The 288,358-nt window shown below is 42.4% G+C and overlaps 3 protein-coding genes, 1 non-coding gene and 1 pseudogene across 9 annotated transcripts; 3 read left to right on the top strand and 2 right to left on the bottom strand.

Moving 5' to 3' along the window:
- Window positions 1-3,489: 3,489 nt before the first annotated feature.
- On the top strand, window positions 3,490-62,387 carry Il23r (interleukin 23 receptor). The gene is made up of 11 exons (XM_060373820.1): window positions 3,490-3,561; window positions 4,529-4,631; window positions 8,751-9,047; window positions 17,488-17,611; window positions 24,236-24,396; window positions 29,841-29,986; window positions 38,098-38,254; window positions 51,056-51,142; window positions 53,781-53,883; window positions 58,280-58,370; window positions 60,692-62,387. The coding sequence occupies exons 1-11, from the start codon at window positions 3,550-3,552 to the stop codon at window positions 61,328-61,330; spliced, it is 1,920 nt and encodes a 639-aa protein (XP_060229803.1). The 5' UTR covers window positions 3,490-3,549; the 3' UTR covers window positions 61,331-62,387.
- Window positions 62,388-87,933: 25,546 nt separating this feature from the next.
- On the top strand, window positions 87,934-150,657 carry Il12rb2 (interleukin 12 receptor subunit beta 2). Of its 3 annotated transcripts, none has more exons than XM_060373739.1 (17): window positions 87,934-88,085; window positions 98,317-98,396; window positions 100,265-100,380; window positions 102,090-102,368; window positions 104,823-104,937; window positions 106,002-106,186; window positions 107,129-107,271; window positions 110,258-110,408; window positions 116,939-117,018; window positions 123,672-123,885; window positions 133,220-133,420; window positions 137,765-137,863; window positions 137,948-138,106; window positions 142,323-142,460; window positions 142,917-143,007; window positions 144,434-144,533; window positions 148,374-150,657. In XM_060373739.1, the coding sequence occupies exons 3-17, from the start codon at window positions 100,299-100,301 to the stop codon at window positions 148,899-148,901; spliced, it is 2,565 nt and encodes an 854-aa protein (XP_060229722.1). In that variant the 5' UTR covers window positions 87,934-88,085; window positions 98,317-98,396; window positions 100,265-100,298; the 3' UTR covers window positions 148,902-150,657. The 3 variants fall into 3 exon arrangements, with proteins under 3 accessions (XP_060229722.1, XP_021504669.1, XP_060229723.1); XM_021648994.2 differs by having other exon boundaries at window positions 98,317-98,485; XM_060373740.1 differs by lacking the exons at window positions 87,934-88,085; window positions 98,317-98,396; window positions 100,265-100,380 and adding an exon at window positions 103,799-103,886 and having other exon boundaries at window positions 102,265-102,368.
- Window positions 120,864-120,970, bottom strand: LOC132649800 (U6 spliceosomal RNA). The gene has a single exon (XR_009588316.1). It is a non-coding gene; the product is annotated as a U6 spliceosomal RNA (small nuclear RNA).
- A 7,112-nt stretch (window positions 150,658-157,769) lies between the features above and the next one.
- On the bottom strand, window positions 157,770-173,171 carry Serbp1 (SERPINE1 mRNA binding protein 1). Of its 4 annotated transcripts, none has more exons than XM_021648988.2 (8): window positions 172,740-173,171; window positions 169,004-169,154; window positions 168,335-168,475; window positions 168,136-168,225; window positions 167,359-167,478; window positions 162,950-163,127; window positions 159,739-159,912; window positions 157,770-158,169 (listed from the first exon to the last, which is right to left on the bottom strand). In XM_021648988.2, the coding sequence occupies exons 1-8, from the start codon at window positions 173,050-173,052 to the stop codon at window positions 158,113-158,115; spliced, it is 1,224 nt and encodes a 407-aa protein (XP_021504663.1). In that variant the 5' UTR covers window positions 173,053-173,171; the 3' UTR covers window positions 157,770-158,112. The 4 variants fall into 4 exon arrangements, with proteins under 4 accessions (XP_021504663.1, XP_021504666.1, XP_021504664.1 ...); XM_021648991.2 differs by having other exon boundaries at window positions 167,359-167,433; XM_021648989.2 differs by having other exon boundaries at window positions 168,136-168,207.
- LOC110558429 (putative elongation factor 1-alpha-like 3) lies at window positions 173,137-278,321 on the top strand (annotated as a pseudogene).
- Window positions 278,322-288,358: the final 10,037 nt, after the last annotated feature.

Raw genomic sequence — 288,358 nt, 5'->3', positions numbered from 1 at the left:
GGGAGGAGGGTTTAAGGGGTTTCAGAAAGATGACCTTTAACCCAAGCCTCAGGTCAGCCAGGAATGCACTATTGTCATTAAACCAAATGCCAAGAGTTCTGGGGGCAGCAAGGTGCCAGAAGCCCCCCCCCCCCCCGACAACTTAGCAATATTTGCCAGCTCTTTTCTGCTTTCAAAATGAACCTTAACTATTAAGCCAGGAATACAACACTAATTTCAGGGTGCTACTGACCTGAAGGGTTTTTTGTTTATATTTTCATTTTTTGGTTTTTGGTTTTGTTTTTGTTGTTGTTGTTGTTTTGGTTTGGTTTTTGGGTTTTGGTTTTGGTTTTTTTAGTAGGGTTGGGAGACAGGGAGGATCTTGCTATATATCTGTTTCAAACTCATGATTCTCCTGCCTCAGACTCAAGGACTGGGATGACAGGCATGTCTCCACTGACATACTGATATACCCACTGAAGCTCTCTGTTCTCTTAGCTTGGAGAAGCAACTTGAAGATCCTTAGACACCATCACTTGCACTTTCTGTTCTCCACAAGTGAGATGTTTTTCACGCCTCCCTCACAGCTTGTAAGACTGTAATTTATCATTAAATCTTGACTGATAGTCATGTCTTCTGCTTGGTCTTCAAGGATATAATACATTCATGTTTTCCTGTGGTTCTCAGCTTAGCCATTTAGTACAGTCATCTAGGAGGCTCTTGTAAAAATCTCAGTGTGTAGATTTTACCCACAGAAATTGCAATTTCATTGTCTAGAATGCTTCAAATGCTCTCCCACTATGTGGGTACTGGAAACAGAGCATGGGTCCTCTAGGACAGCCACAAGCATTTGTAACAACTAAACCACATTTCTAGACCCAAGCTTTCTTTTATTTTTAAAACAGGGGCTTCTTCAATTTTTTATACTATTCTTTTTAAATTTAATTTTATTTATGTATTTAGTTATTTCAATTTATTCATTTTGTATCCCCTTTACAGCCCCTTCCCTCATCTCCTTCCAGTCCCACCCTCTCTCCCTTTTCTCCCTTTATGCCCTTTCCCTAATCCCGAGATAGGGGAGGACCTCCTCCCCTTCTATCTGACCCTAGCTTATCAGATCTCATCAAGGCAGGCTGCATCATCTTCCTCTGTGGCCTGGCAAGGCTGCACCCCCCCCCAGGAGAAGATGATCAAAAAGCCAGCCACTGAGTTCATGTCAGAGACAGTCCCTGTTCCCCTTACTAGGAAACCTACTTAGAAACTGAGCAGCCAACAGGCTTCCTTTGAACAGATGGTACAGAGCTAAACAGAATTCTCAGTAGAGGAATATCGAATGGCAGAAAAACACTTAAATGCTCAACATCCTTATTCATTCGGGAAATGCAAATCAAAACAATCCTGAGATTTCACCTCACACCCATCAGAATGGCTAAGATCAAAAACTCAAGGGATGATGCATGCTGGAGAGGATGTGGAGAAAGGGGAACCCTCCTCCATTGCTAGTGGGAATGTAAACTTGTACAACCACTTTGGAAATCAATCTGGTGCTTCCTCAGACAATTAGGAATAGTGCTACCTCAATGTCCAGCTGTACCATTCCTAGGCATATACCCAAAAGATGCCCCACCATTCAATAAGGACATTTACTCAACCATGTTCAGAGCAGCTTTATTCGTAATAGCCAGAATCTGGAAACAACCTAGATGTTCCTCAATGGAGAAATTGATACAGAAATTGTGGTACATTCACACAATGGAATACAACTCAGCAATTAAAAACAAGGAAATCATGAAATTTTCAGGCAAATGGTGGGACCTAGAAAAGATCCTATACTATCTTTAAACATTTTGTAACCCAACTATCCTTGAATTAGAGATTCTCGGTTTTCCAAACATTGGGATTTAAAGTAACATTTTTCTTAATAAACCTAATTATACATATAAAAAAGCGAGCTGCAAATGGACCCAAGTCATGGCAAGCATTTTACCTCCTGAGCCTTTCCCCAGCTCTAAACTAATGATTCTTAACCAAGACTACTTTTCCTTGTCGGGGAGGAGTTTCTTCTTTTCTTTGAAGAATGGGAGCTTACGTTCTTGTCTCATTTCAGTGGTTGTTTCCAGAGCCAAGTGCCCTGGCAACATTATCACATCGTACCTAGTAAGAGGCCTGCTGTCAGTGAAGGCTGTTGACTGGGGACTAATTTGCAGTTTCAGAGAGTTAGTTCATGCTCGTTCTGGCTGGAAGGGTGGCAGCAGGCATGGTGCCCGAGCAGTAGTTGAGCGCTCGCATCCAATCAGCAAGTTGGAGGGAAAGACAGTGAGGTTGTGCCTGCAGTGAGCTCTAGTGAAACCTCTCAGTTCACCCCTTGTGACACACCTCCTCTGAGGCCACACCCTCTAATCCTTCCTAGACCGTCCACCAACTAGAAAGCAAACATCCAAGTCTATGAGCCTGTGGGGGCCATTCTCATTCAAGCCACCACAGGAACCAATAGAACCGTGAAGGGGTGGTTGTGCATGAAGCAGTTACTGGAGACTTCAAAACTGGCTTCCGCCTCCCCACTTTTCCTTTCCTTCCTTTTCAGGCCTCTCCTTCCTTGTCATCTCTCTGCATTTGTTGGCAAACCACAGAATTTGTTGGGGTGTGACTGTCCTCTCTACCCTTGGGAGCCTCCTGGTGCCCAGCTTAGGGCAGCTGCGGCTTTTTGTGTCCCTATGTGGATATGCTCTTCCACATACCCTTCTCTGCTCTGAAATCTCATTTCTCACAATTTCGCAAAGTAAAATTTGTTGTTCTTTCACCCACCGTTAGGTCTCAGCAGCCAAGAACGAGGAAGAATGTTGACTCGGAACAGAACCTTGAGCTCCCAGCTGGGCAAGCATAGTGTCTGAGGTAAGCCTCAGCAAGCTTCCAGGTGTGTGGCTGGGAGATGAGGCTGACGGAGAGAGGGGTGCTGCTTCCTCGTACCTCGAGTTACCATTATTACCTCCAAAGGAGCTGGAGGAGCAGAGTGTTTTTCTCTAACTTACTCATCATTCCCTTTTTCCCTTTAGTGTATACTGCAGGTAGAAAAATCAGCTGCTACATGGATTGACATTTTCATTTCTGTTAACGTTTGTTTGTTTGTTTGTTTGTTTTACCAGGTCTCACTACGTAGTCCTACTTAGCCTAGAATTCCCTACATAGACCAACCAGACTGACCTTGAGCTCAACGATCTGCCTGCCCCTGCCTCCCAAGGTTGAGGATTAAAAGCGTGCATGACCATCACCCATCTATTTTACTTCTTGTACAAGACACTATTTTCAATTAAGGTGAGGAAAAAAAGTACTGACACAGCAGTTCACTTTCAGTAATCTGGGTTTTCCCAAATAGTGACATGAGCCCGAGTCATTATGAAATGGCACTGAGTTCCTCTTCAAGAAATGAATATGTAGGTCAGGGCTTGGCTGACATTTCCACTTGCCTCATAGGTAAAAATCTGAAGCAATCACTGACAGGCAGGCAGTGGAAAAGAAGTCACCGCAACCATGAGGACAGCTGCTTGGCTCTGAAGAGAGAAAGTGCCACAAATGAGAAAAGAGGTAAGGAGACCCTGATTCCTCAAAAACTTACAGACAGCCTCATTTTCTTTGAAAATGTACAGGTCAAGTTGCTTCCTCTGATGGGTTCTGTGATTCTTTCGGGTAATGCTACTGATGAAAGGTGGGTTTTGGCCATCACTCCTCTTCTGATGCTCACCTCTCTGTTGAGCACTTAACTTCTGATGAAGCAAGTCTTCAGCTTGTGCTGCCTCTTACAGAGAGATATGCTATCACAAATTAAGAAAGGGACCTCCATATTCATAAGCCACAAAAAATATAACCCTGTGGTTTAGGCTGTTAGATGAACCATGAGTTCTGTTTTGAAATTCTTGCATGAAAACTCAGGTGTAACTAAATTGAGCATATATACATATATATTTGAGTAACTGACTTATTTCCCAACTAGACTGATTAGTGGAGAGCAAGGCTCCAAGTGTAAACTGCAGACAGTGTCTTCCAGTATTTTCATCACAGGTCTCTTCTGAGCACCCCCGAAAGTTTGGCTTGTTAGAGTACATGTCTTATCCTTGTTTCAGTTTTCCTCACTTTGTATCCTTTTTCCTTTGGGAATTCTGAAACTACAGCTTTTCCCAACTCTTGTTTGTCAAAGACTGCTCTTCCAGATCATGATGGATGTGACCGAGGCAGGCATTCATGTATTCACCGGCAGAAGTTACATCAGAGGGAAGCTGTCTGGTGAGGGGCAGTGGAGTAGGAGAAACTACATTTTGACAAGGGTCTGGTGACCTCCTAGGATACTTTGCAGTGATGTGTGAAGGCAGACATTCCACCCTAATGCTCTGCTTATCTGCCTCTTGGTGAGCCTCCTCACACAAAAGTGGCATCTAGCCAGCCTATTTCTGTTCTTTTGAAAGGATCCCACTAAAGATAACCATTATGAGAAATAAAATGCTCATTATCTCATTAAAATGCTGCAATGTAAACATTTTTAATATTTTTTTTCCAGAGAGAAAGAAGAGCTTTCTTCTTCATTTGGGGCATGTGTCACCGCACACTCCTGTTGCGTGTGGTAATAACCCTTCACGTGTTCTTAGGATGGTGTCATGGAGGTATAGTATTTTGTGTATCTGTTTATGTTTTCTGAAACTACAGCTTTTCCCAACTCTTGTTTGTCAAATAGAGCACTGAGTGGTTATCATTTTTAAGCCATTATATCATAGTAACTGGAATATACAAAATTATTATACTGAGAAAAATTAATATGGAATGGAACAAACTAAAAATAATCCAATTTCCCTCCAAATGAAGGTTGGTTCCCCCCACCCAGATACCCTAATGGGCACTCCTCTGTTATACATGAACGCTTCCACGAAGGAGGCCATCGTGAGTTGAAATGTTCTATTTTAGGATTATCCTATCTGCTTTGTAACTCAGCCAAAGCTTGCGTTAACCTCAGTTCTGTGAACTGCTTATTGGTGATTACTCAACAGCAAGCTTTCTGCTACCTTTTAGCCCTCGCACAGCATCATTATTTTACTGTTGTTGTTTATGTCTTACAATTCACACAACATTCATTAAAAACACTTTTCTTTGGGACTGTAGAAGTTTAAGGAAGGCTATGGTTAGCATCTGGGTGTTTCTGTTGGGAAGAGCTGTCTCCTGGGCAAGAGGACAGTTAACAGAAAACAAATAATATCAACACCGAGTTCTGAACAGTGTGTGACATTTTTCAGACGAGGTGACTCAGAATAATGACAAACTTGTTTGTTTTCTTCCTTTCTTTTCTTTTCTTTATTTTTTTTTTATGTTAAATGTGACATTCATCACGTTTGTATGTCTTTCTTGTTTGGGACCATGCTGACTTCCATATCACTCTTCTCTAGACTGGAACACAATTATGCTGGAGCTGTAGATCTAGATGCAAAAACTTGCAGCAAGATAACCGAACACTTAACATCAAATCAACAGCTTCCCCATGAGGTTTAGGAGAAAAGATGCCAGTTGCTTTTATTGAGCAGACAATGAGTAGAACATCTGTTTATATATCCAAGTGATGAGTACACAGCGAGTGAGGTTAGACATGGTATTAGAATCTAGAACTGTCATTCACTGTGCTGTGACTATCACTCACTATGTGACTCTTGTAACAGAATCCAGGTGACCTCTGTTCAGGTTTTACCAGGATGGTGTTACTACATTTCCAAGCTTCACTGTCGAAGTGCAGAGGCACACATCTTAATCCTGACAGTCTGGAGGCTGAATCAGGAGAACTTCTGCAAGGTCGAGGCTAGAGTGGGCTACAGAGTGAGTTCAAGGACAGCCTGGTACACATAGCAGAATTACTCTGCCAAAAAAAAAAAAAAATCCTAAATAAACAAAATTCTTTACAAAGACATTCAAAAAGTATAGTACACATTTCTACAATAAGTTAAACATTTCTAACCAATGTAATAACCTCATTTAAGAAATTCAATTGGCTGGGCAGGGTAGCTCATGTCTATATTATCAACAGGCAGGAGACTGAGGCAGGAGAATGGAAGTGAGTTCAAAGCCAGCATGGGCTGCAAAGTGAGAACCTGTCTCAAAAAGAAGAAACAAAAGAAGGAACTAACAAGTTAACATGACCTACTCGTTTATAAATCTGTGTTGCCTCTTCCTGATCAGCAACCATGTTCTGAAAGTCATTTCTAAAACCAAGAACATGTGACCAAATCTTTTGACACTTTTTTATGTATTCTAAAAATGGTATCACAATTACTCATGGAGACATGTTTTCTCTAAACTTGAATTATCAAACTTACTTAAAATAGCCAGGTATTTCCTTTTAAAAAAAATAGAGAATACTTCACAAATCTGTCTGTCAGCCTTACTCTGGACCCATGTTGATCTACTCAGTATTGCCCCATTTCACCTTCTCCTCTTCCTTTCCCATCTTCTTCTTTTGTTTATTTGTCTAAGACCAAGTTTCATTTTTCACATTAGCCTTGAACTTGCTATGTAACACAGGCTTACCTCAAATTCTCTGTCCTGCTTCAACTTCCCAAGCCCTAGGATTTTAAGCATATGCTACCATGCCCTGACACATATTTCTTTCTTTTTAGACATCTTTCACAGTGATTTATCTGTTTGGGGAACAATGTGTGTCATGGCTCAAGGGGGTGGTCAGGGGACAACGTGCTTTTCTCTTTTCACCATGTAGGTCCCAAGGATCAAACTCATGTCTTCAGGCTTGGTAGCCACCTCATCTGCTCTCCTTTTTTATTTGTATCCCAGGCTAGCTTAAATCTAATAATCTATGTAGCAAAAGCTGGCCCTGAACTTGTAGCCTTCTTTCTTTGGTCTCTTGAGTTCTGGGATTATAATAGTAAGAGACCATGCCCAGTTATTGTCATAAACTCCCTTTTCATGCCTCTGGTTCTGTTCTCTATTGATGATGCTGTAATTATCTTATTACTACTTTAACATTTGAATATTTTTAAAATTTATGTGTAAATGTTACTTAAACCAAAAAAAATTATGTGTTTTATTTATTACACTTTATTCACTTTGTATCCCAGCTGTAGCCCCTTCCCTCCTCCCGTTCCAACCCCACCCTCCCACCTCCTTCTTCTCCCATGCCCTTTCCCAAGTCCACTGATAGGGGAGGTCCTCCTCCCCTTCCTTTTGACCCTAGCCTATCAGGTCTCATCAGGACTGGCTTCATTGTCTTCCTCTGTGGCCTGGTAAGGCTGCCCCACCCCCTTCTGGGGGAGGTGATCAAAGAGCAGGCCCCTGAGCTCAAGTCAGACAGCCCCTGCTCCCCTTCCTAAGGAACCCACTTGGACACTGAGCTGCCATGGGCTACATCTCTGCAGGGGTTCTAGGTTATCTCCATGCATGGTCCTTGGTTAGAATATCAGTCTCAGAAAAGATCCTTGGGCCCAGATTTTTTGGTTATGTTGCTCTCCTTGTGGTGTTCCTGACCCTTTAGGTCTTTCTATCTTCCCCTTCTGTCATAAGAGTCCTAGTACTCTGCCCAAAGTTTGGCTATGAGTCTCAGCATCTGCTTTGATACCCTGCTGCATAAATCTTTCAGAGGCCTCTGTGGTAGGCTCCTGTCCTGTTCCCTGTCTTTTCCCTCTTCCCATTTCTATCTGGTTTGCCTTTCTGAATGAGGATTGAGCATCTTACCTGAGGTCCTCCTTCTTTCTTAGCTTCCTTATGTGTACATACTAAAATCTGTACACCTAAGGAAAAAATCTTAAATTACATACTAACCAAGCTAGTTCTTTAAGCTTTGTGTTACAAAGACAAGGGCCTTTTTAAAAATCAAAAACTATCTTTATTCTTATCTTAATAAGATTTAAATATGTTTTAATACAAGTATTTCCAGGAAAAGCTAGAACAAATTTCATAAAGCTTCTGGTGGTTTTTCTAGATAAGAATTTTATTTCATTAACATTGCATTCCATTTGACTTTATATAAATGACTTTACTGTTAGGGAAGGCTGATAGGAACGTAACTCAAGGCATGAACTGCCACTGAGCTTTCAGTTAGTGATTTGGTGTCATGCAAGTAACACATCTATTGTGTACTGTTCAAATCCCAGACATACACGATTTTCAAAATATTAACATGGAAATAAAAAAAAAAAATCCAGTATTTCTCCTTGGCTCTGCCGTTATTTACTTCTTTCCAATGTTGTGCTTTTATGAATTACCTTGTTTTGCAACTTGCTTTTTAACTCAATAATGTATTATGTTTCCACTATATTATTAAACTAGCGATGAATTTTATGTGGCTACTAAGTACTCTCTTTTGGTCATTGCAAGAGTAAAATATGTCCATTGTATTCACATTATGATGATAAAAGTAGCTTTTATCTCAAACAAACAAACAAACAAAAACATCCCCCATCCCTGCACACAAAAGATTGGTTGACTATCAAAAGAATGGAATTGGATTCTGCAATGACCAATACTAGTTTGAGTCTCATCTTTAAAAAAATGCCGTAGCTTCATAATGTCTCTCTTTTCCAGCTTAAAGCAGAAGAGGAAATTATATTTGCTCTCGGATGAGAAAAGCTCAAAGATTGCATTGTACCATTGGGCATCACTGAAAACATACAGCTACTTTTAATAATCATTTAGTTATTGAAAGAATATATTTTACATGCAGTAGCATATTCCTCTTTTAAAATTCTCACAATATTTGCAAGCAATTGATTATTTCATGTGCTTGTTTTCAGGAATTACAAATATTAACTGCTCTGGTAACATGTGGGTGGAACCTGGTGACATTTTTCAGATGGGTATGAATGTTTCTGTATATTGTCAAGAAGCCCTGAAGAACTGCCGACCAAGGAGGCTTCACTTTTATAAAAATGGCCTCAAAGAAAGGTTTCATATCACAAGGATTAATAGAACAACTGCCCGACTTTGGTATAAAGGCTTTTCGGAACCTCGTGCCTCTATGTATTGCACTGCTGAATGTCCTGGGCATTTTCAAGAGACTCTCATTTGTGGAAAAGACATTTCCTCTGGATGTAAGTACCAAGGAGTCTCCTAATTGTTAACTGAAAATTGCTGGGCTTTTTAACTAAAACAAGAGGCAAATCAACATAGTTTATGTATCGATTGCTTTAAAACAGGCCTCAGCTGTCTACAGAGGGCTGGTGAGGCTTGTACAGAGAAGAAAGACCATGGCAAACTGGAGCAGCCGCTGCCTCTTAGGGCCCAGTGTGCCTTGATCTGCTGAGTTTTCAAAAGAAGACAGAAGTATGGAGGTCTGATGTGCACATGATAAAGCTTAAATATTCAAATACCCCAGAGAACAGTTTTCTCCAGTAGCCTGAATGAACACAGTCTGGGTAAAGGCCAGCACCTCAGGTCTGAGAGGCTGCTTTTAGCTAAGGGTGATGGTATACACCTGTGATCCAGCACTCTGGGAGAGGGGTAAGGAGGGTGGTGAATTCCTTAGCCTCGACTAAAGAAGTATAAATGGTTCTTTTCATCTGGCTTTTGTTGGTATGTTTGTTTCCTGAACTACTATCATTAACTTTGAGGCTGCCTGATCCCATTAAGATATTTTAAAGCCAAGATTCAGGGTGCATTGCAAAACTACCTTTGTGTTCTCACTATCCTCCCAATGAGCTGTGTAATCGTGGCCAATTTGTTTAGCTGATCTCAGACTCCATGACTTAGAAAAATTTTTTTTGAATGAAAGTACCTGTAAGTACCATATTTCAGTAGTTTATTTGAATGTCTACTAAGAACTTTAAGGTATGTTAGTGTCTAATTTTTATAAATGCATGTTTTTGATAAAATATAGTGAGATTCCCCAGACAGGCACGGCAGCTCCCACCTTTAATCCCCAGCACATGGGAGGCAGGCGGATCTCTGTGAGTTCAAGGCTATCCTATTCTATATCAGAGGTTCCAGGCCAGCCAAGGAGGGCTAAATAGTGGGACTCTGTTTCAATAAACAAACAAACAAGTAAACATACATAGGAAAATTCTCATACAATCGCCTGTTTCTCATCCTATAGTCCTGTTATGAGTTGCCATTACCGTCATTATTAAGAAAAATTTAGTCAAATCAATCTCAAAACATACTAAACCAGTTTGAATTTACAATATCTGAAGGTGTGTAAGTTTTTGTACTAATTTGTATAAATATCTATAGACCTTTTGTTTTTGATGCATTTGTGTGTCTGTGATTGTATTTGTAGGAGTGTGTGTGTGTGTGTGTGTGTGTGTGTGTGTTTGTGCATGTGCATGTGGGTGCTTATTCTCCAGGGGTCTTCCACCTTGTTTTTTGATACATGGCCTCATGCTGTGAAGTCTGCCTGGCCAGGGAGCCTTAGGAATCCTCCCCAGTGCTGACTTCCTTGGCGCTGGAACGGCACCATTCCAGGCATATGATGTGGATGCTAGGGACTAACTCAGGACCTCATGCTTGCACAGCAAACACTTTGCCTACTAAATGGGCCATCTCCTTGTCCTCCCATCACTGTTTTAAAGCAGGGAGTCATTTTCCAGTACACCTCTGATCTTTGGGGTGAAAGATCAGAAGAGGTCCCTCCCCCCATGCTTTTGGTAATAAGTAGTCCTTGCTACTTCCTTGGCTCCAGATCATAGATAAGAAGAGCCAGACCAGACCCTACTACTGCTTGGCCTCAAGACTGACTACATAAAAACTAGGAGATTTCCTTGTTCTGTAACAAGGTCACTGACCTACTTAACTCCGGGTAGTTGACCAAGCATGCATGTCTTTCAAATGAGATAGCTATCGGATGAGGTAGAGGAGAGTTGAAGGAAACAAATAAGTTTTAGACTTTAATAATGAACTTGCTATGCGTATCTTAAATTAATGAATTAAACAATAAGGTGTCTGCATTGTGAAAATCAAACCATAAACAGACACCTCATCTGATGTATGACATCTTGCCAGCTTGTCCATATCCTCAAGAACAAAATTACCCCTTCAACATGTCATTGTTTTACTGTTTCTCAGTTGGGGGTTGATGTAAGGGTGAACATGATATGTAATTTCTCAGAGGGAAAATGAGAAATCTCCACAGCTGCAGGCGAATGGTTTAAATGCGAGGGGAAATTTATCTAAAATAAGTATCACTTCTATTAAAAAGAAAAAAAAATCCTCTGGTTTTCAGTTCCACCTCTTATTTACAGTTCCGGAACCAAAGGGCACCTCATCCTTTAAACAGACAGATGCTGTGATGGAGGGCATAGCAGGGGATTTTATAAGATGGAACAAGAAATCAAAGCAGTTACTGCTATGTTCCTTTGGTTAAAGCCTAACAGTTCCGCCTTATGCCAGACAGCTGACTGAACCGTTAAGAGAGGGTGCTGCTGAACCTCCTCTCGTCAGGCCAATGTGGTCCTGAATGTCAGTGAGCAGTGAGCAGACGCCCCTTCATTTTGAATTGCTAGTTTGCTTTTGTAGTGAAGAACCTTTGTCCAAAACAGCAACAAACACGTTCTTACAATCGTACTTAATGCCCCTTCCCTGTCCATACTGGAGCACAGGTGACTGATAACTTGTTGTCACCTTCCTGGCGTTGGTTGAGGGGTTTCTGCTCCTAGCCCAGCTGTGTTTCAGGTCAGAGAATGTTCCCCTTCCAGGACAGCCTAAGAGAGACTTTCATCCCCTACCATCACTCTTTCCATCCGTTAATTTGCAAGGTGTAATTCCTCACAGAAACCTCGGTTTTTGAGTGTGAAAACCCAACTGCCAGGCAAGAATTTACTCAAGTCCCTGGGTTCAAGGTGACTGTGCTTTGGGGCTGAGTTCTCAGTAAAGTTACTTCCTATTAAGTAGGTCAGAAAAGGGGGCCTTGAGGGTTTTGTGGTGTTCTAGAAAGCACATTGCTTTCACTGGGCCGCTTTCATACAGGATATTTGTTCTGTAAGCCTTATGATGCCAAGTAGTCATCACTGTGCTGAAGAGAGTTTTTGCAGGCATTTTGATACACCATGGAAGATAGAGAGTGAGTGAGTCAACGCCTTCCCTGAAAAGATTCGGAAATTTCAGAGTCTCACTAAGGAGTGATTCTGAAATACCACTACCACAGTTTCTGTAATAATCCATAATCCTAAATGCTTCTTAGAGTCCTATCTCTGACTAAATGAGAACATATTGTGGGAAATTTGTTCATAGGGGGGTCATTGAAAAGTATCAATTAAATAAACCATATAAAGGGTATTTCCATTTAACCATTTTCTTAAACATTTAAACATTTTTTTTGTCTTAATTTTTTTTCAATCTTTGACATTGGCTTATGGGATGAAAGGACTGCTCTCCCTTCACACGGCTGAACATTACCCTCAGCGTTGTTCTTGCGCAGCTAGCCTGTCCTGAGCCCTCCTCTGCAGGTGCTTAGTGAGCTCTCTCTGAAGCATCACGCCTCTCTCCATCTTAATTCTTGCAATTGTCATCTTTTTAAGTGAGCCATTCAACTCGGGGGATAAACTTTAGTGATTGTTTTACAAATATACCCCCCCAAAATGTGTTAAGTGCTAGAAATACAACATAAAGAGAAGCACAGACCTGGGCCCTGTCTCTGTGGCAAACGATCTTTGGTTAGGCTGAATTAATACGTCCCTTGGTAAATGATCAGGGAGCATTGTAATAAGGGTAGAGGGACAGGGTAGGCATGAAAGAACAAAATCTTAGTCCTCTCGTGTATTCAGGGTATTCTCAGGAAGTGGACAGCCAGCTTAAGTCTTGGACTTTTATAACCTAGTACTGGAGCTAACAATGGGCTGTTCCTCTCCTGACTTTACTCTCTAGCCCCTTATTCTGCTTCCCGCTAACACACACTGACTGCTCCCTTACCCCTGTGCAGAGTGTCACTCTTATCTTTGGCAGTTAATGCCAGCCATGCATTTTCAGTTCCAACCATTTATTTCGTGGAGCACAGTGAGAAACAAAGTCCAGGAAGCTGATATTTGTCTTCTTTCTTTGTCAAATTACAGTGTTCTCTATGTAAAACCACAGGAAAAAGTAGCAAAGTTGAAACACCTATGAAGCCCACAGGCTCGTCTTTCTACCCATGACATAATCCCATTATCTTGATCCACAAGCTCTCACAACCCAGTGTACAGAATGATGTGAAGTACTGTTGCCACGCTTACCTCCGTCAAGTTTAAATGAAACTTGATTTCTTTCACCTTGTGGGAACCCAGGTTACTCATTCGAACTTAATGCTCCCACTCACCAAATTCTTACAAAGCACTTTCATGTAATCATCACTGCTTGAAAACAGCTTTTTAAAAGACGAGCTGTGTGTATGTTTCTGTGTGAGAGTGTATGCACTTGTGTGTGAATGCTAGAAGAGAGCCCTGGATGTTTTCTGCTGCTGCTCTCCTTTTTCCTTTGTGGCAGAGTCTCTCTCTGAACCTGGGGCACACATTTTCTTGGCTGGGCTGGAAGCCAGCAAGTCACAGTTATTCTCCTGTTCCTGCTTCTCTTGGAGCTGGGTTTGCAGATGTGCAAACCATGCCTATCTCATTACATGGATGCTGGGATCTAAAGTCCATAATCGTAGAGGAAACACTCTTAACCACTGAGGCATCTCTACAGCCAAGAACATAACTTCCAATAGTAAAACTGATTACATTCAACACAAGATAGTTAAAGAGCTTTCAATGGGCAAAAATAGAAATGCCTATCAAGCCCAGGAGTCTTTCATTCCACTCATGACCTAATCCTATTTTGTAATCCTGTTTTATAATCCGTTTGGAAAGTGTCTTTGAAGTTTCAGTATTTATCTTTCCCTAATGAGGCTGCTACCCTATATCACTTTGTGTCATACTTTTAAAATCACTTTATCACGTGGTCATTATTTAGTGATATATTTCTAATGACATTATTTAGTGATATATTTCTAATGAGTCCTTAGAGCATCATCAACAACATTATTTTGAGATTTTTTTATGAGTATATTATAGTTTACTCAACCTTGTTTTGGAGCATTAAGGGAGAGTCCAGGCTTTTCGTTATCGTGAACACTAGTTTGAAGGATAGCTACATCCCTTTAGTAAGTTATTTTCATATAAGTGTGGACATTCCATTAAGAATGTACTCCCAGCTGTAAAACTGCTTGATTGCATGGCATTGGTCTCACTTAAAACTGTTTTATTTTATTTTCATTTATTCAGTGTGAATGTGAACACATACATGTGTACATATGTGCCTACACATATGCCATAGCATGCATGTGAGGTCAGAGGACAACCCTAAGGAATCCACTCTGTCAACCATATGGATTTTGGGGATCAAACTCAGGTTTGGCAGCAAGCACCTTTCTCCACTGAGAAATCTTGCCAGCCTAGTCTTACCTTTCACTGTTGTACTACACAAAGGGTAAATTTCAGAGGTTATCCAAATTTTAATTTGTGCCAAAAATATGTTACAGGATTTCCATACATCCATTTTAACATTTTATATTTTATAATACCATTTTTAACTCTTTGTCAATTTGATGGCTCTAAATAATCTTTAGTGGGGGTTGGTTTTGGTTTGGTTTGGTTTTTTAAGAAAATAGGCATACTGTGTAGCTCTGGCATGGGACTCACAGAGACCCATCTGCCTCTCTAAACAACATGTAATATTTTTGGTAGATGATTTATATTAATTAAATTAGTTCTTTGGCAATTTTATACACATATATGGTGCATTCTTATTATTCTTAACCTCCTCCTCTTTTATCTACTCTCTACTCCTGCCAACCTCCTCCTCCTCCTCCTCGCATCACAGGTCTTCCCCTATGCTCACATCTTTCTGTTCTGTTGTATGATGTACTGATTTTAACCAGAGCTATCTGTGTGACCATGGATTGAAACTGTCCATTGGAGTCTGGTGGGGGAGGGGCTCACCATCGGGTATACAAATGAAGATAATGATCACTCTAGCCATCTAGCCATCAGTTCATCGGCAGAGGTGGGGCCCCATGAATCCATGATTATAGAGTGGCCTAAGCTTTATTCTTCATAATTCCCCCTCCTGGGGCCCACCATGCTTCTTTCTATTTGTCTTGTAACACTCTTCATTGTCAAATATCTTGGTCAAGAGTTTACCTGGAGGAGAAAATTGAGTGAAGTACCCTGGAAATGTAGCGATCTGGCAAGCACTCAATATTTCCATGCATGTTTGAGAACGACAATCCTGGTAGCTTATTGTTGAATGACATAACTGAAAATATGGATGTCATTCTATGGTTGATGGGGGATTCTTAGGCTTCAGAAGCTCTGAAGGTCTAATAAAAACTGTTTGTCCTGGATTGGCTTCACTCTCAAATCCAGCACTACTGAAAGAATTATTTCACTGTGACAAGAAGCTCACAAGCAGTTCAGCTCACATGCTACTGAGAGGAGTAGGGAGCAAGGAGAGATAGAGTAACAAAAAACAAAGAGAAGGGGAAAAAGATAAATAAACAGAGATGGGGGAGATAAAGAGAAAGCAAGATGGAGAGAGGGAGGAGAGAGTCAGAGAAGGAGAGAGAAAGAAAGACGCTTAGAGATTTCTTATTGATTCATCCTGAGGCTTCAGTTCATTCCCAAGGGAAATTCCCTGATTAGTCAGCTTAGGTCCAGGGTCCCTTGTGTAGAGGGCCTAGTTACTGACATCCTTGGCGTGGACTGGGGTAAGAGGAAAGCTGAGGAAACTGTGGGTAGTGTTGCTTCTCATAGGAAAAAAAAAGTTAGCAGATCAAAAGAAAAAAAAATGAGGCTATGAAGAGAACAAGCTGAACATGGTTGGGTGGGGTGTGGGAGGGATGTGGGAGGGAGAGAACGTGCCTTGAAATAGTTCTATAAATATCAAACCTGGAAAAAACTTTCTGATGTAGCGATGATAAAATCTGCGTAGTATAACCTGCTCATTTTCACTATGCTTAAGAGCTTGCTTCGGTGGTGTTCCCTGCATTTGCCTCTCTCCTTCCAGCACTCCTTTTCGAGGACTCTTCCTGTCAAAGGAAACTGTCTGTATTGAAGAGCAGCTCTCATCCCTGGACTTCCACATGCCGCCTATCTGCACAGGGGTCACCACCAGCATTCTACCTTTTGTTTAATGAATTTGACGATTCTATATAAGTTTTATAAGGGGAATCAGGCAGTCTTTTGTGCCTGGCTTAATCTGTACAGTATCTGCAGATTTTAACCATTTATAACACGGTTGGAAGTTTCCTTCCTCTTACTGCTAAACAGTGTTCCTTTCTGCATGTAAACAGCAAACTTTCAAAGGGAAAAGTAGAATATATGCTCCATAGCAGGAAATAGTCTTCCAGGGAAATAGGAAAAAGCTGAAGACTCTTTCATAGAGCCTAGGCTTCCAGAGGAAAGTAAAAAAAGAATCAAGTGCTGCAGAGGCCAAGCTCAGTGATAACGATTCTGATGGGACAGCATAGAGCTTTCCAGCTCACACCTGAGACCTTGGTTAGGAAACTTAAATCACTCCTGTGCCATTGCTGTTTTCTGCTTCATGGAACAACAAACTCTACGACTTTAGCAACAGTGTCTTTGGTAGAACTATGCAAACTAAACCCCGAGTTAATCAGAAGGCTGGGGAGATGGCTGGGAAATTTTTGCCATGAAAGCATGAGGAATGAGTTTGGGTCTCCAGCATGCGCAGAAAAGCCAGGCAGGGTGATGACTGCCGATAATCCCAACGCTGGAGAGACAGGGACAGGAGAATCCCTAGGGCTTACCAGTCCAGCCAATTAGTGAGCTCCAGATTCCAGTGAGAGACCCTGCCTCAGACAAACAAACAAAAATAAGAGCAACAAGGAAATTAAAAAGCGTGAACAGCTGTAGAGATGGCTCTGGTTATGAGCACGCGCTGTTCTTATATAAGTCCCAAATTCAGTTCCTACAACTGACATAGTGCAATTTACGACTGCCTGGAACTCCAGCTCTAAGGAATTTCCTTCCCTCTTCTGGCCTCCAGAAGTACCTGCACTCAGCACATACTCCCACACAAACATACATAGTTAAAAATAAAACAAAAACTTGAAAAACAATATGAGAAGTAATGAAGGAAGACATCCGATGTAGCCGCTGGCCTCCCCGTGCACCAGAATTCTCACACATAGAAGTGTACAAACACAGAACACACACACACACACACACCATGCATTCGCACAAACTATCTTTTAATGTCTTACATAAAAAGCAAGGTAGAATGGTAGGTGAGGGGAGATGTAATTAAAGAACTGGAGGGAGGCTTGCTTTATTTCCATGGGAGGAACCTGACCTTGCTAGTATCCCCACAGAAGAGACTACAACAAAGTATGCTCTGAGGAGGAGCCGTGCTTGATGGAAAACATGGTTATGGTGTAAGGTGGTAGCAGTGAAATGAGGAGGTCATGGGTGCTCAGTGCCAAGTGGCCTAGTTTCCCAGGAAACAGACAGTTTCACAGCTACCTGCTTCGTCAAGAGCAGCTCTTAGTGATCCATTTTATTGCAGATCCGCCGGATGCGCCCAGCAAGGTGACGTGTGTCACTTACAAATACTCGAGCAACATGACCTGCGCCTGGGACACCGGGAAGCCCACCTACATAGATACCAAGTATGTGGTGCACGTGAAGAGGTAGGTTCCACAGTGCCATCACATACACATTTCATTCTAGAGTGGAGCTAGAGGAGGCCAGCCTCACACCGGAGATACACACCTTAGGCTGGGAAACCTAAAATCACTCCCATGCCATTGCCGCCTTCTGCTTCCCGGAAGGACAAACTCTATGACTGCTCCATCCTTTGCTCTTGGTGGTGACTGGTAGCAGGATCCTAATGTAGGCACAGCTCAGCTTAAACCATGACCTACATTTAAGCCCTATTCTCCTTTGAGGATCAGCACAATGTAATCTAGTCCCTCAGAATTCCCATTCTTTATCTTTAAAACAGACCCCAAATTCGTGCTTGTTCTGATTGATTGAGTGATTCTGGCTTTCAACTCATATGACGGTGCCAAGTCCTCAGCAGTAAGTTCAGGGGAAGTATTAGTAGTTAACCATGATCTTCGAGTTTTAATTCTAATTTAGGTGCTACAACTCTAGCTTGGATGGGAGGTCAAGTTCCAGATAGGGAAAGTGGTGACAGGAAAAGGTTGCCCTCCAATGGACTCTTCCTCCATGGCTCTAGGAAGCAGAGATAGTCTTGTGTGCCTGCTGCTGCTCTATGACCTCAGAGGGGGCCTTGCTGGGTGGCTCTCAACCTCCTGCGGAGCAAAGACAATTATTAGAGCAACAACGAAACAGGAGATATCCTAGCCCATTCATATTGCTATAACAAAATACCAGCGGCTTGCTGATTGGTAAGAAACAGAAGTTTATTGCATGTAGACTGGAGTTTCAGAAGTTCCGGACCAAAGTCTCAGTAGATCAGCTGTCTGTCAAGGGCCTGTTCCCCATAGGCAGTGCCTGTACTTCTGTGTGTACTCACATGAGAGGGAGAAAAAAAACTCCATTTTTTCATAAGGCATTGACATCATCCTTGAGGGTGGCACCCTCATTACTTCAGTACCACCTAAGCGTTCAGTCCCTTAAGACTCTTGCATTAGAGGCTAAATCTTACATGTGAAACTGACCCACTGAGCATGTGAATTTGGAGGGACACCAATGAAACTATAGCAAAGGAGATTAGAATATTGTGGTGCACTCAACACTGATTGCCTAGGTTGGTGTGATATGTCTTATTGATTTATATAGAAGAAAGAAAGATTAATAAAGCAATAGCAATCACTTACATGGTACTATATACAAGCTTACTTTCAGATATTTTTAGACAAATCTAGAAAACTATGCTGAATGTGTTCTAATAGGAAAGATTAACTTTATAGCTATTGAACATAGATACATCATTACATGCGTACAATATTTCAAAATCTGAAAAAAAAAATCTAAAATCCAACAGTTCTGGTCCTGAGCACACTGGATAAGGGAGGTGAAACTATAGTTAAACTCTGGCAACCTGTATTTTGAATTGACGACCACTGTAACTGTATCATATTTTAGAAAAGACACAATGGGGCTGGAAAGATGTCTCAGTAATTAAGAACATTTACTGTTATTCCAGAAGACCCAAATTTGGTTCCCAGCACCTATGTCAGATGGTTGATAACTGTGTGTAACTCCAGATCTAGGTGATCTAACACCTCTGGCCTCTGTAGGCACCTGCACTTACATATCCACATGTGTAAACACACACACGCACATACACACACATCATTAAAAATACTAACACTAGCTGGGTGCAGTGGTACATACCTGTAATTTCAGAACTCAAGGAGGCAGAGGCAGGCAGACCTCTGTGAGTTCAAGGCCAGCCTGGTCTACAAAGCAGGTCCAGGACAGCCAAAGCTACACAGAGAAACCCTGTCTCAAAAACCAAAATAATAATAATAATAGTAATAATAAATTCTTTAAAGAAGACATAAAGCATTGAAAAGTTATAATAGAAAACAGATGCTTTCTTTTAGCAAATTCAAAGCATACTTTCCAATGAACACAAACAAAACAAAACATGAATCTAATCATCTTCTAACTCACAGGCAATACAATCATGAGCTGGAAAAAAGTTAAAGAAAAGCCTGCTCCTCTAACCACTTGCCCAAAAGGTCTTTTCCTGTCAAGAAAAGGTTGAGAGATATACCAAATGATGTGGGCAAGGTAGGAAGCCTGTAGCAGGCAGAAAACCAGTACAGACCCTGGCCTCTTGGGGTATTTCCACTTAGCTAAACAGCAAGAGATCAGCATAGGTAAAGTTTCATTTCCAACTCGTGTGCTTCTCTGTCCTAGTGAAATCACACAGTCTGTAAAGCCTGTCACCCAAGCCCACCTTCTTGTTCAAGAGAGAAGTGGCAGCCCTTCAGTGGCAGGGCAGGAAAATCTGAGGTGTTCCGTTGTAGCGTGGATCTTGTCAAACAGAACAAGAACTCTCTTCCTCCCTGGCTCCTCAGGGAGGCCCTCACTAGACAGAGCTTCCTGCTGTTTTGTTGTGTATCATGGGTGCTGTTGGGGAAAAAAAAAAATCTTTTTCCCTCTGAGAAAAAGTTGAGTTATATCAAAGGCTGTGGGCAAGCTGGGAAGCATGCAGCAGGCAAAGTTCCCGTGAGGACCCTGCCTCCTAGGGCTTGGCCTCTGTTACTATTAGTGTTGTTCCGTCTTCAGCGGGCCCTTACAAACAGGCTATTTACCTGTGAAACTCAGACCTGGTGGTGCCTTCTGCTTGTTAATAGTTGTTGAATAGAAATGAATGAATGGGGCCCTCACAATGGATCCACGATTAAAAGTGTTTGTCACCATGCCTAACAACCGGCGATTGATTCCCAAGGACCACACGCTGGAAGGGGAGGACTGAAACCACAAGCTGTCCTCTGACCGCCACTTCACGGTGTGTGTACCTGGGAGTACACACAGACACTACATAAATAACACAGGAACAAATACTTAACTTCAACAAGTGTTCGAAAGAGAAATGAATGAATGATTGGCCTCCATTCTGTACCAGCCAACCCAATTTAGCAAAGATTTGTTTCCTGTTTTGTGACTTTCAGGCCCATGTTAAACCCTAGGAATTAAGAGAAGAAAATAAACCAAGTCCGACAAGCTCGTGATCATTTGGAGTCGAGCAGTTCATCTTAGATGCTCAAAAGACAGCTCAGCATGAACATAAACCAAACACCAGGTTTTCTTTCCGTTTGCTTCCAACAGGTTGTCAGGCCCGGAGACAAGCATTTTTTAGCTGCTGAGCTCTTCTCGTGCTGTTTGGGTCACGTCCTTACTACCCCATACATTTCTTATAAGACTTGAGGTCTCGGTATGTGTGGCAAGAGAGTCAGCCACAAACCAGTTAAGAATGTGTATGTGGTTTCCTCTAACTGGAAAATAGTAAAAAAATGCCCCACTTACCATTTATGCTTACCACCAAGGACAGCTGCAGGTTTCTTGATTTCACGTTTGAATTCTTATTTAACACAGGGTAGCCTATTTTTCAGTAATTTCTCTGTGGATATATTTATAGCCCCTCTTCTTTCAGAAAGAATATAAGGCACCTACGCAAATAGCTAAACCCAAGATATGCTTTGACCTCAGATACAAACAATATATATCAAGCAGAAGTAGTGGTGCACACACTAGCAGCCTCCAGCCCTTAGGAAGCCAAAGCAAAAGGATTAGGAGTTCAAGGCCAGCCTGAGATACAGAGAAACCCCGTCATAAATTTTTTAAATTTCATTTATATTCGTGGAAGTGGCATTATAAATGGCCTTTAACATGTCATAATTTAATGAATTAGGTGTGAAACCATCTCCTTGCGTTTTCTCCTCATGCATTTACCTTTCATTCATGATAACAATGGCCATCTTTCACAGATGAGTAAACCGAAATATAGCAACGCTAAGTAAATCGCCTCAAGTCTCACAACTTAGGAAGGGGCCTAGCTGAGAGTTGAACTCATGTCTGTCTACTGTTAGCCCATAAGATACATCCTTTTACCCCACCCACCCACAGGGTGCTCATGATGCCCTTGCTGCTGTGAAAGGGAATAGGCAGTAGGGGAAAACACTGCAACTTAAAGCCCGAGTTGCTAGGGACACCTTATTTTGTCCCTACCCCTAGGCCATGGCCCCAGTGACTGTCAGCTGAGAGAACCTTTTATCACCTGCTAAAGTGGCCTTCCTGTCACAACATTTCTGTGGTACTTTAATTTAAAAGCTTTTTTTTTTTTTTTTTTTTTTTGAGCATAAAGCTAGTTCCTCATCTCTATGTCCGTGCAAGCATGCCACTTGCATCAAGTTCTGGTCTCATTTCTGTGTCTCTGGGAATATGTCACATGAGTCAAGTTCTGACTCTTGCTGAGGTATTATGAAGCTGCAGGACTTCAGGAGTTGCTACATAGGAATGTAGTAACAAAGGGCCCTAGAATGTAACCCTAGGTGTGAAGTAACTGTAACTTTAGAGCTCTTTCTTCCTCACCAGTCTTAGGAAAGTGGTGTCCTAGAACAAAAGCAGTTGATGGTGTGTGAGGTCAGAAGTCCTTGAGGCCAGTCCTTCCTCAACTCAGGAGCTCGAACACCATAGTCGGGACAGAAAAGTCAAGTGCAGGTGACTTCCCCAACGCATCACAGCACCACTATGAAGGTGATGTGCTGAAATGTGACTCAGTTAATAAAATGCTTGTCTGGCAGGCACAAAGCCCCAGTTCAACCCCTAACTCTGAATAAACTTGGTGTGGAAGCACATTCTCAGTTCAGGGTCATCCTCAGCGACACAGGGAGTTTAAAGGCCAGCGGGAGCTACATGAAACCAGGCCTCAAAAAAGGAAAAAGCCAGGTACAGGGGCAAGCTCTTTTAATCCCAGAACTTGCAAGGTAGAAGCAAGCAGAGCTCTGTGAGTTTGAAGCCAGCCTGGTCTACATACTAAGTTCCAAGCCCCTTCAGGGCTACATGTCAGGGTTACTACATATGAGAACCCGGAGAGAGGGTTGGGGGAGCTGACCAAAATGTTGAGTTGTTATTTCAGAGTAGAGATTTAGAATAGAGGACCTGGAGAGAGAGCTCGGCAGGTAAAGGTGCTCGCTGAAAAGCCTCATGACCTACGTTTGAATCTGACCCACAGGGTAGAAGAGCTCACTCTCATGGGTTGCTCTCTCTCTCTCTCTCTCTCTCTCTCTCTCACACAAATACACTAATGTGGCTTTCTTTCTTTTTTCTTTTCTTCTTTCTTTCTTTCTCTCTCTCTCTTTCTTTCTTTCTTTCTTTCTTTCTTTCTTTCTTTCTTTCTTTCTTTCTTTGATTTGCTTAAGAGAGATTTAAAAATAGAGGCTCAAATGGGCTCCTTTCCTTTTCTGGGGGAGCTAGAAGATTCCTGTTCGGGACTGCTTCTCCCATTTGCTGTCCAAAGGCAATATTGATTAATAAAATTTGACAGTTTAGCACAAAGCATGTGGACTTTACCAAGATTGATTGGCTGAGTAGAAATCTCTGTGCTGCCTACTTCCCCTCCCATCTCTATCCATTGTCTTGGATGGCAAATGACTCCTCCTATTTAATCAGCTACCTGGTGTAATCTGTTCTACTTTATTTCATTGTACGTTATTCTTGGAGACAGGGTCTCTCTCACTGTAGCCCAGGCTAGCCTAACCCTCTCTTAGCACACAGGACTGACTTTAAATAGAGGCTTCTCACATCCTCACCTCCCAGCTGCTGGGACTTCAGGCACTCACCACTACCGCTAGCTCCATTTTCAAATGAGCCATATCCATCCCCACTGGCCTCACTTCCGGATGATTCCAAATTCTGTACTTTCTCCTGCACCAAATCTTATTTCCCAGAAGTCTATCTTTCATAGAGATGCGTCTGAAACATGCTTAGCTGATCCTATGCGTTCGCGTCTCCCCAGCTGCATGGTAAACCCCAGCCTATCTGCTCTCCATTAGAGGGTCTTTTGGGCCTGGATTGTTCCACTCCAAGCTACTTCCTGCCTTTTTATGGTCGAGGACAGCACTTGTTGTCATATCGTTTTATTTATTTGTTTTAGGATATACTAAGGGTTTTTCTACCTGTGAAGTTGGCCTTTCCCACCCTGCTTCAGTCTCTCACCCAACCCTCACCCCTTCCCTGGTACTGTGGCAGAAATAAACATCCAACTGAAAAGGCTGATGGTGCCCTGAAAACGGTGCATTGCTCCTTCCCTGAAGTGGCTCATTTATTTCAAGCTGGGGACAAGACTGAGTCACCCATGAATGGTCACTGTGAGCAGAGTGCATATGTCCACAGGGTGCAGAGGAGTTTGTGAAAATGTTTCACTTTATTTAAAACGAGAAAAGAAATAGAACTTAAAATTTTTAACATTTAGTATTATATATGTCTATAAACATACATATAAGCCAACATATATGACCATCTGAATATGTATGTGTATTTTGTATATATGTATACTTTGTACATTCTTATATATGACTATAACACCATTTTTATTTATTTTTTTTATGTAGAAGGTCTACAAAGAGAAAAGTATTTGGAAGCCACCAAAGTTATGCCATGGCCCTTACCATGTTTGAATTTGTCTTTGAAAATTTAGAAGATAAAATGAAGTTTGGTTCAGTTTTTAGTAACAGGTTAAATTCTAAAATCAGGTGAAAAAGATAGCATTCAAAGTTTCTGGAACAAGTAAACTACATAAATATAATTTGTGTGTGTGTGTGTTTTAATAGTTTAGAGACAGGAGAAGAGCAACAATATCTTGCCTCGAGCTATGTTAACATCTCCACTGACTCACTGCAAGGTGGCAGGAAGTACTTGGTATGGGTCCAAGCTGTCAATGCCCTAGGCATGAAGGACTCCCAACAACTACAAGTCCATCTGGATGATATAGGTAAGAAGTGAGAGGTGCTGCACTTTATTACAGACAAATTTGCACTGATGTCATCAAGTGGTCTAAATGTGAGCAAAGTGCTCCTAAAGTCCCTGCAGATTATAAGCAATAAATGTTTCTCACCTGGAGTAGCTCTACAATTGGACAGCCTTCTGGTCTCACCTCTAGACAGCTGTGATTTTATAACTTTTTTATTATAGAACTTGCTTCCCAAAAGCCAGAGTGACTAAGAGAGACATGAAACCTGCCTTAAAATAACGTGCCACCCTTCAAGACAGATGGGAAGAAACAAGGATTGTGATCCTCTTTGAAGACCCTTCTGTTGTAAAAGGCCTGACATACTAAAAAATTGTGCTGTGTGCTTTGTGTCGTGGAGGGTTGTTTCCAAGTACATAGAGATTGCTCAAAATTGTATAGACATCTCTAACTTCACCAACCAAACAAAGAAGTATTAGCAGGTTTTGGTTGATATATTTACGTGCTGCCTTTTAAAGCTTACAATATTAAACATTTGTATTAATTTACAGTATTCTTCTCAGTATTATCTGAGCACGTTGTTATTTATTTCCTTGTTAGAGATTTACACTTTTCTACCATCATAAAGTATAATGTCATGAACTACATTGACCTGTGGGCATTTTCTAGATTAAGACTGATATGGAGGGGCCAGCCCCAGGCCACTGTGAGTGGTGCCAACCCTGGGCAGAAGTCCTGGGTTATACAAGGAAACAGGCTGACTGAGGCATGGAGAGCAAGCCAGTAGGCAGCATTCCTCCATGGTCCCTGCTTCGGTTCCTGCTTCCAGGTTCCACACTGCCTTCTCTGTGTGGTGGGCTATGATGTGCACGTGTAAATCAAATAGACTTTTTCTGCCCAAAGATGCTTTTGGGCATTTATCTCAGCAATGAAAAGCAAACCAAAGCTAGTTTATCATAGCAACAGAAACAAACTAAGACAATTATGCTTTGTTTCTCTTTCTCTTCATGTATCCCCTCTCCCTTCTCTTGCTGGTCTACTTCCTCCTAGAAAATAGTCCCCATTTTGCTTTCATAGCACATATATTCTATCACACTCCTTATTTTACACATCTTCCTCTCCTCTGATAGTCTGCTTCCTGCTTTTATGTCACACACACACACACACAAACACATACACACACACTACATACCTAAGCATTTGTTTTTAATCCATTCCCACATATGAAAGAAGACACAGAATATTTGCTTCTGTGAGTCTGGCATACCTCATTAACATAAATGGTAGGTGGTTTTGTTCTTTTTAATTTTTGTTGTTTTGATTATGCGGCCCACACAGATCTTGAACTTCCAATTCTCCTGCCTCAGCCTCCTAGATAGTTGGGATTACAGGCCTGAGCAAAGAAAACTGGCTTGGTTGTTTTTTTCTGACCATTTGCAAACTGTAGTTACCTTAGAGCTATCTGCAATGTACTCAACTCCCAAGACAGAGATCAGCCAAAGAGCACCAAGTGCGAGTCTGTCTTACTAGAGGCAAACACATGTGACTCATTTTAATGTCACAAAAATTCCAAAAAGCTACCATTCATGAAACATTTGTTCGTTCTTTAATTTTCACTGTATATATTCACTGTGTGAGGTACTGCATTAACTGGAGAAACCTTCACTGGTGTATCCATTCTCTCCTATCCCCGAGCCTCTCCTATCCTCCCATTTGTATTAATCCTCATTTTTCTCCTAGACAATATCTCTTCTACTTTCGTGTCATACATTCATATGCAGTTTTACGTACCTATGCAAAATCTGGGAACCACAATGAGATGAAACAAATGGTGGTTGACTCTGAGACTGGTTTAATTTGCTTAATACGACTGTCTGTAACTGCATCTATCTTCCTTTAAATGATGTGACGCCAGTCTTCCATGGCTGAACAAATTTTCCTCACCCTCCATGGTTGGACAAAGTGGTTGGTTCCATGACTTAGCTGAGCGTGGATGTGCCTGGACTACTGTGATGTCTTCCCTGACTTGAGTCCTTGGTGTAGACACCGCAAGCGGGATAGCTGGGTCATGACTCCAGTCTCAGGTTTGGGAGGAACTTCCATTCTATCCTCCCTATTGGGTAGGCTGGTTTACATCCCCACCAGTAGTGTATAAACTTTCTTTTTGTCCACATTCTCATCAGTCTTTGTTATTGCTTACATAATGGCTGCCAATCTGACAGGAGTAAAACAGAACCTCAATTTAGCTAAACATTTCATCACAAATTTGTTGGTCATTTTTATTTTGTCTTTTGAGAACTGTCATTCTATAAGCCCATTTATTATTTGGATTGTTTGTGCAGTGCGAGGAGACAGCTGGAAGTAGGCACTATATAGGTGTCTCGGCCAATGTAATACTTTTCAAGCCCAGTTAAAAGTATAAAAGCAGGTTTATTTGGGAACAGCTCCCTGGTGGGTTCACCAGTCTCAGAGAACAAGGCCAATGAAGTTGCCATGCAGACAGGGAGACAGGGAGGGAGCAGAGAGATCAGTCCCTGGGCTTGAAAGTTCAGGGTAGGGGACAGGGTCAGGCATACCCTGTTACAGGTAGGGACTGAGGGATGCTGGGAGAACCTGAAGGCCAGGTCTACTTTGATATGATAAATAGGCACTTCAGCCTCTTGTCCTGGGTTTGAAACTTAACAGGCACAAGGGTCAAAAGTTTCTGCAGGGTCCACGTGAGGTGCACTAATGGAAGTTGGGAGGTGTGGAGAGAAGAGGGCTTGTTGGAGGCAAGCACTCACAGGCCTCTGAGCTCCCTGTGGAGTCCACATAATGTGTCATGGGGAGCACAGGGGGAAACAGAGACAATGAATTATAAAGGCTTCTGGCCCTGTAGCTAGAGATTGTACCAGGAGGCAGGAGATAGACAGGAAAGCCTTGACCGCACAGTTGAACTGGCAGTGGGCGAGGGGACCAAATTGGAGGCAGGCATGAGCTCACAACTCTCTGTAGAAGAGGAGCAAGGAGTGGGGGAGTAGGGGTTGGTGCAAAGATTAGAAGCCACTAGATCCACAGGCAGAGCACAAATGTTAGATCTAGGGAAGCCCGAGGAGAGTGCAGACATCATAGCTTATGATCTCACAGGCAAGGTCTGCATGCTAATGATCTTTCTGAATTCCATTGTTATGTGTTATGTCTTCCTTTTCATCTCTAATTTTACTAATATGGGTCTTTTCTCTCTCTCTTGGTTAGTCTGATGAAAGGTTTGTCAGTTTTATTTATATTTTTAAAAGAAACAACTCTTTGTTTAATTGATTCTTACTATTGTTTTTCTCATTTCTAGTCTATGAATTTCTGCCCTGATTCTGAATGAAATGGGTGCAGTAAAGAAACTGAAACAGCCACTCCCTGTGTAAAAAAGGGAAGGTTTTTTCCAAACTACCAAGGCTGTTTCTCTGAAAAGCAGAGAGAAGCAGGAGGGAAAGGGGGTGGGGCGTGACGATGATTTCAAGGGTTTTTAAGGGAATAGGTACCTGGGAAGAGAGGAACCTGTGAGGTCGAGGGCTTTTCAACCACAGGCCCTTCAGAATGGGGATTGAAGGAGCTGCAAACTAGCATAAACAAGTACACCACAAGCCTCTGAGCTCACTTTACATGTTAATAGACACCACATTCATATGTAAATAGAGAGGCAGAAGTCCCTTTTGCCAGAGATGCTTCCTTTTAGCAGATAAAGACTATTTTCTCAAGTCCCTGAGGGAATGCTGGCTTTTGTCTAAATGCCAAACTTTGAGAAAGGGACTTTAGGGGTCTCAACAATTTTAATTACTGCTTTCCATCTATTACTTTGAAGTTTGGCTTGTTCTGTTTTCAGGGCTCTATGGAGCCTTATTAAATTATTTATCTGAGATTTCATTAGATGTGATTATTGAGGAATTTATGCTTTTTGAAGGCGGCACGGTGTACTGCTTTTCATGTATCTTGTACTTATATAACTGGACTTGAGCATCTGGTGTAAGCAATTCGTTAGGTTTTTTTTGTTTTGTTTTTCAACCTTATTCTTTAAATGGAAGTGTTTGCCATGCTCAAAATGGACGTACAGCAGTGAGGCTTAGGTATTTTCTCTGTTAGGCCAGTATTCTAGACAGACTCAGTCCGAAGGTACTTTGAAAGTAGAATACTATCTACCATAACAACCAATATCAAAGCGTAAGTGTGCCACAAACATAGAGTAAATAGTTAAATAACAAAAGAAATTACCCCTTAAACTCCATTCATTTTAAGAAATACAGGAACATTGGTAGTATGGCAGGCATTACAATATTAATTACTTCATAAATGTCTGGAATTAGTATTGTTCTGACAGAAAAAAATCAAGGGGGAAAACAAATAGAAGAGGTGAATAGAGAGACAAGCAGGGATGAAGCAGTTTTCACTAAAGGCAGAATGAAAGAAAGAGGTAAAGACATAAAATAAGAAAGAAAGAAAGAAAGAGAGAGAGAGAGAGAAGGAAGGAAGGAAGGAAGGAAGGAAGGAAGGAAGGAAGGAAGAAGGAAAGAAAGAAGAAAAGAAAAGAAAGAACCTGGAACAGCCTACCTTGTGTTCTTTAGGAAAGCCTATCAGAGAGAAATGTAAAAAGGAAAGAAGAGAAAAAGAAAACCATGAAAAGAGAGAGAGACTGTCTTCAGGTACTAAATAAAGAAGGAATATATGAAAGGGAATGTAATGGTTTGGAGTGAAATCTCCCCCATAGGCTCAGGTATGTGATACTTGGTCCCTGGTCAGTGGTGCTAATTGGGAACTGTTACAGTCTTCCTGGATGAAGTCCATCACTTTGAGTGGGCTTTGAGAATTTATAGCCCCATCCCACATCCAGTTTGCTCTCTGTGCCTCATGTTCGCGGTTGAAGATGTGATCTCTCAGCTTCCTGCTCTGATCACCTGCTTGCCGTACCTCCCTGACATTATGGACACTCCCTCTGGAACTGTAATTCCAATAAATTCTTCTCTAAACTTCCCTGGTCATGGTGTTACCTAGAGAGGGGTCTTCAACACCTTCTGAGTGCACTTTCACAGCTTCCTACAAAGGCTTCTAGGGCTCTCATTCTCTCAGGACCTTCATTGCCCGGCCTTATGGACTCTCCTTAATCGTGAAGGGAGATGTAAAGCTGGGTACTAAGCCTTTAAAACACATGGGCTATTGGGCTCATTTAAAATCCAAACCGTAGAAAAAATATATCTCCTTAATCTCTTCTCATACTCCAAACAATGAGGTCGGCAGCTGGAGTTTCATTAGGCTTATAAGGAAGCGTTTCTCTCTTACTTAATAAATCAGAAAATAAGACAAGGTTCATCAGCTGTTATTTAGATCATGAATTTAATGGGGTTTTATACTTTGAGTTTTGATAGGTCTATATACTGATAAAAAGGTATGAATTTCTCCCTGGGGAAATTTTTTAACAATTAGTGGTTTGTTTCTTTTTCTAGTGATACCTTCTGCATCCATCATCTCCAGGGCTGAGACTGTAAATGCTACTGTGCCCACGACCATAATTTCCTGGAATAGCAACTCCATGGTTGGAAAAGCATTCTGTGAAATACGATACAAAACAACAACAAACCACACATGGATGGTAAGCTAAGTTTTTTGTTGTTCCTTAGTCCATGAGGAAAAGCCAATCAATCAGTAGTGTTCAGGCTGGGCTTCGGAAGGACCTGCTTCTTAGACTTTTCACTGCTACAATAATTGAACTACTCTAGTTTCAGCAATTACTGTATACTTCTAAATGTGGTGGTTTCCTGAAATGATCTTCCACCTTCTATAAATCGCTAAGTAGGCTGAATTTACAACTAAATGGCATCATTTTTAGTTTCTTATGATTGTCTCTTAGGATGAAATCTGTGTCTACGTTCATGCATATAAAACCCCAAGCATTTGATGCTGAAATCTGACAACTTAGTAGGTAGGAGGGATTCAAAATGAAGATGTTAGATTTGGAGTAAGTAAGATATCTGTTTTTAAAATGAAAATGTAGTAATTCAAAAGCTGAAGCAATGGCTCAGTTGTTACAGACAATGCTGTTCTTGAAGAAGGCCATGATTTGGTTCCTAACACCCACACTGAGTAGCTCACAATCCACTTTTGACCTCCGTGGGCACCTATATATAAATGCACACACACACTGATAAATAAAAACAAATCTTTAAGCAGTGTAAAAACTCTAAGATTTATTGCTAGTATAAGCTTCTATCTGAGATGAGATTAAGGTAAAAGTGAATTTTTGAACAAACTAACTGTATTTAAATACCAAGATAATTAATAAGTATCGTGGGAGAAATATGGTTGGTTTGCCAAAGCTTTTAGCTTATAGACCCTGGCAGCTCCAACAGGCTAAGCTTGGTCACTTGTATCTAACATTAATCAGAGATAAGTGAAAGTGGGCATGTGAAAAGCAGAAAATAATAGGTCACAATAGGAAAACAAATAAATAAAAGATTCAGTGAGCCCAAGGTCCATTTTCAAAGTACTAACATGAGGTTCAGTTTTAAAAAGAAGGCAAGAAGCAGACATGCTTACCCAGTCTTTGTCTTAGGTGTGAACTCATTAATTTCCATCTCAGCTCTGTTCCTGGAAGGTGGGCTGACAAGGTGCTTACTACTTATGCTCGACTGCTCAGAAGATTACTCTGCACCCAGCTGTGGCCTCTCCTCCACTGAGGCATGTCCCCCCCCCACACACACACCCTTTCATTGAGGCATGCTCTTACATGGGTGGCAGAGTAGTTCTAGGTAGCCTTGCTGTTTCTAGAATCCAATGCTACCTGAGAGGAAATGAAGACAATAACTTATCCCTGTGCCTTCAGCTAAACTACAGGAAATGAATGGATCTGAAATGAAAGTGAAGTGAAGGCTTTCTCCAGATTTTAGTTACCTTGTGTACTCAAGTGAGGAGTCAATGCTTTTTAGAAAAAGCAGCATCTAAGTGTCTGTTTGAGGCTCATTAATAAAATCATATCACAGGGCAATACCTGTGAGCAGTAAGCACATTAAGTGTAATTAGTCTGACCTAGGAAATGGTTCCAGTATGGTTACATTTGGAAAACGTCTCTTTATTATTTTCAAATATAATAAACTTTCATATAAGGCAGATAAGTGAAGACTACATGGATGCCTGTAAATTAGAAACATGCTATCAATGGCTTGGAACAGGTTTTTAGTGGTTATCTGGCCTCTGGCTGAAATATTCATTCTCTGTTTCTACTTAGTGCCTGTGGGACTGGAGGCTAGACTGTGGCTAACTTTCAAAATGCATGAAGAGTCACTGTGTGGCCTAGCCTGGCTTGCAGTTTAAACTCTTCTGCCTCTAGTTCTCAAATACAGACATTATAAAGTTATACTCCCATGCCCAGAGCAATATTTATTTGTTGGAGGGGAGAGTCCGTGTTCTACAGAGTGCACGTGCAGATAAGCGGACAACTGCTGGTTCTTTTCTCTCCTTCCAATATGTAGGCCCAGGCTCATAAGACCTGCTATGCCATCTTGTTGGCCTTCATCTATGCACAGTATTCAGAAAGCTGCTCACTTGGGGGCTCAGAGGACTAAAGTCCCAAAAGGTCTATCTTCTGTCCAGTCAAAAACAGCACTCGCCAGGCATGGTGGACATGCCTTTAATCCCAGCACTTGGGAGACAGAGGCAGGCTGATTGCTGTCAGTTTGAAGCCAGTCTGATCTACAAAAGAAGTCCAGGACAGCCAGAACTACATAGAGAAATCCTGTCTCAAAAAAAAAAAAAAAAAAAAAAGAGAGAAAGAGAAAGGAAAAAAAGACAAAAGAAAGAAAGAGAGAGAGAGAGAAAGGAACAAACAAAGAAACAAAGGAAGAAAGAGAAAGAAAGAAAACAGTACTCATCTTAAAGGAAGCAAGGGTTCATTTACTCTGGAGCCATTTTAAGTAACAATGGCTCAAGAACACAGATTTAGGATACCCCAAACTCCATGTTCTAATGTGAAAGCAGTTTCATTAAGTTTTATTGTTTTAGAGAAGAAAGTCATAAATCAAAGCAAGTTTAAAGTTGGGTTCATCAGAGAGGCAAATATGTTATGCCCAGTTCGTGAGATCCCCAGAGACCACCAGGAATTGACTCCGCTGCAAACAAATGAGGATCTTTTATTACAAGCTCAAGCCTGGGTCACAAACTTCTTGTGGAAGCAGAAGAGGAGTGTGGTCACATGGTCTAGGGGAACAAGATTTAAAAAAAAAAAAAAAAACACAAGCAGGGAGTTACATGCCTTGGCATTACATGATTGGGTAAGGGAAATTGACTTTTGAAATGATTGGTTTACTTTTGGTGCCAAGACCATAAATGGTTCTGGCTTAGCCATCTGGGCCAGTTTCCTAGCAACTGAATCTCTAGTGGGCAGGAAAAGAATGCAGTAAAACTAGTTCCTTTCCCCAGGTAGCTGGATATGTCTCCATTTGGCTGGCCTTTGTTCAGGCTTATCAACCAATACCCAAAATTCTTTGGTCTCTCAGGTTCAGTGAGATGGAGGAAGCATTCCTGCATGCTCGAGATCTTCTCTTAGCTCTTGGGTTGATGGAACCTAGTGGTCTAAGTTAACATATTCCAAAAGGTTTTGTTGTTGTTTTGTTCTTTTATCTGTTAGTCACAAGATATTAATACTGACATAAAAATGGGCAAGGGATGGCTGTTCCAACTAAGAATAGCCTAAGGTACGATAGTTAGCTTCTGGACCTGCAACATTTCAAAGGCTCCATGGTACTGCAGTTCCAATTAACCAACCGATCTCTGCAGGCATGGGTGATTTTCAGTTCTCGTTCAGTTCACAGTTCCCCATTAACCAATCATTGCAATTTGTGCATTTGGGAGCATGTATTATTTATTAAATATTATAAGGTTCCTCATAGTTAGGAAGGCTCATTTCTAGGATCTGATCTAGATCTAGTCTAGTCTGATCTAGGCTGAGTAGTAGGTAGAACAGCTTCTTTAGGACAGAAGAATGCTGGTAAACGGCATTAGTAAAGAAACTCCAGGATCCTATCAAAACCAATAGCTCATGATCCCAATCTGAGTTACTCTTTTTACCCCCTCAGTGTCTGACATACCACTTACATGTGATATAGGGTACTATACCTAAAGGTAAGTAATCAGAAACACAGTCGGACCTAATGGAGTAAAGATTACAAATGAAACAAGCATTTCCAAAGTAACCAAAAAAATGTATTTTTTAACAAGATTGTTATATAATTCCCTTTGCATTACAGTTGTTTGTACTCTATGAACTATCTTATTGTATTTAACTGATTTGAAATTAAACATAATGGTGATGAGAGCTATACAGGTTGTAAAGTTGAGAGACTTCAGAGGGAAGCAAGGACTTTCACTGGGTTGGAGACCATTCCCGTGACATTTGGCAAAGAATCTGGCTGCCTTCTGCAAATTTACCTGAGGCTATATTTCTCCAGAAAAGATAGCTTAACACTGAGTCTGTCAGATGGGGATTACTAGTCATTCTTATGCAGGCCTACAATGAAAAAGAGCAAAATTTACAGTTTGAAGAGAAAAAGAGCACCACAGCCAAGGTTGTGCTGAAAGAGACGAGAAAATTAGGACTTTAATATAGATGTTAAGCCTGAGGGTTATGAGATAGAGAATCACTTGGAAATAAAGTAAGATACACCTGAGAGCATGGAGGTAGACAGCCTTCCCAGAGTCTCATCCATCTTTTTTCCAGTAGTTATTAGGATGTTGGTGATTTTTGACATTATTTTCTTCAAAGGTTGCTAAGCCATTATAAGGAGATCACAGGTGACTCCTGAGGTGTACTTGACAGGGTTTGTGAAAGTCTAGACCATGGGATGTAGGGAAGATATGGGAAGAAGAAAAAAAGCATAGGTGAGGGGAAAAGAGAAGGGGGGAAAGGAAGAGATGGGAGTACATCAGAGGGAAAGGAGAGGAGGGGAGGGGAGTGAAGAGGAAGAACAAGAGGCCCAAGATGAGTTGTAAGGCAGTTTTGAATTCTTTGTTGAGAAAGAGGGTGAGGATAAACAGAGTTAATGTCAGAACGGGCATTATCAAAATAAGTGGTCCCCAAAAGATTTAAGATTTCTATTTTATTGGCTCCTTGATAAACAGTTTTGATGAATAAGGTAGGTTAGAGGAGGTTGCATCAGACATTGAAGATAGATTTAAATAGGGTTGTTAGGAATGTCCTTAAAGTTAAACCCTTGAGGTAGTTTGGAAGTTCTCATCATAGTTATATATATAGAGATAGTTGGGTAATAGATTGGCTATTTTGAAAGGCTCAGATAAGCTAAAGTGATTTTTGGTTTTGGACCTGCAACATTTCTATACATTCATTGGCATCACTTAGTGGAGTTTTAATGTTATGAGTGTAGTTTATTGACATCAGGTGCAGCTTTTTTGGGAACTTGGGCTTCTAGTCTTCCCACTGACCAAGCATCTTATTTTGTGCCTGTGGCAAGCACTGACTCAAATCCATCTGGTTAGGAAGGTAACTATTATAATCTGATGAAGATGAGAAATAGGCAGGGAAGCAGATCCTCAGAAGAGGTGAGTGATTACCAAACCCATTAAAGAAGAAATTCTTGGATCATATTAATGTATTAGCCAGTTCTGATTTTTATTTTGTCATCTGTATCTGGCATGACACTAATATATATCATTACAGGAGTATTATTTCTAAAATTAAAATAATGAAGGGGCTAGAGAGATGACTCAATGGTTAAGAGTACTGGTTGCCCCAACAAAAAAAGAGAACTTCAGACCTATCTCCCTTTTGAACATTGATGCAAAAATACTCAATAAAATACTTGCAAACTCAATCAAAGAACACATAAAAGACTTCGTCCACCATGACCAAGTAGGCTTCATCCCAGGCATGCAAGGGTGGTTCAACAAACAATATCCATCAATGTAATTCACCATGTAAACACACTGAAGGAGAAAAACCACATGATCATCTCCTTAGATGCCAAGAAAGCATTTGACAAAAGCCAACACCCATTCATGTTTAAAGTCTTGGAGAGATCAGGGATACAAGACACTTAGCCAAACATAGTAAAGGCAATATATACCAAGCCTACAGCCAACATCAAACTAAATGGAGAGAAACTTAAATCAATCCCACTGAAATCAGGGACAAGGCAAGGCTGCCCACTCTCTCCATATGTCTTCAATGTAGTACTTCAAGTCTTAGCTAGAGCAGTAAGACAACTAAAGGAGATCAAGGTGATACAAATCAGAAAGGAAGAAGTCAAAGTATCACATTTGCAGATGATATGATAGTATACATGAGCGACCAAAAATTCAACCAAAAAACTCCTTCAGCTGATAAACACCTTCAGCAAAGTGGCTGGATACAAAACCAACTCAAAAAAATCAGAAGCCCTCCTGTATACCAAAGACAAAAGGGCCGAGAAAGAAATTAGAGAAACAATACCCTTCACAATAGCCACTAATAACATAAAGTACCTTGGGGTGACTAACCAAACAAGTGAAAGACCTGTTTGAGAAAAACTTCAAGTCTCTAGAGAAGGAAATTGAAGAAGATATCAGAAGATGGAAAGATCTCCTGTGCTCATGGATTGGTAGGATTAACATAGTGAAAATGGCCATTCTGCCGAAAGCAATCTACAGATTCAATGCAATTCCCATCAAAATACCAACATAATTCTTTACAGACCTTGAAAGAACAGTTCTCAACTTCATGTGAAAAAACAAAAAAACCCAGAAACTCCAAAACGATCCTGTACAACAACAGATCGTCGGGAGGTATCTCCATCCCTGAAATCAAGCTGTACTACAGAGCAATAGTAATAAAAAATGCATGGTATTGGCATAGAAACAAAATGGTGGATCAATGGAACTGAATAAAAGACCCAGAAAGAAACCCACACATCTATGGAGACTTGGTTTTTGACAAAGAAGCCAAAACCATTCAATGGAAAAAAGACAGCATCTTCAACAAATGGTGCTGGTCCAACTGGATGTATACATGCAGAAAAATGAAAATAGATCCATGTTTATCACCCTGCACAAAACTAAAGTCCAAGTGGATCAAAGACCTCAACATAAAACCAGACACATTAAATCGGTTAGAAGAAAAAGTGGGGAAGAGCCTAGAACTCATTGGCCTAGGAGACAACTTCCTAAACAAAAAACCAACAGTACAGGCTCTAAGGTCTACAATCAATAAATGGGACCTCATGAAACTGAAAAGCTTCTGTAAAGCAAAAGACACTGTCATCAAAACAAAAATGACAGCCTACAGATTGGGAAAGGATCTTTGGCAACCCATATATGACAGAAGGCGAATATCAAGAAGTTAAAAAGCAACAAATCAAGTAATCCAATTAAAAAATGGGGTACAGAGCTAAACATAGAATTCTCTGTAGAGGAATATAAAATGGCAGAGAAAGACTTAAAGAAATGCTTACTGTCCTTCAGTGAGCATTTGCATCCTTTTGAGATGCAAATCAAAACGACCCTGAGATTTCATCTTACACCCATCAGAATGACTAAGATCAAAAACTCAAGTGACAACACATGCTGGAGAGGTTGTGGAGAAAGGAGAACCCTCCTCCATTGCTGGTGGGATCTTACTAACTCCCCCTTCTTTCATATGATTTCCTGCACTCTGCCCAAAGTTTGGTTATGGGTCTCAGCATCTGCTTTGATACACTGCTAGGTAGTCTTTCAGAGGCCCTCTGTGGTAGGCTCCTGTCCTGTTTTTTGTTCTTCTGTTTCTCCTTCTTCCAATGTCCATCCCATTTGTCTTTCTAAGTGAGGATTGATCATCTTACCCTGGTCCTCCTTCTTGTTTATCTTCTTTAGGTGTACAGATTTTCGTATGTTTTTCCTGTGTTATAGGTCTAGTATCTACTTATAAGTGAGTATATACTGTGTGTGTCTTTCTGCTTCTGGGATACCTCACTCAGGATGATCTTTTCTAGATCCCACGTTTGCCTGCAAATTTTATGATTTCCTTGTTTTTAATTGCTGAGCAGTATTCCATTGTGTAAAAGTACCACAATTTCTATATCCATTCCTCCACTGAGGGACATCTGCATTGTTTCCAAGTTCTGGCTATGACGAATAAAGTTGATATGAACACGGTTGAACAAATGTCCTTTTTGTGTACTTGAGCCTCTTTTGGATATATGCCTAGGAGTGGTATAGCTGAATCTTGAGGAAGCAGTATTGTCAGAAAAAGTGCCAGATTGATTTCCAAAGTGGTTGTACGAGTTTACATTCCCACCAGCAATGGAGGAGGGTTCCCCTTTCTCCACAACCCCTCCAGCATGTGTTGTCACTTGAGTTTTTGATCTTAGCCTGTTGTCAGACCTTAGCTCAAAAAAAAACCAAAAAAAACAAAAAAATCCACTCCAGAGAAAGAACATGATTGACTACAATTAAGTTCTGCATTCCTCCATGGGGGAGGGAGAACAGCTATTCCAATGTGTAAAATGTGTCATAGTTTGGAATTTCTGGAGATTTCCAAGCTTGTCATAGAGAAGCCAGTATGTATTTTGCTTTTAATTGTAAAGCCTGTGTGTGGTTGTGTAGGTTTTACGCAAAAAGCTTTGTTCTTGGTTGTTTTCTCTGGTCCCCAGGATCTAGCAGGTGTTCCATAGATCACCTACTAGAATAACCGTTTTCAAGGGCAACCACATCACTTCACTACTGTTTTTGCATCTATTTTAGGTTAAAGAATTTGACACCAACTTCACATCTGTGCAGCAGTCAGAATTCTACCTGGAGCCGAACAGCAAATATGTATTTCAAGTGAGATGTCAAGGAGTGGGTAAAAGAATCTGGCAGCCTTGGAGTTCACCCTTTGTCCACCAAACTCCCCAGACAGGTAGGTATGTTCAGACACTGTGTTCTCTGCAGCTTCCCTTTTGATCTCTCTTTTCCAAGCATTCTTTCAGCTTGCCTGCTACCGTTGAGAAAAGTTATTCTGTAGAGGGCGGTAACACTGAAATCATCATTTCTCTTCGGGCTTTTTAAAATTGACAATTTGTGAAATGGTGCAAACTGCTGGTGGTGCTTAGGCCTTAACACGTTCACCCACCTCTCTTCTCACAAAAGGTCTGAATTCCATTCACAGCTGGGGTGAAAAATCTTAGCTGGTTTCTTTTTTTTTTTTTTTTCAATGCAGTTTATTCAGGAACCTTGAACAATCATCAGACCCTGGGGAAAGCCAGCCCACAGCTTAAATAGCCTCTGGGTAGCCAACCCAGGCGTGCCATGTGGGCAATGCAGATAGGTCCACATACATGGAAGCAAGCCAGATCCTCAGCCTTATCCAAATGTGGAATTGTTCGTGATAGAGAGCACTTACCATCGGGAAGGTGGAAGGCGGAAACCAGCTCCATCTTTAAGGCGCGGCATTACGCAGCTCTCTACAGTTCCCCCTTTTTGTTTTAGATGCATCAGGCAAGAGTAGAGGTCTGATCTCTGATATTAGAAATAAATTGGGACTTTGTACCAATGTTCATTTAGGTGTCATCCACCCAAAGAGCATCAGACCCGTCCGATACCTTTTTCTCAGAGGCAGGACCTGGGGCATCAACCCGCATGCAATCAGACATCTTAGCTGGTTTCTTATCAGTCCTTGTTTTGAAAAGTATCAACGAGATACCAAAAAAATTTATCACAAAAATAAAAAAATCAAATAATGTGTATAGACACTGATTATGGCTATACTAAAAACAACCAGAAAGAGGTAAAACCCATGGAATTAATGGTTTCTCAACAAGACCTCACTGATATATACTTAAAAGATCTCATTCCTATTATTAATAATTAATTACATATACGTTTAGTCACACCACACAATAACATCTTCTTAGCTAAATAAATTTCAATTGTAAGCAAGTGATAGGTCAGTCATTTCTGGTTGTCATAATATTCCAGAACGGCTCCACAAACCAGAGGTATGCCTTTATATAGAGTTTATATGGCAGCTTTTGTTTTGCTTCCCAAGAAGAACTCAACCGGCTTAATTATAGTCACAACAGTAATAACACCATCCTTACTGTGACAGCTTGACAACTATGATCAAGTGGAAGGACCCAGGCATGCCAGATTACTTTGGCTCCCTCTGATGCCCAAATCTTAGGACTACATGATTAAGGGAATAATTTTCAATCAGCTATCAGTTCTCTCTTTTTAGAAATTAAACTTAAATTAATTCTGTCTTAAGTTGATGTTATTAGAAACTTCTTGAGACTTTACATGCAATAAAAAGATAGATTTGTTTAGTAATTGAATTATTTTAAAAAATTTTTGTGTGTTTTGTTTACATGTTTGTCTGTGTGTGCCTGATGGGTCCCCTCAAAGTGGTGTTTGGATGGTTATGAACCATAATGTGGGTGCTGGGAATTAAACCCAGATCCTCTGGATGAGCTCTTAACTGCTGACCCATCTCTCTAGTCCAAAGTAACCCAATTCTTTTTAAATGAAATCTAGAGTTACTCAAATGAGTATAATTAAGCACAAGTTATTTAAATTTGCAAAGCAATGATCTCTATCTGATTGTTTGCTTTCTACATTCACCATATTTCACCGAATTATCACCATCTTGCAAATGTAGAAACTGAGTCACGATTTGTTAGACAGCACGTTGCTCCTGGGTTGTGGCACTGGGGTTACTCAAATGCTTTGTATTCTCATCACCACTGTTCAGCACTCTCATCTTTGTTGTTGTAGTTCAGTTCTGTCAAAGTGGAAGGGCAAATAATATGGCTTCAATATAAGTCAAGGGCAGGTCAGCAAGTGTGTGTGTGTGTGTGTTTGCTTAGACAGAGTGTCAGTCTGTAATATAGGCCTCAGCCCTCCAAGTGCTGGAATTACAGGTGTGTGCCGTCATATCCAGCACAATTGTTTAAGGATACAGGTCCTCCATCCAGGGTAGAAGAGAATAAGAACCTACACCATCTAAGTTTAAAGCTCCTTATTTCATAAGGAGAAATTTTATGTAAAAGCCAAAGAACACTCAAACTTAAATACTTACACATTTCACATGTTTAGCTAAAAGGAGCCACGGGCTGTCCTTTGATACACATCCTTTCCTGTGACACATTAAATGAGAAACAATGAAAATATTAGAGAAAGTAAAAATATTAAAGTTCAAACACAGATTTTTCTCTTTGCAAACACAATGTAAGTTTATTTATCATATGACTAGAAATATCTACTACACGTGTGTTAATGAACTTATGCGCTTACATTTTTATGAATGGTATTTGTGGTGTGTTCTGCAGCTTACCTTGCTGAGTTTTTAAACACCTTGCTTAATGATCACACATTGCTCTAGTTTATAGACATACCATGACTTAATCATTTCCTTATTTTTTTTTTGAGATTTTTTTTTAACGTATGTGGATGCTTTGCCTGCATATATGCCTGTGTGCCACGTGCATGCAATGCCCAAGAAGGCCAGAAGAGAGCATCTGATCCTTTGGAGTTAACGTAGGTGCCAAAATGTGGGTGCTCTGAGAGAGTACTCAGCGCTCTCAACTGCTGAGTCATCCTTCCAGCCCCCGTTTCCTTATTTAAACAAAACTGTCGGCTACTTCATTTCATCGTTGTCAATAAGCTTTTAAAAACAGATTTGCATTTAAACTTTTGTTTCTTTATGTCTAAAAAAGAATTATTAAATCAACAGTTAGGCAAAAATCAATCGGTGCTGCAAAGATGGCTTGGTGGGCAGAGTGCTTGCTGTGATCTGAGTTCAGATCTCCAGCACCCACACAAAACCCATGTGATACAGTTTGTCTGTGATCCCAGTGCTTGGGTAGGGCAGAGCCAAGCAGATCCTAGCAGCTGACTTCCAGACTTAGATTTTTCAGACACCTATTTTATTTAAGGTTCTTAAATGTTTCTATTCCCTTTCAAGCCCCCAACCTTAAGTAGGAAATTAGTAGGGAAAGGAAATTAGTAGGGAAAGTTTTAGCTACTTTCTGCTGAAAAGGGCTGATGGGCTCTTTGGTCATTACCGAACTCAGTCTTGTAGTTAAACAGCAAAGCAGCAGCGGCAACACGAGCCAGCCGCAGCGGAACGACAGAAGCAGCTAGACTTCATCAAAACGGCCAAACTCCTTCAAAGCAGCAAGAAAAATTCTCTGGATTTCTTTCTGTGAAAACCGGCAAAGTGATGCAAACTGTTGCAAAAAGTAGACATGCAAAAAGTGCTGTTTCACTGTCTGTGGGCTTTTATTTATCCCTTTTCAGAGTCCACACAGGAACGCTTTCCAGCTCACAGATCCCATACCCCTCCGTGTCTTTTCACAGGAGCTGTTTTCTTTGGGGGCTGTTTTCAATGTGTGTGTGTGTGGTGGGGGGGCATTCCTGCATCCTACCTATGGGACGGAAACAAAAAACATTCACAGGACACAACTGAGTTTCCAAAGAAACCAGAAACTTCCACTTAACTGATTAGCCAGTCAACCTAGCCCATAATTGAACTCTAGGTCCAATAAGAGATCCATGTCTCCAAAAATAAAATAAAATAAAATAAGGCAAAGAACAATAGTACACACCGGACGTCAGCCTTAGACTTGTGCATGCATGCACGTGGAAGAAAGTATCCTCACATACTCAAGCACACACTCATACACACACTTAAACATATACATGTATACACCACACATACAGTGTTAAGCATACACACATATTTATCACCCATACACAAAGCTAAGCACATACACAAAAACTAGTGTACATTGATACACACGGGGAGAGGGAGAGGAGGAACAGGAGAATTAAGCACATTTAAGATGCATGTTGTATTTTTTTTAATTCTATTGGTAATTTGGTCATAAATACACAGTAGTTACATCATTCTCACTTCTACATCTCCCCTCTACTGCCGCTCTCCCTCTCAAACCATGACCCCTTCTTATACATACATACATAGATGTGTGTGTGTGTGTGTGTGTGTGTGTGTATACTTATGTGTGAGTCTGTGACTGAGCACTGAGATAAATCTCCTATCAGGGAGCTAACCCCTGAAGACAACTAATCCTCCCTCCTTCAAGGCCCTTTTTTGCCTGTAGCTCTTCACCCAGGAGTAGGGACTTGTCTTCACCCTCTTTGGCACGTCAACTGGTGTACTTGCTGTGCAGGTCTTGATTGTGCAGCCATATTGTTGAGAGATCATGAGAGTGGCTCCCTGACCATAAGACACCATCCTGCACCAGGCATCTTGGTCCTCTGGCTCTTACAATCTCTGCCACGTCTCTTACAATTTCCACCCTGTCTCCTGGGCTTTGGAATTGGGGTTGTTGTTGTAGATGTGCTAATTGGGGCTGCGTACCCCCTGGTCACTTAGTCTCAGTATTTTGAACAGTTGTAGATCTCTCTAGTAGAGTCCATCTGTTTTGAAAAGTAAGTTTCTTTATTTAGGCCAAGAGCTGCACTTCCCTGTGGGTGTAAGGGTAAGTGTTTAGAAACAGAAGCTGTATTGATTTAGGGAAGCGGCCGGTTTCTCAAAGTGTTCCGGCATATCCTTACTATTTTAAAGAGTCCATAAGAAGCAGTTTATTATTGTGTTAATTGAACATTTAGGCAGCCTACCACCTGGCAGGCATTACAAGTACTTAAGAACCTCAGTTAGCAAAGGAGACAAAGATCTATACCTTGGAGAAATTTTATTCTAGAGAGGATAAAAAAAAAGAATAATTGTATAACACGTCTCTTTGCATTATAAATACAAACACAGATAAAAGGCGGGAAGAAACAATCTACACAGATGAAGATTAACATGGCTTCTGACAGAAAAAAAAATTCTGTTGCCATAAAGTTATTTTGGCTAACCAGTTTGCTTGATAATGAAGGTTTTTCTTTCCAACAGCTAAACTCTAATTAATCGTTCATTTATAAAGAAGCACAGTTCAAGAAAATACGTCCCTTCCATAGAGGATTTCTCTCATTTATTTTCTGAAATTCTTACATGCGTCTCGCTGATCTCCAAAATCATCTCCAGCGAGGCTGGCAGCCATTTCTCTGCATTGCTGCTCTCTGAAGACAGTCTTTTCTTTGCCTTTAAAACCTAGTCTTAGGAATTGGGCATAGGTGCACATGCCTTTAATCTTATCACATGGGAGGCTGAAACAGGAGGATTTTGAGTTCAAGCTCAGCTTACCCTAAGTCAAGAGAGCCTGCGAATGAATGAATGAATGAATAAGGTGGATACAAGCAGCAAAATAACTGTTCTAATGCTGAGATGTTGGTCCAGTTGTAGAGCCCAGTGTCTGCCTGGCTTTAGTCCTAAGGACTGCCGACTATGGCAACAATAAAAAGTTTTTAAAACCCTATCTCAGAGAGAAACGGAAACAGCTCATTTGTAGTAAGAGTTGAGTGATGGCATCTCTTTTTCCTTCCTTGAGTATGAAGACTTTACTGGAAAGCAGAGCTTTATACAGAAAAAAAAAAAAAAAAAAAAAAAAAAAAAAAGCCAATCAATTCCTCAGAAGAGAAAGTCAGCCTTTAGCACGCCCAAGGCGGAAGTTTCTCTGGTTAGACAGCCAGTCTCCTCCGCCATAATATCAAGAGGTCACTTAGTAAGACTGGTTGTCTTCAGAATATTAAATAATAGCTAACATTTCTTGACTATTACTATAGGTGGGTCACTATGGTAAGCATTTTCCCTATGAATTGTCCCTTATCCCTTACTGTTATAGTTCTATAAAACCAGCATAATCATTGTTCCGCCGTGTGATGACGACAATGAGGCCCAAACCCTTGCCCAAACTTACAAAGCCGGTGACTAGCTAAGTCCCTTCCCACCTAAGCTGTGGGGTTCCAGAGCCCTGTGCTGTTTGCCTTCCCGGAGACCTAGAAACGGCCTGTGGCAACTTATCTCGTCCCCTCGCCCACAAGCTCTACACACAGGCCAATAATGAAACTATGCCGACGGAGCTGTGCTTCTATCGTAGGGCTCACGGTGAAAACGCACCTAAGAAAACAGTACAATGGCATCAACTGCTTCAAACCTTGTCATGCAGAGATGGTGAGGAAGCAGGCTTAGTTTGAGGTGATGGTGATGAAACCGCAGGACTCCAAAAATCTCGAGGCGGTGTGAGGAAGGGGGCGGTCTGGGAGAAGAGAAAAGCACATGTGAGTTTGTTCAAGGCAGGTTAGCCGTGGCCGGTTCGTAATAAGCTTTCCAAGCCGGTTCCAGTCGAGGAAGTTACCTCAGCTGCCACTTTTCTCGGAGTGGGAGCCCTGGGCCGGTCGCGTCGGAAATGCCGTTGCAGACCCCAGAGCCTCTTCACTCCCCGGTGCTTCTGGAAATGAAGTGTGCTAAAGGGCAGACCAACCTTTAAGGTATCAGCGCTGGGTGTGGTGGCTGTTAACTGTAATTCCGGGCCGAGGCACACCGAGGCTCCGAGGGCAGCCTGAAGAGCAGAGCGCACGCTAAACCGGAAGGTGTGAAGAGACCCACCTCTCCCCTCAGCAATGGAGACAGTTACTATTTACCAGTCTTCCCAGGCTTAGTTTCCAGTTCTCAACGCTCAGCGTTCCAGCTTCTTCTTGGTTCCTTAGTTGACTCCATTGAAAACCGGAGGCAAACAACACCATTTAAATGAGCCCAGACGCAAAGGAGACGGCACGCAGAGCGGGGTTCCTGGACTGGGCTCCCGGGGCTCAAGCGGCTAAGCTTATCTAGGGCAAAAGGTGGGCTCCGAGGGCCGCACAGTCAGCTGCTCCACACAGGCCGGCATTTCTGCACGGATCTCTAGAGCTCTTTGCTCTCCTTTCTAGAGTTTGTGGTTGGCCTAATGATCTGCTCATGTGCACTGGGTCTTTCTGGGCTCTGCTGGCGAAAGATGGTGGAGATGCTGCCTCTGTGCCTTCCGTCAAGTCTGTTCTGCTGTGTTACAAAAGGGGGCTTTGTGGGTGAGCCTGGGGGAAGAATCGGCAGCGCTGCAAACCAGTCCTTGATGGAAATGCTTTTTTGTAAGCAACACGCATTGGCAAGAGGGGCCCTGCTGCTTAGTGTCCGCAGCAAAGAACGTAGACAAAAACGGGGAGACCCAAGTGTGGAACCCAGTTTCGCTTGTTTGTTTTTTAAGATGTATTTATTTAGTGTCCTGCCTGCATGTGTGCCTGCCCGCCAGCAGAGGGCAGCAGATCTCACTGTAGATGATTGTCAAGAGCCACCATGTGGTTTCTGGGAACTGAACTCAGGACTCTGGAAGGGCAGCCAGTGCTCTTAACCTCGGAGCCATCAATAACAGGCTTCAGTGAGCACGGGAAAATCTCAGGAATTCTCTCTAGCACTGTCTGGCTGCTTTTCTGGGAATGTACCGCCTCTGGCATCCTTGACAGCTCGGGTTCTTGAAAAGCAAAAGTGCAGGTCTGTGCTCTGGAATGGTGTCCAAGTGATTCCCTCTGCCACGTGTGGTTTCACCTGGCTGTGAAGTCTCGGGAAGACTCAGAACCACCGAGGGCTTCTAACCCACTAACCCGGACAGCTGCCATAGAAAGCCCTGGGGTCTGTAAGCACAGAACGCTCCTGAAATGATAGATACTTCATCAATAATTTGTAGCAAATCAATACTGAAAACCAAGTCACTGCCCTGAACAGGGTACTGCCAATGTAAATCGACCCCACTCCTCTGTCCCACAGACCTCTCTGTAATGGAAAAGAGCTTGAGTTTCGAAATCCTTTCATGAAGTAAGAGCGCCAAGGGAAAGGCAGCAATTTCATAATGACTAATTAGTGCTTGAACTGCAACTTTCAGTAAAAGTTTCCCAGAGAAGACAGACACCTATTGGGACGTTTTTCCAGAGGAAGGCAAGTGTGAGCAAGCTGTGAAACTTCCTTACACTTTGTTCCTGTGAAGTTCCTGGCTGTAGCATCACTGGCACTCCTATAAATGTTCATTAGTTCTTCAGGATTTTCAGTGTGTAAAGAAGGAAAACTAACCATCTTCATAGAAAATATATGTGGTATTAGATGTAATGCAAACAAGAAAACAGTGTACAGGATGTGTTTCCTAAGTTTTCTCTTATTTGTGATCAGAGATTTGTCATTTACACATAAAAGATTGATTATAATTTGTAGCTTCTTAGTTAGTAGACTGTGAAACAAAAGCAGTGTTCCTTGAAGCGCTTGGACTGGCTTAGTTTCCCAGGTGTCATGGTGAGTTTGTTACTGACATACTGTTGTTTCTTCCTTGGGCTTCTCATGCCTGCCTGATGTATGCTCAGTGTCTTCAATTTACCATTCAGTATATATACGCTAGACCAAATTTTTGTTCTTGATGTGATGGTATTGAATGCCACCATCACAGGTTTTGCCTGGGATGATAATGTTTAAATGCAGTTACTCAGTTGAATTATTAAAATAAGATTAGAAGAAAGATGGGGACCAACAGGAGACATTTATGTTTTAAGAAAATAGTAGGGGTGGGAAAAAAAAGATTTCCTTTTGCTTTGACTCGTCTTTCTTTCAGAAAATAATATCCAGAATGACACACCTGTCAGCTCTGATCTAAGTTCTTATAATGTGTCCTTAACTGACACAAAAACTGACAAAGGAAGAAGGAAATCAAACAGTCTCATAGACATTTATATTTGTGTATAAGAATCCCAATTATAGAAATACTGCCTTAAAAATATTAGAGATATGGGGCTTAAGATATATGGGAAATAATCAACTGATAAGAAAAGGAAATCTATGTGCAAAAACATTTGTCCCAAAGCTAATTATAATAATAAGAATTTGAAGCCAATTTAAATGTCAAACACAGCAATAGATACTGTTTTTGAGGCTCTAATTTATGCAAAACATGGTAATAAGTGTTTTATATAAAGTGTCTCATTGTGGTGGTTTGAATGAGAATATCCCCCAATGAGCTCCTGTGTTTGAATGCTTGGTCTCCAGTTAGTGAAACTGTTTGGAGAAGACTAGAAGGCATGTCCCTGTTGGAGGAGGTGAGCCCAGATCTATCTGACTTTCTCTCTCTCTCCCTCCCTCTCCCTCCCCTGCCCTTCCCCCCCTTTCCCTCTCCATCTCTTTTCTTTCTCTCCTCTCTACCTGCAACTTTCAGGTCAGATGTGAGCTCTCAGCTCCTACTCAGACACTTGTATCTGGCTACCTGCCACCATGCTTCCTACCATGACTCTCTGAACTGTAAGCGAGTCCTCAGTCAACTGCCTTCCTTAGAAACTGCCTTGATCATGGTGTCCCTTCACAGCAACAGCACAGTAACTAAGACACTCATTAAGATTCGAGAGTGAAGCATGGCTGTTATCCAGTTTTACTGGGAAGAACACAAGTCACAGAGAGGATTAATAATTTATTTGGGATTATGTAATTACAAAGTGGTGGAGCTAGGACCTGGGCTATTTTACGTGAGTCAGCAGCTTCTCAATAGGAATGTGATTGAATGGATATTGTATTGTATAAACATGGTGATTATTAAGTAATCACAAGTGTGTTTAGGGTAATTGTTAATGAAGAAGTGCTCATTATATAATGCTGAATGTAAAAGACGCACAGTGGCATTGTTAAAGCATGTGGTCTCCAATAGGGTATTGATGTAGAAACAATACTTACCAAATAAATACGTAGAATGATTGTCTCTAAGTGCTGAAATCCTGTGTTCTCTCCACAATCTTCTGTATTTTCAAGCTTCCCATAATTAGCATGTGTTTACAGAATGATCAAGAAAAGTATCTGGAGAAAATAATCATCAGCTGATTTAAAGAGTAAGTGTTCAGTGCTTTAGCCCACTGATACACACCGTCCTGGGATCAAGAGCCCAGTGAGGCCAGGCGGGGCCAATACACTGTGACTTTTCCCTGGAGGAGCAATGCTATCTTTGGGGGTATGGGGGACAGACTGCTGGCAGGGCCACCACCCTGAGTTGTCCTGCTACAGAACTGAGACTATTAATACATAAAACTAGTGACCAGTACCAAGGAAATGTAAACACTGGCTGAGAAGTTCCGCTCTTCACCTGGCCACCATTTCTAAGTCCTCCTTTGTCATTCAGTGAATGGCATGCTTAGTTCCGATGAAGTTACAGGCATGATGGTAAGGCTCAGCAGAGAGCACATGAGGTCTGTCATGTCACCTGAAACACACTGGAAAGTACTGAATGGTTGCCCCACAGTGATGACAAACATAGTTTGCCCAGAAGTAGGCAGAGAGTGAAGAGCTAAGAGGATCATTTGGTACCAACTCTGAGAAACAAATGGAACACATTATTTCTGAAACCAGCCCTTAGGAGTAGGTTTGATTAATTTAGCCTGGTATTCTTGGGGCTAAAAAGTATATCTATGCTCCGCTTTTTGCCCAAGGATAAGGAACTATTCTTATAAGAAACAGTCTAACTTCTTTGCAGATGTGTTGATCTCTATTAGGATCATCCTTACTTTCAATGTCAGTATATGAAACCTACATAAAAAATCTTTCCAAATTAGAAATTGTTTGGGTTTCTGAATATTAAATATATCTTGTGGAGATATACTAGTCACACAATGTAACACTGCACTGCAGGACAGAATTGTCCCACTATGAACAGAATCCCACAGGTAATGAAGCTTAGACATGGCATGAGGTCTGGCAGCATGCTAGTTAATGGCCTGTGGTTAAGCCTGACATAAGCAGGGTTTTACAGCAGTGAAGGGGTCTGTGCATGCACCATTCTATTTATGGATGCTTTCATATGTTAGCGTACTCAAAAGTACTACAAAATACTAATAGCCGGCGCATTAACAGGGTAAAGCTGGGTTATTTTTATCTCACACTTCTGTTTCCTGTCACAATATCTTCACCATAACTTTCACTTTTATAATGGAAAAAAAATTAAGTATGATTTATAAAGAGACTAGGTAGCCACTTGGTGGCGGTGTGACATGGCGAATGTATGGTTTCATTTCTAAAAAAAAGTCCTAGATTTGATTTCTTCTCTGATAGTCCTGTTTATAAGTAATTTTATTCATACATAAAGTTCTTTGCAAAATTACCCTCTCATAATTATCCACCTCTTTTAAATGACTAATTTAATTTAAATTAGTGTACCTCACTGATTTGAAACTATGATAACAAACTCTAAAGGAAAATTGTATTTACTCATTAAGGCTAATAAATGTGAAATATAGTAATTTTCATATGATAAAAGTTAATAACCCAGTGAAGTTTTCATTGCCAAATAACCAACTGTAGTTTATACAACAAAATAACATTAACTTGGATTTTGAAAGCACACTTTATTATTTTTAAATAAAAATGCTAGCTTTCCAATGATAAAAGTGAAAATAAAAATAACAGCAACATATGCTGTAAACCTCTCCCTTTACCAAAGGGAGAGCTCTGCTGCATTTTAATGTTGTATTTCTGGTTTTAGAACTCCAGAAGCATGTAGCTGCAGCTCCTTCTTGAGTTGTGGGAGCTACCACTGCTTTGTGCACTGGCTGCTGGCCATGACTGCTTAACCTCCACCACTCAGAATTTAGTGGAGTCACTTGCCAGAGAGTGGAAGAAACTTAGCAAGCCACCGAGAAGCTCAAAACAACTTCTGGTTGCCATAATTCACAGGAAACACTTTTCCTCTTGCTGTAGAAAGAAAGAGTCACAGCACAGGACAGAACTTTCAGTTTTCTGATGCTTTCATCTTCTAAAGTTCCCAGTCCATAGTTTACAGAAAACTGCCCTTCAGTTGCTTGCATACAATTAGCTTTTTCAAAAAATTCTAAAGGCTGATAGGAATCTTTTTTTTGAATACGTGCTGTCCATTTTTAATTAGCGTCCCATGGACGACACTTTATCTCATAAGCCTTTGACCACTTGACAACAGGGGCATCTCACGTTGTGCAAGACACTTTTTTCAAGAAGTAAATTTGAATAGTGACACTGGAATGACTGGAAAGCTGCAGTCTGAGGGATGCTGAACTTAGAACCTTCTTCAGAATCAAAACCTTCTTCAGAACTGTCTTCTGCCAACTTTGAGGGTTGTGTCTTTGATGTTACCTCTGGCTTTTCTCAATTATTCGGAAGCGGGAGATGGGCACGCTTGCTCTGGAACTCCCTTGAATTCAGACTTAAAGCAAAGTAACTGCCAAGATTTCTTACCTCTCCCAGTTCTGAAGCGTTCATTAGTGGGGCCCTGACAGGGCTGGCTGAAATCCACTGGAGCAGGAAAGCGGCAGAGAGGAGGCGTTAGTGACACCTCACCTCTGTGTTAGAGCCCTCCATGTGCCTGCTCACAAAAGTTCAGCTTAGGGCAGCTAAACCAGAGCCTGTCCACAGGCAGAGGCGACACGGCCCGGACCGTCAAGGCAGCCTAGGGTCTTGGCATCACCTATTTGAAGAAACCAAGCAAGGGCAAGTTATTGTGCATTTTTGTGGCTGGGTGGAATTTTTATCTTGGTATTGTCTTGGTTTTTGTTGCCTAGAAACCAAGTGAAATTGCTTGCCACACTGGAATGTTAAAGGCTGGTATAGTTCCTCCTTTGAGATGTAGGTGCTAAAAAGAAAATAAAGGAAGGTAGACCTTTGAGGTGTTTGCCTTATGCCTCTCTCTGAACCTATTAAAATTACTAGTTTAATCATCTCCAGACAAGAGAAGACTGTCTCAGGAAAGTGAGCAGCCAAAAGCTAAGACCTAAAATGCTGATACTCTTCTTTCTTTTTTTTAAGTTTCCCAGGTCACATCAAAATCATCCCATGAACCTCAGAAGACTGAGATGCTCACTGATACAATCTTCAAAGGACATCTTATTTCTGGTAAACACACACACACATGCACGCAAGCACACATGCACACGCACAAGTGTGTGTGTGTGTGTGTGTGTGTACTAAGGGCTCCTTAGCAGATAACTTCCACACCAAAAACAATGTATCAGCATTTCTGGGAAATGCAACAATCAGCTACTTTCTATGGGAAAATACTTGATTAGATTTAAAATGTGCTTACATTTAATGCAAACAATAGTTCAGTGATGCCTGTCTGCTGTGGGAGTGAGGTGGTTACACTGTCATTTCAGTAGGCTTCGGGTTTCCAGTCCCAAAAATGTGTTTTTAAAAAAATATACCACCTACCCACCATGTGCTAGGATTGTATTTGCATCGTCTGTCAATATCGAGAGCAGCCTGGTGAGATAAATGCCATGGCTCTACTTTACAGATGGGAAAACTGAAATTCAGGAAGCTTGAAGAGTGTTCAAATTACAAAGCTGTTAGAAATTCAGATCTTATTCTTTTGCTTTCTGTTAATTTGTTTGTTTATAATTTTGTTTCTCAAGACAGGGTCTCACACTATAGTCCAGTTCCAAGATATCCTGAAACCCACAACAAGCCTCCTGCCTCAGTTTCCCAAATGCTGGGGTTACAGGCATGAGACGTCACATTCCGCCCTATTCTTTTAACTACACATGTCTATGCTTTTTCTCGTCAATGAACCAGCTCTCGTTTTGTTTGTTAGCATGGCTTGATCTGTTTGTGGACGTGTCTAAATGTTTCGGGCATGCAAAGATAGTAGATGATATGGTACAATGGGCAAACATAACACTAAATTGAAATTTGACATTAAAAACCTTGAGGCCTGACTACTTCACTAGTAGACTGTTTACTTCCTGGCACAAACCTAAAAATTTTCAGATTGTATTGATATTTTTATATTTTTGTTAGTTTATTCAACAAATGTGTGCTAAATAACTATGTGCCAGGTACTGTGCTGGGTGATGAGAAGTTAACAATAAAAAGACAGACAAAGCTGGACATGTTGGGATATGCCTATATCTTAGCAATTAGAGGTGGAAGCAGAAAAGTTAATAATTCAAAGCCTCAGGTTGAAGCCAGTTTAAGCTACATGAGACCTTTTCAAAGAAGGGGTCATGGAGGGAGGAAGAGAGGAAGGAAGGAGGGAAGGAAGGAAGGAAGGAAGGAGAGAAGGAAGGAAGGAAGGAAGGAAGGAAGGAAGGAAGGAAGGAAGGAAGAAAGGAAAAAAAATAATCAATGTCATTGTCTTCATGGAGCGTCTACTCTTGGTAGATAGGGGAGAAAAGCTATTAACAAAACAACAGAATGTTACATGTTATAGAGAAACATGAAGCAGGCAAAGGCATAAGTACAGACATGCACATTGAAATTCCTCTGGAAATTGTGGAGGCTCGGGGCTCATGGCTGCTCCATTAGACAGACAGTACTATCTATGTCTTATGGAAAGTGAAATGTGAATCTCAGTAAGTTTATAATTAGTCCCCATGCTCACTGAGCTGATGAATGGCAGAGTTCAATTAGTCTCTTGGCCCTCTTGTCTCCTCCTTATACCTTTTTTCCAAACCGTATTATCTTGATAATCCTCTCTCTAATTCCAAGCTCTAATGCTTAAGGGTGTGCAGCAGCTTGTAACCCCATTAGTTGCTTAGGATATTCAATAATCAGTCTTTGTCTCTAGGAAAAATACTAATTCCCTAGTCTATGAGGATTTTAAACAGATTGGAGTTCACAGGCTCCTGTCTTGGCAAGTAGGTTTAAAGACGAGGAAGGACAGCCTGGAACTCTCCAGGTGAACGGGGCAGAGAAGGGACCAGTAGCTCCCCAGGGCTAATGATAAGAGAAAAGCGGGAAAGGGAGGCAGGGGTGGAAGGACAGAAAGGAGGCTGCTATTCAGCATGGCCCCACAGCAAGTTCCAAACTGGTAAGTCACGTCTAAAATAGCTTGTGAAAATACTGAGATTATTTTCCTCTTACTAGGGAGAAAATGTGATGGGCCTATGAGTAACACATGTTGCATAAACTATACTGACAGAGCTAAAAAGATGAATTCGACTTCAAAATGTAAAAAAAAAAAAAAAAAAAAAAAAAGTGTTTTAAAAAAGGGTGCAAGATGTGGCAATTTTGGTTTCTTTCTGACCGCATATATTGTTCTTAGTAGAATTACTGCGTTTTTTCATGGGTCGAATTTCGTTTTGAAGAATGGTGAGAAGTCACAGATAAATTTTACCCCACAGAATGGGTTACAGAAATGATCTTAGTTGTGACTTCAGCTAGCCTTAGACGTTGTCAGAGCAGCTGGGAATTCCAGCTGGGTCAGACAAACCAAATGAGGTTTATCACAACACATATTCACATAAAACACGTGTGTGTGAGTTGGCCACATTTGCTGGAGGTGCACTTCCAGAAACCCAGCAGCCTCAGACAGGTGCGGCCCTCATCTCCTCAAACCAAAGATGGCTTCCTGCGGTATACGGTCAGGCAATCTGGAAGGACAGTCACTTCGTGGCCCTAGGTGGAGGCTGCCTCTGCCTTTCCCTCCTTTGAGATCAGTGACTGTCGCTTTAAACAGGGCACAGAGAACGATGACACGGTCATCACAAGGATACTAATGCCCAGTTAAAATTACTTTTCTTTCCTTCGTTAGATAATAGTCAAGACATTGGACTTTTGTCGGGAATGGTCTTCTTGGTCATCATGTTGCTGTTTTTTACTCTGATCGGGATATTTAACAGATCACTTCGAATAGGGTAGGTTTTTGTAGTTTCTGGTTCCGATTTAGGTCATGTATGTGTACTGTCAAGATGTAGTCAATTCAATTATTTTCACATTAACATCCTTATTTTGAAAAAGAGAAATGTATTATTACCATTATTGCCTGTGTATAATTTGTGACTAGGAGAAGGTTCACATGCTTGGAGATCAGAGGACAACTTTGTGGAGTTGGTTTTCTCTTTCTGCCTTTATGCGAATATTCAGGAATTGAACTCAGATCCTCAGGTTTGTACAGCGAAACCTTTACCAGCTGAGCCATCTCGCCAGCCCTGAAAATAAAAAATTGGAGGACAGGGATTTAATACGTACCCATGTTTGGCAAGCTCTTTACAAATGTCATTCAGTTAGTCCTCAAAATGATTTCATCAGAAAAGCTCTGTGTCCCGTATCACAGGAGTTAACAAGGCTCAGAAAGAAAGGTTGACTCCTCCGCCCAAGGCCACCAAGCTCTCAGCAGAGAGTGAAAGCGGACATCAACCTCCACGTTCTCGTCTGCCTACACAGCGCTTTGATTGTGCCTAAGCACTGTCCACAGTGCCTAGATTCTTCACAGTGGCCACAGGCTGCCTTAACTTCTAGCCAAGCATAAAAGTGAAGCAGTGTGAACACAAGCAGTCAGCTTAATTTGTCACTCCATTACCAACTGTATTGATGCTTGTGAATCTTACCCCAAAGCCCCTTCTCTTTTGAAAATACTCGAACAATTTCACACACGTATATAGTGTATTTTGATCGTGTTCACTCCCCATTCCCCTTTCTTATTCCCCCCTTCTGTACCCCACTTAGTTTTTAATTGGGGTTGCTTGCATGTGCACAGATGTAGAGTTATTTGCCGAATCATGGCCAACTTAGCAGAGACTACGCTCTCACAGAAAAATGATTCCCCATCACCTGCCAATAGCTCCTCGGCGAGGGGTAGGAATCATGTGCGGTTCCATATCCATTCTGGAATGCTTTGCAGGTAACTGCGGCTGATATGCGATTGTGAGCACAACGGCCCTGCCGTGTTCTAGAGACAGGGTTTCACAACGCTCCTCCCATCCTCTGGCATGCTCTCTTGAGCCTTGTAGGATGAGGGCATTATAGATGGTCCAGTCAGGCTGGTCATTAAGTATTTACTTAATTCTCAGCATTTGGACCTGTTATGTGTCTTTGCATTGACTGCTGCTTACTGCAGAAAGAAAAAAAAAAGCTTCTGAGCTCCTGATACCTCAAAGCCCACCCCCCTAGTGACAGACTGCCTCTAACAAAGCCACACTACTCCAACAAGGCCACACCTCCTAACAGTGCCACTCTCTATGGGCCTATGGGGGCATTGTTACTGAAACCACCACAGCAACTAAAATTAGTAGTAGTAGCTTTTGTTATCTGGGGGACAGACTCATCATCTTTGAAACAACTCTAACCAGCATGGTAGCAGTAAAGAGCTATGCTTACTAGTTTAAAATGAGATACAGGGGAAGGAAAGGCCCCTGACTGCCTGGATATTGCCAGACACACTGTCATTTCTAATGTGTTAATAGACCAAAGTTGCTAAATGTTGCAATTTTCTAGTGCATCTAATTATACACTGATTTGGGCACACATGAACATTCATTGGTTTCTGGCTTAGACTGGATGTATATGTGTCAAATCAGAAATTGGAAGCCAGTTTCTTCTCTTTTCATTCTTTGTTTATTTGTTTGTTTGTTTGTTTGTTTGTTTTTGTCATTAGTTTCATGAGCTAATCTTTCATTGAAATGTATAATCAAAATGAAAAATTTTATGCAAGCTAGTCTATAACTTATACTAACCTAATATCTACACAGGCTTTTCCCACAGAACTTAAGTAATATTTCAATTTTTAAATTATATGTTAATAAGCATATTTACAGTACCTTTTCAAAGTGGACAATCTAGTATGTAATTTTGCTTGGGGATGTATTCAAATGTAATTATTTATGAAGACTCTGGAAATATGTTAATGTTCAAATAATGTCTGCAAAAATTCTAGTATTTATATTATCATCCAAAGATATCCTAGATATTTTCAAATTTTAATAACCATCTTAGTATAACCCAAAGACTTTTATTTAGTAATAATGCATAAGAAAATAAAACAATTCATGGATAATTTAAGTGCCTAAGTTCTAATTTTAAGAAGATAAAAAAAAGGCTGAGTGGATGGTCTTTCAGTAAAGCACTTGCTTTGCAAGCAGGAGAACTTGAGTTTGAGCCCTTGCACCCAAGTTAACGAGGCCACAGGTGGGGTGTTGCTTACTTATAATCCCAGTGCTGGAAAAGCAGGAACAGGCAGGTCTGTGAGACTCCCTTGTCAAGCTCCAGGCCAGTGAGAGACCCTGTCTTTAAATAAGGCAAGTAGCACCAAAGGAATGAGCCCAAGGCTGTTCTCAGGCCTCCACATGTACACATATCCAAACATACATACACACACATACACACAAATGTACACATGCAAAATAGAAAGAATAGTTCCAGTACAAGTATTTAACATACAAGCTACATGCAGATAGTTATCTAATACAATTATACATGACTGATAAAAGCCTGTTATTAGAAGCAGAACTAAAACAGAGACAAAAATCACATCTTATATATGAACAGATTAAGACCAAGTTACCAATAATGCATCAGCACCACATTAAGGAAAGCAGTGAAAGCACTTCCCTTGGAGTCACTTAGCCAAGAACCAATGGGTTCAGATTTGAATCCTCTGCTTCAAATCCTCCTCCAGTGGTGCTCCCTGTACCTTTAATCCTCATCTGTATGTTGTATGAGTCTGAACCTGTACCTGCCTGAAGTCTGCCTTGTGGATCTGTCTGTCCATGTGTCTGTGTGTGTCTATTTCTGTGTGTGTCTGTCTGTGAGTGCCGGGTCTCTCCTGCACAAAAGGATTCACTCTACTTATTGAACAGCGCAGAAAGCATCACATGGGAAGGGGTGTGATACTTTACCGAAATCCCAAACAGTTTTATAAGGGATTAAGTCCCTGGCTCTACCTTATTCCAACTGGCCCAGATAACAAATATTGTTTATCAACCGACAGCCATACATGGTTGCTTTATAGGAGATTTCAGGAAGTGGCTTTCAGCTTCTACATTTGCTGCTTTTAGCAAATGACAAACATGCATTGTCTGGGTCAGGAGCATGATGCAATATTAATATTATGTATTGCATAATATTTAATATTCCAGCTATGCATTAGCTTAGGCTATGGATGTTGCTTACACGGAAAATCCAAGGCAAGTAAAGTTGGCTGTTACATTGCTCTCTTAAAGGCAGGTTAAACAAACTGAGGCTAGAATTCTTAAGTCTTAGGTGACCTTGAGGTGTATTATTAAATCTGGCTGTGAGACCCAGCAAAAGTTCCAGTCTTTTAGAATGGAAGATATTTTCAGAATATTGCATAGCAATATATATAGTATGATATATAAATATAATGAAACAAAGAGTTAAATTTTAAAAATATATGTGTAAAATCCCTTTGTACTGCATCAGTGTGGTATGGTAAAACCTCCCAGGAGCATCCACTCACTAGCTTAGTCTAATTATGAACATAGAAAGAACATGAATTAATTTAAAAAACCGAGACAGAGAAGAGTGTATAAATATATGTAGAGAAATCATTTTCCCTAGTATCAATCAAGGTCAAAGGAGCTTGCCAAGTTCACTCAGCCATTTTGGTTGTTACTTAATAAATGTGTCTAGAGAACCTGTTAAAAGAAATAACAGGTCTTACTTGTTTTTCATAGTCTCTTCATGTGTAAAAATATACCTCAGATCAGTGTGGTCTTGTCTATATCCCTGGTACAACCTGTTTGCCCAAATGAGCTTGCACAGTCAATGTAGACTGTGCTTTTATATATGAAGACAGCACCAAGAGGAACAAGGAACATTTGACAAGATTTCTTACTGAATGCTTTTTCTTTCTTTCTTTCTTTCTTTCTTTCTTTCTTTCTTTCTTTCTTTCCAATTTATTCATTTTATATCCCAATTCTAGTCCCCTCCTTCATCTCCTGCTGGTCCCACCTCCTTCATGTCTCCCCATCCCCTTCCCCTAGTCCTAGGGGGAGAGATTAAAGCCTTTGCTTCATGAGGTTAAATTACATTCCATTCTAGCTCCGCCCATGATTGCCTGCACCAGTTCTAAAGAAACATTGTGAGGAGTGTGATGGTCACAGCTTTAATCCCAGCACACAGGAAGAAGAGACAGAGAGTTCCCTGAGTTCAAAGCCAGCCTGGTCTGCAGAACAAGTTTAATGACAGCCAGGGCTACACTGAGAAATCCTGTATATTAAAAAAAAAAAAAAAAGAAGGAAGGAAAGGAAAGGCAGGTGGGTGCTGCTTCTAACGTATCATCTTGTTTTCTAGAATTAAAAGAAAAGTCTTACTGATGATCCCTAAGTGGCTTTATGAAGATATTCCTAATGTGGAAAATAGTAATGTTGCAAAACTATTACAGGTAATCAAACAACACCAAACAGAAACTGATTGGTACCCTGTGTGATGGGGTAAGCCAGTAATACCAGCACTGGGAAAGCTGAGGCAGGAGGATCACAAATTCAAGGCCAACCTGAGCTATATAATAAGACCTTGTCAAAAAATCAGGGACTGGAGAGGTGGCTCTGTGGTTAAGAGTTCCTGTAGCTCTTGCAGAGGACCCAGGTTCAATTCCTAGCACCTACATGGTGGCCCACAGCCATCCATAACTCCAGTTCCAGAGAATTCAATGTCTTTTTCTGACTTCCACAGGCACCATATACACACACAATGTGCATGCATATATGTAAGCAAAACACTCGTAAATCTAAAATAAATACATAGTAAACAACAACAAAATTTCCATAATTGAAATATCAGTTGGGACCAAGAATGCAGTCTAGTCACTAGGATATAAACAGAAAGAGGGAGAAAGAAGGAGAGAAGTATGGAGAGGCCTGTGGACAACAGTATACATGTACACATACACATAAATGTACTTCACGTATACATATCACTTACATGTACATTATGTATTATATATCATATCTATACATCATACACATGCACATACATTCACATGTACACCCATACACACATGAGCGTCATACATACACATCATGTATGTCATGTATATTATATCTATCATGTACATATACATCATACATATGCATATACATACACACATACATCATATACATGTACAGATACCTTATCTACATCTACGTCATCTACACCTACACACATATATACATATATGCACATACACACATGTGCACATACACATAAACACATGCACATATAAACATACACATACATATACACATATGCGTGTATACATACATACGGAAACAAAATTGTAGCATTTCAAATCCTCCTTAGTTGAAATGGCAGAGTTAGGGGATTAAAGGGCAGGAGAAAAGAAACTATACTATTCAGGAGGAAAGCAAGATGGAAGATGAGTTACTGTCTTCAGGGCAGAGGACGGAGGGAAGAAACATGCTGTAGCATATGTACTAGAGGTTCCAAGAGACTTGTTTACAAGAGATGAAGATGTGTCCAAGTCTCAGGGAGGTAGCATTTCATTTCTCCAACTGTATGGACTGCTCGAGGATTATTATTGGGTGCCCATGGAAGATGGTATCACCAGGGGTGAGCTAGGAAAAGAGGAGTACACATGACAGCTTTGGAAAGCTGGAGGGTAGGGGGAGCTTTGCCAGCTATAGAGCGGAGGAAGGGAGGAAGGGTCCGATGTGTGTTTCCAGAACTCTGCTTAGCCAGTACCATTTTCAACACCCAGTCAGGGAGACAGAAATGTCATCTAAACATGTACTGCCACCAAACCAATGGCCATAGAAAATAAGACCCCAAGTGTGATGGGACCAGAGAGAAAATATGAGAATATGAGGACTTTCTTGAGAGAAAGAATATTCTAGGCAGAAGGGTGAGCTCAGGAACAGAGGGGACAGCAATATCTTGGGCAGACCAGGCCTATTTATAAAACAGACACACACGGCTCTGCTTAAAGCTGGGTGGGCCCATTGGCTTCGTTTGCTTTCTGGTGATGTGATAACACACCATGACCAAAAGGAACTTGGGAAGAAAGGGGTTCATTCATTTTTCTATCATCTATCTTCTATCCTCTATCCCCTATCATCTATTATCCAGGAAGGGAGGGTAGAAACCTGAGGCAGGAAGTGATGCAGAAGCCATGGGTGAGTGCTGCTTGCTGGCTAGCTTTCCATGGCGGCTCGGTGTGCTTTCTGATGGCATCCAGGGCCACCAAATCAGGGTGGCCCTGTGCACAATTATCCAGTCTCTCCAACAACAATCGTCAATTAAGAAAACGTGCCACAGGCCAATCTGGAGGCTACGTTTCCTCAACCGTCTTCCAAAATGACTTTAGCTCAAGTTGACACAAAACTAGTCAGCACACCTGCTAGTCAACTCAGCCCAGAAACACAGCATCTGAAAGAAGGGGTCTCAGGACAAAATTAAAATAAACAAGTAAAATGGTAAAAGCTTTTAAAAAAGGTTTTAATCAAGAAATATTCTTAAGACATGGGTTGTTTTTAATTCTTTCTTTGGGAGACATTAAAAAAGGCTTTAGAAGATATCAAAAAGACAGAAGGAGGAAATCATCCAGGAGATAAACACTAAGAAGATAGAGAGAAAAAAAGTTGGGGAAATAAAATTTCAGCCACAACTCAATTACTCAGTTGATTCTTTTAAATGGTTTTTGGTGAGGTTTTTTTGGGGGGTTAGGGGTTGTTTGTAAAATGAAGTAACATATTTTTTTTCTAGGAAAAAAGCATATTTGAGAACAATAATGCCAGTGAGCAGGCCCTGTATGTGGATCCTGTGCTTGCAGAGATAAGTGAAATCTCTCCGCTGGAACCCAAGCCCACAGATTACAAAGAAGAAAGGCTTGCAGGACTCCTGGAGACAAGAGACTGTCCACACACAGCATCGTCTACCGGTTCTTCTGTTGTGTACATTCCTGACCTCAACACTGGATACAAACCCCAGATTTCAAACGTCCCCCCTGGAGGAAACCACTTCATTAACGGAGATACGAGAGGCTCTGCAACCCTCGAGGCCACAGGTGGCCACTTTGCCAGACTGAAAGCATATCCCAGCTTCGCATTTTCTGCCTCAAATATGACTTTACTAAGCAAAACACTAACTTTTGATGAATTGAATCTAGTTTTAAATCAAGATGAACTCAATCCTCTTGACATACAAAACTCAAGACAGGAGGAAACCAGTATGATTTTGGGGAGCGACTCACACAGTGAGACTGTCCCGGAACAGACTCTGCTGTCTGATGAATTTGTCTCCTGTTTGGCAGTCGGGAGTGCGGACTTGCCATGTATTAATTCTTACTTTCCACAGAACGTTTTGAAAAGCCACTTCAGTGGGATTTCACTATTGCAAAAGTAAGACTATGGCATCAGAGTCGGTGTGAGATGCCGCCCTCCCCCTGCAAGCCAAATCTTACCTCAAAAGAAGAGCAATTACTGTTCAAAGACATCAGGATGGAACATGTCTCACTGACAAATCAAAACAAAAGAGAGACAGTAAGGATGTGTTTGTTTGTTTGTTTTCATTTTCATTTTAATATTTCCACTTGAGACAGGATCTCACAGAGCCCAGCTTGACTCTAACTCACTATATAGCTCAGGATGCTGAACTCCTGATTTTCCTGTCTCTTCCCAAGTGCTGGAATTAAAGGTGTGCGCCGCTAGAACCATTTCTTTTATACTTTCTTCATTAAATTGTATAGATCAGCTCTGTTTGTATAAAGGATAGATCGTGCAGAACACAAAGTAGTGAAATAAATGTAGCAAATGGGTCTTTTAAAATCAAAACATGAATATTTCCTTACCCAGGCAGAAACAAGTTTAATTTTCATCTTATCACTTAAAATTCTCCTGAGTAGATAAAATACAGAACCACAAAATAAGGCAGAAACAGAGGCCAGAAGCTAATTAACATACTTGCTTATTGTTCTTGCAGACTTTCCTTGTTTTAGATTGAAAGACTGTAAAACAGTGGTGGTTGGAACCATGGGCCTGCTTGGTCCATTCAAGCTAAGAGCGGAGGGTGGTGGGCTTCCTTGTGCAGCAAACACTAATATTTACATTCTAGCAAAATTTGTGTGAGGTAGGAGGCAGAGGATCGACAAGACAGGCACTCTGATTTCTATTGTCAACTATGTGTTGAGTATGTCATAAAACTCTCTAAAAACAAATTTGTATCCAACTCTGAGATGGTGAACATCCATTACATTTACTCTTGTCCCACAGCCTGTGTCTGCTGCAGGCATTGCAGGCTGGTCATTACATGCCTCAGTTTACTCTTTTCTCACCCTGTGAAGCCCTTGTGCTTTAAAGAAGAACAACTAGCTAAAATGTAAGAAGCTTATAAGGTAGCGTAAATTCTGTCTATCCTAAAATATATATGTATATGTTGTACTTTACGTCACCTAAAAAGGATTTTTTTGTATCACTCACAAAATACAAATGTTAAATATTTTGACTTATAAATTGTCATGACCTTGCCTTATTTTTCCCTAAAGGAACTGAAAATAACAGGTCAGATTTGAGACACAGTGACAAGATGGGTTTGTCTTGCTGACTGATCTGGCATATTGTGGAGGACGTTTGCACAGGCCATGTCACTGTAATCCTAAATCGAAATCTATTTGGAAAGTTTTTGTCTAGTTTAACAGATGAGAGCAAAGAGTTCTTTGCTCCTCAGTAAATGCTTCTGCGGCAGCGCCGTGCGTGCCAGGTGCTGTGAAAGGAGCAACGGTTTTTGTTCTGTTGCGGCTCCTCCCACCACATCCCTGTTCGGCAGAGGAAAAACTTTTTTTTTTTTTTAAATTAGCTTACAAAGTAACAGGTTTCTTTGTGGCTTTTTAATATCTCCTTAGTTCTGGTTGACACTCTCCCCACTTTGTGTCCTTTCCCCCTTGCTCACTAAGCCCTCCCACCCCCAGTGATCCCACTTACACAGCACATTTGTTCTATTCCCCCCCCCATCCCTCTCCCCTGAAACCCCCCTTTCTCCTCTCAGGGGCTTCCACACATGCTCATGTCTACAAAGGCACATAAACATATCACAGCCAGGGATCCCCAGATGAGAAAGAAGGTGAAGTGTTGTCTTTCTGAGCACGGGTTGCTTCATCCATGTAGTGTTTGGGGGATGAGGAGATGGTTAACGTGGGCACTGCTTTTACAAGAGCTGGAGCCCCACTCCCAGGGTCCATGCTTGGCTCACAGCTGCTCAAGCTCCAGGGGATGGAACAGCATTTCTGTCCTCTCAGAGCACCTGTACAATATACCCCTATACAGACAGACACTTAATTTAAATACATATTTATAGAAAACAATATGTAATATTTTCTAGTCTCATCTATTTTCTGCAAATTTCATAATTTCATTTTTTCTTTGTTGAAGAACAATATTCCATTGTGCGTATGTACCACATTTTCACTATCCATTTATCAGTTAATGACATCTACACTAGTGCCATTCCTTGATTATCGAACGTAGAGTAACAATGAGTGATGAACAGTATCTCTCTAATGGATGTCCTTTTGTTACAGGCCCAAGAACAGGAGAGCTGGGTTATACAATAGATCTATTATCGGTTTCTGAGGACTCTCCAAACTGTTTTCCACTATGTCAGCATTGGTTTACACTGCCACCAACAACGCATCAGGGTTCTCTTCTCCCACATTATCACCAGGATTTGTTTTCTTGATAATAGCCAGTCTGACTGGGGAGGCATGGAATCTCAAAGTTTTAATTTGTATTTCCCTGATGCATAATGATACCAAACACTTTTTTTAAAAAACCACTTATTTCTTCTTTAAAGAACTCTCGGCTAACTTTCTAAGCTTATTTTTAAATATTCAGGTTGTCTGTTTCCTTTGTAAATGTATCTGTATGTATCTGCGTTTTTCACAGCGCATGTCTGTACACCATGTGCGTACCGGACCCATGGAAGCCAGAAGACAGCAATGGTGCCACTGGGACTGGAGTTACAAATGGTTGCAGTCACTAGGGATCAAAGTCAGGTTCTCTGGAAGAGCAGTCAGTGTTCTTAATCATTGAGCCAGTTCGCCAGCCCCTTGTTTGTTTGTTTGTTTGTTTGTTAGTTATTTGGTCATTTTAGTTCTTTTAATATTCTAGATATTAATCCTCTATCAGAAGTACAGCTGGGAAAAAAATCTCCTATTCTGTAAGCTGTCTCTTCATTTGATTAACTATTTCCTTTGCTGTACAGAAACTTTTTAATTTCCTGAAGTCTCAATTGTTTCCTGAGCAACTGGAGAACCTTTTCAAAAAGTCCTTGCCTGAAGAAGAAATCAAGAAACAAATGGAAGGGCTAGAGAGATGGCTCAGAGGTTAAGAGCACTGGCTACCCTTCCATAGGTCCTGAGTTCAATTCCAGACAACCATATGGTGGCTCACAACCATCTATAAGGAGCTCTGGATCTGGTGCCCACTTCTGGCCTGCAGGCATACATACAGTCAGAACATAAATAATAAATAAATAAACAAATAATTTTTTAAAGAAACAAAGGAAGAAAGGAGGAAGGAAGGAAGGAAGAAAGAAAGGAAGAAAGGAAAAAATGACAGACAGACCTTGTAATAAACCTAATGAAGGAAAGACCTGTATAATGAAAACTGAAGGTACTTTTTTTCTGTAGAACTTTCACAGTTTCACCCTTACACTGAGGGCTTTGATACTCTGGGAGTTGACTTTTGTGCTGGGTAAGAGATAAGGATCTCATTTTATTTTTGTACATGTGGATATCTAATTTTTCCCAGTGCCTTTTGTTGAAGAGGCTGTCTTTTAGCCAGTGTCTTTTTTTTTTTTTTGGCATTTAAAAAAAATCACATTACTGTGGCTATTTTATGTCAGCATCATCTCTATATATATCTTTTAGTGTGTTTTAGCACCATGCTGTTTTTATTACAATAGCTCTGTAGTATAGCTTCAAATCAGGCAAGGCAATCCCTCCTTTACCTTTTTTGCTCAGAATTGCTTTAGCTATCTGGGGCACTTTGTGCTTCCATGTATATTTTAAGATCCTTTTATCTAATTTTATGAGGAATAGTATTGAGGTTTTGATTGGATTGTGCTGAATCTGTAGATTTCTTTGGTAAGAAGGCCATTTTTGCAACACTAAATTCTTCTGATCTATACGTATATGAGGTTTTTCCATCTTCTGGTGTCTTCCTTGATTTTTTTCCTTCAGTTTTTAATGTTTCCTCACAGAGGGCTTTCATATCTTTAGTTAGGTTTATTCTAAGGTGTTTTGCTTATTGGCTTATTTGTTTTTTCAGTCTGTTGTGAATAGGATTATTTCCTTGATTATTTTCTCAGTATACCTTCACTGATATATAAGAAGTTCATTGATTGGTGTCTTGTCACCTTGCTGAAAGTGTTGACCAGCTCTGGGAGTTTCCTGGAAGATTCTTTTGGTCCCTTATGTAGAGGATCATGCTATCTGCAAATAGAGACATGCTGACTTCTTCTTTTCCTGTATTTATATTTTTACTTGCTTGTGTTATTGGGTTCGCTAAGTCTTCCAGTACCACACCAAGTACAAATAAAAGTGTTCCTTAATTTAGTTGAAATATCTTGATTTTTTTCAACACTTAGTATAATTTTGGCTATAAGTTTCTTAGAATTCATTATGTTGAGATACATTCTTTCTATTGAGTTTCTTCAGGACTTTTATCAAAAGGGAGTACTGAAGGGATAGCTCAACGTGAGAATACTTGCGGCTCTTGTAGGGGTCATCAGAGTTTGTTTTCAGTGGCTCATAGTCTCCTGTAACTTGAGCTCTAGGACTCCAAAGCCCTCTTCTGGCTTCAACAAGCACCTGCATGCATATATGTGCACATGAACACACACATACGTACACATAAATTAAAATACGAAGGAGGAATTGGGATTCAGGAGTTAGAGCAAACATTTCTTTCCCCATTTTTTCAGTTTAGTAATGGTCTCCTGGCGTGCTGGCTGGTTTTATGTCAACTTGACACAAGCGAGAATCATTTAGGAGTAGGGAACCACAATTGAGAAATTATCTCCATATTATACTATGCCTGTAGGCTAGGCTATTGGGCAACTTATTAGTTAGTGATAGGAGGAACACCCTTGTCCTATTGGTCCTGGGTTCTCTAAGAATGCAGGATGAGAAAACCATAGGAGCAAGCCAGTAAACCACAGTGGCTTGAGCTCTTGCCTCCAGGTTCCTAGCTGATTTGAGTTTCTGCCTTGGCCTCCCTCAATGGGCTGTGATTCAGACTATGTAAGCCAGATAAACCCTTTTCTCCCCAAGTTATCCATCCAGGTCATGATATTTTGTCGCAGCAATATTAACTCTGACTAAGATATCAGGGAAGAGCACACCAATTGTTTATCAAATACCAAATGATGGTCAGCTCTAAAAGCATATATAAGGAACATTCTATGGATTGAGAAGGCTGCATAGATGTATTTAAGACATCATAAACATATGTGCATATGTGTATATACATATATGTATATGTTTGTATGCATATGTGTGCATATATATACATACACACACAAGTTTGTGTGTGTGTGTGTGTGTGTGTAACAAGAATTAAAGAAAAAGGTCATGAATTTGAAAGAAATCAAGGGGGAATATTTGTGGGGGAGATATTTTTATTGCATATTTTCTGTTAGTCTTTCTGACTCCCAATGAACTGTAAAGTGAATGTGTGCCCATAACATGGGAAGCATATTGCCCCAGTTCTCAGGGAAACTTCACCTCTGTTACAACAATGCTGCCGTGGCAATGAGCCAAGCGTTTTCTTTCTAGAAGTCTTTTTTTTTCTATAATTCTTTTAACATGTACTTATTGAATATTGTGTGCTTAGAAAGGACAGCACCATGACCTTTCATGGTGGAGTCAGGTAGGAGTCAGCACAGAAACATTCTTGAGTGGTTAAGGTCATAGTTCTCTGCCCACTGTTGCTCCCACCCCCATCACCTCCAGTCTTTGCCTTCTTCACCTGTATTTTCACACCTTCTGGGAACAAGTATGAACCATGACAGCAATTCATTTTGCTCTTGAGTGCATTATTAACGTCTTTTCCTTGAATCTCACAGTATTGTAAGTTGTTGATCCTAAGTGGAAATAGCCTCCTTTTTGGTATGAGATAGGAGAGCGGGGAAGGAGGAGACTGGACCTCAAGATGCCGTTACAAAAGAGTAAGGAGAGATGCTGAAACGTGGTGGGAGAGATGCAGAAACATGATGGAATGCCGCGTTCTGTGCAACACCGTAGCTGGTGAAAAAAAATGATTTCCTGCCCTAATCCCTTCTTGCTTTTTACTCTGCTTTCTTACATGGGATTAAAAAATGGAGTCACAAGCCAGGTGTGGTGGCACACGGCTGTAATCCCAGCACTGAGGGGGCGGAGGTAGGCAGATCTCTGTGAGTTCAGCCTAGTCTACAAAGCGAGCCCTGTCTCAAAAAATAAAATAAAATAAAATAAAATAAAATAAAATAACATAACATAACATAAAATAAAAAATGGAGTCAGATAGTGCACTGAGGCCATTTTCTGGGGTAAGCAATATATATGTGTGTGTGTGGAGGGGATCTGTGTGTGCACTGTATTTGGAGCAGAATTTTATAACCAGAGTTAGAAATAATATGTAACACTAAGGCAAGCGGCTTTCAGGATGCAGCTCTCAGGCAGCTCGGGTTTCGAGACTCCCAGCTTCTTCTATTTTCAGCCTCCTCTTTCTGACAGAGGGACTGCACACGGCTGTGCATAGAATGAAAGATGTGCTTTAGCAATTTACCCTTTTTCTTAAACACCAGCAGTCGCAAGATTCCAAAGTGCAAAAGCGTCCTTCCTTCTGAGAAGACCCTGAGATCTTGCTTAGGCCTCCCTTTCTCCGTCTCTTACCCGCAGCCGCCTCTGAAGCAGCGTGGATACCCACACGGGCCATGTCTCCTCCACTCTGTGGACTGAGCGTGGCCTGGAGAAGCCTGAGCCTAACGGCTAAACAGAAGTGTTCACCCACCATCAAGTGGGCCAGCCCACAAGATCCATCCAGAGCATCCCCAGATTTCTCTGTGCCGTGATAAAGGGGGCTCCACCCTCAGACAGCTGACCGAGGCTGACTGTATACACGGAGGACCTCGCTGCTCTCAGTTACTATGCTGTTAGTCTGAGCTTTGTTCAAGTCTGGGCTCTTTCTGAGATCAGTGAAAATAAAACACTGTATTGCAAACATAATTAGACTTCATAAACCCAGAGACTGGGGAGTCCCTTTGTGGCTTCTCCCTGTGTGGGGTAATCATGCCAGTTACAGTGGGCTGTGCTTTAAGGGAAACTGTTACCCACTTGGCAGACACTACTGATTTAACATACAGGAGGTGATTAAAAACAAACCGTGGCTCTTTCTGAGGTAAAAGCATGACACTAATATAAAGTAATTATAATGTAAAGTAATTCACAAACCTGTGTACATTAATATAAAGTAATTCATGAACCTGTGTATAATTTCTGTTTGGATACCATACTTAACAGCAAAATTACAGAGGCTGGACTGAGTGTTACTGTGTCTTTTCCCACTGCCAAGATTAACCATTAAATCCCAAGGAATGTTTCATGGCTCTTTTAGCCATTTTACTAATTTCATATTCAACCTGACCCAGGATAATGACTTTAGACCTCACAGGTGCAGAATTCCCACTAAAGCCCTGGAGCTACATTCTTATATTCAAAAACACAAGCTATTAGCAATTTCCATAATTCACATTTAGTAAATTTTAAGAATGTGATCTTAAAAGGTCCATTTTTGCTCTGAGCAGTGAGGAGATTCTGAATGATTTGTATAGCAAAGAAAGAAAAAGATAAAACAACAAGAAGCTAAGCAACAGTTTTATTAAAAAAAAACAAAACAAACAAACAAACAAACAAAAAACATTCTTTCCTGAGATCATTGTCTCTAACCATAAAGACAAACCTAAAATTAGCTGCTCTCTTAAATCACAGGAAGGAAATCATAAATAGTCCAACAGCAGGACCTGAGTGTGAGGTGCAAGGAGCCTTTCTCTTTCACATTTTTTCACATCCCGCCCCAAAATTTGTTTATTCCAATTGTCATTGTTATCAGTATATATTAAGTGTATAGTGAGTTACGATGTGGCCTTTTCATAGATGTATATAGTTTAGTCCGATCACATCCATCCCCTGTTTTCATCTCTTACCCACTTGCCACGCCTACTGCTTCTCTTACCCATCCCAACTGGTCTTCCTTCTACTTTCATGTATACACACACACACACACACACACACACACACACACACACACATATATATATATTTAATGATGTAATGATTTTTATTAGAGTTTCTCAAAGGAGTATGAGTAATGGTTGTTGACAGGAGCATTGGCAACTTACCAATGGCTACCCGACTTAAGAAAATTCCTACCTCTCCCAACAATCACAGATTATATAAATCTTCAGGAAGGAGAGGTTTCGTGCACTTCCTCCAACTCAGTAACAAAATGGTCTGCCTGAGAATTTTACCATGAAAGGTAAAGAAGTAAGAGTAACCTAAAGAGTAAACTTTTACTCTGGAACTACAGAGCTATTCAAGAGTATATTAAACAATATAGGTAGAATATATATATATGAGTGTATGTAATTGTTGAAGCTGGGATCTCAATATTATACCCCAGCTGGCTTCAAGCTCCTAGGCTCAAGCAGTCCACCTGCACAGCCTCTGGAGTTGCTATAACTGCAGGTGTCGCCACCACATTCAGTAAACATACATTCCCAACATGCAATAGGAAGACAGTGGGCATTAGGAGCCCACGGAGCTGGGTAGAGTTCTGTCCTTCCAAGTCTTAGCAATGTGGTTTCTAATAATGACTTGTCTCCTAAGGATTTGATTTCCCCTTCCTTAAGATAAGGTCATATTGTCGGCAATAAGGGACAAAGACAGCTGCACACTGTTACCATCAGCAACTTGGAAAGTTCCCCTAGCCTTTTAGGGATCCTCATTTAGAACCTGGATTTATGGTTTCCACATAGAAAAGAATCTTAAGCATAACACTTCTGAAGTGTATTTGGAGGTTTTGTTGAAGACATATCTGGGGGGGGGTGTATTGTCTTGTTCTGAATTTTATTTATTATTAATCCAGGGAATAGTACTTGTCACGGTGTGCATGTGGAGGTTAGAAGACAATTTCTTTCTTTCCTTCCACCTTATGAGGCTTCTGGGAATCAAATTCAGTTCAATAGGCTTGGGTAACCAGTGCTCTGTCTGCTTAGCCACCTCGTTGACCCTAAAGCTACTTTAACCTAAGTGTAAACATGAGGGTTGGGAGAAAGAGAGGCTCTAATGGAGGAAAGAGGATGTACCTTTGCCAGTCTGTACTCCCAGGAACGGGAAGGAGAAAAGGAGCTACCCAAGTACAGACTCCTCAGGTGGGAAGAGAGGCCGGGGAGACAGCCCTGGGTGTGGGCTCGAGCTCCTCACGGTAGAGTTACAGCTAACATTTTGCCATTAGTCACATTGACCGTCTCGGTGGCTCTCAAACATCTGTGGAGGACTCTAAATCCAAGAAAAGCTCAGCTCTCCGTTTACTTTAAGACTCAGTGCAGAGTTAGTCTATTTTCAATCACTGAAATTAGAATTCATTCACATTTTATTAAATATAATGTGATTTTTAAGAAACTACCAGCTGCCAGATGTTTGCAGGTCTGCTTTCCTTAGTAATCTTTGCATGCTGCCTTCCATGTATTGACTTGCAAGGTCTCTTAGAGTGACTAAACAAACACATGAAACCCCCTGAGGGAAAAACAAATGTAGCCCTGAGCATGGAGACAATGATTAATGTAAACGCCAAAGAAAACCCAGAAGCATTCTGCACCGGATGTAACTCCCTGCTGCTCCAGTGTGCAGTGACTTCTGAAAACACAGTGAAAAATTCTCAAGTTGAATCTTTTCCATTGTGTCTCTTTGAGTAAGCATCCTCATTAGCAAAGCAAATTCAAGGAAAACATCTAGAATTCTAAATACAACTAATATTACAAATAAGTGGACTAATTGCTTTCCTAACTTGCATTAAGGATAAAAAAAAGGTGTTTTAATTTCAAACTTACAGCATGCCCAGTGTGTGATTGTTGGGAAGTTATTCGTGTCCTGTCCCTGGTTGCCCTTTCTTCTGTGACAGGCATGCAAGTTCCAGTGTTCTTGCTCCAGATGTTGCTAACCTTACTTACTCCTTTTTTAAAACAGCTTCTTCCCCCCAAGGGTATCACATACTGATGCCTTCTTTCTTGGACCACCTTGTCTCAGTAACCTTTCACAGATTTTCCTTCTCTCCTCATCACTAAGGCACTAATGGTCTATTTTCCCTTGTGACCTTGCCCGTTCTTGTGGCTTTATCCACTATCTATATGTTACAAAAATGGGTGAATCCAAGCTCTCTCCTGAGCTCCACATTCATACATTCAACCATTTATTTGTCATCTCCATTTGTGCATCACGGAGGCAGATAAGGCCTTGTGGCTACCCTGTAGGGGAGCAATAATGGGTCCTTTCCACAAACTTCAGCATCTGGGCATGAGAATGACAAAGGACAGACTAAGAAGAGAAAAAAAGCACCCATAACTAAATATGCACACACGGAAGACCCACAACACATGAGACTTGAAGAAAATTCAGATGACCAGCTTGTGCATAAGCCTGGCAGTGCTCAGGCTCAACACCTCTCCCACCCCGACTCCGACACTTATTTTTCCCCCTAATTTGCAGCATTCACTACCACCTAACATTGAATGAATATTCTATATACCTTATTAACTAATCTTGTTCATTGTCACCTACTGCAATCTGAAACCCAGGAGGACAGGAATACTGTCGTCTTTATTCTGTCAAAATACAAAATTACAATGAATTATAGATTTAATTGGCTTTGAATAGTGACTGATGAGTCAGGGTAGTCTCCATGCTGCAAAATAGCATGGGTGAACTCCCCTGGATAGTGTCAGGCAGTGGGTTTGGCAAGGTGGCTACAAAGATACAGAACAGCAGGGAAATCTGGTTGGTTAGCATCAATATCTGGTCACATTTTTGTAAGGGATAGAGAAAACTCAGTAGACTTTAAAACGTCCCTTGAGTCTCTCCTGATTCGGTGACATTTAGTACACAGGTCAGTCCAGAAAAGTAGCCAGCATCATTTGTGTCTAGCAGTTCCTTGAAAATCTTTGTTTAGGTATATTTTATTTTATCTCTTATTATTTCGTGTGTATGGATATTTTGCCTGCATGTATGTATGTGCATCCTGTGCATGCCTGATGAGCAAGGTGAGAAGAGGACATTGGATCCCCTCGGGACTGGAGTTACAGATGGCTGTGAGCTGTCGAGTAGGTGCAGAGAATGGTACCTATGCCCTCTGTAAGAACGAGCGCCTTAAGTACTGGCCAGCCCCTCCCTACAAATGTTTAATGCTTAGAACAGTGTCCCAGAAGTGGGCACTTCAAATTTGCTGGCAGAATGAACATATACACAACATCACAGCCCGTTAGTTCTTTCTGCTTTCTGTGAAGGAAAACCATATTACTTACAGACAGGTCTGAAGGTGTGTAGTCGTTGGGGTTGTGTTTTGTTGTTTTATTTCATAAAATCTCTATGTTGCCTCACCAGCACTGTTGCTTTCCTAATCACCTGTCATGGGATTGGTGGGAAGGCCACAACACAATAAATTTATACATTTTTCTTTTTATCTACCCAGTCTGGTTCTCTTGGGTTATTCCAATGTGGGAGTTATTTCCAATGGACTTCTTTGCTTTTGACCAAAACTTTTTTTTTTTTTTTTAAGGTGGATTCATTTGGTAGAGCTAAGACTCCACCAAGCAAACAATGTCCCTCATTTGGGAAGAAATTTTTCCAGCTTCCATATCTTTCCACCAGACAATTACCCACCTGAAAATAAGACGTAGGCAGCACCAAATAGAAGATAAGGAGTGAGCAAATCATCATGTTCTCGCCCTGTTTCAATCACTCGGGTTCCTTTTTGGAAAAACTAAAACCGGGTGGCAGTAGGCAACTCAAGCTGTAGACTAAAATAGGAGGTGATTGTCTTACTTGCCTTCGTGCCTGCCAAGTATGTGTCTGTCTCAGTTACTGTTCTATTGCTGTTAAGAAATACCATGATGAGGGCAACTTTTTTTAAAAAAGTATGTTATCGGGGGCTTGCTTACAGTTTAGAAAGCTAGTCCATCACCGTTCTGGCACAAAGCAGACAGACGTGGTGCTGGAGCAATAACTGGGGATTTTATATCCTGTTCCACATGCGGTAGGCAGAGAGAGAGACTAGGCCTGGTAGGGCTTTTGAAACCTTAAAGGGGGTATGTCACCCCCTGTGACATACCTCCTCCAAAAGAGCCACAATCCCCCTCCCCCACCCCACGATTATGCCTTGAAATATATGCGCCTTTAGTCATTCTCATTCAAATGGCCACAGTAGTTTAAATGCAAATTGTCTTTGTAAGGGGAATAGAATCTTCCATAAGGCTGGCCATCTCTGGTGAACATTTACACTGCTTCTACTACTCTTGGAGGTATTTTGGAGGCGGTGCTCCTTCAGCTGAATTCTACTTGGGTGACTTCATGTCTCCCAAGCAAATCTATTAGAAAATCCATTATAACATCAGCTTTATTACTGTGGGTTTCTTCTGTATCATTGAGACAGATTTTCTATATAGTCCAAGCTAGCCTCAAACTTCTGATTTTCCTGCCTCAGCCTTAGCAATTCTGGAATGCCACAAATAAGCCACTATGTACAGCTATAATTAACAAAACTAAGAACTCAAGGTATTTAGAACTTTCATTCCGGGCTGAAGAGATGGCTCAGAGTTTGAGAGCAGTGTCTGGTCTTCCAGAGGTCCTGAGTTCAATTCCCAACAACTATATGGTGGCTCACAACCATCTATGGTAAGATCTGATGCCCCCTTCTGACCAGAAGGCACATACGCAGGCAGAACATTATATACATAATAATTAAATAAATAAATAAATAAATAAATCTTTTTTAAAAAAGAACTTTCATTCTTTTTTATGTTTTCTGTTATCTGTTTATTCCTGCACGGTAACTGCAGAACCTACTTCTATTCTGGCCACATGAACAAAAACAAGATTGATAATAGCATTGGGACTAGGTCTCTAGTGTGTCATTGGAGAGCTTCGTACACACCTGACCCCAAATTTTCTAAGGAGGGACTTTGATGGATCTAATACGGGGCAAGTTGTAGGCACTAGTTTTTTAACTCTTTTCTTTTGGTTCTTATACCTTTTTCAACCTTCTCCATCCCAATCCCTTCCAACCCTAGGTAGGAGAAAAAGAAGGTTAATGGTGAGAGGGGATGTAGTTCTATTTGGCTGCTTCCTGATGTTTACAGATGTAGTTCCTTGGGGCAAGTCCAGTCTTCATTTCAGGAGATCTCCAGGTTCTTCTCATCAAACCACATCAACAGCAACCAGGAGCAGCAGTAGAAGACATCAGCAGCCTTATTTCTCAGAGTCCACTTTCTCTCTCTGGGCTCTGGCATTTATTATCTCTCAGAGTCCTCAGAATTTAACTATCTGCAGCTAGCAAACAGTCCCTCTCAGAGCCTGCATAAGTAAATAGTTTGTTGGTGTGGACAATCTGAAAGAGCCCCATATCCCATACCTGAGAGTAAAACAAAAACGTGTTTACATAACTTAGTTTTTCAAGACACCAAAACTTCCACTACATTTTCCTCCTTTTAGTCTAAAAAATGGCTTTTTTTTTCTCTAATTTGAATGAGATATGTTGTTGCTTTCTTAACAGGAAATTATCAATGAACCAAACACTTTTTGAATAGTTTCTTCTATAACCTGGTAGCTCTCCATTGCTCTTGTCTGGAATGGCTCATACTTTTTGCTGCTGAGCCTCTAGTTAGGACTTCAAAGCTGCCTCCTAAGGGCAAGAGTTACCTCGTATGTCCCTCTTGGACTTGCATCTAATAACACCTTTCACCACAGGGTCTACAAATCCCAGATGCTTAGGTATTCTTGCCAAGAGCTCAATATTGCCATCAGACAGAAAGTACCGTATTTCTCAGAGTTCATACAATGGCCATTTTGAGCTCTGAGGCTTTTATAGTGGGTTGGTCACAATTTCTTTTCCAATGACCAAATTTAGCACAATTGAAGCATGGAGCATTTTGCTATTTGAGGCTGTTCGTGGCTACTGGGAAAGCTAATGGTGGTTATCTCATAACCCAAGGCTGTTCCTCCGGCAGACCAGTTTGCTCAAGATTATCCCTTTCTCTTGATATGGTCTGTTCTCTTTAACCATTTCACCTGTACAGCCTTCTGCACCTTCTACCTCCCCAGCTGGCCTAGGGGCTTTGGGAACTTGGCACCATTGCAGGGAAACTCCGGCTCTCAGTCACCCATTCTGAACCCCTTTTTTCTTCCTTTTCCAGCGGTGCTATCTGCTTCACAAGCACTTCCATCTCTACCCACAAACTCTGTAGTTGCACAGCCAACTCTGCAATCCTTTCAAACACAAAAGAATTGAGTGACACTTCTGGTTTTCCTATTTCATCAATCTTCTTGTTTCTCAGTCTCCTTATCCACTCGCAACTTTTCCAATTGTTCAACCATTCTTCCAACCTTTTTTTGAGATGGAATATAGGAGGAAGATTAAGCCAAAACAGAAAAATCCCCTCTGGAAGCAGAGTGGGAGAGAACTCAGAGGCAGCAGCCACAGTAAGCCTTTTGCTCATATCCTGAAACATCATATGATTTCTTCATATCCTGCTGTGTCCTCTACAGCATTAGGACCCAGATTTTCCAACATTTCAAGCCCTACATCGGGGTGCCTTTTGTTGGCATTGCTTTTTGATTGTTTGCTTGTTTTTTGGAGGGGGGTATTGTTTGGTTTTGGTTTCTGTTTGTTTGTTTTGTAACAAGACAGCCTTGGCTGTCCTGGACTCACTTTGAAGACCAGGCTGGCCTCAAACTCACAGAGATCTGCTCCTGCCCCTGCCTTCCAGAATGCTGGGATTACAGGCCCGTGTGTGTGTGTGTGTGTGTGTGTGTGTGTGTGTGTGTGTGTGTGTGTGTTGTTTTGTTTTTTGTTTGCTTGCTTGCTTGTTTGCTTTAACCATTTTATTGTGGTGTCCCTTGATGCCTCTTCCTACCTTCTCCACCCCAATCCCTTCCAACAGCAAGTGTCCACCGCTGTTAGTGCAAGCCCTGAGGAATGGGGTGGAGGACTTTGATAAGCTTATCTTGCAGCATGTATATCCCTCCTGCCAGTCAACAGAAGCTAGCTGATAGGCTGACACTGCTGGAGCATGTGAAGAGGTCGGAAGGAACTAAAAAGCCAACATGTTACCAGTACTATGGACAGAACTACTTCTCTCCAGTGCACACACTGAAGTCCTAACTTCCAACATGAGAAATTTGGAGAATAAGCCTTTAGGCCATTAAATTAAAATTAAGTGCCATTATGGGGCTGAAGAGATGGCTCAGCAGTTGAAAGTGTGTGCTGCTCTTCTGTAGGATCTGAGTTTGCTCCCTATCACAGTCATCAGTAACTTCAGCTCCAGGGGACCCAATGCCTCTGGCCTTCATGGACACCAGCACTTACGTACACAGAGCACTCCCTCTTGATGCAAAAGAAACCCCAAAGTAATGAAATCAATGCTACAAAGATTTACTAACAGGCTTGATTAAGAAACATGAAGTTGCACAAATGGAATATAGCTAAGAGTGCTGGTTTCAAAATACTCCAAAGAAAAGTGCTAAGCTAATCAGGCCTGTTAGTGAGAAGGAAACTTCAGGATGGTACTATGATGTAATTGTTCAGACCAGCCTTTAGGCCCTGGTTTCCATAACAAAGGGAAATTAGGGGTTAGGCAGTATAGAGTCACAATCATCTTCAAGTCCAAGTCGGCCATTAAGACCCCTGTGCCCTTAACAGAAAACACATTCCGCAAGGTGACCCTAGCTTACAACTATTTGAAAGAGAACACTGGTGTACTTAAAATATTTTTGGCAATATGTAACATCTTTGCTGTGTAAAACTCCTGTCTGCCTAAGCAGCCAGACTTGAAGTCTCCTGTCCCTGTTTAAATTGTTTGGAGGTGTAACCTGAAGCCAAGCCTGAAAGAAATTTAAGATGACAGCATGTAAAATGCTTAGGCCTAAAGTAGATAGAAGCTAATGAAATCTTCTGTTGGGGACTGACTCTTATTCGGGCATTAGTCCCAGCTAGTCAGGTGCTTAAGAACTTTTCCTTCATCTTTAACTGTTTGTGGAATGATTCCTCACTGAGAAATGAGTGATAAATTCCTCATGTTATTTCTAGTATATAAAATGTCCAGTTACAGGAGTGGAGAGGTAGCCCAGCAGTCAGGAGCAACTGATGCTCTTCCAGAGGTCAAGGATTTGATTCCCAGCTTCTACCTGACAGTGAACAACCATTTGTAACTCCATGCCCAAGGGATCAGATACCTTCTCCAATCCTCTGTGGATATTTCACACACATGGTACATAGACATACATGTAGACAAAACACTCATTTCATAAAAACAAATACATATTTTTGAAACAATGTCTCACTGTATATCCATGGCTAGCCTGAAACTTGCTATGTAGACCAGGCTGCCCTTGAGCTCACACTACCCTCTTGCCTCTGCCTTCAAGTGCTGGGATTCGAGATCAAGTATAAACACTTTTTAAAGTTCAGTCGTACTCATAACTGATGGTTCGTCCTTTCATTCTACAGCCTAATTTCTTTTGCTACTAGGAATCCAACTTCTGTTCTTTGCAAGCGAGATTCCCAACTAATACCATTTCCCAAGGGGAGGGGAAACTAAAGAAGAATTTCATGTTTGTCTTCTCGGATGTACATGACTTTATGTTAATAATGGTTAGCTATAATTCACAGTGTTTGCTTTACCTTGTACTTTAATGTGCCTGAACTTGAACCAGGACCACATTTGATGTTTCCAGCACAGTATGATGGGACTTAAACATGAAACAGTCTTCACAAATCCTCCTCTGCTGATAACTCTGCAATTGCAATTGTTAGAATAAGTGAAATTACACTGAAAACTGATGAAAACACCACACCTTGAAGGCCTGTGAGGAAACGTTAGCTCTTTTTATCAACTCACCATACACCCTAATTGGACTAAAAGCTCTGTTGTTTTTATGATTATAAATGGTTCTAATCATAACCTTTACATCTTTGTTTAAAACACTGTTCTGGATAAAGATATTTAGCATCAAATAAGAGACACCCTCTCCCCCGCAACACACAGCTAAGTTTCAGACCATGAATAAAGTATGGTTAAACAACATATTCAAGCCAACTGTGCAAGTTTTTTCTTTCCTATGACTACATAAGCAAAAATCTTTGCATGGTACTGAGTTTGATGTGGTATAGCACATAAAAGAGAAAGCATTATATTTGCACAGAAACCGGATAACTCTTCCTACAAAGTGAGGGAAAGATTACCTATGTGTCAGCTTCTATAACCCTCGCTGCAAATGGCTTTCGTGAGGTACCAGACATTGTTACCATGAATACGTAAACTTGACAGAAACTAAATCTCAGGGTACAGGCTCATTCACACTGGATTCTCCACCTCCATTGTTCAATTAATTTTCTTAGCAACCTCTGGAGTATGTGGTATCACGACCATTTTATGGCCAAGGAAACTGAATATTGTCCAGCATCACCTACTCATGTGTGATAATAGAGAGATATGGCTTTTGAAGATGTGCCTAACCCAGCAGTGTACTGTATGTTTCTTGGTTCCTAGGGGCTGCTGTTTTTAAATCGTTTAAGTAGGCATGCAAACATGGATCCTTCTTCTTAGTAGTAATAATACACAAATCACAAAAAATATGACAATGACACCAAGATAATACGAACATCAGCAGGCGTGTGCGTGTGTGTGAGTGTGTGTGTGTGTGTGTGTGTGTGTGTTGGAAGAGTTACGAAAGGCACATCTGTGACACCCATCCAGATCCAGCCACAGTAGACCATTTAAACACAAGAGTACACCACTGAGCACAGCACAGGGCATGAGCCCTGTGAATAAGGAAGCGTGTTAGATTTAATAAGGAAGGTGGTAGATTTTTCTGTTGAGTACCATTGGGACAGTCACCAAAAGTTTGATGCCTTACATTCTATTATGAACTGTGGAACAATGTTAGTTTTTTGTTTTTGTTTTTTTTTTTTTTTTTTTCGGTTTTGTTTGTTTGTTTGCATTTGGTGCTATACTCTGAGCATTTAAAGGCACATCTTTGTTTATTTTAAAACACATACAAGGGTGTACAGCTAATGGGCTATAATTTCTGCAAGCAGCCTTTCTTGAAGAGGTCAAGGGGAAGAAAACAAAGAGAGAGAATAGTAAGAAATCATCAACCCAAAAATATAGCTCTTAACTCAAAGAGAATAAGAGAAAATTTATTCTAGAAACAAAATTTGAATGACCATGGTCTGGGATACAGTGTTCATGTTGGAAGCGGTTTCCTGGAGTCTAATGGTAACAGAAGAAAGAAAGTTATAAATCAAGGTGGTTTCTTTCTTTCTTTCTTTCTTTCTTTCTTTCTTTCTTTCTTTCTTTCTTAATATGTTGATAGATACATCAGTGAGGTAATTTCTACAAAATAGGAGAATCTCTACTACAGGCCTTAAATGTTATCTGACACCATTCTTAGCCCTTCCTCTGGTAGAGGATAAAATTTTTGTTTTGTTTATTTTATTTTGTTTTGTTTTTGTTTTTCAAGACAGGGTTTCTCTGTGTAGCCTTTGCTATCCTGGACTCGCTTTGTAGACCAGGCTGGCCTCAACCTAATAGAGACCCACCTGCCTCTGCCTTCCAGAATGTGGGATTACAGGTGCGCACCAAGCCCCATTGTAAATGGCTTTTTTTTTTTTTTTTTTTGGCAAATATATCTCATGGGTATTTATTAGGTCTGCCCCAGAAGTGGGCAAAGAACTGCTCTTTGGGAGCTAAAGTTTTAGAACTTGTAATTATGTTCTGGGACCTGTAATAGCCCAAATTTTTCATAGTCACTAAAGTTTTAATAAATCTTTATAGACAGGGCTCCTTTTTTAAAGGCGTTCTGGTACACAGCATAAAGCAAATGTGACAAAAATTAAAAAAAAAAAAGACAGGTAATCTAGGAAAAAGCAGAAATTCCTTACATGGTCTTCACATTTGTTCTGGCAATATGAATTATTTCAAAAAAATAGTGGTGATGCTTGGCTAACCCCGGAGCTCTGGTTTCAGGTCCAGATTTCCCATCATCTCTTCATGTTATGTTTGTTCTTCCACATAACCTCTTTGGACCTTCCCTCTTAGGGCATCAGATACACACCTTTTTGAGTTGTGGCTTGTCTTTCTATTATGCAACTAAATCTCTTTTTACAGGGTATTGGGCCACCTTACAGAGTACAGGTGAGACTCCTTAAGGAACACATTAAATTGTTAAAGATTATGAATATTCTTAGCAGCAGACTAAACCTGCTATGTAATACACGCAACGTAAGAATGTGGGACTCTGAGCAAAAATTATTTACTGTTTTAGGAAGATGGTAGCAGAGTATTAAAATGAGCATAGGGTTCTTTTTTTTCTGCAACATATTTTTATTGATTATTTGGGAATTTCATATAATGTATCCCAGTCACATTCGCTTCCCAATCCTCCTAAGTCTCGCCCCCACCCTTGTGGCACTCCCCCCAACAAAAAAAATGTCCAGTTTTTGCTGCCCATATACTCATTGGAGCATGGTCAAATTCCCAGTGGCCAGCCCCTTAAAGAAAACTGAGTCCTTCTCCATATGCATGCCACCCACCCCACCCCAGAAGTCATCAATTGTGGAGAGATACACTTGAGCATTCTTATTACACTTTTTAACAGTTCTCTTCAATGGCTTCCTGTCTAGGCTATCACTTTTTGGTGCGGTAGGGTAGGGGTCATCACAGAGTCCTTCCATGTCCCTCTGTAAAAGGGTAAGTCCTTCCTTACCCTTTACAGTCAGCAGAGGTTCTTGGAAGCTTTCACGTGACACCAACCTGGACTGCAGTCCTCTGTGTTGCTGAGCTTAAGTTGGGGCCAGAACTGCATCACTCTGAAGAGTAGGGAATGGGAATTTCCTGGAGAGTCTTCTCTGTTTGTGAATGTATCCAACCTCACCTTTCAGTGATGTCAATAGCATTTCTGCAGTAACACCTGTTACTCGCCTGTTTGTGAAGCCATGTGTTCTATCAGAAAAGGCCTGACACTCTTCCTTTTTAATTATCGTTGATGTTGCCTCTAGTCTAGGCTAGATAACATTGCTGTGTGTTCCCAAAGCCCCTTTCACAATCACAATACTTAGCTCAGGGTAGTTCCTTTTTACTGGTCTAATCATCTATTCTCCTCCTGGGTCCATAAGTTCAAGAAAGGTAGGCCAGTCTTTGTTTTCTTTACCTCTGTGATTCATTTCTTTAGTACGGTGCCAAGGAAAACAGATTACAAGGATCTATTGACTGCATCAATAATTATAGTAGTAGCCGAAAATTTCTTTTGCTCTCTCAAATGTTTTAATTATAGGCATTTTGCTAGGTGGGGAGTGGTAGCTTGTGGTTTCAATTTGAATTTTTTTTCCGATGACTAATGAGAACTTTTGCATGTGTTCTTGGCCTTTAGGAAACCCTGAAGAGTCTGGGTGCTACGGATGTCACAATAAAGTCACCACAAATGGGGTGGCTGAAACAGCAGAGTTTATTTTTTTCTCCAATTCTGGAGGCTGGAAGTCAGACATCCATACTCCTGAGCACTAGCTCTTGTCTTTGAAGTGCAGATGGCATACTCCCTGCATCTTCACCAGATCCCCTGTGAATGTCTGTGTCCCTAAAGAACAATAATAAGGAGAACCCCTCTTGGTGTGCCCAATCCTCCTCTTTCACGCCATCCTTCTATATCAGCCACCAATTGTGGGGGTCCCATCAAGTGTCAATGCACACAATGATCCTCAAAGAGATAAGAACAAAAACCTCGTGCAGATTGACTTCAATCAACATGAATCAGATTTCAGGGAATATAATGCCAGATGGCTTATTATCAGCATATTTAAAGCACAGTGCAATTTGCAGAAAGGTTTGTAGACAATAATCAGTCCAACCAGTGCAATTCCAGGTGCAAACAAAGCTTAAGGGGTGACTGCACCGAAACACCTTTACAAAGTGCATGTGACCGTGAGGGTGGGTTCTATGGCTATAGACTCGTAGAACCTAGTGTGGTCTCTGACAGATAGCAAAGAGGTCAGCATGTCATAAACACACATGACATCCAAGGTCAGGTCATCTCTAGGGAGGAAAAAGTCTGAAATAAGCATTCTGGGGAAATAGGGTGAGGTCTGCCTCTACAGCAAAGGGTGGGAGAGGTCTGGCCTCCACAGATAGCAAATAGGTCACCAGGTTGTTAACAATATCCACCCTCAGCTTTCTGGATATATGCATGTGTTTTATTTTTTTCTTCTCCTTTGAGGAGACACCCTTGTATGATTAACATTCCTGGTTCTCTTAGTGCTTCTGTGTGAGGATGAGGATCTCTGTGTCCCCAACAACTAAACCCTGAAGGCACTCTCTACCTGGGAACCCACTGGACACAGTAGCCTGGGGATCAGGTAGGCTAGCTGTACTTGCTCCCCTTCCTGTCTCCCATTGCTAATTCCCAGGGTGTCGGCCTCAGCCCCCTAGCAGATGACTTTCAGGAGCCTTTCTTCCCTCTCTGCCACCGTTCCCTGGAACTTCACCAAACCTTCCAAAACTCATGGTTTGCTCACTTTTTTTTTTCCTTTCTGAGTACCCTCTCTGACCCCTCTTCTAGACTATCTCTGTTCCTTCATGTTAACCCCCAATACCCTGAAAACATTTTACTGTGGACCCCAGTGGTTACATCTGGCAGGGGCACAGAAGCACTCCCTATTGGGCAACCTACAGCCACCACACATTCCTAGAATTGAGAGAGAAGGCAAAAGAAATTAAGAAATAGAACATCTACCTAACAAAGACAAGACCAGGTATCAACACCTAGAATCATCCAAACTCAGATCACAACGATGCCCATGGCAATATGGCTCCACCAAAACCAAGCAACCCTGGTACAGTAGGCCCTAAGAAATGCAACACAGCTGAAGCACAAGACAAGGACTTTAAAAGAGCTATCATGAGTATGTTCAAGACCTTAAAGACAATATAAACAAATTCATTGATGAAGTCTCTGAAAACACAAGCAGTGGAATCAGGAAGCAAGCTGGAATAGCAATTTTAGTATATGATAAAACAGACATCAAAAACAAAACTAATCAGAAAGAAATAGAGAAGGATACTGTATAGTGATCAAAGAAAAAAATCTCTAAGTAGATATTGTAATCTGAAATTATGCACCAAATATAAAGACACCCAAGTTTGTAAAAAGAAACACTACTCAGCTTAAACCTCATATTGATCCTCACACCATGACAGTGGGTGACTTCAGTACACTTTCCCCAATTAACAGGTCATCCCTATAAAAACTAAACAGAGAAATACTGGTGCTAAGTGATATCATAAATCAAATAGACCTAACAAATATTTACAGAACATTTAATCCAGACACAGAAGACTATATACCTCTGCACTTCATGGAACTCTCCCCAAAATTAACCACATATTGATGCAAAGCAAATCACAACAGATGCAAGAAAATTGAAATAACTCCATGCATCCTATAAGGCCATCATATATTAAAGCTAGATATCAAGAACAACAAAAGTTTACAAATTCATAGAAACTGAACAACTCTCTACTGAATGAAAAATGGGTCAAGACAGAAATAAAGAACAAAAAAACCTAAAGACTGTCAAGAACTCATTGAAAGTAAATGCACAAAATACCCAAACTTATGGGACACAAGGAAAGCTGTGCTAAGCTGAAAGTTCATAGTGCCTACATTAAAAAAAAAAAATAAAAAATAAATGGAGATCTTATATTTGTAAATCAATGGCGCAGCTGAAATCTCTAGAACAAAAAGAAGTAATCATACCTAAGAGAAGTAAATGGTAAGAAATAAACTGAGGAATGAAATAAATAAATAGAAAGAAAGAGAGCAATACAAAAATTCAATAAAACAAAGAGTTGGTTCTTTCAGAAAATCAATAAAATTGACAAACTCTTAGCAAAATTAACTAAACAACACAGAGAGAATGACCAAATTTGCAAAAAATTTAAGAGGAAAGAGTGACAAAAAAATAGACTTTGAGGAAATCCAGAGAATTATAAGGACATACATTATAAATCTGTACTCCACCAAATTGGAAACAGAAGAAGAAGAAGAAGAAGGAGGAGGAGGAGGAGGAGGAGGAGGAGGAAAAGGAGAAGGAGAAGGAGAAGAAGGAGAAGAAGGAGAAGAAGAAGGAAAGAAAGAAGGAAAAAGAAGGAAGAAGAATTTTCTTGATAAATACCACCTACCAAATATAAATTAAGATCAGATCAGATAATTTAAACACACCTACAACTCCTAGTAAAATAACTGGAATCAAAACTAGAAGCAATAATTACCGGTTTCACAAGGAAAAAAAAAAAAAAAGGCCAGGATCAGTGCAGAATTCTATCAGGCCTTCAAAGACAAATTAGTGCCAATAATCCTCAATTTTTTTCTGCAAAATAGAAACAGAAGGAGCATTGCCTAGCATGTACTTGGCTTTAGGTTTGATTGTCAGCACTAGAAAACTGTACAAACAAAGCCAACACATATACAGCAGAAGTGTGTTTTACATTGGAATATTGTGAAAAATTTTATATGACCATTTCTCTCTCTTCTTTATGCCAACATGTCTGCTCCTAAGGACTGCCTTTTCAACATCTGACACCACAAGCAGAGTGAGGAGTCACACGATTGAATACATTGGAGTGGTCAGTGAAACCAATAATTCAGTGAGCACTGTTGTTGAAAGCAAGGCAACAAAGATGAGTGGTTAATTTTAGATCTGGGTTTTATTGTGTGTAAAACGTTAAACTTACGTTGACGCCTTCTACAGGGCTTTGACCGGGACGTTCTTATTCAAACCACCGCATCTTCTTACCATGCTTAATTAGTAGCAGCATGTCTAATATCTGTAATCTCCATGTTGACCACCACCTTTTAATATTTATCCTAGAGGCATTTTAAGCAGAGAACATCTCTTGGAATGGCCAAGTAAGGACATTCAAGATGCTGAGTGTCAACAGTGAACCAAAAAAGACATTTGAAGGAATCAAAGCTCCCCAGAAATGGAAACCGAGCTAGTGTTTCCTAGAAAAGCCTCTGTCAGTGTCGCTGTGGTTATGCACTTAGCTGAGTTTCTCATCTGCAAAAGGCCATATCACAGGCATAGGCTGACATTTGGGTTTACATGGTGGGCTCCTGCTGCTTTAAATGAACTGCCTCCACCGTCCTGGGCTTGCTCTTTAGAAAGCTCACCAACAAGCATTTAACTAGATAACTGCCACCTTCAATGAGAAGGAAGAGAAGGAGGATGGAGGGAGGACAAGAAAAAGCTCTGCACTGATGAAAGGGTCACAGACTTGCTAAGATATTGTAATTGTCCAACAACTTTTAACTCTGCTCAAAGTTTTGAAAATTCAAAATATGTGTTATTTTGGTTGACCAAAGAGAGTGAGCTCTTTTGGAAAAAAGCGAATTCAACTTAGTAAAACTTTATTGAGCTTTCCACCCTGTGCCTTTCATTATGCCAGGTGCTAGAGGTAAGGGAGCAGACGTGGTACAAGGAACCCTGTGCTCTAGGAACTAAAACCTAGGGAGTGAGTAGGATGAAGAACTCTTCCCTTCTATTTATTTATATTTCACCTACATTGGTATGTGTGTATGTCTATGTGAGAGTGTCAGATCGCCTAGAACTGGTAACAGTTGTGGCAGGATGGATTTACTGTCATGTGGGTGCTGGGAATTGAACCCAGGTCCTCTGAAAGAGTAGCCAGTGCCCTTAACCCCTGAGCCATCTCTCCAGCCCCGAAGAACTACTCTTATGCACAAGTTCTTAGTTGACCTGGACCCTAAATTAATTGACAGAAACTGAAAAGATTCTTTTGTGTTACGAAAAAAAAAAAAAAAAAAAAGACTATCTCCATCTTGGAGCTGGAGAGATGGCTCAGCAGTGAAGAGCAATGGCTGCTCTTCCAGAGGATCTGGGTTCAATTCCCAGCACCCACATGGCAGTTCACAACTGTCTGTAACCTCAGTTACAGAAGATCAGGGACCTCAAACAGACGTGCAGGCAGAACACCAATGCACATAAAAATAAATATTTTTTTTAAAAGAAAGAAAGATGGGCTTTAGAGATGGCTCAGAGGTTAACAGTACTGGCTGTTCTTCCAAAGGTCCTGAGTTCAATTTCCAGCAACCACATGGTAGCTCACAACCATCTGTCATGAGATCTGGTGCCCCTTTCTGGTGAACAGGCAGAATACTGTACACACAATAAATAAATCAACCTTAAAGAAAAAAGAAAGAAAGAAAAATCCTCTTATCAAAAAAAAAAAAGAGAGGAAAGAAGGAATGAAGATCACCTTATTTATTTGCCTCTGGAGAAAGACAAAAACCAAAGAAGGCTATATTCTCACAATTTGATATATTTGCTTCAGAAGCTTGTTTAAACTTGCCTTTTAAACACCCATGTCTTACTCTGAGATACAAAAAATGTCTCAGGAGCATTTAAAGCAATCTGACAGTAATGATGTGAGGTACTGGAGACGGATCTTAGTAACCAGTGATCTTTCTGCATTTCAGAAAAGAAAAGGGATTTTTTGAGAACAGAGTTCTAATATACGTTCTGCTGTTTTTCATGATATATGCCTAGGTGGATAGCGTGAATAATTAATAAGATAAATAAAATCATTGAAAAGTAAACTAACCCGTAAAGCAGACAAGTTTATCATTGCTATTTTGCCACTTTGGTTTTTGTATCACATCTTCTGCGATATCGCCAGCTGCCCTTTCAGTCAACCAGAGGCCCCTGCGTACTTGTTCACCCTCGCTTAGCTCATTCTCACCTGGTGTTAACATTGCTTAGATGGCACCACAAAACCTATACATTTGGGGTTTTTAAAAATATTTTGCAGAAAAAAAAAATAAGTAGCATGTTATGGACAGTTTTAGATTACAGAAAAATCAACAAATGTGAAATGCTTGTTCCTGTAAGAACCATTAGTGACTTGATCCTAATTCAACGGTTTAGGCGGGCTTGCAGTTTGCCGAAGCCGTCCTGCTGCCTAGGACCACAGGTGACGGTCACGTGGTCTACACGACTCACTTTTCACCGAGGCAATCCCCTTAACTTTGTTACACAAAGAATCTCCACAACTCTGAGCTATTTTGTCACAAGGCGGTATTGACTCTGAAGTTTAAAAGCTGTGTTTGTAGCCCTCACAAAATAACATGCTAGAGAGCGTGAAGTACAGGCTTGGGCCTCCGGCCGGCAGGTTGCGGGGAGGGCGGGGAGGAAATCCTGGGACAGCAGCTTAGGAAGTTCTGCTTTGTTCGGAGGCTGATAGTGAGGGAAAGAAAAGCTTCAGTGAGGCACGCTGGATTCTCACTGTGAACACGGGTAAGAAATAGTTTACCTAGGGTGTTTTAAGTTCCCCTTCTTTTTTGTCTGTCCTTAAAGGGGAGTTTAAATCAATGCACAAATGCAGTGTTGCTGAGCTGCTAAGTGGATCTGGGTCAGTTCGCCCGTCAGCCCTGTCGTTTTCTGGCACATGCCCCCCGCCCTGGGGTTTCCCTCTTTTCTCAGAACCGCACAGGGCATGCAGGGCACTAGCAACCGGGGTCACACGCGTCGGTTCCTTTCTCACTTAGTTTTAACCCCTCCCTCTGCGGCTCACAGAGGGCGTGGTGAGAGCGCGGAAGGGACTTCCCCGGGGGCGGGCACCCCAACGGAGACACTTGCCCGAGGCCGCTGCACGGCGGGACCACGCCGTCGCGGACCCTGCCGTGGCGCGGCTCCGGGCTAGCGGGCGCCGGGACCGCTCTCCGCGTCCTGGCGCGGGAAGACCTCCGGCGGGTGGCCGCACCTGGCAAGCGCCCAGCAACCCGGTAAGGAGACCTCTCGACTCCTGGGTCCTGGACCCGACTTCCCTTCATCCTGGGGCACTGACTGGTCCTCAGACCGGGCCCCGCAGGCTTCCCTGGGATTGGGATAATGTTTGGAACCCTTGATAAAGGTCTAAACGGGAGGGGAGCCACACCTCGGGGACAGCTGTGACCCAGACCCACACTCGGTAGGCTGATACAGGGGACCACTTCTGCCTTACAGAGTGAGGTGCTGCTGTCTTAAAAGTAGAGGTGAGGAGGCAGAGTGGGGAAGAGAAATTGGGTTCCCAACCCTCCTCAGTGAGGGATGGTTATGGCGCCCCTTTCCCTGCGCGCCCTCCACCCCCGATTCAGTGAGTCCTCAGCTACCCCTCGGTTAGGCACCGCAGTTTGCTCTGATTCATTCTGCGCGGCTCTTGAATGTCACCCGTGGTTAGTTAGATAGGATGGCAAACTCCGAGCCTTGATCTGACTGACGTTAGGGGGTAAGAATCCTCTCAAACAGTAAGTGTTCCAAGTAACTTCTCAACGCTGGGCTCACTTTCTTACGGCCTCACCTAGTTTGTGGTCTAGCAAATTTTTGCCGTCACTGCTTTCAGTTTGTAATCACCAAATCTCAGAGGAGACATGGAACAGCTTGCTCTGGGAAGTTTTTAGTACTCTTTTTTTGCATACTGCAACAGCGTTTGTTGTTATTTTTAAGATAGAAATACGAATTGAACATCCGTTTTTCTCACTACCTTTGGTGGGCACCGTAGAAGTTAAAATTAGACTTACTTAAAGAGTATAGCAAACAAAGAGAGGGCACCTTGTTTTAATCGAAGTAATCTTTCAGATGAGTGCTTGAAGAGAGAGATCAAAGGTTCAAGCTACCTACCTGAATTTTAACAATGACCTCGAAAAAAAAATGTAGTGGTGTTCTTTTTCTTTTCAGCATAAGAATGGGAGAATTATCTACTGAGCACTTGCTATATGCTAGGTACAGTGCCCAAGAGCATCTCATTTTAACCCCACAATAGTCTTGTAGAGCAGGGACTGTTTTATTTCTCATTCTGTAGACAGGCCACACAGCTAGAACTGTGAGCTGAGAGTGAAGCATCTTTTCTAAGTCTTCTGCTCAGTTCTTGACTAGCCCAGTTGCTCAGCAGATGCTTTTGAAAGCTTGGATTTAAGTGATAAGAGCACATACCAATTCAGCTGTGAGTTAGCTAGTTTGTGACACTGACCTGGGAAGGCTGAGGCTCCCTGAAAATAATGAATTGTATAGGCCAGTTCCCCCAGAATTCTGATAGGCAGCGTGATCAGACCTGCTGTTAGGTTAGCAAGCCGAAAGAGTGACAGAAGAGTGAGAGGAAAGCATGAAACATTACTCTGCCCTGACTCTGAGTCTGCTCCTAAGTTTCCTGTGTCACCATGGTCACTGCGATTGTCCCTACAGTGTAGAACTGCTGATAGTTCCTTTGTGGAGCAGAGCAAGATTAAGAACTAAGTTATATGCTTTGCATTACGAAAAATTGTTAATAAGGGCCAGGAAAGACGATCAGGTTTAGATGAATCACAATCTGTTGTGTCACTATGACATCAAGAAAAGGAATTCATTAAGTAAACATCAGGCAGAGATGTTGACATGTGCATTGTTAGGAAGCACTCCATTCATATAAAAAGCCTTGTGGGAAGGCTATTAGTTCTAATTCCTTTCACTTTCCGAGAAGGCAGAGGCTGATGTCACATGAAGAAAGCTTATCAGAATTTCCCAGTGCACAAGAGGCAGAAATAAGCCTCCTGCCTCCACATGTTGGCCATACATGGAGATTTTGGTACTAAGGTATTAAAGAGAGGCCTCTGGAATAAGGAAAGGAAGAAACCTTTTGCAGGAGATTTAATGTTCTTTAAGAAAAGGTTTATTTGTATTGTTTTTAATTGTGTGCCTGTGTGGTAGTGATGGGTGGGTATGTGCACATGAGCACAGATGCCCCCGGAGGCCAGAGGTGTCCAACGCCCTGAAACTAGACTTGGAGGTGGTTGCTGTGAACTGCCTGACGTGGGCACTGGAAACTACACTCAGGTTCTCTGCGAGAGCAGTTCCCGCTCTTAGCCACTAAGCCATTTCCCCAGCCTTACGACTTAACGTTCTCAACGAATGTTGGTTGCCTTTAGTTTCATTTGGGCTCATTTTCCTTTGTTCTTTGTTTTGTATTCTTTGGGTTTGTTGTTGTTTTCTTCTGTTTTGTTTGATTTGTTTCACTTTTTTTTTTTTTTTTTAACATGAGCTTCTTGCTGTGTTTCCCAAGCTGGCCTTGAACTCTGGGCTACAGTGATCTGAAGTTTCAGCTTCCTGAGTGTTGAGGCTACAAGTCTGGTACCACTTTACCTAGTTTGGCCATTGAAAGTTTTTTAGTAGTAGTAATGACAGCATGTGTTTTTGTGTGCCCATGTGCACACCCGCCACAGTTAGCATGTGGAAGTCAGGGGAACATACAGGCTTTGATTGCTTCCTTCCTCCCTGGGATCCAAGAATCAACCTCAGCTCACTAGGCTTGTACAGCAAGCACTCGTAACCTTTGACCCTAGCTCTCTTTGTTGTTGTTGCTGCTTGCTTGTGTTTTCCTTATCCCTTCCTGACTCAGCGGTGATGGAATCTCTATGTGATATTTCTTTGCCTTTCAATGTTAGACACTTGTATTTGCTCGCGAGCTATTTGCACTTCATGTTTTCAGAACCGTCTGTTCTTTTAATTAGCCCATTTATTGACTGGATTGTTTGATTTCTTGTTGCTTAGGTATTTTTTTTTTTAATTCTTGTATATTCTACATACAAATACTCTGAAGCGTTTACATTTCATGTGTCAGTTGGGGTTATTTTTTGCATGACTGGAATTTAGTTGAGAAAATTCCTGTTTATGCCTGTGTCTTAGAGTATGCGTCTTACTTTTCCTCAAGAGTTTTAGGGGTTCTTGTCTTTTGTTCGGGCATTGGGTCTGTTTGGAGGTGATTTTTGTACCAGTTCTTGTTTCATTCTTTAGCATGTAGATATCCAGCTTTTACGGAACTGTTTGTTGAAGAGGCTGTCTTTTCCACATTATGTATTTTTCTTGTTTAAACAAAAATGTAGCTGTAGCTGTGTGAGCTAGAATCTATGTCTTTAGTTCCATCGACCATGTCTGTTTTGTGTGAGTACAAAATATTGCACTATACCCAGCTAAATGCTCATATGTATGGAAAGATGTCTTCTGCACACAAGTATGCCTTGACTCCTTCCTTTCCTATGTGTTTCCCTGTTACATCCTTCTCACGTCTTATTGTCCTAGATAAGACTTTAAATGCTATGTTGAGTAGGAGTGGAGAAAGTACACACCCTTGTCTTGTTTCTGATCTTAGAGTAAAGCTTTGTGTTTTTTCCATGTAGCATAATGTTGGAAGTAGTTTATTATATATAGCCTTTATTGTGTTCAAATACATTCCTTCCATTCCAAAGCAAGGCTTTTATCATGAAGGGATGTTGGACTTTGTCAGAAGCCTTTTCTAATTGTTGAAATAATCAAGTGATCTTTTTTTTTTCATCCATCATTCCATTAATGTGCTGTGTTAACATTTATTGGCTTATATGTGGTAAGCATCTGTGTGTCTCAGGAATGAATCTGGCAAAATGTTGTTGTTGTTGTTGTTATGGATAAACGATAAAAAAATCCTAAAAGTATTGAAAATAAACAAGCAAACATAAGCAAACATTAAGGAGTTTCCTAAACTCAAGCAATAAAGGAAAGCTTCTATCCTTGGGTAGGGAGCCACAGATCTACAAACACTAACAGTGAGGTGATCAAGCATCCAATGCTGCTTTAGCAGCTGCACACAGATGTGTGTGTGTGTGTGTGTGTGTGTATGGTGTGCTAAATTTGGTTCACATCAGTGGTGCTTCAGCTATTGAGTATTGAGTAGAAAGAGAAAATCATAAAGAAGGGTTGATAGCTACATGATGGCTTTAGAAACTGCCTACTAGTTTCAAAAGAAGGTAGGAATGGCTAGCTCTCTCGATTGTACTTAGCTAAAAAGCCTGACTTACTAATTTATAAAGCCATATAAAAAATTCTGAAAGGACACACTAAAAGAATAGATGTTGGGGTGTCACAGCAGTTAACTACCACGTGACTGGAGCAGATCACCCTTCTCACACAGTGTACCCCTACACACCATTCACAAAAGGCCCAAAGAGTATGTCAGACAGGAGCTATTGCAGCAGAAAGGAGACCAGATCAGCTCTTTAAAGTGCCAGCCAAGAACAAAACAAAGACGATCCCCCAGGTGTTCAGCTTTTGCCTGATAAGAGGCAGGAACCACATGCAGGCCAGGGACCAGTTTCCATCAGGAAGTGTTCACTATCACTGTTACAGTAGAGGTGAAACAAGATGCCAAAGCAACCCCCACTGCTTGTCAGCCTTTTAGACTCAAGCAAAGGGAACACAGGTAATGGTAATTTCCAGTACATGTACTAGGAAGACGCCTGCCACCGACACTCTCTCCTATTAATATAAAAATGATCCCATCTCTATCTTCCACTCCAAGGAGAGGCAGATTTTTTTTTTCAGTAGAGAAAACTTTACACTATCAAGGTCTGACCCTTAGTATCTGCAAATGTTAAAAGAGGAATACAGGTAGCTTTTGGATTGTACATTCAGGAGGAGGGAACTGAAAGGAAGGCAGCAGCTAGAGAAGAGCTGAAGGCGGGCCGCTTGCAGCATGATGCTCCTGAATGCGGTCATAGCTATGATTTCTTTTTCAGTCCTGTGATTTAATCGTTTTTGTTAGTTTATGCGTATGGATGTTTTGCTTCCATGTATGTCTGTGCCCCATGTCCTTGCCTGGTGCCTGTGGAGGCCAGAGGAGTGTGTCAGATACCCTGGAACTGGAGTTATAGGTGATTGTGGGCCACCAAGTGGACGCTGGGAATCAGGCCCGAATCCTTTAGAGGAGCAGCCAGTGCACTTAACCGCTAAATCATCTCTCCAGCCCCAATTTGATAAATTTAATTTTGGCAAAAAAATATTTTAATCTGGAAATATCTTGGAACTGAACACGTGTTCTTTAAATTTTTTATTAATTTTATTATGGGAAAACTCTTGACATGGCTTTTCTCTCCAACCCCTTCCTTTTTTAAGCACAATTTTCCAATTATTCAATTTTAACTTAGATCTCAAAATGTACTGACTAGTTAATGTGGTAAGATTTCTCATTGTCTTCCCTTCTTTTTTCCTAAGCTGTTTAAATATTAGTCTTGTAAAATGTCTGTTATTTCGATTATTAAAAACCACACGAGTAGAGTATGATGTAATAGCTCAGGCCTATAATTCTTGCATGAGGGTGGCAGGGGGTAAGAGGATAAAGTTTCAAGATTGGGACTGATGAGATGGATGAGTGCATTAAGGAGCTTCCCAACAAGCCTGACAACCTAAATTCAGTCCCTGAGACAAAAAACTGAAAGAAGAGAGCCGACTTCCAGACTTCCACAAGCAGAACATTCTCTGATCTCCATCCACATACCATGGCAAAGGTGGACAAACAAATAACTAGATGATGATGGTGATGGATGATAGACAGATATTTAAAGATTAAACAAGGAGTTCAAGATCATCCTGAAAATATAAGTATAAAGCTAGCTTGCATTACATAAGACCATGTCTCAAATTCTTTTAAACATAAACAAAAATGTTTGTATTCTTTTAAAGTTTGAGTCTTAAACATTTTGTATTAGAACCTTGAAAGTTATAGTAAAAGATTTGTTTTTGTTGTTTTTTCATAACAGGTTTCCTTGATTCTACTGTTAATTTACAGCATGGCTTTGTAATACAAGCCCAGGGCACAATCAGAGTCAACATTGGTAGTTCTATGGTGAACAAAAATGTCACCTGTCAAGGAGGTGAAGGAGGGAGGGACAGACAACAGCCTGTAACAGTTGCCTGTCAGCCTCTAAAAGGCCTCTTTCAGTGCCAAATAAAAATATTTTATCTTGTTCAGAAAAATGTACAATCCCATCTGAAAGCGATTCCAAAAGCAACACACCCCAGGACTCAAAATGAAATAGCTTCCTCAGTGGACGGCTTATTTGGTCCTAGGAGTTGGTGTGGCCCTGAGACACTACCACGATCATCTTCATATGAAGATGAAGGTACACCACAGGGATGAGGAAATGGGACTCCCACACACAGCAGAGCTGGATATGCTAGCCCTTTCTTCTCACAAAACCACAGTTTTCCTTCAGCTTCTCACAGTGCCACCGAGGAAAACAAATGTGGACACAAAAAATGTTCCTGTCTGGGTGAAATTAGCACCTCCGGAAGACCTAGGGTTTTGGTTTTGTTTGTTGTTGTTTGTTTGTTTGTTCGTTTTCATATTCTGTTCAAGGACAACTTGAAAGAAGCTGCCTGTTTTGCGCTTGTCTCTGGGGTGACCGGGCATAGACTGGCAGCAGCAGCAGCTACTGCACCTTCTTCCTGCCTCTGCTGGGTGGTGCTGCCTGGGCCCTGCACTGACCTCCCTCTGAGACATTTTTTCACTGTCTGGAAGCTGTGGGGTGATGAGTCAGGGACAGTCTTTCATTCTGTGATTCATGGTAGAATGGTAGTTTTGCTATTGGCCTTAGAGACTGGCAGTGTGAAGGATGTTTACAGTCCAGAGGAGGTTTCATTTTATTGGAAGATGGCTCATTTACTTGAAGGTTGTTGAGGGGTTTGAACTTCTCATAAATGAAGTTGCTTTCACCCGACATTCAAGGAAAATCAATGTTTATGCGTACATCAGTGTGTTATATAAACCTGACGTTACCATTTATCCATATAGAATATCTTACATGTGACATATCTTTATATTTATACACTACGTTCCAACAATGCCTGCCCAGCATGCTGTGTTTCAATTTATCACGCTTTGTGTTACGACACTGCCTCTCCTGACAGAGGGAGCCCATTAGTGAAAATCTCGTCTGCTTTTAAAAGCAGCACAAAGGCTGTCTCAGTCAGGGTTCCTATTGCTGAGATCAGAAGCAACCTGAAGAGGAAAGGGTTTATTTCAGCTTACGCTTGTACATCATAGTCCCTCACTAATGGAAGCTAGGGTGGGAACTCAAGGCAGGAACTGAAGCAAAAGCTGCAAAAGAATGCTGCTTCCTGGCTTGTTCCCCATGGCTTGCTCAGCCTGCTTTCTTATCCCATCCAGGACCATTTGCCCTGCAGTGACATTGTCCTCAATGACCTGGGACCACCTACATCAGTCATTAATCAAGAACATGCACCACAACTTGCCTACAAACAAATCTTTTTTTTCCTTCATTTTTCTTTTTTAATTAAAAATTTATACAATACATTCTGATCACAATTTTCCCTCCCTCATCTCCTCCCAGATTCTTCCAACCTTCCTATCCCTCTAGTTCAACACCTTCTTTGTCTGTCTGTTCTAAAAACAAAAAGGCAAATTAAAATTAAAAAAAAAACAACAGAATTTTTTAAAAGGAAAAAAGTGAAAAAGCACAAGAAACACACACATAAAAAAACAAACAAGCAAACAAAACAAAACATAAAACACAAAATCAGAAACCATAACATACAAGCAAAAGACCAGTAAGATTTTTTTAAATGCTCAAACAAACAAACAAAACTACACAAAAAAGACCCACAAACACATCATTGAGTTTGTTTTGTGTTAACCATTCGCCTGGGCATGTAGCCTACCCTTACATACTCAGTGACATTCCATTGGAGAAAACAAATTTGTGCTTTGCAAAGGGGTGTCAATTGTGGATAGCTTCGTGGGTAGAAGTGGAAATGGTGTCTACTTCCCCCTACGACACTTGAACCTGTGCAGGCCCTGTGCCACAGTCTCTCTGAGTTCATATGGGCAGCAGCCCTGCTGTGTCTGGAAGACACTGTTTCCTTGCTGTCCTCCATCACCTCTGGCTCTTACAATCTCTTCCCTTCCTCTTTCTCATATCTCCCTGAACCCTGAGAAGAGGGGTCTTATAAAGGTCTCATTTAGGACTGACTGTTCCAAAATCTCTCTGCTCTCTGACCATTATCCAGTTGTAGGTCTCTGTATTAGTTTCTATTTACTGAAAGAGAAACCTTCCCTGGTTTCAAGATATAGATGTCATTAGGAGTCATTAGCAACATGTCCTTAGGAGTCATTTTATTGTTGTGTGCCTTTAGCAGAACAATGGTATACAGTTTTCCCCTAGGCACGTGACCTATATAGTCTCAGGTCCTTGGTCACCCAGTCAGCACTGGGCGTGGTGCCATGGGCCTTACGTCCAACCAGAGCAGTTGGTCCCTCCCATAGTGCTTTTGTCCTTATTGTATGGGAATAGCTTGCATTCGTCACCGTTGTAGACTGCAGGGTTTGTAACTGGATTGCTTTTTGCCTTTTTCCTCTGGCACCATGAAGAATACCTTCTAGTTCCCTGAATGCTAGGGATTAGTTTCTAGTTAGACACCATCTAAACTTTTCCATGTTCAATGAGATATGAAAGTGTTGTCTTCAGCAATAGAGCCATACCAATAGCCTTTGGTAAGATATTGGTAAGGCTATTGGTAGTGTGTGGAGGGCCACCAATGGCCTTGGCCTGAGTTGTTTGGGGGTATTCGTGGGGCCCCTTTGGCCAACAACTCAATTGAATGTAATTCATTCCTGTCATTTGAAGTTTCACTTGGTGGCAAAAGATGTCTAGTTGGGACATTGGCTTCCCTGTTACTTGGTGACCGCATTTAGATTTATTTTATGTATGTATATAGTTTAAGAAAGTTACATATTAATGTGTTTCTGAATTACCCATCAAATGGACCTTAATGTTGTTGCTCTCCAAATTCCCTCTCTTACTTCTTCTTTTCTCCTCCTCCTTATTTCTCCTCCTGCTCCAGTCTCCACTGTCTCTCCATAACTATGTATTCTATTTCCTCTTTCTTGGGGAATCCTCCTCTCCCCGCAAGTTTCCTACTAGTTACCTAACCTCTGTGATTACGTGGATTGTGGGATGCCTACTGAAGGCTTAAAAGCCAACATCCACTTATAACAGAGTACATACCACATTTGTCTTTTGGGGTCTGGGTTTCCTCAGCCTGGCTGAACTTTTCCAACTTTATCCATTTACCTGTGAAATTTGTGGTTTTATTTTTTTAAAAGCTGAGTAATAATTCCATTGCATAAATGTACAACATTTTTTTCTCCTCTCATCAGTTGGTGGACATCTAGGCCATTTCCAATTTCTGGATAAGCCAGTGTCTCTGTAATAGGATATAGGGTCCTTTTGGTATATGCCCAAGATTGGTATATATAGATCTCGAGCTGAATCTTTTCCTAGCTTCTTGAGGAATTGTGGCTGTGCACCTTTGTACTCCTATCAGCATGCCCTCCTTCCTCTACACCCTCACCAACATGAGCTGTCTTATGGGGGCATTTTCTCAGCTGAGAGATTCTCTTTCCATATGACTCTACCCTGCAACAAGGTGACAGAAAACTAGCCAGGACAATTGATCCCATCCAGTTTCATAAATAAACACTTCACTATTAAACCATAACTTGCCCTTACTTCATCATCCCTATTATCTCATTATTCATATTACAATATAAAACTTGAAAAAACTCACAGTCTTTAAAACATTCAAACACTTAAAAGTTAGTCTCTTCAAGATATCCAAAGTCTCTCTAAAATTCCAAAGTCTCTTAATTGTAAAGTCAAAAATAGGGTTAATACTTTCTTATTCCAAAAGGGATAAATCATGACACAGTCACAATCAGGTCAAAGCAAAACCAAAATCCAACAGTAAATCTCGATGTCAGACTTCCGAGACTCACACGTTTCTAAGCTCTAAGGGACTCTGAAGGACAGCTCCTGTTATCCTTGGTCTTGTCCTATTGTACTCATATCTCCAAAATGTTAGGGTCTCCACTTAAATTGGGCTACATCTTCACCAATAGCCTCTTCTGGGCTGTTTTTTCCAATTGAAACAGGATTTCTCTGTGTAACCTTGACTGTCCTGAACTCGATTTGTAGATCAGGTTGGCCTCATACTCACAGAGATCTGCCTGCTTCTACCTCCTGACGTGTTGGAATTATTCTGGGTTCTCCTTAAAGACTCTGGTCCTGCCGCATTGTACCAATTTCTCAATTTCTTTCCATGAACCCTTCAACCCTAGGGCTTCTATTGCAAATGAGTCTGCACCCTTGCTAATGAATGCTCCTGTCTCTCCTCCAGGATTCCTGCCTGGCCACATAATGACAAGTCTCCACTGCTCATCAAGACACCCTCGTGCCTTCAAAACCAGTACCACCTAGGTGACTCTTACATACTACCAAGTCTGGCTGCCAGCATGAAACGTAGCCTTTGCCCTCTCTGGACCACAGCTTCTGCGTACTGCCTCTGAGTAAGAGCTCCCACCAGGTTTCACCTAAATGATGTTGGCCTCTTCTCAATCACAGCTGCTTCTCCCTCCCTCGCTGACCAGTACCGACTGTCCCAACAAAGCAAAGGTTTCACTTGAATGGTTCTTAATTCAAAGTATCGCTCAAGCAACACTGATGGAGTCTTTGCTTCCCTCTGAAACTTCACAAGCTACCTCCTCACCGTCCGCACTGTCCTCAGGTTTATCTCCTGAGGTCCCACAACAGTTCACTAGGCTCTGGGCGCTCAATGGCTTCTCCAGCCCAACGTTCCAAAGTCCTGTCACAACCCTCCCCAAGACAACATGGTCAGGCCTGGCGGAGCAATGCCCAGTTCCATCACCAATTTTTCCCCCTTAGATGGGATTTCTATTGCTTTGATAAGCACCATACCTAAAAGCAACTTGGGGAGGAAAGGGTTTATTTCAACTTAGACTTGCATATCACCGTCCGTCTTTGAAAGAAATTATGTCAGGAAGCAGGAGGCAAGAACAGAAGCAAAAGCCATGAAAGAATACTGTTTACCAGCTTGCTCTCCATGGCTTGCTTGGCTTGCTTCTTTTTCCCCCAAGACAGTGTTTTTCTGTGTAGCCTTGGCTGTCCTGGACTTGCTTTGTTGACCAGGCTGGCCTCAAACTCACAGAGATCCACCTGCCTCTGCCTCCCTGAGTGCTGGGATCACAGGAGTGCCCCACCAACCCAGCTTCGGCTTGCTTTCTTGTAGCACCCAGGACCACCTGCCCAGAGGTGGCCTTGCTCCCAGTAAGTAGGAAGCACCTACATTAAGTATTACAGAGTCTCCTACAAACAGATCTTATGGTGACATTTTCTCAGTTGAGAACCCCTCCTCTCAAATGACTCTAGCTTATGTCAAGTTGACATAAAACTAACCGAGTCAAAAATCAAAATGAAGTTCTGTTGTTGCTAAAATTATTTTGAGACAGGAGTTTGCCCAGGCTGACTTCAAACCTGTGAGACTTCTGCCTCAGCCACCAGAGTGCTGGGGTCAGGTACCGTGCCACCATATTCAGTACAAAATGACTTTCTTGTGGCTGATCTTTCCAGTGTTTTTAACACCACTGGCTAATGTTCTACGATATTATATTTTAACCTCTTCACTACAATAATGAAAACCTGTTAAAGATGCCAATCACAATGTGGCAAAAATAACCAGGATAAGACACAAGGCAGTGTTCTTGCCAGCACATCAGGGTGAGCCATTTTTTAATTTACCGTTTTCAGACCTACAATGAGATTAGAAGTTCTCCCCCAATCAAAAGCTCTGTTTGATTGTCATGATGTAGCCTCAATTAAGAAGAAAAACAAATTTTATGTGGGGTAGAATATAGGCAGGATAAATATTTGCCATGCGGTCACAAAGTATCTAAAACCAATTTTAAATGACTTCAAAGTTTGGTCTGTTCATGTCCTATCAAAATTCACATGTTGAAGCGTTAACCCCCAATAGTTTGGGGAGATGGAGCCTTTGGGAGGTGATCGCTTCCTAGGGCTTTGTGAACATGGGGGTGGGGTTAGTGCCCCACATCCTGACACAGTGAGAGAGCCAGCCCCTTCTCAGCCTCTGCTCACCCCAAGGCAGTTCCCTGAGATGGGAGGCGGAAAGGGACGATGATCCTTCAGCTTTGGAGTTTTACACTCTGAAGAAGATGAGGAAACAATAGTGCTTGTCTTGGTTTGGAAGGTTGTGGTTCTGCTGTTTTCAGAATGTATTTAACATGAATGAATGTGTCTTCTTTTACAAGGAGAACTCGCGTTGCCTTCTGGAGTTGACTACCCATGGCACACACTGACAGAGAATGCTTGTTAGCACTTATTTTTTTATTCATGTGGCTGTTGAGTAGAGAAACGGCTTTAATAGGTAAGATAGTTCTGTAAGCTAGTCTGTTGAAGAAACTACAGTTTAAATTCTCAGATACAAATGAATCAGACATTGTGGTAAGTGCTCTAAATGGATTTGGAGGTTAGTCTTTTACCATTTAATGGATAAGTCTGGCTCTGTAGTATTACCTTATTTGTTTTAATAATTAATATAAGGATATAATCCTGCATCTACTCTTTAAAAAAACTTACTAAGAAACATGAAGCATAATGGATGTATATTTTATATTAAAGTGCATTTTAGGACCAGAAAGATTATTCAGCAGGTAAAGGCACTTGCTAGGCAAGCCTAACCACTTGAGTTTAATCCCGAGTTTAACCCACACGCCACCCTCCATATGTGTTCTGTATCACATGTGCACATACATAAATAATAAATAAAATAAAATAATTAAAAATTAAAATACTCCTGTTTTAGCAGGGGTATTCATGGGTGAATTCATATATTTAAGAAGAGGTTACATTTTCCTGACTTTGTGAGTAAGAGTTTGCTTTTGGCTTTCTGGCCCATTATAATGAAGATCAAAGAAACCAAGAATAACATGGAAGAAAAATAAGAGCAGGAGAGAGACCTCATTTTAGCTTTGAAAATAAAAATGAGTGTTTTATTTTAAAGGATTGTTTAGTATTTCTTTTACTTGAGGTAAATAATGACTTCTTTACAATTTTCTTTTGATGCACATTGATCACATCGTAGAATTATCCCCAAAGAAGACTTCCAGTGGGGCCTTTACATCACATCTGAAATTGAGAATGAATCTGTACTTTGTAGATGTTTTTACTGAAGTGTGTCAGTGGAAGGCTTTTGGAGTTGAGTCAAGTGGGAAGTCAAGGCTGCATTGGCTATAGTAACTAATCCATAAGAGTCATCCAAAAAAGAGGAGCGTATACATGTCCTTTTCTTCAATAATACTGCCCAGGACACCTGCATCTTGAAGAAGAATCAATATATGGATTATTATATTAAACCCACTTTCCTTTGCTTTGTTTTGTTTGTTTGGCACATACTCTGACTATGTGCCTAGTCTGGCCTTTAGCGAATGATGCCCCATCTCAGCTTCCCACGTGCTGGGATTATAGAACCACATCTGGCTTCTGATTTTCATCCGTGATGCCAATTCAAAGCACACCTGAACCTCTGAATGTTTTATCTTGTTATAAAATGATGATATAAGTTATACACATTTAATACAACTGATACATTAAGAGAAGAAATTGTTTCTGGAAGTGCCCCTAAAGTCTTTTTTTCTTAAAGTCTCTTTTTTTCTTAATGTAATTTCTAAAGTAAGCATTTTAAATCACAAGGGTGATGGTAAACATATTATTTATCCTGGGAAGCTCTCTTTAAGCAGTCTGGTGTGAAAACTGCATGTGGAAAAGTACCATAAACTATTTTGGAACTGCATTGCAGAATGTTCTTTCAATGCTACCTTTTCACTACTTTCCTCTTGAAGTTATGATTATAGCATGGATGTTTTGAGAAGAAGATATATTTAATTCAGATACAGTTTAGTATGGTTGTTCTTCTATTTTCCAATATTGCCAATACTGCCAGAGCAATGTGCATTATTAGTAGGTCTATAATCTGATGAGTTTTAATTTTACCCTGCTGAGGGGATTGAATAAACTCTCCATCTCAAAATGGATGTCTTCCTTCCAACTGAGTTTTGCTTTTATTTCTTCCTCCAGATCCATGCAAGCGAGGCAGCGTAACTGTCCAGCCTTCCCCTACGATTCCACTTGGGGCAGCCGCCAATATTTCCTGCTCTTTGAATTCTAAATATGGCTGCTCTCATCATGAAGACCAATTAACCCTCTTCAAGTCTGAGAAAATTATCCATGTCCACCAGGGTCAAGCCTTCACTTTTCAGGTCACCAACCTTCCCCTTGACAAAAATGTATTTGTCTGCAAGACGAAATGTAACGCCATTCCTAAGGTGGTGTGTGGGGTGCAGATCTCCGTTGGTGGTGAGCACTCTTTTCTGAACTCTTGGAAGTGGCCATGCATGCATGTGTGTGTGTGTGTGTGTGTGTGTGTGTGTGTGTGTGTGTATTGAAGTAAGTAGAAGCCCAAACAACAGACAGATACCTTAGTTCTCCCATGACATTAAGTATTTTATTGTTGAGAGCAGGATGAGAATCTCAGTGTGAAAAGTCCAGAAATCAACAGAATTAAGATCCTATTCAGCAACTAACAGTCTCTCCCCACATCTTGCCTTTCAATCTCTCTCCTTTCTATTCTTCCTTTTCCTCTTTCTCTGACCTTTAGGAGCTATTGCCTATTTGCTGTCCTTAGCTCTCTGAAGCTAGAACCCTATATCCTCTTGGCTTGGGAAAATTGGTTCAAAGTTACAAGCTCCTAAAGAGATGGAAGAGTGTCTCTTCCTACTCTTGCAACCCAGGCATGAAGCTGAGCACCTCCTCTTCCCTTGCTAACTGCACAGCAAGGAAGGAGTTCGTTCATCTCCATTCACTCCTGAGGAGTGGCTGTCACACACAGGGAGGCTAACAGGAAACTACCAGCCTATCTGGGGCCCTTCTCTGGAAATCTGCCAATTGCAAAGCTGATACTTCAAGAAGAGAGCTGAGAGAAAGGGAGTTAGGAGGTAGAGTTAATGCATCATTCAGTACTGGGTCGGGTCTAGAAACGTGGCATTAATTTCACCATTGGGCAAACAACATCAAGTGTACTTGAGATAAGCTAAAATGGCGTCGCCAGCTGACGGCACTGCACAGTCATAAATGTGCTCTATAGACTGAAACACCATGACGTGTATGTGACGGTACAGCATGGTAGTGTTGCTAAGCTGGCAATGGCCCTGGCAGAAAATACTGCTGACTTTTCGGTCATTTAAGGACATCCCAGAAAAACCACACGGAATACAAAAGCAAGAAAAGGGGGAAATCATTTACCTAGCTCCCCATTAGTTCAAGTTTATCCCATAGAAACGTTTAAGCTACTGGCTTTCAAGGTTAGTACCTCCAGGCAGCTGCTGAGAGATTCTGGAGGTCTATATGCCCAAATAAATGCATAAAAGGAAATGCTTATTATTTTAGCAAAAGGAATAATGTATTATTTTGTTAGCTAGAACCATGAGGGCTATATATTGTTACACCCAGTCAATAGATGAAACTAAATGCTGAGATGTTAACTTGTTCAAAGCTACACAATGAACACTGTTGTACACATATCTGTGGTGGATGGTAGAAAAAAAAAAGATCTTTTCCCCTCAGTTACAGCTTTGGAAGAAGGCATGAGGAGGGTTTTGTGTTGTGCATTTTTTTTTTATCTTGCCAAAGGTTCGTCTGTCTGCATGGAAGTCTCAGAAGTGGAGTAAATGGGATGGCTGAGCAGCTAAATGTTTTCTCAAGACCCTCCATTAATTCTGTTCTTGCAGAGGACCTGGGTTCAGTTTCCAGGACACGGAGGTTCACAACCATCTGCAAGTTCAGTATCAGGGGATTTGACACCCTCTTCTGCACTCTGTGGGTACCGGGCACACACATGGTGCCTAAGTACACACTCAAACAAAACAGCCAAACACGCTTTAAAAATACATTGTTTAAAACAGATACCTTGCTTTGTGCACCTTTCGACAGCTAGGCCTATGCCTGGCCTGTGGAATCTGTAACCATCTGTATGCATAAGAAGTAATCTATACCTGCTCCTAAACGCCAAGTGATACGACGTCATGGCAGCTTTAGTAAGCATGGATGCAACAAGTGCTTTTTGGTTTTTTGGTTTTTGTTTTTTAATTGTCATTGGTAGAGATTTGTCTTTGCTTGTTGAAATGGAGTTCATTTGTTGAAATAGAATTCAGGATGTCCTTGAATTGACAATCCTCCTATGTTAGCGCCCCGAGTGAGGCAATTACAAGTGGGTGTCACCATGCCTGGCTTAAAGTTTTCTAATAATAAGTTGATACTCCTCTGGCACTGTGGCTCTACCTTTGGTAATAATGTTTGTATTCCCAGTAAAAATGGTAGGAATGTTGCTTACCAGCCCCACCTGGGTCAGAGTCCTGATTCTGCCTTTCATAGTTTTGCATTCTGGGCCAGATACAGATGCCTTAGATGACAGATGCCTAAGTCTTGGTTTCTTTTTTGATAATATGAAAAATAATCTTAGGCACTTTATGGAGTGCTGTGGCTGAGAACCGCTTATAAGGCGCATGGCACAGATTTCAGCCAGAAGATGTGATCAATATTCATTACTATTGCTTTAATTATTAGAGAAAATTTATAGCTTGTAATATAATGTAATGTCATCATTATTATTATTAATGTAATGTTATTATATATAATAAAATGTAATGTCATTGGAATGTGGCTTCATCTAGATGTGGGACATGTGGAAGGTATCAATATACTGGCAAATAATAACATTGTAATTTTGATATCAACTATTCTTCCTTTGTAAAGTTCCTCCAGAGCAACCTCAAAACCTATCCTGTGTCCAGACAGGAGAAAATGGGACTGTGGCCTGCACCTGGGACCCTGGACGAGATACGCATCTGCAAACCACTTATACTTTACAGTGAGTAAAGGACTATGTGCCTGCTTTGTATATAGTCTTTTACAAGGCTTTCAGCACTATCAAATGCTTTCCTTATTTGCCAAGGAGAAACAGCAAAAAATAGCTCACCTAGAATTTAAATACTGTTTCCACTGTCTGTCAGTGAGAGCTGCCTCAGTCATTTGAACTGTGAGGCGTGATACCTTAGACCTACATTGTCATTCAAGGTTTTCTTTGGGTCATCCATGGCCTTGGTTAAGACGGTCTCCCTGCAAGCAAGTTAAGATGGCTGTGGAAAAAAAAAATCTCTTTTGCAGTCACACATGCTTGGGCATCATGATACACAAATAGACTCCTCCTTGGAAGAATTGCTTTTTAAAATAGTTGATGTGAGAGTCCATAAGAAGAGGTGACACAGGGAACCTCCCTTCCTGGACTATATCACATAATCTCATCACAGGTCCAGCTTGTGCCTTTATGAGCAGGATATACAGAAGGCAGTGGGAGCTGGGTACTGTAGCACATGCCTGTAATCCCAACACTCAGGGATACAGAGTTCAAGGCTAGCTTGGTCTACAAAGCAAGTCCAGGACAGCCCAGGCAGGAAAAAAACCCTGTCTCAAAATAAAATAAAGTAAAAAACCAAAACCAACCAAAAAAACAACAAAGACAATGGGACCAGGCTTCTTACTCCAGACTGAGCTCACACCATACTTCCATTCAGTGGAGGTCAGATGCTCATAGATCCTTTGGATAAAGGTAAGAACTGTGATGAGCCAAGATGACAGCCAGCATTTGGGGACTTGAACACTGTAAGTAAAACACCCCCTATAGACATTCATTTTAAAAGGTTTCAGTTGTGCCACACACAAAAAAAAAAAAAAAAAAAAAAGCGGGGAGGTGAGGAGAAGACATGGTCCTATCCATGAGAACAGGATTCAAGTATTCCCACAGTATATCCCCCGATAACAAAAACAGCCTTAAAATGTCTGTCTGGAATTTGCAATGTTAGAACACTTTGTTCTAATGATTGCAGGAAGCAGATTTAAAGTACATTGTTAAACACAGTTGTCTTTGGATTACAGGTTAACTGGACCAAACAATGACATCTTTCAGGCTCGAAACAGTTGTCAGAATTGTAGCCATTTGGCTCTTAGATCTACTCTAACCCCTGAATTTGCTGATTCCAAGTACACAGTCAGTGTCACTGCCGTCAATGATCTTGGAAACTCATCTTCATTTCCATTTACATTCACCTTCTTGGATATAGGTAAATTTTTATTGCCGTTTTTCAGGTGTCATTTACTGGTTCGTGAAAATTATTTTAAAACTCACTCAAATCTTTTGTGTGTGGTTGTTTCAAAGAAGACCGGCACTGATGAAAAGTGACCAGTAGGTACAGACAAAGTTAGAAGCTGTTTTGATGCATGTAAAAGAAAACCTGGCTGGTGGCCATGTAGAAGCCGCTACAGAATGGGACCTTCAACCTCATTCTCTTAGAGAAAAAGAGTTCCTGTCGCCTTCCCATGAAAGAAGCGGTTGCCAGCGACACCGCTGACTGAAGCGGGTTCCAGGAGGCCATCTATGTGTCCTTTCATCGCACTGGCTGCCCACACACTGCACACAGTGTGCCCAGACACAAACGTGTCCGCTCTGAGAATGCCAGCCTTCACCCTGGGAACTGTAATGAGCCGGTTCCAGCACATGTGTAAACAATACAGTTGCCCTAGCTAAGTTAAAAGCCACTCAAGCATCCCAGTTGGCAGCCATCCAGACAGATGCGGGGCCATCCGGATGGGCTTGAGTGTCTGTCCTCCCTTCACGCCTTCTTTCTCTCCTTTCCCACCGTACCGCCTTGGTATTTGCATACGTATTCGCTCTCCTCCCTTCTCCTCATCCACCTTCTGTCTCTTTAAAAACTACACCATCTTTCCCTTTGCTCTTTTACTGTTTTTCCTGTATTTTTGATTTGCTTTGAATTTTCCTAACATTTCTTTTTCTCCAGAGTGGTCACCACTAGCTGTTTCTGCCTTCACAGTAATTGGCATATTGGTTTTCTTTAATTCTATTAATTGGAGTCAACATATCCACTTTTTGGTAAAGATGAGGTTGGATTACTTCAGTGGCTGAGAAGTAAAACCAACCATTTTAAACAGCTCATGTCTCTGCTTGTAACGCCTGACGTCACATTTCGGTTTGTCTTGGTCACTAGTGAGGCCCCTTCCTCCGTGGGACATCAGAATCAGCTTTCTGAATGATTCTGGGAGCAACGGTATACTGCAATGGAAAGACGAGGGACACGTGGCATTCAATCAGCTCAGATACAGGCCGCTTAACAGCACATCCTGGAATATGGTAATGATCTTTAGAGAAAGGGGGGAAAATCAGCAAGGACCCTTGACATTGTTGCACAGACTCATCTTGTCATGTCAAAAAATAATAAGAAGAAGGAGTTTAAAAACGTTTAGCTTGGAAACACACAATTGGAAATCTATCAGAAAGTTGTATATATCTCTTTCTATTAAAAAAATGTATGTGTACAACTGTTTCCCTGAATGTGTGTGTGCCATGTGTTCCCTTAGGCAGGAAAAAGGCATCAGATCCCCTGGGACTGGAGTTGCAGATTGTTCTGAGGCACCAAATGGGTGCTGGGAACCAAAACTTGTTCCTCTGCAAAAGCAGCATGTGCTCTTAATCCCTGAGCCATCTCTGTGTTTATGAAGAGGTATTGGCGCAGGAGAGGCGCGTCAGTGGGTGAAGTGTTTGCTGAGCAGGCATGAGGACCTGACTCTGGGTCCTCTAAAGAGAGGGGCATGGCAGCCTATGTCTGTGATCCCAGCACTGAAGGACAAAGACAGGATGCCTGGAGGACGCTGCTCAGCTAGCCCCGCCAGTCAGCAAGAGCCAGGGTCAGTGAGAAACAAACAAACAACAAACCAGTGGATGAGCAATTGATGAAGACACCTAGAATTGACCTCTGGTCTCCACATACATGTGCAGGCTTGTGTATGCCCCCATACAGACATGCACACACATGTACGTATACATACAAACAGATCAAAAATATCTTGATCCCTGATTCTGAATTTTAATTATTTTACTTTTGTTTACTTATTTATTTGTGTGTGTGTGTGTGTGTGTGTGTGTGTATAGGTACATGTGTGCCACAGTGTATATATGGAGGTCAGAGGACGACCTTTAGGAGTCAGCTCACTCCTCCCACTGTGAGGGCTACGGATAGAACTTAGGTCATAAGGCAGGCACACCAATCACCTTTGCCTGCTGAGCCAAGTCACAAGCTCCGATTCTGAAGCTTTTAGGCCACAGGCTTTCATAAACCCATTTTCAATAAAGAATTTGTTTCCCCTTATTTTTCAATCGCCTTCTTCACTGTTCTTTTTTTTTTTAACAGTGAAAACATTGGAAAGAAATATTAAAGTATTACTCAAAGGCTTATATGGAACTAGATACTCCTAAGAACTGTAATTTGATAGGTTAGGCAATACATGCTAGGTGTGAGGGTGCAGGGGGTCCTGTGATCATGCCATGCCAGTGGAGGTCAGACAGCAACCTTGAGTGTCTGTCCTCACATCCCACTCTCACCTTGCTTGAGAGGGTGTGTTTGCTGTTCACAGACACAGTCCCCAGGCTACCGGCCTATGAGCGTCTCAGAGTTTCCTGTCCCACCACTCAGCTCACTAGAGAAGGCTGGCACTGCACTGACCCTGGAGATTTGACTTATGTCCTCACATTAGTTTAGCAACAGCTCCACCCGCTGAGCCATTTCCCCAACCTGGCGCTACCATTTTTCATCATAATAAAAAAAGTAGGATTATGATTCCTTCAAGAGTTTTTGTACAGTGGCTTATATTATAGCAAAGGATTGGCTTCACATATAGCTGATATTCAAAAGAATATAACTAACATTTTTCTCCTTAGACCAATTTTATGTGAAAGCATTCATCATATGCTAATTACATATAGTGTAGAAATTTCTCTATGTGGCTTTCAAACCCAATAGATTTTTGAACTAGTGTAATGGTACATGCCTATAATCCCAGCATTCTGAAGGCTAAGAGTTCCAGGCCTGCCTGGAGTGCTGTATGTGCCTGGTGCCCATGGAAGCCAGAAGAGGACAGATCCCCTGGGACTGAAATTACTGACAATTGTGAGCCACCATGTGGGTGCTAGGAATTGAATTCTGGTCCTCTAGAAGAACGGTAAGTGCTTTAACCACTGAGCCATCTCCCTAACTCCCAATAGATAGGCTCTTAATCCCTTGAGTTTTATTTTCTTCTTAATGAGAAACAATATTAGATTAACATCTAATTAGCATTATTTATTCTCTTTTAATGGTAGACCTGGAGAATTTAAAAGATCATCTTATCTAGATTGTCCTTTCAAGTTAAAAGTCTCTATATCTGGCTGGGGAAATGCGTCAGCAGCAGAGAACCTGGCTTTGGGTCTGAGCGCCCACCCAGGTGACTTACAGCTGCTTGTAATGCCAGTTTCAAGGGATCCAATGCCTTCTTCCAATGCCCTCGCTGGCTTCCTTGGAGCTCCTGCACTTCCATGGTACAGATACAAACACTCAGACACACATAAACAAAGAAATAAATATTTTAAAAATTCTCTGTATTGTCCTTTCTGTATAGGAGCATTGCAAATACGAAGGACAAACTGTACCGCCAAGCTACGTCCTCTTTCAATCCATTTGCTACTAATAGGTTCTTTAAAGACCTTGTCTTTTCTGCTATTTCATTCTGTCCTGCCAGATTGTCTAATGAGTAAGAACATGGATTTATCGATAGAGCCCATGGAGGGTATTGAGGAGAGGACAGACATCAGGTTCACCCTTAGCACACCTAAACAGCTGAAGGGACCTATGATGTACTTTAAAAAGCAAAAGATTATGAAATTCCCTGAAGATGCTCATTATTTTCAATTGTGTGTGTGTGTGTGTGTGTGTGTGTGTGTGTGTGTGTTTTAGTGTGTATGGTTGTTTTGCCTGACTTTTGTCTGTGTACCACATGCTTGCTTGGTGCCTACAGAGGCCAGGAAAGGGCATCCAATTGCATCCCCTGTAGCTGGAGTTATAGACAGTTGTGAGCAGCCATGTGAGTCTGGGAATCAAGCCTGGGTCCTCTGTAGGAGTAACCAGTGCTCTGGATTGCTGAGCCATCTCTCCAGTCTCCATGCTGACTATTTTATGGGAAGGGGAGCCTTGTCTCTTTGCTTTGGCCATTGCATACTGTCTGCCTGTACTGAACTGTCACAACAGTACATAAGAAAGAATACAGAAGCACTGTATCTCAGTGAAGCAAATCTCATCTGATTCAAGGTTTATGCTGCAAATGCCAAAGGAAAATATGTCCTGCAAGATCTGACACCATTTACAGAATATGAATTTCAGATTTCTTCTAAGCTACATCTCTCCAAGGGAAGCTGGAGTGAGTGGAGTGAATCGCTGAAAACACAAACACCAGAAGAAGGTAGGCATCCAGAGAAAAAGAGGGGGAGGAATCAGAGGAAGGGGACAGGAAGAGGAAAAGTCTTCCTTGGAGTGTATGCAGTACGACACCGCCCAGGAAGGTAAGCTTTATGACGCTAAGTTTAGCAAGACAGCTTCCTGCCCACCAGGAAAGTCACTGCCTCACTACTGACCAGTTCATTTGTTCTTACTTCTCTTACCTTATCAGCAACTGTTGTCCCTCAAAGCTGTGCCAAGTAATTAATCTCATTTTGTTGATATCTTTGCTTCTTTGAAAATTATAAACCATAATTTTGAAACTATAAGCCATGAAAGAGGCTTGAAAGAATTCCTGAAGACAGTACCCTGAAATAAAAGTAATGTCCAATGATTCTCTTCCCTCCCAGCGCTACACTGCGCTTCTTCACGCTTTCCACGTCACCCTGTCGTACCAGGGTTAGGAGCGGCATTATCAAGTTCAGGTTTCAATCAAATGTATTTTTCCTTTTTATGCATTGACAAGGATTTTCTTTTCTTATTTTTTAGCGCTAATCTGATAAATTAAAACTTCTCCAAGGCAAACTAGTAATTCTAATGTGCTGCAAATAAGCCACCAGTCACTGTGAGGCTGCTATGTTCAGAACAGAGCAGGTACTTGGAGAACTAAGGCCAGGCTTACCTTGCTCTGTTCACTTCCTTTCAATGTCTGATCTTGCTTTTCTGTGTTTGATCTTTCTGTGGGCTGTCCTGTACTCTCTGCTCTTACTTTAAGCTGTGTGGTTTACACCCCTTACCACTCTTTTCTGTCATCAGTTTCCTTTTGAAACACCAACTGATGTAAACCTAAATGTGTGAATTTTTTTAACACCTCTTCCTTTTAACCCTTTTAAGTGTCCAGTCATACGTAACTCGCTCTACTCTCTGAAGCTGTGAATGATTTATGATAGGGCTCTTTTTCTAAAAACTGGGAGGAACATTGTGTCCTCTGGTGGCCCGGGTATGGCTATTTGTGTTATTCTAGCTTGGCGAAGGCTCTCTTCACTCCACATGGGCCCCTTCCTCTGGTGCTAAATTCAGCTCCTGTCATGGCCCTCCCAAGAAATGACCACTAAGCAAGGGAAGGAGGAAGGAAACCATGTCACTTTCCGAGAAACGTACCTATTTAAACATCCATCAGAAGCAGTCTTGACTCTGAGAGCTCGAAGCCTTATTTTCTTTTTAGTGAGAAAACACTCATGAATTTGAGCAGAAGCACCCAGACCTCGCACACTAGCACAAGCCTCCACTACGATAACTGTGCCTTCTTTTATGTGACCCTCTGCTCACATGTTCCAGTGCTATTCCCCTTAACTAATTTGGGAAATTAATTAAGGAGGCACGGCAATTAATTAGGCCAGAGCGGCAAAGAATTGTTTTATGTCATGGTGACAACACAGATAAGTGAAAGACATCCAAAAGAGAGAGATTCAATACCCATCACAGGCTCCCTTGCTCACATTGGGAAGCCGATAATTCATTCATTCATTCTTTTGTTCATTCATTCATATGTTATCACCATTAAGATGGATGTGAACAATTAAAGAGTTATTCTAACATCTTAGATAATCTTTTATCACAGTGAAGCTTGGAAGTTAGCAGTTTATCTGCAGAGCCAAAGAGTTAATACTTGTACCTTTGTAGACTGTATAGTCTCTGCAGTTATTAAAAATTGTTCTTGAAGTATCTAAGCAGCCATTGGCATCAATGAGGGACATGGCTAGTTCCAAGAAAACTCCATGTATGAGTACCAACATTTGGATTTTATAAAGTCATCATGTGTCACTAAAAAATGGCATTTCAGATTTTATAACAAGATTTAAAATGCCAAGCAACTATTATTGTTTACTGCTGTACAAAAATGGACATCAGGGTGGATTTGGAGCACAAACCATAGTTGTCAACCTCTAGAATAGGCTCAGAGATTGTCATGTTTCTGTCTCCTTGCCTAAGGCTGGAGAAAATAAGAAAGACAGGCTCTGCACACTACTGGAAGGATGCGCATGCAAATATTTCATGAAAGGGGAGTCATTTGTGATCTAGCCAAAGGCCCAGTCTTTGCCCCTTCTTTCATCTTCTCTAAGCTTGTCCCTGTCCCTGAGGGAGTAAATCCCTGGACATTTTTAAAATTAAATGAATGTATTTATTCACCTTCATCCCAATCGCAGCCCCCTCTCTCTTCTCCTCTTAGTCTCACCCTCCCACCGTCTTCCTCCTTACCCCTCTCCCTTTCTCCTCAAAGAAAGGAAGCACCCCACCCCATACCAACCCACCCTGTCACATCAAGTCATCATCAGGACTAAGCACATCCTCTTCCACTGAGGCCAGACAAGGCAGCCCGGCTAGGGGAAAGTGATCCAAAAGCAGCAACAGAGTGACAGCCCCTGCTCCACTTGTTAGGGGACCCACGTGAAAATCAAGGTGTGCCATCAGTTACATATATGTCAGGGACTGCCTGTACGTTATTTGATAAATAATGGCCACCTCCCTACTGGAAAGTGCTTTCCCTTGAAATAGAAAGCATAGCCTCTAAGAAATGCGTTTACATGAGAAACTTCACCAAGTGCTGGAACACAACAACAACTAGTCAGAACTTCAGACTTCAGGAATTGCAATTTATGTTGGAAGGCTAGAGCAAAATTCCTCCGGGAGGCAACGTCAAGGGGAAACACAACACCCGAGAGGGATCTGGAAAAAATAGGAATCTTCTTACACGCCTTTCCCGCTAGAAACTGAAGTTCATGTTCCCACAAAATTCATAGAGTGAAGCCCTGATCCTTGATGGGATAGAATTAGGACTTGTACAGTAACTGGGCACAAGTACAGAGTACAGAGCCTTCATAAATGGGATTCTTGCCCTCATAGAAGGGAGGAAAACAGGTCTGTCTCCTGCTCTTCCACTTCCTGTGTGAGGATTCAACAAGAAGGCCCCAACAAGCAGGCTCTCTCTAGGCATCAGATCTGACAGCACCTGGATCTTCACTTCCCAGCCTCTGGAACCATACTAACAGACGTGTGTTGTTCAGCCATCCATTCTAAGGGCTTTTGTTTTTAACAGCAGTCTGACTTGGTCTTGAGTGAGCAAAAAGAGCTATTGCCTCCCCCAACTTCTAAGCACACAGTACACTGAGTTCTCTGAAACCTCGTTGTCTTGGTTGTTTTTCATCTCTTGTGCTGTCTCTCTCTTCTCAGTCTCATCTGTAATCCCACTGCAAGTAGGGTAACAATAGCAGCACTTTGAGACCCAACACTTGTCTTAAATACTGTCACATTACCAATATGCCCTCAGCCCTGAGTGTCTTCCCATTGTCTCCCACTGTCCTGAGCTGTGTATTTCTCATCCGTGTGTCTCTAAATAACAACTAGCTCTCCTTGTTTGAGCTTTATGAAATTAGCATTCTCTGTCTAACCTACAGCCCACGTCTCCCATCAGTACTCTTAACAATCCCTTCATTGTAGGATGGATGAGTGAGCAGAGAAAATTAGAAAACATAGCTGCCTCAGCACCTTCTCACATAGAATCATGGCCCCAGGATAATCCTTGCACCAGTAAATTAAACAAACAGACAAACAAACAAACAAAAACCAGACAAACAAAAAACCAACCCCTTGATTTGGGATGCTAAGAAATGCAATGAAAATACTCTGGCTTTTCTTCAGATTGTATGAATCTTTCACCTTTTTCTAATGAAATGCAATGAAATAGTGCAGAGAACTATTTCTCTGAAGTGAGCATGAGACCTGGTGACTTGGACAGCCAGTACAATCAGTGCATATGGAAAAAGCAATTTCACATAACATGGAGAGTGAATGTGAAGTGAAAAAATGAAGATGGCAATAATTTTCAATCTTTCCCAAAAGTTCTGTGAAGACAGAGATGTGGGGAAGTAGATGGTATTAAGAAATTCTTTGTTTTTCTTGTGGAGATCAGATACAATGCAGTATATGCGTTCAGTGTAAAAGAATAACAGGATTCCCAGGGAGGGGCCACGGATGGTCCATCCGGGGAAGGCAGCCGGAGTCCTGGGCAGAAGGGGAGCACCACCAAAACTTCACTTGCATTTGTTCTTGAGTTTGTGGAGGGAACATAAGTGCAGAATTTGATTCCTAGCTTGTAATAATCTGTTAGGCGCTGGATCTTTAAATAGCAATCTAGTGTGCAATGCCTTTAAATTTGTTGCCAATATGTAATTAGGTGAAGGCATTACTGCTGAGAAGAGGTCAACTGATTTTGACACTGAACACACTCAGTCCTAATTACATGGTCAATGCCTGGACTATGTCGTTTGTGGAAAACTGAGATCTTTGTTCAGCACTGCAACCTGAAATGGGAAAAGCAGGCTTTGGAGACAGTCTCAGCTCTCAGCTCTGCCAGTTATCAGCTCTGAGTCGTTTGTCTATCTGGTACTTGCCAACCTTGTCCACAAGTATACAGCAAACGTTATCATGTGATCCTTCAGTATCAGAAGAGGGTCCAATGAGACCATGGACACACATGACAGCAGTCAAACTTTGTGCTTTGTAATGGTTACTGTCAGCTGCTTGTACATTTTAATTCTCCACACCTGGGCTAACAGGTGCAAGTCCTGGACTCGATTCTTGTCCCTCTTTCCTGTCCTGAAGAACTGAGAGCGTTGCAGAATGTTTTATGGAAGCTTTTCTCATCTCATAGTTCTTGCTGCAAGGGCAGTGTTATCTCTATTGGGAAGAAAAAGGCTTTAAAAACACAAGTAGGGGCTGGAGAGATGGCACAATGGTGAAAAGCACAGCTGCTCTTCTGGAGGTCCTGAGTTCAATTCCCAGCGACCACATGTGGTTCACAACTCTGTATAATGAGGTCTGGTGCCCTCCTCTGGCCTGCAGGCATTCATTCATATAGGCAGAACACTATACACATAATAAATAAATCTTCATTTATTTATTTACACACACAATAGATGATTCAGAAGAGGAAGAGAGAGGAACAAAAAGACAAAGAGACAGAGGGACAGAGGCAGAGAGGAAGAAAGACAGGAGACAGAGAAGTTACAAAGGGAGAGGACAGTCATAGAAGAGGTCCACCTGATGGGGAGTGCAAGTTTTATAGAGAAGTCACAGGCTTTTTCCAAGCCAACTCACTTAAGCTGCAAACCTCCCAAGCCCAGCTATGGAATTAAATAAGCCCATGCTCAGGCCTGACTTCCATAGCTATGAATTCTCAGTTTCTTAACCCTGCAGCGACTCAGTTTTCAAATGAGAAACATGGCAACAGTTAATTATGGCAGCACTCTTCTCAATTCTCAAGACCGCCCCCATGATATGGAGTTACGTACCTTATTTGACCGATGAGGAAACCCGCTAACGAGGATATTTGTTAAAGACCATGCAGCAGCGTTCTGTAGTACATAGCCTCGGTCCTTGGTAACCCTTACACTAAATCCAGTGCCAGCAGGGCATGAGGGGAATGAAAGGTGATGGATGCTGAGAACCCAGGAGGCCCTTGAGACAGTGCTGACACAGGGCTGCCTTGGCTTGCCCTTCCTTTCCCCATTGCTAGTCTGTCCCCGGCTGTTTAGCTTTTGTTATCCAGGTAGTAGGTGTTAATAGTCTAGTAATTTTGTTCTGGTTGAGAGGAACTTTTCTCCAGAAGGAACCCCTGTGCAGCCCCACCTAAAACACAGTTTCACTGTGAAGAAACTGGGTTGAGCAACAGCAGCTGACTTCAGTGGATGGTTGTTCTATCAAGTAGGAGAAAAATATACACACACTCTCTTCCCTATCTTTCTCTCTCCTCTCTTCTCTCTCTCTCTCTCTCTCTCTCTCTCTCTCTCTCACACACACACACACACACACACAGCACAGCATCAATTATTCTATCTCTTTTCTAAGTACGTTTGTCTCAAGTGTGAGTGTACTGTATTCAACCATTGCCGTATAGCTTGATACTTCTTCACAGCTTGTGTTTTGTAACATTACCTGGTTTGTTCATCCTTCACTGAACAATGCTTACCACATCCTAGAGACTGTACTAGGCCCTGTGACTTCTAAGGTGAATGAGATGTGCCTTCCCTCCAAGTAGATCACATGAAATAACCCCGCTTCAGTCCAGGTTGATGAAGATAAAGCTTGCCATTGTGTTTTAGTTTCCTACAATACCTTGATTTTTTTTTTATGTCCTTCCTTTCTCACATTCCAATAAAGACTGAAATAACCACATATACCTTGAATTTTTAACTTAAACACCTGTGTACAAATGAAGCATGAGTTTATATATTTTAAATTAAGTTAATAAATAAATTTCCTTCTCAATATTTTTAATTTTTTCTTTTCAAAGTATCCATTTTTTTTTTTTTTTTACTTTCATGGCAAAAGTATACATGTTTGATTTTCAGTAAAACAGAAAATACTAGATTACAGTCAAAGTTGAAATTAGGCTATAATAATTTCCAGAAACATTTATTGACTTTTAAAGGTTTTCTATTGTGGATCTATCTATATGTATATAAAAATGTGTTTTTCACCCTTTCCTCTCACCAGCACCCAATGGGACATTAGACGTCTGGTACATGAAACAGAACATCAGCTACAACAGACAAAATATCTCTCTTTCCTGGAAGGTAAGCTTTTAACTCATAAATCGAAGGGAGTATAAACTTAAGCAAGTAGGAGAACATGTCCTTCTGCTTCCGTTGTGGTGGTGGTAAGATCACATATCAGGATGTGATCTATTTCAGATAGCTTCATGGACTGCTTAGACAAAATAGTGTTTCATCATGTCCAGGTGTAGTATCTACAGCTATCTGTCAGGCACATTTGATCTATGACTTAGTTCCAGCGTCCCTGTGTTTTTATTTGTTGTTGTTGTTGGCCTGACTTATCTTTGGGTGACAGTGGATACTGAAGTCACTCACTGTTGCTGTGTTGTTGCCAATCTGTACCTTTGTATCTAGTAGTATTTGTTTTGTGAAATTGAATGCACCTGTGTTCAGTGCTCATCTGTTTAGAGCTGTAATGTCCCTTGATGGATTATCTATCACTCAATCAATATGAAGTGATTTTTATCTCTTCTGACTAATTTTGGTTTGGAGTCTATTTTGTCAGATATCACAATAGCCGAAACTGTTTGTTTCTTGGTTCCATTTGCTTGTAGATACTTTTCCATCCTCTCACCTGCCTTTGATGTTGAGGTGTGGTTCTTAGAAGCAGTGAAATGAGTACTCTTGTTTTCTAACCCAATCTTCTAGTCTGGGTGTCTTGATTGAGGAATCGAGCGCATTAATATGAAAGGTGTAAATTAATTCTTGTCACTTGTTGGTTGTGCAGTGCTGAGTGTTTTCTTAATTCTTATATGCATCATTTATTCCACCTCCTGGAGCCTCTAAATTGTGTTTTTTCTCTTATGTTTTTAATATCCCTTTCAATATCCTTTGTGGAGCTGGCTTAATACTCATAAATTCCTTTACCCTGCTTCTTTTAATGGGAAACTCTCTTTTTCCTTAAGTTATGACAGATAAATTTGTCAGGTGTAGGTAGTCTTGGATTGGTCTTTCATAACTCGAAATATATCTTCCCAAGTGTTTCTAGCTTTTTATTGTTTTGTTTTTTCAAACAGGGATTCTCTGTGTATTCCTGGCTGTTCTGGAACTCACTCTGTGGACCAGGTTGGCCTCAACCTCAGAGATCTGTCTGCCTCTGCCTCCCGAGTTCTGGGGTTAAAGGCGTGCACTACCACTGCCTGGCTCTTGTTTCTGGCCTGCTGTATCTTTGGCATGGAATTCTTCTTTATTTTATCTATATCATACATATATTTGACCATTTGGAAGTGTCAAAAAGATCCCATGTTTTTAAAATTTTGTCAGTTGAGCTGAAGAGATGGCTCAATGCTTTTAGGAGCACTTGTTGCTCTTGTAGAGGACATGGGTTCAATTCCCAGCACCCACATGCTGTAACTGTATCTGTAACTACAGTTTCAGGAGATCCTTATGCTCTTCTGACTTCTCTGGGCACCAGATATGCATGTGACATACATAATGTATACACACGCATGCAAGCAAGCACCCATAATAAATAAGTCTTTAAAATTTAATCAGTTTTTTTTAATTGAATGATATTGTCCTCCAGTTTGTCTCAAACCCTGATATTCTGTCTTCTGCAGTCCATTCCACTGGTGAAGTTTTCCACTGAGATTTTATTTTTATCTGACTTGCTTAATTTTCATTTCTATTCATTTCAGGTTGCTTATTTCTCAGTATTTCTATTTCTTCATTGAACTTATTTTTGAATTGACTTTCTTCTTTTATTCAAGCTATTTGTACACACAAATTCTCTTGGAATTCATTTAGGAGTTTATTCCTGTCTTCTTCAAATTCATTCTGAAGACAGGGTGTCAGAGTCATCGGGGGTGCTACTAGCCTTTAACCTTAGGAGCTGATGGGATATCTGCACAGTTCTGTGGTAGCAGGTGGTGGGATGTCAGGGTCGCCAGGAGTGCTGACCTTAACTCTGACGAGCAAGTTGACTTGCTGCATGGTTCTATGGCATCTGAGGATGAGGTACTAGCGTCAGCCTCTGATCTAAAAAGCAAGTACCACTTCCATGTGGAGGCTGGGACAGTGATGGAGTTTTGGGTCAACAGGGTCGTTGCCCATGACCAGACAAGCAGATGGGTTTTCTATATGGTTTTGCATGACTGGGGGTTGGGTTTCTGGGGTCAACAAGGGTGCTGGTTGCTGACCTGATAAACTAGGTTCTCAACTCAGTTCTGTTGCAGTTGAAGGGTATGCCGGGACTGGCAAGAGCGCTAGCCTCTCGCCTCATGAGCAAGCAGAGCTCTCTGGGTGGTTCTATTGCAGCCTCATGGTGGGGCACCTCGTGTGTTTTGGAGCAAGGTTTAACCTCTCTGTACATAGTTTGTGCCTGAGTAAACGTAAGATAATACTAATGTGTAATAATATATAGATGATACTGATGTATAATGAGGCTACCGTAAAGATTCAGGAGGTGATTATGAAAACTCGGGTCGGCATTCCTGTTACAAGGCAAGCATTGTGCAAACCCATGAGGATACAAAGGGAAGCTGATAATCTGCAGGGGAGGGGAGAACACAGACACGGACGATTTCAGGGGAGTGATGCTTAAAACTTGAAATAAAAAGTAGAACACAGTTGGTGTGCACCTGTAGTCCCAACTGCTAAAGAAGCTGGACTAGGGGCATCAGTGAGCCCCCTAGAAACTCGAGGCCAGCCTGGCAACATAGTGAGAACTCATCTCAGTAAAGTTAACGAACAACAATGAACCCTGTCTGTTATTTCTCCACTTGGTACGAGGGTTACTGGATGTAAGTCATAAATTGCAAGACGAAGGCACTGAGTGCATGTGGGGATTTGTTTTATTTTGTTTTTACATTTATTTAGTTGGGATTGTGTGCACATACCATTGGTAGTGTCTCTCTCTCTCCTTCCACCATGTGGGTTTCAGAAACTGAACTCAAAGTCATCAGGATTGCTGCAAACACCTTTACCCACCGGGCAATCCTGCCAACCCAGTATTCAGTTTTCAACTCACAAATTATATGTGCTTTGTGATCAGCCCTAACATTAGCAGAAATTTCATAGACAGCCAAAAGATAAGCTGAGTTATTATTATCCTTATTTTGAAAATGGGGATATTATGTCTCAAAGGAGTAAAATAAGTCTGCGTAGCAGATGTTACACGGAGAAGGGAGAAAACCAAAGATTCCCTCCTCTTAAGATTCAAAGCTCAGTACAAAGAACATGTTCTAGCATGCGCAAGGCCTGCATTCAGTCCCGGGAGAGGACGTGCACAAATTCAGCAACAACCCAAAGCCAAAAGGAAAGGAGAGCTGTGACTGACACATCTCAGTGCCTGAGCTTTTGAAGCCGCCTTCATTACTGCAGCTCTCCTTTGACATGGGCAAAACTCTAATGCTTTTCCCTTTCTGCCATTGGAGCCAGTGCTCTGACCACTGTGCTGCATAGCCACCTAGTTTTTCTTTTTTTTTCATTGTTTGCATCTAGGAGTCAAGCTTTTCTTTTAAAACAAGTACAACATGGCTCATCTAAGTCTTTGTAATTTCCTTCATACAGTTTGTTTACTTTGTATCCTGATTGTAGCCCTCTCTCCCTCACCTCCTCTTGGTCTCTCCCTACCTCCTTCTTCCCCATCTCCCTCCTCTAGCCCACTGAAAGGAAGAGTTCTTCTCCCCTACTATCTGACCCTAGCCTATCCAGTCTCATCAGGACTGCCTGGATCCTCTTCCTCTGTGGCCTGGGAAGGTCACCCCACCAGGGGAAGGTGATCAAAGACCGGGCAATCCAGTTCTTGTCAGACAAGCCCCTATTCCCATTACTAGGAAATCCACATGGAGGATGAGCTGCCTATGGGCTATACATATGAGCAGCGGGTCTAGGTCTTCTCTGTGCGTGGTCCTTGATTGATGCATCAGTCTCTGCTGTCCCCCCTGGGCCCAGATTTCATCCTTGCGCAGGCCCCATGTTAATCTTCTCTGTTTCGTTCCAGTTTTAGTCCATGTGCTGCCGAAGTGCGCACCATCTAAGTCTTAGTTTATCAGTTCGGTGGCACCTTCCTCCAGCAGTTTTAACTAAGAAATACGAATAAAGTGTGTCACATTCTGAGATGTCAGATTTTGCTCCCCAGGCTGTTTTTGATGCTGAGAGCCTTTACCGTAGGACTATCCAGGGAGGGCTTCGGTAGCAGTGTTTGCATACAGAGCACAAAGAAAGCTGGAGAAGGAAGTCAAAAGGACGGCAACGTCTCATAGCATGTTCTTACCATGTAGGAGCCCTGGCCTGAGGCCCACGCTCAGCGCTGCTGGACAAGGTGTTGGAAATCCTCCCAGGACCCGCAGGGGCACACTCCAGACGACGCGCCTCCCTGCCATCCGCCAGGGGGCGGTCTTTAATCTCGCATGTCTTCTTCCTGGGTAGGGCTTGAGCTAGCTGCTCAGCGGCTCTAAGCCTGGACTCACTCGTGATTAACGTAATACTGTTTTTCTCCCTTATCGCCGCCTCAAGTGAATAGCACTGGAGTCCAAATACGCTTATCTGCAGAGTCAATCAGCTCGTCCGGATGGCTATCTTCAGAGTTCACCGCTCCCATGACTCAGAACCTTATGGCTCTTGGAGCCAAAAAAAAAAAAAACAAAAAACAAAACAAAACAAAAAAAAACCCCTCCCGTCTCCACCCTTCTCAAATTGCTAAACATATACCTTCAGTTGAAGCTGTGTGTCGCAATGCAATGCATCATAACCCCTACAGCGGGGGAAGGTGCTTTACAACTTTGGGCTGGAAGGATGTCCGGGGATTCCATCTGCAAAGTGTGGCAGCCTGAACTTCCCTGTCTCGGGCCTGAGGAGCAACAGATCACAACAGAGAGAGAAAAAAACGCTATAGATGAAAGCAAGTGCCCTTTACAGAGAAGCGTTTCCTCAGCTATCTTTCACTCCATCCTTCCCTCCCAGGCCTCCAGGTTCAGAGATAAGCGTGCCTAACGCCAATTGTCCAAGCTCTCCCCACCAAGTCACTGGCCAGAAGCTGACTGCTCACAAGGCTCCCCATTCCTGCTGGAGGATGGTTTCCTTACCAAGCATTTGTTTCCTCTATGTTGCTTTCCTCCTCCGGTGAAGGCCGGGTTTACTGATCTGTTATTTGTTAGAACATCATACTTTAAAAAGCATTTGCCTGTCTGGGTGCTGTGGCACTGACCTATAATCCCAGAGGCAGGGGGACTAACACAAGTTTGGGGCCAGCCTGGTTTATGTAGTGAGTTCTAAGCTAGCTAGGGCTTCACGATGTTATCCGAGATCCCGTCCCAACGAACTGGGCAATATAATTAAAAACAAACAGATGCTTGCCTTTGTTATCTTCACTGCGGGCACTGAGACCGGTTGTAATGGACGTAATGGGCACTGAAAAGATAACCTCAGAAGATGCTAAACGTTCTGCAAAGAGCCCTCAGCAGCACTGTCTCCCCCCCAGCGTACTGAGCAGGGCTCGCCAAGATCTAGCTTAGGATTTGTGGACCAAAAAGCTTCCCCCAGCAGACTTGGGTAAAAAAGCTCTCAGAAACAGCAGTATACAAGGCCAAGAGCCCACTAATTAATTGACAGTAAGAATGCAGCCACTGGGCCAGCACTCTCTCCTGTGCTAAATGTCTCAGAATCCAAACTACAACCAGAAAGCTGGTTAATTCACTTAAAGTGAACTGTAGTTGCCAGATGTTCGTGTCTGCCCCAAAACTCCTGACAGATAAACTGCGCAGGAAACCAAAATTTCAACCTCTTGGTAAGTGAGGAACCAGAGCAAGGGCATTTACTGGTCCTGGTGTGTGTCTTCCGGTAAGCTGTGTGCCTTGCCATGGACCTATAGCTGTGCTCAGGAAACTATGTTACTTAAACCTCTAACCCAAGTCTTCTGCCTGCAGTAGGGTGAGACCTGGCAGTCTAACTCTTCATGTTCTGTGCTTCCATTTGCCATGGTCATTGTACAAAACACTGTATAAGCAAAAGAAAAATAGCATAGTTTCTGCTTACTTTGCTGGGTTTGTTCCCAAATGAGCTTGATGAGAATTTTGCAGTTTAAAACTAGGTTCCCAGCACAGATGTCTAATTCAAGTTCTTAAGTATTGATTTTACTAGTTTAGCTCCTGAAAGTCTTGGGTTTGATGTTGTAAGCAGCACCGCACTTTCTATGTTTAAAAAGGCACCCTCTCTCCCCACCCCCTCCCCCCGCCCATGCCCGTGCTTTCTCTGCGCGTTTTTCTCTGTGAGTGTGTCTCTCTGTGTGTCCCTCTGAGGGTGTCCTTATGAGTGTGTCTTTCTGTGAGTGCCTCTCTCTGTGTGTCACACACTGTAAAACAGAAACCTGGAGGAACTGAGTGCTTGCCCCAAGATCCGAGAGATGGAAATTTGCAGCTCAGCTTAGAGCCAGCGCTTCTGCAGTCAGATTCTACACTTCTGTTAGTTGTGTGTATCATCAGTGACCTTCGTTATGAAGGAAGAAAAGGCAATGTGATTTGAAGAACTATCTTTTAACAATGTTAACTGATTTTTTTTTCCTAAATAGAAGGTGTGAGGATGTAAGTCACTGAATGAAAGTCTACAGCTGAGAAGATATGACGAATGAAAGGATCAGACGATAGAGTCACCTACAGCAGGACCAGGCTGCCCAGACATAGAGAGCGTCGTGGCCTTGCCTGAGAGTAAGGATATACGTGTATGCTTTATTGCAGAGACTGAGTCCATCAGAGGCAAGGGGGAAAATCACCTATCAGGTGACCTTACAGGAAGTGACAAACAAAACTATCCTGCAGAACACTACAGAAGACACCTCCTGGACCGTGGTCATCCCCAGAACTGGCGCTTGGACTGCTTCTGTGTCTGCAACCAACTCAAAAGGCACCTCCTCACCCGCTCACATTAGCGTAGTGGACCTGTGTGGCGCTGGTAGGTACAGACTCACCTTAACGTGGCCTTTGGGGAACTGTCTCCCTTTTCCAATTAGACTAATGTTTACAAATTCAGTAATGATAATATATAGTTACATTCTAGAAAAAAAAAAACATTTTAGACTTATATTTAAAACCCAAGAGTTTTAAAATAAAATTCTGACCTTAGTGAAATTTTTAACTATGTTTCCAATTGTCTTCCGCCAAAAAAAAATCCAACTTACATTTATAATCATATATTCAACAACTTTCTCCTCAAAGAAAAGCGTGAATAGCTAAGAAAATGGATCTCATACTATGTTACACAGTCTGCATTATTAAAAAAAAAAGTGTAAGCAGAATAAGCCACTATAATTGGACCCTTTCTTACAATTTGATGTCATAATGCTATGTATATGAGTCTAGCAATCATTAGTTTGAAGAAATTTCTACCGTAACATTATTTTTTTTTAAATATTTTTTTATTCTTCTCTCATACATTATATCACAATGCAGTTTCCCTTCCCTCCACTCCTCCCAGTTTTCCTCCATACCTCTCCCTTTTCCAGATCCATCCCTCCTCTGTTTTCCTTTAGAAAAGAGCAAGCCTCCCAGGGACATCAACCAAACTCTGCATAACAAGTTACAGGAAGACCAGGCACAAACCCTCAAATCAAGGCTGGACAAGGCAACCCGGTAGGAGGAAAAGGCTCCCAAGAGCAGGCAAAAGAGTCAGAGACAGCCTCGACTCCCACTGTTAGGAGTCCCACAAGAACACCAAACTACACAACCATAACATAGGTTCAGAGGACCTAGGGCAGATCCATGCAGGTTCCACGACTGTCGCTTCAGGCTCTTTGATCCCCTACGAGCCCTGCTTAGTTGATTCCGTGGTCCATGTTCTCATGGTGTCCTCGACCCCTCTGGCTCCTAAAATTCTTCCTCCCCCTCTTCCACATGGTTCCCCAAGCTCTGCCGAATGTCTGCCTGTGGGTCTTTGCCTCTGCTCCTATGAATCGCTGGACAAAGCCTCTCTGATAATGACTGGGGCTAGGGCCCAATCTGTGAGTATGCAGAATCTCATTAGGAATCATTTCATTGACTTTTTTTTTTTTTTTGCCAGTAGTGATTGATTTTATCCTATAAAGATTTACTTATTATTTTATGTCTATAGGTCCTTTGCCTGCGTGGATGCCTATATACATGCAGTGCCTATGGAGGCCAGAAGAGGGGATCCGATCCCCTGGAACTGAAGTTACAGGTGGTTGTGAGCCACCATAGGTGCTGGGAACCTAACACGGGTCCTTCGGAAGAGCAGTCAGTGCTCTTAACAGATATGTCATCTCTCCAGCCCCAAACATTATCATTTTAGTTGTACCATTAAATCTTGGTTATATTTTTAAAACATTTGATGAAAACAGCTAGAAGAAAAATATAAGTAGATGTGGGTATCACTGACTGAAGGCTTGACTACTGATGCTTATTTGCCCTGTCACATGAAGGAGGTTCACAGAGAGATAGCTCAGGGTAGTGACATCAGTACTCCAGGCTTCTCTCTTCCCCTTCACCAAAGCTGCATTCATCCTCAGATGGAAATGGCCCCAAAAGGCAGCCAGAGCTCTAGCTATTTCTTTGTAGGCAGCAGAACAGAGAAGAGGCACAATGGGGTGGACCCTCGTGCACAGCAACTTTGCACTTGCGGCCCTCACCACTCGCCTGGGCATACCCAGCTGCAAAGAAGGCTCCAGAACCTATTCCCGGCAGCCACGTTCCCTTCCTAAACAAGACTGAAAGTTGTTTGGTAGGCAGTGGGCAATCCCTTCCTCTTGTAGAAGAAGCACCCAAAGCAGAAACATGAAGGAAAAGGTAGATTCTCTAACCATCGGGAAACACTTCCAAGTTCAGGCACTGTGAAATAATTTTATCTTAAAAGAACACCGTAAGTGGTAGGTGTGATACTGCACACATCAAGAGGCTGAGGCAAGATGATTGTAAGCTTAGAAGCTAGCATAAGCTTTGTGCTGAGGTCCTGTCTCAAGAAGAAGAAAGTGCAAGTGGAGTTTAAAAGGCAAATAACAGTTTAAATATATATATATATATTAATCTATGTACTTTTTTCTAAAATACATGATATGTCAGGGCTGTGAGCACACAATTAAAAAAAAAAAAGAATCAGAGCTCAGCCTGTATAGCTCAGAAAGCACTTTTTAATATATACAGCGCCCTAAGGCTGATCTCCATGACACCTCCCATTAGGAAAGGAACACTAGGATGATGAAAATGATGACAATGTCTGACTTAGCTAGCAATTAATGAGATGTCAGATTAACAGAGTGAGAAGAATGAGTACGCTGTGAAAACTACTGTTGTGTGGTTTGTAGGTGTGTACCTTGGTACAACTTTCTGAAAAGCAATTTGCAATACATTACAAACACGAAATACAAACATATCTTTTGACCAGAGAATTTTACTATTCAATATGTATTGTCAGCCCGGTGTGGTGGTCCCTGCCTGAAATCCCAGCACTTGGGAGGATGAAGCAGAAGGATTGCAGTGAGTCCGAGGCCAATCTGAGCTACATAGTGAATTCTAGACTATCCTGACTCTCTCAAAAATAAATAAATAAGAAGGAAGGAAGGAAGGAAGGAAGGAAGGAAGGAAGGAAGGAAGGAAGGAAGGAAGGAAGGAAGGAAAGCAGACAAGTGTACCCTCGGGAGAGAATAGAATGAATGTTAGAAGTGTAAATGCAGATGTTTGTAGAATAACAGCTTGAGGGCCGGTGAGAGGCTCGGCAGGTAAAGCACTTGTCCCAAGCCTGACAACCTAAATCCAATCCCCAAGACCCACGAGGTGGAAGGGAAGAACTGAGCCCCACCAAGAGCGCTTTGACCTTCAGACCCGTGCTGTTGTGCCCACACAGGTACAGCGCACACAAATAAATCAATGAAGATTATGTTTTTAATTTTTCAAAGCAGCATAATATTATGGCTAACCTAAATGTTCAATAGAGAACAGACTATCAAATCCATCTGACCTTTGCCTGCCTTAATCACACACCAGCGTGCCACTGATCGTTTGCAAGCAGCAAAACAGTCTTTTAAAAGTATATATGATCCCAGCACTTGGGAGACAGAGGCAGGCAGAGCCTCGGGAGTTCAAAGCCAGCCTGGTCTACTTAGGGAACTCCAGACCATTCACACATACATAGAGAGACTACACACACACACACACACACACACACATACACATACATACACACACACACACACACACACACACACACAGTATATATTGAAAAATTCTATTTTAAATCTACATGTATATGAACAGGGGTTTTCCCCCCCCCATAGTTAAAAATAAAGGGCCAAGCAGAACCCATGGCAATATTAACAAGGGGCATCTTTGCACCATGAGGATTATAGGTGATTTTTCTGCCTTTTTGGTGGTTTGTTTCTTCCTTTAAATTTTTTTTTTAAAGATGGTCATGGTGACACACGCCTTTAATACCAGAACTTGGGAGGCAGAAGCAGGCAGATCTCTGAGCCAACCTGATCTACAGAGTGAGTTCCAGGACACTTAGGGCTCCACAGAGAAACCCTGTCTAAAAAAAACCAAAATATTTTATTTTATTCTTTCTTTCTTTCTTTGGTGTGTGTGTGTCTATGCCCACATCAGTGTGCCCGTAGGTCAGAGGATAATGTTTGGGAGTTGGTTCTCCCCTTCAACAGCAAGCATCTTACCTGCTGAGCCGTACTCACAACCCCCTTTTGTTTTTTTTATATTCAACGCATCTCTTCTGTGGATAAGTATCGTGCACAGACCTTTAAAGATTTGCTTTTATTTTATTTGTATGTGTGTTTTGTCTATGTAAAGCATACATATGTACGCATACCACAACTGTGCTTGGTGCCTATGGAGTCCATACTCTGCCACTGGTGTTACAGATGGCTGTGAGTTGCCATGTCAGTGCCGGGAACTGAACCTGGCTCTTCTGCAAGAGGAGTAATTGCTCTTAACTGCTAAGCCATCTCTCTGGCTCCTGGACAGAGGATTTTTAAAGTGAATTCTGTGGTAGTATCGTACTGTTTTTAAGCTGTAACACATCTAAGTCAGTCTTGGCGGCTGGTGTAGGCCTGTCAGTCTAGCCCTCAGGAGACCAGGGCAGGAAGATCTGGAGAATGCCCAGAGCTACATAGCAATATCAACTACACACTGAGAGCCAACATCAAAATTTCAAAAACTGGTGATGAGGAAATATCACCGTAAATAGCTCATCTCGCAAGCCTGAGGACCTGAGTTCAATCTCCAGAACTGACATTTAAAAATCCAGGCCTGTTTGACATGATGGTGCGTGCTTGTGATGCCAGCGCTGGGGAGGCAAAGATGTGTGGACCCCTGGGGCTTTCATGGCAGCCAGCCTTGCTTACCTGGTGAATAACAGGCCAGTGGGAAACTGTGTCAAAAGCAAAAGGAGGTGGGTGAGACCGCAGGAGCACCATCCAAGGCTGTTCTCAGGCAGACACACACCTGCGCACGTGCACACTCACACACACATATGAACATGTACACAATACATACCAACACACATATGTATGCACATATATATGCATATACATATCTTCCAGTAACTAGTGATGCATCTCAATTGTGGAGCATTTGCTTAACAAGGGGGTAGATCCAGGTAACAGACCGTTACTGAGGAAGTCAGGACAGAACTTCAAGCAGGCAGAGGCTGAAGCGGGGGCTGTGGAAGAGTGCCTCTTATTGGCTTATAGCACCCCAAAACCCCTTGCCCAGGGGTGGCACAACCTACAATAGGCTGGACCGTCCCGTATCAATCCGTGAAATGCCCTACGGAGTTGCCTACAGGTCAATCCTATGGAGGCATTTTCTCGATTAAGATTCCTTCTTCCCAGATGACACTACCTTGCGTCAAGTTGACATAAAAACCGGCCAGCGCAGTGGCCCACACAGATGTCAGAGACTGTGGCTCTGGAAGGTTCCGTGACATCCAGTGTGGTGATGCAATACTCTGAAAATATCTCTTACACACTAAGAGACTGGCACTTTGCAGCCAGAGTCGATAATACATCTTGAAGCCACTTAAGACTGCTAGCCTGCTAAGCACTCCAACCATTTGTTTAATCTTCCTTTTACAAGGACAATCTAACAACCAACTTTACTTGCCCTAGATTTCCACATAATAAAGTTTTACCACCTAAGCTAACGCATAGGCATAATCTTAAATTACATCCTTCTCCTTGCCCCTGACCCAGACAATGTATGTGTATCATTTGCTGAAAGCAGCAAACACAGAAGTTAAAAGCCACTTCCTAAAAATCTACAGTAAAGGTTGAAAGCAACCATGTACGGATATTGATTGCTAAACAATGTTTATTCCATGCGTCATCTGGAATCAGTTAGAGCAGGGACTTGATTCCTTGGACAACTCTGTTAATGATTTCTAACTATCTCACTCTTTCCCATGTGATGTTTTCTGTGCTGTTCAATAAACACAGAGTGAAGCCCTTCATGAGGGACAGACACACAGACACAATCAGACAGACACCTCTCACATATGCAGACACATACAGTACATACAGACACACAAAACTCATACAACAGAGACATATACAGCTTAAACAACAGACACAGCACAATCAGAACAGATGAACACATGGGGACAGACAGAGAAACAAATGCAGCCACAGATACAGGCTAATGCAAAAGACAGGACAGAAGACAGGGAGCTTGAAGTAGAGAATTCAAATCTGATCTCACTCTTGGTTAAATGACACCAAGGGAGAGTGCTTTTCTTTCTCTTCTTAATTCAATACTGACGTCTTATTGGTGACTCAAAGTGAATCAGTAACGAGAATAATCTGTGCAATCCAAGATCATACATCAGCAAGCAACAGAGTAGAACAAAAGGGTAGGCTTTCTCTTAGGTAATACCTTACAAGCATCAGAACTCACGGGGAAGGACTCAGGAAACTCAGAGATAGGATATTTTGGTTGAAGCTGAGGAAGTAAATTTGTTTTGTGTTTGTTTTTTTGAGACACAGTCTCACTCTGTAGCCCCAGCTGTCCCCGAATTCATAGATCTTCACCTGCCTCTGCCTCCCGAGTGCACTGCCATGCCAGACAGAAAGGAGTGATTCTGAAATGTGACTGAGGGGAGGTTCATTTTTGGCAGGGTCCCAAAGGAGAGACTGTGGTCCAGTACACCCTAGAGAAGGAAGTTGCAGACTGCTGCCCACAAAGAGCAGTGGCCCAGAGGCTAAAAGACTCTGAGGACTCAAGCTGATTTGCTCAGCAAATTCCAGATAAAGTAAAGATGAAAGGGGCTCTTTGCACATTTTATCACAACTTCAGACAAATGGTAGCATTCAATATTTGTGGAACGAATACATTATATATGTATATACATATATATGTATATTATGTGTTTACATAGACATACAGCTCAGGCTGACGGATGGCTCTACAGGAAAGGGCCTGATGACTTGAGTTCTAGCCCTAGAGACCATAAAGTGAAAAGCGTGAATGAACCCCTTGGAAGGTGTTCTCTGACTTCCATATATATGCTTCGACACTTACATGAAAATACGCACACATCCAAAATAAAACACACACATAAAACAAAGACAGCTGGTGCCATTACCTGCTAAGCCATCTTGTTGGCCCAGGAGAAAAATTGTCAAGCTTCACTAAAATAGCCGTTTTTAAAGTTAGAGTTAACCTACCCCGCCAGGCACAAACCACTGAGTAACTGAACCCTGAAAGCATGCACAACCTTATTTCATTCACGTTCTTGTAGAAAACAGAAAGCAAGGAGAGCTGTCCACGCTGCTTTATAGGATCAATGAGCTTTATTAATGAAAGCAAATAAAGTGGTACAGGAAATATTATTGTTTAAATCACTTCAAAATCTAAATGAATTATTAGCACTTTGAATCTCTATGTATATTAAAAATTAGTCCAACTTCCAGGCAAACATATACAGCATTGGAAAGTGATTTCTCTGTCCTAAAGCAAGTAAAAAGGAAACAAATGTAAAAGGTGACAACCCTCTTCCCCCCTCTCCCTTTCAGGTAGAAAAAAAAAATGTCTATACAAGGGAAATGTCTTTTGTTGCCATTGCTAAGTGTGGTTGCTAAGTCTTTTGCTTTATACTTTCCTATTGTTCTTCAACTAAACACTAACCAACTTCACTCTTAGGGTCAGAAGGCACTTTTTTTTTCCCAGCTAGTAATATTTCTATTTTTAATTGGAGGGCTAAATATTTTTTGTTTACACTTAAGAGCTTTCTGTTACTTTTACTAATGTATATTCATAGGTTTCACTATGACATTTTCATATGTCGTCATATGTCATGCACTTTGATTACTCATTCTTCCCGTTACCCAGTTCTTTATGCCATCAGAGCAGTGAAACCCCAGGAAAGCCATGCCCCAGAGGAAACACAAACATCTAAGCCTTAGCAGGTGAGACGTGTTTGTGCAGTTTACAATGCAGAAGCACAGGCCCTGGAAAACATAAATGAAAATAGCATTTCCCTTTTTAAAAATTTACCCCTTTTAAGCTTATATTTGGACTAAGAACCTAAGCATAAAAGGCAAAACTAAAAGCCGACAGGAGAGGATGTAGTTGAGTGTACTCATAGCCCCTATGTGGTGGAATTTTACAAACAAGGCTCAAATTCAAAACTGTGGTAAATTTACCAACACCTATACAGCTAACAAAGTTGCCAGAAAACTGACTGACTGCAAGAGTTGAAAACTTTTTAGTAACTAGGATCATTACCTACCTGCCAATCAGAAGGAGGCAGGAACACACAGAAAAATGAGCTAAGTCTACAAATACTCAGTCACAGAAGAAAAGTAAGTGAGAAGCTTGGCCTTATCAAACCACAAACACGAAACCAAACCTCTAGTGACATAGCACTTTATACATACCAAACTGATAAACAGGAGAAAGTAAGGTGATGTGAGAATCCTCATGCTAGCTGCTCTTGGTGAAGTGTCAATGTGCTGTGTAATTTTATTACCTTTTGTATGGACAGTGTCCCTTGGATGCCAGGCGATGGCTGCGTCTCCCTCCCGTCCATCTGTTTTAGAGATCAGAGGATCTTCCCTCACCAAGCGGTCTTACTCATGTGCATCCAGAATGGTCTGTGCATGCACAAGAAGTGCTGCAGAGAACGGTCATTGTGTTCTCATGTCAGTCAGGACACTCCTGCTAGTCCCTGCAGGGCAGGTGAAAAAAGGGCTCAGGCAATGAGCAAGCGATGAGCTAAGTATACACAGAGGAGGAGAATGGTTCCATCCCAGACACAGAAAGTTAAGTGGGAAAGTTTGGGAAAACAAAGTGTTTTATAGAAATACAACACACAAGCAAAGGGTTACACTGCTCTCCAGAGACAGTCATACATCCGAGCACATGGGAGGCAGGGGCCTTAAAGGGCATAAATTGCATTTAGCACAGTAAACACTTTGAGGAAATGCAGTAACTGAATACAAAGAGGAAATACATCCACGAAGAAAGCTACACAGGACTACAATACAAGCTGCCGAGGCTAATCCTCCATGAACTGAAAAGCATAAACTTACACCCTGACATGGAGGTCCCTAAAGAGTGACAGATGCACCCTGAAACTTAGTTGAGATAAACTGTCATGTATTTTTATCTTGTGTGTGTGTTCATGTATGAGCAGAAATATGTGTGCACATGTAGCCACAGGATAACCTTAGGTGAATGTCATTCCTTAGGCACTATCTATCTTGTTTATCTGTTTGTTTGTTTTTAAAATTTGTTAGGCATATTTATTTTCATCCTATGTGTATTGAGAGGTTTTTTTTTTTTTAAGATTTATTTATTTATTATTTATACAGTATTCTGCCTGCATGTACACCGTATGCCAGAAGAGGGCACCAGATTTCATTACAGATGGTTGTGAGCCACCATGTGGTTGGTGGGAATTGAACTCAGGACCTCTGGAAGAGCAGCCGGGTGCTCTTAACCTCTAAGCCATCTCTGCAGCCCTGTTTGTTTGTTTTTGAGGGGGGTGTTGCTGGGTTTTGTTTGTTTGCTTTTTAAAGAAAAAAACAAGGTTTCTCTGGCCTGGAGCTCACTGAGTAGGCGAGGCTGGCTGAAGATTCAGTGATCTCCCTGTCTCATCCTCCCCAGCGCTGGGCTTACACTGTATACCACCATGCCGACCATGCCCTTCCAAGTGGCTTACAGGGACTGAACTCACATCCTCAAACACTTTACTGACAAGATGTCTCTCCAGTTCCTGTTTTCAACTTTATCCACTCTGATTTTGTCCTTCCTCTTCCTCGACCCCAAAGGGTTGCTGGCTCCTTACCAGATCTCTTCAAAGTCTGAGAACAGGAGCATCATGGTGACCTGGCAGCCCCCCAGGAAAGCCACCTCTGCTGTTCAAGAGTACATAGTGGAATGGAGGCATCAAGGAGAGAGCAACAAGAAGTTTCCACAGTGGCTGCGGGTCCCCCATTACAACCACTCCAACCTGTCTGCTCTGATTTCAGGTAACTCACTGCTCATATTCCTTCTAGAGGACCACCAGGTCCCATTTTTTTAGTGTGCTGGCTAGTTTTATGTCAACTTGATACAAGTTAGAGTTATCTGAGAAGAGGGAATCACAGTTGAGAAAATGCCACCATAAACTCGGACTGTAGGCAAGACGGTGGGGTATTGTCTTAATGATTGATGTGGGAGGGCCCAGCCCCAAGGGACAGTGTCACCCCTGGGCAGGCGGTTCTGTGTGCTGTAAGAAAGCAGGCTGAGCAAGCTACAGTAAGCAGCATTTCTCCATGGTTTCTGTATCAGTTACTGCTTCCAGGATCCTCCCATAAGACCTGCCTTGACTTTCTGAGATGATAGACAATAAGCTATAAAATAGAATAAGCCCCTTCCTTTTCGTGTTGCTTTTGACCTTGGTAGAAACCCGAAGACATGTGGGGAGACTTCAGGCAGAGTTTTGCCTTCAGTTACAGAGGGCGACATGGCGTACTGGAGTCTTTCAAGACAGCCCTGTAAGTCAGTGTGGTGGTGCACACATTTAATCCCAGCACTTGGGAGGCAGAGGCAGGTGGAATCTGAGAATCTGAGGCCAGCCTGGTCTACAGAGTGAATTCCAGGATAGCCAGGGCTACATAGGGAGACCTTGAACAAAAACAAGAAGATTGCCCTCAGGACTAACTTGAGAACCCAGTAACTAAGAAGTCTCATGTTTATGAAGAATTATGTCCCCTAGCGCCAACAAGATGAAAGAATAATTGAGCCAAAGTACAGCAGAGACGTAGCTAACTCATCAAAATAATTTTGTGCATTGAGTCATTATTCTAAACCTGTCATACAAATGGCAAAACCAGGAGATCCTCATTTCCAAACCTGCTATTTGTCATCTGTATCATAATAAATCTAGAACTATTATATAATGATTGGGATGTCTATTCCTAAGTAAGGTTTCTATTGGGGTTATAATCGAGTGAGAGAAAGTATCTGAAAACATATTAAAATGACTAGAGGGAACTTAATGTCAGCTTAAGTGGGAGTTCAGAATGTCCTGAACAGTACTTAGTGTATTTCAAGCACTGCAGATTTTAGCTAACAAGTGATTATTATTAAATGTGTCAGAAATAAGAATCAAAGGAAATGTTGGTGTATCCCAGCACCCAGGAAGCAGAGGCAGGCAGATCTCTGAGCTTGAGGCCAGACTGGTCTACATAGCAAGTTCAAAACAGCCAGGGCTACACAGGGAAACCCTGCCTAAAAACAAACAAACAAACAAATAGAAAGAAAGAAAGAAAGAAAGAAAGAAAGAAAGAAAGAAAGAAAGAAAGAAAGAAAGAAAGAAGAAATCGGTTTGCAAGCTCTAAACTTTTTATTGCTGCTACAGGAAGAAAACCACTATACCTCTCTAGGGGGATGGATACAGCCTGCTTAGGATAAGGTCTGCTTGGATGAAAGCACCATATTACACAATAACATATGAGCTGGTCCTTGACTGTGTGCCTGCCCAGACTTCTCACAGGTTAAGATCTCCTTAATAACCATTAAAGAGGAGGCTGCACATAGTGACCATCCAGAGAAAAAAAGAGCAAGTCCCTGAGAGTGTAGAAGTTTTCATTTGGAAATCATTTAGCGTACAGAAGAGAACTTTAGAAGGGATGAGACAGGCAGTTTGATTGTTGCTGGTTTCCGCATATATTACATGAAAAGTGCGAGTGTTTCCTTGGTTGCTCCGGAGATCAAGATTCCAATCCTAAATGGAAATGGTAAGGAAGGAAGGCATCAGTTTTTGTTGTTGTTTGAGACAGAGTCTCACTCTAGTCCTGGCAAGCACAGAACTCACGGAGAGCCTCCTGCCTCTGCCCCCTGAGTGGTAGAATTGAAGGCATGTATTACAGTGGCTCCCAGCATCAATTTTGAGAGCAGCTTCATGACTTTCTTCTGGGATAGCTGGAGGCTTTGTACGAGGACCAGCTTCCCTCAGGGGTTATCACACCCACCTAATTAAATGAGACATGGACAGGAAAAGCACTGACTAAACTGGGAGGGAAAATCAGGATTCATCCCCGTGGACAGTTGTGCCTTTCTTTTGTAAATCAGATAATTCTATAAAAACATCATAAGGTAGATGAACAGAATGCTCTTCCCATTTAGTAAAATTAAATATTCTGAATCACTTTTGAATTATGCATTTGAACAAAGCAACTTAATGAGTTTGTAAAATAACATATTAAGATTGTTCTGCTACTTGGAAATACTTGGTTTGCTGTTGCTTCCCACTGAACTGAAAAATTCACTAATTGCTACTTAGCACGAATTCAAATGTTATCCCCAGTGCTGTTGGGCCCTTACAAGCTTTTCCTGACTCTGGCTGTATGGACAGCGTCAGACGTTCTGGAAGGAGCCAGAGTAAAGGATTCCTGGCTGTGGACGGGTGGACCTATAGAATATCAGTCTCGTCCTGTCTGCCCACTGCATCTCTGTGCCGGGAAGCTTCTCCCTGTGTCACACGCTAGCTTCAGTGCCTACAGAATGACTGTCGGTTACATTCAAGGAGGAATTGCCTGCTTTCTCCCAAACCTGAAGTGAACCAAAATTTCTGCAGGGGTAGGGGTGAGTGGCATAGAGACAGGGAGCCGGGCATGGTGGTGCACACATGTAATCCCAGCACTCAGGAGGCAGAGGCAGGTGGATCACTGTGAGTTCGAGGCCAGCCTGAAAAGGAAAAAATATCAGTGAAGATACAGTCACACATCTATCCTCTTTGACTAATGGCAGGCGAGTCACGGAAAACAAAACAACGAACAGGTTCTGATTAGTATAGTTTTGGCCTCACTCACATTTTGCTTTGAAAGGCTCATCAGGAACTCCCAGATCTCCACAGGGCACAATGGTTGGTTGCCTCCTCCCAAGACATGGGGCAGAAAAGCTAAACAGACACTGGAAACAGAGAGCCACTTGCCAGACCCTTCCAAAGGAAGTATAATTTCACATCCTTTGTTGCCCTTCAGCCTGGATCCCATGGCCCTCTGCAGCTTCAGTTGGCAAGTGTTTTCTGCACATTACCTGGTTTACGAACTCAAGCCAGAGCCCATCCTCATGTGTATCTACTCTTGTCAGGCTCTCTCCCACTATTGAGTGATTTCATGTAAAAAACAAAACAAAACAAAATAAACACACACACATAATTTAGTCAATAGTTGTGAGTGAAATTCCTCTGCACCTCAGAAAGGCATTAAACCTATTCAGTTATCAATGTGAGGGACCCAAGTAAGCCGTCAGCAGGCACTAAGCACCTGATACTAGAGTTAATGAGAGTCGTCTCTCTCGTGCCTTTGAGATTTGGATTGAGAGGCTAGAGAGATAACTCTCCCAGAGGACCCATGTCAGGCGGCTCACAATTGCCCATAACTCCAGCCTTGGGGGATCTGATGCCTTTTTCTGGCTTCCAGGGACACAGCAACCCACACCCACACCCTATCCTACAAATACACACAACTAAAAATAAAATGGGGGAAAAATTGGATTTATTTATAAAAACAAACAAACAAACAGAAAAACAAGTTTTCTCCGTGTAACAGCCCTGGCTGTCCTGGAACTCACTTTGAAGACCAGGCTGACCTTGAACTCACAGAGATCTGCCTTTCTCTGCCTCAGGAGTGTTGGGATTAAAGGTGTGCACCACCACTTCACGGCAAGATTTGGAATTTTAAAAGGACATCCTGGGCAGCACTATGAGTCGGCCCTCACAGGCGGTAGATAGGGACTCTGGGCAGGAAGAGGCACTTACTTTGAGGCTGAGAGGCAGCTGAGATCTAACTGGAGGGACCTGGTGAGCTGAGCGAGTAGAGGGCAGGCACCAGGGCTGCTGAAGATCCTGATAAACACTGAAGACTGGGAAAGCCACTGGGGTCCCATGCTGCTCCATGGAAACAACAAATGATTCATTTGCAGAAGCCCAACATTCCGAACGTATGATTGTATTTGCATGTCTGTGTTTCAATCTTCACTGGAGCTTCTCAAAGGCTTTTGGCTCCTTTTTAGGAACAATTACTCTGTTTTCTTAAAAGAAGAAACTAGGCATGATAGTATAGTCTATGCCTGAATCCTGGGCCTAAGGATGCTAAGGCAGGGAGACTGCTATGAATTTGAAGTGAGTTTGGGCTACATAGAAATAATTTGTCACAAAAATAAATAGGTTTCTGGGAAGTGGCACTTAGAGGCAGGCATCATGGAAAATAAGATGCCGGGGAACTAACTTAGGCCATCCCTTTATTCTCAGCTCCTTAATCTTCAAACTAAGAAAAGCTAACAAGGACTTGAATACAGGTATCAGCATGACTCCCTCTCCCTTTCAGAGAACATAGATCCCAACATCTGTTATGAAATCAAGGTGCATGCGCTGTCAGAGGACCAAAGAGGGTGCAGCTCTATCTGGGGTGACAGCAGGCCCAAAGGTAAGCCTTGGCATCTTTCACTCAAGCTTCTCTTGTGTTTTAGATTTGAAGGGTGACAGAAACCTCTTGTTTCATTTCCCACAGCACCGCTGAGTGGTCCTCATATCATTGCTGTCACAGAGAAAGAAGAAAGCATTTTTCTTTCCTGGACCCCCATCCCAGCCCAGGAGCAAATGGGCTGCATTCTCCACTACAGAATATACTGGAAAGAACGAGACTCTCCTGAGAAGCCTGTGCACTGTGGTATGTGTGAAAACCAAGCACCAGAGGGCCTCCTGTTTAGGTGTCAGGAAAGTACAAGTGTGGGTGTGACTTCTCTACACACAAACGCTAGCACTAAGTCACCGCTTGTGAAATGAGTGGAGAAAAATAAAACACCTAAATACACACATGCAAAGTTACTGAGTAAGTGCTACATGCTAAGCTAACTGTTAAAGACAGAGAAATGAAGTGAGTGGACCAGGCTCTCACAGTGCTTGCTCACAGGGAGACACAACACTAGGATGGCTAAGACAAGGACTGGTAGGCCTGGACTACACAGTGAGATACTGTCTCAAACCAAATGACAAACAAACAGCAACACTGTGCTTTTGTTAAACTGGGAAACGAACACGTGAAGACAGGTAACATGTAAAAAGAAATCCAGTTTTGTAACCCAAAACTCACGTTCACCATGAGTTTTTAAACAAATGAGAAATACGGAAGTCAAGAAAGCTCAAAGTTATAATGGCATTGAGGTTGCTGCTGGTAGTAGCACTTGATTTAATGAAACAAACAGCAGAGGCCCTTCAGAACTGATAATGTACATCCTTGAAGTTCAGGAACACATTTGGATAATTTTTAATTCTTCATATATGCAATTACTTACCATCATATTATTTTCTTCTTGGGATGGATAAACATAGCATGGTTTAAGTAACTCTTTATGATCTATAATTGTTCTATACTGAAACAGCAAGAACAATTATAATAAATTCTGGCTGGAGCATTGTCTCAAATGTTTCATGAATCACTCATTCATCTAACTAGTCACGGATGAGATCTGCTCTTCCGATCTTTGACCTAATCAAAGTTGTTTTGATTCTGTTTGTATTGCTTCTTGGCTTGGATTTCTCTGTTTCATAACTGTTGGTTTCTTTCAGGAATATTTATCAGAAAGAAGGGGCATTTTCATTCCTTCATTGAAGTTACTGGCCTAAGAATGTAAGAAGGCCACTTGAGTGAAGCTCCAAAGCTTTGCCACAAGAGACCTTTTTTTGCCTAGGAACCTTAAGAAGTTTGCCTTCTCTCTAGACCTTTCTCTTAGTTATGACTCTCAGTTAACTTTTGAAAGTAGTTTTGAAAGAAAATAAAAGTTCTCAGGTTGCTCTGTGTATATTCATCCAGCAAAAGAAATTAATGCACAGGCAAAAAAAAAAAATTGCTTGGGATCTTTTTCTATATGAATCTGTGCTTTCAATGATCTTTCCACATCTGTCCCTGTAGAGTTGACTCATTCTTAATTAACAGCTCTGTGGACTTACCATCGTCTGCTAGCTAATCTGTCACCAGGCCTGTCGGGGATAAGCCAGCTCTGAGAGGCCTCCTAAAGGATGGCAAATCAACTGGACTTTCCATGGGCTAAGTTCCTTCCTGTAATATTTGTGCCAGAAATGATTTTCCTCTCAGCAAAATTTAAAACAATGTCTTTTTACAACCATAAAGACCAATATGGTCAGTTGGTCTTTGTAGTTGTTGCTGTAGGTGCTGAAAATAACCCGGCAGATTTTGTCACAGATCTGATGCATCTAGAACCTACACAAGGGTATTTTAAAATAAGCTAAAAGGCAAGACTCACAGTCTGACTTTATACTAGTCTAGACTAAATTCCACCATGCTCTAGATAGCACTTATTGGTGAAAGTAAGGCCCATTCTCTGTCCTCAGAGCCTTCATTGTGCTGAGAGCTAGGGAAGTCTAAATAACCACTGCAGTAGAACAGTGCAACCAGAAAGCACTAAATTCAAGAGCTATTCTAGAGAGTGGGAAGGGTCAAGGAGAAACAAGATACCAGGAAATAAAAGAATCTGAATAGCAGAAATGCTGCCTGTGTCAAGAGAAAGGGGCTCCACTCTGTTTGCTTGTTTTAGAAGCCCAGTCCCAGGGAGCAGTGCAAATGCACGTGGGAGTCTCAGTTCTTTGTCACAAGTTCAACCTGGGTAGGTGAGGTGAGGTGAAGAATTAGAGTACACCAGCATCTCAGTGCACGCACGCAGCCTGTTGTCTGGCTGGCTGGTGGCATAGCCATGTGTATTAGGGCTCCAACTTACCGGTAAGCCCTTCTGTAGGACACATGACACTGCCCGGCTGTTTTCGCCAACAAACTCGAAGGAGTCAAGGGCACAAACTATGGCAATTCAGTCACCTCTCCTCTAGAACACAGCCAGAGAGATGGCAGGAGCACTTACTAAGCATGAGATTCATCGAATAACAAACAGTTGAATTCATTCCCAGGAACAGTCTGTTTGACCTTCATAGCCAGTGTTTTAGATGGTTGGCAGTGATTTCACCCTTCTAAATTCATTCCTTTGTCACGGAACCACCTGAGTTTAAAGTTTCCATCTGCTGAGGCTTGGAGGGACCCAGAGGCAGCAGGACCGGTCTTTCCTGCTGGCCCTCTCTCATTACACAACTCAGCCTGTTTTGCCAACAAAACTGCTGACTCCGCCACTCTCACCTCCCCACATCGGCTGCTATTTTTGTTCTTCAAACATGCATGTGCAAATGAACGTTACCAGCTCAGCAAACCATAGAAATCTCTTCCTTTCTATTTCAGTGTCTCATCTTGCTCCCCCAGCTCAGGACACCTCACACAATTGGACAGTTAGACACATCACTTCCTGCAAGATGAACAGAAGCTCTTCCTAAAATTCATTTTTTAACCCCTGCTTTAGGAATAGGGATCATACAAATAGCACACTTAATCATGTTACTTAAGTCTGTGTAAGCAATTTCACCAGGCTATTGCGCACCTTGGGATTTTCCACAAGGTATTTTTTTCTCAACAGATTGTAAAATACAGGGGTTGTTCTGATACTCCCTATGAAATGATCTGCTCAGGCTTCACCTCTTTTCAGTGGGGCACAGGGGATATCCTGGGCTCCTTACTACCCACCCATAGTAGGATCAGCAGTGTGGACAAAGTTCTTTCTGAATTCTCTAAGGTGATGCTGTGGGTTCAGAGCAGCCAGCAACCATCTGTGACTATCCATGGCCCATTTATGATGTTAGACACAGTGCTAAGTTCCAGTTTCCACCATTGTCCTGAACACAGGCACAGGCTGTCCGAACGAGCCAGCAGCCACTACTGTTTAAGTTCTGGCCTTGGAGATACTGGGTATGAAACCCAGGAGATTATACATGGTAGGCAAGTGTCTTAAACAGAGCTGTAGACTCCACCCCCTCTGCTTTGATTTCACAGCACTCTCTCGCTTGCCTCCAACACGCTGAGGTTACAGCCCTGGACCACCAGACCCAGCATTCCTCCCCAGCATTGAAGGGTCACTCTGAAACCAACCACCGACCACGCCAGGAGAAGACTGCCTGCTTCCGAAAGGCTACCAATACACACCTGTATTTTCTAGATGAGAAAACAGCATCCGTAAACTCTGCCTTGCAGAGAAACCCTTAAGAGTGTTGACAGTATAAAGAACTGCAACCTGGGAGCCAAGAAGTTTCACCTCTGAACCACTGCTCTAGTTTTTCATGATTTTATGTCAAACTGAAGCTAGGCAGTGTAAGTTCAGAACAGAGCCTAACAAAAAGAAAACAGCAAAAGTACAATCTAAAAACATCGAGTAGGGGCTGGAGAGAATGTACAGCAGTTAAAAGCATGGGTTGCTCTTTCAGGGGATGCAGGTTCAATTCCCAGCATCCACATGGCAGCTCACGACTGTGTGTACCTCAAATTTCAGGGGATCTGGTGCCCTCTTCTGTCCTCTAAGGGTACCAGGGACACACTTGGTACACAGACATACATGAAGGCAAACCACCCATACACATAAAGTTAAATTAAATAAATTTTAAAATAAAAATATAAAAAACTTCAAGTAAATGTTTCATTAATTGCTAAACTTAGATTTTTTAAAAATTGTTATTTTAAAAATAATTTTACACCAATTTCCTCAGTAACTTGATAAATATGAGAAATACAGTCACACGGGACAAAAGAATTACTTCAGCTAAATAGTTTCAAAGGGAAAAATAACTATTCTCTCAGAACATGTTTATCACAGGAAAAACTGGTTGCTGCACTAACAGGGCCTCATGAATGACCACACCTATTGAAGTACTACGTGATTTTGAAATAATATGTTTCTTTCTCAAATTAAATAATCCATTAAAGATAAAAATAGGTGAGTACCCATATTCAATTTTTTTTCTCTCCACCACCATAAAGTTTTCCTTTATCTTCTTTTCAGAAATTCCGTACAGATACCCCCAAAACTCATATCCAATAAGCAGCCTGCAGCCCGGAGTGACATATGTCCTATGGATGACAGCTCTGACAGCTGCTGGTGAAAGTCCCCAAGGAAATGAAAGGGAATTTTGTCCACGGGGTAAGAAACTAAAGACAGCTGGTCAGCTGTGGCTCTGACATGGACACATTCCCACGGGACTTCCTGTGGGCGCTTTACCCTTGCTGCTACTTTGAGTACACACCCCCCCCCCACACACACTGCCTGCCTGGAGACAGGGTCAACTCATTTTTTCAAAATGCAACAGAAAGACCTTCTCCCATCCAGGAAGCCCTGTAAGGCTTATACCCACTACCGTATATACACTCCTTCCACACCTGAGGGCTGAGGGAGCCCTTGGAGGGCTGAAGCGCCTCTCAGAGTGTACAACTGGGCCCCATAGCGTCCTTCTCTTTAACTAGGTTAAAAATGACTTGGTTTTGCTCCTAAACCCAACTACCAAGGCACTGTGGGCTAAGGTCCAGGCGCTTCACCAAAACCAGACTTTTGAAGTATTTACTGAAGATAACTCAGTAACAAGATTTGCTGACTTTCCAGGTAATGCCAATTGGAAAGCATTCGTGGTAACAAGCATTTTCATCGCTATCATCATAGTGGGCATTTTCTCAATTCGTTACTTCCGGCAAAAGTGAGTTGGTTATACCTCCCAATTTAATACATGTAGTGCGTGTGTACGTGTGTCTGTGTGGTATATGCGTGTGTATGAACACACTGGAAGCATGCACGCACAGGTATTAGAGGGCAGGGGAAGAGGTTATGCTCTCAGTCTTATTCCCTTTCGGTGTCCTTCACTGATGCTGAGGTAGACATTTTAGCTAGGCTGGTGGGGCAGACAGCTCCCAGGATTCTCCTGTCTCCTCCCGGCAACATTGGCTTTACAGGCACACATGGCTGGCTATACCTGGCTTTTATGTGGGTTCTAAAGAAGTGAAGTAGATCCTCATGCTTGCATAATAAATACTAGTACCCACTGAGCCATCTCCCCATTACTGCTTCGGGTCAGGTGGATACATCACTGGTAGAAGAATACATTTATTCAATCCTTTTGTCTGAATGTGTCAGATTTTTAAAAGTTTACCTTTAGAGGAGAGGAGGCTGCAACAAGGATGTAAAGTGAAGAAAAAATTAAAGTTTTCCTTTAACTTTAAAATCCAAACAAACATATCCAAAATAAATATATTATAGATGTGTGCATACAGTTTAAGGAAATTTGCTTACTGAAATACTGTTAATAAGGAAAATACTTCAAGCAACCTAAATACTATACTCAGTGAGACTGGACTGGTACACCAAAACACCATATGAAAATAACATTTATCCATTAAAGATAATATTGAAGTTAATGTAATGAGTATGCTATACTGGTTTTTAAATTTTGCAAGAGACAATATTTTTACATTTTGAAATAGCAAATACATAGAAGCATGTCACATATACAGGTGAGGAGCAGGCAGTCTGGCTGCAACACCTGACGCCCCACCAATCACTTGGCTCATCTGGCTAAGTAGGAAGAGGTCCCCTTCTTCCCCCACTGCTCTCTGCAGTCCCTATCAAAGGCACACACAGAATATAACCACCGTTAACAATTCTGAGATACTTCTCCAGAATCCCCTTTTCTTGGCATTTTAAACATTATATTCAAGCTATTACACTATTAGGTATCCTCCTTGGAACCTTCATTATAACAATGTGTTACAAACTCTGTAATATTCTAATTAGCTCATTAGTGAGATCCCCAGGCATGTCCTCTGCTTTGCTCCTCTATTCCCAGCATGTGCCACTCTACTGGTCACACATTTAGTTTAAGGCTACTTGCTGAATTAATGCATGACTTGTTGAAATTAAGTGAAGCAAAAATTCTTACATTTAGCCGCACCCCGACTTAATTGTCACTAGCCCAAAGAAGTACAGCCTTGGATAATGCTTGAGGGTTTGACTTTTACTCTTCCCATACGAAAGAACCCTCTCCCCTGAAAGAACTTTGCCGCGAGCCTGTATGTATGCCTATGCCTTTGCACACATTTAACCAAATGTCACTGTCTTCTTATTTATAGGACATTTGCTTTCCTTTCTGCTCTCAGACCTGCGTGGTACAGCAGAACCATACCAGATCCGGCAAACAGCACCTGGGTAAAGAAGTATGCCAGTGTGGAGGTAAGGTGCAAAATCACATTGGCAGCAGCATAGTGCTTGTGATGTCCACATCTAAGGAGCTAGCCCTAGGAAAGAGATTCTGTAAGTGTGAGAGCGTTGGTAAGGAGTCATAGTTTTCTTCTGAACTCAAGAGCAACCATGCATGGTAACTCCTTAAGCCCAAGAGCATAAAGCTTTACTCTTCCATGGGCTTTCATGTATGTCCTCACTTTGACTTATTCCAAAACGAAGTAAGTGTTTTTACTGACTGATCAAAATTCAGGATAACCGTAGTTAACTTTCCCAATCCGGCTGGAGCACAGGAGAAGTAAAAACAACCATTGGTTTTGGGTTATGGAAGAGATGGACCAGTGAGAGAGCAAAGGAAATTTACCACTGCTTATGGGAGAGAGCAAGAAAGGGTACCTCTGCAAGACGGTTGAAAGTTGTGGTAGCTGAAGAGCAGGCCTGGGAAAAAGCTACACACCAATCTTTCCTATTGCTATAGTCTGAGAGCGTCAATATGCTTCTCCTGAATTACTTCCTTATGCCAGCCTCTGCTTAGAGGAACACATCCTAGTCGTCTCTGCTTTAGGAAATTAAGTCACTACAGCTCAGTGTCTTCAGAGTTGCGTCTGGGGGACCCACCTCTGCTGCTTTCCACATGTGTTCTGGATAACTGGTCAAGTATCTGAGCACCAAGTGCCATAAGATTGTATACTACAGTGAAGAGTAAAGAAGATAATACTACGTGAAGCAAATGCTTTTTACTTTTTTGTTGCAGTTTTTGGTTTTGAGATAGGGTTTCACTCTGTAGCTCAGGTTGGCCTCAAACTCCTAAGTGTTTGGCCATCATCCACCATGTCCCCTCCTGTTCAGTTTCCAAGAACAACCATACTTGAAGACTTCTATTGACGGATTTGTTTCCATTAAGTTACAACAGCAAGAATAGTGGCAATGACAGATGTATATTCACAATACACTACACATTATGTACTTGTAAAGTACATAATTATATAGTGCATTATCATATTATATTTACATATAGCCTACATATCACTTCCTATCTCGCAAACACTTTTAATCTCATGTACTGACAATTTATTGACAGCTGTAAGTCGTACTATTATCCTCATTTTTCAGATGAAGAAAGGCCCAAATAACTTACCCAATGCCGGTCAGTGATGAATGATGGATCCTAATTTCCAAGCAGAATATGAAGACATTACATCTCACAATAGACCTTCAAGCACAGGGTGTTTCTCGTGGCCCATACCTCTGAGCCGAACAGACTCATTAGGGAGGTGTCCACACACTAGCCCTCACTGGATGACACAATCATCTATGGAAATATACGAGGCACAAAGCCTTAGAAGATGCCTTACCGGTGTTAGAGAGGCCTCAAGCGTCTTGGGATTCAAGTGTCAGGATTTGAACTAACTGAGCTTGACAGGCTAAGCCTAAAATGCAGTGGGAAACAGCTCTGTGCTAGGTGAAAACACTAGTCTTCGCGGCGTAGCCATGAATTCTGACCAGGAAATAGAGGCAGAGAGAGAGAGACACCATGCCTGGCTGAAATGCCAAGATGCCCAAAGGTTAGAGACAGTAAAAACAGCAACTGGCATGTAAACACATTCTCAAAGCCACACTGCAGAAGTACATTCATCGAAATGTAAGTACAAGTAAAACAACATGCATCAAGACACAGACCTACACATGCTGGACGGTTTTTAACCCACTCATAAGGGTGTGTGTGGGTGCATGTGTATAATCTCTGTACTGGGGGGGTGAAAGCAGGACCAGTGTGGGCTATCATGAGATCTATCTCACAGAAACCAATCAAAAGTTAGTAACAATTGCTTAATGTAGTGTTCATGGGTATGAGGGAAGATAATCTTTACAGAAGCTGGCCAAATGCAGAAGCCCATTATGGTGGCTGCCTCTGGAGAAATTGAGAATCTGAACTAGGTATTCTTGCTAGTTTGTAAAAATTAATCAGTGAGTTAAAAAAAAAATCACTAAGTAGCTTTCATGGGCTAGATGCCTCAGTGGTTAATAACAGGAGCTCTTGCTGAGGACTGTTTGCTGGGCTGTTACCAGCTGGCTCATGACCACCTCTAAGATCCAATGACCAATTCTGCCATCTGTAGGTACTTCATACACATGGTACAGACATACACACAGGCAAAACACTCATATACACATATGGTTTGTGTAGCTCTGGCTGTCCTGGAACTTGCTCTATAGACCAGGCTGGCCTCAACATCAGAAATCAGCCTGCCTCTGCCTCCCAAGTACTGGGAGGAAAGGCATGCACCACCATAATTTAGTTGATGCAGCCCTACAGCCCGGATGGTTTGACCTCTGAAGTACAAAGGCAGACTGTGCTGGGTAGTGTCAGCACGCCCCACAAAGGCCCAATAGCTCACCTAGTCAAACAGCTTTTCCCATCCTGTTGATCTTTCCTGTGTGGCAGTCTTGCTTTGGCATAGCTGCCAAACATGAATGTTCCAAAACAGACCTACATGCCAGGGCCAGCTTGAAGATGATCAGAGAAGAGCTGACTTTTAAAAAAGAATGATGGAAGCCCTTTGTTGACAGTGTCATCAACAAAGGTGGCTAATTATACCAAGACCATCTTGTGCAACTTGTCATTTAATAAATGAGAAAAACAAAGCAGAGAAGTGAGTATCAAAGCTGGGGCTCATCTCCAGAATTTCCCCAGACTCAGTTATGTCTTCAGATCCTCATGGGCACTCATCTACTCACACTGTTGAGTGGAATGCAAAGAATGGGAATGAATAGAAACATCAAGAGCCAGACAATGTTGGCGATACTAACAGATTAAGTTGAAGTAAACCAGGAGATAGATGCAGAAAGGAGCAGACTAGAGCTAAAATCATTTTTTTTTTATAAGCATACATGTTAACGGCATGGAGCTCTACCTTAGGAAGCCCAGGCACAGAACAGTGTTAGGATTTAAGAACCCAAACTAAAGCCTATTGGGAGAAATGTTCAAGTACCAAGGACTTGGATTTGGGAACCAGCAGTAAACTTAAGAGAAGTCATGATAGAACTGAGGGATGCTGAGACAGTTAACAGAAAAATTAAGTAATAAATAATCAAAACTAGCCAGAGAAAAGATGAAAAACTAAAAATAAAAAAAAAAGAGAATCTCTTACAGAAAAGCTATTCAGTCTTTTAAAAATTTCCAACCTGACAAGGACATTATCTTACCTGAAACCATTTAACTCCATCAAAGCATGCCTCAAAAGGGCCTTCATGGCATAATCTTTAATCCCAGCACTCAGGAGACAGAGATCCAAGATAGCCAGGGCTACATACCACTGTCTTTAAAAAAGCCCTTCTGTTATTTCTAAATCCTGTGTTGTTTTCTTTTCCTAGTACTAACAGGTTGGAGAGATGTGATTCAATGGTAAAGCACTTGCCTTAGCATACACAAGTCCTAGTTTGATTTTCAGCAATGAAGGGTAAGGGGCAACAAACCAAAAGGCTTAAGAATATACCAATTTCCCTCTAGCACCTGCAACCTGGAAAACACTCCATCCCCCTCCAGATTCTGCTCCAGCCTTTCCTTTCTACCTCCATGCCCCCCCCCCCAAAAGCAAGTGGTACAGCTTGATGCAGAGACTGACTGAAGGTTATGCTGAGCACTAAGTAAATCTGTCCTTTGGAGAATGGCAGTGATTGGGGTGGAGGTGGATGTGGATCTGGCCTTTCCAAAATGTAAAGGCCCACAATTTCTCACCTGAGACTGACGCAGGGTAGGGTGTGAGATTTTGGAAACCTGGAGAAGCAGGTTGTCCAAGTGACCTATGTATCCATTCTTCTTTCTCGCAGGAAAAGACCCAGCCTATGGACAGTCTCCTGATGACCTGGCCCACTCCTGAAGAGCCTGAGCCCTTGATCATCAATGAGGTCCTTTATCAAATGGTCCCAGTCATCAGAAAACCCTATTGCTCCAAAAGAGGACAAGGGTTCCAAAGTTACTCTGCCTCCAAGGAAGACACAATATACATTGCTTCCAGTCCACAACCTACAGGAACTCTCAAAGCTGAGACAAGACAAATAGTGAATCTATACAAGGTGCTGGGAAGCAGGGACCCTGACTCAAAACTGGCCAGCCCCTTGACAGTCACCCCAGTGGACTACCTTCCCAGTCATGAAGGCTATTTACCCTCCAACATAGAAGACCTCTCTCCCAGTGAGGCTCCTCCAACTGATTCTTTAGACTTGGAGCATCAACACATTCCTCTTTCCATTTTTGCATCAAGCACTCTCCGCCCACTCACCTTCTGTGGTGAGAGGCTGACTTTAGATAGGTTAAAGATGGGGTATGACTCCCCCATGACAAATAATGAGGCTTGACACCTAGAAGGTCTGTATACCGCACTGGTACAATTACATCTATTTACCAAGTGCCTATTCAGTGGTCACCACTGTTAGTAGTACCAGGACAGTGCCTGTAGCTTCAGGACAGTGCAGACAAGCCCGCTGTCTCTAGATTGTTAGCTTCACCATCGGGACTTAAGTCTGGATAAGGACATGAAAGACACACATCAATACAGAAGAGCTGCCAAGACAGTCACATGCATTTGTGGAATACACACAATTTTCCCAAGGTGTTTCATAAACTTCTGCAAACCAGTATCAGCTTGGGAAATTGCCTCTGTGCCTTTACTCCTTGTTTCCTCTTGTCACAGCATTTGCTGTCTTCAACACCAGCTATCTCTGGGTCTAAAACCTCAACCTACAATAACGAAGACCTTACTGTTTTGCTTCTTGGTATGAGGGAGATAATCTTTACAGCATCCTCTCCTTTACAGCACTGGCAAATTAAAGTGCCACTCTAACTTAACCCTTACCAAAAGGAAAGGATCCAAGATCATTCTTTCTTAAAATGCCAAGCCTGATTTTATCTCCACCCAGTAACACTGAGTGACTACTTCCGTGTTTGGTACTTTGTTAAATGAAAGTATCTATTGCAAATTTGCACTTCCTTTTCTATGTGTCCATATAACCCAGTCCTGTAAACTATTCTCAGTCTCTGCCAAAATACATAAGCAGCTCTAGATATTGAAGCTATTTGGTCAGTTTTGTATAAATATCCTTGCTTCCTGTTATCACAGACTTCATCTCCAGTCCTTTTCAAAGTCTCAAATTCTTTCCACTTCTATTTTACCCTACCTAATCATTGTCCAGTGGTCCCACAGATTTGACATTTTGTTGCCTAACTCAAGAGTTTTGGCACCTCTACATCAATCAAGTGCTCTTAGTTGATTGCCAGAACAAGGCTACCATAGCTCAGCAGGCCAAACTATTACTAAGCAATAGTGAATTGCTGCTGTGCTAGTCTTGCTCACTTTCCTCTTCTCTCAAAGTCCTAAGTGATATTGAAGTCTTGTCAAGGTTTCACAACTCACTAAAGAATCCATGAGAGGGGGTTGGAGAAATGGCTCAGCGGTTAAGAGCAGTGGCTGCTCTTCAAAGACCCTGGTTCAATTCCCAGTACCCACACAGCAGCTCACAACTGTTAACTCTTTTTCAAAGGATGTAATGCCCTCACACATACATGCAGTCAATGTACATAAAACTAAAATTGAAAACAAAGAATTCATGTGAGGCCGAATGCCTCTTCTATGCTGTCCCTAAGGTTCCCACCCATCACTTAACAGTAGACTACAACCAACTTGGCAAGATCTCCAGTGTAGTGTCTGATTTTCACCTGTCACTTCACTTGGCCAATTCAGCTGGCTTCCTTCCTACTCCCTATTCCATCACAAGCTTTACCCAAAAAACTACTGAAACACCTTTTTTTAAAAATGCCTTAAAGGTACATTAAGCATGTCCCACTTTGCCTGATCTCTCAATGACTGTCAGAGGAACAGGTAACCTTTTCCTACTCTCTTTAAGTAAATTTTGCAATTTCCTGCAAAAATCTTTTTCCCCTTGACCTCTAGATAAAACTCCAAATAAAGTTCCAGGTCTTTCATTCACAGTATTTTTCAATTTTAAAATACATTCCATCAACTTAAATCTACCTTTTAATTAATAAAATTCCCCAATTCCCTGTAACCTAAATACCATAGTATGCACCGCCAAAAAAACAAAAAACAAAACAAAACAAACAAACAAACAAACAAAAAACCTCATGGCACCCTCCTTGGTCTTTCATTTTGTTTGCAGGTATTGGGGTAGAATCCAGTGTTGTTCACTGGAAAAAAAAAATCTCCACTGAGCTGTGTTCAAAACTTAGTTCAGGTAGGGATTGTTACTCTGACCCAGCCCAAAGTATCCCTTTCGCAAAAGGCAGGTTTTCTCCTAGCAGGCTAGGAGTGTCAAACTTAATCTCTCACCCCTTCTCTCCCTGGTCTTAACCATCACTTTATAGCTCCCACTAATAGCTACAACCTCAGCTCACCCATGTCCTAGACCAAGAAGAAATCCCAATAGCTACTCCGTTTTCTCACTATAGTCTGTTCTTTTGAGTCACCTGAAAGTTGTCAGATATCAAAGATTGAGCCCTTCTAAGGTTTATTTTCCTTCTCATGTTCACATTAAGCTTCTTTATGAAAAGCTTTACTTGAGAAGATAGAACATCTAGAGCAGAACACCTTCATTTAAAAGCTTAGAAAAGGCTTTCCTTTTCTAAAATAGAAAAGCAATTCAGACTGACAGCTCAGTGATTAATACTAGCCTATCACATACAAGAACTTAGGTTGGATTCCACAGAAGGGGTAAGGTGATGTTTCCAATCAGTGATAGAAACAATCAGTTCAAATTTACAGCTTACACCAAAATAAAATTCTAATAAACTATAAAAGACAAATAGAAAATGGGCTTTGTAATTGGGCATTTCATAATGATAACTATGCCTGTACATCAATGGCACAATGTACGTAACACCCATTGCGGTCAAGTGTAATTAAAGAAATGCAAAAGTACTATCTAAATACTTTCACATGACAGCAGATTACACAAGTTAGCCACTATTATTCAGAGAAACTGGCATTAGTGGACCCATTCTAAAGGCCAGCTGGATAATAAAATTCTAATAACCAAGTCAATCTTCTGCACAGCTAAAAGCAGCTTACTCTAAGAATGCGGGACCATTAAAATGGTGGTCCTCTGAAGACTATCTGTACAATAAAAATACTGCAACTAATAATGTACTCTAGCTGCATTATTTTTACTTCTAAAACAAAAACCTAATTAACTTGTACTGCTGCCACAGATTTCTGTGCCATTTCCTTTTTAATGATGGTAAGAACAAAAGCTATGCATGGCCTTGTGCATGTTAATGCTGTTAGCCTTTTACATTTTAATGTAACTAATTTAGGATAGGGCATAAAACTGACTTAAAAAAAAAGCATAGTATGTAGATAGTTCAGATTTAGAGCCATTTGCTCTTGCCAAGCACACAGGTTGCACTCCTAACACCAACATGTTATTTGTCGATTAACCCCAGCTCCAGACATGATGCCCTCTTCTGGCCTCCATGGTCATGGCAAGCACAGTACACATACTTACATCCTGAAACACCTATACATACAAAATGAAAACAAGCCTTAGCATTCCTGTTAAATCTGCCTCTGCCTTCTATACTAAAGTGAACACTTGGGACTGTCTGTGTAGGCTACTATTCCTGATACTAACTTCTGTATGTTATTTTAATTGGTTTAAATTATCATGACCAAAAGCAATGAGGGCCAAAAAGGGTTTCTTTGGTTTACTTGTCCTAACCACAGACCACGTGGGAAAGCAGGTCAGGAACTGAGGCAGAGGCCAGAAACACTGCTTACTGGCTTGCTCTCAGCACTCCTCCTCCAAGCTCCCACAGGAGCAGCCCATTAAGCTTTGAGCACTTGCACCATCTTCCCAAGGCAGCAAGGTCTACCACAGCAGTATTTGTCTTCTGGTAGAACCAATGTGTGTCTTCTGCTGTGATAAAGTCCTCACCAAGTCTACATTTACTTGAGAGTAAAGTGTTTATTTGGTTTATTCTTTCCAATTACTGTCCATCCATCACTGAGGAAAGCCAGAAAAGGAACTTGGAGGCAAGAACTGAAGCAAGAAGCCGTGGACTGGTTTGTTCAGCTTATTTAAAAGAAAACAAAAAACAAAACAAAACAAACAAACAAACAAACAAAAACAGGAATGGGGGGGTGAGGCAGCACCTCCCCCTTTAAGTGGGGCCTTCCCACATTAATCATTAACCAAAAACCACCAGACTCGACTACAGGCCAACTTAATATAAGCAATTCCTTAATTAAAGCTCCCTCTTCCCAGACAACTCCACTTGCGTCAAGCTGACAAAACAAAAACCTAACCATTACACTGATGAACAAAATAAACCATTACTAACCCTCCCGCCCCCAGATGTGAAGAGCTGGTTTTAAAGCAAGGCCTTGTTATGTAACAAGACTAGCCTTCAGCTTGTAATCTTAAATTCAGTACCACGAAGCCCAGCACTTAAGTCTTTAAACACTAAGAATAAACTTTCACCTCATAATTCTACCCAACTCACATACTTTATTTAAGCCAAAAAAGAGATGCCTTGGGGCTGGAGAAGTGGCTCAGTAGTTAAGAGCATTCTTTGCTCTTCCAAAGGATCCAGATTCAAATCACAGCAACCCACATGGCAGCTCACAACTGTAACTCCAGTTCCAGGTGATTTGACACCCTCACACCAATGCACATAAAATAAAATTAAATAAATTATAAAGAGATGCCTTAATATTGTGCCATAAGTTGTCAGTAAAAACTTTTTCTACACTCTATAGTGATTGTTATACTTGGTGGTTACTTTTTCAGAAAGTAAGCAACGATGAACACTATTAAGAGTGATTCTCATTAACTGTTCAAAAACCCTGAACATCAAGAATATTTAATTTTAAAATGCTATGAAAGTCTTTTAATCCCAGCACTCAAGAAGCTGTGGCCAGCCTGGTCTTGGTTTACAAAGCAAGTTCCCAGCCAGTAGGAACATATACTGCAACTCTGTTTTTTAAAACTGTAAAACATCTACAAAACTAAATATAAGCATGAAAAACTACACTCATTATTCACTTGCTAATTTTCAGATTTAACCATCCCTTTCACTGAAATGTGGAACTCTACACTATTTCATTTAAAAACAGAAGTTATAACTTTTATTCCATCACAAGAAAGATGACCATCTTCCCCACTAAAACTGTAGTAAACAATGGTTTCCCTCACCCTGTAGAACTCAATTTGATTAGATTCTTTTCAATTCCTGTAAACAGAAAATTGCTGTTTTATCTCCTCTGCTTTCTCAGATAAGTGTTTAGCTGGTAAGAGAAAGCATCTGTGCTATCCTGTAACTAGGAAATGCTGGTTAAGCTACTCAGTCAAGTTTACTAGCAACTTCCTCTCTTACTTTTTAGAAATAGATGCAGAGAGGCCAGGCCTATCACTATTAATTTTTAAAAAAATCTAGATTCTTTTTGTATAGTGACCAAGTGTTACTTGCTTTTACAGGCACAGCAAAATGCCAGGCACATACTAATAAATGCTAATAATATGCATTCACCATTCCAACCCCATGCTAAGAAACAATGACCTGTGCGGGTTTCTCACACAGAAAAGTTGTCTGACTTTAGGTTAGATGTCAGCATTTAAGTAAACCTTTTATGAATATGTAAGGTTAAAAGGTATATCAAGTTGAAGATAGTAGTAGAAATTTTGAAATTCAGGAAAATATGCGAAAGAGCTGCAATACACAGTAGTAAACATCTCTCAGGAAATTCGCGATGTAGACCTCCTTCCTGTTCAGCTTGTGATACTCAACAAAGCACTCTATAAATTAAAGTCAAATCCCACCAATTGCCTATCTAAAGATACAATGAACTTCAAAAGCATGTTCATGTATGCAATGGGAGAAAACTCACATATCTTCTTGAATCTATTTAGTCCCTGGCAAACGTCTAGCCAAATAAATTAACCTGGACCATTTTATTTTATGTGTATGAAAATAAATTTTTCAAAGTAGGTATTAGTAATAAATTTTAGAAATGACAACTGCAAATACAAGTGACAGTGAAAACTAATTCAAACCAACATTATCTTGTTTTAAAATAGCAAAATCAGGGGCTGGAATTGTAATTCAAGCTCTGAGGAATATAATGTCCTCTTCTGAACTAAGTGGGAATCTGCACTCAAAGGCTCAAAAACACAGACACAAACACTATCTTTTTAAAAAGCAACTCCTAGAAACCGCCTCTACGGTTTTTTATTATGGGCAAGTGGCTACCAGCTAGACACCTTAACCCACTTTGGGTTAAAGTGACAAGGATCGTTTTAAGAGTAGCATACTTAATGCATAGAGGCAAATAAATTTTATTTTAATTAAAGTAGCTCTTAATTTTGGCCTGGGATGACATCGCAGATCGGGGAACAGCAACAACAGACAATCGGGGCACAGCTAGCAACACCTACTGCCACTTAGGAATGCAGCCACTTATTTATCCCAACAAAACCTGACAACTTATGTTGAAGAATAATGCCTGGTGACGGAATGTGTGTCCAGGACACACAAATCCCTAGCACTTCAACCTAAAAATAAATGTAATAATAAACAGAAACATCTGACAACTTGTTTTGCTAACGCAGATACTAAGGCGTAAGGTAATACTTTACTGTCTTGTTAGCAGACACATTCAAGGCATACTAGCAGTCTGGTTTCTGGATACGACATTCAGATTCCTTTAACATTTACATACGAACTTCACAACAATTACAAAAGCTTGGGGTAGAATACTTTTCCTTTACTATGTTATAGCTCAGCAACTTGCTGAGCAAGGACCTGGATGGATACTGGGCACCAAGGTGGCCGAGGATGGGGGAAGCAAAACTGCAAGCATCACACGCATACAATACCAGTTAGCTCAAGGCCTGGCAGCCTGTCCAGATAGTCCTACGTTATCTTACCTTTAAAGTCAACATCAACAAGATTCTTGCAGCTTCACATTTAAAATTTTTAATACCTGGTTTCTTCTACCTGCTCTAAAGACAGTTTTAAAAATTCAACACAAAATACTTACACTTCACTTGCAAACTCAGTATAACATTTTTCTATTTCAGTCATCTCTAGTAATTATAAAAATAACAATCAGAAGGAATACGCAATAGTTTCTCTGCAAACCCATACCAAAAAATAAACCAAATACATTCACAACACTGAAAATTATGTGTCTTGAACTGAATAAAATGAACTGTAGTACCTGCTGGTACATTTAAGATCTCTGAACACGCCCAAATGGGACTATACCCTCCCCCTTCACCCCAAGCTGGAAACGTCCCAAATTTTCATCTGATACTGTTTACATTTAAAAGCATTCAAGCAGTTATATTTGCTCTTGAAATTATTGTACTAACTTCCCCAACTTTGTCATTTTAAGATAGCTATTCCTCAAATACAGGACTCAGCAAGTTTATATAATAAAAACCTCACATGATATCTAAACATTCAAAAATCTTAAAAGTAGCATTATCTTGGGAGTGCAGACATCAGAAAAATGGAAGCCAAGAAGCATATAAAGGGGCTCCCATTTGGTTGCTTTTATCTTTGAGGAAATGAGCATGAAAATAAATTCTTATTTTTCAACAGAAAATTTACCATTAGCTCTTGACATAAAGTGACCCTGAGAAGAAATTCACAGGTATCATACAGAACTAATAAAACAACTTCTTCAAATTCAGCCTAGTTTGAAAGTAACAAATGTTACTCTGATAGTAACAAAATGTTGCTATGTTGTTTTCTTGTGACAGCTTATCAGTGAGTAAAACTTGTATTTCTAAGAGCAGGTGTTTTCTCATGTTGCTGGAAATCTGTACTTAAAGACGTTACTATTAAAAATGAATTAAGATACTCGAAGGATACTGACCTAAGGGTGCATCTGCTACAAGTCTACATGGACTGATCCTTGCCTCTGAAAAGCAGGTAACTGAGCATGTGGAACGCCAGATATCAGCACTAGTACAGTCATGTGCAGCCTAAGTCACTAGCACAAGTCTATTAGAAAAAACCCAAAACCTTCTCTCTGGCAACCAGATTAATAAACGTTATTAGATGAATAAATGTGCTATGTAACATCTTTTAGATGTTACATAAAAACCAACCATCTAACTAGCAAATAAGACTTAAGATCTCCAAGCATTTTTATAATCACAACAAAAGTTTAAAAAAACTGACAACTGACAAGTCTTAAAACTTTGAATTAAACTCCTTCCCTGTTTAATCCATGTGAATAAAAAATCCTAGAAAAACCTTGTTTAAATCTTCTATGTATGTACTTTTAAATAAGCAGTGATGCTTCTGTTTAAAAAAAAAAAATCATCAATTACCTAATTTTCTAATGAAGGAAATGGAAACTGATACTTTCTGTGTAATATTTATCTGTCAGCTCATGACCAAATCGTAACATACAGGAAGTTCATAAACGAGACACTTGCTTCATATTTTATGGATAGTGATGCAGTTCCAAACTAAAAGCAAAGCTGGCTGTGAAATACTAAAGTTCAGATACTTTTCTATCTCAGCACACTAACCAATGAGCGCCCTTTGGTTTTTATAAAACAAGAATAAAGATTGATTATGGATAATCATTTTGATTTAGGGCCCTTTCATACAGATACCAAATGCTCAGATTCTTATTTTATATAAATTTAACTATTAGGCACTAACCAAACTAACTTATACCTCCCACTTTTTCAAGGGAAGATAGAACCCACACCTACAAAACTATTTTACTAGACACAGGTTGTATCTATCAACAATTAGTAGCTTAGAAATTCCAAAAGCACTGTTTAGTTTTACTTTTAAAATGGGGAAACCACACATTTTAAAAGTAAATATAGATGAATTAGGTATAATTTGAACCTAATAAACCATGCATGAGCCAAAAGTTAATAAACCAATGTGTTTTGAATTTGTTCAAGTACTGACATTTCTGTATAAAGATTTAGTATATATCAGCTATCATAAGAGGTGGAAAGAAAGTGTCAACTCCTAAATGAAAATATAGTTAAAATACACAGTGGTTAGTATTCCACACAGCATAAAATCTGGTAAATCAGAAGTTTACATGTCCCAGCTGACCATGTGTGAAAATGCAAAGCAGGTATTAAAACCAGTATTATGTCCAATATTTAAAACCAGCTTGTAATAAAAGGAACATCTAAATCCTTATTAAAAAACACAAATGAAGGGAAAGCTTTAAACTGGTACACACTGTTCACACCTATATTTCAAGTTTGGAAATGCATATTTGCAAGCAGCAATACAAAAGTATTCATGAAGAATGCATAATCTCTGAAAATTATGAAAACATCCCTGCTACCAATACATTTCTAAATACAAAACTGACTAACATATTTGTTACTTCTGTGTAGCTAGAGAAGTTCGTTTTCAAAACAGATAAAATTCAGTCTTTAGGTGTGAATGGTATGAATGACAGTCTTTTTTTTTTTAATTCTTAGTTGTTTGGGATCCTTAAGCATGCAAAAGCTTTGAACAGGAGGGTCCACAAAGGAACCAGTGTTGTATTATGGCATCCAGTTAGGCCAGAGCTGGGAATGCCTCTGGGTCATCTACATCAGGAGCAGAAGCACTTGACTGGGGAGGGAAAAAAAAACAAAAACAAGAAATTAACCACAATTCTCCAATCTCAACATTTTCTATATTTAGACACTGAAATCTAAAACCAAAACAAAACAACCAAACTTTGTGTTAAAACTACATAAAAGACCTCTGCTTTTACTTTAAAAAACAAAAGTATAAATCAGAATAAAACTACTAGGAATTATATGCAGGCCTTGTATGTGCTAGGTCAAGTGCTCTACCCCACAGTGATTCATTTCCTGACCCCCTCTTCAGTCAAGATTTTGCCCCTTGTAGCCTAGGTCATCCTCAAATTCATAATCTACCCTATTTCCCAACTGCTGGGATTATGGGTATGTGCTACCACACCAGGTTTACTTACGACTTCCTATCCACATGCAACATGTGGGTTCACTTTGTTACTAATTTTATACTTTTCACTTTCCAACATTAAGAGTGTTATCAATATAAAAAAAGCAGGTTTAGAAATCAGTACGCAATCATTTTAATTAGCACATTCAATGTTAAAGACAATCTTATATTTGGGGGCCACCACAACATGAGGACTGTTATTAAAGGGCTGCAGCATTGGGGGCGTCGAAAGAGAATCACTGAGGTAAGGTAACTTAAAAAATTACTAAGCCAGGGGTGGTGGTTCAGGTCTTTAATCCCAGCACTTAAGAGGGCAGAGGCCAGCCTGGTCTACATAATGAAGAGTTCCAGGACAGACTGATTACAAGTGAGTCACAGACTCAAAACACAAACAAACAAAATAAAAAATCAAAAAGCCACGAAAAGTCAAACAGTGGGAGTTTCTAAGCTACTAATTGTTAAGCACAAAAAGTCAAACAGTGGGAATTCACCATTTATTTCAAACTGAACAGTATCCTTTATACTTTGTCAACAGTCAACTGCGAATTCAAAACTCCTTGGGCATCAAAAATCTCATTAAAAACTGTTTTAGAGTAGAACAAAAATACCACTGAATTACACCTTTTGTTGTTGTTTTTCAAGACAGGGTTTCTCTGTATTGCCCTTGTTGTTCTGAAATTTTTGCTAACAGGTTGCTCTCAAACTCAGAGATCTGCCTGCCTCTGCCTCCTAAGATTGAAGGCATGCACCGCCTCCACCAGCTTGAATCCCACTCTTAAATAATGGCATAGACTAGTGTTTTCTGGGAAACTTCTGCAATCCTAAGATTGTTCTATAACTAGATTTACTCGGCAGTGAGGATACACCTAGGGTTAAAAAAAATTATACCAGCACACCAAGTGTTAACACAGGACCCTGACTCAATAGTATGGTTAATTCACCTCTCTGGCAGTATTACTCTAATCATTAAGGTACTTAAAAAAGAACCAAGGCCAGGTATGGTAGCACATGCATTTAATCCCAACATTTATTGTCAGAGGCAGGAAGACCTGAGCTCCAAGACAGCTAAAGCTGCACAGTGAAATCCTGTCTTAAATATTGTTTCTTGAAAATAGTTTATTTCATTTTTTATCCTCCACCCTCCAAAATCTAGCCAGGAATCACTTTCAAGTCCTAAATTGCTTAAAACAGAAAAGGCATCTTAAAAATCACCTTATCAGTCCTGCTGCCACGGTTTGAACGACCACCACGGCCACGGCCACCACGTCCTCCCCTGCCACCACGTCCTGGGCGGCCTAGGTCTCCGAAATTGATCTCCAGTTGAGACGTTATATCATTTGCTGGCTTCCGGAAATGATGGTCCATAACTGAATCTTCAGCATGAGCCTAAAATGTTAAACGAAGGCCCTTGGGTAATTAATATAAAAGTAATAGTACAGAATTTCTATATGTGCTCTCTCCCCTAAAAGACTAATTATCAATCCTGTATTTTTGTGAATAAAAATATACCCATTATCTAACTCAACAAATAAGCTCATTTGGGTATTTAGGTAGTAACCTTGAAGAATGAATTTTAACTTTCCTTTAATCACAATTTCTTTGAATTGTAGGTGATACCAGTATATTAATGGCACATAAGACAAGTTTTACTCTAGTCCTCAATCTTCAGCACTGAATCCATGTGACATTTAAAACAGATCCTTCACATTGGGATTCCAATGTGAATCCCCGATGATGTTTGGATAGAAAGCAGGTAGTTTCTATTAGTGATAAACCAGAAGATTTTATTTTAAAAATAGTCTATCAAAGTAGAACCTCCTACCCAAGGCTGAATGTACACAGGACTTAAGTTTTGTTGTTATATACAATTACTGGTTGAGCAAGCATGAATACCTCAAATACCAAAAAAAAATTTTTTTTTTACATCCGCGATTTTCAAATTAGGAATACTCTGAGCAAATATTCTAAAAATCGGAAACATGTTTGGTTTCAAGCGACAAGGGTTACTCATCCTTCATTGTTCCCCCACATAAATTGCCAACTTCAAGTCAAACAATATAAACTTTACATAAGAGACCCTTGGAACTATAAATAAATCCACTAAAGACTTTACCAATAAATGAGGTGTTACAAAACTAGAATCTTCCTTTATATATAAGCTGTATGTCTCAGAATGGAAAAATAAATAAACAAACTCAGTATCACCTAATGCCTGATTTTTATATATTCTACATGAATTTAGTTTTAATCCTTGGGTGAAAAGTTTACACTAATCAAAGTTGATATTTTCTTATTAATACTCATAAAATCTATTTTTGAAGGGTAATGAATACCCTATTCTTTCTAGCTACCTGAGATATCACAGCTGTTATTACTTTAAAACACAAATGAACATTGTTTACATTCATGTCCGTACACTAATATCCAAATTAAATTCCATTCCTTAAATTTTAAGGAAACCTAAAAATGACAAATATAAATTACAAAGGAACTAGGTAAATTAAAAATCATTTTTATAGCTTGTCTTTTTATCTCGGTTTAAATAAATGTTTTGTATTTCAAACCATTGATATCATTTACTAAATTTCTAGAAGCAAAACAAGCTCAATTATATACATTTGAACCTGGATGGGTTTACTACAAAGAAGTTTTGTTGCTCAGGGCACATTCCTAACTTTTAGGTTGACTTCTAGAATGTGAAGACACAAAACAAATAAACCCATTCACTCATCTTTGTAGAGCACCTAGCATATTAACTTGCTCTGCTCTCTGTCAGTACAATGATTTAGTTCATCATTCCCAAAAGCTCCTTTCTTTCATCTTAGAAGCACCCCATTATTTGTCATATAGGTCGTGTAAGTGTTAAATAAACCAGTAAGCCCATATTTAAACAAGTATTCACATCACAGAGGCAAAAATAAATGTATGAACCCAAAGTGCTTGATAAGTAAGAACATCAAGTTTCATTTTTTTCAAAACCAATTATGTATATTTTAATTTTCAAAATTTGTTAATAATGTCTTCTTACTTTGCATAATAAAGCAGTCCCCTATTTATAAAATATAAAATATAGGACTGAAACCAAACAAGTACCAAACCCTGCACTATATGAGGTACTAGGTAACTGATGGGCAAGCAGAACACACAATGGAGATACAGTTGTAAATAAATGACTCACAGCCTCAGACAGTGCAGGAAAATGCTAAGCCTCTACTATACTGTTCAGAATTGCATGCAATCTAAAATTACGAATTTCTACAATTTTTCTATTTAGTATTTTTGGAACTCAGTTAATTTCAGGTTAGCTAAAAACAAAAGAAAAAAAAATCATACATAGACAGGACTACTGTAGTTTTCCCGAAAAGTTCAGAGTAAAATATTTCAAATTGGCACACATCTTAATACACTGACGAATTACCTAATATTACAACTAGATTTTTCATGTTAACACAGATTGTCATTTTAAATAGAAAGTTCTACATTACAATTTTCATAGTTCAATCAGGATTTCCATCTATACTGTTCTGCTCACACAACCCTAACAATTTTATCTGCAAGAATTGGGATAAGAAAAGTTCTAATGAATCAAAATGTGCTTCTAAAAACTTGATATTTAAGACAATTTCCTCATTTTATGAAATAAATGTTAAAAAACATTCCTTCTCTAAAACCAACTCATTTCCATTAAACAATGTTTCTTATATTGTCCTCAGCCATTTCTATGTCCAACAAACCAAACTGCATTAAGAGCTACAAGTTATGACTCAATGGCAGAAAAAGTGGTTTTTATCATGTTCAAATCCCTGGGTTCAATCTCCAAATAGCAAAAGTAAGTGGATAAACAAAATCTTATTAAATCTGGTACATTACAGGTTGCCTTCCTAACATTTAACTTTACCTTGGGGTGACAGAATCTGACATGAATAAATGTATGTATCAAAAAGGCAGCAAAAGCTGCTAGAGAAAAATAAATTATATCTGAAATAATGTGTTCAGCTAGGTTCATATTTACATAAGCCGTAGCCACCAACATGACTTTCTCAAATTTTACAACAGTTTCCATGTTTCTTAGATAAAAATTTTATTTAGCCTTTATAAGACATCATTCCATAATAAAGAAAAACACTAAATATTTTGAGTTGTGAATATTTTTCTTTCTGAGCAAGTTATCTACATCAAATAAGCCTAAAATAAACCTTAAAAGTTATCTGTATTGGCTGAGCAGAGATGGTACATGTCTTTAATCCCAGAACTTGGGAGGCAGAAGTAGGTAGGTCTGAATTCAAAACCAGAGCAAGTTCCAGGGCAGCCAGAGCTACAAAGAAAAACCCTATCTTGAAAAACCAAGTTACCCATATAAAAATTAAAACAAAAGTTATGATTTAAGCCACATCTGAACCAATTTAAACAATTTTAACTTTACCTCTTCACTTTTTGATTTATGCAGAACAAATCCCTTTTTCCATTGTCCATCAGCACCTTCATTTGGTTTTCGGATATTAAATTCTACTTTTGCTCGGTCTTTATTTTGAATAGCTTTCCATTCATCCAAAGTCATCTCTTTTGGACCCTCTTCCTTAACCTCTTCAACTTCGTTCTCCCTGTTAAACAGATATTTAAATTTTATGTCTGATACTAATTTGTAGAAAAAACTTTGGGGGCGGGGGGGACTGTAGAGATGGCTCAGAGGTTAAGGGCACACACTGACTTGGCTACTCTTCCAGAGAACTGCGGTTCAGTTCCCAACACACAGATTAGCTCACTATTCCCTAACTCCAGCTCCTGGAGACCCAGAGCCGTCTTATGAACTCCCTAGGAAGACAAGCAAATGGTACACACACATATATGTAGGCAAAACGCCCATATACATAAAACAAAAAAAGTTTAAGTATATATGTATTTCAGATTACAAGAAGGATATTGACTCTGTTGGTAAGGTTAGCAAGACTTCAGGAGGAATCACGGCTTTCTTTATAAGTCAGATCACCATGCAGCATGGGAGACTAGTCTATTGCATACTGATTTGTGAATACAGATCTTACAACCTGCTTTCTTCCATGAATACTTACCTTGAACAATATTAACCTATTAATACACATTTCTTTGAAACTATAAACTGTGTCCTCTTGTATAATTAGTTTGTCTACTTGCTCCTAAAACAGTGTATGCAGTGCATGCAAAGGCCAATGTTGGTGTTTTGCCTAAGAATTCTCTGCTTTATTTTTCAAGACTGTGATCTTGCCTTGAACCCAAAACTCACCAACTGGCTAGGCTGGCTGGCCCATGAGCTCAAGAAACTCTTACCAAACTCCAGTAGGAAGTAAGGATGGTCAGACATGCACGCACCCATGCCTGGCTTTATGTGGGTGTTAGAGAGGTCTTAAAGCTTGAGCAGCAGATGCTTTACTGACTAAACCATCCCTGCCCCACCATTTTCATTTCATATAAAAGCCTAATTTCTACCATCTGACTCTAACTCTCAAACTAACCAACCTCTAACATATGGACAGGAGACTGAGGCTTCACCAGTAATGGGACTGTCCACAAAACAAATTTCAGTATTAATACCAAAATTGTTATTTCCCAACATAAACCCCAGGTTTTAACTATTTTAATTATCTGCTCCCCTTTCAATATAAAGTACAGGCCTAAGAATCCATTATCTTAGACTAATTCCAAATGCCAGCAAACATTTGGAAAATGAAATGAAAGAAAGTGTTTTAGTTTAGCATCACTGCTAAACTACCTTTATGTAGTTTTTTTTGTATTTGGACAGATTCTATCTTATAACATCCTGGAGCAAATTTACAACATTTTACAGATAGAACCAAACCTTTGGAACAGTCCTAGTGATTCACCAATTCTGACAGTAATATCTACCTTTACAGACTACTGGAAGTTTTGCTTCTAAAACTTAAATCCTTAGAATAAGAGACTATATTCAGTTTCCCCCCTTCTTTACTAAGAGACTTCTCTGAAGTGGTAGGCATCATCTTCATTAGAACAATTACTCCACACTGGCCCCAAATTCCTATCTACCGGCCTCTACCTTCCAAACGCTAGAATTAAAGCTATGCTCCACCACCACCCAACATAATATAAATTCTCATGTAGGCATTCCCATTTACTTTTATACATTCCGGCAATTGTTTTCCTTATTCCAACAAGCCCAAGAAATACAATGCTTCCTATCATTAAGACCTGCTCACCGACGGGATGTTTTGGTACATGCCTTTAATACCGGTACTTGGGAGGCAGAGGCAGGTGGATCTCTCTGAGTTTGAGGCCAGACTGTTCTACAGAGTGCGCTCCAGGCTACACAGAGAAACCCTGTCTCGAAAAGCCAAGACTTGCTCACCAAAACAGCACTTTATTTCTTACTTTTTTTTTTTTTAATGTAGCCTCAGAGGGTCTCAAACTTTCTATGTAACTAAGACTGGCCTTGATGTAACTGATCAGCCTGCATCCACCTTCCAATGCTGTAATTATGACCTTTTGTCACCGTGTCCCCCATCAGAGCTATTCTTTGGGGGAGTAAGTTTAGAAGGAAGACTCCCTTCTGTGACCCATCTGATGTGGACGGACATTCACTATCCCATATGAAGTGGCAGGTCCAACAGCTCCAAGTAACAAAATAGAAAACCAAAAAATGAATCCATATATTCACAGCCAAGTTATTATTATGTTCCGTAAGAACATACACTAGAGAATGACAGTCTCTTCAATAAATGATACTAGGAAACTGTTCCCTAGACTTTTTCCAATGCCCTATACAAAACAAACTTATCACTTAAAAAATTTAAATGGACTGAATGGGTAGTGGTACCACGTGCCTTCAACCCCAGCACTAGAGACAGAGAAAGTAGATCTTGTGAACTGAAGCAGCCTGGTCTATGTTTTGAGTTCTAGTCCAGCACCACAAAATAGTGAGTTTGTCTCAAAAACCAAACAGGACTTGGGAAATGGTTCAGCAGAAAATGGGTTGCCCATTCACCAACAAGTAATATAAGTAACAAATGCAAACAGCTCATCAACAACAAAAACCAATCTGACAAAAAAAAAAAAAAAAAATGAATAAATGAAGGCAGGCCAGCACTTGGGAAGCATAGCTGCTGGTTCAAGGCCAGCCTGTTCTACAAAGTGAGTTCCAGGGAAGCCAGGACTGTTAACACAGAAAAAACCCTATCTGGAAAAAAAAAAAGAAAGAAAGAAAGAAAGAAAAAGAAAAGAAGGGATGGAGCGGTTGTTTTAATTTAAAGCCTCAAACAAACAAAACCCACAGGGCTAAGGATGTAGCTCAGATGGCAGTGCATACCGAGCACCTATGAGGCCCTGAAATGAGTCCTAGCAATGCAAAGGACACGACCGGGCACACCTGTAGTCGCTGCACTTGGAAAGGATCATATGTAAGCAAAGCGATCCTTCATTACATAGTCCAAGGGCAGTCATGAGAACCTGGCTAAAAAACAAACACCATCAAAATCACAGTCAGATCATCTCATCCTAGTCATAATGGCTAGCAACAGAGAGAGAAATAAATACTGGTGAGGGTGCAGAAAAAAAAAAAACCCTCTCAAACAATATCAGAAATGCACATCAATACACCACAATATAAAAAAATAAAACCCTAGAAATAGATGTAACAATTTCACCATTTGAAATATAATGTATTGAGCTAAACTTTTCCTGGATAGACACGAGTAAACATTTATTCACTCCAGATCAAGCACATACAAAAGATAAAGATATTACTCCACCTGTGTGGTGGACCAATGAATTTCATTAGTTATTTGTAAGTGTACGGGTGAGGATTTACTTATAGGAACACAGGAAACTTATGAGTAGTAACACACACACACACACCTTGGCCACCATCCCTTAGCAGTCATTAATGGCTTACATGTACTCAGAGAAGGGGTCCTGAGCCCACCTGGCAAGCCCCACTTGAACCAATCAATGTTAGTTTAATAGACACTGCTGATTTCAAGACAGCAATGCGCTTGTCATGCCCCGCAGATTTAGTTTCACAACATATCCAAAGGAAATAAAATCAGTATGCCTAAATATACCCACAGCCCGCACAGTCCAGGATATCCAAGGCCCTCTCCTGGCCTCTGTAGATACTGCATGGATGCAGTGCACTCAACACATATACTCATACACATCAACTTTTTAAAAGGCTGCTAATGAGCTAAAAACACGATCATTGCTTTTCATGGTTTCAAAAAGTGTGCTGTTCGAAATTCACATGAAAAAAACTTAAAAGAACTGGACCAAATTTTTGCCAAGTCTTTTTTCAAGTTGTCTAGTTTTTGTATTTATAACTGGAAATGTTGAGATTGCTCTGAAGTATGACTAAACACTAAAAATACCTCTTGGTTCAGTTTTTAATTCATCCCACCTATTCAGAATAGCACAGCTATCACTGGAATTAGCCTTATCAATTAAGCTCAAATGCAAAGAACTTTGTTCCTTTTCTTCATCCTCAGATTAACAACTGGTTATTTTTTGTGGTTCAGGCTAAAAGGCTTTCCTTAAAATACATATATTCCTTAACCTTTCTAAGGTGTATGAAAACAGCACAATTATCAAGCCAACAATACATGTGTCATGGTAGGTAGCACACTCCTGCATCCTCAGTACCTCGAAAGTGACAGGAGAATCCTGAGTTCCAGGCCAACCTAAACTACACAGCAAGACAGTGTCTCAATAGAAAAAAGTCTCATCTTATGCATGTGCCATCAAATAAGTGCATTAAATCACAGTTGTTTTATTAATAAAACCAAGACATTTCCATATTGGAGCATTACTTCCTTACACAAAACCACTTACTTATTTTCAGTGTCTGCCACTGGGTGCTCTTCACCTTCAGGTGTTTCCTCAGTCACATTTGATTGATCCAAATCACTGCAATTATAAGATATTTGTTTCTGAATGTATTTGGGAGACTCTCTAAGGAAAGAAAGAAAAAGAAAGGCATCTAGGTCCATTTACATGTATCCAAAAGTCTTTCATACCAAAATAAAAAGTCTTAATTTTTATGTATTACTAATTTTATTCTATTTCTGATTATTTTATTTTCTAGTTGATCTTTAAGAGAAAACAAATTATTCCACACATAAATTTGTTTATACACTTTTAAAACAAGGCTTTATAAGTCAGACACAGTAGTAGAGGCCTATAATTAACTACATAACAAGTTAAGGCTAGCCTTGACTACAGAAAACCCATCTCAAAAAATATTTTTTAAAAAAAAATTCAAAAGCTAAAACCAAAAGACAGTTTATCAAACTTTGAAAGAACAAGACTACAAGAGGCAGAGTTAGAACTATTAATGCCATGACATTGCCAGCATCTTCATCACAGGGGCTTCAGGAAAAGCCATACATACCTACTACCAAAACAAAACTATCAATATATTTAAATATAAGAAAAACTGCTCATTTAATATAAAGTTAAGCGTTGAGACAGAACATCCATTCTTGCCTCAGGAACAAAATTTAAGCATTGACAATTCACTAGTAAGTTACAGTTTTGGTTTCACGGGAATTATTTAACTTTATATATCTATATCTATACATATATATTTATATAAATCAGAATACCAACGTTAATTCATCTTTGACAGTTCCCCAGTTGTGAGATCCGCTACCTCCACGTTTGTCCTCATGCTTCAGGCCACTGTAATGTGAAAAAGAACTAACAAAACTGAGTTAACATTATACTCTTTAGTTCTAGAAATTCAAATTTTGTTTTTATGAAACAAGCACATTAAATCTCAAAATGCAACAATCAATATAAGACTTACGATCTATCACTTCCGCTATGCCTGTCAAATTCACGTTTGCCACGAGAATCAAATCCATCACCTCGGCCCATTCCACGGCCTCGGCCTCCTCGACCCCTTCCAAGACCACCTCGCCCTCGGATAGGCCGTTCAATAATCGGTCTATAAAGCAAATTTAGTAATTATATATCTAATGTTTACAGAAACAGGAAAAACCCACTCAGAGCTTAAAAAGACAGAATATGCTTACTGGCTCATAACCAACTATATATATGGTGTAAAATTTATCTCTACTTATCTAAGGGAGATTTAGAGACTGCTTTACTACTCTTTAAAGCTGCTAGGACACACACACTTACGCATTCACTGCATGTCACACTGCTATTGACCAATATACCTAAAACTACACTCATCACATGTAGTTTGCATACGATGAGTGACAGCCAATACCACTGTCCTTTTAAACTCAGTATCTGGACAGAGGAAGGAAAAGTGGCTACTGACTCAAGTAAAACATTTACTCTTAGTTCTAACTTAAAACATGTTATTCAAAAGTTAATAAAATACTGTTGTGCTTAACAACATATTCACATTTGTCTGAAATACACATTAAGTAATCACTCCAATTTATAGCTTTACATTAAGATCTAACTAAGAGTGACAAATCAAGAAAACCTTGTTTACGCTTACCTATCAACTGAAAATTCACCTCCTTCACCCTTTTCTTCAAGTGGCTTTTCAAATCTTCTTTCACGAGGTGGTCGCCTTTCTGCTCTCCTATCAAGAATTTTCCCATCACCCTGAAGTTGTTGATCAGGTCTTCTTCCAACTCGCCTTATTCCTTATGACAAATAACCAGCATAAGCAAATCACTTTTACAATACAAAAAGTCTATGCTAGATAACTAACCCTGATGAGCATCACCTAAGTATAACACACTAGGACATCTTATTCAACAACAAACGTCTCAAACTCCACCTACAAGTATTTTGCTTCTCACAGACATCACTGGGCACCATCTCTCCTTACTTTCCAAAAAGCCAGTCTCTTAGTACAGAACTTCAAACTTAGTACAGAATTTCAAAATATGTCCTTTGAATGTTTCAATCAAAGGCCATATTTTTGGCTTTAAAGACATCAAAAGTAATATAGTAGCCATTCATAATTAACCAAGCACTGGATATTCACTAACATGCACCTTAGAAGAATGACTAATTCACAGTATATTATTCTATGTAATCTGAAGAGGGAGGCAATAGAGAACACTTCATTCTATAAAATTATAATTCTGAAATGAAAACAAAAGGCACTTGTAAGTTCTAGGAACAACTCCCTAATTTTAGATAGTTTTCTGAGCTAGACATAGTCCCTGTAACACTAACACTAGAAAGACTGAGGCAAGGCAGGCTTGCAAGTTCAAGGTGGATCTAGATTACGAAGAGATCATGCCCCAACTCCACCCCAAACAAGCAAACAGAACTATTTAACCAGGAAAAAAAAAATCTTCCTCAGACATGAAACATTCAAAGTATGTATGTATACACAAAGCATGTATACACATATCTCTATACATATTACTAAATCTAACTTTAAACACTATTATGAAACCATTAAATACTTCATTATTAGTATGGATAGAAAGTCCTTTTCTAGATCTACTCTTTCACGTATTATCAAAGCATCTTCACAAATCAGACACAGAAAGGCATTCTTTTAGCAATTACATACTGAGGTTGTGATTATAGCTCATTACCAGGGTGTCAGTATCATGCAGAGAGAAAACTATGGCATTAACTGATATTTAAAGCATAAACTAATTCTCCTGCCTATTTTGTGTTTCTGATAGCATAGGAAATTCATATAAGTTGAACTATTGGTAATCTTAAGGACAAGTTGATGGTTAAAAGTATGCCTAACATGCTCTAATTACCAAACCACAGGTTTTGACAGGCAAAACAACAGCTGAGAAACTGTTTTTGAAATAATATGAATAATTCTAAGAAAATGGAACACCATCAAAATATCTTTTAACTATAATCATATACTAAATGTGTGATTCTTTAATAATAGAACTCATTCTCTGTAAAGTCTCAGGACAAGCCCTAAATGTAGAGCTTATACCAAGACATTTACATCAATTTCATCAGAAGTACAGTGTATTAGGGTGGAGCTATGGAACCAGCTCAGCCCCTGTAATGATAACACACCCAAGGAACAATGGCCTGTTTCTCCACCCAATATTCAATGAGGCCGACATAATCAGAAAAAAACTTATTAAAACTCATCAAGGGATTGGGAGCGTAGCTCAGTGAGAGCGCTTTTGCCTAGTTTGCAAAACACTGGGTTCTACCACTATCACTACAAAAAAAATAAATAAATAAACTCATCTTATGAAAAATGATACTTACTGAAGAAAAAAAAAACTATGCAAGTTTCTTTTACTGTACTTACCTATACTTGAGTTTGTAACTGCACTAATATCCAGGGTTGGTTTTTCTTTACATAAATCCAAAAACCTACACTTAATGATATTTTGCCAATTCTCAAGTTCCTCAAATAAACAAAAGCTACAAAATTTATGTGAGGGAAACATTACTTTCCAGCACTGTGTTATCGAGACATAGGACACATCATATGCTAACAATTATTTGCATTCTTAGAGGTGGGTATTTTGTTTACAAGTCTACCAACCACCCCACAGCACGGACTAGCATATCTATTCAAAATTTCCCCTATGCAGATATAGCCTTGTTTAAAGCAACCCTGGGGTTGGAGATATGGGAAGCACAGACTTTCCCCAGCATGGGCAAGGTCCTGAGTTCACTCCCCAATACCACCAAAAAAAAAAAAAAAAAAAAAAAAAGAAAGAAAAAAGACTTCTGAAATACTAAGAAAAAAATGATGATGACCACTAATCCACTAATGTAAGTTTTCTGAAGGGCTTTAGTAAATAACAAGCTTAAATCCTGGCTACAAATAAAATGTCCTATATTTATGAGTTACAATAGTTTCCAATCATAGATTGGCTACTCGATGAAGAAATTGAGTAATTTATAATCAAGCTTCATGCTTTGAACATTTTTAATGAGTGAGTTCACCTAGCTGGTGTGTTTTATTTAGATTCAACTTATTCGTGTACTTTCTTGAATTAGAGTCATCAAGGACGTAAATTTTAGCAGTTTAAAACACACCAGCCAGTGTTCCTTAACACAGGATTTAAATTCCTTATTCAACTGTGTATAATGTCAAGAAGATTGATCAGAGAAGTACTTCTGCCAACTGATGTTTTCTAACATTCCAGACTATACTGTCCCTTCCAAATCTATTATTAACACAAGAATTCTTCCCTGTTTTTCAATGAACTAGGTACTGGATGCTTTACTCGAAGCTTAAAAAAAAAAAGAAAAAGGCACTCCCCCCCCAAAAAAAAACCTTACTTCAAAACCTAGCACAACCCAATGAGAAACAATTCCTTTCGTGAGCACGTGGCAGTAGGACGCAACTTTAACATCGAATAGCAATTTTAAAGATTTGCAGGTTCTATTTGTATTCCTACCTGCTATTGGTTTTGCCCTCTCTTAGCCCCTATTTGCTTTGCCTTTTCACCCAAAATAAGGCAGTAATGGGAAAGAATGGTAAAATCAAACAACTCTGAAACTTTCAGTGCCCTGGAAGACGACTAACCGCCAATGAAGCCTTGACCACGCTTCACGCACGTGCGGAGGAAAAGCTGCAGACTCTACAGAGCTCTGCTGCCTGGCCTTGACAGGCTGGGCACTCGTTTCACGAACCACGAGGCCAGAGCAGGAAAAGCCCATGACCTGGGGCTTCACCGAGCTGGGAGAAGGGATCGCGACAGGACAAGGGTTCTGCTAATGCCCGGTGTTCACGCAGAACCCCCACTCAAACAGTGGGGCCGAATCTCCCTCCTCCCCAACAGTTGAATCCACTCCAGTAAGTTTCAGGAAGCATAACACAAGAGCGAAAGGACTCAACAAAAAGCACACGTGGGAGCCACACAGCACCTCCCTGCACTCCGGAGTGGAAACTCCGAGCCCTTCCCGGAGGTCCCCCGCCATTGTGGGACAAGATGGCAGGCCGGAGCCCGGAGCAGTCGGCGGCACACGGGAGCACCCCGGGCGGGAAGCGGTGCCCGCGCTCCGTCCCGGGCGCCGAGAGCCAGGAGGCCAGCGCTCGGCGGAATCGGCGGGAACGCCCGGGACGCCCTCTCGGAGCACGCTCGGTCCGCCCGCGGCGGGAAGGCTCCCGCCGACCTGCAGGCGGCGTGGACTCGGAGCAAGCCATGCTCCCGGCCGGCACCGTGCGGGCCCCGGGCCCGGCGGCCCCGCAGCTGCACCGGGGGCCGGCGGCGCGCGCCCCGTCCTGCCCGCCAGCCCGGGGTCCCCACCGCCTCGCCCGGCTCTACCTTCTTTCTTAAGCGCCACCGGCGGCTGCGTCTCCTCCTTTTTGTCAGCCACGCCGATGCTGGGGGGCAGCGGGTTCTTGCGATCTTTCTGGGACTCTTTACGCAACTGTTTCCCCGCCGCGTTGGAGTTGGTCTGGGCCGCGGCCTGAGCGGCGCTCTTGGCCCCGGGGCCCCCAACGCCGCCCCCGCCGGCTTCTTTTTTCTTGTTCTCTGCTGCCTTCAGTACCTCGAAAGGGTCCGATTCGTCGTCAAATAGCTGGTCGAATCGGTTGGTGACCACGCAGCCGAAGCCTTCCTGTAGGTGACCAGGCATGATGGTGGCTCGGCGGCGCGTTCCTCCACGGATTGCAGCGGACCGCGCCGAGCCAAAAGCGCCTGCTTCAGCTCTTCCCACAAGATGGCCGGGCCGAGAGAGGGGGGCCGCCTTCTCTTCCGGCGCCAGGCACATATCCGGGAGCGGCCTGCGCCGCACAGCACCATGGGTCATGTAGGCCACAGCCCATTATCCTGGGGCGCCTGTCTGCTCCGGGACCACAACTCCCAGCGTGCACCGCTCAGCCACTCTTCGCGCGCGCCTGAGAGGCGGGATCTCAGGGAAAGAGTGCGGCGTGCTAGCCGAAGGTGGGGAAGCGTGTGCTGGGCGGAGTTCTGCCACCTGCTCTTGTCACCCTTAAACTCTCGGTCTTTAGCCACCCCCGAAAATAGGAAGACGCGAGGGCGTCCTCTGTTTACGAAAGTTCTCTGTCTTTGGTTTCAACCACTCCGCCTCCGACCGAGGACTTTCTCCACCTTTCTGGGAGGGTCAAGGTGACTCCCAGACCTAGTAACCGGAGCCTCAAAAACTTCCGGGGGTGGGGGGTGAGGCGCTGCACTGGCCTCCCGAAGGTGGTGGCCGCTCAGCAGCACACCCCCGGCTGTCCGGTTTCTACAGCTACCCCCCACCCTTCGTAGCGAATCAAGACACTTCGGTTTAATGTGGAGCGAAATTCCAGGGTTGCCTACAGCGACATGTGAATTTGGATAGCAGAACGAATCCAAAATTTGAGTTGAGCTATCTAGGTTGCACGCCTTTTCCGGCCATTACGACCATGCTTTGAGAGCTGTGTAGCCCTGACCTTCGAAGGCCTCCAAAAGGCAGTGTTTGTGGAAACACTTTCTAGAACCAGTCCGATTAATTGATCATCCGTGTCTGGCCACCCAAGGCTTAAGAGACTGCTGTGTTAGTAAAGAGTGCGTACCTTTAATCTCTGCCCTCAAGAGGTAGAGGCAGGAGTTCGAGGGTAGCCAGGTACACAGAGAAAGTCCCAGGACAGGAGAGGCTACCCAGAGAAAACCTGTCTCGAACTCCCTCTCCCGAAAAGAAAAATGTGCTCAAGAAGAAATGTTCTATAGTACATTGAATATTATGTGTGAAAGGATATTATGTGTTAACTTAGATAACTTAGTAATGGCATGAGAAGACTTAGGTTAGTAGGGAACCGTAACTCCTGTTAAGGCAATCCGTTGCCAATACATAGTATCGTTTTTAAACCGTTTCCACTGACAGGATCTAATAGAAAACGTATCTCTCAAGTAGCAGGTGCTATAAATGTTTCATCCTCACATCTTTCTCGGTAAATAATTATTCCCTTTTAACAAGTGATGAGATTATACCAGAAGTAGTATGATTCACAAGTTCACAATTAGGTTAAGTGTGGTGGCAATCTTCTGGCTGCGCTCTTGAGAGTGTTGATATCAGTTCTGTAAACCAATCTCTGTCTTGATAGAAGTTAAGACAAGATTTGAAATTCTGATAACCGGACTTAAACAACACGGTTGAAGGTAATAACAATTTCTGAGCAGATTTTAAGTCAACACTTTGAGGAAAGTAGAATACGGAATTATATTTCAGGCATCAGCAACATGCCTTTTGCTTTTCTTTTGTTCTACCGTTCTTAATGCCTCAAAAATCACTTATTTCCCCCACATCCGCACAATCTCACTCTCCTATAGCTGTGGCTCTTCCCCAATACTAAACTACCAGCTCTTAGCCATACTCTTTCCACTCTTTGAAAATAGCCCAGCCAGCAAGCTCCAGGAGTTTTTCAGAAAAGTGGGAGGAAGGATTGAGGGAGTCAGAGGGGTCAAGGACACTACAAGAAGACTTAACAAAGTCAACTACCTGGCTCATGGGACTCAAAAAGACTGAGCCACCAGTCAAAGAGTGTGCATGGGCCGGGCCTAGACTCCTCCCAACACACACACACACACACACACACACACACACACACACGTAGTAGATGTGTAGCCTGGTCATCATGTGGATCCCCTAACAATGGGAGATGGGGCTGTCTCAGACTCTGTTCCCTGCCTTTGGATCCCTTTCCCATAGCTGGGCTGGCTTGCCTGGCCTCACTGGGAGAGGATGAGCTTAGTCCTGTTGTGACTTGAGGTGCCAGGGTGGGTTAGTACCCATCACGGAACCTTCTCTAAGAAAAAGAGGGGGAATGGAGGAGGGGCCCAAGAAGACGGGATTGGGAGGAGAGGGGGGAGAGGCTGGTATCAGCTGTAAAGTGATTAAATAAAAAATAAAAACTTATCAATTCAAAAAAGAAGTGACAATACTAAAAATAAAGTATATATATCTTTATTTTTAGTATTTTGTCACTTCATATATATGTATATATATATATATATATATACACATATATGTATATATACTAGTTAAAAAAAAAAGAAAATAGCTCAGCCAAGCATGGTAATACATGCCTTTAATTCCAGCACTGAGGCAGAAGTGTGTGTTCTCTGTGAGTTCGAGGCCAGCCTGGTCTACAGTGTGAGTCTAGGTCAGCCAGGACTACACAGAGAAACCCTGTCTTGAACAACCCCCCCAAAATTGAAAAATGAAAATAGCTCAAGTGCAATTTGCAAAATCATACTTTAACAAAACCTTTCTCCTCACCAAGTATAGTAATTATCTGTAGTTCCGAGGCAGCTCCTAAAACTTACCTTTCTTCTGAGCACTTCCATAATAACAATACTAGTAACTAAACTGATATATTACTGTGTCTAATGTACTTTTCATATGGGGTCCCATGTAGTCCTCACTGGCTCTGTGACTAAGTATTAGTGTCACTTTAAGGTGAAGAAACTGAGGACCGGGTATGTATATCACTAGAATATGTGGGGTACTTTTTTCAGCCCCCAGAGAAATAGTGGGGAAGGAGAGAAGTGAAGAAAGCAAAGCACTGTGAGGTTAAGTTGCTCTTCCATACCTCAGTACAGGAAATGGAAAGGGCCTCTGCTTAGTCATATTTCGTTGATAGATCTGTTTCCTCAAATGCATCTTCACATGTACCAAGCATTGTTTATCCTAAGAATATAGATTATGCAAGGAACTGACAACCTAGAAATGTATAAGAGTGACATACTTTTTTTCAGAGAATTTACCTCTGTAATAACTTCAAAATGTTAGGAATAAACATTTGAGAAAACAGAATCTTTAAAGAAATTATAAATCTAGACTTTGGTTAATCCAGAAAAAGTTAAAAGCCCATTTTAAAAGTATACAACTAAAGTCCAGGGTGCTAAATCTTTTACATCTTAATAAACTGTTGGTCCTTAGAGTAAGTATATAACTCAGTGACAGACCATTTGTTTAGGATGTAGAAGATGCTAAGTTTGATTCTCAACACCTCACATCCACAGTTTATACACACTTACAGACTTCAAAATATTAATATCTTAGGCTGGAAAGATAGCTCAGCAGTTAAGAGCAATGACACTTCCTGAGAACCTGGGTTCAATTTCCAGCACCCACATTGCAGCTCACAACTGTTTTTAACAACAAGATCTGATCCCCTCACACACACATAAATGCAAGCAAAATATCAATGCACATAAAATAAGAATAACTAATTCATTTTTAAAAGGATTGCTCAGAAGGTAAAGGTGCCACCGAGACTTTACACCAATCTGAGTTCTGTCTCCTTGGACCCACAGGATGAAAGGATTCCCACAGGTTGTCCCACAGTGTGTGGAGATCAGAATGTGTGTGTGAATGCTGTGCTGCATTCACACACACACACACACAAATAAATAACAGATAAAAATGTTTTTAAAAAGACTTCTAAAAAATGGCTGCTACTATCAGTAAGAATATTGGTAGGATAATTCTCACAGGAAGCACAGAGGTGACTCTCCAATGCTCTTATTCAAATTCACGCTCCGTAGCATTATTTCAACCACATTATATTCTCTTAAAAATACTCATGCAACACGACAGTTTGTGTATAGCAAACTTCTCTCAAGAATATTCTATCAGTAAATTTGAAAAATATCCAAGTGCCTTGGCTAAATATGCAGTGTGTTTGTCTAACACTGTCCTAATAGTAAAGCTCAGAAGCACTTGCGTTTTTGATGCTAGTGCTCAGCTTTCAGCCACATTGCAATCTTGCTTTCACCCTTTTCTTTGTGCATAAATGTGTACACATGCCCGCAAGCATGCACAAGTGGAGGCAGAGCTTGATGCTGGGAGTTTTCCTCATTCGATTCCCCGCCTTATTTTTTGAGATAAGATCTCTCACTGAACCCGAGCTCACTGATTGCCTAGAATGTCTCTCTAGCAAGCCCTTTTCAGTGGTGGGGTAACAGGTACACTTAGATGTGGGGACTGGTGATTGAATTCAGGATCTCCTGCTTTCATGGCAAGCACTTTACTGACAGCCAACTCCCTAGCTCTCTTCACACATTTCTTTTATTTTGCTTTTCCAAGACAGAGTTTCTCAGTGTAGTCTTGGCTGTCACTTTGTAGGCTGGCCTCAGACTCACAGAGATCCACCTCCCTCTGCATCCCCGAGTGCTGAGATTATAGGCGTGTGACAATGCACCTGGCTCATACATTTCTTAATCCTCTCAATCCCCTGTTATGTTGTTATAATTAATAACTAACAGCAGTTATTATTTTAGCATTCACTGTGTCGTGGACACTATGCTATGTTATATGCCTCATTTCCTTTAGCTCTCAGAATAACCTGAAATCATACTACTATCTCTACCATTTTTTAGTTTTTTTATTAGCATTGTTATTATTTTACATGCAGTAAGTATTTTGCCCCGCATGTACGTCTGTGTACCACCCATGTGCATGGTGCCTTCTGACAGCACTGGGTCCCCTGCTACTGAAGTTAGCTAAGGTTGAGATTCTCCATGTGGTTGCTGTGCATGCACACACACACACACACACACACACACACACACATGCACACATGTACACACACACACGCATGCATGCATGCATACCCCTCCTCTGGAAGAGCAACGCGCACTCTTAACTGCAGAGCCATCTTTCCGGCCCCTCTATCCCTTCACATTCAGTGAGACTTAGTTTGTTGTTTGCTTTGGGGCTTTGGTTTAGTTTGGTTTTGGGTTTTGTTTTTTGTTGTTGTTTTTCTTTTGAGGGTTTTTGTTTAGTTTTGTTTTTCGAGATGGTTTCTCTGTGTACCTCTGGAACTTAGTTTGTAGACCACGCTGGCCTCAAACCCAGAGATCCACCTGCCTCTGTCCCTCCAGTGCTGGGGTTAAAGGCCTGCACCACCATACCCAGCTACTGAGTACTAAGTGCTCTCCACAAATTCACAATTAACTAATTTACAAGTCGTAAATAGATTTATTTGTTTATATTATGTGAGTGTTAACGTTTGCCTGCATGTGCACCATATGTGTACCACAGAGGCTAGGAAGGGCACGGAGTCCTGGGAACTGGAATTACAGATAGTTGTGAGCTGTGTGTGTGCTGGAAACTGAATCCTGTCCTTTCCAATACACGTGCCCTTAAATGGTGCACCGAAGAATGGTGGTGCATGCCTTTAACCCCAATACTTGGGAGGCAGAGGCAGGAGGCTCTCTGAGTTTGACCCCAGCCTCGTCTACAGAGTGAGTTTCAGGATAGCCAAGGCTATACAGAGAAACCCTGTCTCGAAAATCTAAAAGGAAGAGGAGAAGGAGAACAAAGAAAAGAAGGAGATAAGGAAAAAAGGAAGGAAGGAAAGAAGGAAGGAAGGAAAGAAGGAAGGAAGGAAGGAAGGAAGGGAAAGAAAGAAAAGGAAAGGAAAGAAAACTGCCGCGCCACCTCTCCAAGGCCAAGCAGTACAGTCTTGCAGTTTGGTGGTAGCCCAATCTTTATAATTATGAGGGTCACAGTTGAGGAAAGAGTCTATCTTTACAGTATTACTACATGTACCGAAATAAAACCGTAATTCTGTTCTAACAGAACACATTGGGGAAACAGGTAGAAGAGTAAGTAGAAGACTGATAGATTTTTAGTGTTTACCTAATATATAATACATTTAAAAAAAAAACAAACACATTAAAGATGGCTCTTATGAAAAGGACCAATCTTCTGTGTATGAGGATGGAAAGCTTTCAGCATAATATTGCAGGCCTGGGTTCTTGCTAAAATTAGAAACTATCAAAGCTGAAAACAGAAATATTGTACTCCCTATTTTGCTACCTTAAACTGACATTGCATGGTGAGCCTTTTGATTTTAAACTTTAGTTCTTTTTGTCCTCCATTATGCTCTTAAAAAAAAACCAACAACAACAACTAAGAACAGCATTGACCAAACCCACAAAGCTAGTGTTGTAGTCATACCTGCAGTTCCAGCACTGGGTGGGGAGAGGGGTCGGGGGGCTAAGGCAGGGGTGCTGTTATGAATTCAAAACCATTGTGAGCTGCAGAGTGAGATTTTGTCTCGAAAGAATAAAACAACAAACAAAATATAGAAACACAACTTACTGAGATATAATTTGTTCATCTAAAGGGCAATGTTGTAGTTTTTTAATGTTTTTTTAGTATATTCATACACCTGAGACCATTCATCCCCAGCCCCAGGCAATTACTTAGGTGCTTTTCTCTGTGTGTGTCCATTCTCTACCTATAAATAGAATCATACAGTGTGTGGTCTTTTTGTGGCTGGCTGCCTTTTCTCACCTACATAATGTTTTCAAGGATCACACTTGTTGTACCATGAATCAATACTTTATTGCTTCTTGTGACTGAATAATATTCCATTGCACAAATAGACTGCATTTAACCTATTTTTCAAGTTGGCAGAAAATTAGGTATTTTCACTTCTTGTCATTCACAAGTAACACTGTATGAATGTTGGTTTACTGATTTTGTGTGAGTATATGTATTCAGTTCTGTGGAATATTTCATTGAGTGTATCAAATTAGAATTTCTGGGTTACACAGTAACACTGTGCTTAACATTTTGAGGAACTGTTCAACTATTTTCCCAAAAGGCCATTCTATTTAATCACCCACCAACCGTGAGGGAAGCCCCAGACCTTCATACCCTTGCCATGGCTTGTACTGTCTTTGGTCATAGCCATTCTGCTGGATATGACATGGGCTCTGTTTTGCATTTCCCTAAGAGCTGATGGAACTGAGTGCTTTTGCTCCTGCTTATCGGTCCCTTTCACATGTTCTTTGGGAAATATCTACTCAGATTGTCTTTTACTAATTTCTATCTTTATCTTTTTATTATTATGTTGTAGGACTTCTTCATATGCTTTAGATGATTGTCTTATCAGATATATTATCTGCAAATATTTGCGCCTATTCCGTGAGCTGACTTTCACTTTCTTTTCTCTTCCTTATTTTCAAAACAAGTTCTTGTATGTAAAAGATCATGCAGTGGCCAAAAGATGGCCCAGTGGGTAAAGGTACTGTCAAATTTGAATTTGGTTCCCAGGGCCCGGAGGGCAGGAGAGAACTGGCCTTCACAAACTTGCCGTAGAATGTGCTAGTGCCACTAGCACAAGTAAACAAATGAACGGACACAGTCATACTCTTAGACCCGCTTTCTGTGCTGAAGCTGGATAGTTGTGTTTAGAATTCCAGCCTTACATTTGAAAATATGGAGCACTTCCCCGATCTGCATACTGTACCTACACCTGGGTGATTCTGACCTTTTCATGTTTTTTTTTTCTTTTCACTCATAGTTCATGTGCTATTGAAGCTAATGTTGACTTTTGACTTTCTCAGTAGCATCCTTTGCAGCATAAAAGGATCTTTACGATGAAGTGCTATTATCTTTGTTTTGTTGATTGGGCTTCTATTGTCATACCTAACAATGCTTTGCCAAACCCAAGTTTACAGAAGTTTTCTTCTTTGCCTTCTGCTGTATATTGCCTGTAAGACCACTCAAGAGGCAGGGAGGCAAAAGGAGCCACACATTTCAGGACTGTCTCAAACCACTAAGGGTAGGAGATATAACACAGTGGGAACATTATTGCCTTAAAATAAAATATTAGCTTTAGGTTTTAAGATTCTAGGGATCAGGTTTATATGGCAAACACTTGTATCCATTGACTAATCTCCCCAGCCCAAGTTCTGCAGCTTAAATTCATCCAGCAATATTTTGTTATGTCTATAGAAAACATTTTGAAAGTAGGTAATAGATTTCATAATTCCTGCTTGTATGTAGTCTAATAGTTATTCAACAACTGTAGGTTTAATAGCAACTTAATTCAACAGCTGCTGAACATATTCCAGTATATTGTTCTGATTTGACAGATTCTGTGAGGAATAAAGTAAACAAAGCCTCAGTATTCTGTTTGTTTATTAATATTATTATTATTAAAATAATTTGGATTTGGGGGTTCTTGTTTGATCAGTTTTTTGTTTGGTTGGTTTTGTTTTGTTTTTTGAGACAGGGTTTCTCTGTGTAGCCCTGGCTGTTCTGGTGCCACTTTGTAGAGCAGGTGGTCTGGAACTCACAGCAATCCCCCTGCCTCTGCCTCCCGAGTGCTGGGATTAAAGGCATGAGCCACCACGCCCAGCTGAAAACAGGTTTGTTTGTTTTTTCCATACAATATATTCTGATTATGGTTCTCAACTCCTCCTAGCTCCTCCCCACCTCCTTGACTGTCCAAATCCATGTACTTTCTTGTTCTCTCTCATTAAAAAAACAAATAACCATATAATAATAACATAAGATAAAATGAAAACAAACCGAATAAGACAAAACAGAAAAAGGAAAGAAACACATACAAGCAGATGAACACATTGTCAAATACAGAAATTCCACAAACACACACACACACACACACACACAAAATACAAAACCATAACATATAAGCAAAAGACCAGTAGGATAAAAAAAAAAAAAGAAAAAGAAAAGAAAGAAAAGTGCCCAAATAAACATGATGAGACAAATAAAATAATAAATAAAGTAGGTTCATCTTGTTTTGGCCTTGGGCATTGGGCCTGGCCTTAAGAGTGGTTGGTATCCTAAGTGAGACTGCATCTGGAGAAATATAATTTCAGTTGCAAGCAGTTATCAGTTGGAGATAGCTTCTGGGTTAGGATGTGGAATTGTGTCAGTTTCTACTCTGAGCACTGGGGCTCCATTAGGCCCTGACCTGTGCAAGCCCTGTGCATTCTGCCTCAGTCCGCCATCGTCCTGCTGTGTTGAGGAAGGCCTTCTTTCCTTGGTGTCTACCATCACTCTTATGGAAGTTTTGGTTTATGACCTGTAAACATGTTTTTATTTTAATCCCAGGTATGGGATATGAAACTGATTCAGATTTTCCACAGCAGCTCTTTCCCAACTGCAGGTAGTTTAATTCTGAGGACTCTGAGAGAGAATAAAGGCCAGAGCCCAACAACAGTGTTGAGGGGGCTTCCTCTCTGCTGTTCCTGGCTACTGTTGCTGCAGTTTCGACAAGAAAAAGTTGGAGATATACTGAAACAAACATTGGACTTGCCCCAAGGAACTACATCCCTAAACAACAGAAAATAGCCAAAGAGAACTACATCCCCTCTCCCCACTTATCTTTTTCTCCTACCTAGTGTTGGGGCGCTGGAAGGGATCAGGGTGGAGTAGGGAGAAAGAGGCATAAGAAGCATAAATAAAATAGTTTAAAAAAAAATAATGCCAATACCTGCCCCCTTCCTCTTACAATCTTTCTGCCAGCTCTTCCACAGACTTCCCCAAGGGGAGGGATTTAATGGAAACATTCCCATTTTAGACCAAGTGTTCCAAGGTCTCTTATTGTCTGTACATTGTTCAGCTCTAGGTCTCAATATTTATTCCCATCTACTATAGGAGAAAGCTTTTCTGATGTTGGCTGAGCAAGACACCGGACTATGGGTGTAGCAGGATGTTGTTAGGAGTCATTTTGTTGCTAAATTCCACTAGCAGAACAGTAGTATTTGGTTTTTCCTTAGGTCCCCAGCTAGTCTAGTCTCAGGTTCTTGGCTACCAGAGGAGGGTCTATGTAAAAGCAACTTTTATTCACCTGAGGCAGTTATCATCTTGAAGGCCTGCTGCCTCTGTCAGCTAACCTAGGCCTAGGACTGGAAACGTCTCACCTCCCCATAATCTAACCTAGGCCTAGAATGTTTTCAGTCTTTGAGACTTACTGCTGAATAAGCTCACCTTTCTAGCTCTTTCCGAATTCTGGCTCCTTCCAGTTTCTCACTGAATAGCTCTACTTGGCCTCAAATTAATTCCATCAATCTGTTCTAACCTTCTGGCTCCTTCTCATTCTCTTGCTTTTCTGTCTTCACTTGTGTCTCGCTTGTTCTTGCTCTGAAACCTATCTCTGTAACACTGCCTCTGAATTCCAAAAACTAAACTGCAAGTTTTCGATAAAGAAAACCTTAGGTCCAGCTGAGGCAGTACATACCTTTAATCCCAACACTCGGGAGACAGAGGCTTGCAGATCTCTGAGTTCCATTCAGTCAGTTTGGTTGCGTCAGTGAGTTGAGAGGCAATGCAGTGGAGTTGACTTTGTGGCAGTTTAGTTTCTGGAAACATTCTAGGCCTACATTAGGGAAATCTCCTAACTGTCTTGAAATCGAGCCTGGGTGCTCACTTCAGGGTTGCCATTCTATGGAATGGTCACCCCAGCATGCTGGCAATTTCTGTAGAATAAACGCTCCTTGCTTTTGCATACTACCTGAGTCCGAGGTCTTCCTTCAGCAATTCCCAGACCTAACACCAGAACATTCATAACTATCACAGTCTGAGTTTTTACTATGTGTTAGGCACTAAACAGGCATTTTACATATAATCATAACAAACAATAAAGTTTGTTGTCTATACAAAGACATGAATGTTACAAAAGAAAATATGCCTAGTTAGAATTAATGCTAGATAGAATGGCTTTTCGTCTTTTGGCTATATTAAATGCTTTATTATTAGTAGTATTACTATTATCATTATTATTGTCTGTCCTTGACTCGCTTTGTAGGCCAGGCTTATTATTGGTTTTCTGAGACAGGCTTTCTCTGTGTAGCCTTGGTGTCCTTGACTCTCTTTGTAGACCAGGCTGGCCTCAAACTCACCAGGGATCCACCTGCCTCTGCCTCTCCAAGTGCTGGGATTACAGGTGTGTGACACCATGCTCCGAGTGATTTCTTTCTTGAAAACACGCACAAATTAGGATATAGGAGACCTCAGATTAAACTATCCTCAATAAACTCAAACCCAATCTCTGCAGAGTTGACACCAAAGGAAAAACACACAGTGTAGGATGTGCATGGGGCATACAGTAAACCTTCTAATCTCAGCCCCTGGCCAGACATTGGTACACACATGATTTGCTCCAAGGTTTGCAGAGACCATTTCCACTGTGATTGTCAGCCATAAGATTCTCTCTCCCTCACATTAACTTATTTCTGAGATTCCAGACAGCAGTTAGGACCCGTATTAGCCAGATATAGTGATGTGCTTGAGAGGCTGAGGCTAGAGGATTGTGAGATCAAGGCTAACTTGATACATGCACACAAGGAAGGAAGGAAGGAAGGAAGGAAGGAAGGAAGGAAGGAAGGAAGGAAGGAAGGAAGGAAGGAAGGAAGGAAGGACAAAAGAAAGAAAGAAAGAAAGAAAGAAAGAAGGAAAGAAAGAAAGAGAAACAAACAAACAGTACCACCTGTCATGATGAAACACATCTTTAGTCCCAGCAAGAAAGCAGGCAGATCTCTTTGAGTTTGAGGGAAGCCAAGATTACAAAAAAAATTAATAAGATACATAAGATACATTTGTTTTTATGTTTATTTAGCATGTAGGTGTGTACCCCTGGAAGGTTGACAGTTTCAGGTCCTTTGGAGCTGGAGTTACATACAGTTGTAGGTCCTCCTCCCAAGGGTCCAGCCCATGGGTGAGGACAGAGGGTCCAGGCCGAGGGGTGAGAGGTACAGTCACACAGACACCAGGAGTCAGGCGAATGCAAACAGAGGGCGAGCAGCTGCAGACACCTTTATTCTGTTATATAGCTTTGGGCAACCAGTCAGGTTCCTCCACACCATCTCCTGCCATTGGTTGTTCTTCTCTAGACAGACTCTCAGACAGCTCGTCATCTCCTCTCCCCCCACCCCCCACCAACCTCACCACTTCCTAGCCGCATCAGTGGAAGCTGGCCTAGGCCTTGAGCCCTAATGGCCCTTTGCTGAGGATGCCTGCAAGTTGTGAGCTGTGTGAAGTGGGTGCCGGGACCTGAACTCAGTTCCTCTACAACAGCAGCAAGCACTCTTAACTGCTGAGCCATTTTTTTTTCAGCTCAAGAAATTTTTTGAGGAGAAGTTAGGCTATTACTGCCCTTCCAAAGACACCCTAACCAGTCACTACACTCCAATAACTCTCTTATCTCCAACACATTTTTTTCCCTTCATTCCTAAGGTCAACGCTCCAATGAAGGCCTTCATTTCTCAACAGGAGTGTTAGGTAACTGGAGACGTGACTAAATCTCATCTTGCCTGGATTAACTATTATTACGTCGTCTTAGAGGAAGAGCTTTTTTTTTATTGCCCAGCATTGTGTTCTAGGTTAACTAAAAACCCCGTCTCTGTGTGGTGATTTGGTTATACAGCTGTTTAAGATTAACAGCAAGCTTCACTAGAAGATAAGCCAATAGTAAATATTAATAACCACCTACAACACACATGCCTTTAATTCCAGCACTGTCAAGGCAGAGGCAGGTGGATCTCTGTGAGTTCGAGACCAGCCTGATTTACAAAATGAGTTCCAGGAGAGCCAGTACTGTTACACAGAGAAACCCTTTCTCAGGGGGGAAAACAAAGGTGTCTACTGATGAACAAAGGAGCTAGTGAAAACTAGACTGAGTCCTTTTCCTTCTGAGCTTCTTTCTTGTTCCTAAATATCTGCTCCACAAGATCTCAGAATGCCAAGCATATTCTTACATATTGCCTGTGGATATAAAACTCAGAAGAACTATGTGAGGACAGCATTATCATTTACCATTTATACATGGGATTGGAAGACACAGAAAGATAAATAAGTTGTGTGACCTCGGGCAAGTGATCTGCAAGGCTGCAACTCAAAGTCCTTTAGTTTCTAACACCCTCTAAAACTAGTCCACAGCACCCACGTGTTTTTAATTGCTTGTCAAGTGATGAAAATGAATACAGTCCTTTCTGGCTTCTACAGGAGCCTCGAGGGAGGGGTACTCACACACATGCACTCCTCCACTGATGGAGGCCAGAAGACAAACCTTGGCTATCTTTGTCTGGTACCACATGCCTTTTTCAAAAGGGAAGTGCAGAGAGTAAGGTGTTCAGCAATTAGTATGTCCAGACAAAAATTGTCTTTTGAATATGTTCAGTTATTAAACAAACATTCTTTATACTATCATTTGTGATGGTTTGAGTAGCTATGGCTCCCATACACTCATGTACTTGAATGCTTGTCCATATGGAGGGGCACTATGAGGAGGTATGGCCTTGTTGGGGTCTAACTGTTTAAATGATCTAATATTTATACCAAAAGACATGAGACATATTAACTGAGGCAAAAACCTGCTAGCTTAGCAAGGTAACTTTATTTTCTGAACTGCATATAAAAATATCTATGTATAAGCCGGATTCTTCAAATAAACTACTAGCTCTTTAGAAATCTGTTTATCTGTGTCATTCTACCGAGCTAGTCCACCTTTTTCTTGAGCTCCTCCAAACCCATGAAGGGTCTTTAGCGCTCTTTCCTGGAATTCTGTTTGACCTGTGTCCTGCCAGCTGCTTCCCTGTTCGTGCAAGCCCAAAGAGTGGATCTCCGTCTCTTACCAGGAGATCCTTCCAAAAATGCTCTTCTAAGACAAGAGAAAGCTCTAGTAAAGGTCCAATTGCTTAAAAAGATGTCTCCAGTTCCTCCCCTGCTCCCCTATCAGGGTGAACCATGTCACTGTCATGGTGGAGGTGCTCTAAGCCAAGTCAATAGGGCCCGAACCATCTCAGATTTACAGTGGGGTAGGGGGAGGGTACCCAGCTGACTTTGCCTCGGGTCATGAAGACCACAAGACCTCTCCCTAGCAGGAATTTAGCATGCTTATCAGTGGAGGCTGTAGAGGCATACCCAAACTGCTTCTCTTCAGGACACACCTACCTGGCTCTGACAAACCTCACTATCTACTTGGGCTTTCTATGTGCAATACTCTGTTTTTGTTTGTTTGTTGCTATTTTTTTTTTCAGGACAGGGTTTCTCTGTGTATCAAGCCCTGGCTGTCCAGGACTTACTTTGTAGACTAGGCTGGCCTCGAACTCACAGAGATCCTCCTGCCTCTGTCTCTGCCTCCCAAGTGCTGGAATTAAAGGCATGCACTACTATGCCCAGCTTGGTACAAAAATCTAATATCCTGTAACATTGCCATAGATGTGGCCTTGGTGGAGGAAATGTGTCACTGTGGGGGGTGGGCTTTGAGGTCTCCTATGCTCAAACTATGCCCAGTGTGACAGTCTCCTGCTGCCTGAGGAGCAAGATGTAGAACTTTCAGTGTCTACTATTAGTAATCAAGGAGCTCACCATCAGCCCCAGGACCCTGTCAACAGCAAAACACGTCATCACCAGTGCGACACCTTTTCCAGCCACCAGGAGCCACTTGTCTGTGTCTGAACACCTGAGTTGCGACAGCTTTATGACAGCTGCAAAGCATACACCTACCTCCTGCACCTACCTCCTGCACATGCTCAGAGTCACCTTATAAAAGAACGGACCTCTTTCCCTCGCTCTCTCCTTCCCTCCACTTCCCCCAGAAGCTTCTTCTGTGTTCCCCTCCCCTAACAAACCTCTCCTGTGAGGCCTGCCTTGTGGCGTGACTTCTTGGATTACATGGTTTATCTCCCCCAGCACCATGTCTGCTTGGACGCTGCCATGCTTCCCACTGTGATGATAATGGAACTGTAAGGCAGCGCCAATTAAATGTTTGCTTTATAAAAATTGCCACAGTCATGGAGTCTTCACAGCAAGGGAAACCCTAAAACATTATGCTAATATAAAAATTAAACAGACACCTCACCAAGCAGGAAACAATTCTTTGGGCAGAAATGCTGCTACAGGGTTCCACCGGGAAGTCTTCTCTGGTGAGGAGCTTCGGAAGCTTGAAGGCTTCAACCCACATCTGCCCTGGAAGTCCTTCAGTGGCGGCAGGCTGGGAGGATGGCACTGATGGAAAGAGTGTAGGCCAATGGCTAGAGCTGACAGGCAAGCCTGTGTAGGCCAGAGGCTGTGCGAAAAGTTCACCGGTCACAGAAGCCAGGGCCCAAGCACAGAGCCTCGAGTCCTCTTGCTGATGGGCATGAACACAGAGGGTAGTGAAGCTGAGTCTTAGGGACACGGCTGTGAAATCCTCGAGACCATTTCCAAAGCTGCAATTTTTGTATCAATTCACTGGGCAGCAGCTTTGCACTATCAGGGCTACAGCTTGGAGCTGGTTCACTAGCACATTAACACCATTTCACGGTTAGCTCACTAGTAGATCAAGGCCTGTCCGGGCCAGGCCTTTTCTGAGCATCCTGGTGACCTGTCAGGGACTTGTTTCTGAGGGCTAGCTTCTATCAGAGATAAATGGTGTCAAACTTCTACTTCACTTGCATTACATTATTCCGAGTAACACTAAATGGTCTCCAAGGTATACAAAACAGTTTTTAAGTTATATTCCTGACAATAGGATTTCTCAGTGGACTGGAACTTGCCAGGCAGGCTAAGTTAGCTAGCCACTGAGTTTCAAATATCTGCATGTCTCCACCTTCCCAGGGCTAGAATTACAAGAGAGCCACCACACCTAGCTTTTTAGTTCTGTAGGTTCTGGGCATCAACTTCAGGCCTTTTTGATTTCAAGGCAAGCACTTTATCTACTGAACTATCTTCCCAACTCTACCTCTGCCTTTTAAAGGAGTAGAGCTAAAAGTAGCATTTGGAATGGGCATGTCTTTCCTGTCTCATATGGAAAATGCTATAAATTTCCTTGCAAAGAGTTAAAATATTTTGAGAGTTTCCGGTAAATGACAGTCAGTGAAAGCATTGTGAGTTAGTAGATTGTTCTAGGAGGTGTCAAAGCCAGGTATAGATATGAGATTGTTTTAAAATAAAGACTTCTACCAAACTATCACCCTGTTTCATATCCAGGTGGCCTAGGGTGCAGGCCTGAATGTCTCTATGCCTTTTTTTTCTTGTTTGTTAAATAGGGATGTAATTCTTATGACTGTGAAGATCCAAAAATTAACACTTTACACTTAAAACAGAATCAGGGGTAGGGGCAGCTAAAGAGATGGCTTAGAAGTTAGGAGCACTTTGCTTTTCCGAAGAACTTGGCTTTGATTCTCAGCACCCACAGAGTGACTCACAACTATCTGTAACTCCAGTCCCAGGAGATCAAATGTTTTGTTTTTTTCTGGCATTCAAGGCACTCCAGGTACACATGGTGCCCAGACATGCTGTGACAGGAGAGGACGGTGCAGAGGTTCCTACATCTTGAATTCTTGCCAAGGTTATTCCAGATTTAATCAGAATTTGATCTTCCTAATGGAGGGTCCTATAGAAAATTGCCCAACTCTATTCTTGGAACCCAAGGTCAAGATGCCCCAATAACTTATGTAAGCTTCTGTTAATCTGCTTGCTTGTGTAAACCTCCCCCTGCAGCTGCTAAGCAAGATTCCAGGATGTGGTTTTCTGCCTTTAAGAGCCTTTGGTCTGTATGCTTGGGGTTACACTTGGGTCCCTGAATACCTGAATGTAGTCCCAGCTGGCTGGAATGAAGACTTTCAGTTGATTATAAACTGTGTCTGAGTGACTCCCAATAACATTTTGGAGGCCCCTAATAGGGGCTATGGGACCCACAGGAGCTGGGAAGACTCTTAGGAGGAGAGGACTCCTAGGAGGTATGACCCCCTGAGATGTTTCAGGGCTCCAGAAAAACCATGCCTGACCTCACAGCTGAGTGCTCTACAGGAACCCTGATGCCACCACCAAAAAAATAAAAAAAAAAAGTAAATCAAAAGTCATCTTTTCTGAACACCTTCAGAGGTAAGTTTGTTCTGTAGGAAATCCCACCTGGTTACTATACAAAATGAAAAAGTTGGACGTGGCCATAGATCCTGTGTCAGGGTTTCATGTGAGACATCACCTTCCTTTCCTGGTCTGTTCAGGTGTGTATGAACATGTAGTGGTCACCCCTTTTTGTTTTCACTATGTGTCCCTTTGTGTGTACATCTCTCTGTGTGTTCCTGTCAGCTCAGTTGGTTGGAGGAATAAATCTAAAATGGATGGGAGGGCTAGCCATCCTGAGACCATACTCACCACTGCCACTGAGCTTTTGAACTATTTCCTGCAGGCTTGCAGGCCCCGCCAGGCTGCCCTTCCAGAGGTGAATGTACCACAGTGTCTGGCTGTTGCTGTTACGGTGACACAGGAGGTCTTGTGTTCGGGTGGTAGCTACCAGTTTTCCTGTAATAACCAATGACTTTCCCTTGTGTGAGGTACCTTCCACATACCTCAGTTTAACACTTATGCCCTCTTGTGGGGGCCCCAAGCCACATAAAGAAAAACCAAACCTAGGTCTGTTCTCTCATCACTGTCAGAGGAAATTTAATGTCACCCCGTGTCCCCCAGTACTCACTTCCAGCTTGACTCCTGCTTGCAGTCCTGAGGTCCTAGTGCTATTCTCTGTATGGAGGCAGAGAGAGCCTCAGAGAGTGCCCAGCATGGAGAAAACAGTCCTGAGCTCCACTTCATACTCTCTGTTCTCTCTTTGGCCTGCTCTAAGATGCTGGTTGTGCTCAGGGAAGGGGGAAGTAATTTCCCCAGGCATGCCCAGGAAAAGGTTAGGAGTGGAGGTTCAACTCCTTATCCATTTGTGGTTTATGTTTCCTTGTCTACCAGTGACTTGTAAAATTGTAAGACCCCAAAACCCTTCATTTCCAGAGAAGCCAAAGACCCTTAACAGCCTGTTAGAAACTGTTTTAAGGTAAGGGGGAGTTGGGAATATTTTTTTTTTTCAAAAACATGAATGGGAGGATTAAAAGCACCTGTCAGAAACCTGCCAACGAATCCAAGGGTAGGTCAGGTACTCAAGGACCCAATGAATCACCCACTAGATTTCTCGAAAAGCTCTGTGAGACATATTGGATATTGACTCCAATAGACTAGATACTCCCAAAACCAGCAACCAGTGTAACACTGTCTTTGTCACAAAGTCAGCCCCAGTTTCAAGAAGAAAAAAAAAAAAACTACAGAAAATAGAGGGATTTGAAAGGATGAATAGGTCCTAACTTTTGGAAATAATTCAGAAAGTTACAACAGTCAAGATATCTCTGACATGGACTCAGTGGCCACCTCTTTTATTATCTCCACCCAGTGTGTGTGTGTGTGTGTGTGTGTGTGTGTGTGTGTGTGTGTGTGTAGGGTGGTGTGGGGAGCCTTGCCAGGCCACAGAGGGAGAGGATGCAGCCAGTCCTGATGAGACCTGAGAGACTAGGGTCAAATAGTAAGGGAGGAGGACCTCCCCTTATTAGGACTGGGGGAGGGGCAAAAGGGGAAAAGAGGGAAAGAGGGTGGGACTAGGAGGAGATGAGGAGAGGGAGGGGGCTACAGCCAAGATACAAAGTGAATAAATTATAATAAATAATAAATCAATTTTAAAAAGAGACAAAAAAGAGAGAGATTCAGCTGAAGACAGACAGGGAAAGAAACTCTGCCATGAGTGATTTCTGCTCTTGTGGAAACAGACAAGAGAGGAAATCAACTAGAAGAAGGGGTTCAGAGACTTGTCAGTATCATGTGACTGTAGAAAAGATATCTACAAAGCACCCTGTGTGTAGATGGCCTCCTGACAGCTCTGATCACTGGGGATGAATGTGGATAAGCAACAGAGAGTATTTGAGGTCCTCTGAACCCTGGGGTACAGAGTCTCAATCAACTGTGCGTCCTTCAGGTTACTATCTAGGCTACTATCTAGAGGAAGGAAAATGACAGCATTCCCACAACCATGTTTCAGACATCCTGCAAATCCCCATTCCCACACTGAAACAAAAACAAACAAACAGAAACAGATATAGGAATTCCTAGAGGTGGTTGGATACTGCCAGGTGTGGATGGCAGGATTTCCGAGATGGTCAGGCCTCTCTATGCCAGCACCAGGAATATGCAGCCTTTGGAATGGACTGAGACTGAGCAGGCCTTCCAGGTCTTGAAAAGGCCCTATTGTCTGCCCTAGTTCTGGCCCTCCAAGACAATACCAAGCCATTCTACATCCACTGGTACGTGGATGAGGTCAGAGGCATTACTTAGAGGGTCACGCAAACTTTGAAACCTTTGCAAAGACTGGTGGCATATCTGTCCAAGAGACTTGATCTAGTTGCAGCTGTGTGGCCAGCATATGTACAAATAAGAGCTGTAGCTGCCACTGTCCTGCTGGTAAAAGAAACTGAGGAGTTAACTCCCAGGCATGAACTGTTCCTGGTAGCCCCACATTCTGTTGAGGCCCTCTTGAGTGGGGCACATGAGAGATGGACATCGAATGCCCTAGTGACCCAATACCAAATTCTGCCTCTAGATCAAGCCTGGAATCAGTTCCACAAGCTATCAGCCCTCAACCCTGTCAGTGTCTTGTCAGACGACAACCTCGTGGGTCCCCTGAATGACTTGAGGTGACTGACCTGATCCAGGCTCTCTGACCTAATCTGACTAATATCCCGTTGGTGACACAAGACAATGTATTGTTCACAGATGGGATCCAAGACAGAATCACGTATACAAGGGCATTGCTAGTGACCCAAGGTGAAATATCTGGGCATAATATTTAAGCAGGTGAACATCAGCTCAAAGAGCTGAGATTTTAGCTTTGACTCAAGCATGCTGATGGGGGAAAAACAACACTTTCATCATATACACTGACTGACAGCTGATCTGCTTTCACCACAGCTCATGTCCATGGGTTCTGTACAAGGAAAGAAGACTGCTAACCTCAGCCGGAGAAGAAATCTTAGGCCTATTGGAAGCCATCTGGTTACCCAAGAGAGTGGCTATTGTCCAATGCAAAGGACATCAAAAAGGGGATTCTATAGAAGCCAGAGGCAATAGAGCAGCTGCGTTGGCCACCCGGGAAGTGGCTCTGAAACTATTGGGACCTCTCCAAGTCTTGGTAGCCTTGCTGAAGCAGTTTACTGGAGTGCGTGGGGCAAGATTGACTGGACAAAACAAGAACTGGCCAGACAGGATAAACAAGGATAATGGATGCTGCCAGTGACCTACCCATCCTGCCTGTCTCTGGATCTCCACCAAGCCACCCACCGATGGGCCACAGAAAGCACTGAATTCCTCGTACCCAGGAATTATGTTCCAAATCTGGGAAGGTTGATTAAAGATGCCACTTGTAGATGCACCTAGACCTGTGCCCAGGTTAAACCCCAAAGGGGGAAGGAAGAGGCCACAAGAGGTTTGGCTCGAGGAAATGGGCCTAGAGGACACTGGGAGTTGAACTTTACTTGAATCCAGCCTAGTGTTTTGGCTACAAATATTTGCTGTTGTTTGTAGACACCTTCTCAGGATGGGTGGAAGCCTACCCCACCCAGACAGAGACTGCACCAATAGTCACTGAGGAACTTCTTCAAGAAACAATTGCTAGGTTTGGAGTGCCCCTAGCTTTGAGGTCAACAATACCCTGGCCTGCACAGCCAGTGTGTCTCAAAATATGACAAAGGTATTAAACATTGATTGGAAATTATATTGTGCATATAGGCCACAGAGCTCAGGTCAGACAGAAAGGATGAACAGAACTCTTAACGAGACTCTGACCCAATTGGTACTAGAAACTTGAGAAAAATTGGGCCAACCTCCTCCACTTTGCCTTGCTCATGGCCTGAGTAGGGGCTTCCTCCTTTTGAATTATGTTTGGGAGACTTCATCCCATCCTCTCCAAACTCTGAGATGGTCCCAAGGCAGAAATGTCTAATCACTCTCTTTTCAAGTTCTTGCAGGCAAAGCTGGGCACAGTGGAGCACGCCTTTAGTCTCAGCATTCTGGAGGCAGAGGCAGTCGGTTCTCTGAGTTAGAAGCCAGCCTGGTCTAAAATGTGGGTCCAGGACAGCCAGGACAATCACACAGAGAAACCCTGTCATGACAAAATGTCCTTGCAGGCTTTTCAGGAAGCTTGTCAGAACATTGATCTGACTGTGAAGGGAATTCTGATATCTTCTCTCTCCTAGAGTGTCCACCATTTCCAGCCAGGAGACTTGGTTTGGAAAACCTGGACCCTGGTACCTGTCTGGAAGAGACCCAACAAGTCATCCTCATTACCCCAACTGCGGTCGAAGTAGCTGGTATCATCCCTTGAAAAAAGGCCACTGAGGACAATGATGAACTGTTACTTAGAAGCTGGACCTCCTAAAGATAAGACTAACAGGAGTTTGCTGACCCAGGATATACAATCCTCATCAGCCCCAAACCCAGGCATGGGAATTCAGGAAAACCAGGCATGAGAAACTGTATTTATGTCCCTTATAATGGGGAACAATATGGGTCTGGGGGTGGGGATGGAATCAGTAAATCAGGCTATGGAGAAGTCTAGCTAGAAAAATGCCTTCAGGGATCATGGTTTCATGCATGCCCTGCCAATGGTGGGTTGTGCTGCCAAGGACAAGTTACCTGCACCATGTCTTCAGATTACTGGCTTGCTTGTACTAACAATTTGACTAAATGTGCCTCCTCTGACTTCCTGGAAAGGTCACACGCCCGCTCTATGTATACAGGTCTGTTATCCCTCAAGTATACGCCTACCATAGAGAGGAGGGGAGAGCTCATGTTGGCCCTGGCTCAGTGTTGACGAAGGTCAAATGAGCCCCTTGATTCTTGGGAACTAAACCTAAGGGGACTCAGTAGACTCAGACCTAGGCCATCCAGGCTGGTGAGCCAGGATGACTACCTCACAGAGGTAGTCCTACAGAACTGAAGGAAGCTGCCTGACCTCTGTGTCTATAGGGAGAACCGACACCTCCTCCATTCTAATATACAGATTTCTGGAGTCTGTCATCCTTGCTTGGTTTCCATTATGTCTGCAACAGTAAGTTGTTCCAGAGAATGTAGGCATGGCCAGTAATTCAACCACAAGGTTTGGGAGGGAAAGGAAGAGCTGATCCCTGAAAGCAAAGAACTTGAATTAAAGAATGTGATGTGTCATTACCTGTCCTCTGCTGAGCTCTGAATCTATTATCCGAATGAGTCATCACAAAAACTGCACAGGAGTTCTGTCTCTTGCCACTGGTTTTGTTTGCTTGCTTGTTTTGTTTTGTTGTTGATTTTGAGACAGGTGGCCCTTAAAGGCTCATTCTGTAGTCCAGGTTGTCCTTGAACTCAGAGCAATGCTTCTGCCTCAGCCTCCCAAGTATTACAGGCACTGGCCATTACATCTGCTCATTTCTCTCTTTGTGTAAATAGATAAACTGAGGATTTCAGAGGCTTAAAGTAAGTACTAGAGCCTCTAAGATTGACATCCTTCCATTGACATCTTAGAGAAAAAAATCCCCAGGATTCAGGGATTTAATCTAGAAGAACTCAGCATTTTCGTCAATGTGAACTGGTAGGAAGGATTCAAAAAGTAATTTTTTTCAGTACTGCATGGCCCCAGCTGGAGCCCAGAGCACTACTAATGAATACTTCTAGTAGGCACACGCTCAGTTTGAAGAGATCCTGAGCAACACTTGCTTTTAATACGATTAGAAACAAACAGACAAACAGAGCTAATCGTCTGAAGCTGTCTTGTCTAACCACATACGGCGATGGATGCTCACGGTCGGGCAGAGCTGGCGGAGCAGCCTGAGGAAGGGCACGGCAGCTTCTCAGAACAGCGCTGCGCTCCAGACACCCCTGCAGAAAGGACTTTGCAAAGATGAAGATGATATGCTCATTCCACAGGCGCTTCTGTGCTCTGAGTGTACAAACCCTCAAGGACATGGGAGTCAGTGAGGAAGTAAGGGAGCTGCATTGATGGCTCAGTGGTTCAGGGAGCTTGTTCCCGCAGAGGACTGGGGTTCAGTTCTCAACACCCACATTAGGTGGCTCACAACTCCATCTTCAAGGAATATAACACCCTCTTCTGGGCTTTTGCTTTTGAGTTGCTTTTGAGAGTATTTGTTCTTAAAAATAATTTTTAAAAGGAAAAGAAAATGAAAAGGAGAGTATTTGTTCTTACATGTGCTTGGCCACATACACATAAAAATAAAATCTAAAATAAAAAATAAATAAGTGATGTAAGAAATAGAATAGCTGACTACATTTAGTCATACTACAATGCTTATATATTTCAAAACACTGAACATCACAATTCTACATCCATTTTATTTGTATTTTAAAAAATGAAGTAGAGGGCAAACAAGATGGCTCAGTAGGTAAAAGTGATTGGTCCCAAGCTTGACACTCCATTTTGTCAACTGAGTTTGCCTTCCAGGTGCCACATGGTAGGAAGAGAGAAGCAGCTCTTACAAGCTGTCTTCTGATCTACACCAGACACACACACACACACACACACACACACACACACACACACACACAAGTTTTTGAAGTTTTGAAGTTTGAAAACAACAGTAAAGCCTAATTTTTTTAACTTAGAACCTAAGTTGATCCTCAGGGATTTCCAGATCCATAGCATGTTCTGAGAATGACTTTCTGGGCCCTCTGAGAAGGCCCATGAAAAGCTGCCCAGCCTTTACTTTGGTTTCTCCAACCACATACTCTTGAGATTTTTTTTTTTTTTCTAATAAACCTAAGCAACACAGAGAAGTCATGAGTGGTGACTCCAGGAGACTTCAGCCCTGACAGTGAGGTCTCTGTCAACAGCTAGCCTTATCTCCCACCAACATGAGTAGGGCATCTTGGAGGCACAGACTAGTCAGACTTTCAGAGAAGAGCAGCTGCAGCAGAAACCAGCAGTATAATTACATAGTTCCTCAGAAAAAGAAAAGTCATAGATCTGCCTTCAAAAATCTGAAGAAATTTAAGACAGCAAGAGCATAGCATTAAGCCAAGCTTGAGGTCCTTCTATACAAAGGGTCCACATATGGCTGTGAGTCTATCCCTGTCCCAAGCAGACTGACTAAATGGACTAAGAGACCTGGAATGAGAACTTTCTAGGCCAATCAACCTGTGAAATCATAGACTCAATGACTGATAAATTGTTTGGTAAACGCATGATAGACTAGGTTGCAAATTACTAAAGGAGCAAACACTGATCACAAAGCTTATTCATTGGGAATACATTATGGAAGACACCGTAATACAGGGCAAATCAGTCTCCTCTTAGAGTTCTTAGACTCATAAACAACAAAATTTGAAAATGGATGCAAATGGAAACAGAATATTTTTACTGGTGTTTAAAAGAAAGCCTACTGGATAGGCAAACTAAATTCTCAGTTTTTGTCCCAAGGAGGAGACTGCAGGGGAAAAGGAAAAAGTCATGCTGTTTTAGCTGCCACTGAGGTCAGACGCATGGCTGACAAGAAGCCATAAGGTAGGGAGAGAAACTTCGGAGGGAGTAAGGGACTCTAAAATTTGGAAAAAAGCTCAAAGTGTTAGGGGAAAATATGCCATTTTTTTTTTCTCTTTTCACCTAAACACAGGCTAGAGTTATCTTGGAACAGGAACCTCAATAGAGAAAACTGTAGGTATCTTCTTGATTAATGACTGACGTGGTAGGGGGGTCCAGCCTACAGTGGGTTGTGCTGTCTTTGGGTTGGTGGTTCTGGGTTGTGTAAGAAAGCAGGCTGAGCAAGCCATCAGAGAAAGCCAGTAACAGCATTCCTCCATAGCTTCCTGCCTCTGCGTTCCTGTCTTAAATTCCTGTGTTGGCTTCTTCCCTCAATGGATTGTGACTCAGAATATGACCAAATAGACCTTTCCTCCTCAAGTTACTTTTGAACAAGGTGTTTATTACAGCAATAGATACCTAATTAGGACACATGCTTAAAAAATTCATGGAATCAGAAGAAAGGGAAACATTTTTGCCTTTCCTAATATTTCAGAAAAGCAGGCCTATTTATGACACCACATGGCTATGACCCATATGATTCTGCTCTAGGGGTGGGGGTCCTGAGAAGGAACAGTACAGTATCTCATTAAGGAGCTCTTTTTTTAGCACGGCTTTAGCTGAGCCCACCTTCCTAGAGGCAGTCACTGAGCCAAAGTGAGTAAACCAGAACAACCGGACTGCTGGGTCTCCACCCAGGCCATCAATTCAACTCTCTTGATCAGGAGCTTTCTCTACTCTAACAACAGGGTCAGCAGGGTACCCAAAGGAGATAGCCTATCTTTATCTTCTTTGTGTGTGCATCACGAGCGTGTGTGCGTGTGTGTGTGTGTGACATGCATGCATGTGCCAGAACAGAGGAGGACATTAGTTGTCCTGCCCTACCACTTTCTGCCTTACACTGAGACAGGGCCGGCCACTGAATCTGGAGTTAGGCCATTAAACAACAGTGATTCCCTGCCTCAGCCCACCACAACACTGGGGTTATAGGTGTGTGTGCACACAACCAAATCCGGCTTTTTATGTGGTGCTGAGGTTTGAACTTGGGATTTCATGCTTGTGTAGCAAATGTTCTTTACCAGTGACCATCCATTTCTGCTTGTTTGCCTGACTCCCTTCCTTCCTTCCTTCCTTCCTTCCTTCCTTCCTTCCTTCCTTCCTTCCTTCCTTTTCTTCCTTCCTTCTCTCTGTTTTTGTTGGGACAATGTCTCAATATGTAGTACAGTCTGGCCTCAAACACATGATCATCCTGCCCATGCATCCCCATAGAGCTGAGATTTCAGACATGTACCTTCTTGGTTACTCAGCAAGTACAGACACTGTACAAGTCAGAAGAAATGGGCCACCAAGACGAACTCCTTGTTAGGTGCTTGATCAATTGTCCTCTCCGCAGGCCTGTTGCTTTTACCATTTTTCTAGTCAAGGGTAGCTGCACTAATTTTTGTGGAAATTTTCTGATTATTCGTCTGTAATAACCTTATTCCCAAACTTGGTGAATTTTCTGGGCCAGCAGAATGAAGGTACTCTCCAATTTATTAGCAGTACCAATCATTTCTCATATAGGATGAAGTAGTGCAGCAGAAAATCTGAGGCAAATTGTCTATATCCAGAGAGTAAAAACAAGTGGTTCCTCTATCAAGGAATAAGCTACAGTGAGAGGCAAAAAGAACCCTACAAGGAAAGGGAGTTGAAGGGAGAGGAGTCTCTGAGCAGCACCTGGCCTGGAAGAGGCCTTTTCTCCATCAGACTGTTCTTTCCCTTTCAAACCCAGGGTTTCCTTTACAGTTGGCAAGCGTTCTGCCACTGAACCATACCACTGATCCTTCATTTGACATGGCCTTATGCAGCTAAGGCTGGCCTTGAACTCTAGACAATCCTGTGTTAGCCTTATTGTCAGTGTAAATAATATAAATTCAGCCCTAGAAATATATAACACAAAGAAAGCCCATGCTTGAAGGACTCAGCTTGGGACAGCTTCAGTAGAGTTCTGTGCAGCTTAGCACTAGGATAACAAAACAAAAGATTCCAGGACAGCCTCACTTGGAGGATAGACACAGCAGCCAAACATTGCCCTGGAGCCTGGCCTCGAGTTCAAAGACCTTCAGGGCATACTTTTGGCATGATCTCAAGTGAGGTTATGTATTTGTCCTCAGGACATACTGGAAAAGGTTCATGTCCATCCTGCATCTTGAAATTTGTATTCTACACTACCTGAAATGTATAATCAATTAATATTATAGATTAGCGAAGGCATCATTAAATAATTTTGTATATAGATATATTGCTTTCATGAAATTTTAACAAAAAATGTTTCTTAAATCCAATTAATACCACTGTTTTTTGTTGTTGTTTGTTTATTAGTTTGTTTTGTCTTGTATGTGTATGCAGGATCATGCATGAACTGGACTTCTCTCTGTTTCTGAGAGCAGGTAGACAAAAGCCAGGCCTGAGCCAGAGAGCAAGGTAGTTCAGATGAAGATACCATAAAGGTCCTTAGATGAATTTCTCTAGAATATGTGGGTAATCGTTTCCTGCTGAAGGTCTGCAATTCCCAGCTTCCCTTTCAGACTGTGTAAGTCATTTCTGCCCCTATAAGATGTGGCATCCCATCTTCTGTAGGCATTTGGCCACCCACAAACATGGGTATCAAAAGTGCCCCCTTGCCAAGAATAAACATGTCCTTCCTAAGGTCAGATCACACTTCTCTTTCCTCCTGTCTTCTGCCTCTTCTCTAGCTATCCTAGAATAATATAACACATGGTGCTGAAACACAAGGATCAGAAATCTGAGCCTACTAGGGCCTCAAGCCCACTCACAGACAACCCTCCCTCACTCTCATATGACCCCAGGCCCTGACCCCTGCCCAAAGGGCCTCAGTTCTATCAGACAGCCATTTCTTCCCAATGTCTGTTCCTGCCCTTTCTCCCTCACCTTATTGTCTTACTCTGCCACATTTAGACCTTGTAAGCGTGAGGCCATGCTGCATCCAACTAGAACGCGCCTACAGCATAGCAAAATGCCTGGAGAAAGTAATCTAATTCAGAGGCACCCTAGTTAGGTCTGGGGGCTCACTGAAACTCCCTTTCGTCGTGTTTGTTTGTTTGTTTTTGTTTTTGTTTTTTTTGTTTTTGGAGACACACTTTCTCTGTGTAGCCCTGGCTGCCCTGTTACTCTCTGTAGACTAAGCTGGCCTCCAACTCACAGAGATACTCCTGCCTCTTTCTCCTGAGTGCTGGAATTAAAGGCATGCACTATCACTATCCAGCTCTTCTGTCTTCCTTAAACTCAGTTGACAGCACTGGAGACTTTCCACTGACTGTTATAACAGGGCCTAGACCTTAGCACAACTAACTCCATGATGGATGTACCATTCAGGCTGTAAACTCATCATGGAGACAGCACCACCTTCTAAGACAAAAACAAAGACTTAATCCTTCAAAGTCCATATAGTTCTGGGAATGTCTCTAAGTGCACTAAACCTTGCTTTTTGGCTTTTGTAGTTCTGCTTCTGGCTGTTTTTGTTTACTGAACTGTGTCCACCCAGGATATGCTTTGTGTGTGTGTGTAAAAGCTCACTCTGAGGACGACTGGAAGCTACACTGGGGTCTCAAACACCCAGTGTAGTCACTGGCTGGCTAATAAAGACTTTTTATTGGCTTAAATCCATATTCAAGCAGTCTTCTCTGGTGAATATTCCACAACACTATGAGAAAGTCTGAGAAGTCTAATTCTGGGAATTCTCCACTGACCTATCACTCAATCAGCCCAAAGGCCTGAGAAAGTCCCCTGGCCCTTCGGTTACCTAACCCTGGAATTGTCCTGGTTGGGAACACCCCCCTACTTTCCACAAACATTTGGTAATTTTTAGACTTAGAGAATGCACTAAGTGACTGGACATTGACCCTTGTTTTTACCTTGATCTTGGACCTGGCCATGGGTTCCAAATTCTCCATTTCAAAGTATACACCCGCAGCCTGGCTACAGGCTAATGTAAAAAACTCCATTTGGAGACCTCATACCAAGTTCACGTGTTCAGTTCTCAGTCTCAGTTCACAGTGAACAAGAGGCTGGACATCAGAAGAAGGAGAAAAGAGGGAACAAGTCAGGAGCCTGACACAGAGGACCTCTGAAAATCTCTGCCCTGCAGACTATCAATGTAGATGCTGAGACTTATGGGCAACCTTTGGGCAGAGTGCAGGGAATCTTAGGGAAGAAGTGGGAAACAGTAAGATCTGGAGAGGACCACAAGGAGAGCAACAGAACCAAAAAATCTGAGCACAGGGATCTTTCCTGAGACTGCTATTCTAACCAAGGACCAGGCATGGAGATAACCTAAGACCCCTGCACAGATGTAGCCCATGGCAGTTCAGTATCCAAGTGGGTTCCATTGTAATAGGAACAGGGACTGTCTCTGACATGAACTGATTGGCCTGCTCTTTAATTTCCTCCCCCTGACGGGAAAGCAGCATTACCAGGCCACAGAAGAAGACAAAGCAGCCACTCCTGATGAGACCTAATTGACTAGGATCAGAAGGAAGGAAAAGAAGTCCTCCCCTATCAGTGGACTTGGGGAGGGGCATGCAGGCAGAGGGCGGAGGAAGGGAGGGATTGGGATGGGCGGAGGGAGGGAACCACGGAGGGGGCGGATACAAAGTGAGTAAAGTGTAATTAATAAAGAAAAAGAAAAAAAAAGAGGCCATCTTTGTCTCAAATTCAGAGGTTTTTATTTCTTTTTTGTTTTGTTTTGTTTGTTTTTGTTTTTCGAGACAGGATTTCTCTGTGTAGTCTTGGCTGTCTGGACTCTCTTTGTAGACCAGGCTGGCCTCGAACACACAGAGATCTGTCTGCCTCTGCCTCTCTGAGTGCTGGGATTACAGGTGTGTGCAACCAAGCCCAGCGAGCTTTTGATTTTTAAAACTAAACTGATTTAGGTAACTCCACAAGATGGAATGCTAATGTGGCCTGAGGCCCCTCCTCCACATGACTCACAGCTCACACTGATCTTTCTCAAGGTTCTGCCTTACAACCACACCCGGAGCGGAATGCCCGTCTTTTCCACTGGGCCTCTGATCTCTAATCTTTACAATTATTCCTGAGATAACATAGAACTCTTTTTTCCTTATACCTCTTTTGCCTTTGGTATTTGGCCTATTTGTGTTTCTGACTCTCTGAGTCTGGAAAATCCTGTTTGTATCTTTATAAACTAAGAGTTAAAAGCATTGCAGACTGTCTGCTCCCATCTGCATGCACACAACTGGTTACGGATACATAGATCACTGGGCTCAGTCTTGCAGAGATTTGAATGTCATTGAGTGTGGATAATACTGAAAAATTGTTTCATGCTGTTCTACTGTCAAAAAACCCAAAAACTAAAAATTAAAAACTGGCATTTTGTAAAAGTACACTATAAACAGATCATAAAAATTAGGTTTTTAGTCTCTCTGTGAACTATATTTACAATTTAAAGTTTATTTTAATACTAAAGAATCCCTAATTCAAGAATATATGTGAGTGTGTATATATGTATGTGTGTGTATATATATATATATATATGTGTGTGTGTGTGTGTTTTTGTTTTGTTTGTTTGGCTTTGTTTTTTGAGACAGGGTTTCTCTGTGTAGCCTTGGCTGTTCTGGACTGGCATTGTAGATCTCAAGCTCACAAAGATCCACCTGCCTCTGCCTCCCCAAGTACTGGGATTACAGGTGTACTCCACCATAGCCTGGCTCAAGAATATAATTTTAAGGCTCAAACTTAACAGTGATAAAAATACCAAATCCTAATCTTATAAAAGGTACCAACTTGTTGTAAATTGTTAAAGATAATTGAGATCTACAAGTTAATCATCAGCTATGCTAAGTACAAATGTAATTTATTTACAGAGACAAGCATAGAGAGCTAGAACAATTTATACCTCCCATTACATAGCCTTCTGTGTATATTATCAAGGTTAAGCCTGGAGTAAGTAACTCAAAACAAGTTTAAAGTAAACTTTGTTAATGTAGAATAATATTCAAAACCAGGTATATAAAACTGGTTATGAAAAATTAAACGTTTGCGTAAAATGGATTAAATCTATAATACGCTTGCATGGCAGGAAACCCTATGCTCAAGTTGTTTTTGTTAAACTAACTTTAATTCACCTGAGGTAATTACCATCTTGGAGGCTTACTGCCTTCCGTTTGCTAAACGAGGCCTAGTCCTGGAAGCTTCTAGCCTGCGGACAATTTTATCTAGGTCTAGAATGTTTTCAGCCTCTGATACTTACTGCTGAATAAGTACGTATATTATAAAGAACCCTTTCTAGTTCTTTCTGAAGTCTAGCTGGCTAGTTTGACTCAGCTTTTCTGGCTCAAACTCATCTCCAAGCTGACCGATTCAATCTGGCTTCTCTCAGTTTCTCACTGCTTGTTCTCAAACTAATTCTAGCAATATTTTCTGATCTTCTGGCTCCTTCTCATTCTCTGGCTTGTTCTGTCTAGCTTGGTCTGTCACCTGTGTCTAGCTTGCTTTCTCTTTAACCTGTCTCTGTAAAACTCTCCCAGTAAAACTTCCACTGAATTTTAGGAACTGAGCTGCCATGAACTCAGCTCCACTGCACTACCTCTCAACTCACTGACTGAACTGAATTGACTGACTATAACTGACTAAAACTGACTAAAAATCTGCTTGACTCTGTCTCCTGATTATTAGGACTAAAGGCTTATACAACACACCTGGACCTAAGCTTTTCTTTCCCTGAAACTTGCTCTGTACCAGGCTAGCCTTGAACTCAGAGATCTGCTTGCCTCTGACTGCTGGGATTAAAGGCATGTCTGTATTCCAGCTGCAGCACATAGACCTAGAAATTCTTCGAATGTGATCTCTTGCCAAAGCAGCCATGTTCTGAATTAAAATTCCTCTACATGTTTCCTTGTATGGAGTACCATCCTACCAGAGTAAGTTACATGCTAGCCTCATTACAGACATACATGGGAAATAAGACCTGCCATATGTATGCTGCTTCTTCTGCCTCTGGTTGTGTGGGCCTGACCAGCTCTGGGTATATAGGCCGAACTAGAAAAACAAAACAAAACAAAGCAAAACAAAACAACTCCTCCTTATGTAAAGACGAATTACTCCTCCAGTTTCATGTGACAGAGGGATAGATTCTCTTGCCCAGTGGAAGATCTCGGAGTGCACCCACATCCTAAATGCCCCAGGCAGCAGGGAGGCAAATAGCAATTAGTCTGTCTTCAATGTCTTCTGCACTGACATATGAGGGTGCTGTGAATAGGGGAACCTTGTATATAAACCTAGCACATGACCGGTGTGAGACCTGCCTGCTAGGTCAATTGGTCATGCCCTTTAGCCTGGTACTTAGTTCTTCCTCTTAGCAAAGCTAAGAGGCCACCCATGCTCCCTAATTAAAGGAGGATTCCAGACACTCTGTCATCAAACTCACAGCACTGAAAAGGTATTCAGAATATCCAAGTTGTGTCTTTGACAGTTGGTTTTATTTCTATAGAGTCAACTAACAATTCTATTAAGTGATATTCCAAGCCCTTGGGTTCTTCAGGAGGAGATGACCTACATGAAGGAGATTCTCTCCGACCTGGACATACTCACCTGTGCCATGGGAATATAATCTCTGCCCAGGTAGAGCGCTCCACAGCCAGTTCTTGAGTTCTCACCTTGAAGACTCCAGGGAGAACATGCATTGGTATGGTGTTTGGGATGTTGTCTAAAAAAATCCCAAAAGCCAAAAGCTCATTCAATTTGGTTATCTTACTTTACTTTACAAGTTATGCCTCTAAACAAATAATCTGTTTAGATAGGATGTAGTTAAGTAATAGGCTTACTTCTGTCAGTATGTGGTGACCTAGAGATTTGTCTATAAACAAGAGTAAAGAGTTGACTTTAGCCTTCTTTTCGAAGTCCATGTTACATGTAATTTTTTTGTTGTTTGTTTGTTTTTGAGACAGGGCTTCCCTGTGTAGCTTTGACTATCATGGGCTCACTTTGTAGACCAGTCTGGCTTTGAACTCACAGAGCTCCACCTGCCTCTGTCTCCCTGACAGAGATTAAAGGCATTCCCCACTATGCCCAGCTTACAAGTAATTTATTTGTTACAGACTTGACATGACTGACTGTTTTCATCTTTCATCTGTTGGTTGAGTATAGGAAATGAAAATGTTGTAGAAAAATTTTTAAAGGTTCTGTTAATAGGGTTGATTTTTAGAAAGCTTTGTAAAATGAGTCATTTATTCTTAACAAGGAAGTCATTGTCTCTGAATTTTTAAATTGGAAGATGAAAATCATTCTTTTGGAAGAATATAACTTAGAATTAAATTGTCTCTTCATGCAACCTGATATCTACTATGTAATCTTGGCCTATATATAACAATTTGATGCTAACAAAATATGTGCTAAATCATGTTTTCAAATACTGGATATGGCTGTTTAGAGTAATAATTCTAATTTAAAAAAATTTTTACCTAAGCAAATTGTTTCTAACCAAAAAAAGTATTTTACTTGGGATACTCTGGTTTTGTTCATTAAATAATAGCTGGTATTATTAATATTTGAAACAAATATACAAAGTTTATCATTTGTAGAAGCAAGGGGTATCATTTAAACACTCTCTGTTTAGAATCACTCCTTAGATGGTGACTTTAACTGACTTCTCTTACAGGCTTCCAGCTGCTTGTTCCTTATACAGGGATCTGATGTAAACAAAACAGCTAGTTCCAGTCTGATGTAAATAAAACAGCTAGTTCCAGTTATCTTGTCCTTCTACAGAACTCTGGTGCACAGTCCAGCCAATTCTACAATTGCAATTAACTCATGTTAATGTTGATACAAAATTTTTCTTCATGTAACCTTTTCTTTTAATGTTCCCCACAGACTTGCACAGTTATCTCCCCCTGGCTAATGTTCAGGATCTTTACCAACTTAAGTGTTATCATGGTCCATCTCAGAAGATGGACCCTCTTCTGAGACACTTAACTGCTGTTCCTCTCATCACCCTTCTGTCAGCCTTGAAGCAGTTACTGAGAGATTAACATCCCCCAAGTCCCTAAAAGCAGTTTGTGTGACTAATAGTCCATGAGCCATCCAACTCGTCCTTTTTTTTTTTTTTTTTTTGGCACCCTAGATATTGCTTGGGGGACTCAGAACTAAAACAGATGGATGATGCCTTCTTTGCATTAACTAACCTTTCTGTCTCACCAGCTCAGATCAGCTTAACATCCTTCAGAAACAGCATAACTCCTGACTGCTGCAGTATTCCAATGTCTGCGCCCTCCTCCTTGAATAATACTGCTTCCAAGCTGACAAATCCTAAATGGTTTCAGAAGGTCTAGAAACATGAGCCAGACAAAAACTCAACCACAGACTTCTTTTTTATTCATGGGCTTCTGGTTCTCTACCACTCTGGGTCCTTCCATGGATCATGTCTTCCTTCCTTATTATCCTCATAATTACGTTTTTGCCCTGTCCCTTAAACATTTTATGTATGGAATTTCACCCTATACCCAAACAACGTTCCACATAAGCTCTCCCAATAGCCCTCACCCTACAACAGCTCCCTCGTTTGTTCCCAATACAGCTGTGAACAGACCTTTTAGATGCTGTGAAGAAACTCTGGTTAAAAGGGGCCTTTATCCCTGTCACCCCAGGCCAGATACAGTCCTTTACATTAGTCCTCTCTTTTTTCCTATTCCTTCCTTTGATACTCTGTAGCTCCCTGCTGCATCTGCTATCTCATTTCTATGCAGCAATCTTAGCAATGGACCCAGATCCATTCTCTCAAAAGAAATGAGCTTTAACACCCGTGCCCTGCAAGTGTTTTGTTTTTTTTTTTTTTTTGGTTTTTTTGTTTTGTTTTGTTTTGTTTTGTTTTTTAATAATATCCTGCCAGAGTTAGGAATGATAGTTTCCTGCTAAAAGACTACACTTCCCAGTTTCTGTTGTGGACTGTGGAAGTCATTTCCAGCCCTATAAGTGCTGGGTCCCGTCTTCTTCTGTAGGTGCATTTCACACAAGGAAAAGCATCCCATCTACACACAAGGGGGACAAGAACAGCCCTGTCTACGGTCAAAGGAAGCCGCTCTTTCTTTCCACTTTCGTCTCTCTACAGTTGCTTAAGTTACCTAACAGCAGGGCAGTTATTTGTGTGTTTGAATGTCAGTGGACATAATCAAACATTATTTCTGCTTGAAGTGTTTGAAGGTTCCGGTGAGGGGAGAAATCAAAAATATTTCTATCTATCTATCTATCTATCTATCTATCTATCTATCTATCTATCTATCTCTATAGATATATATCTATGTCCATAGATAGATAGATGATAGATATAGAGATATGTGTGTGTATATCTATGTCTATAGAGATAGATAGATAGATAGATAGATAGATAGATAGATAGATAGATAGATATAGAGATATGTGTGTGAGAGAGAGCTCTGTTTAGCTTTTGCCACTTAAATGGGCACTGGGCAGATTGTGTCTAGACTTCAGATGACTTCTAAATAAACCAAAAATCATCAGCCAGCTTTCAGCTGAGAACTCTTCGATTCCCGAGTTAGGCAGTTAATCCCAATGCACCCATTAGTGCATACCTTCTATCAGTGAAGTTTGTGCTTACCTGAGGTGTTTGTGATTATGTATCTCACCCTTTGTGGTTTCTTCGCTGGCCATTTTATTTGTTTGTTCTCAAGAAGTCCTAAGGTAAAAGAAGCCCTTCTGATCTCGAGAAAGGTACATGGTCCCCACAAAAACAGGTTCCCATTTACAAGGATACAGCATTGTTAATCACACCTATGCTGTATTTGTTGTTGTATTTCTGTACCACTCTTGACCCTTTGACTTCCAGAGTGTACTTTTCTCACACTGACCTGACCACATTCCTGAGATAATTTATTTTAGTAGTGGACCTTCTTCCCTAGGCAAGGACCCTCTTCCTGAAAAGGACAAAGTCTTGAGGGCTGAGAAAATCTGGCCCTGAACCCTGCTCTTTTCTCGCAAGGAGAAGAAGCATCATAGGACAAAGTGTAAAAGACGAAGCAGATATTTGACCTCTTGATTATTAGGTTTCTCATGTATAAAATGTCAGTTTAAAATACTTAACTGCTAGTAACTCTACCAGTGAGTAGTGGGGATAAAGAATGAGTCATCCTAATGCAGGGGAGCTGAAGATCCAGTTTCTCCTTACAGGAACTGTGGAATCAGAAAAATGTATCAAGAAGTTATAGAAGGCTGGCAAAGAAGGCAAGAGATGGTGGGGCCCTGAAATTACAAGTCTTTTTACCTAGACTAATGAGAAAGTTGGCTGGGCTAGCTTTTGTTTTTTAGAATTGTTTTTACTTATTCTCCAACCACTTCATACATACATACATACATATGTACGTACGTATGTATATACATATTCCGTCTTGAATATGGCTACACTTTTTATGTGTGAAAAGTATCAGAAGGAAGCAAAAGAACAATTTACAAGAATATACTTACTTCGTCCAGATTGTGTGACACTTTAGACACAGCTGTTGCTTTTATCTGTACCTCATTGCCATCACACCTCTTCAAACAGAGACATGCCATGGCTGTCAAGTATCATCTCTATGACCTTCCCTGAAGTCAGTGGGGTAGACGCTCTAGTCTAGCTCAGACACATCATTGTTTGCCATGAGCACCTCTTGCATTTGATCAAAACAAAATGGTATCAATGCCACCTCATTCACAGGATAACAACTCACTCAGGAATGTTTGCGGGTACCCTTCATGCAGCAGGCATAGTGTTAGATGTTAGAAACAAAACTAAATCCTTCGCTTAGAGTCTTCGTATTCAGATGGGAGAGCAGAGAATAAGCCAAGCAAGGTAAATATGGCAGACAGTAACTAGTACTATGGAGAAAGATAAATAAAGCCAGGTGAGAGGACTGGGATTCAGGGAGCAATTTATCTTTCTAAACAGGGACTTCTCAAAGGCCTCCATAATTTCCTGCCCTCTGTATAGAGTCTCAAATTCGAGTGAAGAGTATCCTGGACTGGCCTAAGAAATCCACAAAATAACGAGGGAAATTTAGCATAACATTTGGAATATGCTAGATGCTTTCTCCATATTGTTTATGTAATCCAGAAGGCAATCTGTGTTATTGTAGAAAAGGCTGTTGGCATTAGAAATCAGTTTGGGGTGACAAAGAAAGAGATGACCACTTCAACTGATAGTGTCTAGACATGGCAAACTTCCTTTTGAAAGACAGTGGGCTGGCAAAAGTTCACTTGGTTTTTATTCCAAGGAAGGTGGTGACCATTTTCTTTCCCCTCTGGCTGGTGTCTTCACAGTCTTAGTTAACTGGCTAGTCTGAAAAGAACTGGTGCTTAGGAAATGCAAGTGACACCGAGGGGTCACTGCTTCGAGAAAAGGATCAGGCCATCGAGTTTCTAGAATGGAGAGCAGTGGACTTTTAAGAAGACAAAAGTTTTACTGGGTGGGAAGAAGAAAATGTATGAAAGTGTTACAAAACTGGGGAGACTAAAAGGTTTTAATTCCTTGTCCTAAAGACAAGTTTGTATTTTTGGTTTTTTTGCTTGTTTGTTTGGTTAGCTGGTTGGTTGATTTTGGTTTTTTTCGAGACATAGTTTTTCTGTGTGTAGCCCTGCTGTCCTGGATCTTGCTTTGCAGACCAGGCAGGCTAGCCTTAAACTCACAGAGCTCCCCCTGTGTTTGCCTCCTAAGTGCGGGGATCAAAGGTGTGCCCCCCCATCACCCGGTTTAACACAAGTTTTATAGTACTTGATAAAAAGACTCACGTTTGATGTTTCTTACATAGATACATGGAAGTAATTCTAGTTCCACAGAAGATTCTCCTAAAATGATTTAAGCATTGTGAAAAAGGGGTGACTCAGATGACTTGGTATGTTCACATTTTGTAGCAATTTATAGGCCAAAGTACCTCTGTGGGAGAGATACGTCTTAATCCAGCAGAGAAAGGGCTGAAGGAAATGTTCCCCAGCAGTTCTCAGCTTCAAGATCTCTATAGAAAATATTCCCAACTCTGAAGTTGCCATGTGCATTGAACTATTTCCTATCATCAACCATAATAATGCTGGCAAGGACATTAATCACGCCATTTATAGGTTTGTAAATGCATTTCTTCCAAAGACCTCAAGTGTTTAACAGCCATGACCTAATTTACCCTCACAGGTGTAGCCTTCTTTAATAGACGAAGACACTGAGGCATAAGGAAGCTGAGTAACTTCCTCAAGGTCAGGCATGTACCTGGGGCCTGATCCAGATGCCAAACCTCTGCTTGTTTTCTGCTCAGCTCCGTCTCTCTAGATATCAAAGACGATGTATGTGCAACCCATGATCTGGGTGTTTTGCCTATCGCATAGTCGGTGATCAGGTAGTGATTATTTTATGCTCCTGAGGAAGAAACGTCTTTAGTATCACTAAAATACTAACTATGTAGCACATTTCTTTGATAGACACCTCTTGCTTATATGTCAAGATGGCATAACTAAATACGAGCCCTGATTGGTTAAAAAAAAAAAAAAGCAGTTTGGAAATATCTTTTTCTTAGTGGAAGTCAGTCAACAGGGGCCTCTAGCAAAGGAAGACAGCTTTTCTGTGCTCAGCACTGGATACACTTGGGTGTTACTAAATCCTGACAGCCAACTGTTTCAGGGAACATGTCCAACTGTGCTCTATAAATTAGAAAACAAGTTATTCGAAATCAAAGGCATTTGTCTAATGCCCGGAGCTAATAAGCAGCAAAGCTGAGATTTAACCCCTTTGCCTTTCCCGACTCTGCTTTCAATCAGCCAGACAACCCAGTTCATAAACCTGGTTCCAGCCTGTGATCTGATGATCCAGGATGAGTCATCATCTATTTCTTCCCTTGCATAAAACATTAGCAAAAAATTTAAATAAAATCGTTGTGCAAAATTCAAATATTTCAACTTTGCTATCGTTAACCTCCCTCTTAAGATGTTTAACAAGTTTAAAAGTTACACAACTAAAATTTGGAATTTTGTCTGGGGTTTGATGATCTAATTTATCCCTTTGCTCATTAGCATGCACAATGGACAGCTTTCCATATTGACATGATCTTTTTCTGTTTGTTTGTTTGTTTTTTTTAATACGTATGACTATCTAGCATGCATATGTCTGTGTCCACTGTGCATGCTGGTCCCTGTAGAAGGCGTCCGAGTCCCTGGAACTGGAGTTCCAGACAGTGGTGAGCTGCCATGTAGGCTGGGGAACTGAAACCAAGTCCTCCTGGAAGTGCTTTTAGCACTGAACCATCTCTTCAGGCCTTTGGAGCATGGAGTTGCCAGAGACCTGAGGAAATGCACAGCTGCCATCACGTCTTCTCAGGGGGACCGTGTGCTCAAGTCTAGACTTGAAACCCCACTTACACTTTGATTCTTCACATCAGTCAAAGTGATCAAATGATGACCTAAAGCAATCATGGGGCTGGGTGTGCCGGAACACACCTTTAGTTCTGCTATTTAGAAGGCAGATGCAGGTAGATCCATGTGCATTCAGGCCATCCTCGTCTACATAGCAGATTCCAGACCAGCCAGAATTACATAGTGAGACCCTGTCTCAAAAAGACAACAAAATAGGTGGATTATGTGTATATAATCTAAAAATCCAAGCAACTGCATGCATGTGTGAATGTGCACATAAACACACACACACACACACACACACACACAGCTATACAAAAAAAGATACGCTCAAAACACTAGATAAATCAAGTGAAATATAAAAATGTTTAACTACTGGATATGATGGTACACACTTGTAATTCTAGCACTCAGGAGGCTGAAGCAGGAAGATTATAACTTTGAGACCATTCTGAAATCCTGTTTCAAAACAAGCAAGCGGACAAACAAAAATGACAAACATTTTAAACCAGCTTACATGAATGCAGAGTAGAGAAAAACTTTGAAAAGTAAAAATACATCACCCAGGCATGGCGGTGCCTCCCCAGTGCGACTGCTGTAGAGGCTAGGAAGGGAGGACCTTCAGTCAGAGCCTCAGCCCGCCTGGGCCACGTCACAGTGTCCTCTCCAACCACAGCAAAGTCAACTCAGAACAGCAGAAGACAGCAAGCATCTCCAAACACATAAATATCGCATAAATAATTCCTGGACACCAAAGGAAGTCTCGGGATACTCTTTTCAAAAAGACGTTGAAAGAAATGACAGTGCAAAATATTGACATTGGTAAGATGCGGCTAAGGCGGATCTTGGAGGCTCAGATCTGTCCTCTGAAGTCTCTAGTGCTTTGCATTTCTCTGTAGCAAAATAAAAAAGTTTCTGCTTTAACTCATCTCCTCTGCATTTCCTTAGCTACTGGGTGGGCAATGTCTTGCTCTTTCATAGTGCAGTTGCCTCAGTGTTCACTAAAAGTTCTTTCAACAAGTTAACAACTAGACACTTCAAACTACTTGGCTACGTGGAGCCGAGACCAAATCAATTCCTGTATAGCACTGAAGAGTGTTCAGGGCGCCCCAGTGAGAGGTGATTCCTTCTGCACTGGGAACAGCTGCCTAGGCACCAGTCTAAGCAACTGCCCAGCCTGTCCCGGACAGCTTCCTCAGCTGCATAGCAGCAAAGAGTGCATTCAGGAATGAACAGTCAGAGCAGAAGATATTCAACATGCCTAGGTCCACGTTTCTCTACTCAGTAACAAGACCAAGGATCTAGCTCAATGGAAGAGAGTGTGTGTAGCAACAAGAGGGCCAGAGTTCACCGAGCTTTGAAAAGCTTTCAGGTCAACTCTTCTCATTTACCTCCTTCAAGTCTCTAACTTTTCCCATGCCTCCTACCTGTTCTTGCTCTATCCATGGACCTATAAAACTTACCTTCAAAAGGACCATAAAGGTCATTTATTACAGCTTCCCATTCAATAACTGGATGCGCTGTAGTCAGGGAAGCATTAAACTGCAAACTTATTTTGGAACTGACTGGACTGAGATTACTCTGAGAGAAACATTTAGCATGAATCAAAATATAAAGTGTAAGTACGCTCAGTGAGTATGGACATGACCCAGAAGTATAAAGACAGACTGAAAATACAGCTATATTCAAAAACTGGACAGTCCCCGAAAGCTGAGCACGCCAGCACCTATGGCTAGTTTGAATTCTGCAAGAATGATAAAGCCCAAACTTCACAGTTTTGACACTCCATCTCTAAGTCCTTTAGATGCTGGGAAACTTTATTTACTTTTTAATTAAAAAAAAATTAGTTTATTTTTATGTATATGGGTGTTTGCCTGTGTGTGAGTGTGTGTGTGTGTGTGTGTGTGTGTGTGTGTGTACAGCCCCTATGGAAGCCAGAAGATAGTATGAGATCCCCTGGAGCTGGAGTTACAGATGGTTGGGAGCTGCCATGTGGGTGCTGGGAATTTAATCCAGGCCCTCTAAAAGAGTAGCCCGTGTTCCTCACTGTTGATCCAGCTCTCCAGTCCCACCCCCCTCTTTAAAAAGTTACATTAGCAGCGTGATGGTGGTGCCCACCCTTAATTCCAGCACTTGGAAAGCAGAGGCAGCAGGATCTCTGTGAGTTCCAGGCCAGCCAGGTCTACAGAGTGAGTTCCAGGACACCCGGGGCTACCCACTGAAAACAAAACAAAACAACAACAACAACAAAACAGAGCAAAACTAAAAACAAAAGAGAAAGGGAAGAAACAGAAAAGTAAATTAGCCAGGTGGTGGGGCAAGTCTTTGATCCCAGAACTGGGGAGCTAGAGAGGCAGGCAGATTCAAGACCAGCCTGGTCTAGAGAGTGAGATCTGGGACAGCCAGGGCTACACAAAGGAACTTTGTCTCATCATACCAAAAAAAAAAAAAAAGAAAACTACTGCTTATTTATGTGTGTATCCGTGTGTCTGTGCCGTGGCATTCACGTGGAAGTCAGGGGACAACCCATCGGAGTTCTTTTTCTCCTTGTACCATGTGAATCCTGGGGATTCAAGTCAGGTCATCAGACTTGACAACAAGTGCTGAGTCTCCTCTCCAGCCCTGAAGGCTTATTATTTTCCTGATGCATCCAGTGCACTGAGGTTGTTTCTGAGCGAGAGTTAGTAAAAGGTTGTCTAGAGTCTCTCTCTCTCTCCCCCGTGTTTGTGTATGTGTGTGTCTGTGTGTGTGTGTGTCTGTGTCTGTGTCTGGGTATGTTGACATGGGTAAGTTTAGTCCCTTTGTGACTGATCTTGGTGTATTTATAATTCAAGATATGAGATGCCAAAGTGGGAAAAAAATCTGGCGATGATACTCAAGCGACGTTTCTCTGTTACACTTTTGAGATTCTCAGCCATCTTGCCCAGGTAATATGACCTTACCCCAGGCCTCTTCTTGACTGTGTCCTAGCAGCAGTTCACACTGACCTCACTCGGGCCTTCCAAAGAGAGAGGGGAAACTTGGAATTCTCAGCGTTTCTCTTTGAGTCTCTCTCTGTGTCTAATAAGGAAAAGTATTTACAAAAGTTAGGCGTGGAAGCCAGTCTTGTATTTATTATTGTTGTTGTCATTATTACTATTTCACATTCATTTATTTATTGTGTGGGATAGTCGGAGGACAGCTGCGGGAGTTGGCTCCACCACGTGGGCCCTGGAGGACCAAGGTCAGGTCATCAGGCTTGGTGGCAGGTACCCTCACTCTCTGAGCCATCTCACTGGTCAGTCACTCATTCCTTTGTTTCTACTGTTAATTAGACCCTTAAATACCCACTCTGCCTGGGAATAACAACATCAGCCACCATTTCTTTTAGTCTTTGTTGATACCTTTTGAAACACTAAAATTTGCCTCTTTTTCCCCTTTTTTTTTTTTTTTGTACTTAATCTACCCTCATCCTATTCTTTGGATGATGGTGAGATAATTTAAACTTTGACCTAATTAAGCAGGTATTAGAAACCTAAAGTGGCAAATTAAAACGGAATAAAATAACTTTATAGCAGCAAACACTAACAGTGAGTTTTGCTTTTCTTCCCTAATCATTACAAAGCAAGAAAAGTGCAGACGCTTCAATCATTGTCCCATCAAAAAGCTCGCAGGAGGCACCATCCCAGCAAATTAGGGTCTCCAGGGAGCCTGGGCTGTAAAGCAGCAGCAATTACCTTTCTTCTCTGAAGTCGGCCAGACTGGAGGCTGACTGCGTTCCCAAGCCTCCCTCCAGGTGTGGAGGAGCTGGTGTTATTATCGCTACTGAAGCGCAGGCTTCCAGATTCCTCACCAAGAGAGAGAAAAACCAGTGGGACCCGTCAGTCAAGCACTCAACTACAATTTCCCAGGTTATGTACATAGCAGTGAGGAAAGCAGCAACATCAGCAGCATTAAACGGCGGCAAGAGAGACTGGATCAAAAGTTTGAGTGGGGCAGGGTGCAGTGACTTAGGCTTCTTGGATAGCTGGTTAGAGGCTAGCCTGAACCACCCAGGGGGCTCCTGTTTCAGAACCCAAAACACAAAGCAAAAGAAGTCTATCTCTTTCCTTGGTCTTAAAGCTCGAGGCCCGCCCCCGGCCCGCCAAGTTATTTTATTTATTGGTGTGTTTGTTTGTTGTTTTCATGTGTGGAGAGGTGGAAACCTGTTTCCTGTTTCCTGTTTCCTGTTTTCTGCAGGAGACGGTTCTCTCCTTCTACCTACCACTTGGGACCTTAGGCATGTTGGCAAGTCAGTCTCTTCTATTTGCAGTTTCTTGTGGCCTGAGTTCGGGATCCGTGAGGCTATCTCAAGGCCTTCAAGCATTTTTAGCTGTGGCTCCTGGATTTATGGGAAGCGGCACTAGCTGATCACCAATCTTAGCAGATGAAACATCTTTCCCAGGGCTGTGTCTCAGCCCTTACTCTGGATCACTCTGAGAACGCTCCACACCCAGGGTTAATTTCCTTCATCCTTCTCTTCTGATAACCTATTGATTTTGCTTGAGAGATTTCTCAGGTCTGAGCCTTCAATCCTACTACCCAAAACTTACCCATAAGTGATTTCACCAGATCTTCAAGCTGAAAAAAAAAAAAAAAAATCAAACAAATATTTATTTTTTTTTTTTTTTTTTTTTTTGCCTTGAAGAAAGAGCCTGAAACATTTTCAATTTTGTTTTTTTATTTTTTGAGACAGGGTTTCTCTGTGTGTTCTTGGCTGTTCTGGACTGGCTTTGTAGACCAGGCTGGCCTCGAACTCACAGAGATCCTCCTGCCCCCCGAGTGCTGGAATTACAGGCATGTGCTACCACGCCCGGCTTCAAATTTTTAGCTATACATTTAGATAGTCTGTGACACTCCTAACGAGTGTGAACTACCTTCGCGATTTAAAACACTCATTTTAAACGGACATAGGAGCGGGGTGTGTCGTTCAAAGAGGAGTATTTGATGTGATGGGACGAGGGTGGAGCTGAAGCATTTGGGAATAAATACATTTTCACAGACGACATAATCCAGAGCCAAGCTCGTTCCCCAGGGGCCTGAAGCGGCAGGACTGGCTTCTATAAATAGTCGGTGAGCTCGGTCTGAATTCTTGTAGGAGATCATCTGACAGATTGAATGGGTAAAACATGCTGGTAGAGGACTGAGCAGGGGAAAGGAGAGGAAAGTGAGTCAGAAGACCTCGGCGGGAGACGCGTGCGGGCTGCGCTGTCTTTTCCAGGTCTCACGGTATGGACTTACAGCGCTGCTTCCGGGCCCTCCTCGCTCTTTCACGCGTCACAGGTGCTATTTACAGAGCTGCCCCAGGGGTCCCCCTCCCCCGGGTGCCTGCTGATGAGCTCTACGCAAGGCTAGACAATTTCTAAGACAGCCAACAGCTGCTACCAGTTTTTAAAGAGAAATGCGAACAGGGCAAAAGAGAACGGCACAGACTCCTGGGAATCACGCGTTTTTCGTCACTTTCCAAGGGCCCTGGCTGGATGATCTACCACAATGGCTTCTCAGCAGCTTTTCATGCCCCATCGTTGAGAGGCCTTGAGTGACAGTCTTCGGGCTGTGTCTCAGTCACTGCCTGGATAATTGGATAATGTTCCCTGCAATTAGTGCTTGTGGGGACTCTGCGATTAGGCCACAGGCTTGTGTTTGCTTCCGTTGCCAAATGAGTTGCTGAGGTATGGAGAAGTTTCTGGAAGCCTTATGCAAACTTGTCCTGCATTAATGAGTACCTGCTTCAAGAGCACGTGGGTTCTATTTAACATGAGCAAGGGACTAAGGAAACAAGACACAATAAATATCTGTTGAACTGCTACTGGAACATGGTGTTTAAAAGCAACACTTTTAACCTCCGTGGGGTTCAGGCCACGTGTGGCTTAATGACCTTTGTCAAGTTCAAGCTTTCCAAGTAAGAACATTTGCTTTCCAGCTCAGGCTCTAGTTTAATAACTGATTATATAATTCGTTGAACTTCTCCGAGTCTTGGTTTTTCTCATCCATAAAAACGAGATAATTATACATGCTCTGTCTACAAAGTTGTCAGTGGGATCAAATGAGATAATGTCATAAAAGCCCTTTATAAATTAGAACATACTATATAAATGCAAACTATTATTATGCTTAATTCTAGTGACTAGTGAATAATAAACTGCTAGAACCAATAATTCTTTTGTCCCCGACCAGTTCCTCCCAATCTACCTTCTAGGCACTTCCACCCTTTGTTACACGCCTTCAGTGAGAGATGGGGGAGAGAACTCCCCAGTCATTTCCCTAGTTCTGCTTCCCCATCACAACTCTATGGAGACGCAGCTAAAAGGAAAGGGTATGCAGTGCGGTGCCACATTTTTGTTACCTCCTAATCTTTCAAAGTTTTTCTTATTGTTTTTATTTATCTCAGTGTTCCGAGTCTGAAGTTATTGCCATATTACCATATGGAAATACCCTAGTAGGTTAGGATTCTGGTCCTCTGTGGGCTTGCTTTAACTGTTTGTAAGTTAGAGTTCAAAGATGACCCATTATTCCACTCCAGTTATAAGATTCTGCAATTGTTTGTTTGTTTGTTTTTTATTGCTGGGGTCTGAACCTAGGGTCTTATACATGCTAGGCAAGCCCTTTGCCACTGCCCAGACAATTTGGCCTCCCCTCCTCCCAGACCAATTTCTTCAGCCTTTTTGGTTTTTATATGTATAATCTGTGCTGAGAAGGGATTGAAGGCAAAAGGCAAAATCACAAACGGTACTTTCAGGGAGCAGCTGCTGGGCTTCTGTCAGACCCTCCTTCTATCTTTTGTAGCTCTCTGCTGGGGCTGTCCAGAGGTCCTTGAAGAAAGAAGTGAAAGCTAGTTTGGGAAGCTGAAGTGAATTTATACTGATAAACTAAATTAGTTATATAATACATACATACATACATACATACATACGTGTGTGTGTGTGTGCACGCGTGCGCAGTTTTGGTCATGTTCATTAGTTCAAGACTTAGTTTCTTCACCTTTAAAATGGGACTTATCTATTCTATAGGTTGTTGAAAGACATAAAATAAAAGCTCCTTTGCCATCATTACTTATAATGCAACAGAGGTCACTTAAAATTGAGGCTATAGCAGGTAACTTAGATTCATCCAGATTGAAAGCTAGTGAGAAATCACAGTCAGCCAAGTCTACAATTAAAGCGGTTGCCTAATCTTCCATCACCCATAGCAAGTTCTGCTACTTCTCCTAGCAAAATCTTCTAAGACTTTATACCAAGTTAGTTCTTTGTTTATTTTATTTTTGACGTGTATTTATTTCATGTTTTTCTGTTTTGTGGGCATGCTTATGCCATGGTAAGTATGTGGAGGTCAGAGGAAAACTTGGAGGAGCTGCTTCTCTCCTTTCAGCACGTGAACCACAGGGGCTGAACATAGGCAGTTAGGCTTAGTGCCAAGCACTTTTACCTGCTCGGCCAGCTCAGTGGCCCTTTAGTCCTTAAGTATCAGTGTTCTTAGATGGTTCACACTTGTACCCTTTAAAATAGCTCAGATGATGGACACACACTTCCCCATGTGTTTAGGAAACTCTCAACAGGAGCCTGGAATGTAGAGTGGCTTTCTGCATCTGAGTCCAAAGCGCTGTTCGCCAGCTCCCTTGTTGCATACCAGCTTGATTTTGCTACGCTGAGAGAGACAAGAGTGACACCAGGGGTGGCAGCAAGGGTTCATATTGGCTGGAGGCTTGAAAAGGACTGGCCAGGACAAGTCAGCTCACCGCTGAGTGTGATGCCCCCTGGCAGTTTAGGGCTGCCTATCCGAGGAGAGAGTAACCTGGAGTTTCCCATGAGTACACTCACCTCTTCTCGCTCTCCACTCCCATCTGGGTAGCCTCACACATTCTCAACCCTTCCTGGCAATTCCCAAATCTCTAGCCCCTCTCCTGGGGTTTCTCTTAAGTCTAAGTTTTTACCTGTGGTCTTCTGGTCTCATTTGGATGTTCCATTGGCACCCCAAACCCCAGAACTCTCAGGTTGATGTCCTCGCCCACATATCCACAGACTGGTCTCTACCCTGTGTTCCATCCAGCGATCTCTATCTTACTGAGTGATGCACCCTCCACCCAACTGTATTAACAGCAGGTGGCTCTTGACATCTTCCTCCCACGGTCAGACTTCCTTCGAGCCCAAGCATTTCTACTTGCTAAACATCTCTGGAATTCATCTTCTCTTCATCCCTGTTTCCATGAGCTCAACTTTAGACTGTGATTATCTCTTGACTGAATTATTGCAAGAGCCTCTAAGCTGGTTGTCTTATGCTCACCCCCAACACCAATCCATTGTCCACAACAGGAATGTTTTGAAGTATTTGAGTCTATTCGTGTCATCATTCCTTTTAAAAGAAAATATTTAGTTTACCAGTGCTCAGAGAACACAAGGCCTTCTAAACCTCCTGTGATATGTTGAGCTGACTTCCTTAGGATCACCTCTCATCATCCCTTCTCTCTTCCCTGTGCTCTGATCCTGTGTCTCTCTTTCACACGTCAAGTTTTAGACCATCCTCAAGGCTGGGCTCTGTTGATGAGTGAAACTGTCAACTCACTCATCTTTTAGCCTTTGCATAAGCTGGTGGCTTTACCAAAACATTTTCTTTCTCATGATTTCTCTTCTTGTTATTTCAATATCACACTTGGCCTTCATCCCTCAACTGGGGTGTTATGTTGTCCTCACTCTCCCAAGCTTGGTACTTTGTCTTGAAATGAATTTAGACATTCTCAAGTGAAACATTTTCCACAATTGTGTCTTACAATGTATCTAAAGAGAGCCAGGGACAGGGTCTCACAGTTTAATGTGAATGAATCACAGAATCAGAGCCGGAATACGTGGGCAGCTTCTAGGCTTGTGCCCACACTGCCTCTTCTCCTTCAGGGCACCAGAATTTGAGAATAAAGTCTAGAATAAAGATATGCTGTGCCTTCATGGTGTGGAAGGAAGCAGGAAGGAATTAATTGCCATCAAAGTGAATGACAAAGTCATCAAAGGAGGAAGGGAGGAAAAGGATAGGGAGATGAGAGTTTCATTTTTCTTGTCTACAGTGGGTATACTCAGCAACACTCTACTGTGGATCCAGTGGTTACAATGACAGATCAGACCCAGGAGAGTGACAAGGTGCAGTCAGCATGAAAGGGCCCGAGAAAAAAGGCTAGAAAGTGATGAGTGAGAGTGAGTACTTTGGATTGGGTGTTTCTGGAAGGCTCCTCTTTTCTGTGAACTAGGAAAGACAAGCAGAGAGAACTTCCTACACAGATAACAAACAGCTGCTACAAAGGCCTGCAGAGGAGGGAGCCACTAAGAAGATGCAAACACTGACCAGCCAGAAGGTGATAAGAGGAATGAGAACTAAGGACTGAGGTGAGCAAAGACCGGGTCACATGAAACCTATTGTCCACATTTATTATCTGACTTTTAGTCTCAAGACAGAAGGAAGCTACAAAGGATTTAATTGGCAGGAAGAGATCTGATGTGTGCACAGTGTGTGCCTCTATAAATGGTATCTTAACTCTGTAATGGTAGAGAAGGGCCCCTTGAAGAGAACGATAGGAAATAGGGCCCCTTGAAGAAATAAACCATCTTTTACAGTAGTTGCTTGATCTGGTTTAGTTTGGATTGCTCAGATCTTGAAGTAGAATGCATTTTCAAAGATCATTCCTAAAGGTCCAGAATCTGAAGAATTGGCTGCCATGGCTGGTTTTGAGGAAGTCTAAAAGAAGTACGGAATAAACTATTACTTATGGAGAGAGAATGTGTATTTGTTCTTTCCTCTAAAAACCAGAAAACTGAAGAAATATATTCATCTGAATCTCTCCCTGCAGAAGACATGGCACAGTTTGTTCCCTTTCCCAAGGCACCTGGAGTCCCTTGCTCAGTATCCCTCCAAAGGTTTAACAAGTTAACCACCGTTCTAGTTCCCTGAACTGATTATCCAGGACCTTGGGTCTTGTCTGACTCCCCTGTCATGGTTGTTAACTCATTGACTTTGTTTTCCTTTTCTGCCTCTCCCCAAAGCCATGAAGATAGCAATGGTTAGCCTGGCTATACAATTCTCCCAGCCTTTGGACTGTCCTCTGTGGCCTCTTTCCTCTACTCTACTTGTTTCTACCAGATTTCATCTAGACAAAATTCTGTATGGGAGAGGAGGAGTATCATAGCCTATCGCTATGCCTCTGCTTCCCAGCAGCTATTACCTAAGCTTCCCAAGCCCAGGCCAATTGTAGAAGGTACCTGATCTAGTCTGGTTTCTATAAATAACTTGTTATAAAGTTACCAAAGGAAAATGTGATGATTCAGAGCACAGAGCCAGGTTTTCCTATCTCTTCCTTTAGTGCTGGTTGCCAGGACACTGTGCTGAAAGCCACATGTAAGAGTGATTCCCACAGAGTGAGGGCATACTGTGTGGCTGGCTCCATGCCAGGATTTCTGTAACCCCAGAGGTTTATAATCTTTTACAATATATGGCTTATCATCCTTTTTATTGTCTAGGCTGTGTGGGGTTGAGTTTTCCATTTGATGAAGGTAAATAGAAATGGGATTCTAACTGAGTTGGCCAGGCTCAGAGCCTCCAGGGATTTAACTACAATTTGCTTATCCTGGCTTTAGCCATCACATCTCTCTCTCTTTCCCTGTGAGTTCATTGCCTGATATAATTCTTTCGAGATCATAATTACAAAAGATTATCCACTATGAACTTAATGGTAGTTACTAGAGATTGTCAACATGACAGAATCTAGAATCACCTAGAAGCCAGGACTCTGGGCATGCTGGCCAGGGATTATCTAGATTAGATTAATTGAGGTGGGAAGAGCCATCTTAACTTCAGGTGACATCATTCCATTCTCCAGGGGCCCAGACTGAAGAAAAAAAAGAAAGTAAACATGTTCTCATCATTTGCTCTTCTTGACCAGAGATAGAACACAACCAGCAGCCCCCTCAAGCTTCTGCCACATGACTTCCCCACCGGGATGGATGCTACCCCCAAACTGTGAGCCAAAGGAAACCAATTCTCCCTTAAGCTGCTTTGATCAGGGAATTTTATAACAGCAATAGCAAACGTCACTGATATGACCTGGATTACCCATGCTGAGATAGTTTCTTCTGAGAATACATGGAGGAAAGAAGTTCTGGTTGATGACTTTCCAAAGTCCTGAGTGTCAATTCAAGCAACCATAATTTCTCTTCTCGCTTAGTTGATTTCCAAATGTCACATGTGAAAAATGTTAAATGTTGAAGTTATTGAGAGTGTCGCCAACATTTAGCTTTTTTTTTTCCAAACCAAATTTGTATTTGTTTTACCTCTGTGAAAGAAGAATGGAAGTTAAGGTTAAAGAGGAAATATGGGAAATTAAAGAACAATGAAATGGAGAAAAGTCATTTAGATTGTCCTTAAGCAAGCTGATTAAGTTACTTGTGTGGAAGATCTGGCTGTAGTCATGTAGTGACTACATAATCACATAGTCATGTAGATTCCTTTTTTTTTTAAGATTATATATATATGAATGAGGACTCTCTCTGCATGTACACCTGCATGCCAGAAGAGAGCATCAGATCACATTATAGACGGTTTTGAGTCACTGTGTGGTTGCTGGGAATTGAACTCAGCACTTCTGGAAGATCAGTCAGTTCTTTTAGCCACTAAGCCATCTCTCCAGCCCTGCAGATCCTTCTTATTATGAGTTCCTACCTGGTTGAAGGTTGACCTCTGTGTCACATGGTCAGTGTGTTGAACAGAGACAGAGCTCAGTGAAGCTAGCTAGTTTCAGTGGCCAGGCTGGATTACATTAGGTAAGGCTCTCACACATTTTTTAGATATCTGTATATGTCTGTTTGCCTGTTTGTCTTAGGGCTTAATTGCTGTGGAGAGACACCATGACCAAGGCAATTTTTTTTTTTTTTGGCAATTCTTATCAAGAACATTTAATTGGAGCTGGGTTACAGTTTCAGAGGTTTAGTCCATTATTGTCATGGCAGAGTACAGGCAAACATGGTGCTAGAACAGGAGCCGAGAGTTCTGCCTATTGATTCGCAGGCAGCAGAAGGAGGCTGTGTCTCACACTGGACACCGAATTTCCATTATCCATCTTCCTGTTGATGGGCATCTAGGTTAATTCTAATTCTTTTTGGTTTGGTTTGGTTTGTTTTTTCAAGACAGGGTTTTTCTGCCCTGGCTGTTCTGGATATCGCTCTGTAGACCAGGCTGGCCTTGAACTCAGAGATTCACCTGTCTCTGCCTCCTGCATACTGGGATTAAAGGCCTGAGCCACCACCAGCCAGCTTGATTCTAATTCTTTGCTGCAACAAGTAAAGCAGGAATAAATGCAGTTAGGCCCATGATGGCGATGTCTTTACTAAATATGAACTGTAATGCAGTATAACAACTATTTACATGGCCTTTAGGTATCATAAATAATGTGGAGATAATTTTAGATATCTGAAAGAATATGTGTAGTATCTACATAAAAGATTCAAGCCTCCCTAGATTTTGGTAACGGGTGCCCTGAAGTAATCCCATGGATATGGATATCTCTCTCTCTCTCTCTCTCCTCTCTCTCTCTCTCTCTCTCTCTCTCTCTCTCTCTCTCTCTCTCTCTCTTTCTCTGCTGGACAAACCAAGTATTCTTCCCCAGATCCGAAGAGGAGGAGCCATGCTAGATTCATTCCCTGGAGGGGATCACTCTCCAGCTGGCCTCTCTCCAGGCAGCCAGTTGTCCATCTTTATCAGAGAAGAGCTCTGAGAAAGCCTTGCCCCTGTTTGGAAATCACTTTTCCCATGCTTTCTTAAACAAAGTTAATTTGAAACGGTTAGGCTAATATGATTTTTTTTTTAAAATAATCTGAGAAGCATGTGTTAAGAGGGAGGGGATAGCCTCTGGACTGCTTGCTTGCCATCCATTTTCCTTCCAAGCACTGGTGGCCTGAAGCCTGAAGAGGGACAGGAGAGAGTTTGGAGCACATTTATCTGGGGGAATGGTTGAGAGACTCAGGGGTTACTTAGCTGGACAAGGGAAAACCCAGGGAGATGCTGAGAGTAGAACCCACAAGCTGTTGACATGGATAAAGATCCTTTTGGAATGTTTCCAGGAAAATTGGACTATTACCAAAATGTTCCGAGAAGACAAACTGCTTTAAAATCACAAAGAAACTTTAATAGCTGGGTTGACCAAAGCAATAGATCTCCACAGCTGAGCGGATGAGTTCTCATCCAGAAAGTCTGTATAAAAAATGTTTTGTGCCCCTCAGCTATGGCCAGAGCTGGAAGAGCAGCCTAGGGCCTGGAACGTCTGAGCGTTTCTCTGCAGTGGGGCCTGGCCTGGGATTTCCTGGAAATACGGCCGAGGAAAGCGGCCTACCCATGAGAGTCAGAGTAAGAAGAGAAACACAGCGGGGGCGTGGTGATGCTCACTTTTAATCTCAGCACTCGGGAGGCAGAGGGAGAGGGGGTCTCTGAGTTCTAGGCCAGTCTGGAGCACAGAGTTAGTTCCAGGACAGCTAGGGTTACACAGAGAAACCATATCTCAAAAAATAAAAGAAGAAGAAGACGAAGACGAAGACGAAGACGAAGACGAAGACGAAGACGAAGACGAAGACGAAGAAGAAGAAGAAGAAGAAGAAGAAGAGGAAGAAGAGGAAGAAGAGGAAGAAGAAGAAACTATATTACAGAGAAACATAAAGGAAGAGCTTCAGTAAGCTATAAAGGAAGTGAAAACACCCGACAGGAGGCCAAAAAGCCCATGATGCATAGAAGTAAGCAGAGCTGAGCAGCCTCAGCAGCAGTTCCTCTTGGAGCTGAGATCACAGAAGCCGCTTCCAGATGAATGCTGGGTAATCTTATACTCAGGACAAGCCCAGAGTTCTCCCAAGCCCCAAACCCAGCGATTCCTGCCGTGGAAGGATCAGTGGTAGAGAGAAACCCCATTGTGTGCGATTACATGACCCAGAGTAGCAGCCACACACCATTTTGGAAGAGGATCCTATTGTTAGACGCTGAGCTGCTCCAGGGGGTTGAGATGCTCCAGTTTGGTCAACTACAGCATCCGGGTGCAGGAAAGCCCAGAGAGGCGGCTGTGGAGAGCAGGAGGGATGGAGGCTGACCAGCGCTGGCACGCAGGCCACACGAGGCTTGGCTCAGAAGGGCAAGTGCATAGGAAAAAATAGGTCAGGAGCAGATCTCATCAACTGAGAATAACCCTGGCCTTGAGCCTGAGGCTGGAAGGTACACCAAACCCTGGGTCCACCCATCTGTCACTCACTGTGATACAGCCTGGAACTCTGGAGTTCTAGGGTTGTGCAGGACAGTCACATCTGCATCCCTCCAGCAAAATGACTGATGCTTGGGAAGCCACTGGAGCAGGAAGACAGGGTTATGATAGCTTTCCACACTCTAAATGCACTCAGAAGACACCCCTCAGCTAAAATACTAGTCACCTAAGGGAGTGTGGTCTGAGAAGTTTTAGGAGGGCGGGGGACCCTTTGTGGCCCACAAAATGCAGAGGCCCTGGTGCCCAAAGAAGGAAAACTGTCAAGGTGAAGACAGTTCTGGTGACCCCGGCCACTTACTCAATACAAACTCAGCAAAGGCATAACCAGCAGGGTGTGCAAGAGTCCACAAATTCAAAAGGCCCACCTCCATGCATAGAACGGAAGTCTTCCATTTTTGAGGATCCAGAAAGAAGCTGCTCCAATGTTTATCTCATTTTGATTTATTTATTGAGGCTTTTGGTTAATTTTTAATACATGCTTAGCAATAATTTTACTTTATTCTTTCTAGTTTTTGTTTGTTTGTTTATTTGTTCATTTTTTGCTTTTCAAGGCAGGGTTTCTCTGTGTGGTCTGGCTGTCCTGGAACTCACTTTGTAGACCAATCTGGCTTCAAACTCAGAGATCCCCCTGCTTCAGCCTCCTAAGCACTGGGATTAAAGGCGTGCACCACCACGCCTGGCTACTTTATTGTTTTGGTTTTTTTAAATTATGTATTGGGGTTGGGAAGATGGCTCACTGGGTAATTATGCTTGCCATGAAAGCCTCACGGCTTGAGTTCATGACCGAAACCAATACAAAAGCTGAGGTGACGCATATCTCTACCCCAGAACTCTTACTGTGAGACGAGAGCTGGAACAGGAGAATCACTCAGAAGCTTGCAGGCTAGCTGGCCTGAAATACGCCATGCAGGGGAAAAAAACACAAGAGCCCTGTCTCAACAAGGTAGAACGTGAGAACTGACTCCCAAAAGTTGTCCTCTGGCCTTCACACATGAACATGACACACTATAGGTGTGCCTGTGAGCACACACACAAACACAGTAGACATTGTAAAACTTTGTGCTTCTGTTAATTCCACTTGGTAAGTTTACATCATTTTGTTTATGTATTTTTTTCATTGTTGGCCAGTATTTTGCCTTTTCTTAATTTCTGTTTTTCTTTTCTGCCCCCTTTATTTCCTTCTCTCTCGTATATTTAGAAATTAGTAAATTAAAGTAAGCAAATTAAAAATGTTTAGAGATTTGTATCTTGTTTTATCTGTATGAGTGTTTTGCCTACATGTATGTTACACATATATACATACTATGCCCATGGATGTCAGGAGATGGTGTCTGGTGCCCTAAAACTAGAGCTACAAATGGGTATGAGCCACCACATAGTGTTGGGAATGGAACCCAGGTCCTCGGCAAGAGCAGCAAATGCTTTTGTCTTTAAAATCAGGAAGATAAAAATAACTTTAACAGAGCCAACAGTGCTGAGGCAGTACTATTCTTCCAACAAAGAAAAGCTCAGGACGAGTCACAGCCACCACTGAATTCCACAGACCTTTAAAGAAGATCTAATACCAATGTTTCTCAACTAATCCATAAAATTGAAAGGAAAGAAATACTGTCAAACTCACCCCACAAAGCCAGCATTACTCTGTCACCAAACCCAGAGAAGAACACAAAGAAAACTATAGACCAATTTCCTTGATGAGCCAGACGCAACAAGTTTTTGGCAAACTGAATTCAAGAGCACATTAAAGAGATCATACTCCATAACCAAACTGAAAGAATAGCTCAACATACGCAAACCAGGAAGAATAATTCAGCACATAAATACTCAAGAGTAGAAGCCACATGATGATTTTAATCAGTGCAGAGAGGACCTGTGATGAAGTTCAACATCCCTTAACCATAAAAGCCCAGAAGAAACTAGAAAACAAAGGAACACTCCCTCATAACTAAGACTGTGTACCACAAACTCATAGTAAGCAGTATACTAAACAGGGAGAAACTGAAAGCAATGATTCTAAAAGCTAGAATGAGACGTGTTCATTCTCTCCATTTTTATTCAACATAGTTTTTAAAGTCTTAGCTAGAAATAAAGTGAAGGAACAACTACAGTTATTCTTTTTTTTTTTTGTAGACAACATGATTTGCTGTACTGAAAGGACTCTGAAGACTTCACCAGAAAAGTCCTAGATCTGATAAATAACAAGAAAAATAACAAGAAAAATCATATGCCTCCTTAATTTCAGTTTCAGAATAGCTGGCGCCCTCTCCTGGTCTCTATCAGCACACGGAATACACACATTTACCTCAATAAAATAAAATAAATATAAAAATGAAAAAGAAAATCATCCAATAAAACTACTCCACCTTCTCCCTCAAAAAAGGAAGGAAACGGGATGGAAAGAGTAAGAAGTTGGAAAAATCCTGAGGGATTTGTGGTGGAAACGTACTGGACTCACACACATTCACACACACACACATACACACACACACTATACACACATATTCTAATTGGGACCCTTAACAGTATTTAGATTGCCCTAAAGTTAATTGAAACACTTTTTTGTTTTCTTTTCAAAGCTGGTAAGGAGAATGAATGTATAAGAAGAAAATCTTCATCTGATGACAAATGTGATGATAGAAAATTAAAAAAAGGAGATATTAACAGGGTTTGTTCATTGCTTTCCTCCTTGGTGTGATTAAATACAGTGGAACGAAAGCAGTGGAAGGAAGGAATGGAGGGAGGGAAGGAAGGAGGGAGAAACTAAGGAAGGAAGGAAGAAAGGAAGGGCTCATATTTTGGTTCATAGTTTGAAGGTACAGCTAGCAGGTCACTATTCTCTCAGCTGAGTCCTGTCACCTAACAACCAAGTTAACTTCATAACAACCACAGCTCACTCCTCTATTTTCCTCCTGATCACAGTGCAGGGAGAACCCGGGAGCGTGGGGCTGTTGCAGGCTGAGGCCAGAAGAATTTCCAAAGGTTCTGTCCTGTGTTCAGCACTGATAGGAATGGAGTTGATCCAGGAGCTGTCCCAACAGTCCCCATCTAAGTTTGTCCGTACGAGCAAACAGTGGTTATACCACAATGTGCCTGGTAAATAGTAAGCTGTGTTTCAGGGTAGAGTTTATTTGCTCCTAGGGAGTACTTCAGCCGAGACAGGAAATGAATGAGGTAACTGGGAGCAACCCAGGGGCTGAGCAACGAGCCACCACTTCAAGGGAGAAGAGTGGGGATGTGCCTTCTGTGCCTGGGTCCAGTGTCTGGGTGGCCACTCACTGTCTTTGTGATTAGAGGGAGGGGCCTGGGGCATTCCCACCCTGGAATCCTAGCTGGCAAAAATAAGACACACAGAGGGGCACATGTCACTGTGGTCATGGAGAGGGAGAAGTAGCCAGCCTCAGGTGATAAACAGTGGAAAGAGCAGGCTACTTACCAGAGTGCTGCCCGACACAAGACAACAACCCCCAACACCACCCCATCCCTCACCATCCCTCACCCACCAACACCGTCCCATCCCTCACCCACCAACACCACCCCCACCCCTCACCCACCAACACCACTTCATCCCTCACCCACCAACACCACCCATCCCTCACCCACCAACACCACCCATCCCTCACCCACCAACACCACCCATCCCTCACCCACCAACACCACCCATCCCTCACCCACCAACACCACACTCTACTTTTGGTAAACCAGAGGGCAGCTTCCTTATACTGCTCCTGGCCAACTCGGCCTTCGGTCCATGCCATTTGAGCACCTACCGACTACAATGAATTTCCTGCTACAGTTATGCGGTTCCACAGTGGCAGAGACTGAGCTGCAAACTGTTTGGTCATTTGCATAGACTTACTGAGTCCTTCTGTAAGAACTAGTAGTCCAGTAGGAAACATTTTTACACACAGGAGGATACATTCTTCTCACTAGGGTCCAAAGTGTGTAGGTGAGAGTCCAGCTGCACAGGGAGCCCTGAACCTTTCTTATCTCCCAGCTCCTCTCCATCCTTCGAACCTCAGGGCAGAGGTCATCACCTTCAGTTCTCCTTCCCTTCCCTCCTCTAAAGCCGAGTTGTCTGTGACTTCCTGTTCCCTACGGCTACATCGACAGCATTTTTTATAGCTTTAACCCGCCATAGAATGAGGTTTTATTTTCTAATAGAATTTATTTTATTTTATGTGTGTGCATTTTTTTCCCTTCATGTATGTCTGTGCATCACATTTATGCCTGGTGCCTGCAGAGAGCAAGAGAGTGTGTTGGATCCACTAGTAGGACTGGACTTGCAAACAGTTTTCAGCTGCCATGTGGGTGCCGGGACCTGAGTCCACATCCTTTGGAGGGATAGGCAGTGCTCCTAATCTGTGAGCCATCTCTCCAGGCCAGAATGAGGTTATGTGTAGTGGCTCCACACTGGACTATGAGATCTTTGTGAACAAGAACTATGTATTAAACATTTTAATTTTCTGTTGCATTTATTTATTGATTGGCTTATTCAGTGTGTGTGTGCACGCACGGGTGTGCACATGCACACGCATTTGTGAGTGCACACACGTGGAAATCAGAGAAGAGCTTGCAGGGATCAGTTCTTTCTCTCCCACCGTGTGAGTTCTGAGGATTGAACTCAGGTTATCAGGCTTGGCAGCAAGCACCTGTTTATCCACTGAGCCTTTCGCCAGCCTTTTGTATTTTAAAACCTCAGAATAATGAACTTGGCATCGGTATTCATAACTTGTTCATCTGCCCATTCAGCCAACCACCCACACTTTTTTTTAATTGTGTTTGTTCTGAATTTGTTTGTACAAATTCCTTGACATTGTTCTGTAAGCAATACAAGGGGCTACTTACACAGCCTCCAGTTAGGCCATAGTTAGTTTCTTTTTTTCTTTCTTTCTTTCTTTCTTTCTTTCTTTCTTTCTTTCTTTCTTTCTTTCTTTCTTTCCTTCCTTCCTTCCTTCCTTCCTTCCTTCCTTCCTTCCTTCTTTCTTTCTTTCTTTCTTTCTTTCTTTCTTTCTTTCTTTCTCCCTATCTCTCTCTCACACTTCCTTTCTTCTTCCCTTCCTTCTATTTTTCTTTTTTTCATGTATATGAGTGGTTTACCTGAAAGATATCTGTGTGTGTCTGGTGTCCACAGAGACCAGAAGAGCCAAGGGACTTAGCCAGTGTCACTCCTTAGTTGACCAATCACACGTCTCAGAAACAAGCTAAGTCCAAGCCCAGGGATAGGCTTGCTCCTTTCCCTTTGAAATGCAGATGGGTGGTTTCTGTCAGGCTGGAAATCCTTGCTCCAGAGGCTTTCTGATGACTTGCACGGTGCTGGCATTGCATTTCCAGGGATTGCTTTCTGGGAGACTGCTATTTTAATGATCGTGTCAGCTGGGTTTCCTCATTGAATTACGCCATTTGCCACTTTGAAGTCAGCCTGAGTTATCAGATCTACTTTTTTCCAGGGTGCCACAGAGGAGAACCACAGTGAACGAGTTACTCCCAGTTCCCCAGTTCTGCTTCGACAGATTTTCCTCTTGCTAAGGTCAGCAGGATTGTGAACTGTCTGCAGCCAGAAGCCTGTGTGGGCCCATTTTCTCTCATCCCTTGTCACCCACTCCCAGCCCAAAACCTGTTTCATGCTTGGATGTTAATGAGGTCAATGAACTGACTTAAAGAGATTTTGAGAACAGTGATTAAGGATACTGGTGCTGAGCCAGGTGTGCTAGTGCACACCTTTAATTCCAGCACTCGGAGACAGAAGCAGGCAGAGCACTAGCAGTTCAATGACACCTTGGTATACATAGACTTCCAGGGTTACCTAGAAAGACCCTGTCTTAAAAACAAACAAACAAACAAACAAACAAACAAACACCATTGAAACATTGCCACTTTGTATGACTTTCCAGACTTCATTTAATTTTCTGCTTAGCAATGAAGATTTCAGAGCTCCAAAGCTGGTTCTGATTGGAAACACATTATCCAGAACCACGTTTCCATCCTTTCCTGGTTGCTGGTTTGCCCTTGGTGCAGCCTTCCTCCCCGAAAAGCTTGGGCTTTAGGGTAAAGGCCTGGAGCAAGTCAGGAGAAGTTTGTTCCTGAGGGACAAAGAGGTGCTGGAGTCAGCTGTTCCTTGCCTCAGCACAGCAAATCCCTTCAGAGAGGCAAGAGGGCATTTTGTTAAGACGTGCCTCTGTGTGCAGGAAAGCGAAGGCCGGAGTGTCCATTCCTGCTTCCAGCATGTTCACACGTGAGTCAGTATGTCATCACCCCAGCCAGGCCTGGCTGGGCTGCTCCGGGCCCTAGGGGAAGAAGATAGACATGATTTCTGCCATCCTGGAGCAGTGTGGAGACTAAAAACCAGCAATTATACAGAAGATTGCAAATTATGATTAAAGGACATCAAATAGGCTACTATAAAGTATAAGCAAGAGTTGGAAATGATACAGTCTATATGTCTATTTTGAAAGGGAACAATCAAAGATGACCTTTCTGGATGTAAAAGGCTGTGTTGAAGGATGGTGGGCCAGAAGAATAGAATCGAAAATTCTGGGAGATAACAAGTAGAGCCTAAACTGATGGTGGTTAGGCTGTAGAACAGAAGTCAGCCCAAGCAAAGGGAAATAGAGTCATCCATTTTTTTTTCTGAGCCTGTGGCCTGGAGCCTGTTGGACAGGCTTTGCACTGAGCTACACCCCCAGCCTTCACCAGCCATTGAGCCCCAGCCTCCTGCCCTCATTTCACTTACACTCACTCCTGTGGAGAGCTGAGGCTCTAGTTTGCTAGGTTCTGCAATTCACTGTGAGCTTTCTCCTCAGAATGGAGGACGTTTAGGGACATGGGGCTCCTCCTGTCTTATTTGAAGGTTAGCAGAACTTACCATTACAAATTATTCAAGTTGCCTGGAGTCATTTGACAACATACTGACTCACATGTGAACATGATGGAGTCAGTTCAGACTCTGACAATGCAACCTGTACGTCACAACTCTTGAAGTGTTTTTTTAACTGCTCCATGCTCCAGCTTCCTAGTGTGTGAAGCAGGAGTAGAAGGGAAAACGTCTATGTTGGCTGCTTATTAAGAAAGAATTCTGGGTTATCTCCTCGGGGTTCTCCTTGTCACACTCAACAGCCCCATGGATTTTCATGTTTAGGCCACTGTCCCCACCATGGCCTTGGGTGGCAGCCAGGACAGCGCTGGGCAGTTCCAGGTGCACTGTTCCTGGCGTTCTGGGGCTTGCAGCCATGTTTGAGCCAAGTTCTGTGCTGCCTGCTTCCTCTCCTTTGACCCTCCCAATAACTTAAGAAGTAGGTGTTACATCGTTAAAGAGATTCAGCTTACAGTTGGACCAAGCTACTGCTGTTCCTACACCCCCGAGTCTCTGATTCAGGAGGAGGAGGCAAGGCTTCGCAACCTTAATCATACCCACTCCCAATCTGTCCGCCACGTGTAACATTGATCAGCTAAGTTCCCAGGTTGTCTCTGGCTAGAAAGCCCAAGTGTGGGTACGTGTTCAGGTTAGCAAGGGAGGCAGATAGTTTCAATATAAAGACATTAAGGACTAAAAAAAAAAAAAAGGTGTGTGTGTGTGTGTGTGTGTGTATACAGGTGCCTGTGAATGTCAGAAGGTGTCATGTCCACTGGAGGACTGACTAACGTTGCTAAGTTTGGGGACAAGTGGCTTTACCTGCTGACCAAATTCATGACTTCTCATTACAAATTCTGAAATAAATTAAAGCTCTCTAAAACCAAAATTTTATTTTATTGTATTTTTCTTTTTAAAAGTTATGTGACGGGCTGAAGGGTTGGCTCAGCAGTTAAGAGCAATTGTTGCTCTGGTGGAGAACGTGCATTCAATTCCCAGCACACATGGCAACTCACAACCGTCTGCAACTCCAGTCCCGGGGAATCCAAAGCTCTGTTCCGGCCTTTGAGGCCACCTGGAACACACGTGGTACACATATATACATGTAGGCAAAATACTCATACAGGTAAATAAAGAAGTATATCAATCTAAAAATTAAAAATATATTTACATGCTTGGGTGTTTTGACTGCATGTATGTCTGTGCAGCAGGCTTGTGCAGGCTTTAGCAGGAGAGAAGAGGGTACTGGATCCCCCAGAAATGGATTTACAGAAGCTGTCAGCTGCCATCGGGGCTGAAAGAGAAGCCAGGGCTTTTAACCACTGAGCCATGTCTACAGCCCTTACTTTTGAATCTTTTTATTCTGCAAATCAAACCCAGGGCCTTACGCATTCTGAGAATGCACTCTGCCACTGAGTACTACTCCAGCTTCAAAACTGTTGTTTTCTTACGGTGAGACAACGCATGAGACAAGCAAGCCTGGCCGAACCTGAGGGAAGTGACTGGCAGGTGCTTTTCTGCTCTGTGCTGTGAATATTTATGTGCTTCAGTGCACGAATAGCAATGTGCTGGATTAGGAGCTTGAGCTGATTATCTGTTTTTATATAGGAAATAACCCCCAGAACCTAGGGTGTTGCTGTTGTTGTTATTGGTTGGTTGGTTGTTTTTAAACAACAAGCATTTTCTATGTCAGCAATTCAGAAGCAGATTAGCTTGGTGATGTGGGCTCAGAATCTCTTACGGCTATATGCAAACACAGGCCTGGGATTCCAGCACTTGGGAGGCTGAAACTTGAGGATCCCTGGTTATAAGGCAACCTGGGCTCCCCATTAAGTTCGAGATCAGCTAGGCAACAGGACCTGACCTGATCTCAAAAATCAGTAAACAGTGCTGGGAAGAGGATGGCTGTAATGGGTAAATCATTTGCAATGCAGCCATGAGGACCTAATCCTCAGAACTCGCAGGGCATCAGGCAGAATGGTATCCCTCTGTCACCTCAGTGCTCCTACAGTGAGTTGGGAGGTAGCACCTCTCTGTCACCTCAGTGCTCCGACAGAGCTGAGAAGGTGGAGGCCACCTGTAACTTCAGTGTCCTGGTAGTCCCGAGGGAGGCAGACACAGGGCTGGCATAAACATCGGGAGACAAGAGCGACCCCGACCTTCCAATGGAAGGTGAGGCCCTGACAGCTAATGGCGGCCTTTGACCTCCACTCAAACACCTGCAGTCAGACACGCCTATGAGCATTTACACGCATGCGCGCGCGCACACACACGCACACACACGCACACACACGCACACACACACACACACACACACACACACACCAAAGAAAATAAGCTAGGGGCTGGAGAGCTGCCTCTCCAGTCAAGTGTTTCTGCTGTTCTTCCAGAGGACTTGACTGGTTCTCCGCACCCACACTAATTGTCTCACAATTGCTTTTATCTGGAGCTCCAAGAGCTCTGACACCCTATTCTGGCCTTACTGGCACACCCACGCATCTGCACATACCTACACTCACGCATAAAAGTAATGGAAACGTTTTTAAGTCATAAAAAATAGGTTAAAAAAAAAGGAGCCTAACATATATTTTAGTGTATTTTCAAGCTGGAAAGAACCCCATGAGTTACCTGGCAGTTGGATCCTAACGTCATCTTCTTCGCTCTACAGATGAGTAGTTCAGAGAAGAAAAAAAAAAAAGAAAATTTACTAAAAACAGGTCTCAGATTTTCCTTAGCCCTATGACTTTGTTAAGATTCTCCCAGCATATCTCTTTCCATTCTTACTTTATTTGTAAAAAAAATGAGGATTACAGAGACAAGGACCTTTTCCCAGAGCTGGCTGCTGCCGCTTCCTGGACACAAGGCCCAAAGCTATGGCACCCACATGCCTGGATGGATCCTCTGCAGTTAACGTTTGTCACCTGGGATGAGGCAGCCCAGTATCCCTGAGGATCGAGATGAAGAAAGCTTTCTGCCTGTGTGAGGAAAGATCTGCCTCTGCCTCCTGAGTGCTGCGATCAAAGGCATGCGCCACCATGCCCAGCATGAGGTACTATCTAATGAGGTCCTATTCTGTAAGCCATAGAACATGCTTGAGCCCCTATTTTAAATGATGTATGGCATCATAATAGTTATTTTAATAATCAAGAGTCAGTCAGATTGATATTAGGAAACACTACTCTGCACTGGGCAGCTTTTTCAAGTGTCTTTCCTCACCACAACCTTGCAGGCTGGGGTCTGCTGTCATTCCCGTTGCACAGAAAGGCAACAGAAGCAGTAAGTCATTTTCCTAGGCACCAGAACCTCCATCTTCTCCATGTAGTCAGCACACCCGTGTGAGAAGCTGACTCGGGAGAGGTTGTAAGTGTAACTAGCACCGAGCTGTCTTCTGAAAAACCGAGAAAGAAAGGAAACAGAGACAGGAGGGGAGTATCTGCAAGCATTTAAGGATAGCTTAAATTGGTCTGAGAGAGGCCTGACACTGTCAAGAAGATGGTAGAGGTGAGAGCATTGAATGGAGTCCTGTAGGATCACACAGGATTCACCTTCAAACCTGCAGAGGGATAAAGCCAAAAGCGAGGAACTGGGGAAGGGGTACTGCGGCATGACAGCTGCACAGGTCCAGGGTCGATTTTGGGGGTGATGGATGCTCTGAAATTGGATGATAATCGCAGAAGATTGTGAGTATAACTGATGTAACAGACATGCTTGGATTATAACGAGGAATGCTCCGTGTGAGTTTTGCATCACGGATGGGGAAGGCAAGCTGATGTTTGTCATTCGCCAGTCAGGGCATGGGGTTGGGACAGGACTGGAAATAACAGGACGGTCTAGGAGTAGTGAGCTAGTCCAGAATGGCCGTCTCAGGGGATTGGGAGGGTGGGGTAGACACAGGTCTACGAGAGGCGTGCCGACACTCCAGAACAGTGTCAGCAATCCAACTTCCCTGCAACAGGGCCCAATCATGCCGAGTGCTATTTTGTTTTTAATATAATGTTTTTATTAATTGTTTGATAATTTCATAAAATGTATCGATCATATCGCTTCCTCCTCCTGAGAAGTGCTTCTTAAGAAAGATGAATCTAGCCAGGAATGGAGGTGCACGCCTTTAATCCCAGCACTCAGGAGGCAGAGGCAGGCAGATTTCTACAAGTTCAAAGCCAGCCTGGTCTACATAATAAGTTCCAAGACAGCCAGGGTTACCTCCCTTCCCCCCCAAAAAAGGAGCAACCTGATCCTTCTGTGAAGCAGGCATTTGTGGGAAAGTACTGCTCTGATGAGTATGAGCCCTTCACTACACACCAAGAACAGAGCCTCTGTCATTCCTGTGACTTTCATTCTTTCCTTTAAGCCTTTCTCCGGTGAGAAGCAGTAGGGTTACATCTGTTCCCTCCCTGGATGCTCTTCCGCTGGGGACAGTACTGTGAACAAGACAGGCATGGCTCTATCTGTCTCAGAGCCAGTGGCCTGGTCAGGCAGACTGGCAATAATACACCCATCTGGACCCAGTTCATAGAATATGACGTGGAAAGGGCTATGAAAGTCCAGTGTCCACGTGCTTGCTTTGCTGTGCCTGTCACATCACTTGAATCCTAGATCAACGCCACGTCCCTTCGGCCAGAGGCCGTAAGCAAGTCCTTCGAGCTCTGCTTGCTACCAGTGTCCACACATGAAAGTGTAACAGCAGTAGTGTCTGCCCAAAGGCCTGCAGCTGGGGTTAGAGTTAACGCTGCAGGTAGGAGGGCCGACCTCACTGGGAGAAGCTCGAAACAGCTGGCTTTCCCATCAACAAATCCTTATTGGGCAGTACGTACAGGTGACCTTGAACCCCTCAGTATCTGCCGTCGGGATTGAAGATGCTCTCAGCTGCTAAAGTGCAACGTATAGAGCAGACACTTAGGAAGGGTCCAGTGAGCCTCACCGCTGTGAAAGCCACTGCCTCTCTGTCCCCGCCCTGAGTTTTATGGCTTCCTAATAGTTTACTCCTCAACAGAAGGCTATTCCCTGACATCTTACAAAATTACTCTTTTTACCTTAATGGGGTGAGTACGTCACTATCCTTTGTAATTGTGATGGGGTTCGTACCTGCCAGGATCTTCATTACGAGAGATTCAGCCTGGCTGTAAACCCCCTAACACACATGTACCTGCATCCCACAGTCGGGGATTGAAGCTTCCACGTGCCTGCCATTGAGCTAGATATTGGGACCGCTCAATGACCGGAAGCGAATGTGGAAAGAGTAAGCCCTGTCCCAGGCTCAACAGCTGTCTAACCTGTCGGAAGTTAGGGAGACAGTGAATCGGTCGTAGCTGTCTTTTAGGGGTGCTAGTTAAAGTAGGAGCACAGAGGCAGACTGAGGCTCTGGCCTGGAGTGCAGTGTAGATCATCAGAACAGGGCCAGGCTCCAGTGTCCAGGCCTGGATAACCGCACTGCTCTGCCCTCAGCACAAAGAGACGAATACTCGTGTTCTCCGATGCAGAGAGTATTACGTGAGCACTAACGCCGGTAGCATTTACAAAATGCCTGACTTAAGTTACCCCTCCGTACATATTAGTTACCGTGGTAGCGGCTCTGCCCATTCGGCAGGAGAGCTGAAAGTGGGTGATGAAGCTCAGAAGTCCATAGAGTCAGAGCATGTGCGTGTGGTGGCAGAGCGCCAGTGAGGCCCAGGAAGTGGCTTGGATTTTCACGGCTGGCAGGGTAGGTGGGTATGAAGTGGTTACTCTGGAGAGAGATGGAAACAACAAATAAAGTGCCGGTGTGAGTGGAGGGAGTCCGCCACTGACATCTCCCAAGAGGCTGTTTAGGGCATGGCTGTCCCGTGGGACGGCAGACTGACAGGTAGAGAGTCTCTCGGCAGCCGTCCCCACCCCATCCTTCCTGAATCCCGCATCTGAAAGGCAGATGCCACCTTTCTCAGTCCCCTTTCACTGCTGCTGTGTGCTCCAGAGCCCACCACTGAGATGTACTCACGGTAGGCTCAAAACGGAAGTGGATTTAGGGCGTGAGAGTAGAACCCCCCAGGGTCCTGCTGCTCACGCACAGCCATCGTTGTAGATGAAAGTGTCTAGTCCTGGGCTGTGGGCAAGGTGTACGGAGACGAGTCAGCAGTTGGCATGCCAGCCCAGTTTGCTTGTCTAGGGTACGTCTCCTGGGTGTGTGTGTGGGGGGGGGGGGGTGAGCCTAGAGCTTGACCTTCAGCCTTTCCTTCTGTTTTGTGAAGAATCAGTTCCCTGGTGTCTATTGAACACTGCTACAATATTTTTTTACTTTTTTTTTTTTTTTCAAAATCTCAACATGAAATGGTCTCACTTGCATATACGACTTGGACAAGGTCCCTAAGCTTTCCGAGTTTTTATTTCTTCACCTATGAAATGGTGCCTAAACCACTTCTCATAGTGCGGTGTTGAATGAGGACGGTGCGAAGGCGCCAGTCAACAGCAGAACACTGAGGGCGGAACGAAGTCTGCCCTTCTGTAGAAACCGCCTGTCGTCTGACTGTGCAAGCGCTCGCACTCCCTGCAGTCCTGAGAGGACTGTGGGTGCAGTGGGGGGACAGTGGGTGTGCCCCTTTGCTCTTTGCTTGTGAGACTGTGAGAGCTGGCTTGCTTGGTGTTGTGCTGGCCAGCCCCACAGCACTCTCCTCTCGAATGCTAATGCCCTCCCCTTCCTTCTAACTTATGGCACATGTTATGGGGTGTGTGTGTTTAAATTAGCATATAGATAATGTGATTTTTTTTTTCTTGAAGAAGGGTCTCACTGTGTAGCCCTGTTTACCCTGAAGCTTACTATGTAGACTAAGCTCACCTTGAACTCATAATTCACTTGCTGGGATTAAAGACACGTACCGCTATGTCCTGCTCGTTATGGATTTTGCAAATAACGTTTATTTAACATGTCTTCCTTCTCCCATCTCCACATTCATTTCCCCCCTTGTGTCCTTCCCCCCGAGTCTCCCTATGTTTTCAAGGCCATGAGTGTTCTATCTGCATTTTCACCTGCCAGAAGAGGGAATCAGTTCACATTATAGATGGTTGTGAGCCACCATGTGGTTGCTGGGAATTGAACTCATGACCTTTGGAAGGGCGGACAGTGCTCTTAACCATTGAGCCATCTCTCCAGGGCCCTTTGTTGTTGGTTTTTTGAGACAGGGTTTCTCTGGGTAGCCGTGGCTGTTCTGGGAGTCACTCTACAGGACAGTCTGGCCTCGAACTCAGAGATCCTTCTGCCTCTTGCCTGCTTCTTAAGAGCTGGGCTTAAAGGTGTGTGGCTTTATGTATGCCGGCCCTATTCATCTGTTGATAAGCATCCAGGCTGGTTCTGTTTCCCTGAGAACAGAGCAGCAATAAACATAGGTGTGTGAGTATGTGTGGTAAGCCAGGGAGGCTTTGGGGTATATGTCTGAGGTATAGACGTACAGTGGTTATCTATCTATCTATCTATCTATCTATCTATCTATCTATCATCTATCTGTCTGTCATCTATCTATCTGTTTGAAAAACCTCCATGCTAGTTTGCACTCCCACCAGAAGTGAATAAGGGTTCCTCTCTCCCCACGTCTTGATAAACATTTGGTATTAGTTTTCTTTTTAAGTGTACGGGTGTTTTATCTGCATATATGTCTATACACCATGTGTGTGGTGCCTGCAGAGACTAGAGGAGAGCATTGGATACCCTGGGATTGGAGCTACAAGTAGCTATGAGGCCCCATGTGGGTGCTAGGAATCAGACTCAGGTCCTCTAAAGAGCAGCCAGTGCTCTTAACCGCTGAGCCATCTCTCCGGCTCCCCCATTTTCCTGATCATTATTGCTTTTGTTTGATGTGTGCATGCGAGTGTGGGTGTGTGGATACCGCAACATGCATATGAAGGCTGAAGATGACTTCAGGACTCGGGCCTCTTCTTCCAACATGAATTTCTGGGATGGAACTCAGGCTGTCAGGCCTATGCCACAAATGATTTTATCTGCTGAGCCAGCACTGGCCCTATTGTCAGCTTCCTTGATGCTAGCCATTTTTGCAGGGGTGAGAGGGCATCCCAACATAGTTTTAATTTGCATTTTTCTGATGTTGAACATTAAGAAAAAAATTCTTAGTAGCTATTTGTGCTTTTTCTTTTGAGAACAGTAAATTCATTTCAATAGCTTATTTTTTGATAGGCTGTTTAGCTTTTATTGGTGCCTAATTTTTATAGTTCTTTATAATTTTTAGGCATTAGTACCCTATCCAAAACATAGCTGGCAACTATTTTTCTCCCATTTTGTGGGCCTTACTTTGCTGATAGATTACTTTGTTGTCAAGAAACTTTTTAACTTCATGTAACCCTATCTTCTACTTCTTGGGGCTGTTTCCTGTGCTATTGAAGACCTGTTTAAACCTTTATCTTGATGTATAATCTCCATGTTTTCCTCTAGCAGTTTTAGTGTTTCAGATTTTGAATTAAGGTCTTTGGGTTACTTGGAGCTGATCTTTGTACATGGTGAAAGACATAGGTCTAATTTTATTCTTCTGTAATTAGATGTCTAGCTTTGTCAGCAACATTTGTTGAATAAGCTGTTTTTTTCTCCTCTACATGTTTCTGATGCCTGTCAAAAATCGGGCAGCCTTAGCCATGTGGATTTATTTCTGCATGGTTCCTCCACTCTGTTCCGTTGACCTGCAAGCCTTTTTCTGTGCCAGGACCAGGCTCTCTTTGTCATGTAACACTGTATTATATTTTGAGTTCAGGTGTGGTATCTCCAGCTTTGTTCTTTCTCCTAAGGATTGCTCTGATGCCTGGCTCAGTTGGTGCACGCCTGTAAGCCCAGCACTCTGGGAGCCAGAGGCAGAAAGATCTCTGAGTTTGAGGCCAGCCTGATCTACAAAGTGAGTCCAGGACAGCCAAGGCTACACATAGAAACCCTGTCTCTAAAAACCAAAAACCAAAGTAATAATAATAATAATAATAATAATAGTAATGCTTTGGCTATTCATGGTTCTTTGTGCTTCCATAATAATTCTTGGAATATAACTACATATATGGCTGTATATATGTATATATATGGGAAGACTGTCATTGGGCCATTTTTTTAAAGAAATGGTATCTCTGTAGCTTACCTTTGTCAATATAGTCCTTTTCATGATACTACTTACGTTGTGGTAGGTATTTACTAACTTACTGATGGTGACGACGGCTTGAGACTATGGCTTAAGGATGCAACAAAGAAGCAGTTATAGCGCCACTCATGCTCTTTCCCTATAATACAGGGAAAACAAAGCCAAAGACGCTGTGGTGCTTTGGACACTGATCTTCTCATACTTACTCTCTTGCCATCCTAGCACAGATTTGCCTTACTTCGCACGACAGGGTCATTGCTCTAAGAGCAGACACGGGCAGGGCATGCTTTCTGAGAGGCTGCATTAAGGGTCAGTAAGACGAAAAAGGGAGGAGGGAGGAGTCATGCTGGCACTTAGTAGGTAGGTTGGCGTGCTAAAACAGTGGCAAGAAGCTGGTGTTCTCTGTGGTTGAGAGAGGCCAGATAAAGTCAGCGGATGGAGGAGAGCAGAAGCTGAAGAAGCAGCCGATGGAGACCCCGTGGCTAGTGTAGGGTCACGTGCAGCCACTCTTGCCGTGGATCTGCTGCTCGGTAAGGGGGTTGGCTGGTGAAACCCACTGAGAAGGACTTGTAGAGCCCTCAATAAACGTTTATGTCGGCTACCTCCTGTGTGTTTCTGAAGGCATGTAGAGGGAAGAATCTGGTTTGTTCTGGTTTGCTGGTCCCTCCCAGAACCGAGCCAGCAGTGACTGTTACGTGGTGGCTGACACACCAACTGTAGCTTATGGTAAGTTCTGGTAACTTACTGCTTGGTGAAAACAGAGCATCTTGGGATAGATTAAGCTTTTCAGAAAATGTTTGTTGAGTGCCTTCTATGTTTCTTCCAGGTACTCTTGTAGTCTGAAGACATGGAGCTGAATCCAGGAATCCCTGAACACTCCAGAGACAGAGGCAGAAGAAGGCACTTGGCTAACGGTGACTGGATACTTGGTCTGCTCATGTACCTATTGGTCCTTCACCATTTTGCAGGCTGGTGGATGGGGATGGGTACGGAGCTGTCAGAGGGCAGGCTGTTAAATACAGTGACTTTGAACCAAGGATAGGGGCTGGAGGGGCTATAGAAGACCTAATAGATCTCTTTATTCAGAATGTGTGAGATGTGAAGTGAGGTGTTGGTCTTAGACAGGATAAGTAGGAACCATCCAGGTATGTCTTAGTTAGGGCTACTAATGCTTTGATGAAACACCATAACCAAGACAACTTGGGGAGGAAAGGGTTTATTTCACTTCCAGGTGACAGTCCACCACAGAGGGAAGTCAAGGCAGGAACTCCAACAGTGTAGGAACTCAGAGGCAGGAACTAATGAAGAGGCCACGGAAGGGCGCTGCTTGCTGGCTTTCTCGGCCTGCTTTCTTACAGAACTCTGGACCACCAGCCCAGGGACAGCACCACCCACAAGGCGCTGGGCCATCCCTCAAGAATCACTAGTTAAGAAAATGCCCTACAGGCTTGTCTACAGCCAGAATTTAGAGAGGTGTTTTCTAATTGAGGTTCCCTCCTCAGATGATTTTAGCTTGTGTCAAGTTGACATAAAGATATCCAGGATAAAGTGACATGCTCCAGGTAGTGTGTGTAAGTGTATGTTTCAATCATTGTGGTAGGAGGGAAATGATCTAGGCAAAGAAAGTTGCACGGCCCAAGAAAGGACCTGGAGGCCTAAGAAGGTAGGCCAAATTCAATGCTGTTAGAGGCCACGATTGACGGCCTGGAGGGAGTGGTGGGAAGTGAGTTTGAAGCAAATTGGAACTGGATCTTGCAAAAACTTGTCATGTTACCTAAATGTCTTGTTGCTTTTCTGTTGCTGTGATAACTAGTAAAAGAAAGAGTTTATTTGGGACTTACGTTTTAGAGAGTTAGAGTCCATGACCGTCTGGCAGGGAGCACGGCAGCAAGCAGGCACGCATGGTGCTAGAATGGTAGCTGAGAGCTCACATCTTAAGATACAAACACAGGCAGAGACAGACACTGGCACTGGCATGAGTCTTTTGAAATGTCAAAGCCTATCCTGGTGACACACCTCCTCAGACAAGAGCATACCTCCTAATCCTTCCCAAACGGTTCCACCAACTGGGGATCAGGTTTACAAACCTATGAGTCTATGGGGGCTAGATAATACATGTGAGGGAGTACATGTATTTTTTTCTTTCTGCGAGTTGTATGCTCTCATTTAATACTTTTTAAAAAGGTTTATTTATTTATTATGTATACAGTCTTCTGTCTGCTCTCCAGAAAAGGACACCAGATCTCATTATAGATAGTTATGAGCCTCCATATGGTTGCTGGGAATTGAACTCAGGACCTTTAGGAAGAGCAGCCAGTGATCTTAACCTCTGAACCACCTCTCTAGCCCAATCTCACCCAACATTATATATTCTAAGGCCATCAATTTTTCTACAAATTTTGTGGTCACATTTTTCTTTAGATTTGAATAGTATTTGCTATTTTTATTTCATAATATATTATTTTTATTTAATATAATATATTTCATAATACATATATTATTTCATTATCCGTTCATCTGTTGATAGACAGGTGTTTCTAATTTTTTTGCTATAAGAAATAAAGCAACAATAAACATGAGCTTGAATACCTCTATGGTAGGGTTTGGATGTATGTCAAGGAGTGAAATGGATGAGGTCAAATGGCAATTCTATTTTGAATGTTTTGAGAAATCTCCACAATGGTATTCTAATTTGCATCCCGCCAAAAGTGAATGAGGGTTGCTTTCTCCAACATTTGTTGTCAGATTTATTAATGATGGCTATTTTGACAGGAGTGTTAATTTGCATTTTCTTGATGGCTAAAGGACATTGAACATTTATAAAATAGTTATTGGCCCATTTGCGTTTCTTTCTTAGAAAGTGTCTCTTCGGTTGATTTACCCATTTGTTGACTGTCAGTTTTTACTTCCTTGGTATTTTTCAGCAATTCTTTGTAAACGCTGGATATTAACCCCTTGTCCAAAGGATAGATGAGAAAGCTTTCCTTCCATCTCGTGGACTGTTTGCTCTCCTGATTGTTTCCTTTGCTGTATAGAAACTTCATTTTCATGTGGTCCTATCTGTCGGTACCTGGGTGAAAATTCCTGTGCTGTTAGTGCTCTATTCAAAACATTCTTGCCTCCCTCGGTATTCTGAAGGTTTTCCTCTATGTCTTCTGCAGGAAGTTTCAGTGTTTCAGGTTTTATATTAAGATCTTTGATCCATTTTAAGTTCACTTTTTGCGCAGCATGAAATTTAAGAATCTAATTTCATTCTTCTGCACTAGAAATCCAGTTTTGCCCACACCATTTGTTAGACAGGCTTTTTTTCCAATGTATGTTTTTGCCTCGTTTGTCAAAACCTAAGTGGGAATAATAGCCTTATATTTTATTTCTGGGCATTCTGTTCTAGCCCGTTGTTGTACCTGTCTGCTTTTAGGCCACTACCACAATGCCTCCATCACTATAGCGCTATAGTGTAGCTTGATGCTGAGTGTCGTCCTACCTTCAGGAGTGTGCTCACTCCTAGGACTGTTTCAGTTATTCGTTGTCTTCTGTGGCTCCACATGAATTCCTGTATTATTTTTCTAATCCTATGAAACATTGTATCAGAATTTTTAAAATATTGAATCATATCTGTAAAAAATTTTAGTAATAGAGACATTTTCACAGTATCAGTTTTGCCAATTCGGGAAGGTGGGATATCTCTCTATCCTCTGCTGTCTTTTGTGATTTCCTTTTTCAGTGTTTGATGTTTTCATTATTAAAGTCTTACTTCTTTTGTTAGATAGATTTCATTTTCTTTCACTTCTTTAGTTAAATATATTTCTAAATAATATATTTTAATAAATAATATATTAAAAATATATTTTTAAATAATACTTATTTCTTTTTGGAAGTTATTTTGAATGACATTTTTTATATAATTTTTTCTCTCTGAGAGTACATTGTTAGTGTAAAGAGTATTTTTTAACTTTGATTTTTGTATACTGCAACTTTACAGTGTTTATTAGGTCCAAGAGTATTTTAGTAGATGTAGTGGAATCTTTTAAGTAAAGAACCACGTTGTTTGAAAATAGGGGTAGTTTGACACCTTCCTTTACTTTTATCCCTTTTGTGTATGTCTCTTGTCTAATTGCTATAGGTTAGACTTTTAGCACTGTATGAAATGAGAGAGGGGATAGTGGGCATCCTTGCCTAGTTTTTTATTTTAGAGAAATACTCTCTTGATGTTCATTATTTATATATGTATATATAATATGTGTATATATATATAATATATTGTTTGTTGCCTAGAGGTTTGTTTTATGTAACATTTATTATTTATTATTGAGGTATGTTCCATCTGTTCCTAAAGTCTCCAGGAAGGCGTGTTGGACTTAGTCAAATGTCTTTTCAGTATCAGTTGAATGATTATGTGGCTTGTCAACCTTATTAGGTTTTTCAAAGAAGCAACTCTTTGGTTGATTTCGTGTATTGTTCTAATCTCTATTTGATGAATTTCTTCCCTAATCTTTATTACTTTTTGCCATCTGTTATGTTTGGGATCGGCTGCCTGTTGTTTTCCAAGAGAACTGAGGCACATAATTAGGTTGTTAGGATATTTATTTGATATCTTTCAGATTATTTTTAATATGAGTACTTATCTCTATAAACTTTGTCTTTAGGACTTCCTTGGTTGTATACCAGGGATTCTGAGAAGATGTGTTTTCATTATCATTTGTCTCTAGGCGTTTTTTATTTCTCTCTGATTTCTTGGATGATTCATTGTTCATTCAAACATATGTTGTTTACACAAAATATTTTTGTGTTTTCTGTAGGCTCTTTTATTATTGATTTCTAGTTTTATTGCTCTATGGTCTGACAGATTATAAAGAGTTATCTCAACTTTAAAATTTTACTCCAGTTCATCCAAAGCATATTTTAGCTTTGAAGTTTCCTTCCTTGTTTGGAAGTAACTACGGAATGAAATATTGATGTTCCTTTCTATTATTGTATCAGAATCTATGTGTTCTTTTATGTCTTTTAGTGTATGTTTTATTAAATTTGGAGTTCCAATGTTTGGTGAGTAAAGGCTTTTGATTGTTACATCTTCCTAATGAATTGTTTATTTATTAATATGTGGTGTCCCTTCTTTTTCTAATCAGAAAAAGTTTGAAGTTTATTTTGTCTGATACAGGGATAGCTATGCAAGCTTGTTTATGCTTTCCATTTGTTGTTGTTTTGTTTTCCATCCTTTGATGTTAAATTTGGGTATCTTTACCAATTAAGTGTGTTTATGGGAGACAACATGTTGCTGCTTCTTGGTTTTTAATCTATTCCATTAGTCTGTATCATTTCAACGATGATTTGAGGCCATTCACATTTAAGGTAAAAGGGTTTGCTTTTCCTGCAAATTCATTAAGTGATCTTCTGTTTTGCTGGATTATTGTTATCATTTTCCTCCTCCTTTATTAATTTTTAAGGTTTAATGACTCTTTTGTTTTGGTTTAGTTTCTTTTTAAATACTCTTGTTTCCTCCCCATGTCTAGTGTATTTATCTGCAGTTCGGCTATCTTTCATTTTCCTCCCTGTAACATATTCCACTAAGAACTTTCTGTAGTGCTGGCTTGGTTGTCATGAATTGCCTTGAGTTTGTCTTGTTATTTTTCCTTCAGTTTTGAAAGACAGCTCTGCAAGGTATAAAATTCTTGGTTCACAGCTGTGAACCTTTCAGAGCTTGGCCTCAAACTCTCAGAGCTCTGCCTAATTTTCCCTCCTAAGTGCCCAATCACACCCAAAGTGCCCAATCACACCCAAGGTGTTTGCTTTCAATGTTTCCATCTCCTTGCTAAATGTTTATTCCACATTTTGAATTTTGCCTCCAATTTAACTGTTACATTTACTTTAGAGACTATCTTGTCAAGGGCTTGAATAGATTTCCTTAATTTGTGTATCTTAATTTGTATTTCCTTAATTTGTTTAAATCTTCTGTGATTGTTAATTCTTTTAAACAGTAAGACAAATTCTTTTCCAAACATTTCAGCTCTCCCTGTAAGTTTGTATTTCTTTATAGGGGAGTTCATCAGTGGGTGATGGGTCACGAACTGTATCATATTTGTTTTATATTACTTTGTCGTGTTTTATGCTTCTGTTGAAGTGGATGTGTTTTTAATCCACCTTTTTCCAAGTCGATTGTAATTCTGGTTTCTATGACTCTTCCTAGAGTAATAGCCACATGAAGTTCAGCTACAAGGACCATGGAATGGTTTGCTAAAGCGATCCAGTCTTGGCTGTGTGCCAGCAGAACCAAGGGTGAAGATGTACACCCAGCACCAGGGTGACCAGATGGACTCCACACTTCGGCCACCTCTGGATTATCTGAACCTGCAGGAGGCAGAATAACACATTCCAGATACAGCGATGTCTGGCCACTAATAGGGGCTGTGGTTAGAGCCACAGGCCCAGAGCAACCTGTGGGATTACAGTGGTTCAGACTCCAGGTCCTGCAGTGATCACTGGAACCTCAGAATCACAACCCCAAACCCATAATGACCTCAGAGACTTCTGGAACCAAAGCTCCAGACTCTCAGGGGACCCTGAGACACTGAAGCCACACCTCAAGCCCTGCATTGATCTCTTCGGCCATGGTATTGAAGGTTTGGCCCTGCAGGATAGTCCAGTCCTGCAGAAGCAGGAATCCTGATCACTAGTGCTCTCTGGTCCAACAGAAGCCGGATACCTGAAGACTGGTCCTCTCTGGTCCCAGAAGAAGCCTGGGACCTGGTCAGTCAGTGTTCTCTGTTTCTGCACAAGCTAAAAGCTTGTTTATCTATTTATAAAGGAGAGAATATGCTCATGCAAGGTCATGCTTTTTACAAGTACATTATGTGTGAAATCATTACAGACTGAATGCAACAGGAATTTGCTTTTTAAATATTAGGCCAAATAAAGAAAGAGAGTGGGAACACAATTTTGTTGTTTGAAATTTTTTTCCTACAAAATGCTGTTTATTTAAAAATATGATTTTTAGGCCTGGAGAGATGGATCATTGGTTAGGAGCACTTCTGCCCTTGCAAGAATTCTGTTCCCAACACCCACATCTTAAGGTTCACACATGCCTATAACTTTAGCTCCAAGATATCCACCTCCCTTTTCTGGCCTCTGTGGCACCTGGTCACATGTGCACATACATGCAGAAATATACATATACAAATCAAAATTAAAACTTTGAAAGTGTTATTTATGCTAACACATAAAGATGTAATGTTGCTATTTTAAAATGAGTATATATTTTAAATATTGTGAGGAGGAGGAGGAAGAGAAGGAGGAAGAGGAAGAGACACAGTGTTGCTATGTCACCCAGCCTGCCTCCACCTGAGATTGGCCTGTCCCCACCTCCTGAGTGCTGTGACTTCATAGCCTGTCTCATGTCAGGCATCACTATTAGTTTCTATTGTTAAATATTAGTAGAGAGAACCTAGATGAATAATGGATCTTTGGGATGCTTAATTTTTCTAGGAATACAAAGGAGTCAAGAAACCAAAAGGCATGCTGTCTACTGCAGCCCACAGATACTGAGACAATTCTCTACTAATTCATTTAAAATGAATTCACAGACTTCAGTCAAAGAATCTTTTGCTCATTCTGCAATGAGCAAAGCAGATGTGCCCGTTCCCAAATAACCAACAAAGCTCAGCAGCCGCTAGATGACACAGGTGCCCTCCAAGAACGGAAGGCTTTGCTTCCTTTCTCCTAGGGGCTGGGTTTTCCCTGCTGACCCCTAAGCAAAGAACCACTCGCTGGCAAGAGACCTATGACGGCCCTGTACGGGCTAAATGCAAGCCATGTGAGATATGAGCTAGAGATTCTGGATGACAGGCTGGGGCTTCCCTGCCTGCCTCAGAGCTCCCTCTGCAGGGTGGCGGTAGGTTCTACATTATCCTTGCTTAATCTTACTGTTGAGCTTGAACTTTCAGCCCAGGAGGTTGAACTTTACGGGTAATCTGACACCCCAGCAGGAACCTTCAAAACATATTGCAACAACAAACAAACAAATAAAACCCACATTGACCTTGATCATGGCCCGAGTTTGGTCCACATGGCATCATTTGACTTGGTGCATTTCAGTCGTTCAGGAGAATGAACAGCCAGAAAGATCTCTCCAGCTGCAGTGGGCTATGATTGTTGGTACAAACTGGCCCCAACACTCGACATCAGGGAAGGATATGGTTCATTGTGTTCATAGGTGTAGCTCACGTGAATCTGATTTCAGCCGGGATATTGCATTTATGGGCCCCGGGGAGATTCTAGCAGACACATGTTTAAAGACTGTTTAGTTACAGTTCACGTTTGTTAAGTAAGCAGTCATAAGCTGGACTGGCTGAAGCACAGGGCCAAGGGAAATAAGCACCTGCATTTTCTCATCTGGTCCATCCCATAAACCTGTAAGGTAGGTGCAGTGTTCTGAAGGAGTGCCCCTCCCCCATGGGCTTCTCTACTTGAATGTTTGCTTCCCACTTGGCGAATAATTTAGGTTTAAGAGATATGGTCTTGTTGAAGAAAGTGTATCCCCGGGGGTTGGGATTTAAAGTTTCATAAAACATACAGCAGGCCAAGTCTCCATTTTTCTGCCTGTTGCCTGGGAAGCAGGACGTAAGCCCTCAGCTGCTGCCATGTCTGCCTGCCTGCTGCCCCACTTCTTGCCATGCTGGTCATGGATTCTGAAAGAGTCAGACTAACTTTGTAACCTATGTTTCTTTTAATTGCCTTATAACTTATATTTGCAAGTTTTAGGCCCATGTTAATTAAAGCCTCTTAGTGCTTCTCCAGAGAGCCGAGGAATGTAAAAGTTCCTGACATTAGCCATCTGTGAGGGCAGAGATAAGAAAGAGAACAAGCAGAGATCTCTACTAAATGGAGAAAAAATCACCGCTGGCGCCAGTGAGATGGGCTTTGTTTGGAAACTGGGCCAAATGGCCCCAATCCTTCTCCTGACCTTTGATCCAAAGCCTGTAACCCCCACTCCTCAGAACAGACATGGGATGAGTTAATCACCCCCCACATTTAACTGTGGATGGCAGGAAATTCCAAACTGACTTGACGATCAGATATTTACGACAGGGCTGACTGGACCTAAGGGTGACCAGAACTAACCAATTATTTTAAAAGTTAGACACTTCATCCAATCCTAACTTGCCAAGAAGTCAACCCCAGGAGATTCCTGCCTTGTGTCTTTTAAAAACCTAAACTCTTTGTCTCCCGGGGCCACTCCTAGCTGATCAGCAGGGGTGACCCCATTGCAATGGTTAAGAAGAGTGAGTCTCTTGCGTTTTTGCATCGATGGATGATTAGTTTCCTGAGTTCTCTTCATACCTTCTTATATTTAGGCTCTTGCTGGGCCTAACAATTCATCCTCTGAAACTGTAAGCAAGTCTCAATTAAATGTCTTCTTTTATAAGTTTCCCTAGCCATGGAGAGTTCCTGTGGGTTCCTTTGATTATCAAGGACCCTCCATTCTTCTAAGTATCAAAAGTCCCTCTTCCGCCCCCTCCCCCTTGTCTCTTTCTTTTGCACAGTGACAGTTATCACACAGGCTGTGCAGTCTTGATAGGAGATCCACACTCATGCACGTTCTGGAGTTCCGAGTAATGACGGATATGATGCTGTGATGGAGGCGGTGCCCTTGGGTTTGGGTTTGGTAAACCCTGTGGCTCACAATGTTTTATGGTCCTATCAAGGAAACTAACAACTGCTCTACTAAATTTGGTAACTTAGTAAACAATGAATAGAATTGTACAAGCTGAGTTTTTATTATATATTATTTATACTTAATAAAGTAAACAAACAAAAATACCATCACCGCCACCACCCTTTGTTATGACATTGTCTCCAAACACATCAACTCTTCTAGGACCACACCAGGACTGCTTAGATATGTGTGGCTCCTGTTAGATTTCTAAGGCCATTTAAAGGGATGGAAGGCAGTGAGGCATCTCAGACAGGTGGGGCCGTGTTCACTGACTGACACTCTCGGCCAAGGGGCATAATCGCCCCCACCGTGGGTGATAATGCTTGAGCGGGAAAAAGATGGCTGTGACCCATTTTAGGAGTGGAAATGACTGTAGCTCATTTCCTCCCATATTCCCTCCCTTTCAGAGCAGACTTGCCTGGCTGCAAGGGAAGCTGGGAAATGTAGTCTTTTAGCAGGAAACTATCTACTCCGGCCTCTACTTGACCCTAACCTCAGGTCGCGCTCTGGAAGAGAAATCCTAATCAGCTGGATCTCTTTGTCACTCTTCCATTTTCAGCTCTTTTCACGGCTAACTTGGCTCTTTTCGGTGGCGTGCAGGTGGAAGAACTTGGTCTGAGTTTGATGTGGCCTAGGCTGTAACAAAGGCTGCTAACAAGGAGAGACACTGCGTTTGGCAGAGGCATTTTTATGGGTGTGCTGTCTTGATGCACCACCGTTCTTGGCCCCTGCAGCCCGGTGAGACACAACCTGGTCTGCCGGAGCCTGAGTGACTAGCCTTTGTTTTGTTTTGTTTTGTTTTTCCTGCCGAGAATGGAACCCAGGGCTTTATGTTCTACCACTGTGCAGCGCCTCCAAATGCTGGCTGACTGCATTTCAAATGGGAAAGAAGACCACGGCAATCAAAAAGGATAACTTGGTGGAGAAAGAAATGCTTCTGAGAGAAATTTTTTAAAACAAATCATGGGTCTCGTTCAAACTTTCCCATCCTCTCCCATTTGTTTTCTCTCTGAACTCTTAAATACCTTGCACCCAGATTTACTTTGCTACAAACAGAAGGGGATCCAGGGCCTTGCACCCACTAAGAATCACTCTCTCACTGAGCTGTGTCCCAGCCCGGCTTGACTGTTTCAAGCCCTTTGTGCCTGTAGCTGCAGGAGCTCTGTGCAGTGAGCAGCCCACTGTGCAAACACTGGCAAACAGTGGCCGTTTACTGATCAGCTTCAAGTAGATCCAGACACGCGTCTTCTGAATTCCTTCAAGGCCAATACACTTTGCTAAACACCGGTGGATGGTAGGAAACTGCACACGTCTTCCTTGGTAAAAACGGAATTGAGAGGCGAAAAGTCAGACACGGCAGGTAGAATTAAATGACCACAGTGTAGACACGGTCAGCTCGTCAGAGAAAGCCTGTACTGACAACTGATAGTGTAGTCTCGTGGGTGGGCGCTGGGAATGAGGGTGATCAGAACCCCAAGTCCATGGTATGTTAGGCCCCATTCTCACCTCTGAGCTATCCTTGCTACTTTTGTGAGCGCGTGTGTGAGCCTGGGATCAGAACCAGGGCACAGGACACATTAGGCAAGCACTCTTTCAGCTGAGTTTGGTATGGTGATGGGTGTTTAGAAACACGGGCTGAATGCCACTCTTGTTTTTTTGTTCTTGTTGTTGATTTTTAGATTCATTAAAACCTTTTTTAATAATGTTCGTGTGAGAGTGCAGGTACCTGTGGAATCCAGCAGAGGGTGTTGGTCCTGGAGGCTGGAGTTAGCGGAATTATGAGTTGCCCTGTGTAGGTGCTAGGAACCAAATTTGGGTGCTCTGCAGGCACAGCCAGTCCTCTTAAGCCCCGAGTCATCTCTCTGGTTCTCAGGCTGGGTTTCTAAGGCTTTGGTTTCTCCTCTCAGAGAAACCTGCTGAGAAAGAAAACTGTCCATCCCTGCAGTTTGACGTTTCCTTGTCTGAAGCTTGGGTGCTGCTTTGCTCTAGCCTTCTGGAACGTGAAAGGGACAGCAGATACTGCCCAAAATATACTTTTAGGTAGGACAAGCAGCTCCAGTGTTAGTGGCACCCGTCTCACGTAAGTGCATACACGTGCTATGTTCACCAAAATGACTCTTATGTTCTCCAATAAACTTTATCATTAAAAAAAAAAACTTGAAAATACAATCGAACGAAAACTCCAGACACACATACCACACACACCAAAATTATCCAGCCCCAAAGTCTATATATCTCAATAAAGTTTACAGTTTGAAAAGTGATTCTGAAGCCATGGAGTTTCACATTGGATCTTACACTTTCACTATAGAATATATTTTTGTGCATTTTTAAAAAGCAAAACAAAAATAAAGCCTTGCAGACTATGGCTGGAGTCTTAGAAACTATTCTGAGCAGGCAGACATGTCCATCCCATGCTGGAGACATGCATCGTTTGCCTCATGGAGCCCGGTCTGGGAAGAGACTAGCTGAACTGCTGGCTTGAGCTTTGGAAAGGACAGAAAGCGCCGAGGCCTCTGGAGTCCGTGCATCTCTGCAGGTGGTTCTGAACTGCCAAGCAGGGAACATTCCAGGACTCTGCAAAAGGCTTTTTCAGGTCTACTATGAAGGATGAAGACACTCCTCAGCAACTATGAGCAAAGTGCCTGGCTAGATCCAAATGGTTTCCGCCCATGCCCCTCCTCCTCATCCGTCTTTGGTGACACTCTTTGCCTGCTTCTCAGATTAGTTCATCTTCCATTCCCTGCCACAGTGAATCAAGTTACCGTTAGTACTCAGTTCCCATGCTGAAAACCTGGATATATTTGCCTTCCTCTTTCCCCTACTGTGCCTGCTCCCCCCCCCAACGCCCCCATCATCCATAAAATCGGAGTCTTCCCAAATGCTGGCTTGAGATTCCTCTCAATCACTTATTGAATGTTCAGCACCCCTTTCACCTTGACCCTGGCAATGGCTCCTATCTCCACCAGGACTCCAGAATATCTAGCACTAAATGAAGAAAAGCTGTGAAGCAGAGGCAGGAGGATTTTAAGATGGGGAGAGGGGTGATACACCATAGAAAACAAAGCTTCCTCTGAAGAGTGCAATAGGAGGAGCAGGCACTGTGTAAACAATTTACACAGACCTCTCCTTCAACAAGATGGCCTGAAACAGCGTAATGAAACTAGCTTCAATGCTACATCCTTCCCCTTTCTCTCAGTAATCCTATGCTTGGGTAACTTCCTGCATCATGCGCCAAGCCAAGAGACCTTTGCTCAGCGACTGGAGGAGTTTCCTCGTGGAAAAAAAAAAAAAAAAAAAAAAAATATATATATATATATATATATATAACTTTCTATTTAAAGACTAAGAAAACAGAGGCTTGGAGAGGTTGGGCAACTTGCCAAGTGTCACAAGAAAGTGATGAAACCTCAATGTTATCACAGATAATCTGACTTTGCAGGCCTCATGTGTTGCCATTCATACTAAAGGAGGGAGGACTAATGAGGCCCTAGCACAGCAGCAAACTTTGGGGCAGTAGAAGGGACAAAGAGCAGAGGCAGAACGTGGTACTTAAGATAATTACCCATAATAGATATTCTGGAGCCCTGAGACAGAACTCATCAGCCATGCTCATGACCCCTGCACACCTCAGTCTGACCTTCAGCATAGCCTTCAATCACTAAGTCTAAATATTGTCATAAAAACATTTTAAAAATACTATACAACCAGGGAAGGATCATTTCTACCAGCTCCAGCTCTGTACCTAGAATTGGTTCTACACACAGCACAGGTCGCTTTAGCCTGCCACTGAAACAATGACCAGGCTCTGAGAAGTGGGGAGACCTTGGACCCCGAGTGACAAAGATCTTTCTCCTTCTGAGGGGCTATGGCAGAAAGTCTCAGGTCACAGAAATAATTGCCCACAGATCCATCTGTCCGTTCTTTTCTCTCTTGAAAAAGCAGAGGTGTTATCTAGCAAGTCTTGGCCTCCCTTCGCATGGGAGCCGTGCCTGAGGCCGATTCTGAAGCTCCGCTGCTTTCTTCTGTCCTTTCTGCTCTCCTTCCACTTCCAACACGTCATTACAGTTGCAACGTCCCCCTCAGGCTCCCAGTTTGAACACTCTGATTCCAGGTGATGGTACAGTGTCGAAGGCCGTGGATCCTTTAGGAAGCGGGTCACTGCTGGCTCCAGCCTATCACGTCCGTCCTTCTTGCCGTGCCACAGTGGGAAGCTTCTGCCACATACGTCTGCTACCGTGGCTTCTCACCTCTCTGCAGCCTTTCTGAAGACCATGAGCCAAAATAAAACCTTCCCCTCTTAGGTTGTTTCTGTCAGGTATTTTGTAGGAGCAATGAAAAAAAAAGTTATCTAATGCGCATGTGCTAAGCATCCGTTTCTTCTAAGTTCACCGCTGGAAGCACGGTAAGAAGCGAACCTTGGTAAGAAGCGAACCTGGTCCTCTGGAGACTCAAGTGCTCCCATCAGGGTGGGGAGAACAAAGAAATCAGGGCCCAAGTGTGTCAGTCACGATTTCAGCTCCAGAGTGATAGAGGCAGCTGCACTCTTCGGCAGGTTAGTCCACTGTGCTCTCTGAAAACTTTCCCCCACACTTGTAAGACAGGGAAACCCTAGCGTCTACCTCACGGGGTTGTCCTGCGGTGACAGGAATATCAGCAGTCAGGGAGAATAGCGCCTGGCACATGAAATACTATAGGCAGTCGGGTTCCCTTATCTGAGGTGTTTAAGTCCAGAAGTGTTGCAGATTTAATTGTTTTTAAAGTTGGAAATCTTCCTATATTTGTGTGTGTACACATTCATATATAGCATATATGTGATAACATGTCTTGGGGATGGGAGGGACCCAAGGCTAAAAATCCCTTTTATTTACGTCTCATCTGTGCCTTATTCAGCCCCTTGAATGCACTTTCCCTGCACTTGCACTGAGACTGTCGCATGGGGTCAGATGTGGGATTTCGGATCATTTCTGACTGGAGGCTCTCAGATGGTGGCTCTAACCTGCACTGTTATTTGAACAGGATGGCCTCAGTCCTGGAAGTCACGTTCTGTCACTTCTTCCCCCCCAGGGAAATCACACCACGTGTTAGAAGTAGCTAGGCCGAGCAGAGCCCCTCGCCCCAGCTAGTGACGCTAGCAGCACCAACTATGCTTGGGTTTTCAATGGAAACGGTCATTTCTGTTCTCAGTCCTGAAGCATGAGGAAAGCATGACCTGCGTGTGTTAAAGGCCGTGTCTGAGCGTGGCGTCTTTCATAGGAAAAGATAAAATCCTACGAGTGAGGAGAGGCCAAAGCCTCAACTATGGAAGGACAAATGTCCCTTTTGTTTGTCTGGAGTAACTTCTTTAACCAGAGATCCAAAACAGAGGGGAAGCCGTGCCCTAAACCCCACAAGACTGAGAGCTGGGCTGGCAGCTAGCCAGGGAGAGCGGGCATAGTGGTGTTACACCAGCTTTCCAGTTCTCAGCTCAGACCACCACTGCCTTTGTCAACTACCCATGTGGTGCGTGCATGTATGTGTGTCTATGACCGCACACGCATGCGTATGTACATGTGTTTACGTGTGTACAGTATGTGCGTGTACACAAGTGTATGTACACACATGTGCATGTAAATGCATGACTGTGTGAATGCACACGTGTGTTTGAATGTAGGAGTGTAGCTGTGGGTGCCTGTGGGTGCTGTTCTTGTGGATATATGTATGCACATACGTGTGAGGATATGTATGTGTGTGTGTGTTCTTTTGCTTTGGTGGGCCCGTGTGTGTGCCTGGGTGAGCAAGCATATGTGCTCACGTGTGTTAACAAATGAATTCAAGTGTAGCCGTGCATGAATATGCATGTGTATGTGTGATTTGGGGTACATATGCACAGGTGTGTCTGTGCTTCTGTTTGTAAGCACATGTGTGCAAGTATACCAACTACACACGTGTTCATTTGTATATGCATGTGTGTCTGTGTGTGCGAATATGCATTTTTTTATGCAAGTATGGTTTTGCATGCATTGGTGCGTGGTCTTTGAGGTGTGTTGGAGCGGGTGGGGAGGGAGCCTGGCTTAGTACTGCCTGTGAGTGAGGAAATGGTTAAACGTATTGTTGCCCTGGTAATTGCAGGTCTATCTGTCAGACCTTTCTTTCAAACGTGCTGTTAGGAATAAGTTTTTCTCTCCTGGGGACTTTCTTTTATAAAGTTAAGCATGTGTGTTTGAAGCAGGTCAACAGAGGCAATGCTGCCTGTGTTGTCGTTTGCCTGGCTTTGAAATGAAAATCCTTCCCACTCCACAAGCGAGAACTGCTCTGTCCTGTCTGCCTGCTTATGTGTTCACACTAGCAGAGCTCTCAAAACCGGCATGAAATATTATGCAGGTCCTGCTGACTTCAGCCTCTGCCACAAGTGATTCCACGGACAGTGGGTGCTGAGAGCTGATTTCAGGAGTCACTCTGTTACTCAGGGATGGGCAGGGCTCAAGGGCCTTACCCAATCAGGCCTGGAACAGAACGTTCCTGAGTAAGCAGGACAGGCCAGTGCATGCTCTGACTGCAGAGGCACCGCTTACTGTGTGCCTCAGATAAGCTCTTAGTTCTGCTGGGCCTCTGTTTTCTTGTTTGTTTTTGACACAGGCCTTCCTATATTCTTGAGGCTGGCCTTGAATTTCCTGATCTTCTTGCCTCTACCTCCCAAGTGTTGGGATTACAGGCACGTGTAAAACCACCACCCCGGCTTCTGTCTTCATGTCTCCAAACGCCCTCAGTCTCTTATCTTTAACCCCAACGCTGGGAGCTCAGAGGCTGCTTCCAAACTCCAGGGCAATGACATTTAATTCCCCTCCGCAACTTGGCCAGAAAACCCAGTCCTGAATGGACAGTAAGTTCTTTCTATTCTCTCTGTTTTAAATAATGTGATTTTTTTTAAAAAGGCAATAGTTACAGAGTGCAGCTCTAGATCCTATTAGAAAAGATACTCACCTAGAAAAGATCCTACTAGAAAAGATTCTCTAAAATTCAAAAAAAAAATTTAATTAAAAAAGACAGGATTCCTGGAATGAGCCTCAGAGCCATCTCTCCTCACAGGATCATGATAACTGCGTGAGCACCACAGTGCCCCCTAGAATATCCTCCACAGGTGTATCCTTTCCTCTCCAGGCCTTTTCCCAGGCACCACTCTCTCTCCTTCAAGTAGTTCCTGCTTGGGACTACTGAAGTTTTCAGTACTTTTTGGAAAAAAAAAAAGTTTATTTGTGTGTGTGTGTGTGTGTGTGTGTGTGTGTGCATGTTTATGCATGGACATGTGTGGAGGTCAAGGTCCTGAGGATTGAATTCAGGTCATCGGTTTGGGCAGCAAGTACCTTTACCCACTTAGGCATCTCAGCTGCTCAGTTTTCTGCACTGTTGGTACCGGTGGCTGTTTTTAAGCCACCAAGTTAGTGGCACGTGGAACTCCAAGAAGCTAGTTGCATGGGTGAGTTGTCCAGTCAGAAGCTGCTGTTGCTTTAACTGAAAGTATGGCTAGATTGGGGCCCTACTGTGCAGGGTCCTACCTATAAGGGATACGTTGAGAGTATTAGAGATGAATCGTTCCTAATAGATGAACTCTGCTATGAAGGCAGTAATGCTAGATTCATCCAGCAGGTGGCAGAAGATGGCGCCTCAGCCAAGAATGTTCTGCAAGTACACTGCCCAAGGGAAGCAGCTGCGGCAACAGGGAGGCACTCCTCGGGTCATAGGCCCTTAGGGACTAACCCCCTACCCTGGAGGAGCTCCCAGCTGTGCTCAAGATGGCTCCTTTTCCCTTTGAACATTGTGCACAATACAGACAGCAAGGGTGGATTTGAAGATCCGGTTACCAAGGAAAACATCCATGTCCAGACCGAGCCCTGTCATCCCACAGTGCCTTCATCTTTACAATAACGTTGAGAGTAAACAAACAACCAAAAGAAAAAAAAAAAGTGAAACACACAATAGAGTTGCATGACACTAGAAGGATGAATGTGTGAATTTTCCGGGAAAATAACAAGAGGCTGGGTCAGAATTAAGTTCAGGGTTAACTTCTGTGAGAGCCTCATCTCCAGCGTCTGTTCCTGCATCTGTCCTCTCAGCAAACACAAAGCCAGGCATAAGGCTGGTCTGGGGAACTTGACTCTCATTTAGGAAGCTCACATTCTCATCTGAGTGGACACATATTTGAGAGAGGTGTGCCCAGGGTACGTTTTCTCCTAGGTCCTAGCTTACCCGAATCCAGATAGTGCTTCAGCTCCCGGCATAGACTGAGGAATCCCCTAGCAAAGGGTATTTCCTTCTCAGTTTCTTTTTAAAATTCCACTCTCAGAGAAACCTACTGCAAGACTGGGTGTGGTGGTTTTCAACTGTAATCCTAACACTCAGGAAGCTGGAACAGGAAGATTAGAAGTTCCAGGCTGGACCTGGCTATCTAGTGAGACCACATCTCCACCCCCCAACCCCCAAACCAAAACACAACTACTATTGATTTTCTTGTTGCTTGAGGAAATCTCGAACAAACAGCAACTTAAGGGAGGAAGGGCTTACATTTTGGCTCATAGCTCGATGGTACAGTCAGGGAGACAAGGCAGAAGCTGGAGGCAGCTGGAAGTCAGAATGGGCAGTATTTACAGTCAGGAAGTAGACAGAAAGGTGCCGGGGCTCAGGCTCACCTTCTCCTCTTCCTTCAGTCCGGGATCCCAGCCCATGGAAGGGTGCCACACACACTTAGGGTGGGTCTTCACAACGAATGCCCAACAGGGCCATCCCTGAGGTTTGTCTCCAAAGTGACTGTAAATCTCAAGTTGACAGTTATGACCAGCCATCACAATGAGCAATGGAAAAAAAAAAAAAAGAACTGTGAAATAGGATAACCTGCCCACTTCCTTCTCTGTAAAAGCTGGGGACACTCCCACACATTACTAATAAGTCCTAAGTTGGAAGGGCTATGTGGCATTTGAAAAAACTTCAATGTTTTACTTTTTATTTTTCTATACTCCTGTATTATCTCCACTTTAAAGGAAACACTTTTTTTTTCTTTAAAAAAAAAAAAAGATCACTGATAATATTTTCAGTGACCCTGTCTCTTATCTCCCTTGGCAAATTCCAACACTCTTTCATCCACCGTAGTTGGAGATAATTGTCTCCCTTTTTAAGACAAAATTACAAGAAAAGACTACCTTTGCTAGGCTTTGTGCTCTTAAAGAGGTCTCCTAACCAGAACTGTGTTAAAGCCCTTCCCTTCAGAGCAGGCTTCAGTTCACCCTGCAGCCCTGAGGCTCCTGCTTGGCTGGCATGTCAGTAGGAGGAGCCAACTGCTAAAACAGAGTTTCCAGCATGATACTCCCCTAACAAGCATGCAGGGCTTGGTGGGACCCACAGGCCTTTCTTCCATATCATCTAGCATGACCTACAGTGGCCCTTCAGAGGCCAGGTCGTTTGCTACAGGTAAAGGGGAAAAGCTCCTGGGAGGTAAAGCAAGCCTGAGCGGGCGGAGATTAGTTTTCAACAGGGTTTATGTCACTTACATGCCAACTACCTCACAAAGGCAAAAAAGACATGGCTCCTGACAATCCTCCTACGACGCAGCATGAACACCGGGGTGGGGGAAGGGAGAAGAGGAGGAGTCTAATTCTCCCTTTCCTTCTTTCTCTTCTGTTCTCTTTTCCTCTCTTCCTCCTTTCTTTTGGTCCATTGGAAAAGAGGAGAGATGGGAAGAACTGTGCCAGAAGAATAAGCAGATAATCACTAGTTAGCAGTCAAGTGTTAATGGAGGTTGAAATTATGCTGCAGATTTGAAGCAGTGAATCAGAAGCAGTATTAACCAAGACTGACCCATGTGCAAATATATAAAAACAACAACAAAATCTTTCTTTCTTTCTCCCTCTTTCCCTCTCCTCCCTCTCCCTCCCCTCTCTCTCTCTTGCTTTGCTTTGTTTACCGAGACAGGGTTTCTCTGTGTATGCTTGGCTGTCCTGGAACCCACTGTGTAGACCAGGCTGACCTCCAACTCAGAGATCCACCTGTCTCTTGTCTCTGCCTCCCAAGGACTGGTATTAAAGGTGTGTGCCTCCACCCCCAGGCAACAACATGTTTCTTAAATTAGAAGTCAGAACTGGAGATAAACTGTAGTGGCTGTCTGCCATGCACAAGGCCCTCCCTGGATTTGATCTCCAACATCACAAACAGCCCCATTCCATTCCCCATCCCCCACACCCCACTCCCCATCCCCCATCCCCACCCCCAACTCATTCAAGAACCGCTGACGGTCATCGCTGGCAGAGAAGGTTCACACTTTTGCCACTTGGGGGCGCCTGACATCACCAGGTCATGAATGAGTGCTTCCTGCTTAGACGGAGTTCCTCCTCACCCTATGCATTCCATAAAGCACAATAAGGGCTCAGAGGAAGACACAACTCCACCCAGGAGACCCAAAAGTACAGAAAACAACTCAATGCATCCATTGTGTCTGCTGTCCAACTTGAACAAGCAGCAGCCCATGCCCGGACACCTTTGCTTTCAATGTCTCACTACTCTGCTCCCTCCTCTCATTTCTGTTCATCTCAAAAGTAAGTGCGTGCGTGTGGATGTCTTGGCATGCTTAAGACAGTTTGGGAAAAAGAATACCAGTCAGTCTCGGCACTTTGAAGATGCCTGAGTGAAGGCGGCACGGCAAGAACATTTTTAAGTGCTATGATTTCCAAATACAAGAAGGGGAGGGGGAGGGAGGGCTGCACACTCTATACTGTGCATTATTTTACCCTCCCAGAAGAGGCAAATAGCATCACTTCGTTCTAAGATGAGCCTTGGAAAAGTGTATCTGTCGAAGATGAGAGGGAACTCAGCATTTTGTCATATCCAGGATGTACCCCACCTTCTGCTAGAGCGCTTCCTGCAATGTAGACATAATAGCATCCTGCCATGGCTGGAGGCTACAGTGAGACCTTCCAATGTCCGCCCTCCTCTGCCTTTCTCCCATGTACTCCCCCCACCCCCCAATTTCACAGGCACTAGGTTAATCCCTGAATGTTACTCCAACCTAAGAAGGAGGATGAGTTTCCATACTCAGCATTCCTGGGGAGAATTAAGTTCTGAATTTAAAAGGTTCCTTTCTCCCATTGTAAGCCTTCAGATAGCCAGCAGTCTTGAAGAACCTGTAACTCAATTGATAATAGGTGGCTGGCTGAAACAGTGTACATGATAATCCTGGCATCCAGGAAGCAATGACAGGAGGCCATTGACCAATGACCTCAAGTGTGAGGTCAGCATATATAATGAGATATATAATTTTGTTTTCCTTAAAAATGTCAAGGGCTAGAGGGATGGCTCAGTGGTTAAGAGCACTTGCTGCTCTTACAGAGGGACCTGAGTTGAGTTCCCAGCATCCACGTGAGGCAGCACATAACTGCCTGTAACTCTAGCTCCAGGGGATCTAACATCTTCTGCCCTTTGTAGCCAAGGGCTACAGCACAAATGTGGCACACACATACACAAACACACAAATACATTTTTTAAAAGATGTTAAGAAAAAGAAATATATATGTAGTAGCTAGGATAAGTTCCTTGTTGAAAAAGAATCCAAGATATTGTATTTAAATGAATCCCTGGTGACTTGGGAGAAATTGGTTAACATTATGAGAGAAGGAACCTGGCCAGCCATGGAAACAGAACATGACAAATGTCAAGGACTGGATCTCTCTGTCTGTTTAGTCTTCTGGTGAGAGGTCAGCAGACCTTAATGAAGAAGTCCACTGGCAAGGCAATCCCCGTAAGGGTAAGAACGCCATGGACAGCTGAGCTGGGGAGCACACTCCTTTCAATACTTGTTCCCCAAGTCTCCTTTGGATAATTTGGCTTCTTGGAAGTTGGCTTTTCAACAGGGTGAGAACACTGGCCAGCATGAACTTCCAGCACTACTGAAAGCTGATTTTCTCACTGCAAACAAGTCAGTCGGCTTTCAGGTCATAATGTGGCTTCTGTGGTCACTTGCCCTTAGGGAGATACTGGTCTCCCTTACAGGATTTGCTTTCTCTCTGCCAGCTTTCATCCCATTTGCTGACCAATGAACACACAACCTGTAGTTCATGTGGTCTTAGTCTGGTTTCCTGAGAAAAAGGATTCAGGAAGAGAGAACAACAGAGACAGGTCTACTCTGGGGAAGGAGACCAGGACCCAGAGGTTCTGAGGTCTCAGAGAGATTTAGTCGCTGGACACAGTGCTCATGGGCCACAACACAGGGAGCTGAAGGCTCTTGTGCCTTAAAGGAAGAGTTGGGATTCTTATACTCCACCGCTCATACCCCAACTCCACCCAAACCAGTTAATTCAATTCAGCTAATGAGTTGTCTTATTCTTGTGGACAGCAGAACAGGAGGGTCTCAGCAAAACTGTGCCATGACACTCCTTCTATGACACCCTTTAGTGGCTTGTACCTACAGCGCCATGTTCTCGTGGCAGAAAAACTAAAAGGCTGATTGCTTCACTACCTCAAACATTAAATCTCTGTGTGGGTACAAGGCACAGTAATATTGAAAGCATACACAAAAAAAAAAATTGCCATACTATTTGGCTTTGGTGACATACATCTGTAATCTCAGCACTTGGGAGTGGAGACAGGAGGATCAGAAGTCCAAACACAAAAAGAAGAGACCAGGGAGCCTGTAAAACCCCTGAAATTTTCTAGAGAAAGTGGTATTTGAGCAGGGCCAGTGAGGAAATCTAGGAGGAGATGAGGCAGAGGTCTCCATGGAGAACGTGGTTTATTCTTTTGGTTTGCATTACAATGTTTGAACACTTGGTCCCCAGCAGATGTCGTTCTAGAAAGTTATGGGACAATTGAAATTGGGACCCAACTAGTGAATAGGACCTTGAAAATTATAGCCTGCTTAACTTCTGGTCTTGCTCTGTTTTCTGATGTCACAGTCCCACCACAAGGACAGATCTGCCTCAGCCACTGTTCCTTCCACTGTGACGTTATTGAGCCTCTGAAACCATTGGCTAAATAAATCTTTCCTGAGCTGTTTCTGTCACATTTTCTCACAGCAATGAGAGGAATAGCTAGTGCATCATCCATCCATCCATGGAGAGAGCCAACTGCTGAAATGGGTCTTGTCTGTTGCTGGGCTCTAGAACCAACCATAGCACTTGGCATGCTGTTAGTGAGTAAATTATTTTCTGTGGATGAATTAGAACCAAGGAGTGGGTGGGATAGAGATTTGGATTCAGCTTATGCCAATAACCACTGAGCCAGAATGAGCCATTAAGTGTAGAAAATAAATTATAGTCATGTCCATTTCAGTCTTTGTTTTCACTGCTGTTAAGGACACCGAGTGTCTCACCGATTCTGAGAATTCTCCTGGCAACAAAGGCCCTCTACCTGAGAGCTGCAGCTGGAAGCCTGAACACGCCGTGGTTGTGGCTCCTAGCATTCTTCACCAAACCACGCATATGGTTCTCACTGCAGGCTGACCAGGCTGTGGCCTTCCCCTTCTGGTGGCTGCCTCCCTTGTTCAGTGGTAAGGTACTATGGCTTCTAGTCCCAACTGTTAAATAAGGAAAAATTCATCGTCAAATGCACAGTCTTAATAGAGGTTTTTATTAAGAAAAACATTTGTGAAGCTAAGGGCAGAGCTTAGGGGCAGAATGCTTGGGGTCCCTGGTTGGGGGGGGCACAAAAGAAAAAAAAAGACTTGGACAGGCTTCTTGTTTAGTGGGAGAAAACCCCTCTTCCTTTTGGCCTAAGAAAATGTTCATTGCAGAAAATAATACAAAATGCACAGCTGGAGGATAAAAGCTATCTAAAATCCCAATAACCACATAATCAACAAATAGTCAGTGTTTATGTTGGGGTGTGTTTCTTCTTGCTGGAGATTGAATCCAGGGCCTCATGTATGCCAGGTGAGTGCTACCATTGTGACGAGCTATACTCACAGCCTGGCACACTTCTTTAAGATTGTTTTTAAATGCAAACAAACACACACACTTTACTTTGATCAATATGAGGTTATATAGGAAATATCATTTAGCACGTCACTGTGGCCCGGCTCCATATTACAACCTCCAGATTTGCATTTCCTAGCCTAAGCCATCCCCTGAAAACATACTTTCCCCCTATCCTTCTCCTGTTAAATGTCCTCAGAGGTTTTCTACTCCTACTTCCTATACATAAATTCCAAATCATTCTAGTCGTTATTCAAGGCCATTCAACTTGATTTCCCATTTCACCATCCATTGCTTTCCTAGACGTGGCGAAAGTCTGGAGTGGCGAAAGTCTGCTCTCTCTCTAGTCCCTTGCTGCTGTTCCCTGCCTCTGCACAAAGTGTTCCCTCCCAGCTGGAAGATTATCCCTTCTGTTAGAACCCCAACATTCCCTACTGTTGGGACCCCACACTACTTCCTAAGCTTCACTGATTGCTGGTCTTCTCCAGAAAGCTTGTCCTCACCGCAAGGCTCCCAGTGAATGCACAACAAACTAAGCCAAATGCTATTTTCTTGACAGGAGGGAAAAAAAAAGTTATCAGTTTTGGCAAGCCCTCAAAACATACTTTCCTTCTTCAGACGTGTGTGTTTGTGTGTATCAGGATCAACCTACGTGCACAAACGCTGTGGTAGATTTTGTGAAGACTAGAGGGTACTCTCAATAATTTCACACTTCACTCCCATTAGTATTTCTCCCATTTATAAAAATTCTGTCTGTCTACGTTTACACAGAAGTGTGCGTGTCTTTGTATAGTGTGTATATTTATTAACTACAGTATGGAAGGATTTTGCACTGTCTTTCCTGTAGACTGCCACTCTAAGGTACCAGGTAATCTCACAGTGCCTGTGACTCCTGGGTGACCATGGGGTTTGGTAAACAACATCTCAAAGCCACACACATGGCAAGGACAGGAGTTTTCTATAGATTGTCTTACCCAAGAGAGGTTTCTTCTTAGGAGTCAACTCTTTAAAAAAAAAAAAAAAGTTTTTTAAATTTAATGTGTAGGAATGTTTACCTACATGTTTGTATGTTCACCATATGTACGCCTGGTGAACTCAGAGGGCAGAAGAGAGCACTGGATCTCTTGGAACTGTAGTTACCGCCAGTTGTAAGCTACCAAATGGTTCCTCTGCAACAGTGCAAGTGCTCCTGACCACTGAGCTAACTCTCCAGCTTCCACATATAACCCCCCTTTCAAAACAGTATCTTGCTGTGTAGCCCAGACTGGCCATGAGCTTGTAATCATCCTACCCCAGCCTCCTAAGGCCTGAACTAGGGTCATAGGTGCAGCTAATATGCCCAGTTGAGGGGCTGGCTTATTTTAGAGTAATCAGGATATGAACATGCAGTTTCAGCCTCTCCCAGAGACTATATTGCCAAATTGTTTGGCTGACCTTCACCCATTGTTGATCTAGTAAGCTCCGAGCCATGTACAGAAGAATCAATGGTAGGGTCATATGACACCCAGACTGTGAGTTTATTGTTGTTGATGACATTGTCATGAGGCTGCCTCCTGAACCCTGGCTTTATCCCACTCAACTCTCTCTTTTCATCATAGTCTCTCCCTAGATTCCATCCACTCTGCGGCTTTAATGCCACCTCTCTCACAGTGACCATCCATTCAGAGACCCTTGCTTGTCATCACAATCCAGATCTTGCCATTGTGAAGTCCACCTGTTTAAAGGAGGTGATAGGTAGCTCTTTCCTACCATTTTTACCAGGTGGACAAAGCACCTTTCACCCAAATCCTCAAGGAAGACACTGGAGAGGTATTATAAATGTCTCCTCTTCTTTGCACCTCTGGCCCTTCAACCTACAGGGATTAACAACCACCAAGCTCTGCCAGTTCAGCAACTTTTTGTTTTGTCTCTTTTGAGACAGGATTTCATTATGTAGCTCTGGCTGTCCTGGAATTCACTATCTACATAACCCAGGCTGGCTTAGAACTCAAAGAGATTTGCCTGCCTCTGCCTCCTGAGTGCTGGGATAAATGGCAGACACCATCATACCTGGCTCAGTTCAGTAAGTTCTTGAAGAAATTTGTCTTCTCTTTTTCAATGTTTGTCTTATTTAGAGTTTTATTACTATGAAGAGACATCATAACCAAGGCAACTCTTTTTTTACATGTATTTATTAATTTAATCTCTTTACAGTCTGATCCCAGCTCCTTCCCTCCTCTCCTCCCAATCTTGCCCTCTCCCAATTCCCCTCTCTCCTTTTTCTCAGAGAAGGGAGAGGCCCCCAAGGGGTATCAACCCATCCAGGCACCTCAAGTCACAGTAAGACTAAGCACATTTTTGTTTTGTTTTGTTTTGTTTTGTTTTTCAAGACAGGGTTTCTATGTGTAGCCTTGGCTGTCCTGGACTCTCTTTGTAGATCAGGCTGGCCTCAAACTCAGAGAAATCCACCTGCCTCTGCCTCCCTGAGTGCTGGGATTACAAGCATATGCAACTCTTATAATGGACACTATTTAATTGGGGCTGGCTTACAGTTTCAGCGGTTTAGTCCATTATCGTCATGGCAGCATGCAGGCAGGCTTGGTGCTGGAAGAGGAGCCGAGAGTTCTATATCTTGATCTGCAGGCAGCAGAAGTGACTACAATGCCACACTGGGAGCAGCTGGAGCATAGGAAAACTCAAAGCCCACCCCCCACTTCCTCCAACAAGGCCACAGCTCCGAATAGTGGCCCTCCTTGTGGGCCATTCAAACACATGAGTCTATGGTGGCGGGGCATTCCTATTCAAACCACCATCCTGCTCACTTTCCCTCCTGCTAATCTATTCAAAGACTCTTTCTAGGGTAGTACAAAAGCCACCTGAGTGACTCTCTTGTATACACGGTGGTGTGGGATCTTCTTTTGGGGGTGTCATAGCACTACAGTTGTCTTAGTTGATCTTTACCATAGCCAACCCAACAAACAGCTGCAGACATTACTTGCAGGCATCTCTGTCCTCAGGTCAACATGTGGAAGACTCATTTTGCATGTCCCACCTGAGCAAGCCTAACGAAGGTTTTGCCAGGATAAGTTCACAGTGAGCCTTATAACTAGTATCCGTAGGAAGATTGCCCCACAACCAAAGTCCACTTTTCCCACACCTTATCACCAGGAGAGCGGGGCAGAACTCTGGAGACTCAGAGTTGAACATGCAAACTGTGAGTGAGTGCCCAGTAAGGAAACCACCAAAATGGCTGCTCCATGGTTGGTGGTTGGGGTTATTCCACATAAAAGAGAGTGAACATCCATAGTCACTTGGAGCCGTCCAGAGCAGAGAGAAAATGAAGCAGACTGGACATGGCCAGTTCTATCTGCAACACACTAGCAAAAAAGAAAACAGGGAGAACAACAGGACCAGGGGGAAAGTCTTGCCTTTATATAGAGAATGAATATGTATCTGGGAGCGGGGAAGCCTATGAACTGCAGCAGCCTGGGAGCTAGCATAGTGGAGGAGTGGGGGAGGTGAGAAGGGCCAGGTGGCTAGCATGAACTTTGAGATGCGTAACCAGTACCTGGAGGCCAGTATGGGCTGTGATATGCAGCCACAGGTCAGTGGAGAGACATATGTCCCTTTCACCAGAGTAAAGGGAAGATAATGGAAATGACCCGTTTTGGCAGAGTGAGCCCTGCTTCACAGGTTCCTCAGGAATTATCTGCCAGAAATCCTGTATTCCAGCTTGAACTGAACCTAGACTGACATTTCTGGACATATTCACTGCTCCCTGGAGTTTGAGGTCTAACACAGGCCAGCGGAGGGTTGCCATTATGAATAGTCACATTGGCCTGTAGATTCTTGCTCTGCTCCAACACCGTATCTTCTGCTGTCAATTTCCATTGCTCTCTCTTGTACTTCTTGCTTTTTCTCCCTCTTCTCCTGTCTCCTCCTCTCATCCCCCCTTATGCTTTTATTGATATATAATTGATGTATCCCAAGACACACACGGCATGTATTCAATATGCAGTTTATTGAGTTTGAACATGCCATAGGCTTATGCCCTCACATTCATTCTTCCTGTTCTCTTTGTGTTCACAGAGCAGAGAAGTGTGTTGTGTGTTTCCTTTTTTTTTTCTTTGTCTATTTAGAAACACAAATAAGATGTTACTGTTACTCACTAGCAATGTTTCTTCACTTCATTAATTAAAAATTCAACTCCTTTCCATAGTTCACGGTGCTCTGCAAGACTGGGACACACTGTCCTTTCCAGTGTCACCCTGCCCTGCCCCTGCCCTCTCCTACCCTCCAGATCATTTGATTCACAGAGGCACAGAGATCTTTCCTGGTCACAGTGCCTGTTTCCTCCTGCTATGGCTGATTCATAGGCCTCTTTTAGGTTGTACCTTAGGCTGAAGCCCCAATGACTTACATAAGCCGGTGCTTTCTCTTTTATCCAGAGAACCCGGCACTTTCTCTCTTATCCTGGTGGCTGTCATTTGGTCAATAGCTTGTTTGATTTTGGTTTCATCTATTAATCTGGAAGCAAATGAAGTAAAGTTAGAAACTGCATCTTCTTGTTCAGCGATGTCTTCCCTATGCCCAGCACAAGTGGAGGCACTCAGCAACTGTCAATATGCTAATGGGTAAAAGACGTCCTACTTTTAGGGATTTATGAAATGGTAGGACACATTAGTAATCCAAGGGGTGCTAGTTTAGCTGTGAATGATTTTCTCTTTGCTTCCTGCGTGTCCACTGAGCCTCACTTTTTCATAGACATTGCATGAACAGTTCCTCTGGCTAGCCCTGGGAACTGGGAGCCAAAGTTGACTTAGACTTTGATCTTATCCAGAGTTTATCAGCTAAGCAGGAATAGACCACACTTACATTTTTATGGAAAATACACACCAAGGAACGGTTGTAGGTTTTTATAGGAGTAACAGCTTCCTGTGTAACACTTGATGAGCTCATTTATCCAAGAATAGGCAGGTGTCAGAGGAAGGGTTTGGACCCTTTTGACCCAGTCACTATGGTGATGGCCAGGTTAATTACAGTCAGTACAGTCCAGGGTCAGGAGAGCTGTGCTGACTCATCCAGTAAATACAACAAAGGTCAGGCCAAGCCAGGTTAGAAGGTTAGGGGTCATCCACAGGGGCAGCAGGTACCTCAGTGATATCACTCTGGCTAACACAAGGGATATTTGCACTGAAGACTTTCTTTTCTAAGCCATGGCTTTCCAGCTAGGACTAAGCCCAGGTCTTTTCAAAAAAGGTTGAGCAACACCCTGCCTTCAGGAGAGCAATGCTTGCCTCTGGTGCCACTCTCGAGTGATGATATCTTCATGAGGCTGTTTCTGCAAGTAAAATAGGAACAATGGAGGCATATATGGCTGGTTCGTCTCTAAACTTTACATTGATTAGTTTCTTCCTATCTTCAGATTATACCACAGGTGTGATTTCATGCTGTTGGCCCCTATATTTTCTTTCCTCACTGCTTGTCTCTCTTCCTACTTTCTTCAGTCCTGGGAACTGCCAAAATCAGCATGATCTGGCTGTGCTGCAGAGGAACACAGTAGGTATTTGTGAGGTCTGCCCAGTAGTCTAGTGGCTTGCGAAAGTATGAGATTCTAGGTCAGGTAGATGGTAAGAGAGATAAATGATTTAAAGGCTGCTGCTGCCATTCCAGTAGCCGTGATCGATGGAGGCATTGTCATAGGAGGCCTTGGAGCATCCTGTCAAGGATTGCTCTGTTTTAAAGTCACCTTAGCCAAAGTCATGGTCCTTTCTGGAGTAACCCAGAATGATCACTGATACTACAAACATCTCTAACTCTAACTGTACTGAGTCCAGGGCTCCTCTGGGCTCAGTTGGGGCTCTCACTGGACCTGCACTTCATCTTCTGTCCCCTCACTTCATTAAGTATTGAGCCCACAGGGCATTCTTTTGGGGGTGGGGTATGATATTGGCATACTTTTAAAAAACTTTTATTTTCATTCCTTATATCTTTTCTCCCTACTCCACCTCAATCCCTTCCAACACCCAATCATCAGATAGGAGAGAGAAAGGGTTAGTGGGAGGATGGCGCAGTTCTCTTAGCTGCTTCCTGCTGGTTAGGGTCCTCGTGTTCCTTAGAGTCGGTCCAATCCTTGTTTCAGGAGATCTCCAACTTCTTGTCTCACTGCACCAACAGCAACAAGAACTGCCGTGGGGAAGCAGCAGCCTTGTTCTTTCTCGGAGCTTCCACACTCTCTGGGCTCCAGCATTTAGCCTCTCTCCAGAGTCCTCAGATTTAAACTATCTGCAGCTGGCAAAGAGCTCCTCTCAGAGCCTGCATAAGGCAAAGAGTTTACTGCTGAGGACCATCTGAATCAGTCCCACATCCCACACCTGGGATTAAAACAAAAACATTTATATCTGCAACAGGTGGAGACAGGGTTTCTCCGTGTAATAGAGCCCTGGCTGTCCTAAACTAAATTTGTAGACCAGGCTGGCCTCAAACTCACCGAGATCTGCCTGTTTATGCTGGGATTAAAGGTGTGTGCTACTACGCCCAGCTTGGGAGAGCTCTAAACTCCATTGGAGAGTCTATTTTCTGGGATATAGACTTGCAACCTATTGGCTTGCCTAGCTGAAAGATGTAGGACTATCAGGTACAATTAGATGGAAATAAACCGGAGAGGATCCTATTCTCACAGCCTTATAATCTAGCAGAGAAGAGATACCTTCAACAAATAAAGGCTGGCACAATAGAAATCACTGTTAGAATTGGAGGCTAAAGAAAAGGTGAGATGAAAGTTCAAATGGGGCCTGTGGTGGTTTCAATAAAAAATGGCCCCCATAGGCTCATAGGGAGTGGCACTATTAGGAGGTGTGGCCTTGTTGGAGTAGCTGTGGCCTTGTTGGAGGAAGTGTGTCACTGGGGGTGGGCTTTGAGGTTTCAGATGCTCAAGTCAGGCCCTTTGTCACTCTTCCTGCTGCCTGCATATCTAGATGCAGAACTCTCCACTTCTTCTCCAGCACCATGTCTGCCTGCGTGCTGCCATGCTTCCTGCATAATGACAGTAAACTAAACCTCTGAACTGTAAGCCAGCCCCTAATTACATGCTTTACTTTGTAAGAGTTGCCGTGGTCATTGTCTCTTCACAGCAAGAGAGCAATAACTGAGGCAGAGACCTTGGTAACTTCTAGTAAACCTACAAATGAATCATATAAGACTATATGATTTATATAGCCTGTCTCGGCAGACGGAAGCATATTTTTTAGGACAGAGTCTTGATGTCTTTGAGCAACTTAAAGCTATATGGAGTCTAATACAGCAAAATATTAATATGGGAAAGAGCTTAGTTTGGAAAAATCATTTCTTTCTTTGCCTCAACCCATGAGGCAATAATAAATCTTTTTTATTACATTTATTTGTTAGTGTATTATAGAATAAAGAATTATTCTTTCTATATTTATCAATATAGTAAGGTATTATGGCATTAGTTTTCTTTAATCAACTAGTTCTCCAGTGACTGACACAGAGTGACTATGATTTATTTTTAAGCTGTAAGCATTATGCTGGACAGATTCTGAGCTACTCTAATCCCAGTACATTTAAAACCCACAGTTTTAATCAGTTGCCTATCTGATGACTCCTGGTGCAGCTCCTGCTCCATCAGTCTTTTCCTGCAGTCCTAAAGAGAGGAAGGTAGAGTTTGAGGTTCTGGGCTGGGGTTTGAGAAAGGAGAGGAGAGGAGAGGTGGAGAGGGAGAAGGCAAAGGAGCAGGAGGAGGGGAGATTAGACAAGATGGCTGTGAGCACATGGCTGTAGGAACAAACCGATGGAGCAGAAGCCACCCACGAGTCATCAGATTCCACTTCTTCCACTTCTGCCCAGTTATAGGCTTCTGCATCTTTATTTAGCCAATTGGGATAATTGGGAAACATTCCTTATCAACACATTGGTTACAGAAGGCAGTTCAAAATTTATAACAATGTCCATGGCAAGGTGGTAACCAGATCTCAAGGCACTGAAATCAGCATTTGAAAACAGTTGGATCATCCTCTAGTAGTGTATGGTGGGTGCAAGCATTCCACAATGCATTTGCAGAGATTAGAAGGACTACCTGTGGGAGCTGGTTCTCTCCTTTCACCACGTGAATCCCAGGGATTGGAACTCAAGTTGTCAGGTTTGGTAGAAAGTGCTTTTACCCACTGAGCCCTCTTGATGGTCCCCATAACCCTACATCTTACGTTTCTGATGCGTTTTGGTTTCTCAGACCTTGTTTTGGGATCTCTCTCCAGGATGCTACTTTCCTCACACCAACACTGGATCTCTTTTATCCTTCAAAACTAACATACTTCTTATCCACAGAGTGTTTGCCATCAGCATACAGTTGTACTGAAAAACACTGCTAAACTGAAGCCAAAAAGAGAAACGAGTCAGTGACATCACCACTGGACAAGTAGATTTGGGCAAGGCCCTTTGGTCTACAAATGTGGTGGTATTGACAAAAGAACTGAAAATCAAAGACTGACCAGACAGCCCAGTGGGTAAAGGCATTTGCTATCAAGCCCGAATATCTGAGTTCGATTCCTGGGACCCAAACGATGTAAAGAGGGAACTAAATCTCACAAGCTCTACAAATTGGCCTCTGACTACCACACCCTCATAGGAGAATACATGCTCCTCCACATAAATGAATAAATGTAATTTTAAAAAATTAAAGAAAGAAAAAGTTGAGAAGGAGGCTGTCAGGATTGGAAAGGGCTCCTTCAAGTATGCCTGGGTCTTGGGCAAACTGAAATGTGGGTGTGAGCATGGCATCACTGTTGGCTTCTCCTTGTGACTATCACTGATGCCCTGTGGCACACAGACTTTGTTAAGCACACAATTATACTCTCATCTCAGACTCCCTGGATGCTGCTGCTGATGTTGGTGAATCAGATGCTGATATCCATGAATGGGCAGACTACAGAACATTCCTTTCTGGCTTTCATGCTGGGTGTGAAACAGTTCACTCTTGGTGTCAACAAAATGTATCCCACTACAGAAATAGAGCCATTCCACAGCCAGACAAAACCTGAGGAAACTGCTAAGGAAGGCAACCCCTACATCCAGGAAATTGGCTACAACCCTAAGAGTAGCATTGAGCCAATTTCTTGTTGGAATGGGGACAACGTGCTTGGTTCAGGAGGTAGAATGTCACGTGTGAAGATGCCGGTGATGGAACCACACTGCTGTTCAGTTTTGGATTGCTTCCTACCACCAGCCTTTCCCAGACAGCTATGAAGTTAGAGGGGCAGTACTGTCCCTGTGGACTGAGTGGAGGCTGATGTCCTCAAACCTGACACGGTGCTTCCTTGTGATCTAGTTAATAGCACAACTGAAGTTAAAGTCTGTTGGAATGTACCACGGGGCTTTGAGCGAAGCTCTTCCTGGGGATAGTGTGGGCTTCCGTGCCAAGAATGCATCTGTTAACGATGCCCATGGTGGCACTGTTGCTGGCAACTGCCAAAAGGACGCACCAATGGGGAAGCAGCTGGCTTCCCCACTCAGGTGATTATCCTGAACCATCCAGGCCAAACTGGCTGTGTCACTGTTCTGGACTTGCCACACAGGTCCCACTGCCTGCTAATTTGCTAAGCTGAAAGGAGAAGCCGATGGTCATTCTGGTAAGAAACTGGAAGATGGTGCTGATGAGGTGGCTCAGTGGGTGAAAACACTTGCTGTCCATGCCTGATGATATGAGTTTGATCCCAAGAACCTGTGGTGGGAGAAGAGCACTGATTCTGGAAAATCATCTGAGCTCCACATGTATGTCATGGCATGCACACATATGTTACACACACATCCATACAGAGGAGGAAAGGGGGAGGGGAGAAGAAGGAGGAGGACGAAGAGGATCAAGAGGAGGAAGAGGCAGGAAGGAGGGAAGAGAAGCTGAAAGATGGCCCTAAATCCTTGAGATCTGCGGATACAGCTATCATCAGTATGGCTCCAAGCAAGCCCCTGCATGTTCTGAGCTTTGTCTGAAAAGGTCATTCTGCTGTCTGTGATAGGAAACAAATCGGTTGGTGTGGGCATTAGCAAAGCTGTGGGCAAGAAGACTGCTGGAGCTGGCACAGTCACCAAGTCTGCCTAGACAATGCAGAAGGCTAAATGAATATTATCCCTAACACCTGCCTCTCAGTCTTAATCAGTGGTTGGAGAATGGTCTCACAGCTGTTTGTCTCAACTGGTCATTTATGTTTAATAGTATCTAGTTATTGGTATGCTAAAACTTTCAGAAGAAATGGAGAATGTTTTGTGAATCGTGTGTGTGTGTGTGTGTGTGTGTGTGTGTGTGTGTGTGTGTGTGCGGTGTGACAGAGAGGAGGGAGAGAGGTTTACATTATTTATGTTAAAAATCAGTACTACTTGACCAAAAATCTCTCAGATATCCATTAAAACAAAGTTGAATAAGAAAAGAAAGGGAGGAAAAAAAAAAAACCCAGAAAAAACTTTGGACTTCCTTAATGACAACAAAAGAATGACAAAGTGCTCGGCAGACCGCGTAGTTCTAGGGACAATCAGCACAAGAGCCTGTTGCAGGTGTGTGGAAGGATCGTGCAGAGAGCCTGTGAGAGGCAGAGTCCCCCCCGCCAAGCTTTGCAGGAGCTACTCCAGAGGGTGAAGTGCAGTAGGTGCCAGGAGGGGGAGGTCACTCTGAAGCCTGCTTAGGTGAGGTGGGAGGCTGAGTCAGCAGGAAAAGGCAGAGCGTGGCTGACCTTTCTACTGCTGGGATCTACAGCAGAGGACTCAGCCTGGGGGCAGGATGGGGTGGGGTGGGGGTGGGGTCTGAAACGAGGAATGCAGAGAGCTCAAAGGACAGCCTGGTGGAGAGGAAGGCCCAGGGGTGAGCCGGGGAGGGCAGGCCCCCTGGAAGAGAGAGCCTTCTGGAGCCAGAAACCACACCTGTCTCCACCTTTCAAAGCTTTATCTACACGTTAAGCAATTTTATTTCCACGTTTTCACAGTGTGAGCAATTAGTTAAATAGTACCTAATTTACTTGTCTCTGAGCGACTGTGGGACAATCACCCTGAACTTCATCCCGTGCAGCACTGATCCTGGTTTCTATTACCTCATACCTTAGATTTCTGTAATGCATTTTAGTCGTCCCTGTCATGTGCAGACACCTATTTTGCTGGTGAGGGTATTTTATTTTTGTTTTCACATTATGTTTTGCAAGCATTCCATCCAATGGCTTCTCACCATCACATTCTAGATAGGAAAATTATTCCTTCCCTCTTGCTACCAGTGGCAGGAGGCCAGGTATTTGCTAGTGGCACTGCCGGCCTGCCCGCCCACCCCAGCTCCCTTTTCCTGAGCCCTGCAGCCCCACTCACTCTTTCACAATGGGTCAAAAGCCTGGGTTTCACCTGGGCTGCCTTTTTCTAAAATTTCTATTTATTTATATATATATATTATTTTTTTTTTATAAATTATTTTTATAATTTGTCCTCTCATCTCCTCCTGCCTCTGTCTGCTGCCATCACTGCTTGCTCATCATGCTTCAGCCAGACCTGCGCTTTGTTTTGTGTTTGGAGCCTGAGATGGAAGAAGGCTCCGCAAGTGTGTGGTTTTGTTCTTGTGACAGGGTCTCACTACGCAGCTCCCACTGGTCTGGAATTCACTGTGTATGGATCAGGCTGGCCTTGAACTCGTAGAGATTTGTCCGTCCCTTCCTCGTAAGTGCTGAGATTAAAGCAGATACCGTTGTGCCTGGTGGGTGTGTGTTTTTAAGGCGTGCCCTGCAAGCCACTGAAGGCTGTGAAATTAAGGCAGAGGGACAAAATTAACATTTTCAGCTTTGAATTAGACATGTTCATATGTTATGTGCTACATTTGAATATTAAGTCCATGTTTGCTCCCTAAGTATTTTCTATTTATGTCTGTACTTAACAACATACACATTAAAAGTGATTGTTCTTTGGCTTGCATGTGTGCATGTATATGCACGCATGTGTCTTTTTGTACAGTGGTGAAGGACACAGGCAGAGGACTTTTGGGTATGAGAGCAGATTAGCTTTGGCAACAAAACTCCAAGAAGGAAAACAGCCAAGAAAATATGAACTAGAAAATGAGCAGACGGCTCATTTGGGAAAGCGCTTTGAGTGGGAAAGTGGGGCAGTGCCGTCCGCGGCCCCAGACTGGTGGGGCAGGTCCAGGCAGCTCTCTGGAGCTCACCGGCCAGCCAGTATCAGTGTTCCAGGTACTGTGAAAAGAGAGGTGGAGAGCAGCTGGAGAAGGCATCCAGTGCTGTCCTCTGTCTACCTGCACGCACACAAAACAAGGCCCTACGATCTCTCTAAGAGTCAAGAACTGTACAGTGCACGGTAGCTTTATCCCGATGAGCTGTCTAAAGCAGGGGCCGCGAATCAGAGCGTTACCGTCCAGCAGCAGCCGCTCTGTTACATCGTGGAAACGGCTGGGAAGTGCTTCTGTCTCACACAGAGGCCCTGCAGGTAGAAGAGAAGCTGAAACCGGGTGCAGAGACCAAGCCCCGGCTCACCTGCCCCACTGGCAACCGGTGAAAGCTCAGAGTGCTGCGGAAGTCAAATCCCCGCTTCTCACAGCCCCACCCACAGCACCGAGCACCGAGGAGGTGCCAGGCAATGGCACTGCTTGATTCAAGGCAGGTGTGCCAGAACCCGCTTTAAAAGGTAACTGGCCTGAACAACACGGGGTCAGGACGCAGCCCAAATCTGCTTCTAGAGGTTTCAACTGGAACTGCAAATTGTCCCTCCCCCATAGGTGCAGTTTGCCACCTGAAACATCACGGCAGAGCAAAGAATTCAAAGCCCCTCAAAGAAGAAATGCTGACTGGCAGAATATTCTTTAGTCTGATGTACTTTTTATTATAGTTGTAATTTTTTTTATTTAAAATATTTTATTACCCAATTTCAATTTCTGCTCTTGCATGCATATCTCATAATGGTTTTGCTTTTGGCTGTATTTGCTCAGTTAAGTTTTAGGAGTGTTCTGGTTTTTTTCCTCACCCAGTCTGACTGGGCACACTTTCTTATTCTTCCTTCTCGTTACTGCCTCTTTTTCTCTCTCTCCTTTACCTGCTATTCTCTGTACCTCACAGCCATAACCTTCCACAGCTTTAAAAATCTTTAAAATTTGTGGACCCTAACAGTACCCCAACTTTCCTCTCTCCACTACTTCTTCCATCTATGCCTTTTTCAAAAATCCTAGTATACACTGTAGAATCCACTTTTTAGCTGATCCTATGAGATAAATCACCAAAAATCACAAAGTGCAAAGAAATGTACTTGTGTCAGTTATAAAGCATCCAGAATTTCTCAGTCATATAGCCTCTGGCTTTTACAGTGTTGATTTTTTTTTCCTTGGTGGTTATTGATCATCCAGTCTCCTCCCAGGAAATTGGATTTATTTGATTTACTCGGTAAGATTTTCCTGAAGAAGCAAGTCTCTGTGCGGTAGGGGGAGGCAGGCGCAGGCAGTGGTAACCACCCAGCTGATACCAGACGATGGCGCCAGAGAAGAAGCTGGGCAGAGAAACTCAGTCGCAGGCTGGGAGGCACTTGTAATAGCTTGTTTCCAAACACAAAACTTTCTGCCCTCTTCAGGCCTCAGCCACTGGCTGTTCTGCTCCTCAGGGGGCAGATGTGCCGCGAGGTTTCACCAGCTGGTCACCTATGGCTGCCCATGAGAATCTAAGGAACGACAACAAACAACCCAAAAGACTGTCATAGCCAAACGACACCAGATAGGAGATGACTAATGTGACGTGTTGCCCTGAATTCCCACAGAGGTGGAGCATTTGTTTAGCATTTAGAAGGCCCTGGATTCAAAACCTCAGCAAGGAGGGGGGGGAAGCAGGACCAAGATTTAACAGGAGCGTGGTGAAGAGTGCGCACCCACATTTGCAAAGGGGTTCAGACTGGGTTTCAGGAAAAACACAGGGGCAAGGGGGAGCTAACCTTTTGTGCCCTTGTCTACACTTCAGTCTCTTAACCTACCTGTCTCATCTCCTCTGAAGACTTTCCCCTTAGCCCCCACGTCCTGTCTACCCATAGAGGCTTTCAGATTCTGTCCCCCAGACATTTCATTTTATGGAGACTTTTTAACTCGACCAAAAAAGCCATGGCCATACATAGCATTCAGGCCGCTTGGCTTTTCTTTGTCACGCTTTAGTCAGAGATGAAATGATATTGTGTGATATGAGTATCTTTTTTGTAAACACTTTTTCTTTTCAATTGTCCTTTAAAAGGTGGGGGAGGTGGGGCGGGAAGAAGGGGGATTGCCGGCTAGGCTGTGGAGCTCATGAGCCACGGTGCTGTGCATTTGGAGGGAAGTCACCATAAGACAAAGTCCCTGTGGTGTAAGGAGCCCGTCAAGCTTGGCCACTGGGGGGGAATGTCCCCTTGACAGTATCACAGTCCTGTCCTTCCAGCTTGACAAAGCAAAACACACACGGTGCAATCATAACGACCTGGGAGTGATCTAGCTCTCCCTGAAGACAGCAACCTGCAGAAAACAAGCTTCAGAGTTCCAGGGCCAGAGATCAGTATATCACTGCTCAGCCAGGACCCAGGCAGCGGGACCACATCCACGTGACTTGCTCGACTCTTGGCCAAATAGATGCTGCATCCTCCCCCTCAGAGTGGCTTTTCCTTCCCTCCCTCCCTGTCCTCACACTGCTGTTACCAGGGCTCAGCTGTGGTAACCTTTGTTGCTCATTCTCATGGCAGCTTTTCTGCTCCCCTCTGCAGGGAGGAGCCCTGATCCTGGGAAGTTTACCTGGTTAGCTGCGGTCTCACTGTTGGTAAGTGGCAGGGTCAGGACTCTAGCCATGACCTAACTCCAAGGCCATTCGTGGTTTTCCACATCAAGTCTCTCTCATCTTGAGATCTCCGCCCTGTCCCCAAGCTACCTGTGGTTTCCTGCCCTGGCCAGATGAAGCTGCAGCAGCAGCTGCTTGGCTTCCTGGGAAACCTTCAGCAGCCCCTGATTTTCACTGCTGAGTCATTGCTCCTTTGCGCCTTGTCCTCAGCCGGAACAGTCATAGGAAAGTATCTGGAAACTCCCCTGGGTCTTATCAGCAAAGGATTTGGTGAACATAATTCCTCTGCTTTCTCAGACCTCACCTTGCCCTGAGAGAATGAGGAAGGCTGGGAAGGCATGAGTGTGAAAATGGGCTCTTGGAATTAGGAAAAGCTTTCCTTTTGCTAATACAGGGATCTGGCAGTCCCTGTAAACACACTAGTGCAGCCAGCCTCCAAGGGCCTGAGCACCACTTAGTCCGGTGCTCCCCTCCTTGGAGGCTTCTCGGCCCCTGCCTCACATCAGCCCAAAGCAGTACCTAGTACTGACCAAATGCCTAGTTTACTTGATGCAAGAGCCAGAGGTCAAGCGTGTTAGACGGGGTGAACTCAAAAAAGTTATTTAACCTCTCTGAGCCTCAGGTTTCTATCTGCCACTTATCAGAACTGAAGGGTTTGTGTAAAGCAACCATATTGCCTTCATGAATTCAGCCTGGCCACACTTATGGAGCAGTGAGTTTGCCTTAGTTGCCGGGCATTGTCTCTGGAAGAGGTGGAAAGATAGACATAGTCTTGCCTGAGGGGAGCTCACAGGACACAGGCCCATGGGCAAATTTTACAAAACTGTGAAGAAAATGCAGAAATGTATGTATAAAGGGTGCCCCAACAGCAGAGAGATGGCAGGAGGTTAGTTCAAAGCCTGGAGAAGCTGCTGCTGAGACTCTTGTGAGGAGGGCCTGGCACTGAGGGCACAGGAGTGACAGCTTGAGGAAAGACTTGTGCAATGTTCAATGTATAATGAAGGGAGGTGGAATGGCTTGGGACAAAAGAGCTCAGGTGTTGATGAGCCAAGCTGAGCTGGAGAGGACTTTCACCTTCTAACCTATGGCAGAGCAGGCAGGGCTGTCACTCATGAGAGAGAAAGGAGGGCGGGTTGGGGCAGGCTTCAGGGATGATTGTACAGAGTGAGGTTGTGGCTGTCTTCTGTGCGGTAGGGTCACTGGGGGAAGACTTTGACTTCTGAACACTCACAAGGGGGCACTCTGGTATGCCAGCTATCATGAAAGATGGTCTATCCAAGCCTAACCATAGTTAAGGTGAATGCCATCCGTCCCTTCCAGATGGGTCTAGGCAGAGGCCTTCCCTACAATCAGAGAAACCCAGCACATCTGGAGGAGCTGCCCAACCCAACCAAGAAGGCCACAGGAGTTAACACAAGGTCCTGCTGCAGGCCAGCAGCCAAACTGCAATTTGCACCCTTAGTGATTTGCTCCCAGCATTGGCTTTCTTAAGCACCACACTATTACCTCGGCTAAGGAATGATCTTTCAAAACAGAGTCAACTGTGGCTCTCCGATTCATTTCCAAACACAAGAATTATCCCCCCCCCCAATCTTAAACTCACTAATTCTCCTTCCACACAATGAGTCTGACATTCCATCTCCAGCTACGATGCCCATATTTAGAATACTTCAAATACTGTCCCAGGAAAACACACTGTAAACAGGAGAGCAGGGGTGGGGGTGGAGAAGAAGGCAGGGGGAAAGGGATGTGGCAGCTGCCAGCACCTGTTCTCGCAGGACTGCAGCCCAGTGCAATCTCAGGCTCCCTGCCCCTGTCACCCAGCTTTAGTCAGCACAGGAGAAGGGGGAGCTGCCGGATCCTGACACTTGGTAAGCTCAACGTGTAGCTGGGGCAGCAGCTGTGAAATGGGAGTCTGAGAGCAACACTGAGCTGATCAGGGAGCAAAAGCCAGCAGGACCTTTGATTCTTTTTCCAAAGCACAGTTTACACCAGCAGCATGCTGGTGTGAGGCTGCCAGCCCACAAGGAAGGATGAACTGGATGCCTGCTAGGCGACAGGAGGGGTTATGACACAAGGACAAAGTATTTACTCCCTGGGAACAGGTGCTGCCCGGGACTCACAGTCCTCACTGGCTTACTTCTCTGCCCACTTGTACCAGCCCTTCTCAGAGGCGGCTCCTTCCATGCCCCATGAAGCTGAAGCCCTGGGCACTACTTTCCTGGTGGCCATCTGCAGCACAAAGCTTGCAGGCACCTAGCAGATGCCATGAGGTACCAGCTCGGGTTGTGTGCCTCCTGGAATCAGCTCACTCTAAAAACAGTTGACATCAAGTCAGGTGATGACATCATTTAGGCCCTGATGAATGTGCAGACAGTGTACCACATAGTAAGAGGTAAGGTGTGGAGATGGGAGGGATGAGCGACGCTGCCTAAGTGGCTCTCTACACACTGCAATTCACCTCCAGAAAATTGCTCTCAACTCCAGACTTCTCTCAGCTGTACAGTGAGAGAGAAGGCAACCGGCAGGCAGGCAACTGGCTCCCATCTGCTGCCTTTTCCTCTCCTAAGACAAAGTTTTAGTTTATATTAGTGTGAGAATATTTTTAAAATTAATTTTATTGGGGTTCTTTTACCTCGACCCCCCTTCTCCACCCCAATCTCTTCCAACACCAGGTAGGAAAGAAAGAAAGTTAGTGGGGACAAGGGTCGTAGTTCTTTTTAGACTTCTTCCTGTTGTTTAGGGGCGATGGGTTTCTCGGGGGCAAGTCCAATCTTCATTTCTGGATATCTCCAACTTCTTGTCAAACTGCAACAACAGCAACCACCAGCAGCAGGAAATCAGCCCTCAGAGCCCCTCACCCCTCTCTGGGCTCTGGCTCTTATACCCTCTCAAGAGTCCCCAGAACTAAACTATTTGCAGCTGGCAAAGATCAGGCCCCCTCTCAGAGCCCTCTGTTGCTGTGGACAATCTGAAGCAGCCCCACGTCCCACACCTGTGATTAAAACAAAAACATAACTGGGTTATATAACATAACCAAGTTTTTTAGTTGTTTGGTTTTGGTTTTTGATTTTTCGAGACAGGGTTTCTCTGTGTAGCCTGAGCTGTCCTGGGCTCACTTTGTAGACCAGGCTGGCCTTGAACTCTCAGAGATCCATCTCCCTCTGCCTCTCTCCCCCCCCAACTGCTGGGATTACAGGCATGTGCCATCTTGCCTGGCACAAATCTGTGAGTTTTTAAAGAAACCAAAACTTCTACTACATACTGGCTTACAAAACAATATGGAAGACATCGAAAACATTTCTTTACATGGTATTACGATGGACAGAGAAGGAGAAGTGAGGAAGCAGAGGGCCTTTAGAGCTTCTTGACTCATGAACAGCCCACGGGCTGTAATCTTACCCCCTTACTTCTGATCCCCTTAGTCCCCAGAACGTGGAGGTGCCAACTGTGAACTCTCTTTGGTTCAAGGATGCAGAGAGGGGAAGAGGAAAACAAATGGGGAAGGCTCAGAGTCACAAGGCCGTGGGAAGCCATGCTGTGCTGACGAGGAGCTTGGGAAAAGACAGCTATCTGACTTCCTGGTTCACCCTTGTCTTCTAGACTGCAGTAAATGCATCTTCACCAGCATTCAGTACAGCTGTGATTCTCATGCACCTTACTAGCTGCTGCCAGGGGGGGGGGTCTTTCTAACTTGTAAATTGGCAAAGTCCTTCACTTCTCCAAAATCCTGCAGTAGCCACCGCGATCTCGGGATAAAAGTGAGCATGGCTCTTCGTCATCTACATGCCTCCCCACTGGCTCTCAAGCTCATCTTTCCCCACCAATTTTACTACAACAGAACTGAGCGGTATCCTTATCTCTAGATCAGCTTCCTTCAAAGCTTCCTTCAAAACTCTACATGACTATCTCATAGATAATCAAGTAGGCTTTGTGCTGTTTTTCTTTGTCTGAAGCCTTGTCTTCCCTTCAACTTTAGCAAGTCTCCTATCCAACACCCTACCTAAACCAAGTGTTGTAAACTCTTGCACGATTTGCGTTATCCACAGAAAAGGTCAAAGGAGAGAAAGAATCCAGTATCACTGAGCTGTGAGGCATCCCCTGTACCTACTCATTTGTTCTCGTAACAGTTCACCAAACAGAGTATTTGACTTCCATCTTATGGAATAAGACAAGTGGGTTCAGAGACATTATGTTTTTGTCCCACTGCCACTCAGAGGATAGGGGGTGGTGCTGAGATTCCAACCCAGGCTGCCTCATAGCGGGAGGATGTAAAGAGAGTCTATGGAGTTGAAAGGTGGTTTCTAACTACCCTCCACACCGGATAGGAAAAAAGCCCACTGTTGTTTATGTCTTTGCAAATATCCATGTTGAAATTCTGCTTCTAGAAGGGGTTCTTGTCTTCTTCCTCAACCTTGGGTGATCTCCTTGTTGTCTGACCTCCTATCTCTCACTACATTGCCCAATTGCACTGGTTCCTGCTTCTGCTTTCCTGTGTACACATCTTATTGCCTCAACCAAATGCTGGAAACATTTCCTATACAGTGACTGGGACAATGTCAGATACGTGGAAAACAGCCAACCAGTAATCCTTTATTTCAAAGACTTATTGATTGACAGATGCACACCAGGCTCCTGCTCCCAGTCCCTTGTCATCTTGGGCCAGTAGTTAAAAGAATCTTTGTCTCTAACATTAGTGTTAAGGCTTACTGTTGGCCAAAGTAACTTGTTGAATCCTCACAGCAGCCCCAAGAGGCAATTACCTTCATGATTGCATTTTATGAAAACAAGAAACCAAAGCACAAAGGTTAAATGACTTTCCCAGGGCCACAAAGCCAGGAAGTCACCTGGATCAAAATCAAGCAGCCTGGTCCTAAAGTGCATGCTCTCTAGTCATTACACTGCACAGCTACTCACTCCCTTACTCCCCTTCCCTCCCTTTTTTCTTCTCTTTCTCACCATGCCTTTCTTTGTTTCTCTGTTTGTTTGTTTGCTTCTTTCTTTCTCTGTTCTTTCGTTTGTTCCTTCCTTCCCTTCTCTTCCTTCCTACCTTTCTTCCTTCCTTCTTTTCTTTTCTTTTGAGACAATCTCTCACTACGTAGCACTGGCTGGCCTAGAACTTGGTATGTAGCCCAGGCTGGTCTCCAACTCCCAGAAATCCACCTACCCCTCCTGAATGCTGGGATTAAAGACATGTGCCCCCCACACTCAGTTTTGTAGATTTCCCTTTAAGGCATAAACATGAACCTCATTCATTCACAGCATAGTAGGGTGCTAGAAAGTAATCTGACTTGTGCAGAATAGAATAAGGAGCCTAGAATTCAGCGGTCTGGGCTGAGTACAATATAGCTCTAAATTGAGCATTATAGCACAGTTCTTTATCAGGAGCTGGAATTAAACACTGCAGACTGGTGGGGACCTCAGTCTTGTCTGTAAACAGCTCAGGCCTCTTTCATGGGGCCTCTCCCCCTTCATGTGCTAGCCTTTCACAATCCATTCCTCAGCCTGGATTTTCACAGATGCCACCCTCTCCCTGTCCTGTGGCTCGGTCCTCTCATCCTGCTTGGTTTATGGTCACATCCTCCTCTGCCTGGCCTCCACTTTCCCTAAACAGGACCAACTACTCTCCTAACCCCGCCTTGCAGAGTTCAGATTTCTGGCAGGCAAGGACACGTTTTACAGGCATTTTTTTTTTTCCTTCCAAAGCTCACAACTCAGAAGTTCCTGCACAGGGCAGAGACTCTGAAGCATCAGAGAAAGCACAAGGAACTTGGCCACGAAACGTGAACTCCCAGCCTCCTGCTTCTGAGCTTCCGCCACGGAGCCAAGCCGTTAACACATCTGTAGTATTTTTTTCTCTAGATCAAAATCACTGAAAAACAAATATAAATGACGAAATTGTCCGTTTCAATCTCCCATAACCATGATTATTCTGGGACGTTTCCTTCTTATCTTTATGCAGGTAGCATACATGGCAGAAATAATATTCATAATGTTTTGTAACCTTTTTTACCTAACATTTTATTGTCCTTGATAGAAATATTTTCTATTAAAGAAGGTTTTGAAATTTGATTGAGGAATAACTTATATATGTTCATTTTCAGTAAATTCTGATAAATGTTGCCACAACTGAGATCTAGACTATTTCTACCATTTTCAGAAGCTGCTGGATGCCCTGTGAAGTTGTACTAGTTATGGCTGAGGAAAACCCAGGTTTTCTCATGTGCACCGGTAGTGGGGACCTGGGATATGCTAAGCAAGAGCTGTCCCACAAATGTTCTCCCAGCTCTTACAGCCTGACTTTTCAAACCCACGCTATTCTGAGTGAAGGCATTCCCTGACTTTTTGTCGTTGTTGTTCATTTCTGAATTTGTTGAACATACGGTGACACTCTGTTTTTGTCTGTGTTAAATCACAACCCCGTGAGCTCTTTAATTATATCCGTGACTATTTCCTTGGGATAAATGCTTAGATTAGGAATTGTTAGTCCAACGGGTAGGTACAGTTTTAAGGCTGATGATAAATATTTGTGCAAGTTACTTTTGATCCCTCTGAGTCTGTTTTCTCATTTGTTAAAGAGGGATTGAAACTTCAAACCCCAAGGAGTGGTGAGGATTACATGAGACACAGATACTTTGACTAACTAGTCAACTATCCACATATTTGGGAAAGAGCCTCCAGTCACAGGGGACTGACTGACTCCCGCTTCTGCCTCTCCGAGGCTGTTGACCTTAAATGAGCTGCATTACCTTGACAAGCTCAAAGTTTCCTTTGTCAGCTAGCAGTAATGGGTCATTTCTCTTGGGACTGTTAGGGCAAAGTCCAATACTTCTAGAAGAAGCTTAAAAAAAAATCCCTGGAACTGCTCAAGAACTTTCGGTTATTAGTTCTAGTCTGAGTTCTTGGTTACACATAGACACACAGTATATTTAACTAGGGCCTAAGTTCTGCCTTTGGAACTGTCTGGTTAGGATCTGGTATGGCTTTGAGGACACTATAGACCCAGTGCTGAGGCTATCCCTAGATAGACGCACCCCTCTACTACTGTGCTCATCACAGGCCACCCAGCGTCTTTGCACCACTTACTTCCAGAGACAGCTGCCTCGTCCAGCAAGACGCCAGGGACCAGGGCAGTGAGGAAATGAAGAAAAGGAAGACACAAAGAAAATCTGGGACTGGGTGTACTGGGAAGCTTGGAAATCAGTATGTTTATTATATACAGTTGACGAGAGAGATGGGGTGGTTTCATGTAGCTGAACAGGGAAGCAGGGTTTATGGTACACAGATAAACAAGAAGGCAGATTTAGCTAATTTTAGTAGGAGCCATCTCTGTAGGAGAGCAGTTTTCAGACTATAAACATCTGGGGGTAGAAAGTTATGGTGGGCCTTGTCTGCCATACTATCAACAGTCCCAGATGGACCAGGAGGGAAGACTTTGACATTTCTCATGAGCCTAATACCTTAGGTGTCTTTAACATGGCTGTGTCCACGTCAACAACACACATTCACTTAGGCTTTCACTCACTTCTTACAAAGAGACATCCAGTCACCTGAGACTAGCTAGCACACAGGCCTCAGACTTCCTAGCAAGGCATGAATCAAAATACACCTGCTTTCCTTCAGCTTCTACAGATAGACAAGGGCCTCCCTCTTTGCTCCAGGCCTGCAGAATGAGGGAATTTCCTGAAACAGGAAGTGGGCTTGAACACTGGACAGGAACCACTATGGTTTTATTTATTTATGTATATTATAGTAACT

This window comes from Meriones unguiculatus, chromosome 21 (genome assembly GCF_030254825.1).
Source record: "Meriones unguiculatus strain TT.TT164.6M chromosome 21, Bangor_MerUng_6.1, whole genome shotgun sequence".
Classification (NCBI taxonomy): Eukaryota; Metazoa; Chordata; class Mammalia; order Rodentia; family Muridae; genus Meriones; species Meriones unguiculatus.
The sequence above is the reverse complement of the archived record's forward strand: the minus strand, read 5'-3'. Positions and strand labels throughout refer to the sequence as shown.

What these genes read in the sequence shown, in the direction of transcription:
- Il23r (XM_060373820.1), top strand. An exon ending in CTTAGGATGGTGTCATGGAG is followed by an intron (nt 4,632 to 8,750) that starts GTATAGTATTTT and finishes GCTTGTTTTCAG; the next exon opens with GAATTACAAATATTAACTGC. An exon ending in TATGTGGTGCACGTGAAGAG is followed by an intron (nt 17,612 to 24,235) that starts GTAGGTTCCACA and finishes GTGTTTTAATAG; the next exon opens with TTTAGAGACAGGAGAAGAGC.
- Il12rb2 (XM_060373739.1), top strand. Translation starts at nt 100,299, where the DNA reads ATGGCACACACTGACAGAGAATGCTTGTTAGCACTTATTTTTTTATTC. An exon ending in CAAACCACTTATACTTTACA is followed by an intron (nt 104,938 to 106,001) that starts GTGAGTAAAGGA and finishes TTTGGATTACAG; the next exon opens with GTTAACTGGACCAAACAATG. An exon ending in ATTCGTTACTTCCGGCAAAA is followed by an intron (nt 143,008 to 144,433) that starts GTGAGTTGGTTA and finishes TCTTATTTATAG; the next exon opens with GACATTTGCTTTCCTTTCTG.
- Serbp1 (XM_021648988.2), bottom strand. Translation starts at nt 173,052, where the DNA reads ATGCCTGGTCACCTACAGGAAGGCTTCGGCTGCGTGGTCACCAACCGA. An exon ending in GGTGAATTTTCAGTTGATAG is followed by an intron (nt 168,476 to 169,003) that starts GTAAGCGTAAAC and finishes TTTGCTTTATAG; the next exon opens with ACCGATTATTGAACGGCCTA. An exon ending in ACTGTCAAAGATGAATTAAC is followed by an intron (nt 167,479 to 168,135) that starts GTTGGTATTCTG and finishes TTCTTTCCTTAG; the next exon opens with AGAGTCTCCCAAATACATTC.